The sequence below is a fragment of the Ambystoma mexicanum genome, chromosome 11 (genome assembly GCF_040938575.1).
Source record: "Ambystoma mexicanum isolate Mex_15411 chromosome 11, UKY_AmexF1_1, whole genome shotgun sequence".
NCBI lineage: Eukaryota > Metazoa > Chordata > Amphibia > Caudata > Ambystomatidae > Ambystoma > Ambystoma mexicanum.
Window position 1 is genome coordinate 101039580 of NC_090934.1, and position 243793 is coordinate 101283372.

Here is a 243793-nt window from a genome sequence, read left to right on the forward strand (position 1 = left end):
AACTAACTCCACCTTCCCCTCTCCCTCCTCAGTTCGCACACATCTGATACGAAAAGTGTTTGATACGATATGTTTCCTGTAATGAAAATTGCTTTGTAACCATCTTCCTTCCATTGTAACCAGACTATGTATGTATTCATGTAACAGCGCCACGATGCCCCCGGGCTGACGTGCGCTTTAAATAAATCTGAATAAATAAATAAATAAATAAATAGGATGAGTCCTCAGCACATTTTTCCTATTCCATTTATGTTGTTTAAGGATTAGATCTCTTGATGACCAACAACATTCCCGTAGACCTTCCACGAAGCATTCCCCGTCTGTGGTCAGACTACCACTCTATACAGGTATCTTGGGACACATTAGGGAAAATCCAGATGATAAAGGACGATGAAAACCCAACCCAGGAATTTGAGACTCTTGAAACTTGTGAATCCCACAAATTCTCTCATCACATTCAACCCTCACCTGCTATCAGGGGTCCTGGATACCCCTTCTCAGCCAGCAGCTATGGAAAGAATTGTGCAGCCTGTGGCGGGGTAAGTAAGAGCTGCATTGCTTGTCCCCGAAGACGCAGACACCAGGGTAAATGTAATAACTTATTAAATGTAGTTTGTGGCACTGGGCGGTGTGTGGAGAGCCCCCCAGCGTATGAGCCAGGGGACCAAGCTGCTTAAGTCAGGGACACTCAGCTGTCCCAGGGGTGTGGCACCTGGGGGCCACACAGGACAGGCCCAAGCATCCTAAAGGGACCATGCGACATGCAAGATGCTGCCAGGACTGAGAAGGGACAGCACAGTCCGGACTGATGGAGGGTGTGGCCCAGGCCAGGCTGCCCAGCCGCGCCCCAATCGGCCCACCGCGTAACCAGAGAGGTGGGACCCGAAAAACGTCCTCCCAGGTCATGCGAGACAGGCACCGGCTCGGGAGATGAAGAGCAGCAAGACTAGGTGGTGATGAGCATGCAAGGTGCAAAGTCCTGGGCTGCTCCATTGGGCAGCCCAGGTGGCACCCACGGCCCGCCCCTGGATCTAATGACGCATTGCTGATGGGATGGACACAGAAGAAAGGAAGGCCGCGGTCATGCAGAGGTGACAGAGGTGGCGTCCATGTTGACATGGGGATGCCACCTGCTCTACCCATGGTGCTCAGGAGCATGGGAACCTGCCTCAAGTCAAAATGGTGGTGTGGGCCGCAGGGGTGATATGGGGCAGCCCCCCACACCCACAGGGCAGCCCTGAAGATTTTAAAGATAGCTGCAGGTGCTGCAGTGATTTTAGGTGGGCTCCCAAACTAATGGGGACAACCAGAACATTTAAAGATAGCCACTGGCATGGCAGTGAGCACGGGTGAGCCCCACATGCACAGGAGGTGTCATACCCCAAATTCGTCAGGGGCCAGGGACCAATCAGCCAGTCAGCCACCAGGACAGAGCATGTAGGTACTGTGAAGGGGTTGACTGACTGCAGTAGTCATGCCCACTGGGACATAGTCTATATGTTGTATGTCAATGTATATATGTATGTGTAGTTAACGCATATATTTAATTAATAAATGGTAAGTAGAATATTAAGTAGGGGCGATGTAGAGTTTGGGGGGGGAAGTATTAAAGGGAATGTTATGTAGGGTAGGTGTAGGATGTTAATTATATGTAAGCCTATTAAATAGGAAAAAGGGGGTAGAGGGTAGGTACCCTGGGGTGAGGTAGCAGGATAGTGTGGTGGCCTGCCTGAGGGTGCTTAGCGAGATGGGGCCACCCACAGAGGCCATCCTCGGGCCGCACACTCCATCCTCGGGTAGAAAAGAGGGAAATGGTTAAAAGTATAAGTGCGTTTGTATGAATAAAGAAGGGTCACCGCTGGGATCACTATAAAATTCACTGGTGTATGTGTCCGTTGGTAATCCAAGAACTTGCGGTGTAGCCCATCTCCTGTTATCAGCGGTTTTATTTGGCAGGTGAGTTCTCCTCCCTACACAGTGGACCTCGGGATGGGAGGGGTGGTGTCCATGGGGACTGGCACTGCTCCAGCGAAGGTAAGAGTACAAATTTGTACAGACCAGGGCCGGAAATCGGCTTATAATCTATCTTATTCACCCTAAAATTAAGAAGAAACTAAACTCCACTCTAAGAAGACCGAATAAATGGTTGTACTCCAACCTCAATAACCAAAAAAAGGATTAACCAGTAAACTAGAAAAAAAATGGAAACACTGACAAAATTAAGTTCATGAACAAGAGCCTGCCGCATGATGATGGAAAGAAATAAAGCCAGGAGGAGCTTACACCATCTTAAGACCTAGCTGACAAATGTACCTTCTCTTTCAGGGATCAAATACTCTGCTTCCATTGAGCCATAAAAACCTTCAAACAGCTGGTTTTTGTAATCTCAATGTTCCAAGCCAAACCCAAAAGCACCACCTCAGAATTCCTTCCATGCACAACAGAAGACATCACCAAAACGGCAAAGCAATTGCCTAGCCACCTTCCTTAAGAAAAGCATTGAATGCTTCGCAACCCCAAGAACTAGCATATGAAATGCCTCACTAGCCACAGGGATCAAACAAGCCCCCTTTAAAAATGCCTCAGTCGCCCCTCTGCTCAAGAAGGCCACTGCAGAGCCTGCAATGCTAGATATCTACAACCTAATCACAACCAATAGATTCACAACTAGAATTCTGCAGAAATGTGTGACTAAACAATTGCCCTAGTACAATGAAAACATTTCACTATTGGATTTAAGTGGTAATCTTTAATTGGTTATTTATAACACGCTTAATACCGAAGAGGTTTCTATGCGCGACTTGGATTCAAACCTGTGTTGCTCTGCGTCGTGCCACTGAACTATTCTACCCGATAACCATCAATCAGGTTTTAGTCCATTTAGGAGCACCGAAACAGCCTTGCTTTTCATCAGAGAAGAGACACTAAGGGACCTTGATCACACCACCAACTCAGTATTGACCCACCTACACCTTTCCACACTGTATGTACCAGGGGTGGAATCGTACTACGCACCTTATTGAGAGACAGGTGTAGCAGGCATACAATATACATCTTACGCCTCAACTTACAACTTTACCCGCCTCTTACCTGTCTCCAAATCCCACTTACCTGGGTTGGAGACACCCACCCACCGATCCCCGGTAAGCCCCGCTGTGACGTGGACAAAGGATGTTAAGGGCAGGATTTTCCCCAGCATATCCCTATGGGGAAAGACACTGGGTTACAATAATTGGCACACAAAAGGAAAGGCGGAACAAAGGAATGCTGGTGTACGTTTCTTTAGGTTGTTGTTTGTATAGATTATACTTGTTCTTCCAGTACACCAGCAAATACATTTTTATTTACAACTGGAAAACACAAGACACTACATACCTAAACCTAAGTAGCTGCACATCTAAAAGAAACCTTTAAAAAATATAAAAATACAGAGTGCTTTAAAAACCGTTCTTTAAAAATATGATGAAAAAATACTCAAAGATATATACACGTATAAACAGTGTCCTGCATACAAATGATATACATGTTCCTTACATCATAGAGAACCTGGTCAGGGCTGTCTCAAGGACCTTGCTGAGGCTCTTTCTTGATGTTCTTCTGCTGAAGTAATGGCTCTGGCAATAGGTAGTCAGCAACAGCAGTGTGTGGGGCCCCCAAAGTCTTTGCTTTGCTGGGCTGCCTATGCACGCTGCAGCCCAAAAATCAGATGCAGTGTGAGGGGCCCTGCACAACTCTCCTCGACAGGGGCAGCGTCTACCGTGTGCAGCCTGAGGAGTCCTGGTGGCCCGTCCGATAGGGCAGGCACCTTTAATTATATGTAATGAAACACCTCTCCAGGTCTGACCACGCAATTGTGTCACTTCATCTGAATTTCACTAATGCGAATTAGTGAAACGATAACACTAGTTTCACTTTCACGCCTCAAGCTACTTCATACAGTCAAAGATATGAGTACATCCCTTTCATACTCACAAAGACAAAATCCACATCAGCTGTTGACCTTACTCGAATGAAGCATGACACATGCACTAACTAGGCCATAGTATCCAAGCAATGGAAGAACATCTAACTGGGCCACGACGAGAGGTCAAAGATTTGGTTCGATGACACCCCAGTCAAATATCAGAGCATTGGTTGCAAACTAGAATGCAATGGCGTACATCAAACTTCAAGGAAGTCAAACTACAATGAAAATTCAACATGTGGAGTTATAATGGCACAGCCAGACGAGCCAAGAAACGCTACGACATCAACCGTATCGTTGAGGCAACCACCCATCAGAAATGTTCAAAACATTATGATTTGTTAGACTAACCAATTCTAAAATCCCCTGTTGTAATCCTCTCAGCACTACTCGGATCCCCTAGACTTTCACCTGAAGCATGTGCAAGATCCATGAAGAAATGAATCTCCCAGAATCCTCAGCTTTCGGGCCGGCTCATCTGACCCGCCATGCCTCCTTCACTCCAGCAAGCAAAGGGCATTCTCTGAAATGAGCCTGCAAGATCAAGACGACTAGAAGAACCCGCTCAGCAATAGGCATGAGGACGCTCCTGAGTAGTCTACTCCCAGACATTCCTCAATCGAGGCAAAGTCAAAAATCACCTAAAACAAGCTATAGCCCACCATCGGCTCAGGAAGGCTGACAAGTCAGCGCTAATCGCAGCCCACCCATCCCAAAGGAAGGTATTGAAACATAAGGCAACTTGAAGATTGAAGAGCGATCATGTCTTAGACTCAAAAAAGAGACAGAAAGATCTCTATATGACATCTGTGAAGAACCAATTCCTCCCATGAGGCAATGCCACCTGGATGGTCCAGGCAACAATGATGGTAACAACCCGCCTGCCTGAGTGAAGGGCTTGAGGACAGTGAGGGTTTTTAACCAAAGCCACATAGCACTGTTGCCTCAGGGTCTAGCAGGTCATTGTGGGTAATACCACCAGTAGCACCCTCGATCGTAGGTGCTCAAGCATCATTTCAAATAAAAAAAATTGAAAAATGTACCATTAAAATCTGCAAAGTTGCTAATTTTCTGCGTTGATCTCAGTGACGTAATCAACACAGCAGAATGGCAATGTTGCTGCTACCAGAGGCAAGCTTTATTTTATTTTTATTTTTTTGAAAAGAGGCTTTAGCAACCATGTTTTGGGAATGCGGTTGCTCAGCTGTGGGCGCGTTTCTTCGTGGGGGTTGTGAGGGAAATGTCAGCAGACTGTGGCGGGGGGGGCAACCAGCGCTCCGGCTGCTCAGAACTCTGGCCTATATTGATGAATACAGCCCACGTTTGGAGCAATCAGATTCGCTGTGCACCCTCTCTGCAGCTTGCAACACTGTCGGCCATGGGATAATGGTTTTGCGACTACACAAGTGGATGGGAAACACTGGGTTAGCCGTTGACAGAACTGAAGACTTCTTCTAAGACCGCACCCAGCTGACCAGTCAAGGCTGCTTGCAATCATAGAGGGGTCCTCATCTCCTGCCCAGATCATATCACACTGCCAAGATCTACCCAGGCTACAGCAAGGATCTGAAATCCACTCCAGAAACTCTACTTATGGATGATGGTGAGTTTCCTATACCGACATGGAGCCAACACTGTACTGGCTGAAGTGGCCACGAGGATGCAATGCCCTCTTCCTGGTCTCATTGTCTGGGCACCCTACCTCATACAGACTGTATTGCAACAAGATTAAACAGCTGGGATTACTTTTTGGTTTGGATTTGGATTTCTCCAAATCAACTCTGCGCTCAAGATCACAGACCTCCAACTCAACCTAATCCGAAAGACCTTGCATCTCTTACACCTAAACCATCATTGTTTTAATTAGTTTTTTTTTGTATAGTGCACAAACAGCCTGCAGGTATCATAGCGCTGTTACAGAGGTAAGTAGCCTCCTCAGTTACAGTGGTACATGCAGAAGTATCGAAGATATTAGCCACGGAAAGTGGGTTGGTTACAGAATTACAGGACGCAATTACAGTTGTACGTGACATAGTGGATGAGGTGTACACAGTTACATTGGTAGTATGCAGGCGTGAGATACAGACCAGGGAGTGCGTGCAGAGGTTAAACAACCAGGTTTTGAGTGCTTTGGAGAAAGCGGGTGTGAGGGTTCGTTTCTGAGTGTGAGTGGCATGGAGTTCTATTTATGACAGCAATGAAAGGGAAGCTGGACCACCTGCTTTGGCTCGTTTGACCTAGGGGATTATGAGTCGGTGGGAGTATGGTGTTCTCGTAGGTCTGGAGGAGGCCGTTCTCACTACTTTCGAGGAAAGGAAGGGCGGGGGCTGTGTGTAAACTGCACTTGTGAGTGATGGCGAGAGTTTTGAATAGAACGCGTTCTTTGAAGGGGAGCCAGTGTGCTTCGCATCTGGCGGTAGATATGTGGAACTCATTTGGCCCTCTTGTTCCTTCAATATCATATTGCATATGTACCGAAATGCCGGTCATAAGTGAAAATCACTATTTTCTGAAAAATATTTTTCAAAAAGGTTGATTTGGAAAGAGTGCTCAGAGCACGATTTTTAAATCGAACTGTCACGCCCCAACTGCACATCAGTGTGCACAGTGCTGACAGGCACCGCCGGTCCGTAAGACATAGGGAAGGAAGGCGTCTGTGTGTATGTATATTTTAGGTCTGTGTATATGTTGTGGGGGCATGTTTGTAGCATAGAAGTGAGGGGGTAAGGAAGAAGGGAATTGTAGGTGTATTTACAGGTTGAGGACGGGTTTTGTTGTGTGGAAGGGATGGGGCGGGTGGGCGAAGAGGTGTGTGCGATTGTGATTGTGTTTGTGCGACTGTCTATTTTAAGGGGAGCAAAGAGGGGTTTAGAGTAAGGTGTAAGACGAGGAGGGAGCAGACGAAGAAAGTGATGTTCGGTGGTCCCAACTCCCCCACGCCGAATTAAAAGGAAAGAGGGTAGTTAGTCGGGGTGTGAGGAAGGGTGAACCCACCCCAGAAAAAGGGATATTTACGAATATTGAAGGCTGTACCAAATCAGTCGAAAATATCACATGGAACCGAAATGCCGAACAAATCCCATAAAAGTAGGAGACTCCAAAAGAAAGTAGCAAAAATGTGGACCCACTGGCTCCCTGTAGCGCAGATCTCATTTAAAACCTCCGAGCATCAAACAAAAGGTGTGCTGAAGAAAGGGATCCATTCACCTCACAACAGAGCTTCCCAACATGGAGATGAGGAGCCTAAGATCAAGGCATGCAGCCAGCACATGGATGGACGTAAAACTATCACAACAGATGGACTCCACAGTCTCTTGGTGCATGGCTTTGGAACCAGAAACATGCACATTCCCCAACTTGAAACAAATGTACCCATGCCCTTAGCGATGGATCAAGTAACCAGAGAATCAGGAAGATGACGGCAATCTCACGTTCAAACTTTCTCCAATTGGCACTGCAGAACAACCCGCCTGTCCAGGAGAGACCCCCATGTCACTTGCAACTTGTCACTATTTCCTCTCAAGCTCCCCTCGTACACAGAACAAACAAGAATAATCTGATCGACCAATGGGGAGCATCACTGACTGTGTCTGCAATCTGTGACTCTGCATTTATTGTGGACATCACCTCCCATTATGTTATGTAAAAGGATATTAATACTGTGCACTGAGTGGTCCACTGGCGCTCTGGCGGATCTGAAAAGCAAGAGGGTGAGTTAAGTTAGTAGGACAGAGCAGGAAAAAGCACAAGAGAGCTGTATTGTGCTGTTGGCAGCTTCAGTTCGGTTTACACTGTTCGCTGTGAATTATCCCTCACCATAGACTATAGTGATTAGTGCTCATGGGAGGTGTAGTCCAAAACATCTGGAGAGCCAAAGGATGCAGACCCCCCCAACCTACTGGACGCTGGCGGTTGCATTCTGAAGTTGCATAAGGCAACATACTTGAACCCTTCCTAAGAACCATGAATACATTTTAAAGCAATCACGGTGTTAGTACACACCATAACAGTGTGCCGCATTGGGCAAGCAAAGGATAACATTTTTGTGCTTGTATGTTCTCATTTGCAACCTAGGTTTTAACAAGAAGGGCCCAATGACATTTATAGGGACAGTCCCAGATCAGTGGGGTACACAGATGAGCCCTTGTAGTCATACAACGAAGAGGGTTGAGTGGCAAATAATGGCTAGAGCCGAAGGCACAATAATCAAATACATGGATACACTACACGATCAGAAAGCATTGCAAAGACTTGTAGCGCAGTCTAGGGTGCGACGGAGGAGAAACGACGATAAAGTAAGGCATGTGAGTCACAAACACATGGTACAGCTAAAATAAAAAAAATTGTGGATAATTATTGAAATAATGCACCAAAGCAGTCATCTACAAGCGCCTATAATTGATAACCTCACAGGCGTCGGTCGAGCAGAAAGAGAATGTGCCATTACAGAGTTGAAACCCTCATTAGGAAGTGACGCAGCTGTGAACCAGTGATGCAACCTGCTAATGGTGGGGACCAAACCCAAGAAAGAGTGTCCGGTTAGGAAAAACTAAAGTAGGATCACTAATTGGGTAGCAAAGCCTACACTATAGAACCTATGAACACACACAGTAAGGCCGCTCCACCCCATGTGTACTATAAGGAAATCATGGTGGCAACAGTAAAGGCAGGCACAAGTGATCACAGTTCAAGCACGTTTATTAAACTGTATATGTGGGTTGGAAAAACGGCAAATCTAAACCTAAAACTAAGATGGGAGCAAGCTACGATCATCAAATAATAAGGCAGTCCTAGTGGCGTCTTGTCAAAGAAACAGGCCTATGCCAAGAAAAACCTATTGCCAATCCTTACGCTAAATACAAACAAAGAGTGTGGGATAGGATTCACAGGAAAGAAAGAAGAGTTTACAAATAATAAGCCAGGATGTGTTAGTCAGGGTCTCCCTTCCCCAAGTTTTGAGCACGGGACAAGATGGGACTCCGCAGCACAGCACACGCTCGAGCTTTCCCAGCACGAGCCAACAGTTCCGCTCTCAGTTATCAGGACCTTCAGTGGTTAAATCTTTTTTCTACAGTCTCTTGCCTCCAAGGACCTGATGTGTTACAAATAATAAACAAAAGAGTTCCTTTCCGTAGGCATGTTGGGTGATGACCTTTCACCCCTGGATCTCCCTCTTCCGGGCTCAAATCCACAAAAAGTTGTTAATGATGTCAGGACCTTTGGTAATTGGGCTTCTTACCTCGGAGGGCCTGACCGGTTCAAAATTTACAAACGAAAGATCCAAAGTTCTTCTCGGATTATACTTGGGTGATACCTCTTCACCCCTGGGTCCCCCTCTTTCGGGCTCAGACCCCTCTCGAATATCAGCCTCCCTCGGTCGGGCTCACCCTGGCATGAATTCAAAGGGCTTCTCTGTTGCATTCACGTGTCAGTGGGGTGATGGCTTCTCACCAGTGGGTCCCCCCTCTTCCTGGCTGAGACCCTTCTCAAAACCTTGCCTTCTCCCCCCCCCCCCCGGCCGGGTTCACTGCAGCCTTTTCAACACAATCTCATCTGTGAAATTCACGAATCTTAATGTCTTTTTATGCAGTTCACTGTGGACATCCCTCTGCTGGGTTCACTCTTGTCAACACAATATTCATTGGGGACTTCTGGCTTCGCCCCCTTTTATTGGCATCCCGCCGTCGGGTTCACTCTTGCCAACCTTGCCAATTTAAACAATTTCTTGAACAGTTCTTACGATGCAGGATTCACTTCCCTTAGCTTCACAATCATCTGCCAGTCAAAGACTCATCTGTACAGAGGATTTTACTGGACCACTGTATGACCACTGACTCCTTTCTCGCGTTTCCGAAGGCCTTCTGGTAACGGTTGTTTCAACAATAGGGTAGTCGCCCAGAGTTTCCCGAATGAGCACCCACGTGGTGCCCGACTCCTCTGTAGCTGGTTTTCCCCTCTCATATTAACAGTTCTTTGTTAGCTGTTTGCTACTTTTGTTCAACACAGTTCGGTTGGCTTTGCTTGTCTCTGGAGTCAAGGTCAGTACCACGGTGGCAAGCGTCTCTCCCCAGCTTGGTTATCAGCGGAGGGGGCTCTGTGTATCGCTGACATCTGCTGCAACACACGCTGGCTATTGTTCGCAGTCTTCAGATTCCAACCGCTGAGGTTTCACAAGCCATGGCCGGAAAGGGCAAGGTCGCTTCTACCGCCACCCTCTTGATTTGCACAGTCTTTCTCCTCCTCTTGAACTGCTGTGCTGAGCTAGCTCTTTCGTTGTGCCGTTTGCATTGCTCGTCTTTTGCTCTTGTGCTCCACCTTTTATCCCTGTGGGGAAGGGAAATGGCCATCAGGTGTGTGTGATTCTGGTCAATTGCCTGACTTTGCCTGACCCTTGTGGTGGGATATGTCAGGTAAACGGCTCTGGTGTTTATCCGTCATCTTTCGTGGTGCGCAAAAGTGTTTGTGTCGGGAAAAGGGGGGATAGAGTGTTTGAGTATCCTACGTGGTAGGATGGCGAGAAGGTGTTACAAGAAGAGGAATTATATTCTTTGTTCTAGGGGGGTAGATGTATGCGGGTAGATGAATTCGGAAGGGTGAGATTGGTAGGGTTTGAGAAACAAAGGGGAATGACTGGGGTTATTATCATGAAATGAACAGGGGGAATTGTGGGAACGGCAGTGTTTTGTCTGAGCAGAGTGAGAGTGTGGGAAATGATAATCAGAGGGACAGGAAGGAGAATGACCAGGAGTATTTGAGGAGGACACTGGAGAGATTCTGGGAGATATAGTTTCTGGGTGTATTAAAGTTTGAGATCCTAGGGGACTTGTTATTTATGGAGTGGTTGTTGGATGTGGGACCGAGAGATTCAATACAAGGAAGGGAGGTAGATGTAGTACAGCCTATAAAGGCCTTGGGGATCTCGCCTTCTCCCTCTTCCATGGTACCATACCGCATCTCACCTGGAGTATTTCCCCGAGCACCACCCTGGGTTCCGCTACCCAGATGGTCTTTCCTCGCCAGTGCACCCCAGGGTCTGGATAAGAGAGTGTCAATTCTAGCCAAGCCACCTGAATAAGGGACTCCCGGGATTTACTCGGGAGAACACCCTCAGACTTCTCACAGTAAAAAGAGAAATATAGATTTTGAGTGGTCTTTCCAAATCATAGTGTCATGTCGCTGCCACACATGAGTACACACAGGGGCTGACAGGCGTGTTGAGGACTAGCAGAACAGTTGTGGGAGTGCCAGGTGAGTGGCTATATGTGTCTGTATGACTGTGTGGTGGGGGAAGGGGAATGCTTGTGACGGGGAGAAGGGTAAACGTAACTGCATATTTGCGTGCGTGTGCTTTTATGTGGTATTGGAATGAAGGGAGTTCCATGGGGGGGGAGGGATATAGGGTGGGGCGGCGGTGGCTGACAAATGGAGGGTGCAGGTGGTGAAACCCCCCTGACTTCTGATACATCCCACCGGCATGGGAGAGGGTGAGGGCATGGAACGGCTTTCCTCTAAGGTTGGGGGTGAACCCTACCCCTACAGGAATTCAGAATTTCAGCTTTTTGAGGGCCACCAAAAATCGGCTGAAATAAATCTGTCTTTTTTTGGTAGGAGGTCTTCAAAAAGCGGAAATATCACATAAAACCCACTGTATGCATATACTTGTGAAGAAGAGGGGTGATATGCTCAAGACACAGACACAGTCAATTGAACAAAAGGAACAATTTACTTACCTGTAACTAATGTTCTCCAGCTTGTTTCTGGCATGGATTCACATGCTCATGAATATTCCCCGTCGCCAGGCCAGAAAATCTCGGCAAAAGAAAAAACAGTTTCACTTCCACTTACAAACTGTTTTTCTCCTCTAAACCAATCACTGTCCTCTGGGTCATACTGCCCCCAGCCAATGACAGTCCTCTCCCGAAGCCCCACCTATGGCAGCCATTTTCAGATTTGGTAAACACATAAAGTGGCAGTATGATCAAGAGCCGCAGAGGGGTAGGAAGGAGGGTTGGCATTTGAATCCATGCCAGACCCAAGCTGGAGAACAATGGTTACAGGTAAGTAACTTGTTCCTACTCCAGCATGGGATCTGGCATGGATTCACATGCTCCTGCATAACGAATACATAGCAGTACAACATAACACACCCAAGGGAGGTGGCAAGGAAGCAATTACCTCTGCAACAGACTCACCCCAAGCGAAGAGGTTCCATAGTACTGCTTGGCCGACTCTGGAAACCCTGTTGACGCAGTAGAATCTTGTGAAGGTGTGCGTGGACCTCTGCGTAGCAGCCCTGCAGATGCCCAGCAGGGGCACACCAGACAGATATGCTGTCATTGTAGCTCTGGTGGAGTGGGCTCTCCGACAGCCTGGCAGCGGTCGGTTCGCCAACCGGTGACAGTGCATGATGCAGCTGGAGAGCCACCTTGAGATAGAAGCCTTGGACAAGGATTTCCCATGGTTCACAGGACCAAAGTTCACGAATAGTCCGAAAAATCTTTGTGCGTGCCACGTAGCACCTCAGGGCACGAGCAACGGCCAGCGAGTGGATGGCCATTACAACCAGCAACGAAGGCTTCGGAGGCGTGCGACAGTCCAGCCTTAGTCAAGGATAACAAGTACGGAAGAATCTGTAGGGCCGTGACCCTCGGAGGGGTGATCCATACTGCTACCGGCAACATGTAGCAAAATGCTTCCACTTGTGACCGTAGCACTTTGAAGTGGACAATTCTCTGGCCTTGGAAAGGACTTCCCTGCAGTCCGATGGCAACTCTTATCTTCCAAACTCGGGATGCAGGAGCCAAGCCCTCAGGTTCAGCGATCCTGGGATGTGATGAAGGATTGCGCCTCCTTCTCTGGTGAGATCTGGGACTACTGGCAGCTTGACTGCAGGCAATGCTGACAGGCTGAGGAGGTCCGGGTACCAAATCTGCCGCGTCCACACCAGGGCGACGAGTATCATCCTGTATCTGCACTGTTTGAGTGTTGATGACTCATAGCAGGAGAGGGAACGGCGGTAAAGCGTACAGATACAGACCTTTCCATGGTAATGAGAACACGTCCCCCATGCTCATTCGTTGGTGGTACCTGCTAGCAAACTTCTGGCATTTGGCGTTCACCACCATTGCAAACAGAATGATCTGGGGCCAGCCCCACTTGATGAAGATGCGGTACACCTGGTCCTGCCGAAGTTCGCACTCTTGGCAGGAGGACAGCTCCCTGCAGAGGAAGTCGACAATGGTATTCCTGACCCCTGCCAGGTGAAAGGGGATGAGGAACATCTCTCGTCCGATGGCCCAGTGCCACAGGTCCCGCGCCTCTTTGAAGAGTGCTGGAGATAGAGTGCCCCCCTGCTTCCTAATGTAAAACATTGTGTTGGTGTTGTCCGTGAAGATCCTCACCACATTGCCCTTCAGAAACAGTTACTTGAGGACTTAGAACACTTCCCGCAGCCCCAGAATATTGATGTGAAGATCCTTCTCCTCCGTCAACCACGGGCCTCTGGCGTGCAGACGTCAGGTGTGGACTCCCCAGCCTTCCAGGGAAGCGTCCGTAGTGACCGTTTCCTGGTACAGGGGTTTTGAAACCCTGTGCTCTGGGCGATGTTGAAGTGAACACCCCACCACATTATCGCCCGACGGAACTCCTCATCGAGCAGGATCTTGGCTGCAAAACTTCCGGACACCTGAATCCAGCGAGCGTCCAGGACTCCTGAAGAGGTCACATCCGTAACCTGCAGAGCCGGATAAAGTAGATGCAAGACAACATCATGTCCAGAAGCAACTTGATGGTCCCCACTGTGGTGGTCTTCAGTGACAACAGCCGCTGCACTCACCCCAGAATGGCTGCTACACTCTCATCCAAGGGTGATGCCAGGCAGATCGTATTGGGTCTGGCTCCCAGGAACAGCGCATTCTGCGATGGTGTCAAGCAGGACTTTGGATAATTGATGGAGAATCCCAGATCTGTCAGCAGCTGGACCGTCATCTCCGTTTGTCCGATAGCCAACCCTTCAAACTGGCCCGGATGAGCCAATCGTCAAGTTACGGGCACACATGTATCCCCCGCAGATGCAGATGGGCCGCCACCGGTGCCAGGCATTTCGTGAACACCCTGGAGGGTGACTTCAGGTCGAAGGGGAGGGCCTTGAATTGGTAGTGCTGTCCCTGCACTACGGAGCATAGGAACGTCCAGTGCTTCTTGTGAATGGGGATGTGGAAATAGGTGTCCTCCAGGCCCAACAATGGCAAGAAGTCTCCTTCCTCCAGTTGGCCGAGCACGTGCTGCAACATGACCATCACGAATTCTGGGACTTTGGGTACTTGAGACGCTGCAGGTCTAGGATGGGCCACCAGCCCCCGGTTTTCTTTTTGACTAAAAAGTATCTGGAGTAGACTCCGGAGCCCCAAAGTCGTCATGGAACCAGCTCAATTGCCCCCTTTCGCAGCATAGCCCGTACCTCCATCAAGAGTTGAGTGACGGGCTGTTACTGCCGGGCCACCGGAGGGATCCGTGGACACTTGTGCTGAAACTCCAGGTTGTGTCCATGGGCGAGAGTGTCCAGCACCCATCTGTCTTCTCCCACTTGCTAAACAATCCCATCAGCCGGCCTCCCACAGGGTTGCATGGGTGGGGAGCCCCCCCGACGTCCTGGCTGGTTCAGTCCTGCTTCTGCATCCGCCTTGAGGGTGACCACCTCCACTGTAGGCTTGGAACACCATCTGTAGGCCTCCTGGGTCTGCAGGGACTCGTCAACAGCCTTCCCAAAGAGGTTCTCTCCGTCGAATGGCATTGTCCAGTACCCTGGCGGAAATTCGTGGCCTTCAGCCAGCCTTGATGGTGGAGGCAGACAGTTCGCCATCTGTCGGAACCCTGTGTTGATAATGTGCAATGCCACCGTGATGGCATAGTCCGAAGCCACCTCTCCCTCCTGGAAGAGGGCAATCGCCTCCATCCTCTTGTTGTCGGGGAGGAAGACCAGAATCGGGCCCAGCTTGTACCACAGCTCACTGTCATACCTGGACAGAATCGCCAGTGCGTTGGCCACCTTGATGGTTGACACTGCAGTGTAAATAACTTTCCTTCCCATCGCGCCCAACTTCTTTCCCTCGCTGTCCGGAGGGAACGAGGATGCCGAGGAAGCGTTTGACAAACTTTTCCTTGTGGTCACTGAAACCACCGAGTCCGGCGATGGTTGCAACTATAGGCACCTGGGTGCGGACTCTGACACCCGGTACTTTTTCTCCAGCCTATCCCACTTTGCCGGGACCGTGTAGGGGTTCTTCAAGAGGTCCAGGCCCTCATCCCACACGTTGTCCCGAAAGCGTACCGCCATGATGGTCTTCATCTTGGCTTTTGCGCCTCTGTTACAGAAAACCCTCCATCTTGGTTTCTTCAAGCGTAAGCTGGAAGAGTTGGGAGGCCTTGGTGACTGTGGACAAAGATATAGCCAATATCTTTGTTCCAGAGTCCCAAATGGTATCTAAAAGAGGAATTGTAGTGATTGTTCTCCTACGTTTATCTCTATGTTCATATCAAACTGACTTAAATTCTGATGTGACTTGCAATTTGAAAAGGTCTGCCGCCTTGCCGATAATCATATGAAACAATACCAAATCGTTGAGTGGTGAGGTATCCCCTGCAGAGTCATTCTTCCTGGGTTTCTCTACGATGTAATCGTCCCACTCACTTTGTGTGCCCGGCTCATGTGTAATCTCACCCTCTTCAGGGTCTGAACATTCTCTGAATGGATCCTCCTGCCGGTCTGAGACCGATGCAGATGATGGTACTATCGTAGGATCCCTTGTAGGTGGCCTTGGTCTAGGCGATGATCTTGGAGGGGAGACCCTTGTCGTAGACAACGTTTTCGTGGACGATTGCCACCTGAATTTTTTTTAAAACACCTCCTTACCTTTGGAGGTAGTTTTTTCTTGAGGACGCCGTTTCTTCTGGTGTCCAGAGCTAAGGGAAGGTGTGAGGGAAGTTAATTCCACCTTCTTCTCGCTTTTATATGAAGGAGAAGAACTCCTTTCCACTGAGGAGGCCCTTCTCTTTGATGTTTGCCTCTCAGATGGTTTTATAGAAGGCACAGGAGTCGTCTTGACAGATTCTTCATCAGAAGAGGGTTCTCTTGACTCTAGGTGTAGAAGGAGTCTTCTGTGTCTGTCCTGCAGAGTTTTGTTGGAGAAAGTCTTGCAAATGTCGCATTTGTGGATTTCATGAGGATACAGGCAGTATATGCACTGCTCATGAGGATCTTTCATGTAGACCAGTTTCTTCTTGCACCTAATGCAATCCCTGAAGAGGGAAGGTTTTCTGATGGTTGGTTCTTCAGATATGGTGTTAAGGGAAGTTTCACTCGACAAATTTAGATTGAAATTAAGTGTCTTCTGAGCCCAGAAACACAGTGTATATAGGGCATGATCAGGGGATCAAGGTAGAATATATTTTAGAGAAAAATTAAAACATCTAACAATGAGAAAAAAACAAAAAGCTCAGAGAGCTAGAGGATTCCCTCGGTCTGTTAGACTGTGGGTGGAGACAGCCTACATGCGCCGTCCCCCCCGTCATATTTAGTTGGAATATGACAGCCAAGAGTACATCAAGGCATCTCAGAAGGGGGAAGGCAAACCATTCCTCCTGCCGTGGCCAGCTTAATTAACTAACAAAGGCTTCATGGATCTGCCCTTCCAGCTGCTGGTGGCAGCTTTGCATATTAATCAGAGTCAATTCAAACAGGCCCACAGGGGAACTGGTCGCAGGACTAACAAAGGACAGGAAAACCCCAACAACATTTGATGTGCACTGTGTCAACCTGAAGCCGCCACCGGCCTCTCATATCAAGGGCAGTGAACTGCCAAGTCTGGGACTGCCTTTTACAGTAGTCAACCGAGCATGTGGAACCCCTAGGGAAGTTATGAGTATGCGGTTTGGGTGGCGACCGAATGTCTGGTGCGATGCAGCTTCAAGTGTGACCTGCTGCCTTAACCAGGAATCACAGAGAACTCGATTAACCAGAGCTCCCCTTTGATCCACAACAGACAGGAAGATGGGTGGGACATGTTTTAACCCTTTACCTGTTCTGTTGCAAAGCAATCCGGTTATGACTCATGCATACAGTAGATTGTTGGTAGGGACCCAGGATTGTTTCATTAAAGTAGGCTTAGCCTACACCAATCCATGTAGCCAATTTGTCTTTAAATTAGGGTCAAGACCCCCTTTTGGGCAGATCATCTGAGGACTTTGCAAGGAATAATAAGAACAACTCATTTGGACCCTGGCTGAAGGTACAGTCTGCCTTACAGCTTCCGTCAGTGAAGGAAAGCCAGGATTTCAAATGGGGGAAGCATGAGCCCTCCCCTAAACATCTCCCAGGGAACAGAGGGAGATACTGAATCCATCCAGAGGACCCTCCAGCAGCTGCAGAACCAGTACCCAGCCAGTGTGCAGCGTGCCTTGCTTGGCTCTGTAAGCAAGCTGTTACGCTCACCTGGCTCCCACAGGGGCGTCAGTCGGATCCGGCCGGCTGCGGTCTCCACCAACGTGATGCGTAGTGCAGAGATGACTGACTGGACTGGCCCTCCTAAACTTGTCTGCTTGATCCGTTGAAGTATTCTCCTGCAAGCGGAGGGATGGATTTAGCCACCCGTGGATTCAAGTGATGGCACCCCCCCACAGTCCTCCCAACTAATCACCTCCGAAGTGCCCTCTCAGCAATCTCACCTTATATTCTTGAAAGATGAGCTCTCCATCTTGCATGGATTGAAGGGGCACGTTGATGCCAGTTACTTCACTGGTTTGAAGGCGTGGGAGAGTTCCGGAGAGTATTGACTCTGAGGTTCCTGGCAAGGTCCAGTAAGTATCAAGTTCATAGAGTTCAATATGTCCGATGTTTCACTCTTGTCCCCCCTTCCTTCCTTGTCTTGCAGCTGAGATTGTGAGAAGATGCTCTCGTGGCAGCTGGTGGCGCTCAGGTAAGAGTCTGTATTACCCGACGCTGTCCGGTAAATGTTGCACGTGTTTAACGTGTTGTTTTCTCTCTCTTTGCAGGTGCAGCACATGAAGATGTGGAGAGTTATAGAATAATGCCTCCGGTGGTAAATCAGGTAAGTCTATGGTGATAAGAGTTATATTTGTTGGTTTTCTCAGCTCACCTTGCTGTTTTCTTTCGTCCCCCAGGTGCCGGATTTCGGCGAAGAAATGATGGAGGCAGCGCCGAATCGAAAGATGCTGTGAGGACTGGTGAGTACGGCGCGGCACTGCAGCTGCGACACGTACAGAAATGATGTTCTTTCCAGGTCCGGAGGCGAGATGGATCCGGAATCAGGTGAGGAATTCGAAAATAGTTCATTTTCTAACCTTGTCCTTTTCTTTCCTCTTTGTTTTAGGAGCTCCAGATTCAAGGCGGGAGTGGCAGAAGACTGGACACAGACTGCAGGCACGGTGAGCGTTACGCTGCTGGATGCAGAATAACGCAAAGTGTGTGCTGTTGTTCGGGCGTGGTTTAAATAGCCTCCAAAGTAGTTCCAGGTAAGAAGTTCCCTAGAACCACGCACGAGTAAAAAATAGTCCCTGTAATAAAATAGTCCCATCCAGGCCTCACGTTGGCTTGGACTCACTAGCAGCATGGTCTGCATCAGGTAAGTAAAGTCTATGAGCCTGGCGCCTAAGGTGCCAGGACTGAACCCAAACAGCCCCCTGACTGGCCTGTTGGGGTTTTAATAAGTATCTGGATGCCTGCTCCCGGAGCTGATGGGCTTGGTCCTGATGCCCGGGGGTAGGTATCATGACAGCACTCCCCTCCTCCCCGCCCCCAAGGCCCCTCCTAAAGTTGCTCTTCCCCTTGGCCCTGGTTTGTCTGGGACGTCCCGATGGAATCTCTTCACCAACCGAGGTGCATGAACGTGGTCACTAGGCTCCCATGACTTTTCTTGTTGTCCGTAGCCCTTCCAATCGATTAAATAAAAAAGTTTTGATTTAACCATCTTGGAGTCCAGGATATTTTTTACCTCGAATTCAGGTTCTCAATCTATCAAGATGGGGTCGGGTGGTTTGGTTAATCTTGTTCCTGGTTGAACTGGTTTTAAAAGTGAAACATGAAAGACAGGATGAATTCGCATATTAGAGGGTAATTCAAATTTGACGGCCACCAGGTTGATAATGGCCTTAATGGTGTAAGGTCCCAAATATCTAGGGTTAAAAGTCAGAGTTCCCTTCAAAGGTATGTGTTTTGTAGCCAGCCAAACTTGATCCCCAATCTGTTATTGTGGAGTTTCACTTCTATGTTGATCAGCATTTTTCTTATATTTCTCTTTTGCTTGTTTCAAATGTTCTGTTGCCTCCTTAAAGGCTTGTGTAATAGTAGAATGCAAATGATTAACTGCAGGGATTTCTAAGTGCTGAGGCGAATCTTGTTCTGAGGTTCGAGGGTGATGTCCATATATGGTATAAAAGGGGCTTTGTCCGGTTCCTGAATGTAAAGAGTTATTGTATGCATACTCGGAAATCCATAAAATATCTTTACAATTACTTTCGGTCTGGTGTAGCATGCAACGTAGGTACTGTTCAAGGGTCTGTTTGGTCCTCTCCGTCTGACCATCAGTCTGGGGATGGTGACTGGTTGATAACCTCATGTCAATTTGTGCCAATTGACAACCTTTCTTCCAAAAATGTGATATGAATTGACTACCTCGGTCAGAGACCAATACGGAAGGAAATCTGTGTATTCAAACAATGTTTTCGAGGAACTCCTTGGCCAGAATTGAAGCAGAAGGTAATCCCTTTAAAGGACTAAAGTGGGCAATCTTGGAAAAAAGATTCACAATAACTAGAATGGTGTTAAATCCATTACATGGAGGTAGATCTGTAATAAAGTCTAAAGATAAGGTGTGCCATGGTGTAGGTGGAATATCCAAAGGTTGTAAAAGGCCAGCTGGTTTTTTCTTCTGACTTTTGTTTTGGGCGCAAATGCCACAAGACATCACAAATGACTTTACGTCTTTTCGCCAGGTGGGCCACCAGAATTGTCTCTTAATTTTAGCTTCAGTTTCGCGATACCTGGGTGCCCTTCCATCAGAGTGTCATGATAATTGGAGATGACTAGTTCTTGTAGTTCCTTGTGTGGTAGAAATAGTCACCCTTGATAATAAGGCAGGTCACTGATGACTGAGTAGTCCGGGCCTTTCTTTACCCAGTCCTGCAGGGCTGTTGGATCGAAGAGTTGTTGGATTCTTACATGAATATCCTCTAGTGTCTGTAGAGTAGTTATGCCAAGAATTCTTTGTTCTGAAATTATAGGCACCGGTTCCGCATATGCTTCTCCCATCCCTATTCGGGGTAAGGCATCTGCCTCGTCATTTCTACAGCCTGGTCGATAAGTGATCACAAAATCGAGCTCGGCATAGAACAATGCCCATCGAAGTTGGCGCGACGATTGGGCTTTGGCTGTTTTTAAATACTGCAAGATCCGGTGATCGGTGATTACAGTAATGGTATGCCTGGCACCGAGAAGATAATGCTGCCAAGCCTTGAAGGTGGATTTGATGGCTAATAATTCTTTATCGGTAACCGCATAGTTTAACTCGGGTGCCGAGAACTTTCTGGACCAAAATGCTACTGGGTGAAGTTGACCGGTTTCAGGATCCTTCTGGGACAGGACAGCTCCCATGGCTAAACTGGATGCATCAGTTCCAACTATGTATGGAAGTTCAGGGCGTGGATGCTTTAAGACAGGTGCAGACGTGAATTTCGCTTTCAGCTCGTGGAAGGCCTTTTCAGCCTCTTCGGTCCACAAGAAGTGTTTGTTTTTTCGCAAAAGTGCTGTGATGGGGTGTACAACATGTGAGAAATCTGGAATGAATCTGTGGTAGAAATTAGCAAATCCAAGCATGCTTTGTACCCCTTTAACTGAACTGGGTGATGGCCACTTGAGAATTGCGTCCACCTTTCGAGAGTCCATTCGGACTCCTTTTGGAGTCAGGATAAATCCAAGGAATTCAACTTCCATAGAATGAAAAATGCATTTTTCCAATTTTGCATATAACTTGTGCTGGCGTAGTTTCTCAAGGACTGCATGCACATGCTTAACATGGTCTGATTCTGAGGAGGAGTACGCTACAATATTGTCTATGTATACGACAACACAGACATCAATGAGTTCACGAAGGACATCGTTCGTAAAATACTGGAAGGCTGCTGGTGCATTGCACAACCCAAAGGGCATCATCTGATATTCGAATAATCCGTACTTGGTGCGAAAGGCAGTCTTGCATTCGTCGCCTTTCTTTACACGTACCAGATGATATGCCCCTCGGAGATCTAATTTGGTGTAGATGAAAGCATCCTTTACTTGGTCTAGTAATTCGGGGGTCAGAGGCAATGGGTATCGGTTCTTCACCGTAATCTGATTTAATGCGCGGTAGTCTATGCACGTTCTGAGGTCACCTTCCTTTTTAGGCACGAAGAATAAAGCGGAGGATGCAGGGGACTTGGATGGACGAATGAAACCATTAGCAAGGTATTGGTCAAAGTATTGTCGTAGGTGAATGTTTTCGGGTTCCGTAAGGGCGTAGATCCTACTGCATGGAGGTTGTGCACCAGGTATGAGGTCGATTTGACAATCGTATGATCTGTGAGGTGGTAAGGTGTTTGCCTGTTCTTTTTGAAAAACATCCTGGAATTCTTGATATTCCTGAGGTAACTGCACGACTGGATTAGCGACTGTGGCCAGGCCTTTGTTCAAGGTTTCAATTGCAGCCAATTTTCCTCCATTCAGGTGCTGATCTCATCTAGACAACTAGTGACCACAGCAAGAGCATCCTCTACATCATCAAGTCTGATGTACAGCTGAGTATCATCAGCATAAGAGTGAAACCTGAGATTTTATTTTTCCAGGATATTCATCAAGGCACAAAGATAAATATTAAACAGAAGTGGGGAGAGAGCCTATCCCTGTGGCACACCACAACACTGAGAAAGTATTTCTGAGAGGAATCCCCCTACTCGAACACTTTGCTGGTGGTCGGTAAGAAAAGATGTTAACCATTGGAGTGCCCGGGACCCACATTGATTAGGTTTTTTAGGCGATCTAGCAAAATACTATGATGAACCGTATCAAATGCGGCTGAGAGATCAAGCATTACAAGCATGGAAAGTTTCCCGGCATCTCCTGCCTGTAACATGTCATCCCAGAACGCCGTGAGTTCAGTCTCTGTCCCGTGCAATGGCCGAAAACCCGACTGCAAATGATGAAGTAGGCAATGATCTTCGACAAAGTCCTGCAACTGTTTAGTCACTACCTTCTCTAAAATTTTGCCTGGCCAGGGAAGACCCGCAATAGGGCGATAGTTGCCATAATCTTCTGGATCCAATCCAGTTTTTTTTAAGAAGGGAATAACAATCGACATTTTCAAAGTATCACAAGCACAAAAGTTCAACCTTCACCATATCACTTTTCCTTTTGTCAGGATTATTCTTAATCATTACGCATTTCAGAGTTTGTTGACCTTGTCGCTTTGTAACAAACAATTCACCTTTCGCAGAGACTTTCGAGTGTGCTACTTCCATTCGCCGGACCACTCCGCTACTCTGTATCGCAGGTCTTTCACCGTTATCAGCAATAAAAGTTCCTCGCAGGTCTGCCTTCCTTCGTGTCTCCTTCACACGCATGCAGCCTCCAACTATGAGATATATTGCTGCACTTTCAATCTTTTCTAAACACACACCAGTCTTTCATGTCGCTCGCCAATTCACCAGATGTGTGCATGCCTTTCTTGCCTTTTCAGTTTCAGTTAGTGGGCCAAGGTTAACCACAGGCTTGGCCTCACTTCCCCAACTCTGTCGTTCACCCGGGGAGGGTAGCTGGCGCCTCAGAGACAGAATGAAGTCTTCTTGTCCGGGATTTTGCCTTCACCATGCAACTGCCATGGTTCTTCAGAGACAACGACCTCCTGCAGGGATCTCCTGGGTCTCTCTGCCCTTTGCTCTCTTCCCTCTGCCGGTCGCTCTGCTCCAGTAGGTTCGCCTTTGCCCCAGAAGTTCTGCTCCTTCTAGTGTTCCACCTTGCTCAGAGTGTCTCTCTATGTTCCGCCTTTAGTCAAGTGCCCGACTTTGCCTGACCCGATAAGCAGCGATTAGCAGGGTATTAGCCTATCTAACCGTGGCAAACTGACCGAATTACCAATTTGGTCAAATTTGATATAGGTTACTTGGCCTTTGAACCAATTTGGTTGCATATATTGCTAAATACCAACACTGGAGAGCAGGGTTGCGTGGGTGTCCCCTGCTATCCAGGGTTGGTATTTAGAAATATTGGGTGTGTGGAGGTGTCCCCCGCTTCCTTAAAATTGGAGGCAGGGGACAAATAAAACGCATGTGCGTATAAATTGGGCACCGACCAAATTGATTTATGGTCAGTTTGCCACAAGCAAATTGAATTCGGTCAGACATACCCAATCCATTAGCGGGACATGTCCAATGTAATGTGAAAGGGTTAGCCTCTTTACTCTCAGTTGCCCTCATCCTCAGCACAGTGTTTGTGTAGAAAAGGGGTGGGGGGAGGATGTTTGAGGATCCTATAAAACTGGATGGGTCATGGGACAAGGAAATGGCATAATGCCTAGTCTCACCATCGGCTGTCTCAACCCCACTTCCTGATGACCCCTCACCCAGGTGATCCTCCCGCACTGGTCCACCCTGAGCGTCTGGATCCAAAGGCAATGGCCGTGCCCAGGCCACCTGGGAGAGAGATCTCCGGAGACCAGAAGGTGTGACACCCTTTGGCATCTCACAGATCGTAAGATTTAATTCTGTTGGAGGTAAAGAGGAGCTGATCCGTGAATGCATTTAAATACCAGGCAAAGCAATTTAAAAGGGATTCTTTGATAGGCAGTCAATGAAGGGAAATCCTTCATTTGAAAATTGAGAATGTATGCACTTTGAACAGTGGTCTGACCTTGAAGGCTTGAAAGGTGTTGCTTGGGAATACCAAAAAGAGTGGCGTTTGAGTAGTCCAATTTGGAATTGACCTGAATCCCTACAACTACGGCACAGTCGCCCACAGATATAAAAGATAGAATAGAACGAAGCACCCAAAGGAAAAAATAAACTGAATGATCTCACTCACCCGAGATTCACATCCAAGATCTGCCTGCCAATAGCATCCCAGATTTCTTAACTTAGTAGCAAAGGTACATTGGTTGGTTGACTTCCAGGGTACAGTCAACAATACTTTGAAGGGAGTGGGAAGAGTGGTCGACACATGCATATAAATCTAGTTGTCATTAGCATATGAATGATAAGCAAGTTTGAATTTTAAAAAAATAGACATAAGTGCTGAATGTACAGGTAAACAATAATAACGGGGACTGGGGTGAACCCTGAAGGACTCCACATTTAACTGGACTGGATTTGGAGTAACACCTACCAATTTTGCAGTCAGTAAGGAAAGACCTGAACCAACCGAGATACCGCTGGGATACAACTGCGACCTCTGACATCTTGCAAAGGAGAAGTCAAAATCTGCTGCCCGAAGGGAAGCAAGAACAGTTCACATCTTTATGAACAAGCCATGGAGCTGTATAAGCACATGGTGTGACCCCTATTCTATGAAAGGAACTTGTTGTAATACATCCTTCGACACACTATGGTCATCTACGCTGGTGCTTCATTTCCATAAATCCAAGACAGGTTGGGGAGAATTCTCTGGTGAGCTAGTCATACACCAAAACCAGCAATGACCATCTACCCTCTACTGCCAGAAAGTCAACATATGGCTTTTCCCGCACTAATCCACCAGTCTAACCAAAGACCAATCACTTACTAATTGCATGCAGTGGTGCAGAAATTAGATGCGCTTTACACAATATTAAGGCAAAATGCTTATACATTTTTCTTTTGACTTCATCCATGCAGCGTCCCCTACCTAATCAAAACGATGTGTAATAGTTGGGTGAAAACTGGCCAAACTATGACTTGTCCATCATTCAGAAGCACAGTGCGTGAGCTGCTACAACTTACAACTCATGCTGAAAAAGAAGTTTTAAAGGTCAAAGATCCTGCAATTTCTGAAATCAGTTTATGAAATGTCACACATGCTTAGTAATTGTAACGGATTGGGCCCCACTATCACAAACAGGGAGACTTTTGCCTTCGTAAACATGCAGAGATGTGCAAAGGGATGTTTTAATGGCATAAGCCTCTCTGGGAGCATTGCTTTACGTTCTTGCAGTCTAACGAAACATGCCAAGCCGATGGTTTCTTTAAGGTAAATGAGACGGCCCAATTCATTGTTCCGCCACAAATAGAAAAGGGATGTTTATGCTCCATTTAAAAATATTATTGTGCAATTCGAGCAGAAACACTAATGGTGACAGAAGTCATTAAAAAATATAAGCTCCGAGAAAATAACATTACTTCAACTTGCAGCGCACGATGATTTAGGTACACTTTCAAGTAGCACTCTTATACATAAAGTAACTCACAGTAAATAATAATAGAACAATAAATAGTGATGTTTGAAAAATATATTTATTGTAATATTGATCAGGGGCTGTGTTGATGTTATTCCCCATAAAGTAGAACAAATAATGACAAAATTGACAAGAGGATAAATAACACAAACCACTCATTAGATTGGACTTCTACATTTTAAACTGGCGTGCCTTCAATTGGTGCAGCTTTTTCCTCTGCGATTTTCTCCTGCTTAAGTTGCTCGGCGAGTCTACGCTTCTTTACTTCCTGAGAAACCTAGAAGATGAAAAATAAGAATGCTCAAAAATGGGCATCACACCCGCCTCCAAAGGAATACAAGAAAGGAGTATCTGGGAGTTCAGTGTAAAGAACCATTAATTGATGGTCTCTAAACTGAGCACAGTATTTCGGAAGCGTTTTTAAAAAAAACAAAAAAAAACATCTCGGGATGCTGATAGCAATAAACCGCTACTGGGGCAGAAAATGCCCGGTGTAACGTTAAAGCTTAGGCTGCTAACTGGATTGGGCATTACCTGGCCCGGTAAAGGCCCCGCCCGTCAGGGTTTATTGCTTAATTAAGAGTTGCCGGAACTGCTAGCAATTTTCCTCCTTTCCCGGGATGCAGATCCCTGGGTAAATCTATGAGAATCCCACATTTAGCACCCATATCAAAAATGATACACATTTAAAATGTCAAGAATTCAATGTTTTTAACAATCTGTTGCCCCCACTGCATCCTCACTTCATGGAAGACAAATGAATACACACCACATTATATATAAAATGGACAACATGCTCATAAGCACCACAGAACCCTAGAATTGATAAGAAGGGCATGGAGACCAGGCCTGATCCCCACCAGTGGCTTCGGAAGAATCGTAGATTTGTTATGTGCTCGCTGATTTAACAACGCTCTGTTTGAAGGTTTGCGTAGGAGAGATCTTTTAACCAGCCTGCATAATGGCCAGTTCCATGAACAGTTTGAAGTCAAAGGTCTTCTAGTATCTGAGCTGAAGTGGTTTCCATTTTTAAACATTTACGTCACGTATAGGAATGTAACCTCAAATATGCAATTCTTCTCTTGATAATGACCACCTTGATTAGTTGTGCAGATCGCATCAGGTCCAAGCTCAGCTTCCATTCTAAAGAATGGGCACAAGGAGCTCTTTGCACAAGTTTCTGCATCTCTACAGAACCAGTGGCACAGTCTTTGAATTGTTTCAAAGACATCATTTGAAACAAACAGGAGTCCTGCACAGGAGACCCGGTCTGCGCTTTCATGTCGGAAAAGACTGGGACTAGCTGGTTGCAATCCACTTTGCTTCCAGAGTGTTCTTGGTTGCATGGGAGATTGTGGGGTAGCTAGGCTGTGCATGACTGGACAGCCTTTGCCTCTCGGAATGCTGTAGGTGCCTACTATTCGAGGGGTGTGGTCTCCCCCAGCCTGAATCTGGGATGAAAGGAAGGGGTCTGGAGCTATTCAGGAAAGTTGACCATCCACAGCTGACTGATTGCCAGAGGATTACTACTACTACAAGTCTTTGCTGAAACCGCCCTCTGCTTTGCAAACATCTGCATTCATCTCAACTGTGGAAATCTGAACCAGATGTCTTCCTCTGTACAACTGTTGGCCCTACCAGTCTGAAGCCCTGCTCTGCATCCCATCACCCAGCCCTGAAATCGAAAGAGCTGCTGGATTTGCAACTGACCTGCGCCCAGCCTGGGACTGGACTGCACTGCTGCACGGGTATCTAGTATCATTGGGGCTGGAAGTGGACATCCTCCATGCATTATGCAATCTCGCCAACTTACTGCTCTCGTCCCGCTCCATGAGGAAGCTCCTGCCGGAATCTGAAGCCCACCTGCATTGCACCGAGGGTCTGCCGACTCTGTCCAGAGTCCCCATGATGATTGCTCTTGAAAAGACCTCCTCGGCTAGGGATGCAGAATCAGGCGTCACCCTTTAGCAGAGTCTCACTATAAGCCGACTTAACCGTCGGACGAGGCCTAGAACCTGCAACCCAGGAGCCCTCTTCAAGCTGAAACACCCCGTGAGCCTTATCCCCCCCCCTCCCTCCCAAGCGAATCCCCATTCCCTGAGGTCCTTAACTTTATTCAAGGTCTGTAGAAAGGCATTACATAATGTTAAGCCAGAAGAAGGAGACAGACTAAAAGGTGACATTTTCAAAAGGATTTATGGTAAATCAGCTAAATGAGTATTTGGAAATGTCCACTTATTGAGTCCTATAGCTCAACTCGTGACAGATGCGATTAGCGGATGCAGTAATTCCGCTAGAGCAGTTATCACTTTCTCTTCAGGCTTTAGCCCCAGGTAAAAGCAGGCAGTTTTGACCATGTGGTTTCATGAAACACAATCAGGTTGAGCAAAAAACTGTCAGTATTAAGAAATATTGCCAATGCTGCTCCTGCAATGAGGGCCTTAGCTTTCATGACTAGCAAATGCACAACTGATATCACTGATGTCACTGCTGTGGCAGTGCATTTAGGGTGCCGTTCCCTGGAGTAGAGCCCCTCTTTTTCACTGTCTGTCCCTAAATGACGCTCCTCGTCCACTTCAGCTCTTTTACTGCTCCTCCAGCTCCTACTCCCGTTTCCCCTCGTGCTGCCCTTGCTCATCCACCTCCCCCCGATATTCTCCTGTTAATCCTCCTACTTTTCCACTTCCTTTCTCTATAACTCCTGCGTCTCCACCTCTTCCTGCTGCTCATCCCTTCACCACTACTGTTCTCCTCACTCTCTCCACACTGGATCACCACACTCTCCCCCAAACAGCTACTTGTCCGCTACTTGATGCAGGCGTGTGGAGGATCCCCAGTCTACCAGACCCTCACCTGTGAGCTTGGCAGGGACTTGTCCCATGTGCTGCACTGTCAACATGGACACTTTGAGAAGGTTAATGGGGCTGCTAGAATTTCAGAGAAAGACACAGGAGGAATAATTGTGGAGATGCCCATCTTACAGGACAGGGATTCTTGTGGCCGATCTCCTGGTGGTAGCTTGTGAGTACAAATGAACTTGTTTGTAGACGTAAGCTCTTGCGAACCATAAAACTCAGTTCCATTAGTTACAGACTAAGAATGCTAAGATCCTGTTGGGTGATCCGTCCAGGTAAACAGACTCTGAAGAGCCAAAATGGCGGATCACAAGGAATAAGCCTCAGTCTTCGCACAGGAAGGTGGAGGGGCAAGAAACACAAACTGGGGTACACTCTGACCAATCACATGTCAAGGGTTCGGACACAGCACATCTGCAACCCACTGACTTAAAACCAACCTGCGGGGTGGGGTTGGGAGACTATAAGAAGCACATACAGAACTGGGCCTTGTCAGAGTTTGGAGAGAGCGGAGACTAGGAAACTAGGTGAAGGAGAATATTGAAGGAGAAGAGTGCTTTGGAGGTGACTGTAGGAGGAGAACAGAAGGAGAGCAGAGATGGTAGCTTGGAAGCAGGAAGGCCAAGTGAGAGGAAAGTGAAAGAGGTAGATACCCAAAAGGTTTGAGGGGAGAGCTGCACGAGAGCCTTGGGAGAGAGGTGCTCCAGAGGTTGGGGAGAGAGATGTCCTTAAGGGTTACAAAGGAGAGAACAACAACAGAGGTTAATGGAGGAGGGTAGTGTAGAAACCCTGACTTGCAGGCATGAGAGTGAAGGCCCTATCAATACACCATTCATCTGATGGAACAGTGGTGGCTGGAGGAGATAAAAGCACACAGGAGATGCCAGCAATTAAGGACAAGGAAGAAGATAGAAGTGAGAGGAAGGAAGAGCAATCCCAGGACAGGAGATTGGAAGGATGGAAGGATGCCAAAAGGGAAGATTAGGCGGTGCCCAGCGAGCCCCAGTGTCAGAGGTCCCTCTTTCCGACACTTCAGCTAGCCTACAAAAAAGCATTTCAACACTCCCTGTGGCGATCATAATAATCCTATCAGTGGTCTTCTCAAACTGGAAAGTAGCAGGGTGCAGTGCTTGAACCCCACCCATCTGGAATCAGTAAGGAAGGAGAAGACACCAAAAGGACAGGTGAGAAGTGATAGAACTACCCCAAACTCCTTGGATTGTGGGGCAGGCGAAACTCTGACACAGTATATTTAGGAGAAGACGTCCTATAGCGTGCCTCTTTTAAGACCTTACCTTTTGTTGGTTACAAATACAGCCCAATTAAAACATCATCATACCACTTATATCTCTATGAATCATTGAGCCCCACTCAGCTTTGTGACAGCACCAAATGCAAGCACCTCATCTCTTGCTCTGCTGAACGTTTTACTTAAAGTCCGGTCTAACATCCAAATCATGGAGTGAGTGGCTCTACGAGCCTCCAGACATCCCATAGTCTCCCTTTGCTGCCGGGTCCATTGTGGCTTTGCCACAGCCTGAAACTGCACATGCATTTCTACTTCTTGTACACAGCATGCTGCTTATCAAAAATCTTATTGCGACGTTGCAGCAGGCTCTTGCAACAGAAAAAACAGACATCAGCAAAACAAGAGGATTTGCCTGTGACTTTCTCGAAACTGTGAGAAAAGAAAAGAGGCCCAGAAAACCTAAACATTGTGATGCCTAGGAGACCCCGATCGGACAAGCATAGCACTCAATGGTTAGACTGCACTCTGCCAAATAGAATATTTCTAAGTGTAAGCACATAAACACATACAGATAGTATGAACTGAGGTGTTTGACTTTCAGAGGTCTATAATTACAGAAATGTCTAGCCTAATTTTCAACATACATGCTGGAAAAGGTTCTACGTGATATGTTTGACTATTGAAGGCTGCGTGCACAAAAGGCAGATTATTTTCAGACGGCTTCGTGAGGCCTTCAATATTTGCAAATATCTATTTTTTGGGTTTTTACTGACCCCCATACCAGAGATCCCCTAGAAACTGATCCCCTGTCCACCACCACGCTTAAAATCAGGGGGTTTCACAACTTTCATCCGTCCGCCACCCTTCCCCCATCATTCCTACACAAACCCTCGTCCTACCCTACACACACACTTCTCCTCCTCACCCGATGCCTCCATCTTCTAGCCCGTCCGGCCACAACCATCTGCGCCAAGGGGCTGCCAGTTCAATTTATAAAGACTGTTCTGAGTGGTCTCAGAGCAGTCAGTCTTTTTATGTTTTTCGATAAAACAAAAAAGATTTTCACTTCACAGTCACAAAAACATGACACACAATCTAAAATTTCAGGTATTAGAGATATTCAGACCAAGTTTCCACCAGGCACAGGGGTTTTTCTGTATGAATTGAACTGCCAGTCAAGCAGAAGAGTTATTCTGAGCAAGCTAGATCTGGTCAGGGGTAAAGGGCGGCTTCCCTATCTCTGTATTACACCTTACAGAATCAGGACTCGTATGCCCGAGCAGGATGGAAAATTAATTTCAGGAGTGTGCCAGCGGCAAGAAAGACCCAGAGGACTAGGATTCCCAGAAGCCCGCTTTCACACAGCGTTCCGGCATCATTTATGGGACACCGCGAAGAAGCATGGTCTGGTGTGTCAATTAGCTCCCGCCTTGTCTCTCGCTTCTCCTTGCCGTGTCCTCCCTCTTCCAACCCACATCGCGCCAGCTACCGGCTCATCAGTCCTAGCCATTCTCTGACCCTTCTGCTTACCAACTTCTTGCTACAACTTGGTTTTTGTTTGTCTGGACTCCAAACTTGGACAGTTTATTTAGTCTCTTACTTGGATTGGAATGTCTTTTGGCCCCAGACTGCTCCACGGGCCGCCACTCGTCTTGTCTTTTGTGCCTCATTTGGATTGTACCAACTCAAATTCTGTAGTTGGATTGCTTTATGGACCTCTGCTCCATTTACTCCTTAGGTGTGTAAAACCTTACTTGTATGCTTCAACATCACCCTCCAGGTTGCCTGGTTCTTCTGGTCAGTCTCAGTTCTCCGGATTGAATTCCCAGATGTGTAGGTATTCCAGTTACATTTCCCTGGAACCAGAAATTGAGCCTGGAGATTGTGGGCCTAACTTCCTTGACACCTTTCAGGCTACAATTCCTCCCAGAGATTTCAGATATCCTGTGGTGCTGTTACCTGTTATGTCTGTGAGGGTCCAATCGTTCTGGCACTGTCCTGACACTGCCAAGCACATGAGCATGCCACAACTAATCATAGGAATTACTCAGAGCAAGCCACCACCTAGCACAGGGGTCTTTTAGAGCAAGTCATCACCAAGCAGAGGAGTTATTCATAAAGTCACCGGCGAGCACAGGGGCTATTCAGAGCAAGTCACCATCAGGCTCCAGAGTTATTAGAAGCAGGTCACCGCCAGGAGCAGCCGTTATTTAGAGCAATTCACCATCAAGCACAGGATTTATTCAGAGCAAGTGATCACCAGGCACAGGTGGAGTTCAGAGCAAGTCCCTGCCGAGCCCAGGAGTTCGGAGTAAGTCACACACCAAGCATAGGGGTTATTCGGAGCAAATCAGCACAAAGCACAAGGGATATTCAGAATTCGTACCTGGGATATTCAGAATTCGCACCCAGGAGGTGCAAGTAGCCAATCAGGTGGCTAGAACAGCAGGTGAGAATACACATTCACCGCCCGCAGTTCCAGCCACCCAAGACCAGTCCCTGGGTGGCACCACTTATTATTTTTTATTTCGGGTGGCAACAGGAAGCATCTCCCAGTTGTCTCCCACCTACCCCCCACCCAAAACAATCCAAACCTATTCCTCCAGCCCCTCACTCACTCCCCACTTACTTGCTGGGCCGGAGCATTGTGCTCCAGTCCCGGCGCTCCTCCCGTCACCATAGAAATGAAAAAGAGACATAGTCCATTTTCCCTATGGAGACAGCCATCTTTGTTGCTTTCTTCCCCCTCTGGAGGAAAAACAAAAACCTTTCACACCCCGGTAAAACCCCAGGGTGCGAATGGCTCTCACCCCGGCTGCTACCTGGGCCCGGGCCCGTTGAAGGCCATGTCCGCCCCCCATATCGTGGGTGAAAGCCATAGAAGTCACCACGAAGCAGATGAGTTATTCAGAGCAAGTCATCCCTAAGGACAGGAGCTATTCCGAGCAAGTCATCCCTAAGGACAGGAGCTATTCCGAGCAAGTCATCCCTAAGGACAGGAGCTATTCCGAGCAAGTCATCCCTAAGGACAGGAGCTATTCCGAGCAAGACATGATGAAGCACAGGAGTTAGCCAGAGCAAGTCATCGCCAAGCAGAGGAGTTAGCCAGAACAAGTCATCGCCAAGCAGAGGAGTTAGCCAGAACAAGTCATCGCCAAGCAGAGGAGTTAGCCAGAACAAGTCATCGCCAAGCAGAGGAGTTAGCCAGAACAAGTCATCGCCAAGCAGAGGAGTTAGCCAGAACAAGTCATCACCAAGCAGTGGAGTTAGCCAGAAGTCGTCATTGCCAAGCAGAGGAGTGAGCCAGAACAAGTCCTCACCAAGCTGGTACAGAGTTAAGTGTATATGGTTCTATATTAAGTATTCATACGGTACCAGATGAAATATTTATATGTACAAAGGGCAACTCAAAGTACATATCGACAGGCACACAAACCATGCCATATTTATTTCAGAGTAGCAGCTCTTACCTTTAAGCAGAAAGCCTTCTTGGCCAGCCATCGGCGAGTGACCCGCCTGTAGTACTCCGGTGGGAAGGTGTACTCTATGTCCAGCTGCTGACACACTTTCTCAAAGGTAGAATAATTTGTGCGACGCAAATACTTGAGCAGCTTCTTTCGTCGGTCAATGGCCAGCAGCATTTTGCGTTTGTGCAGTTTGTCCTGGAAAAGAAGAGTGCAATGGAGCAATTGGCACTGTTCACATGGGACAGATGCTCTACAACACATCCCTATTCCCAGCTTGCTGCCTCATTATAAGGGGATACTGTAGTGACTTGCTTTGGTGGCTGGCTGTTGCGGTGATGTCACTGGGGATGGTGTGCCCAGAGCAAGAGGACCTGGGTATTCCACCTGTGGCAGCTGGCTAAACAGTCAGTATCAGCTGGGCGCTCTGAATCCTCTAGACTTTATAGCATAAATACCTTCTCCTGTACATGTGTCAGAATCTGCTTCAAAGGTGACTAGTTACAAGCACTAATGCGTTGGGAAGTAAGAAGGAGAGAACTCTGCTCGGTTGCTGTCAATGTCAGAGCTAGACATCTGTGAAGAGGGACTGTGGGGCAACTGTGCAACGCAGCATTTGTAGGATATTTGGCAGTGGTCAGTGGTCCCAGTGCTTCCCACAGACCCCATCACCAGACCGCCTCCCATGCGCAATCCAAACCCCTAAGCAAACACACACCTGTGGTTTAAGGGATTACTTAAAAGTAAGTATAGGAACAGTAAAACATAAAACAAATTTAAAAAAACAACAGAGGAGCACCGCCCTCCCAACCGCTCCCGCCCACTGAATTATTCGGTCAGGAAACTTCTTTGTTTCGGATACTGGATTTGTACGAGCAAAGGACCTTCAGGCGTACGCCAAGGTTCGGATACCGGATGAAGAGATTGCATATTTGGCTGACCTATACAGCCCATCGTTCGCCAGCGACGGGGAAAGTAATAGCGCATTCATCTCTGGCTGACACATCTCCTTAGTTTCCCAGCTATGGGGAAAGGAATGGAGGCCCTAATAGTGGCTAAAGCGTAATACTGAGGGGAATGGTTAGAGAGACATTCCGGGCCTCAGAAGTCAGCCAAACCGACACTTGGCTATCCCAGGTCCAGAGGGTCCATGGAAGGAACACACTCCCGTCTCAGGTGCGGACACTGGAGGCAGGAGTACCCTGGACAAAAGGGCAGCATTGCCTGTCCCGGAGTTGGAGTGTCTTCCAACTGAGGCTTATTATTTTAGTTGCTGGTTACTGTTTGTTAACTAGATGAATTCAGTTAGCTCGTTACTATTCCAAAACTGAACACACTATCTTAAGGGGTCACCAAAAACATACATAACTTTCCTGGACCCAGTATCTTCCTCCCCAGCCATGGGGGGCCCAAATTACAGCCAAAGAGGTGGAAAACGGGCTGCCACAATAACGCCCAGGCAGAATATTCCAAAACTACAGTGCAAGACAGTGTTTCTATTACATTACTTTGGCCACAAAGGACGGAGAATATATGAGGGGCTGCCAGCCCAAGCAGCTAGGGGAAAAGGTCCTAAATAATTTTGACATTACCCTCAAAAGGTGGGATATACATTTCATCAAAAAGACCAGAACCATTCTGGAATGGTGCTACTTCAGCACAAGGATGCAGGATGAGAAGGTGAAGACTACATTGTGTCCCTCAAAGAATTAGCTCTTGTATGTAATTTTTGAGGAACATTTTGCCAAAATGCTTTAGCAACCAATTTATAGTGGGGTACGCCACAAGGAAGACCAGGGACAAGCTACGGAACAAGCATGGCTCCAAACTGTGGTTGGAGTTGCAAAGGATTAAAGATAGAGAGCGCCCTTAGGAGAGGACGTATTGTTGTGTTGCAGGTACTGGACTGGAGTACAGCTTACCTTTCCAGTGCTAATAATTGTAATGCAAGTAAGCTTGTGTGTAACAAGGGTAAGGGCATTAGGCACTTTGCCAGATACTGCAGGTCTGTGGTAGGTGATGCCAGGGGCAAACACAAACCAGGAGGGCAGCATAAGGAGTGCATCACAGCATCATAATGTGCAATTGCATGCATACAAGTAGGAAGGCGAGCAGGTGTTTGATTTGGATGAGAAGGTGATGCTTGTGAACACATAATACATTAAAATGGTTAACACAATAGGAATAACTTTCCATGGTGAGGAAGAGGCGTTTGAGGCTCAGAGCAGGGTCTGTCTGATGATGTGCAAATTGAAATGAGAGTGGAATTGGGTGCAAAGATGCCCCTTACATATGTGGGGGCACATGCTGAATAGCAGGGTCGTAGAATTACAACTTCCAGATATCCTACTCGGGTATTATAACAAGGAGAACATTGTTTTGTTATGCTACACCCATTTAGTGCTGCAATTGAAGGGCAGGAGGGCATGGTGCAAGGTGCCTATGTCAGTGAAAGGGGCTTCCTTACTGGGCCAACGAGAAGCTAGAGGAGCGAAGAGAAGACCAAGGATAAGATTAAACTCCAAATGAACATGAGCAGGACCGGTCGTCTGTGAGCACAAAGAAAAAACTCTCGAGAGGGAAAAATCCCACAGAATTTTGAACCCCACACATAGGGTATTTGAAGTGTTGATGCGTAACATGGAGCATAGCATGTGGTCAAACACAGAAGTGGCTTCGGCTGTGGTGCGACATCCCTTGCCAAGCATAAATGAGCGGCTGTCTACCTTGAGAGAGTGGCAGTCCTTCACCAAGCTGCATCTGACATCATCAGGTGCGCCTGCATCAAGCAAGGTGACGTCATTCATAACTCATGAAGGGACCTTAAAATTCAAACTCATGCCATTTGGAATAGCGTCTGCGGGCTTCCCTTCCAAAAACGTACGCAGCGTTTACTTGGGCACTCAGTAGCGTGCAGTGCTTCCATCACAATATACTGATTGGTGGCATCACCATAAGGGAACATGGCAAGAACTTCGGGCACCTTCAACATCCTCCAAAAACATGACCTGACAGTAGGAAAGGAGAAGAGTGTGCTCAGGGCACAGAGAATAGATGATCCGGAGCACCACATTTCTGGTGGCGGCGTGCGACTCGTCGAGGTGATGGTAACATCGAAAAGAGCGATCCAAATGCTACAAAACAAGGAGGAACTGGCCTCCTACTCTGGAATGGTGTAATTCGATCAAGCGTTTATTCCGCTTTTAGCCAACAAGGTAGCAGAATTATGGAAATTGCTTCAGAGGGGCATGGAGGTTGTATGGAATGTGGAGTACGACATAACCGGAAATAAATGACACACAGACACCATCAGTGCTGATGAGCGATGCCATTGGTGTGGGTTTGGGTGCTCTGCTTATGCAAGTACATAGTAGTGAGGAACTCAGGACAGCCAATGCCTTATGGATGCTAAAGGGACCCGAATGTTGCTTTTCTGCGAGTAAAGGGCCCTAGCTGGATTTTGGGGAGATGAGAAATGCAGGCACTTTCTGTCGGGGACAAAATGATGAAACGCGTTAACCACAAGCCCATGATGAGCGCTTCCAAGTCCACAGAGTTTGATGGGCTCTCTAGGTGCATTGCTAACTAGGTATCAGGCATGCAGTGTCACGATTTCGGCATGAAATACAATCTGGGGAGGTTGAATTGATTTGCTGACTGTTTGACAAGGTTTCCTTTGGAAAGGATGGAGGAAGAGTGTCATGGTGTAAGCGAGACATGTAATAGTATCATACCGAAAGAAAAAGTATTGGCACATTAGAGATCAGCAAAGTGTGGAGGAGGAAAGCATTCTTTCCTCAAGGAGCAAGGACGCGTCTGCTAGACCTGGGTCATGGTCGGGATACTGGGGTAGCTCAAACAAAGTGGGAAGCACAGTATGACTATGGGTGTCTGGGTATTGAAGGGTTTGTAGAGTGACAGTTTAAGGAATGCCCGGAATACTAGGAATACACCAAGACATACAAATCACTACTACAATCTGTAATGCCCATGTCCTTCCAGTCGGAAGAGTCCAGTGGGAAGAGTTGCCTGTGGACATTTTGGGGCTCGTCATACTGGGGCATAGAGGGGGGCATTTCATGGTGTGCCTGGTCGATCAGTTTTCAAAATGGACTGATGCAAACGTGATTCGAGAGGTAATCGCAGACAATGTGAGTAGGCTACATAAAGTGGTGTTTGGACTGGAAGGCTAGCCAGGCTGTCTGCCTACATTAGGCCATGATTTGTCAGTGTGAAGTTGGAAGCATTTCTGGGAGAAAATGACATTACTTATAAGAAAATGTTTCGGTTACCCTGAAAAAACAGAGCAGTTGAGAAGGGGAACAGGATAATAATGGAAGCTGTGCCAATGGCAAGATGTATGGGAGCACGTGAGATAGAAGCAAAAAGAGTTGTAGCAAATGCGTTCTCTTCCTACTCTGCCACTGGTGTTCCGCGACTTAAGTTACTGAGAGGTAGGAAGTTTAACTCCAAAGCGTATCCAACCTGGTTGAGAAAAAGTGAAGTATGTGAATGAAATGAGAACAAGTTTACGCTCAAGAGAAGTAGAGAACTATGCATGTACAGGGAAAGTGCACACAGAGAACAGAGATAAAGGTGGTGGGGACTATGTAACGGTGAGGAGGCCAAGGGTGTTGCCTTAGTGTGGCCTCTTGCATTACGGTTCCACAAAAGTGGTGTGGGTATGCAAGCATACTGTGGAGATGGAAAGTTGCAAGGTATAAAAACAAGGGTAAGGAGGTCAGGATCCAGCCCCGAGGACTCCCACCTAGACTCCCTGTGGAAGTTTAAAGAGGGAAGGCGCACTGTGATATGGGTCAGTGGGCGACTGATGTGGTAGTGGATAGTGTGCCTAGAATGGGAGGCACTGAACAATCCAGCTGTGGCTGTTGTTCAGGTAGCCAGACCAGCTAGGGGAACAGGGTACCTGTAACACCTTGGGTTTACGGAATAAATACCTTTTCCTGCTAAAGTGCCAGGGTCTGCGTCACAGTACATATGAATGTTAACCACACCGTAGAGACGCTCAACACTAGAAACTCAGAATACTCAAGATCCTGTATGTGAACCTGCCTCTGCTGTCTATTTTACCGACTAAACAAATTAGACTTGATACAGGGCAGATGTCATTTTTTTGGCTACAACTATAGATGACATAGGGCAACGAAATGTCAAGTATAGGTTCACTGGGTGTTCTGAAAACTAGCCACACAGCTCCCCAAACCAAGGCATACGAATCCACATGGAGGTACAATGCCCCACCCTCACCACATGCATAAGTCGCAGCTGAGGCCTAAAATATTCTGCCTCATTATGTACATGAGTCCACAACAACCCAGCATTTTCAAGTACAGCACCACTCACAAGAGGCTCATGTTCCTCGTCCAAGGCTACATCATCATGAAATGCATTAGACTTCCATTGAAAACCAAAACACCCCTGCATCATGTACAAGAGAGACTATAAGACACACCGTCATGATGTAAGAAAAACAGGTTAGAGGGGAAAACACCCTCCACATAATCTACTTAAAAATGCACCTTAGGCCACAAAAGCCATCCTCATGACAGACTGAGAGGTGCCAAGTAGCCCCCCTCCCGTCCTGTGAGTTTTCTTGAGCCAGTCCTGGCTTTTCATTTTGCATCAGTGACTTGCAGTTTCATTTTCCACTTCATAAGGATGAGCTTTCAAGTGGTGAGAAGGCAGGAGTGCCTCAAAGCGCAATGGGTCTGGTATGGATTCACATGCTCATGAATATTCCCCGTCGTCAGGCTGGGAATCCTCGGTAAAGAAAAAATCAGTATCAGTTTCGTTTCTGATCTGTCTTTCCTAGTAGTAACCAATCACTGATCTCTGCGTCATACTGACCACAGCCAATGACTGCCCTCTACCTAAGCCCCACCTCTGGCAGCCATCTTCAGATTTGGTAGCACGTGAAGTGGCAGTATGACCAAGTGAAGAGCCGCAGAGGGGTAGGCGGGAGGGTTCGCATGTGAATCCATGCCAGACCCATGCTGGAGAACAACAGTTACAGGTAAGTAACTTGTTCCTTCTCCAGCATGGGGTCTGGCATGGATTCACATGCTCATGAATATAAGATTAAATAGCAGTACACACATGCACAACCACGGGAGGTGGTAAAAAGCTCAACATTAAGCAATACAAAAAACTCAACATTAAGCATCTCTTACCTGCTCACCAGGCTCACCTTAAGCGAACAGGTTGCGCAGCACTGCTTGGCCGACCCTGGACTCCTCGCTGGAATCCCGATCGACGCAGTAAAATCTTGTGAAGGCGTGCGTCGACCTCCACGTAGCAGCCCTGCAGATGTCCAGCAGGGGCACACCAGATAAGAACGCCGTAGTAGCAGCGATCGCTCTGGTCGAATGGGCTCTAGGACGGCCTGGCAGCGGTCGGTTAGCCAACCGGTGACAGTGCATGATGCAGCCGGAGAGCCATCTGGAAATAGAAGACTTCGAGAGAGCCTTCCCTTGATTCACAGGTCCAAAGTTCACGAACAGCTGTGATGTCCTCCGGAAACTCTTCGTGCGGTCCACATAGAACTTCAGCGCTCTAGCCACATCCAGCGAGTGCAAAGTCCTCTCGGCCGGCGACGAAGGAGACGAGAAGAAAACAGGTAACACCAAGGGCTTGTTAAGATGGAAGTCCGACGGCACCTTGGGCATAAAGGAGGGGTGCGTCCTAAGCACCACCCTCGAGGCATGGAAAGTCAAGTACGGTGCTTTGCAGGATAGGGCCTGGATCTCTCCCACTCGTCGTGCGGAGGTAATGGCCACCAGGAACGCAGTCTTCCACGACACAAACTTCATAGGTGCGGAGTGCATCGGCTTGAATGGGGGCCCCATGAGCCTGGTCAGCACCACGTTAAGTTCCCACGCCGGGGCCGGTGCCTTCACCGGCGGGAACGACCGGAACAGTCCTTTCTTAAACTCTTTTACCAGTCGATAGGACCACAGGGACGTCCTGTGGTTCTGGTATATCTGGAGATCGCCGCCAGATGAATCTTAATGGAGGCATGGGCTAGCCCAGCCTTTGCCAGCGATAGAAGGTACGGCAGCACTTGAGGGGCCGTGATCTTCTGTGCACGGCACCAGATAGAGAACCTCTTCCACTTATGACCGTAGCATTTGAGAGTCGAGGACGCCCTGGCCTTTGCAAGAACCTCTATGCAATCGGCCGGTATATCGTAGCCTCCAAACTCTAGCGCTGCAGGAGCCAAGTCTGCAGGTTCAGCGACGCCGGGTCGTGGTGGAAGATGGCGCCTCCTTCTCTGGAGAGAAGGTCCGCGTCCGCCGACAGCTTGATGGGAGGGGACGTTGACAAGTCCAGAAGGTCCGGGAACCAGATCTGCCTCGGCCACGCCTGTGCGACGAGGATCATTCTGCACCGGGACCTCTTGAGCTGGTTGATGAGTCGAAGCAGCAACGGCAACGGAGGGAACACATACAGGTATAGACCGTCCCAGGGGAACGAGAACGCATCGCCCATGCTTCTCGGCTGGGGAAACCTGCTGGCGAACCTCTTGCACTTCGAGTTCGTCGCTGTTGCGAACAGGTCGATTTGGGGTTTGCCCCATCGTTGAAAGAGTTGATCCACCTAATCCTGGCGCAGTTCCCACTAGTGACACGCGCGCAGCTCACTGCTGAGCGAGTCGGCGATGGTGTTGCTTTCTCCTGCGAGGTGGAAGGGAACCAGGAACATCCCCTGGGCGACCGCCCAATGCCACAGATCCTGTGCCTCCTTGGATAGGGCTGGGGATCTGGTGCCTCCCTGCTTCCGTATGTAAAACATTGTCGTGGTGTTGTCCGTGAAGATCCGCACCACCTTCCCCTTGAGCGACGGGAGCAACGATTTGAGAGCCCAGAACACTGCTCGGAGTTCCAGGACGTTGATGTGCAGGGGCCTCTCCTCCGGGAGCCAGAGGCCTCTTGCGTGGAGATCTCCGGTGTGGGCGCCCCAACCTTCCAGGGAGGCGTCCGTCGTCACCGTCTCCTGGTACGCCGGCGTCTGAAAGTCCTTGCCCGCTGTGAGGTGCGCTCGAACGCCCCACCACTGAATCTTCGAAGGTGCCCGTCGTCTGTATCCAACGGGCGTCGAGAAATTTTTGAAGAGGGCGCATCCGTAGTCTGCAGAGGCGCACCAGGTAGATGCAAGAGGACATCATCCCCAGGAGGGACTTGCAGGCGCTGCACTTTGCCTAGAATGGTCTTCGTCCGTTCTTCCGACGGGGCCGCCAGGTGCCTCACTGTATCGAGCTTCGCTCCCAGAAACAGGGCCACCTGCGACGGCACCAGGTGGAACTTCGGGTAGTTTATGGCGAATCCCAGGTTTGTGAGTAGCTGGACGGTCCTCGCAGTGTGTTCGACGGCGAGTTCCCTCGTCCTTGAGCGGATGAGCCAGTCGTCCAGGTAGGGGTAGACGTGAATCCCCTGTAGGCGCAGCCGCGCCGCCACTGGTGCTAGGCACTTGGGTAAAGACCCTGGGGGCCGACTTCAATCCGAACGGCAGTGCTCTGAATTGGTAGTGGCGTCCCTGGACGACGAACCTGAGGAACTTTCGGTGACTTTTGAGGATGGGAACGTAAGCACCCTCCAGGTCCAACGACGATAGAAAGTCACCCTCCTCCAGCTGTCGCAGTACGTGCTGGAGGGTGACCATCCTGAACTTTTGTGATCTGATGTATTTGTTCAAATGACGAAGGTCCAGGATGGGGCGCCAGCCGCCCGTCTTCTTCCTGACGAGGAAGTACCTTGAGTACACCCCGGAGCCTCTTCGGGACAAGCTCGATGGCACCTTTCCTGAGCATCACCCGTACTTCCAACAGCAGTTGCGGGACGTGATTTTCCTTCCTGGCCACAGGAGGAACGTGAGGGCACTTCCTCAGGAATTCGATAGAGTGTCCTCTTGCCAGGGTATCCAGCACCCAACGGTCGGTGGAGATGGACTTCCACACGCCGACGAAATTCGTCAGCCGGCCTCCCACCAGGGTGCTTCGGTGGGGGCCCGAGACCATGGCCGGTTCAGTCCTGCTTGGAGGTGGAGGCCTTGCCGCCCTGGCCACCTTGCCGACGGCGGCGAGGCGCTCCCGGCTTGCCGCGACCCCTATAGGCCTCCTGAGACGAGGAGCGTGCCGCCTGGCGGTAGGACGACGAGCCACCGCTGGATCCCTTGGAGGCACCCTGTCTGCCTCCGGAGCTCCGAAAGGGCCGTCGTTGCTGAAGGGCTCCTAGGGCACGGCCCGTCTCCATGTCTATGGCTTGGAGGGACTCGCCCGGAGCCAACCCCGTCGTCGTAGGCAAACACCGTTGCCCAGCTGGCGGAACTCGGTATCGGCAATATCAGTTGCCACCGTTATGGCGTGGTCCGACGCCACCTCGCCCTCTTGCAGTATTTCCAGGGCCTCGGACCTCTTGTCGTCCGGCAGGAAGTCCAATATGGGGGCCAGCTTAAACCACAGCTCCCTGTCGTAACGGGCCACGATCGCCAGGGCATTGGCCGCTTTGATCGTCATCGCCGCCCATGAAATGACCCGCCGCCCCATGGCGTCCAACTTCTTTCCCTCGCCGTCCGGCGGGGAATTCGACGTCGAGGCTCCTGACCCCGCCGCTTCCTTCTTCGCCGCCGCTGAGACGGCCGAGTCAGGCGTTGGCTGGGTCCTGAGGCACAGGGGAGCGGTTTCGGGGACCCGGTACTTCTTCTCGTACCGGTCCCGTTTGGCTGGTGCCGTGGAGGGGTTTCTGAGAACCGACAGGCCCTCCTCCCAGATGTCATCGATTAGGGGCACCGCGATGACGGTCTTCCTCTTGGCCTCCCGGCGCTGATAGAGGAAACCTTCCTTTCTCTGCTCCTCCGGGCAGAGCTGGAATAATTCGGACGCCCTGGCGATCATGGCGTGGAATGAGCCAATCTCGTCGGGAGACACGTTCCGTCGTCGTCGCCCTCAGAACCCGTCGTCGAGCCCAACGCACCGTCATCTCCCGACTCGTGGGAGGATGAGGAGGGAACTGTAGGCCTTACGGGGGCGAGCGGAGGAGAGGGTTGGGCCTCCGTCGTTTGTTCTGAGGACTTCCCGACGGGCCAGGTTGCGGGTCCTCCGGCCTGGGCCGTGGGAATCTCGTCCTTATCTCAGAGCATAAGGACTGGATGGCAGACAAAATGGCCGCCGAGCCAGCCTGAGGCCTAGGATCCGGCTGCGCCGGAAGGGAAGGCCGCTCTTCCTCACCATCGTCGTCTTCCTCGGTTATCTCCCGAGGATCTTCCTGACGGGATCGAACCTTCTCGAATTGGACTTCGAGGTTCCTCACGGCCTCGGTCAGTTCCTCCTCCGAGGCCGACTCTGAGCTCGAAGAGGGCACCGTGCCCCCCCTCGCTTCTTCCATCATGGCGGCCACGACGATGGGCTGAAAAGAGGATTCCCTCCTTGGCGGTAGGGAAACTCTAGTCCCGGAGGCAGTCTCCGCTGGCGGTGTCTCTGCCGGCTTGGCAAGAGTCGCCGCGATAGACTCGATAGAGGCCTTCGCCTGCTGGGTAGGGGCCCTCACCACCTTAGGTGCGTCCCAGGCCCTCCTTCGGGGGAGGGACGACGCCTCGCTCCCCCTCTTCCGAGATCGGACGGGGCTTCTCCCGAAGCTTACCCGGGGTCTCGGACTTTCTCTTCCCCAAACCGGAGCGTTGGCTCGTGGTTGACGGTGCCGGGGAAGGTGCGCCCAGCCTGGCGACCAAAGAGCCCGATCTTTCGGCGCTCCCGGAGCCAGCGGACTCGCGGCGCTTGGCCTGGTGTTGGGCCCCCGTCGCCGGGGCGCCCACACAGGACTTAGAAGCCCGCTCGGACCCTTTCTTCTTCTTCTCACCCATCGAGCCCTTCTTCAACCAGCTTGCGAGACGGGATCGACGGTCCCTCATGGTCCGCTCCGACAAGTTCTTGCAGAACTGGCAGTCCTTCTCTACATGAGTCTTGTCCCCATGAAGACAGTAGAGGCATCGCGAATGTTCGTCTTCCTTAAACACATTCTGCAGCCCGCATCCAGGGCAGCTGCGAAACAGCTTGGGTCCGGGCGACGAACTCGCATCCTGGGCCATCTCGAAGTAGGCCGCAAATCTTCTGGAATCCTCCAAGAAGTTGATTCGATGAAATATACACCCTTGAGGGGCGTAGGAAAATCCTGCCACGGATAGCCGTTAACAGGAGTAGAAACGGTGGAGCTAGAGGCTCGATTAACCGAAAAAAAAGTGAAAATTCACCTGAAAAAGCACGAAACACGCAGTAAAAGCTTGAGAGCTAAGCACGAGGACTCCCAACACTTGAACGTGCGGTAAAAATCTGAAGATGGCTGCCAGAGGCGGGGCTTAGGTAGAGGGCAGTCATTGGCTGTGGTCAGTGATTGGTTACTACTAGGAAAGACAGATCAGAAATGAAACTGATACTGATTTTTTCTTTACCGAGGATTCCCAGCCTGACGACGGGGAATATTCATGAGCATGTGAATCCATGCCAGACCCCATGCTGGAGAAGATAGTGACAAACAACACGTACCGGCCTCATGAATCAAACTTCGAGATCTGTATATGTTTGTGTACAATTACCACTCCATTACAACAGATTAATTTTGGGGCTATATTCATTTATTGGGTATTTATAACGCGCCTATACATCAAAAGGTGTTTCAAGGCGCAAAATCCCTATAGTCTTAATACCAGAGTTTTGCGGTCAAGATTTCTTTGCATAACAGTTGGAAACGGGTAGAAACAATGTTGGTTATATAGGGTCTTCCATGTTAATTTATTTGAAAGTGATATTATAGTTCCCTACATGTGCTTATACATACTGATGTATTTTCTAAGATGCCTTTGTTAGCCATTGCATTTTTATCTGTATATGGACTTTTATATTTGTTAATAATTGATGTGGAAGATGTGAAAAGTTCATTGAACCGACTCACATTAAATTAAAATAATACATAAATGTGCTCTAAAACAACCCTTTCGTCCGTCAATCCTGTTAGGGAGTTTTCTAAAGATTAGCAACTGAAAAAAAACATTGAGAGTACCCAATGTAAAGCCCCCAACTCCTGCTCCCCTCCTACACACATCCCTTGTACTATACACGCCCATGGCCTAGCCAAACTACACACCTAACATAACAGACCTTCAAATACAACAAACAACCAAGGCATTGGGCATCACCCTTACGCATACAGCAAGTCGGTACACACAATCAGCCCATCTGCAACCCAACACACACATACATACACCAGTTTTCCTGGTTCTGGACCAATCCTATCCCTCTACCCTCAGTAACCAACCCTGTCCTCTTTCTTGCAAAGCCACGTGAGGGCCTGGAGACTGCCCCTGGGTGGAAGTGGTGCACGGTATAAGTCACCATAACATAACGTCCATTTTTTTGAGACTTTAAATGACTCTCTCTACTTGGCAATGCAACTCTTATTACAGGCCTGTAACACCCAAGGTAAGGGTAGCTATGGCTGAGCAGCCAGGCTGATCTTAGGAGGGAGAGAGAGCAGTAGGAACATAGAAAGAACTCGTAGCATACATATGGGAGTTAAATACAAATAATGGTTTATTTTATATACACACAGGCAAAGAGAATTCTTCAGAAAGTACCATCATAAGCAATACACACAATCGAAAACCAATGCAATACGTCTGGTAAGTAATCCACAGTGTAACAGACTTACAGAATGGCAGTATGCAATTGAAGGTAAGTACAAACCGCTTTGTAGTAAACTTAGTTGAATATTCGGTTTTAAGAATGACATGAAGCTCCAAGTCTAACATAAGCAGGATACCACTTTTCATACTTGCAATACTTTCTTTAGAGAGGCCTTAGGATTTAGCAGTCCTTCCACCTCTAGGTATGAGATTATCTCAGGAGTCAGAAGGGTACAGTAGTTCATTAGTGGCCTGTTGTAGGCAGAAAAGGATTAGGCACAAGCTGTAGGAAAGTCAGAGTTCCAGAGGATCCTTCTCTAACAAGTAAGTACTGAGCTTTTTGTAGGTAAAAAGGGGCCAGGGACTGTTGGGTAAGATTTTCAGTTTAGTGCTCAACCTCCCTCACTTGCGAGGCCCCCAGAACTTTTTGCTGGACTGGTGGATTATTTTTCTTTATACCTCAATGAGCGGGAACCTTTTTCTGCACTCACGCTTTCTTTTTATGGGAGTCATTTTTAAGACTCTCCATAGTGTCTTTTGGATTTTATTCCCTTTAACTACTTTTGGCATTTACCTTTTATTGTTACTGGGTTGCCCTTTGGGTTCCCCTTTTATTTTTTATCTGGCTAGCCTTGTGAGAACTACTGTTCCCCAGGACAGAAAGGATATTTTATCCTTTCTAAACTATATTTTGGTGAGACCAGCACACCCAACCTTAGATGGAGTGCTGGGGAGATACTGTTACAGGGACAAGCTTACTCTAAATGGCTGGTGGCAGTGAACCTTTTTATGAATTCGGTGCTCCTTTACTGCAGGCTGTTTCCACAGCTGTGGTAAAGGCACCCATGGGTGCCCATTTTACCAAAATGGCCCTAGTCTTTTTTTGCCATTTTCGCATTTCTTGTCCTTTCTTGGCCCTTTTCCTACTCTTCCGGGTGGGAAATTCCTTTGTGCAGGTTTTGTCTTCAATGGGAGACATTGCTTGGGCTATGCTGCCTAGGCTCCAGAGTGTCTGCGACGGCAGGAAATGAGGGTGGACTCCAAAACTTTACAGTCCTTTGTCTTCCAGCATGCCTGCTGGAATCCAGTACCAACTTGGAAGTTGGCTTTCCTGAAAGGACTACCACCACCTCAGGTTTGAATGTTGCAAGCCTGTCTGATTGGCTGGGTTCCTGTATAACTGTCAGATTCTGGAAGCAGAGAGGTAGTCGACCACTGGAGGTGAAACCAAAGAGGAAGATGAAGAAACTACAGCCATAGCGATTTCCAGCGATCGGAGAGCCTGCTGTGCAACGATTAGCCTGCTATTACCAATCCTCGCAATCAAACTGGGGGGTTCCGAACGCAACTACTCCTACCCAGAGGCTGGTGAGCTCCACCAGTCTCAAGATGACCTGAATTTTGAGCCATCCCATGACGTGCTGCGACATTGCAGGGCAGCAATACCCCGAAACCCTGGGACCTCGAACCATTGTGCAGTGCATGGTCTTCCTAAATCCGAATCCATCCAAAACTTTGGTGGCCTCTTCTTGGCTCTCCAGAGACACAATCTGAATCCCTGAAGTCCCCTCACCAGAGTGCAGGACAGAGAGTGACAAGAATCCGACCAGCGATATTCGTTCTTCATCAGGCTGCTGAAAAGAGTGCCAAAACCAAAGAACCACATCCAGCCACGAACAAACTCTTACTTGATATGATTCGATATTGCCTTTATAACGCACCTATACACAAGTGTTTCAAGGCGTGGCAAGGGAAGGGAAACGGAGGGAGGAAAAAAAGACAGCGATTTTAGTAGGCCTAGTGATACTGAAATCGCGCAAGTGCAGTGCTGGGGGGAGAATGGGAGAGTGCAGTACAAAGGATAAAACAACAAGTAGTGCAGCCAAGCAGATGGCAAGTGTGCTGTTAAGTGCAGACAGCAGGTGTCAAATAAGTGCAGGTAAGGGGACTGTAGGGTTACGGATGCAGACACAATGTGCAGGGTTTGCCAGGAGGCAGTGCGGGTGTGCAACTTGGCAGGCAGCGACCTGGGCCCAAATTCAGAAGATAGCCAGGTGACCAGTGCAGAATCAGAGAGGAGATCAGCAGGGGAGAGGAAGAGAGAAGGCAGAAGCAAAGAGGTCTTGAGGTGCTTCCGGAACCGGAGATGGTTCTCCTTAAGTTTCAGAGAGACAGGGGGGCTGTTCAAGAGAGAGGCGCCAGTCGAAGAAAGCTCTACCCCCAACTCGTTGCTTGGAGAAGCGACTGACTCTCAAGGAGTTGGATGTGGAGGAGCGGAGAGCTCGAATAGGAAGATATTCCGGCAGAGAGAGTTGGAGGTACTGCAGTTCCAGGCCCCAGAAGGCATTGTGGACAATGCAGGGCGTCTTGAATTTGATCCTTGCAGCCACTGGGAGCCAATGGAGAGATTTAAGGGCTGGAGAGATACGATCCCAGGGCTTGAGGCCAGGGACGAGTCTCATTAGTCCTGTTCTGGATGAGTTGCAGAGGCAGGGAGTAGAGGCAGGCAGATCTAAAAGGAGGCTGTTGCAATAGTCCAGCCTAGAGAGAACCAGAGCTCTGGAGAAAGTGAGCTTCTGGGGAAAGGTGAGGAAAGGAAGATTACATATATGGTGGTGCAGCTGGTAGTTAGACTTCTTTGAGACGTCAGAGATAGGAGGAGAGAAGGAGAGTGTTGAGTCCAAGATGACCCAAAGGTTCTTAGCCTCACAGGAGGGAGCAGGAAGAGGGACAAGGGAGGCCGGCCAGAGAGCGACAGGAAAGGAAGGAGCAGGTGAACCGATGAGGAGGATCTCCCTTTTGTTGGCATTCAGGCAGAGATCACTGGCGGCACACCACTCCAGGATTGCAGACAGGCAATCTGAGATGAGAGAGGGAGAAGAGGCAGCAGAGGGGAGCCTGAAAATTAGCCGGGTGTCATCCGCATTGCATTGAAAGTTGGAGCAGAGAGCTGCAATGCGGTGGGCAAGAGGTGCCAGGTATTGGTTGAAAAGCCAGGGAGAAAGGTTAGATCCCTGGGGAACACCACATGTAGAGAGAGATAGGGGAGAGGAAGGACCCGAGTTGGACCTGGTAGGGTCGGTCCGAGAGGAAAGAGGCCAGCCAGGCCAGGGCCTGATCAGAGGTGGTTGAGCAGGATGGCATGGTTGACAGTGTCAAAAGCAGTTGAGACATCGAGTAAGATGAGGACAGAGGGGTGATTAGCATCAAGGTTAGAGAGCAGATCTTTACGGATGTTCAGTAGAGCAGTTTCTACGCTTCTGGCTGCTCTGAAACCAGACTCATGGGCATGGAGAGAACCAACAGATTCAGTGTCAAGATTAGGCTGGGAGATGGCCAGCTTTTCCAAGGGTTTGCCCAGGAAAGGAGTGATGGAGATCGGGCGATAGTTAGCCGGACAGGAGGGGTTGGCTGAGGGTTTCTTGAGAAGAACAAGTTACTTGCCAAATCTGGTAACGTTCTTTCGATGGGATGTTCCTACAACTTTTCCACATCTATGACAGGTAACGTCCACAGCTGTACTACCTCGGAAACTTTTCGGCAGAGGGCGTCCTGCGTCGATCCCATGTCCCTCGAGGGCCTCCGTCGAGGGTCGACGTCACTGGATGTTATATATAGGACGCACGTAGCCTCAGTTGTAGTTTTTTTCCCCAGAACGTGTGGCACCAATCTCCTGCCAGTATGACTGCAGACAGCCTTGCAGAGACGTAAGCTGCAATCGCATAGGGAATTCCCCAGAGGGGCAGGTTGGGAGGGTGATGTGGAATACGTCGGAGGAACATCCCATTGAAAGAACATTACCAGATTTGGTAAGTAACTTGTTCTTCGAAGGGGATGTGTCCTCCGACGTATTCCACATCTATGACAACTCCCAAAGCAGTACCAGATTATGGAGGTGGGAAAATAATTTAGAATACCCAATCAAATGGCGGAAATAAAGAACCGCCTTGCCAAAGGCCAGATCCTGACCGTGGATTGAATCCAGGGCGTAATGTTTGACAAAAGTATGTAGAGAGGCGCATGGGGCATGGGGCTGCTTCACAAATATTCAGAATAGGAACACCCCGCTGGAGGGCAGTGGAGGTAGCCACGTCCCTAGTCGAGTGAGCACGTAATCCTACCGGAGGATCCTTACCCGCCAAATGGTAACACTCAGTAATAGTGATGATAATCCACCTGGACAAGGTCTGTTTGGTAACAGCCTGGCCCAACCGGTGTCCAGCATAACCGATAGAGTTGATCGTCCACTCTGACCCGGGACATCCGTGAAATATAAAAGCTCAGAGCTCTCCTAGGATCCAACCTATGGAGCCTCTCCTCTTCCTTGCCAGGATGCGGAGGAGGATAAATCGGTGGAAGAACTATCTTCTGGCTTAAATGAAACTCAGACACGACCTTTGGCAGAAAAGAAGGCCGCACCTCAAGGACAACCCTGTCCTTATGAAAAACAGTAAAGGGTGTCTTGGCTGAAAGTGCTTGCAATTCACTCACGAGCGGAAGTAACCGCAACTAAAAACACAGTCTTGAAAGACAACAGTCTCAAAGGACAAGAGTGCAAGGGCTCAAACGGAGCACCCATCAGAAACTTCAAAACCAAATTCAAATCCCAAACCGGCACCTGGAAAGGGGACGGCGGAAACACCATTAGTCAGTCCTTTTAGAAACTGCGAAATCAAAAGGTATCTTAAAATAAGAACACTCTTCAGACGAGCGCTTAAATATGGACAGCGCCGCCAGGTAACCCTTAATGGTACCCACACGAAGGCCCTTGTGGGCTAAAGAAAGCAGAAAAGACAAAACCATAGGAATGGAACATTGGAAAGGACCCACATTCTGACCCCTGCACGATTCGCAGAACTTCCGCCAATGGCAACGGTACAGGGATTTTGTTGCAGGCCGCCTGGCCGAAAGCAACATCTCCATCATGTCATCCGGGAGGTCCCAATCCTTGCATCTCAACCTTTCAGATACCAAGCGTGAAGGTTGAGAGACCTGACCTCTGGATGGAGAACCTGACCCCCCTCCTGTGAGAGCAGATTGTCTCGGTAAGGAAGACGGTATAGAGGGCAGATGACATGTCGAGAAGGTCCGGGTACCACGCTCTCCTGGCCCAATCCAGAGCAATGAGGATCATTCGGGAACCGAACCTCCGCAATACCTGAGGAATGACGGGGACTGGAGGAAACGCGTACAGCAGTGGGAAGGACCACTCCACTATGAATGCGTCCCCCAAGGCTCCTCTTGGTGGAAATTCCCGCGAGCAGAATCTCTCGCACTTCCGGTTGACACTGGTGGCAAAGAGATCCACTTGCGGGGTTCCCCAAAGGACGAAGATCTCCAAAAGGACTTCCTGAGCCAACTTCCACTCGTGAGAGACCACGCTCTGCCTGCTCAGAGCGTCCGCCGCCACGTTTTCGTCTCCGGCCAGATGAACTGCCGAGATCGAGATGGCCCAGAACCAGAGCTGCATCACCTCCCCGCACAACGGGAGTGACCCTGCCCCCCCCCCCCCTTTTGTTGAGGTAATGCATAGCCACTATGTTGTCCATCATAATCGGGACAGTCTTTCCCCGCACAGACAGCAGAAAAGCCTTCAGGGCCAGCCTGATGGCTCTCAGCTCTAACAGATTGATGTGGAGTCTGGACTCCGACAGAGACCAAGGACCGCTGACTGTCAGCTCGTTGGCATGAGCACCCCATCCTGTGAGGGAAGCATCCGTCACGATCGTCACCTACGGCCATGGTTGCCAAAACAGTGCCTTCTTCATCAGATTTCCTTTGTCGTCCCACCATAGAAGATCCTGGGCGACCGAGAACGGAATCTGAACAGGATCCGACATCTTGCCAGAGAACTGCGACCACTGCATCTTGAGAGCCCACTGCAGGGATCTCATCTGCAGTCTGGCCTCTGGCAGCAGACAAATGCAGGATGCCATGAGGCCGAGCAACCTTAAGAATTCGAAAGCCAGGAGACTCTGGGCACGCCGAAACTTGTCCACCATCTGCAGAATGTGAAGAGCACTCACCTGGGGAGGCGAACACTGCCCCAGGGACGTGTCGAGTACTGCTTCGATGTATCGGAGCAGCTGGGAAGGTGTCAAATGCGACTTCTTTAAATTGAGGGAGAAGACCAGCTTGTGAAGGGAATGGCAGGTGATGGACAGATGATCCAGGGCTTGCTCGCGAGAGCTCGCCCTATTCAACCAATCATCCAGGTAGGGGTAGACTTGAATCCCCCTTCTCCTGAGGTAAACTGCCACCACCACAATCAGCTTGGTAAAGACCCTCGAGGCAGAGGTCAATCCGAAGGGCAGGGCCCGAAAATGAAAGTGCAAGTCGCCAGCTGCGAACCTCAGGTACTTCCTGTGCTTGGGATGAATCAACACATGAAAGTAAGCATCCCTGAGGTCCAGAGACACCAACCGATCCTGTAGTTGAAGGGCCTGGAGGACTTGAGAAAGAGTGACCATCTTGAACTTGTCCTTCCTGAGAAGTTTGTTCAACCAACGCAAGTCCATGATGAGTCTCAATCCCCTGTCTTTCCTTGGAATCCATCATAATCAGGAAAAATAAGGGGAATACCATCCCTTGTTGCTCTCCGCTACAGGCACCAGTTCTATGGCACCTTTCTCCAGCAGGGACAGGATTTCCTGCGCAAGGAGAGGATCTGGACGCTTCAAAGAGAGCTTCCCCGGTGGATTGTCGTGAGGCCGCTGAAGGAAGGGAAGGCAGTAGCCGTGGGCTATGATATCCAGAAACCACCCATCAGAAGTAAGGGCACGCCATTCTCCAAGATGCTGTGCTAGCCTGCCCCCAACCGGCGAACCACGGGACATGGCCTCATGACAGAGTTGTGGGGGCTGCGGCAGCACATGGTGGCAAAAAGGCAACTGCACAAGCGGCTTTGGCACCACGATTTCCCAGACCACCACAGGTACTTTTTCGCTGACCCCTTTGACTGGCAGTCCCTCCCGCTCTACCAAAAGAGGAGTAGTAGTGAAAGGAACCTCCCCTCCACTGCTGTCCCATAGGACAAAAAGGCAGAGTTGGCTGTACTGCAGCGCTCAAAGACTTGGCTGCAGCTTTGGAGGTCTGCAACCTCTCAAGGCTCTCGTCAGCCTTGCTGCCAAACAAATAAACGCCGTCAAAGGGCATGTTCAGAACATGGGATTGCACATCCGGGGCAAAACCCGACTTCCGCAACCACGCAAACCTGCGGATCACGGTGCTCGCAGCCATGGACCGGCTGACACCGTCTGCCGTGTCCAAAACCTGAATGAAGGGATTCGCACATAGCATCCTTGCCATCTTCCACGAGGGCCAGAAAGCCATCCCTTTCTTCCCCCTCGGGAATATGCTCAGCTGCCAAAGATGCACAGTTCCACAGAGTGTGTGTAAACTCAGCCAAGGCACAAGTGGAGTTGGCCCCCCTCCTTTGCAAAGCCATGTGCAACGGCAAAGCCGAGTCAGTGGACGGACCCTGATCCAGGATATCAGTCAAGTCATCCTGATCAAACGCCACTGGGGGGCAGACCACCCCAAGTACTGTCACCCTCGACATGAGACGCTGATAGTAGCATGCGCCCCATGCTCAGGCCAGCCAACCTCCACCTCTGGAAAGAGGTGTCGAGGCCACTGGCGTCATACAATGACTGACAGAGTTCCTCCATCTGACTATGCCCAGAGAGGGACTTCAGGATACACAGGCAAGCCCATCTCCTGATCAGAGAGTTCAGCAACCTCTGAATTTCTTGCAAAGGTTGGAAAAAATCCAATCTAGGAGAAGGAACAGAATAGGGCTCAAAAACAGGCCTCACAAACTTACTGCTAGCCTGCCTCAGAGGTTCACAGCCCTGTGGGGCACCTCCGACAAATACTCCTCAAACGGCGCCGAGGGCGCTGAGGGAATCAGCGTCAATGTCGACCGAGGCGCCAACGGCGTCGATGACTTCATCGAGGGTGTAGCCCCGAGAGAGTCCTTCGACGGACACGGTGCCGATGACGTTGACGCCTTCTTCGAAGGCTTCACAGGTTTCGACGGTCTCAATGGCGTCGAGGACCGAGACCTGAACCTGGCACGGCTATGGCGATCAGCCTTGTCTGATCGGGACCTCGACGGCTCCCGATGATCGCGCCGTCCACCCGAGCCCGAAGGCGCGCAAGTGGTGGACCGAGCCTGTTCCCTGCCAGCTTCTTTCGAAGGCACGGACGGAACTGTTCCCTGCGACTGAAAAATCGCTAACATATGTTGGCGGAATGAATACCATTCGGCCGGCGATGAACACTTGGTTGTACAAGTCAACCGTCTGGCGTAGTCCTCCTCCGACGAGGACGGGGAAGGTGACCGGTGACGGCGCTTCCTGGAATGCCTCGACGAGGCAGAGGAATGGCGGGATCCACTCCTAGACCAAGACCCCCTGGAATTTTACCAACGCTGAGACTCGCGAGTCATCGGTCGAAAGCACAGCGGACTTCGATTTACGGGCTTTGGACACCCTGCCTACCTTCAATTTCCCCTTACGCTCCCGCAAGGCCTTAGACGTCAGGGACTGGCAGTCGTTGGTGGCATGGCTTTCGCCGAGGCACCAGAGGCAGATGTCGTGCGGGTCCCTGATGGACATTTTCGAACCGCAGTTCCGACATTTTTTAAAGCCCGACCTCAGGGTAGGAGGAAGACATTGTTCGAAGAGAAGAATCGAGTGCGCCGAGATTCCGAAGCAAACACGTTTGCGGAAAAAACAGAACTGAGGCTACAGGGGTCGTGCGTCCCATATATAGCATCCGGTGACGTCGACCCTCGAGGGACATGGGCTCGACTCTACCATCGACGCAGGACGCCCTCTGCTGAAATTTTACCAAGCAACACAGCTGTGGACATTACCTGTCATAGATGTGGAATACGTCGGAAGACACAATCCCTTCAAAGGGGTGCACAAGAGTGATTCAGGGGGGAAGGGGATGTTCCAGTGGCGAAAGAGTGATGTGCAGAAATCGGCCAAGGCTGGAGCAAGGGTGTTAATGTGGTCCTTGATGGTTTTGGAAGAACCTGTTTTGACGAGACTTTCATAGATCGGACTTGTCTAGAAACCTTGTCAGGGGTGAACAGAGGAAAAGCAGAGAAGGGAGGAGGAGAGGTGGCCGCAAGGAGGCCAGAGGTAGAGGAGAGAGTAGAGGGAGGAGGAGGAGTAGAGGACGAGAGGGTGGACAGGATGTCCTGGGTTTAAGAGATGAAATGAGAGGCCAGGGCCGTGCAGAGGGCCTGGGAGGGGACAGAAGAGGTAGAGACTGGACAGAAGAGGTAGAGACTGCAGCAGGATTGGCCAGCTCTTTGCAGATTTTAAAGAGTTCGGACGAGTTGTTAGATGCCGCAGAGATGCGGGCTTTGATGTGAGCTCTCTTCTTAGTGAGGACAGAGTTGGTATTGCCTTTGGAGCAGGCGGCAGGCCAGTTTGTTGTGGATGCACCCAATGCTAGCCATTTCCTCTCAGCCACCCTACACTTACGTTTAAGGGTGATGAGGTCTGAGTCATACCAGGAGTTGCACTTGGCTTTGAACTTCAAGCTGATCCTCATGACAGGGGCAAGTACGTCAAGAGTGTCAGAGATAGAGGAGTGGAGCATAGAAAGGGCTGTGACAGGATGCGAGTCAGCCAGAGGTGGAGGATGGGGAGAGAAAGAGGCAGCGAAGGCCTCAACTGACACATGCTTCATGGGTCGAATGAACGCGTGGGTGGCAGACTGTGTGTTGGCTCGGCCTTAGGGGTAGAGAGAGAGAGAGAGAGATGAGAGGAGAAGGTGATCACTCCAGGAGAGAGGAGTGGTGAGAGAGTTAGAGAGGGGGAGGTCTGAGGAGAGCAGAACATCCAGAGTGTGTCCTGCAGAGAGAGTCGGGCCAGAGGGAAGAATAGGAAGAGAAAGAGTTGCAGATGTTGCGAAAGAGTCCAGAGGAGGTACAGGAAGCATCCATGTGGATGTTGAAGTCTCCAAGGAGGAGGAGTTGAGAGGTCGAGGCCAGGAGGTAGGAGGAGACGTCCGCCCACTCGGAGAGAAAGAGGTAGAAGGGGTCTGACCAGGTGGCCGGTAGCTAGTAGCCACGGTGAGAGAACGGCCCAGAGAGAGAGAAACCTGGAGACAAGGCATTTTGAAGGAGGAGTAGGCCTTCATAGGAATGATAGAGGCAGGAATCCACACTGGGAAGATCAAGGCTACACCCCCACCGGAACGATTGGATCTGGCCGCGAACAGGATCTTGTAGCCATCAGGGAGGAGAGTGTCAAAGCTTGTGACAGAGCTGACCGTGAACCATGTCTCAGTGAGACCAAGGACATCAAGGTTGAGTTCTTCCAGGAGACGGAAGATGTCAGAGGAGTGCTTGACACCTGAGCGAGAGTTCAGAGTGGCAATATGGTGAAGGTTGCCACCCTTGAAAAACTTCCAGGGAGGGTACAAATCATAGGTATTCCCTGCAGAGGTGTAGAATGAGCCCAAGGTAGGGCAGAAGAGGAAGGAGACAAGGGCAAGATAGCCTAGGAAGAGGATGAGGGCACCAGAGAGGTGGCAGAGGAGAGAGGCAATGGAGCCGAAGGAGGGAAAAGAAGGGACAGCAGAAGAGGAAAGGAAGTTGATAAGGTGCGGGAAGCGTCTATCAAAGAGTAGGAGGTAGGCCTGAGGACCTTGGACCAAGACGGTGCCATTCAGGTAAACATTAATGATGACCTTATAGGAGTGTAAAGGGGCCAGGAGGGCCTCCTACCGGGTGCCATCTTTAATGGGAGAGGAGGAAGGAGAGAGCACAGAGACCATATTAAGAGTCCATAGGTCTGGCGATGGAATGACAAAGAGGATTATCTGTGAGCGTCTGTCTGGAGGAAACGCTGATGAAGGCATCAGCGATAGGGAGGCCTGGGTTGGAGATCAGGATATCCTTTTCGAACTTCTTCCTACAAGACTTAGTGAGAAAGGCAGGATAGTCAATAGAGAAGTAGTTAGAGAAGACAGGAGAAACAGACAGCACCATAGAGGAGGTGGGGGAAAGAGGAGAGAGGAAGAGGGGTGAAGGAGGGTGAAGGGGGGGGAGTGAGACACTGGGGGTGCAAGCAGACAAGACGGAACGAGACAGAACAAATGGTAAATAATTAACTGAAAGAGACAACGAGCACAACAGAACACAGAGGCAATAAGGTGAACAACAACCAGGTTACCAGGCCATCAAGAAAAGCCGAGTAATCGATGACAGAAAACCTAGAAGAGGGAAGAAAACAGCAGAGCACAGAGAAAATCACAGCAAAAACAGAGCAGTCAACAAAGGAAACCTAGAAGAAGGAAGAGTACAGTAGAACACAGAGCAATACACTACAAAAACAGAGCAGTCGATGAGGAAAACCAAGAGGAAGGAAGCGCAAAGCGGAACACAGAGCAATACAACAAAGGACAAGTGAAGCAGCTGGGAGGAGAAATAGGGCAAGGCGAGGCGAGGGTAAGACCCTCAGGGGAGCAAGGATGTGGGTGCTGGCAGGCTGGAGAATGGAGGGCACGAGGCTCACGCCATAAAGAGATGAGAGGACAGGGAAGCGCAGTTGCGGATGTGGCCAAGGAGGGAGAGTGAGAGTAACCCATGCGATCAAGGAGTATGAGGGAACACACAGGCAAAGGCATGTGCGGGCGTGAGAGTGGCAAGGATGGAAGGGGACAGAGTGAGAGTGCGAGGAAACCACGCAATCAAGGATTGCAAGGGAACACAAGGGCAAGGCACACACAGGCATGAGCGCGGCAATGATGGAGGGGGCGCTGAGGCACACGCGATCACAGGATTGAAAGGGACAGCTCCGGCCAAGGACTTGGAGCCTTCCCTGTTGATCCCAGTCTTCATGACAAGTAATTAATTGACCAGGTTTTTGATTGCAGATCCGGATGACATCCTGCTGCACTGCACACTCTTCTTACGTGCTGAGGTACTGTGCTGGCCAGGGTATTACCTACCTTAAGCCTTTTGTGATTCCTGTGTAGTTTTGGGGTGTTTCATGTGATTGGGAGTCCTCTCATCCAGTTCACCCAGGCCCACTGCTAGAATCCTCCTAGGGTGCTTTCATTGAAGTCCCTGGATCCTAACTAACTCTAAAGTGAACAACCTACTTGTTTTTAAAGAGACTTCCACAGGAACTCTGACTTTTCCTACAGCTGTGTCTATTCTGCCCTGTCTGCTGGAAATTCGAGTACAAGTGACCCTCCTCCTGCCCCTGTGAACACTCATGCTTCAAGAATAGGGAAAGACTTATAAGGTTTGGGCCTTTTGCGTATGAAATGTAATAAGTGGTTAAAAGTACTTACTTGTTAAAGAGCTGGTCTGGTAACTGGCCCTCTGAAAAAGCAACGGTTACAAAAGTTCTTACTATCCTTTGAATGTGTTTTTGCTATTTTGAAAAGTATATATAAAGTTATCTTACTCAACTGTGAATTGGGCCCCCCTCTTCCCAAAAGTAATACTGTTGGCTTCACTTTACTATTTCTTTTAGGATATAAACGTATATTTTCACCAACTGGGTGTTGCCTCCCCATACCTGCTGTTTAGCCTATTTAGAATAAGTCTGCCATAAGTTTTACTTACCTTGAATCGCTGTGTGCTTTTCTTAATAAGTGCATTGTGGGTTTATTACTAAACTAAGTTAGATAGTTATTGCTTACCTCAATCTGTGTTCCACTGATCTGAAAAGCAACTGTTATAGTTTATTACAATATTAGGTATTACTCACCTGGTCTAAATGAAAGTTATCCTGAATGGAGTTAAAGGTTTATACTGTTCCATGAAAATGCGTGTTGCACTATTCACAAAAGTATCCTGGTAAAGGGGTTGGTTCACTAAGTGATTTCCTCGCTGAATGTCACTGCATGACTGACAGGGTCTACTACCCTTGACTTACTGTAAATTAATCTAAAAATAACTTGTGGTTTTACTCCTCCTGAATAGGTGTGTTCTATTCTAAATGTGTATGATTAGGTCTGCCTAGAAATACGGTTAGTGATTCTGAACAGGGTCAATGCTCTGGACTGGGTACCTTAAGCATTGTGTTGTGTTTGTATATTGTGTTTATGATTCTATGACAAAGTACTTACCCACCAAGATTTACCTTGGCCTATTGGTATTTATAACCTCTATTTTTTTTATAACATCTGGGTGTTAGTGTTTCTTTGGAAATATTTGTATGGGACAGGTTCTTTGTACCTTCCTGCAGCCCTTATTCCCTCCTAAAATAAGCTCTGCCTACGCTACCAAATACATAGGTGGTACAGCCTTATACTAAGCATGGAGTCTTGTACTGTCTAAGTTGTATGGTTTTACTAAACCCTTAATTGGACTTCAGAGAAACTGTCCTAACATGGAATTCCTAAAGGCCTCCCTGAATGCGCACAGTGTTAGGCCTGGGCAAACGTGTGTGGGCCAACACACAAAAGTGCAAATCACCACCTTACCACACAAGAGCATCAGAATCACTCTGGTTACATATCTCGAGTCTCACAGTACCTCAGCAGTGAAGAAGATGATGCAAGCGGACACCCTCACGATGAAACAGCTACAGGACCCGATCACCAAATTCTTGGTCTTCTGACAAAAGAAGATGCACTGGAAGGAATTTTGCAGCAGCAGTTAAATGGAGAGGCAGCCAGCAAAGGGTACTTCATGGCTTCTCGCGGCTCTGTGATTTTGGCACCCTTTTCAAGACACCAGACGAAGGCCGGTTACTGCTTGGTCGATTCGCCTCGCTTTCTCGGTCCAGGGGACTTCAAGGTGTAGAATCTTGCCTCTGGAGGTCTGGAAGGACTCCAAGTTTTGGGAGGATTCAATCTTCAGATGATGCACTGCACACTGGTCGTAGGTCCCAGGGATTTGAAGATTTGCAGCCCAGGAAGTTTGCATACTGTTGTGGGATGGCTTAAAATGCAGGTTGTCTCAAGGCTGATTAGGCCCACCAGCCTAAAGGAAGGAGTTGTCCTCTTCAGAGCTCCTCTGTCACATGGAAGAAAGGGTCAGCACAGCAGCGGTCACTCAGCAGGCATCTCTGGCCGCTGTAAGTAGCTGCAGGCGCCTTCTCTTCTTTCTCTGTAGATTCAGTTCCAGTGGTTGACTGTCTGCGCACCAGGAATCCAGCCTCTTATCCAGGAACCCAGCCAACCAGCACTCATGCTAAATTCAGACTTTGGTGGACAGTCTCCAAGTTGGAACTGGTTTCAAGCGCGCATACCAGAAGACAAAGACCAGCAGAGTTTTGGAATCATCCCCTGCTTCCTGTCCTCACAGACACTCAGGCGCCTAGGTAGGCTTTTCAAAGGATTCCCGCCAAAGACAAAAATCAAACCAGGATCAGACAAACAATAAGAAATGGCAAAAAAAGAAAACACTCACCATTGTGGGTTAATGGTGAGCGTTCAGTGCATTACCGTGGCTGAGAGCACAGCCTGCGAATACAAATTGCACTAAGGTCCGTAGAACACGTTCACTGCCACCAGCCATTCAGGTATGCTTGTCACTGTAACAGAAATATTACAGGAGCAGCGAGAAAGGGAATACCCCTCAGCACTCCACATAAGGTGGTGTTTGCTGACCTCCCAATATAAAATGTAGAAAGGATCAAAAGTATCCCTACCCTTGAGAACATTTGTTCTTACTAGGAGAACAAAATAAAATAAAAATGGAAGCCCAAGGGGCTCCCCAGCAACACTGCACAGAAAGTGCTGTGTGCTGCAAAAGCAAATTACAGGTGCCCCAAAAGTTGGAAGAAAGCATGAATCCAAACAAAGTAAGGAGAGACACAACAATGACTCCCATAGCCAGAGTAAAAGAAGGAGTGAGTGGGGGGAAAAGGTTCCCACTCAACCAGGAACATAGACAAAAGAAATCCACAAGTCCAGCAAAATGTGCTGGGGGTCTCACAGGTGAAGGAGATTTGGCATAAAAATGGAAAATCTACCTAACACAGCCAAAAAGCTAAATAGTGCATGTATTCTTTGGAAAAAGGTCTTGGTTGCTTGTGTTACAGTGCAGAGGGGAGCTGGCCTAACATTTCAAGCTGGGCTGCTCCCAATGGTATAAGTACCTGGCTGATTTTCATATGGCTGGTACCCTTCTGCAATGGCGCAGACCTTCCACAAAACAGTGGTTTGGAAGGTTTCCCCGAGCGCTGCCAGTGGTTAAGATTAATCTGAAACCTTCCTTCAATCACATTTTGTGGTTCTAGTGTCTCCCCATGTGGGAGAGAATATGCCCAGACGTGGCCCCTTGTCCGCTAAGCTGCTTCTCATTGATGAGGCTCATTATGGGGTTGCTTGTGTTTCTGTGCAGAACGGGGCCCGATCTAGCAGTTCGGGCTGGCTAGCGCCCATTGCTAGCAGTACCAGACTTTGCATATGGCTGGTCCCCATCTGCAATGGCGCGACGGCTACAAAATAGTAGTGTAGTCGATGCCCAGATTGCTTCCAGTGGTTAAGATTCATTGAAAACCTTCCATTCATCCAATTATATGGTTACAGTTTGCTAACTGTCCACCATCATTAAAAAACAAAATAAAAGGAGGAACATTCACCTTGTGATGCTGCTGCACATGCTCCTGGTAGTTTCGGATCTTGGCCGTCAGGACTGCAACTGAAGAGAGAGACAAGAGGCCATCAGTAAAGATGGTGAACATCAAGAAGGCTGGTTTAGCAAGGGCAGGCAAGGCAAAAGCAAGCAAACGTAGGCAAGAGAGGTGCGGGACTGGGTAAGGGAGGTGGGCAGAGCGCAGTAGGAGAGTGACGTGAAGGACAGGAGAGAGAAGGTACTGGCAAGAGGGGATAAGCCAGGCAAGAGCGGAACAGTCAAGGAACAGGAGAGGAGCTATTGACCAGGGGCAAATGATAACGCAGGTGACTATTTGATCAGAGACCTGCCCATGAGCCAGCTCTCCCTCTTACAGAAGGGAGCTGAACGTAGGGTACACGTGCAGAATAAATCCATGCTCCACTCTCAGGTGGATCATCATTCACATATTTGGGGTGACATTTCTGGAAACCCACTCTCTTCACCAGTTCAAGTTTGAAAATTATTTTTAATGTGACATTAGCCCTCTCTCTACTTATTTCACACGTTTCTCCAAGGTAAAATATCTGCCACGATGACATGCGCACACCTTACGTAGTCTACAGATAATAGTGGTCTGTGAGGGTACGCTGCCCCTCCCATAGTTACCCTCACAAGTCTCTGCTTGCAAACCCATGATTCACGACAGAAGGAGAGGGCGGCGAGGGGCACATTCTGGTCTGGGAAGCGCTCCAAGTGCTTGAATATGCATTGGGCAAATGAATAAAAGGATAGATTAGAGTTCTGGGGACAATCCTCTCCCACTCCCTTAGCACCATTTTTATGTGGGGTTCTGTCTGGGGGTCTTGAAGATTCTTCCCTGCAATGCACTCACGCTCCTGTGTGTGGTTCCATCAAGAGACCTCAGTAGCAGGCCAATCCTTTCGGAGAATTGCCTTTCATCTCCATCAACCGCGCCCATGGCCTGTCCCCTGCCTCCTTACAAGATAAATGCGGGACAGTTCTAGAAGCAAACATGGGTGGAAGTTGGAAGGCAGCACGATTCAGGCAGGGGAAGGTTAGCACAGCTAAATCGAGGAGATTTCTGATACTATGTGCCTCTGGGCTGTAATGAAAGAAGCGAGATGATGCGCTGGGGCACCTAGAATGGCAAACATCACGCAGGACTGGCCAAGCCACAAGAGACAACGGTTGCTGTGAAAGGAAGCTTGCTCGGTTTCCATTACGAAATAGAGGACATGGTGTACTAACCCCGTGGGACGCCTAACGTCTTTCCAACAAAACGGTCGATTAAAACAGAAACCATAGAAGCAAGCTGAGCGAGCAGCCAGCCACATGGAGGCAGGAGTAAGAGGCTCATATAAAGGAGGATTTACACAATGTTAAGGCTAGATGACCCAACTCTTACACACACTGCAAATGGGGCCGTGTGTTCGCACTCAGACTCTTTTCACATTTTTAAAGCAATCTGTTTGAGTAAGGCAAAGCAGCACACAAGGCTTTCTTATTGCAAAAGTAACTACTGCCACTCAGGAAGTGAGAGCAGCAGTCACAGGGGCAGGCGTGTTGATCTCTTCAACCCGGCTGCTTTCTTCAGCTGCACCTTAACTTTGAGGGCACTGGCAAGTGCTCTCACCACAGGGAGGCATCGTAAGCAACTCTGCCTTGTCATGTTATATGGTCTTGTCCCATGCACTGCTGCCGCTTGCATGGTCTCTTGGCGCTCCGGCGGATCCGCATTGGAAGGAGAGTGGGGGGGGTGATAGGCAAGGGAGCTTTGATGTGCTCTTGGCAGCTTCAGTTTGGAGAAGACCCGTCAGTAAGCTTGGGTTTGTTTTTTGGTCGGTAGTCATGTGGTGGTGTGCAGTGGCCAGAGTGTTACAAAAAACAAAAGTAGTAGCACTATGTTGCCTTGCCCCCTGTCCTGCCCACTCCCTCCATACTCAACGTCACCCCTTCCACCATACTCATCGTCACCCCCCTCAAATCCCATTCCCAAGTTTATCCTTTCCTCCACTGCACCCTGCAACATTGTGTTTTACAACAGCAGTAAAAGTGAAGAAAATACAATGAAAGAAAATATATTTAAGTGACCACCATTAGTGTGTCATTGTCCCACTTAGTATGCGCCATCTCCTTCACCACCCACCGTTCACACCTCTTAATGAAGATGGCCAGCCACAGGCACACCCCTCCCATTGCCAACATGCAAGTCTTTGCCTACAGCCATTCATACGCCGATCCAGATCGCAGTCAAGCTGGGCTCTTTGGCTGTTTGGGAACGGGTTGTACATCAGTGTATTCTAATAAATTTCCTTCCAACACTTGAGAGATGGCGGACGGCTCAGGTTTGAGTCCGCAGTAGGGATGAAGTTTAAGACAAAAAGAATTGTTCTTAAAGTTGCTGTCCTGGAACGGTATTCCGGGTGGCATAAAGTAAGAGAACGATGACTGGTTGTCATCGAAAAGTAAGGGAACGTTGTACCGTTTATTTACTGCCCACTTTGACCTCTGGTGTTGAGGTATGATTGTGCATGGGTGCTCTGTGTGTACTTGTGTTTGGTTTCATATCAGGTGTTGTGAATTGTGTCCAGTTTGTGGTGCGGTAGAGGTAGGGGTGGGTTTAGTTTAGAGTTTGAGGCCGAGCATGCAGAGAAAGGAGTTTGTAGTATGGTTAGTTAAGCACACCACCTTTCGTTCCCGCCAAAATGTCCATCCAGGTGCGTGACACCTCCTGCCCCCAAAATACTTCATCTAAGTGTAACATATTTCTTTCCCCCAAAGTGCATCCTAGGGAGGAGACACATTTCCTACCCCCAGAACTACTACTACGAGCGACACATCTCTCCCCCAAAAGACCACCCAAGTGTAACATACTTCCCACTCCCAACAATCCATCTAGGGATGGCACATTTCCTACCCCCAAAACATACAACATTTTTCCTACCACATGTGAGGAATCTGATGGCGCCATCACTCCGCTCCCGGGGATAGACTCTCCCCCCATGTGGCCAGGGGGCTGCAGACGCTACTTGATCCTGACCCTGGGGGTGGCTGTTTGAGGGAGAACCACATAGAGGGAGCTGACCCTCAGGGGGATGACACATCATCATCAGGGGGGGACATGGTATCTCCTCCCTTTCCTTTTGAGGAAACCCCCTCCATTCCTTCTGCGTTTATGGCAGACTGACAGTTCCTTAAAATACTGTGTAAAAAGTGATAACAGAATCTTTCCATCACATAGAGCATTAAGTGCTGAGACGAAGAAGAGGACTGCCAAGAGAGAGATGCTCCTGAAGAACCAAAATGTGCAGTTTAGTGTTTGTCAAACCCCGATTGGTTCAAGGAGGCTCCCAGGCAAAACGAGGGAGTTCAAAATCAACACAGCTGAAAGCCGGCAGGCTTGGACACTGAAGGAAGCTGAAGTCAACAGCGTGAGAAGTGAAGGGCTAAATTAGACAGCGCCACTAAACCCACAGGAACCCTGAAGGCACAGGAGTGGAGACGGCATAAGAGAGTGCCGGCTCAGGCACTCCTAAGCAGCTTGACGGGTCGGGGACAGACGGGAGCAGGTTCCGTGGCCACGAGGCATTGCCGACAAACAGAAGGCAAGGAAAGCAGTCCTCACACCGGTCAACTTGGAGGGAGACAGTGAGCAGCGAGGCTGCAGGAGAGAGACGAGAGTGAGAAGCCAGGTTGGTCTTCGTCCTGCGGAGAAGAGCAAGAACGATCGTGACTGCCAGTTGGGAGAAGCCTTCCGAACTCCACAGGAAACGTAGTAGCAGTTACTCGGAAAAGCACGGAAAGCCGGTGAGCGAACAGGAAAGGGATGGGGCACTGGAGCCGATGTGCATGAACTGTGAGCAGTACAGAAAAAAGTAAGAAATCATAGCTTATGAAGCCTGAAAGAAAGAAAGGATCTTGAGGAAGAGCAATATCCCCCCCACCTTTTCTTTTGAAAGTATTGAATAATTTAGTGTAAAAGTCCAGGCAGGAGAGTATACCAGGTGGCGAGCAGATCTGGGATACACACCCATTTATTTATTTATTACATTTATATAGCGCGCAGACAGCCCAGGGGCATTGTGGCACTGTTACTTGTAAGGAAAACTTAGTTACAATGGGCAATGGGTACAGTTTGTGCCTTGGGTTACAGTGAGGCAGTGACCTGTGATCAGATATAGGTGGTGTCATACCACGTAATGCATCATACATGACATTCATGAGGGCTAGGCCATATGTTTGCTAGATGAACAGGGTCGTTTTCAAGGCTTTCCGAAAGGCGGCCAGTGAGGGTTCAGAGCGCAGGGAGCTAGGGAGGGTGTTCCAGTGTACGGCAGCGAGGTACGGGAAGCTGGAGCCCCCTGCTCTGGCTCGTTTTACCCTGGGTACTGAGCGCATGCTGGCATAGGGTGACCTAGTGGGTCTTGTGGAGGAGACCGGGTGGGACCTCTGGGAAAGGTACATTGGGGCGGCAAGATGGACACATTTGTGGGTGATGCTTAGCGCTTTGAATAAGATCCTTTCCTTTATGGGGAGCCAGTGGGATGCTTTTCTGGCAGCGGTGATGTGCTCTCTCTTGGCAATGCCTTGTGCAGCACGCAGGGCACTGTTCTGTATTACCTGGAGCTTCTCAAGGTTTTTGTTGGAGGTCCCTAGGAAGAGAATATTGCAGTAATCAAGCCGCGAGCCAGTTATGGCCCTGGCTATGTTAGTGCATGTTTCTTTTGACAGATAAGGTCTGATTGCGTTAAGGAGTTTTGCATGGTAAGCAGCAGAGGAGGCGATGGCGTTTACTTGTCTGGTCATGGATAGGTTGGAGTCTAAGTAGACGCCTAGTGTTTTTACTGTGTCTAGTACTGGGATCCTGATTGAGTCAATAGTGAAGTGACTAAACTGTGCGTCAAGTTTCTTGATGGTGTCGGGGGAGCCTACGAGTAGGAGCTCAGTTTTGTCGGAGTTAAGGCAGAGGCCGTTGATAGCCATCCACATTTGGATTGTGTTGTAAATGTTGTTGAGGGTAGCAGAGTCCGTGTCATAGTCGCCTGTCAGAGTGAGAAGGATCTGTGTGTCGTCGGCGTAGTTGGTGTAAGAGATGCCCATGGCGTCAAGGATGAGGATGAGGAAGAGGGGGCGGGTAAAGATGTTATAAAGGGTAGGGGAGAGGCAGGAGCCTTGGGGCACCCCACATAGCATGATAGAGGGTGATGCAGTGGGGCTAGGTCAGAGAAGACCTGCATGGTCCTGCCTTGGAGGAAGGAGGTGATCCATGTGGTGGCTTCTTGGGAGAAGTTGGCTGTGGAGGAGAGGTGGTGGCAGAGGATGTCGTGGTCTACAAGATCAAAGGCTGCCGACAGATCCAGGAGCAGGACAGGTTTGCCTTGGTCCCTTGCGTCGTCCATTTGGTTTTTGAGGTCGAGTAGGGCAGTCTCTGTCCCGTGCCTGGGGCGAAAGCCGGATTGCCTCAGTCCAAGGAGGTTCTGTTCTTCAAGGAAGTGCTGGACCTGCAGGTAGGCTGCTTTGTCTAGAATCTTGAGGAGGAAAGGGACAGTGGTGATGGGGCGGTAGTTATTAGGGGAGGTGGGGTCAAGTGAGGGTTTCTTTATGAGGGGTCGGACCCATGCTTCCTTGAGGCATGCAGGGACTCTCCCTGTGGTGAAGGAGGCGTTGACAAAGGCTGTTAGGAAAGGCGCCAGGGTGTCTGCGCAGTCTTTGATGATGGAGGCAGGACAGGGGTCGCCTTTGCAATTGGAGGGTTTTATGTTTTTCATGATGTTGATCATGTCTTTTTCTTGGGATGGTTTTAAACGAGAAGGTGGGTGGGGCCTCTGTGGGTGAGGGGGGCGGTGGTGGCGGCGAGGGTGTAATGTGGGTGGAAAGTGTTAGTTTGGTGTTCACGATTTTGGCTTGGAGGGAGCTGATCTTATTGCGCATGGCTGTTTGGATGTTGTCACACCATTCTTTATCCTTGGTGAAGTTTTGGGGGGTGGGTGTGGGGGTCTCAAGTTCCCTGAATATGGCGAACATTTCCTTGGTGTTCGATTTGGCCTCCGTGATTCTATCTTCAAAAGATTTAGCTTTGGCTTTAATGATGGCTTTCTTGTAATTATTTGCAAGGGATTTGAAGTTGAGTTTGTCTTTATCATCCCGGGATGTTTGCCAAAGAGCTAATGCTGCTCGTTTGTCGATGCGTAGTTTTAGAAGGTCTTGGGTGAACCACGCATTAGCGTGTCTAGTGGGTTTGGTTTTGCGAGGTTTAAGTGGGGCGATGGTATTGATTGCTGCCGTGATGGCAGTATCGTAGTTTTTGGCCAGGGTTTCTGGGTCGTCGGAGAACGGGGTTCTGAAGGCAGGTCCCTGTAAGAAGGGAAAGAGTCTTTCTTTGGTCATTTGACAGGCCCTCCTTGTAAGGGCTGGAGGTAAGGGTAGAGGGGAGTGGGAAGTGGTTGTCGTGGTGGGGATGTTGAAGGTGATGGTCAGACCATGGGGTGGGGGTGTTGCCTGTGAGGGAACAATTGTGGTGGGCGATCCAGTCTAGTGATCTGCCTAGGGCGTGTGTGGGGTTAGTGATGGTGTTGACGAATCCTAGGGTGGCTAGGGCTGTGTCAAGAGCTTTGGCCGCGGGGTCTTTGGCGTCATTCAGGCCAAGGTTGATGTCTCCAAGGAAAATGGCTTTGGAAGACTTTTTAAGGTTGTCCACCAGGAGGTGGGTGATGGAGGCCTGGAAGTCTCCTAAGGGTCCTGGTGGTCAATAGATGAGGTGTAGGGTGATGGTGCATTGGTGAGAGATGGTGAGTTTCAATTGAAGGTAGTCGCTGTTATTGTTAATAGTTTTGTCCGCCTTTCTGATGGTGATCGAGTCTTTGGCTAGGAGTGCGACACCGCCTCCAGTGGTCTGGCGATCTTGTCTCGTGATGGCATAGCCAGGTGGGCGAGCGAGGGATAGGGCGGGGCCTGAGGCTTCGTGTAGCCAAGTTTCGGTGACCATTGGAAGATCTAAATCTAGGGTGGTAATGAGGTTGTGGATGTCTAGCGCGTGCGCATTGATGGATCGGGCATTGATGAGGGCACATTTGAGGTGCGGTTCAGGGGTGACATTGATGGTTGAGGGTGGCACATCCGAACCAGTGGGGTGCGCATTTTCTGGGGTCATAGACACCGTTAAAGTGGCATTTGCATCATTAGGTAGCATGGCAGTGGTAGAAGAATTGCAGATTGCGGTAATTACATTCAGACCAGTGGGGGGCATATTTTCTGGGGTCATAGACACAGATAAAGTGGCATTTGCATCATTAGGTAGCATGGCAGTGGTAGAAGAATTGCAGGTTGTAGTGATTACATTCAATCGTGTGAGTGACACGTTATTGTGAGTCTTAGACATTGTATCCAATGCAAATGGGTCAAGGCGATGCTTAATTAGTGGGCTCGGTTTCGTTGTGTGGCTAAGTCTACGGGATTTATGCAGTACTGAGGAAGGAGCCTTTAGGTTAGTGTCAGATTTCATGGTTCTTGACTGTAGGCGTGTATTGCGTGCACTTGTGGGGATGGGTAGAGCGAGCATTACGCTCGGGAGAGTACGTGTGCGTAAACGCTGTTGCCTTTTTGCAAGTGAATTGAGTAGTTCAGGAGTGCGGGACTCCTTACCTTGTGATTCCTGCAGGATTCCACGGCGAACGGCAGACTGCGAGCAGCGAAGAGCTGCTAAGAGGAGCGCTGGCCTTTTTCTGCGGCCTTCTTCTCCCGGCTTCGCCTCACGGCACCCTCTACCTCCATTTAAGGCAGGAGGGGAGGGGCAGGCAAGTCGGGGGAACAAATCAGCATCCGGGCCTGCGGCGGTGACTTTCGCGGGCTGCAGTGACGCTCCTGGAGTCAGGTGGATGGCGGCGGCCATGGTGAACAGCTGATCCAAAAGAAAGGAGATCAGCTGTTGTGGCCTCCGCTCTCAGATGCGCTCGCAGCGGAGCTGCTAAGAGGAGCGCTGGCCTTTTTCTGCGGCCTTCTTCTCCCGGCTCCCATAAAGAGTTGTGTTGCACAAAAGCCCTGGCAGGAGAGTACACCAGGCATTTGCAAGTCTGGGACCTGCACCCACATGAACTGTACGAAAGAACCGGGCAGGGGAGTATACCAGGTGTTGGGTGATTTACATTTGTGATACTTTGAAAAGAGAATCCCAAGGAAGATTCATGCCCTTGAAATTTTGATTCACATTGAGTGTGGAAAAGACTTGGGGTAGGGAGCCATTTCCTGGGAGGGGATTGTAACACCAAGAGGACGGGTTTATCCTTTTGGGTTACAAAGAACTTAGTTATTCTTTTGAACTTTTGTTTTGGTGGAGAGAAACCTGGGGATGGAAGCCATTCCCTGGAACTGTGAACTCTATCCATTGGAAACATGTGTTGGATTTACCTTTTCGTTGAATTGGTTCTTTTGTGCATTTTCCAAACCAAAGACATTACCTTTAGCATCTTATGGTTACTTTTAGAATGAGAGGGCTAGGATATAATTTCGGAAACAGGACATTTTTTGCTTTGGTCATCTTGACACAGGACAGATCCTTAGTTTTTGGATGAGATAGGGAAATACCTCCTAGATTAGGGACAGTGAGGACTTTCCCAAAATATTCGCAACACACATGAGCCCTCTCTGTCCGTGGCAGATTCCTGGTTCCTCACACTCCGGGGATCTATTCAAATATGATACATTTCTACCCCCAAATAAAGAAAACCCTCTAGGTGCTACCCATTTCCTATCCCCCAAATACATTCAAGTGGAACTCATTTTCTACCCCTATGATACTGACAAGTGTGATGCTTTTTGTAACCCCCAAAAAATACATCTAAATGCAGCACACAGACACCTCCAAACAAATCCATCAGACAATCTAGGGGGCGAAACAGGCGGTCCACACAGTTCCACAACATGATGGCGGCAGTGCAGCAGTGGCTGGTCCCTCAATTGACAGTCACTGAAAGGACTGCTTTCCTTTCATCCGTTCGCCAGCAATGCCTCACGGCCACGGCACCTGCTCTCCGACTCATCAAGTTGCTTAGGCGTGCATGGGCCGGCACACTCTCATGCCACCTCCACTCCTACGCCTTCGGGGGCAGCACAGCACAGCAATGGCAATACTCACCATCCGTGCTGACCCACTCCAGCTGCAGTTTTAGGGTGCCCTGTCGGTCGTCCATGGGCGGACAGGGATGGCCATCAAGCGGAGTAGTCTGTGTGGGTAGTACATAAGTGGCAGGATCTTCTGTATTGTAGCAGTGGAGGTGCTCACAATTTGCACCATCGTACCATTGGTAGGTAGGCAGTTGTATGTTGTTTGTGGGTGAATGTATGGAGTGGTTTCCGTCGTGCGGTGCTCAGTGCAAGCGTTTGTGTTCATCTGGTTATGTAGAGTGTTGCGGGTATGTTGTGGAGCGAGTGGGTTATTAATAGGGTGGTTGGGTGCATTTTAGTTCTATTGGCTTGGTCTCCTTTCACCAGGACATCCTCACTCTATTACATGTGAATCGCAATATTGTTTTTTTTCTTCTTCAGATAGTGACCTTAGGCTCAAAAAGTTCATTACAGCTACTGCCATGGCTGGGGGGGTCAACCTTCTCAATATTTGGAAAAAAAACAGCATCACCTCACCCACAACTCGACAAAAATGCGAATCACTACTCTTGCATGAGGACTACTCAAGTCTCCTCCAATGACAGTAGCTGGAAAAGCTTGCTCTTTAAATTCCTACTTGTCATCTACACATCCATTCATGGTATTGTACCCCCCCCAAACACCTTGCCGACTGCACCTTCTTGTACTCTTCCCCTCTCATACTCTACGTTCCTCCATCTCCCTTAACCATTCTGTTCCCTCATGCTTCCGCTCCTTGACCCTACTGCCCCCCTGAAGTAGAATGTCCCCCCACCCCTGGATATGAAGTCATTTTATGTATTGTACGACACAATACCAGACTCAATCTCCAATTTTCAGAGAAAAGGATTTTCCCATTACCCCAATTAATTCCTCCAAGTAAAACCTGCTCTTTTGTTTCATCTGTAATTCTCTAAAAATGTACTATGTTTTGGACTACAACTCCCATCAGCCCCATGCAGCACAGCCAATGGTGAGAGATTATGGGAGTCACAGTCCAAAATATCTGGAAAGCCGTAGGTTGCAGACTCTCACAGTAGCCCCATATTATATGCCCTAACACCACCACAGTTCTGGAGGCAACTGTTCTCCCTAGCACCCCACCCCTTCTTCACCGAATCAATCGTGCAAACCAGACACTGATTAGCCACCATGACTGCCAGCTCGCACTTGAGTAGGGCACATCTGCAAACTAGAACACCACTCCCCTCACAACACTCACATCCCTCACGACACCGCCTAAAGTCTCGCACCCCTCCCCCACCACACAACCCACATCCTCCAACTCTCATACCAGGGGAGCCCGCTCTCACTCGAAAAGACACCCCTTTCTGCCCGACATAATCCACGCACCTTCAAGAAGGAACACACCTACCTCATCTCATACCCCAAGCTCTCCCATTCACCCCTGCCCAGAGCCACACACCCCTCCACACACTGCACATCTTCCCCCCACGCAGTTCAAGAGCTGGATCAAGGTCAACGTAATCCCAGTCCTGGCAGAAGACCTGCTCCTCACCCTCCCCTCACTCCTTGTCCCAGAAAGACCTCAACCCATAGATTTTTTTGACTCTGCGCTCAACTGGATCGCATCGTTCCTAACATACAGACACCAGATCACTTAACTCCCCTCCAACCCTCCGGGCCCTTCTCCTCCACTGCAAGTCCGGTGATCAATGGAGTCCCCCAAGGTGCCTGCCCATCACCTCTCCTTTTCTACCTCTACATGACCCCCTCTGCCTGCGCTCATCAGCGCCAACAACCTCACATGCTATAAATAAACGGATGACACACAAATCATCCTGAGAATTCCCCAATCGACCTCCGCCCCTCACCCTGATCTGGCAGCATGCCTGACAGACATTGATCTCTGGATGACAGGTAGCCATTTCCTTCCCAACCTGGTAAAACAGAGATCATGATGTGTGGAAAAACAGCCTTATTCCAAATACCGTCCCCCCTGGCCACCTGCCCTTGGCCCTCCCCCCTCTACCTCCTCCTCAGTGCAACACCTTGACTGTAGAATGGACTCTAACCTAACCCTGTCCCATCACATTAACAATGTATCCAAATCCTGACACTTACACATAAAGCTAGTGAGACACATCTCCCCTTACTTCACCTACTCCCATTCGATGACCGCAATTATGTACATTGTCGTGTCTAGACTGGACTATGCAAACTCCAGGTGGGTGCACCTGCCTTCCAACTAAACAAACTTCAAATAGTCCAGAACTGCGGAGTCAGGCTCCACCTTGCCCTCAACGAGGGGATCACATTACACTAGTCTACCGCACCCTACACTGGCTCGACTGGGCAACAAGCGACTTTCAAAATCATGCGCATTACTCACCAAGCTGTGCACAAAACCGGCCCTAAATAACTACAAGAGAAGATGACATTTTACGTTCTAACCTACAACCTGAGGTCGAGCACTGCCCTCCTCCTAGTGGTCCGCTCCTTCATATCAGCCAGAATCGCCTTGCCTGGCTTCTCAACCCTGGGGCCAAAAACCTGGAACTCTCTGCCCCCCCACCCCCTTATTCAACACACAGAAGCCAACATGGTGTTCCGAAAATGACTCAAGACCTTGCCCTTACCCTGAATCATCCTAAAGAACCCACCAGGCTTTTGACCCTCTGCGAAACCATGCCTCCCGGCTAACTTTGCACAACCAGAGAAAGGCCAGCAACCCACTACAACGGGCATTTAAGAATGCCAGAGACACAGAACCATGGGCCTAGAAGCACTTAATCATGCATGGCTATGTACCACACTTAGAGGTTTGGCAAGGTACTATGCTCGGTAGCCCAGTGATGTTCTGCCGAGCACTGCTCTTGGAAAGGACAGTCATGCACTGCACCTAGCAATCTTTAGCCAAGCATAGCACCTAGAATACTCAGCCATCTGAGCATTTCAGCCTGTCTGAGCGATTAAGACACGCACAGCACTTAAGAAGATGACCTGGTTCAGCGCTTGAGTCTGTGTTCTTGGAGGATCCAGCCACCTATTGAAGGAAGTATTTGAAATTTTAATTGACCTGGATGTATCTGCCAACCCAGAAGCTTAGAATCCACGAGCAATACCCAATCATGTAGACACAATTGTGGCAGACAGAAGATCTGTAACGCATTGGTCCTGTATTGCACTAAAATGACCTTAGTATTGTTATTACACACAGCAGCCCTAGCCATGCCTGGATCTAGATTATTCAACATTCATCTGCACCGGAAAGCTACTAGCCTTGTACAGCAGGTGGGAGGTTGACAAACAGCATTGCTTGAAGTGTGAGGCCCATAGGTAGGCACAGGAAAGCAATAAGGGACAGGGAGGTCTTTTCAGCTCCATGGATATTCACACATGACTCACTACCTGGACTCTCCGCTCAGCAACAACAATAGAATCCAACTATCCCCACGATTAAATCGGCCTAGCTGCACACAATCTCACATACCTACAACAAGGCACAGCACCACCTCCACTAGAATACAGCTACCCCAGCCAAATTTGGCCTAGTTGCACACATACTACCTGTCTCACATACCCTGCACACTACATCTAGCATTAGAACGTAGCTATCCCCAACAAAAACTCTGTCTAGCTGCACACATACAGAGTACACACACGCACCATGTACTTCTCTGTCCATCTCCACTTACCTGGACTACGGTCCCCTATGGCGTTCAACCTACAGCGCGTTGAGACCATATCAACGGGGCAAGGCGCTACACAAATGCCCATTAAAATAAAATATGTCCCATTACCCTTCACCATTACTAAAACTCTGATATCCTCAATCCCTTGTAAGGGCACATAACATAGAAAATACCTTGTATTGCTTATGTCCATCATTTCTGATCGAAATGATGCCCCTACTTTCTATAAATATAAATACAAACCCAGGTTTTGGTTGAAATGTAGGCCTGGACATTTCAGGAGGACACAGAAAGCACTCTGCAGCTAATGACACTTTCTTTCCAAGCCAATGTCATAGAAAATATCAGACTACACAGAATTAAAAAAAACCCACACAACAAGTCATAAAATGGTGTACCAATGATTTGGGGAACAACACAACCTATTATTTAGTCACAATGTGATAGCTTAGTATATGATCTGAGCTATGTAAATTATCACTATATTCTAGGATGCTCATTACCATGCAAACAAAAAATACATAGGGTCTTATTCTCTCTTCTTTAATATGGCAATATTAGCACCCAGGACCTGGGAGCCAACAAATCAGGTTGCTCAAATCGTGGGCTGAATCCCAAGATTTCAGCGCGAGTTCCAAGCAGACTGTTGGATGCTTCCCTGCCTGCCATCTTCCCGTCCCCTCTGGTCACCATTTCTTCCCCTCCCCGCCCCCTCACCTTATTGTTTTGGTGGCAGCAATCATCACCGTCCTCCAGTCACTGTCCTGGCTGCCTACCACTGCGAAATGGAAGAGGGGCTCTGCATGGAGCCCCGCCTTCCATCTCCACGGCGGCCATCTTAAGTATTCCAGATTGGAAACCTGGAGTGCTAATGGCAACAACAAACAGGTTCAGTGGGCTTCACCGGCCCGGTAATGGCATCTGGGCGCAGAGTTAAGGCTATCCCTTCGCTCAGGCCTATAAATTTAGTGGCAGGCCGTTACCGGTCAGTGAAGCCCACTGAACCGGTTACTATAGCAATAACCCATTATTATGCCAATGATACATTAGTGCAGTTGAACAAAAAGCTTGGAGTGTACTTTGTATTTCTCTAAAAAATGATTTGCTTTCCTTAAGCAAACTCTGAGATTTACTTTCATTTTCCAACACTAAATGAAGTATGTTTTCTAGATGTTCTACATTTCTTTTATCAGGTCACCTCTCTTTGTAAACGATGTTAATGCTATATGGATTCATAATTACAATATGCACCCTTCTTTTAGGATGGTTTCTTGCTTCCCTGAATTAAGTGAATAACTACTGGAATAGAGCTCAGAGAAGCCGAACTTCACGACTAGCAAAGGTTTATCACAAACGTTGAACCAAATCATGGCTTGGTAACGTGGCTGATCAGTATGGAACACACTGAGATCAGGGGTTGGTGTAAAGTACAATTGACACGCACAACTTAATGAGTCCAATCCCTACCATAAGAACAAGTGTTCACAATGGTCAAGGGAAACAGCCCAGTTTAGGTTCCTTGGAAGAAGTTTCAAAAGTTGCCTTGCATTTCAGTGCTTTACTGTCCTTGTGGGTGGGGCCAGACTGCTTCTCTATGAAAGGAACAGTGAGCTAAAACATGGCTGTAGCCCCTCCTCAGTGGGAACTATCCGATAGAACAGGTTGTTTGTCCATGTTCGTTCTCATTTGGGAGGGGGGCTCACAAATGTTTGCAAATTTTGAAAAACTTTAACCCTATGATACTACAGGTAATCCACACACAGACTCTTAGCTCACTATGCTTAGAGAGGTTCAGTTTCATCTCACGGATGATGCAACACATGTCTAGGGTTTGTGGTGATTTGGAGGAGTGAAATAGAGGATGGGAGAAACTGGCTTCTACTGGATGCAAGCCCATAGGGTGATTGGAAATGGTCTCATGGTAGCCCTGTCGCCCTAGCTGAAGGTTTGTGTTACATTTTGAAAGTTTTGGCCAATCCTTTGTAAATTGGTTTATTGAATTAGAGTAGCTTGGTGACTAAAGGCTTCCAAGACTAGGTCTGAAGACTTTCTGATGGCCGCATTGATTGGACATTTACTTTGTAGTGTAGGGTGTCCTAGGAACGACAAGGATCTAGATTGGGCATTACTTTGAGTTGATGGTACGACGTCCTTTCATCGACATCCGTTTTTACGCCAGGTGTTTTTCTGTTGAATTTTTACCGAAAATACATTTTCAGAATTTGTTGGGGGGCGGGAAAGGGCATATAAAGGGTTGGGGGGGGGGTGGGAGGTTGGGAAATCAGGAATAAATAAAAGAGGTAAATGACAGGGGTGTGGGGGGAAACCCCCCCCCCACAAAAATAATAAATGTTTTTCGGAAAAATTCCACAGAAAACACCTGTCGTAAAAACAGGTATCGATGAAATGACAGACAACGCAGGAGATGGGTGGACCTCTACTTCGCTGACAAAGGAAGTAACAACTATAATATATACAAAGAATGTCTGCGGAAAAGTCAAATTAAGGAAGAATCCGGCTAAAGGACAGGGAGAGGGATTCCCAAATTCAGAACCACAGATCAGACTATACCAAAAACAGAATGATTAGAAAACATGAATGTTTTATTTAAATTTTTTAAAATACACATATTAAATCATGTTTAGAGCTCATTATCTAAATATCAACATCTAATTTGGAAAATTGAAAAATATAATCAAACACAGTGTTTATCTAAAAACACGACTGATATCTCAGTCAATACTGGCTTAATGTAGCCAAGCAATCTGAACGTCATGCCGGTTGAAGGGGATCATCCGGCTGGCGATCAGAGGCTACGGCCACATTTGATGATATAAGAACAACCACAATTACATAAGCAAGGCAGTGTTGGTTACTTCTGAAGTTGGAACTAACAAAGCAGGGGTGCCATAATGACATAGAACCACCCTGATAACCTGGAGAGTCGGAACCAAAGAGCCACTTCTTTCAGTAGCCCTTCCTAACACTGTACACTACACAAGTCTTGCTTTAGTGTTAGAGTTTCCCTTAGGCATTTGTCCAACCCCTAAATAACCTGGTACAAAATAAAGATCCGTTTGTGTGATGTGCATCATTGCCTCAAGTTTGTATTTTATTAGCTTTTAAATAGCGCTTTTCACACTTTACACCAAAGCGCTTTACATAAGGACAATAAGAATACAAAGTATCAGAAAACAGTATATAGAACAATTTACATGAACAATATGGCATGACATGAGTGGTATTGGACCATGGTGGGAGAGGTAGTAAAGATATAGGATGTGATGTAGGACTGTCGTGATGTGGATGGTGCTCTTGTTCAGATGTGGACCCCGATTCACTGTTCTTAGAGAGGTTCAGTGTCACGACACTGATGTCGCCAAACAAGGCAGAAACATTTGTCTGGGATTGCTGATCGTACTCTTGCTGAGAGGAGAATTGTATTTCAGTGCTGGACTGCCCTTGTGGACTGGACCAGACTGATATGGAAATAAAGTAGATCTTGGCTTAAAAGGTACAAATATATGAAGATCCTAACAAGTAAAAGAGAAAGGGCCTCATTAAGAACTCTGCCCAAAATGTGCGGTAACCTGGCTGGGGAGCGCGCACCAAACAATAGCAGTAACGGTTACAGCTGAAAACTCAAGTACATGGCAGAATTTCAATAATCAGCGGAATTTCTTTTACCACCATTCCAGTCAGTGGAAATTCCATCGGCGAAATTCATCATCGCGATAAAAGTAAGCACAGCAACGGCCATTTGGGAAATCACAATCCATCAAATATCTGAACAGAGGAGTCCCATCTAAACCCACAGACAATTGCAAAAATGTCAGGAGTAAAGGGCAAAGCCTGGGTGCTCAATATAAGGCTGTGGAAGCCATCATTCTCGGAGCAGGAGCTGACTGCACATGCAGAGCAGGTGGTGGCCCACTCAGAGGAGCTATATGGGGCCGAACACCGCAAGACTGGCCAACAGCGGAAAAAAACAATATGGGCTGAGATCAGGAACAAAGTGGTGGCCGTAGGTCATGTCCAACGTAAGGTTGATGACATTAAAAAGCAATGGAATGACCTTAAGGCCAGGGTCTGGAGCCTAATATTTCTACCCCTGCCGGGTGACAGCTGCCACAGGAGGTGTTACAGTAGAACCACTGCAACTCACACACAGAGGACATGGTTAGTGGTCCCCTGCACATAGCTGGGATTGAGGGTGTGGGTACGCCCGAGATTGGAGCCAGGGGGAATGTGGCGAGTACCTGAGTGAAATATGGTCCCATACATGGTCAACCATGCAGGAATAAACACAGACTGCCATGCATGCAAGCGATGTGAACCCCAGCAAGCATACACAATCCATGTGAGGCAGCAGGCCACAACGACGAGTCAGTGAAGCAATGTCCAACTGCAACGCTGCATGTAGACACATATTGTCAAATCCATGCCTGACAGAACGTCCACCTGACTCACACAACGAGAGTCACTGCAATCACTTGACCATACTACCATGATCCAAGCATCAACTGTCCCAACGCACATTTGGACAGGACACCATGTAGGACAACCCGTCCCCGAGTTGCGCGTCCGAACCAAGCAGGACACTCTCTGCACCTGGCACATGGTTGCCCAGATGCAATGCATGCTACAAACACACTGCCTGACACATGATGCATGCCCCCCAGTAGGCCCAACACACTGAGATGACATAGTACAAGTGACAGTGAATGTTGAATTGCCATGCACCTCAGCACCAAAGTGCTAACGCACATTTCAATGTCCCCCAACAGGCACTCAAGACAGCCAGGAAACAACTGAGGTGGACGGACCCGCCACAAAACCAGCATCAACCAGTGACGGCAAGCAGCCAGGCCAAGGCAGTTCGGGGAGTGGGAGTGTGCCACCGAAGAAAAGGCACCATGTAAGTGTGTCATTTACGGACAAACCCACTGTCGAGAAAGACACGGCCACGCTGGCTCCACAGGACACAATCGTGGAAGCAGCGCCACCAGCAACAGCGCCAAATACCACTACAGCTGGGGCTACTGTGTACTCACACATGAGCCAGAGTGGGGAAGACGGCCTAAAATGCCAGCAGGCCATTGCAAGCACTGCAGACATGCTGTCCGAGTCTGCATCCCCCATATCGAGCCAGCCCCAATCCCTGTCCTCCAATTATCCCTGGAATCCTCCCTCAGCACAGCCTCTCCCCACTGCACTCACCACCTTCCAATCGGTCATCCCGCTGTGCTCTACATTATGAACAGGAGTACTCCTACGATGAGCAGGCCGAGCCTGCTCGCTGTTCAGTGCACCATGATGTCCATGGAAGTAGACATTCACCACAGACAGTGCCAGGCCCTACACTGCGGGCCATCTGGGATCAGCTAGACAGGATGGAGCAGAGGCAGGCTGAGATGCGTGCTATTGCGCAAGAACAATTGGGACATTCCCAGGCTATGCGGGATTGCATACAGGAGGCATCTAGGCAGTTGTCCAGGTGCAGGAGCATGGTGCACAGCAATGCCAGCTAGTGTCTCACAAGCCAGAGGGTGAGGCAGCTGGCAGAACAGTTGTCCTCCCATAAGGCCACGCGCCATGGGTTATGGTGTTGGGACTGGGGTGTGCGATGGATGATGGTGTTGGGTGGAGTGATGGTGTTGGGGCTGAGGGTTCCTTGATTTGATCATTCAACATTGTTGAATCATGATTATTTGAGCAGTTTTTATTCAAAGGTGTCGAGACGTGCATTCAGTACATTTATGGGCTGCATGTGTGCCAGGTCAGAAGACATTGCCCATGCGGTCTTGGCAAATCATTCGTCCTTCCCTCACATTCCCACATATGTCCTGTAGTGCCCTGTGTACACCTTCAATGTTTTCGTCATCTGCGCTAGGGGGAAAATGGTCCTCATCTGGAGGCATTTCTATGTTCCTTTGTATGCACAAGTTGTGCACCATTGCGCATAGGACTACTATTTTGCCTATTTTCATGAGGGCACCATCTGTGTGGTGAAGGCCCCTGAACCTGGCTTTCAGTAATCCAAATGTGTGCTCAACGCATGACATGGGCTCATTGTAGGGTATTTTCTGTAGTGTGCCAGGGTTCCTCAGAGGTGTCATCAGTCATGGTAATTACAGATAGCCAGCGTCACCTGCAAGAAATGAATGGACTGTGCGAGACATGGTGGTGTGTGGGTACATGTATATGGTACTGATGCATTTACCCCCATGTGCGCAACTCAGTGCATGTGCATGGTGCACCTTGTGTGCATTGAGGTTGATGAGACTTGGCCTACATGGTACACTTGCAGCCATTCACATTGTAGTAGTCAGTATTTGTCGCCATGTATGGACCATGACAATGCTTTCATGGCTTTGACGGTTGCCCTGATTGTGTTCTGCTGCCTTGCATGGCGGGATGTCCCGTGCCGTTGCATGAGTTCCGTCTGTGTACTGGGGTGGGTCAGTCAGGGTTCTAGGCCTGTTCTGTGTATTTCTGTTGTTGCTTCATGGGACTTGTAGTTGTTTCACATTGCTACTCATTACATACCCCATGTGAGTGACAGTGATTTCTGTAATCAGATGTGCCTACTACCTACCCACAAGCCAGGTGAGCTGTCCATTGTGTCAGTCCATGTATGCTGGAAGGGTGCTGTTCCTCAGTATCAGGGCATTATGTGTGGCCCGAGGGTATCGGGCGCAAAAGTGGCCGATTGTGAGGTCTGCATCACATGTCATTTGTACATTCACGGAATGGTACTGTTTCCTGTTCTGTTATGCCTGTTCTGTTGCCTGGGGGAACCAATGCCACATGTGTGCAATCTAATGCTGCTATGGTATTAGGAAAATGGGCAATGGTGTAGAAATGTGCCTTTCCTGCGTGCGCCTGGCTGATGGGCATAGAGCTGTGCTGATGGGCATGCCTCATGAGCGCATCCAGGATTTGGTCCAGCACCTTGGAGAAAGTGGGCTGTGACATCCCATGCAGTGTCCCACCTGTGTGTTGGAATGCGCCCGTGGCACAGAAGTGTAGGACCGACACAAGCTTCAGCAGGGGGAAGGACTGGCAGTTCTGATTGCAATGGCACTCTGGAGTTCAGCCTGAACTAGGGTGAATAGTTCTGTGATGGTGGGAGGGTCCAACTGAAATAGGGTCACTAATTGGCTGTCAGTCAGTGTCCGTGGGGCATCACCGATCAGGCTCTGGCCTGGCTGACCTCTTTCCTCTCTGATCGACCCAGGTCATACTTTGGTCCTTCCTATCATCTATCTCCCTCTCTACCTGTGGTGTTCCCCACGGGTCTAACCTCTCGCCCTGGCTATTCAACCAATACCTGGCAACTCTAAATTCAAAACCCTCTGCATTGTTCACAAGGCTTTCTGGGGCCGGGGTCCAAAATACCTTCAGCTATGCCTCTGCAAATACCTCCCCTCTCGAGCTCTTCCCTGCTCTACTTCTGACTGCCTCAGGGTCAGTTGTTTTTCTAAGAAACGAGCTGGGGGTAGATCTCGGTATTCGGCTGGGGCCTCTCTCTGGAACAAACTCCCTGCCACTCGAAAACATGAGGAGAACCATCTGCAGTTTCGGAAGCACCTCAAGACCTTCCTCTTTGATTCCGCCTTGGCCCCCTCTCTCCCTGCTGATCTGTGCTCCTGGCACCGTGCACCTGGCCACCCTCTGTTCTCCGTGCCCAGGTTCCTGCTCACCCTGCCACCCTCCTGCACTGCCTCCGGGACACCCCTTGCACTGGGGTCTGTATCTGTACCCAAACAGACCACCCCCCCCCCTTTTTCTTCTTCCTGCACTTGAAGACCTACCCTGTATGCTGCCTGAAACTCAGCACTTGCCACTTGCTGGCTGCACTACTACTTTTGTTGCTTTTATTATTTATTTATTATTTATTCTGTTCTCCTTTTGCTCCGCACTTTCCACCTCTCCCCCCTCCCCCACCATGCACTTGCACCCTCCCCCCCACCATGCACTTGCAGGTCCTCAATGTCACCGGGCCTAGTAAGATCGTTGCTTTGTTCTCCCCTGTTCTCCCTCCCTTGCCGCGCTCTGAAACACTTGTGTATGAGCGCGATAGAAATAGAATATCAATTCAATTCACTGTATGTAATCTGATGTAGCTCCCCGCAACATGAGGAGCAGGGACGTCTTTTAGGGATCGCCAGAGGTCGCAATTATGACCTATGTGGTCTCCCTTGCGACCTCTGTGGTCTCCCTTGCAACCTCTTTGTTTTGGTAATGCAAGCTCCTGGGCTCTGGCCAGCCCCATAAAAAAATAAGACAAATAAGAACAGGAGTGCCACAAGTCTAACACTTTCAGCACTGACCCTAAATAAGAAAGAATAGGAATACCAAATAATGTGTCTTTCTGGAATTCTATACAATAATTGCTAGACTCATTAACGGTTTATTTCAGGCACACTTCAGGAGGCGAGTCACTGATTTAGTCTGTTCCTAAACACCAACTCAGCCCTTCATCCTTCTGAGGTCGATAAATGAGTACCAACACAAGTTGCGTGATATTGGGTGTATATTCTTTCTATATAAAGTGCTTAAGCGTAAGTGCTATATAATAACACATCATTATAATTTGGCCATGGACGTCTGCTTGCATTCACAGTAATTTGGTAATATGGGCCTATACACACTGATCTTAACAATACATATGGCGATCCATTCTTGTATGAAATGTACATCACATTATAGTGATATTGTAACCATATTTTTTCTTAGTGTACAACGCTATGTGATGCCACTTCCTGTTTTGTCAACGGGTGAAAGGTCGTGTTCCATCACTTCCCGCGATATCACTTTGGGGTGCGGTCAAATGATATCACTTCCAGTGATGTCATCCGGGGGGGGGTGGGGGGGGGGCGGAGGCCGGGGGGGGGGGGGGGGGTCAAGGGTCGTGTCATGTCACTTCCGCTATTTTGGTGAAATTACCTCCCTGATGAGGAGTAGCTCTCCCAGCCCTCATATTTGTACTTCTTCTGACCACTGTATGTAATCTGATATAGCTCCCCGTAACATGTGGAGTAGCTTTCCCATTCTGCATATTTGCACCTACTACGACCACTGTATTTAATCTGATATAGCTCCCCATAACATGAGCAGTAGCTTTCCCAGCCTGCATATTTGTACTTACTATGCCCACTGTATGTAAACTGATGCAACATCCCCGCAACATGAGTAGCTTTCCCAGTCTGAATATATGTACTTATCACTATGACCACTGTATGTAATCTGTTGTAGCTCCCCCAGTCGGTATATCTTCAACTACTATGTCCTAAGTATGCACTTTCTGTAACTAGCTGGACACAAAAGTGATAGGTTTCGAATTAATCGATGGTCTGGAGGGTTGCCCCGAGCAATGCCAGTGGTTAAGATTCAGTCTAAACCTTCCAGCCATCACCTCTTTGTTTTTGCTTTGTCACCCCGAGTGGGACGGGTATGCCCAGACGTGGGTCCCGTGCCTGCTGGGCCTAGAGACCCAAGCTACTCCTCACTGATGAGCCCCAACAAGGGTGAAACATGTTTGGGGATGCTTGTGGTCTCGTGCAGAAGGGATGTGACCTAGCAGTTCGGGCTGGACTGCCCCTTTTGGGGTGGGGCCAAGCCTGATTTGCATATGGTCTTTCCCCTTCTGTAATGGCTTGGCAGGCGAAGAACGATGGTCTGGAGGGTTGCCCCGAGCAATGCCAGTGGTTAAGATTCAGTCTAAACTTTCCAGCCATCACCTCTTTGTTTTTGCTTTGTCACCCCGAGTGGGACGGGTATGCCCAAACGTGGGTCCCGTGCCTGCTGGGCCTAGAGACCCAAGCTACTCCTCACTGATGAGCCCCAACAAGGGTGAATACATGTTTGGGGATGCTTGTGGTCTCGTGCAGAAGGTATGTGACCTAGCAGTTCGGGCTGGACTGCCCCTTTTGGGGTGGGGCCAAGCCTGATTTGCATATGGTCTTTCCCCTTCTGTAATGGCTTGGCAGGCGAAGAACGATGGTCTGGAGGGTTGCCCCGAGCAATGCCAGTGGTTAAGATTCAGTCTAAACCTTCCAGCCATCACCTCTTTGTTTTTGCTTTCTGTAACTAGCGCCTAGATGCCTCAGGCTTTTGTGCGCTGTAATAAATCCTAAAATAAACATCCAGCCCCTTGGCTTATGGAGCACTGGCAGTACTTTTGCTGGAACACTTGACTTTCATGAGAGAGATATTTTTACTGCATATGTTTTCCTAGGAGAAGAACCATTCTGACAACTTGTAATTTAAGACACTTTGGGCCTCGTTACATGTTTGCCAGTGCTGTATTAACGTGCCGGTATTACCATTTACTGGCACGTTACCGCACTGGCAAACTACACGTTTGAAGGTTGGATGGCTGGATTTACCTGCAGCTTTGAGCTGCCGGTAAATCCTGCACCCCTCTACCCAAAAAATGCGGGTATTACCGGCACCTGTAATACTGGCAAACGCTCTCATGGAGTTCTATGGGACTCCATGGAATGGGGATTAATGCCACTTACCGCCACTTGTAATCTGTGGGTAATTCCGGCAAAGCATGTGGTGGTAACAGTAATTCCATTTAGTGGTACCCTGCCGGATTTACCAGCAGGATATCACCAAATATGAGGCCCTATGTGTTTATTTAGGCCAGACCTGTGCATATTGGTTCATAAAAGTCCATGTTACTCGAGTTCCTTGTCGGGCCTGTTTGTCGATCAATGTCTTCTGTGTGACATCACTTTATTAACGTTTGGAAATAGTATAACACATTTAAACTATTTCCTACTACAAGCTCACACTATCCAGAAAGGCATCCAGTGATAATATTGCTGGAAATAAAGAAGGAATTTAACAAAGATGAAAATATATTGCAAGAAATAACAGTTGGTAAAAAATACCTAAAAGCAGAAAAAATATCGAAATAAAGAATAGAAAATGTAATGATAGAGGTGGGTTTGAGGTGTTAAAAAAAAAAAAACAGATTTAAGATAATATTGGGATAAAGAGAGTTTAGGAGTAGGAGAGGCATGGAAGGCCCGGGGAGGGTCCCCCCGAAAATAGATATTTTTACAATGGGCACTGTAAAAGGCATTTCAATATTTTTTCATGCAATACTTATTACAATTTGTAATTGTATGCCACCGTTATTTCCGCAATAAAATCACTATGAACCACCTGGAGACTCTCTGTACAAGATCCTGAAAATTGCAATATTGAATACGAAGCAGAAACCAGTTACATTTTCCATTGATGAATGTTAGTTATTGGTTTGACATCTCACCATGAATTCAAAATGTGGTATATTTTCATTAGATGTTTAGGCATTCTAAAAGGCACTTTTTGCAAGTGAGGGACTTCAGCCAATGCACAATTTGGACCAATACCATGCTGTACAATAAGATGGGTCCTCATTTTCCATTTTGGTAGGTGGTGCATCACCCTAAACAGGGTAAGCAAACACCTTCTGTAGCGGGATGAGAACCGATTCTTCACCTAGTAAAGAACTAAGCTGCAAACTCAATACCTCTTCCTTTCATGTTAAAGAAATCTACCAAAGTAAAGATATCCCCTCATTGTTAGTTTCCCACTCCACTGTGTAATTGTTGCCCACCTCTGAGAGAAGCCTGTCTTTGGATGACAGTCATGTTTAAAGATAAAGTGCATTCTAGATGACATTCTCAGCATATGCTCCCAATCTAACAAGTGGGTATTTTCTTGCGCTTACATTCCAGAATCAGACAATGGTCTAAAAAAGCAGCTTTCCAGCCCATTAACCATGGTACAAAATAAAAGCATTGGGTGAGGACAGTGTGGTCTATGATATGTAGGTTGTACACTCATGCATTTACCCATTCAGATAGCAATGTGGTTTTGGCTATAGTCACATGTAATGGCACCCACAACATTAACAGTTTAGGCACTAGTCTGATACTGGCACACCTCTGAACTGCCAGACGTAGGCCAGTGCGCGGGCACTGAGAATCTCACTCACTTTGAGCCTCCATGGAGCCACAGTCATGAGGACTCCTATTCACTTTCTCCATCAACTGCTGGGTTTTGACTTTCATCTTCTCTTTCTGAAAAGAATAACAATTATTAGTAAATGCATAGTGACTGCAAATGTCATTATTACCCAACACAATGCTAAGATACTGTATCACCTTGGGAACATGAAGGAGTGAAATGACCCAATGGAATTCTTATATGCAACAATGTAAGACGTCATTGGAGGTGTCAATCCTAATTATTGGAAAGACATTCCCTCTCTCCCCCTCTCGTCCGCCCCCATCCCCACGAGTAATGCCAATTCTAGGCAGTCCCTCAGCCACAGTTACATCGAGTGATAACTACGACCTATGGTAGGGTAGTAATAGGAACAGGAAAAGAGGACATGTTTGAACAGACGATTGCTAAAGAAAAAAGAAAGCCTAAAGTCACAGTAATCCCTTCATTCTAAGATTAATTCCCTACACTACAAAATAACAAAGCGGTGCTCGTCAGGACATCTTATAAAACAACCTCTGTGCTCTGTCAAAGCAAAACCCTATTTTATCCTATTTCCAACCTGACGCTTACGAACATTAAGAAAGAAAGATGCGCCAGTAGCGGCCTAGTCAGAAGGGTTACTCCCCCTTTGGTGGCTGCTGAATTTAAGGTTGTCCCAAAAGAAATAAAATTTGGGACAACATGCCCAATGTTCTTTCTCAAGTATTAAAAAAATAAAAAGAATGTATACCTTCTTCGAGGATGCACGTTCTTGAACTGGGTAGATCGGTCTGTCCAAGAATAACAACAAAGTTCAGTCTCTACATGTAAAGTTTTGATTCATGAGTATCGAGGTGTTTTTGTTCACACCCCAGTGGGCTGTAAGGTTTCTCAGCCAGGACTCGCAAGCTTCTTCCATCCCCCTCCAGGATCTTGTTGGTTTAGCCCCCAGTGGGCTATGGGCTTTCTCAGCCAAGACTCGTGAGCTTCTTCCATCCCCCTCCAGGATCTTGTTGGTTTAGCCCCCAGTGGGCTATGGGCTTTCTCAGTCAAGACTTGTGAGCTTCTTCCATCCCCCTCCAGGATCTTGTTCTGTTTAGCCCCCAGTGGGCCATGGGCTTTCGTAGCCAGGAGTCTTGAGCTTCTTCCATACCCCCTCCAGGATCTTGTTCAGTTTAGCCCCCAGTGGGCTATGGGCTTTCTCAGACAGGATTTGTACGCTTCGTCCATCCCCTTCTTGGATCTTGCTTGATTTAGCCCTAGTGGTCTAGGGGGTTCTCAACATTGATTAGTGAGTTTCTCCTATGTTCCGCTGGGATCTTGCTCAGTTGCTTGTTCAATTTAGCCTGCTGTTAGAAAAGATTTTAGTTTTAGGCAACTTTCCCTCCATATTCAAGGGACTCCAAAACCTTTTGCTTTTGTTTTTTACCTATCCTGACTTTCAGCTTCACTTTCCTGGCCTTTTGCTCATTTTGTGATGGGGAAACTGATCAGTCCTTCAGACTATCAGTACTGGGGAAACTAATACTTTTGTATCACCCTAGACTTACACTGGGGATTTTGTGTTACTTTTATGCGTGACAGCAGTTACATTTATACTATTTTTTCATTTCTTTTAGTGTGCCAATTGCATTTACCGCATATGGCTACTAAACATGGCTAGTGTCCCAAAACGGCCATGCCATGAGGTTTTTCGCTTGTTCTTTGGCGATATTGTTTCTTGGCCTTCTTCCTGCCCTCTCAGGTCAGGAAATCCCCAATACGGCCTGCATCTGCCCGGGAAAGCTGCTGCTTTCGCAGGCTAGTACATGCCATTTGTGTATGGATCCAAGAAGTGGGTTGAGACTGTCTGGTCCCAATCCACAAACTGGTGCCAGAAAGTCTAGTGTGCATGCACGAAAGCCCCCCACAGTTGTCCCTGACTGGATCACTGCTGGCTAAGTGAGTGGTGCATATAATGCTATTGGAGGGCTGATTGATCACTCACCTGAATTTAGGATAAGAAGAGGAGTCCTGCAGCCATTCCAGTAGATCAGAAAGAGAGTCAAGTATCCTGTGAAGCCGACTGAAGACCCGTTGACTACTGTGAAGAGGCCTGGCGATCTTTCCTCAAACTGACCCGGTGAAGCCCTGCTGGACTACCTGATCTGAGAAGAACCTCATCTGTGCTTTGACCCTTGGACTGGTGGGACCAACCAGCCTCAAAGTCTTCTCACGTTGCTGCAGCTTTGAGCCTTAGGAAGTGGACCTGGACCGCTCAGTTGACGGACCAGATCTAAATTGGCCTACCGCGCCAGATGCATTGCCGTTCTGCATTTTTGCCTGGAACTTCGGTAGTCGCCAGTTCATCACACAAGTCGCTTTCCATCCACGTTTCAGCATCCCAGCATCAAGGGATCCTGTCCTGGAAGACTGTCTTGGTTTGTGACTGTCTTGGTTTGGAGAGACTCCTGCTGTCGCCTGTGTGTGGAGACTGTCGCTGGAACCGGCTCCCCTCCAACTGGTAGTGTCCTGAAGTGCCCTGCATCGATCGGTGTCTTCTGCATTTCTTCATCGGAAAGACTTGCACTCAGCTACAGGACCTAACCGGAAACTTCCTTGCACCCACAGCTACAGGGCATCTTGTACTGGATCCAACAGCAGGAAACCCTCCCTCTAGCAACTCTCAGTTAATCTGCCAATTTATTTGGGAAAATCTGAGCAAGGGTGGTGAAGACAACAAAATAGTTACAGCCATCCTGTCTCCCCTACAATAAACCTTAGAATAAACGTTAATTTCATGCTCTCACTTTTTAAACATTTGCCTAAAAAGCTGTTGAAGAAGCATTTTACTTACCAATAAAATTCTTGAAGTCTTTTGGAACACGAATCGTCACCATAGGAACTCTTCTTGCCTTTGTCCCCTCTCCTAAAGGAACTTTATGACTTTTGGTCAGAAGACCACATTTAACTTCGAGATTGGATTCCAAGTTAGGGCTTCTATTCTTGTGAACTGGTTCTCTCCATGCATAACTACTTTCAAGTGTCTAGGTGAACTGCGTGCATTTCAACAACTAAATGTGACTTTATAGGTTTTATATTTAGAGTGTTATGTGATAATATGCCCTACTTTATTCATTTTCCGGTCTAAATGTAATCATTGTCTCGATGTGTGGACTCATTGTAGACCCCTGACCCCACTAATCTCTCCTGAGACTACCCCTTGACAGTCTCCATGCTTACCTTGATTGGGTTTGGCTAACCTCTCAGTTTTCCCCTGTTCACTATAACTAGGGTGGCCTCCTGAAATCTGTCCACATGGCCAGATTTGATAAATCCATCTATACACCCCCTGTGAGCTATAGTCTTCTCCGCCAGAAGTTGTGGGTCTCTAATGTCCTTGCTCAGGATCTTGCTTATCTCAGCCTCCAGCTGGCTTCTATCCCCCGGCAGGGTCTTGCCACTCTCAGCCCCCAGTGGGCTATGTGTTTCCTGGTCTGCATTATGAGGTTTATTGGATTCCCCCTTTGGGGTCTTGCTGCTCTCCCCTCCCCCCAAAGGGTTTCACCTATCCCCCTTGGGTGTCTTGCTGCTCTAAGGCCCACCAGGTCCTAGACTTTCTTCGCCCCGATTGTTAAGTCTCTTATATACCTTTGGGACCTTGTGGCTCTCTGCCCCTAGCGGGCTGTGGGCTTTCACAGCCCTTATTGCCTTTCGCCGCTAAGCCCTCCTTCTGTTCCCCCTTTTCTGCCGCACACCTTTTCTCTTTCGGTGGGGCTCCTGGGAGGCACCGGGATACCAGTCCCTTTCAATTTTGCGGTTTGGTGTCAGTAGGAGTGGTTACTTTTACGGCTTCTCTTCCGCTTCTTCCCTTTGAGGCGGCTTATCGGGTTGCTGATACCACGGGTTGCATTGCGGCGTGCTTCCTGCCTCAGCGGTTTGGACTGCCTTGGGTCTCCGCCTTCTTTGAAGCAGCTGCTGTGCTCTGCCCAAGACGTCCTCTGTGCAGTTTTCGTTCCTCAAGTGGGGAGGCCAGCCCCTTCTTCTGCATCCCAGTAGGGGTTGCTCTTCCTGACTTCCTGCTGGATGTTCTCTCCTTGGATTGTTCTCTCGCTCCAAGGTCCTCCCTGGATGTAGAAAAAGAAATCCATTGGTCATCAGGCTCCGGAGGAGATGGGAGCAGGCAGAGGTCAGTCACCAAGCCATCCACCTTAAAGGGACGCTGCAAGATTTCTCATTTAAACCATAAACACTGCGCTCTTAGGGGAGAGGGAGGTGGGATGTAAGCATGCTGTGCGTCATCCTTGTCAGCAGAGGGAACGTGGGGCTCACCCAACTTGGAGTCCAGCTTACCCGAACACCTATGGAGGGTTTTACGTAGCACGTACACATCTTGAGTCGCAAAAGGGTGGCTCACCCTTGGGGAGAAGTGAATAATTCCCCTGGATATTTCACAGACCTTACTCAGACCCTGTCAGAACGCAGCTTGGAGTCTACTGCTACACTGGATGGCGACAGGTTTGGAACCAGGGATGGGAGTACTAACTGTCAGAGTTGTTAAACTAAGGATGTTTACCTATGGCCTAGAACTGCACAGATGAAAAAAGCTTACACCGAGGCTGGCAAAACTGATGAGCGCAGGAGGATAAGATGCTGAATGAGCTGAGGCTGGCCTGTGGCCCAACATCCCATGATTTGAGGCTGAACAAAAGCATAATGTACCGATGAGCTGAGGCTGACGAGAAGCCTGATACCCCTATTGGGAAGGCATTGATACCCAATGAGTTGGGACTAGACCAATAAGAAGATGGACTTACCTGATGAATTAAAGGCACGGACCCGACTTCCCTGAAAGGTTGTAGCTGATGAGAAGCCTGGTCAATCTGAAAAAGCAAGGCTGCAGAGGAAGGTATTCCCAGATGTACCAAGGAAGGGGAAACGGCCTGATTACTCACAAGGGTGATCTGGTGGCTGACGATAAGAGGCTGATGCAAGATGGAGATAAATCCTGGGGAGACAGCGCAGGCCAAGTTCCAGGAGCATATTTCCAGATTTAGAAGGTAAACTATGCAGAAGGCTCAGTCATCTCACCTATGCCACTGTGACAGGCCCAACGGCCAACCTTGCTGACAAGCCAAACTGAGAGGGACTGCACATCCCACAATGCCCTGGTCTTGCAGCTGGAAAACCTGGAATGATTCAGTAAGACCGGCATTACTTACTGTAAAAGTATTTCTGATGATTGTATCTGCCTAGATTCACATGCTATAGTCGGACATCCAGTGGTCACCGCCGAGTATAGCATCTTGTCTTTCGAGAATTGAAAGGGAATATCGACATGGGAGGGTCTGTAGCACTATCCCTAATGTGTAGTGTGCCTAAAATCCCTCACGAGTCGAGGTCCCTCGGATTGTATTTTTTGTGCAGTGAGGGCGTTATGGCTAACGTGAGTGAGTACAGAAAAAAGAGAGAAAGTAGTAAGACGTCTATGTTCCTTCCATTAGAGCGGGAAGGAAGGGTGGGCGCAGGTGAATCTAAGCAGATCCAATCATCAGAAATGCTTTTATGGTAAGTAATGCACGTCTTCTGATGCTTGTTAATCTGCTTAGAAACACATGCTGTGCATAGACTAGCAAGCAGTACCCGGAGTTGGAGGTGGGATGTGAGAAGAACAGTAGAGAAAAGATGTCTTAGTACTGCTTGTCCCACCTGAGAATCAGACCTAGAATGAGTGGGGAACATTTGCAATGAATGCTATGGAAGCCCCAGTGCCTCGAGCAGAATGTGCTGGGTCGTCTGAAGTTTGTTGAGATTACCCTGGTTAGTGCCTTGGTACAGGGCATTGCAGTAGTCCAATTTGGACATAACCAAGGTCCTGGCCAGGGTAATGCAATTCTGGGCAGTAAGGAATGAGCGACAGGCCAAGATCAATTTGCAGGTGTATGCAGACGCAGCGGCAACTGCATTGGTTTGTCTGGTGAGTGTCAAGGAGGCGTCCAGGTATATACCCAGAGTTTTGGTGTCTTTAGATACTTTAATCAGATTACGGTCAATGTTAAAGGAGCCGAACAGGGGACTCAGGTTGTTAAGTCTCTGTTGCGTGGCTAAGATGAGAAGCTCAGTCTTGTCATCGTTGAGGCACAGTTCGTGCTGGGCCATCCAGGCTTGTATGACAAGGTAAATGTCATTAAGGGCTTTAGAGTCAGCAATGTAGTCACCAGTGATGGGTAGGAGTATCTGGGTGTCATCAGCATCATTTGTGTAGGTGACACCTAGATAGTCAAGCACATCAAACAGAGGTTTGGTGAAGACATTGTAGAGGGTTGGGGAGACACAGGATCCTTGCGGGACTCCACAAGGAACTGGTGTGGGATCGGCGATGCCGTAGGGGAGAAAACTCTCATGTGCCTGTTGTCAAGGAATTACCTAATCCAGTTGGAAGCGTTGTCAGAGAAGTGGGCCGCTGACTTCAGGTGCCGGCAAAGTATTTGGTGATTGACCAAATCAAAGGCAGCTGATAGGTCCAGTAGTAGTAGAAGGGCCAGTTTACCGTTGTCTTTAAGGTCCTCAATTTGGGTTTTGAGATCAAGTAATGCTGTTTCAGTCCCGTGCTTAGGTCTGAAGCCAGATTGTCTTGAGCTGAGGTGGTTATTGGTCTCCAAGTAGTTCTGAATCTGCAGGTATGCTGCTCTGTCAAGTATTTTGAGTAGGAACGGTACGGTGGTAATCGGTCTGTAGTTAGTTGGTGTTTCAGTGTCTAGAGTTGGTTTTGTTAGGAGAGGGATAACCCACGTGTCCTTTAAGTTGTTGGGTACCGTACCAGTTAGGAATGAAGAGTTAATGAAGGTGGTTATAAAAGGAGCGAGGTCATGTGCTGCTTCCTTAATGATAGATGCTGGGCAGGGGTCACCTTGGCCGTTGGAGGGTTTTAAATTGCGAATGATGTTTTCAACCTCAAAGATGGTGAGTGGGGTGAAGCTAAAGGGGGTGTGAGTAAAGGAGGCCGTCGGAGTATTGGAGGGTTTAGTAGGGGGGTTGGTGAATAAGGTAGTTTGTTTGGTGTTAATTTTCGATTGCAAGGTGGTGATTTTGTTGAGGAGAGCGTTTTGGATGTTATTGTACCATTTACTGTCTTTAATGCAGGGGTCAGGCGCAGGGGATGGGGATTCCAATTCTTTAAGGATTTTAAATAACTCCTTAGTGTTAGATTCCGCTTGTAAGATGCGTTGGTTGTAGGTCTCCTTTTTGGCTTGAAGAGTCGCTTCCTTGTAATTGTGGGTGGTGAAGATGAGGCGATCTTTGTTAGAGTCACATGGGTGGCTCTTCCAGAGTGATTCAGCCTTAGGTTTTCTTTGCGTAAAGTTTTTAACTGCGGGGTGAACAAGGAGTTCAAGTGGGCTTGTTGTTTGGCTTTCCGTAATTTGAGCGGTGCTATATGATCAATGGCTTTAAGCAGTGTTAGATTGAAGATATCTACCAAGACTGTGGGGTCGTTATGTTGGGACACGCATTTATTCAAGATGGGAAGGATGAGAGGGAGGAGTTTATCCTTGGTGATGTCTTTTTTATTCCTTGTGGGAATGGCTGGAGCTATCATGGGAGTAGTGAGAGGGTTGGTCGCTGGTAAGTGGAAGATGATGATGTGGTGGTCGGACCAGGCACAGGCGTGGTTGGAACTTATGGATGTGTTGCAATTAAGGTCAGTAATCCAATCGAGCGTCCTGCCCTTAATATGGGTAGGTTCGTCAATGTGTTGTTGGAAGCCTAAATTAACTAATGTGGTAGCAACCTCAGAGGCCAAGTGATCCTTGGTGTTGAGAAGGCCCAAGTTAAGGTCACCTGGAAGCAATACCTGAGAGTTGGGTTTGGTATTGACGGTCAGGATGGCCGTGATCTCATTTATGAAGGAGCCAAGTGGTCCAGGTGGTCTATAGATAAGGTGGAGAGTAGCAGTGTTAGTTGGAGATAGGGTGAGTTTCACTGAGAGGGATTCTGCGGAACTGAGGTCAGTGTGGGGGATGAATCTGAGTGTAATGTTATTTCTGTGTATGAATGCGACTCCACCTCCTTTGGAAGTTGATTGACGGTCAGCTCTAATGATAGAGTAACCGTTGGCGAGGGCAAGGAGTGGGCCAGAGGCTGCGTGTAACCAAGTTTCAGTAATGGCTATGAAATTGAGGTTTTGAGTGGTGATGAGGTCGGAGATGTCCAACGCGTGGGCCTTGATAGATCTAGCGTTGATGAGGGCACCCTTGAGTTCTTTGGCGGAAATGGTGCTGAGGGATGGTGGTGACTTCTGTGTAGTATTGATATTATGTGTGTGCTGAGTGCCAGAGGCACGAGGGGCACGAGGCAATCTGGATCCAAGTCTAAGATTCCTGACTTGGAGCGTGCACGGTTGATTGGGTGTAGGTTTGATGGCGAAGTGTTGGAGCCATAGGACAGGGTCATTGAGGTATGGGTTACTAATGGGCATTGTGGGAAAGTGTGGGGTGGAGTGACGAGGGTCGGTCTTGGTGGTGCTAAGAGTGGGGGGACAAAGCAATGTGGCAATGATGAACCCTACGATGGTAGCAAGAATAAGAGGGCTGACAGGTGGCAGTGGCTGCATATCGTGATCCAGGTGTCCTAACCGTCTGTGCGCTGAGGTGGGAGTGCACTGGAAGGTGCGTAGAGGGGTTCTGCGCTAGGCAGAGGTGGGATCAGCCAGGAAGTGGCAGTCCAGGTATAGTTTGCTGGCTAAGTGCATGTGCAGAAATGCAGTCGATGGCTCAGGAAGTAGTAGTTCAGCTAATCTGGGTAGGTAGGTACAGGTGCAAAGTGCAGTCAATGACTCAAAGGCAGAGATTCAGCTAATCTGGCTAGGTAGGTACATGTGCAAAATGCAATCAATGACAAAAGCAGAGATTCAGTTAATCTGACTAGGTAGGTACGTGTGCTGACTAGGTAGGTACATGCGCAAAATGCAATCAATGACTCAAAGGCAGAGATTCAGCTAATCTGGCTAGGTAGGTACATGTGCAAAATGCAATCAATGACTCAAAGGCAAAGGTTCTGCTAGTCTGGCAAGGTAAGTACATGTGCAAAATGCAATCAATGTCTCAAGGCAGAGATTCAGCTAATCTGGCTAGGTGAATGCAGCAAGTAGCGAGCAGTTGGATTAACGACAAGCGCTGTGCGGATACTGAGCAAGGAGGATGGTGTGCGTACATATGAGCATTTAGAGGAGGCGGTGATTCATAATGATAATAAAGAAGGTGATACTCAATTGTTGAGTGCGCTCCCAAGCAAAAAGAGGTGAGTGTCCTTAATAACCGGTCTGAGCGACAAAGGCGTCAGGCAGGGTGACTTCAACCATATTAGGTACTGCTATGTTAGTACGACAAAGAGTCTTACCGCATTTCTTTATAAGCGAGCAAGTTCCGTACGTGTTCTGGGGACAGAAGTATAGCAGCAGCCGGGAAAGCGTGTGATGAGGAGGTGCTGCGGAGCAGTGTCCTGCGCCGTAGCTGACTGGTGCGGACAGGGGCATACAGGAGGGGCTTTTGACAATCCATTTAGGAGATAGTAGATTTGGAGAAGCGTCTCCTTCTCTACCTGCTGCCACAAAGGAACAACTGATTTGTCTTTCCGAGTGGTCGAGTTCTTTCCATGTAAAGCATGACTGCCCTGCGTGCATCCAGTGTGTGCAGGCTTCTTTCTCCCATGTTTGAGGGGTTCTGAAAGAACGTTGGTAGTTCTATGGATTGGTTCACATGGAACTTTGAAATGAATTTAGGGGCAAACCTAGGGTGAGTGCGCAGAATTACCTTATCCTGTTGAACTGTTACAAAGGGGTCTAGGACTGAGAGCGCTTTTAGTTCACTGACCCTTCTAATGGAAGTAATGGCTATTACAAACGCTGTTTTGTAAGTGAGATCTTTAAGACTTGATTTATGCATGGGCTCGAAAGGAGACCCCATAGGTCTTGATAACACCACGTTTAGGTCCCATCCGGGAGCTGGGTTAGAAATGGGAGGGTGAATTCTCTTTACTCCCTCCATGAAAGCCTTAGTAACTGGTATCTTCCACCACAACACCTTTTGTTGTGATGTAATGTAGGCAGAAAGAGCAGCTAAGTGAACTTTAAGCGAGTTAAAGACTAGACCCGAGTCAAGTAAATGAGTCAGATACAAAACGATGAGTGGGAGAGCAGTCATTAAGATTGATGCTCTTAGAGTTGCACCAGATAACAAAACGTTTCCACTTGCTAGAATAGCAATATCGTGCGTTAGGTTTTCTTGCCTCCCTGAGTATATCCATACACGTTTGAGGGAGTTGTAGGTGCCCGAACTCTATGACCTCAGAAGCCAGGCCGCTAAATTCAATGTTTATGGGCATGGGTGAAGTGTTTCCCCTTTGTCTTGCGACAACATGTTGTACGGGCAAGGCAGTTTCATTGGAGGAGATCGGGACTTCTCCATCAGATGAGCGAACCAGGGTTGGCAGGCCCACATGGGGGGACACCAATATCATTGTGACCGGTTCCTGGTGCATCTTGTGCACTATCTTGTTGAGTATGGCAGTCGGGGGGGGGGGGGTGGGGTGGGGGGGGTTGGGGGAGCGGGCAAAACAAATTTCCGTGACCATGTGTTCCGGAGTCCGTTCCCCTTGGACCAGTTTTGGGGGTACCTGGAGGCGTAATCTTGGCATTGGGCATTCTCCAGAGTTGTGAACAAGTCAATCTCTGGGAGGTCCCATTCTGTGAAAACATTGGAGACAATGTCTTTGTGTAATTGCCATTCGTACTCCATGGGTAGTGGGGATTCTCTGCCGAGTACGTCTGTCAGAAGATTGAGTTCCCCTGGAACATGTTGTGACAGCAGGAACATGTGTTTGAGAGCCCACTTCCAAATGTTCTGGGACAGTTTGGACAGCCCTAGAGAGCGAGTTCCTCCCTGTTTGTTTAGAAAATACACTGCCGTGGTGCTGTCTGTGAGGATCAGGACCGTCTTTCCTTGAAATTGTGTCTGAAAGGTCTTTAGCGCTTTGATAACTTCTAACAGCTCCAAACTCTGTGCGCTGTCTGTTGAAGCAGGTGAGCTCCCCACCCTGTGAGATGGGCTGTAGTCAGTGGCTTCTACTGCGGGGGTGGTGAAGGATTTCCCTTTTAGGAGGTTTTCCCTCGACCATCAACCCAGCGATAGAACGAGGGCTGGTGAGACAACCACTAAATCGTCCCATTGTCACTGGCCTGAGACCACTGGCTGCTGAGCATTTACATTGGACGCATGCGCAATTGCGCGTGAGAACCAAATAAATGCATGACACATCATTCCTAACAGTCGCGTAGCTTTTCGTGACATCACCTCTCGACTGGCAAAATATTGAGGGATTTGAAACCGCAGGTTTTGAACCCTCTCGTTGGAGGGGAAGATGAGGCCATCCTTTGTTTGAATTAGAGCCCCAGGGAATTGTATGACCTGACTGGGGTCTAAGCCGGATTTCTTCTCGTTGATGGAGAATCCCAGGCTGAATAAAAGGTCTATAGTGTCTTGGGTATTTGACAGACAATGTTTCGTAGGAGTCCCCTTTTATGAGCCAGTCGTCGAGCTAAGGATAATCTGGGATGGATTGCCTGCACAGGTGTGCTGCTGCCACTGCTAGTACCTTTGTAAATACCCTTGGTGCGGATGCTATGCCGAAGGGTAGTATCTTGAATTGATAATGTTTGTTTTGTATCATGAATCTGAGTTATTTTCTGTGCGGCGGCAACATTGAAATATGAGAGTAAGCATCGCATGTCCAGTGTTGCCATGTAATCTCCCTGAGAGAACAGTGGAATTACTTCCTGCAGAGTGACCATGCAGAATTTTTGTGGCTTTACAAATTTGTTCTCTGGGCGCAGATCTAATACAGGGAGCATGGTGAGATCCTTTTTGGGTACGAGGAATTACACTGAATAAATACCTTTGTTTACCTGTGAAAGAGGTATGACCTTTATGGCTCCCTTTTCTTGTAGTGTTTCGACTTCCTGAAGAACGATACGCAGATGGTCTGGCGACAGCCGTCTTGTGCGTGGAGGTCTGAACTTTGGAGACCAGCAGAACTCAATACAGTACCCATGGGCCACAGTCTTCAGTACCCCCTGGTCTGTAGTTATCCCCTCCCATGCCTGAAGGAACAATGTTAGCCGGCCCCGACCGGGGAGGCATGAGAGGGGACCCGGATCTTAGGGTCATTTTGAACCTGAGGTCCAGGAGCCTCTGGGGGTAGAGTTTCAGCCCCTTCCTTCCCACGACGCTGACCTCTTTAGGGATACAGGGTGGTGTATCCGCTGGTTACTTGTGGAGAGGACCAATTATTTCCAGAGGTGTACTGGTTTTGAAGGAAGTGTTGGCCACAAAAAAGGCATCTGGACCCAGTTCCTCGCCTTGTGGCGGGCTTTGTGTGAATTGATCTAGCGTCTTAAGGGTGTTGTGCTCCTTCTTTGCAGTCTCGAGAGCTTCGTCGACTGCTCTTCCAAATAGGTTGGATTCTTCCAACAGTTTATTAATAAGTGACGCTTGAGTTTCTGGCTTGAACCCAGAGTTTCTTAGCCACGCGTCTCTCTTTAGGAGGGTGACCCGAGCCAAAAATCGACCCGCTGTCTCAGCGGAATCCAAAGTGTTTTTGAGTATACTTTGGTTTGTCTGCCCTCGGTTACCGTGGACAGAAGACAAGTCTGTAGTGGTTTAGGAACCTCCTGCAGGGCTTCCTGTAACATGGCCCATTGAGCGTCCGCGTAGCTGGCTAACAAATTAGTATTGTTAGCGATGTGCTTAGAAAACGCTGCTGCAGCCATGACCCTCTTTCCTGGGGCGTAACATTTTTTTACACTACTTGTCAGGGGGTGCCTCCCTGGTTGACAGGGGAACCCCTGCCCTTTCCCTGGTAGTGGTCACCACCAGAGAGTCTGGGGTGGAGTGACATCTGATGTAAAGGGGATTAGAGGGGGGAAGGCCAAAATAGCTTTTCTATCCTTGGATTAACTGCTCTTGTGAGGGCAGGTGTTAATAGCGAGGGAGCCAGTCGCTTTTTAATTGAGTTTAGTAGAGGAATAGCCTGGCTGGCCGGCGGTTTCTCTTTAAGAATGTCCTCTACAAAGTCAGCCTCAGGAACCTTTGCGCAACATGGCGTTGAACGTCATTTGATCGTCCACTGGAGAGGGCCGTCTAGTGGGAGTTGTCTGGGGGAATCTAAACACAGGGCATCAGGAACTGGTGAAGGGTTAGGAGACTGCCAAGTCTCAGGGTCACCCATATCAGGGTTTTCCCCCCACCCCTGTATGGGGTCATGAATATCCTCAGGGTCAATGAAGGGATCATCATCCTGAGTGTATGGTTCTGCAGGGACCTACTCTTCAGTGAGGTCGTAGGTGTACACAACCTCCTCCCGAGAGGGATCAAAGAGTCTTTGAATTTCAGCCACAGGGGGCCAAAGGCCCTCTTCCCGTGGTCTTTTGGGGGTGGATTGCTCTGAGAGGGTTACAAACCTGTCAAGCCTCTCCATACAAACCTCACATTTTTCCCTAGTCCAAACAGAAGACCCAGAGGAGTCTAGAGGTGGAAAGGGCTCTTGTATACGATCCTTTGACGCTAAACGTCAAGATTTTTGTTTTAACGCTGAAGAAATACCTTCTGCGCCATCCGAAAACTCTTTCCGGGGGACCGACAGAGGCTGAGTGTCCCTCTGCTTCTCCTTAGGCTTGGCAGAAGGTTCCGGTATTTCCTTAAGCCTATCTTTGGATCTCGACGAATCCTTGGGCTTTCCCGTGGGTGTCAGCGAATCCCTTGACTGACGCTTCTGAGCGTCCGCCGAAACAATTCTCGCAATGCTTTCAGTAACGTCCTTCGCAGCAGGGAGATACGTAGCCTGGGCCTGCGGTTGTATAGTCTTCGGTGGAACCGGGCCCTTGTCGTCGGCGGATGCCTTCTTACGATGCGTCTCGATGGTTCTTGCAATATTGGGGGTAGCGCCCTTCAATTTAGAGTGCCCGGTCGCATCTGCGGGGAGGGTTGCCAATACTGACTGTCGGAAGGCACGGCCGAAACTTTCCGGTTTGCCCGTTGGCGCTGTGGTACTCTTCGACTTTGTCGTAGACTGGCCAGGGGTTTTGCGTTTAGTGAGTTGAGAGTGTTCATCTGTGTCGCCGGGGTGTACAGTCCCAATAGCAGTGCCTGAGCCGTGACTGGCGGGGCCGGGGACAGAAGCCGCAGAGCAGGAGCACTCCGCCGAAACGTCAACGACCTCCGAGTTGGAGGCCTGCTCATCACTGAAGCCCTCGTCGCAATCGGCGGTTGTGGTAGCGGAAGAACTCGGCCTTTGACATCCCGTAGGCCGCTCACCACTTGACACGGTGCTCCTTCAGTGACTTCGGACGGAGGAGCTTGCAAGCCGCAGAACCTTTTACATTGTGATCGAGGGGCAAGCAACGGTTAGACCTTAGATGCTTATCTCTCCAAGGAAATTTGCCCTTGCAAATGGGGCAACACCTAAAGGGAGTCCTCTCCATAGCTAAGGATAGGGAAAGTGACAATGACCAGAGAGGAAAGAGGGAGGAAAGGGAAAGGCATTCTCAGATTTTACAGAAATGTCCATCCCAACCCCACTCTCCCTACTGTGTAGGCCGGCTGGAAGGGCCAGCCACGTGGTCGGCAACGCCAATTGGATCACTGTCCGTCGAGGGTCTGTGGAGGCTTCGGCAGATATCAGGAACAGCCGTTGATATGAAGGACGGTCAAGGTGATCTTGAATAACAATATAATATATTCAACCAAAGATCGATGAAACAATTAGCAGTGTCTCTGGACGAGCTCCGCATAAGGCAACCAGTATGCTGGGTGGAAAGGAGGGACCTCGACACGTGAGTGATTTTGGGTACACTATATGTCACGTTAGGGATAGTTTTACAGACACGCCCATTCTCGAAAGACAAGATGCAATCCTCTGCAGTGACCACTGGATGTCGGATTATATGCACAGCATGTGATTCTAAGCAGATTAACAAGCATCAGAAAATACAGACAATTACCAATTCAGAGGCAGGAAGACCATGGATGAAGACCTAAGCAACCGATTGAGGTCCTTCTCACCACAAAGAGAATGGCTACGAAGACACACTCAATTCCCCCATGGTAAAAGCATGGCTCTTTGCACTTAGTAAAATGAGACCCAGAAAAAACAACCACATTCCCATTCCAACAAGAAACTCAGATAGAGGAAAACTCAGGTCTTCCTCACAGCTGCATCCACACAACTAGAGGGAAGATGGAAGATCAAAGCCCTACCTACTCAAAAGAAACCAAAGAAAAGAACCCTTTGGAATTGGTGTTGCGGGGGAAAAGGTTTTGCAGGCTTCCCACTCATCAGAAGTAATGCTCAGTACACACACTGACCTGCTGTCTACAAAAAGCAGCAAAATCAAACTCCGAGGCTATGCCCCACAGCATGATACAGACAAAGAAAACAGCATCCCCCACCCTGCAGTCAGCTATCCTTCACAAGAAATGTTAAAAATGGTGGGTGGTCCATTTATATACACCCACAATGAACTCAACACTACCAAGATTCCAAGACCAGTCATGTGTCCCCCTCCAACTAATCGGATAGAGCTATTCGCGGCAAGACCTGAAAAACAGCTAGCTCCCAGCAAAGCAGGGTGAGATTCCAGAAGAAAAGACTCTGCGAGGCGCAGAATGGGAGTTTGGAGAAAAACAACATTTGGTTAAGGCTAGAGGAGAGAACAGAAGGAGCTAAAGGAAGGAAGCTGCAGATAAGTGTCAAGAGAGATGGAGAGGGCGCGAAGACCCTCAGAGGAGTAAAAGAACAGTATCCTGGAAGACCACCTCTGAGGAGAAGTGGAAACCCTCGGAGTATGGGTGAGCCGGCACACAAAGAATGGAGAGGATGAAATGTGATGATGCAAGATTAGTGGAGGAGAAACAATTTAGGCGTAGCCAAGGAGAGAAGAGGTGGGGGCAGAGGCCAATGAGCGTTCTGAAAGACAAGAGTCCTGGTCCAAGAGAGAGAGAGAACCTACCATGGCAAAGAAGGAGAAGGTGAAAATGGAGGCCCTGACAATAGGAAAGCCAAAGAACTAGAGGTAAAAGCCATTAGGAAAAAGAGAGAGTTCCTAAGGAGAGGGCAGAGAAAGAAAGGGCAGATGCCATGGCCCAGGAGAGAGAAAACATCCAAGAGGGGTCAGAGAGCGTAAGGGAGGTGTGATGAATCCTGCAGAGTCATTGTTAGGGAAATTCTCATTTACTGTGCTAATTCCCTTCAACCTTAGAGACTCCCAGCTCTTTTGCCGGACTTTAGGGCTTTTTCATTTTAACCCTGGTTTGAGTGGGCCCTTTTTCTCACTCTCTCATGTGTTTTAACCTGATTTGTATTATGTGTTTCCTTTATTTTTGAAGTCTGACAAACTTCATAGGCATCTACTTTTGTATGGTGACAGACAGCTCCTTCAGTGTAGTGTCAGAGAAATCTTTTAGATTTCTCATAAGGTTTATTTAATTAGTAAAGTGAAATTGACTTTACTTACCTTTTCTATTTGTAGGTCCAGCACGCAACATCTTATGTTGAGTGCTGGGAGGTTACCCCGTAGCCCCTTATCCTACATTCTCAATAAACATTTGTATGTTACCCTCTCTACTTTAAATGGCTGGTGGCAGTGGCTTAATGTTCCTACCATTGTGATTTTCTACTGCAGGTTGAACCCTCAGCTGCATTATAGCGGGTGACAATTTCGTCAAACTGGCCCTGGTCTTTGTTTTTTCACAATTTTCTGTTTGTGAGGTCTTCCTTGGGTTTTACTCTGCGCGTTGAGCCAGGTTTGAACCCTTTGTTCATTTTACCTTTGGCGGGCTTCAGGCCTGAAACTCGCCTCTGGCTCCAGAGTGTCTGGAAAGGCAGGATGTGAGGGAGGTTCCCAAAACTCTTCCTGTCCTTTGTCTCTAGGAATGCCTGATTGCAACCAGTCCTGATTGGCTGGATGAGCCACATTGCTGTGTGATTGACAGCCTAGGCTGTGCATGAATGGAGAAACCTGCTGAAAAGACGAGGGTTTTGGGACTGGCGTCAGAGTTGACCACTGACGAAGTAACCATGAACAAAGCTTGCCTTTGAATGGCCCGGTGAAGCCCGGCTGCTGTGCTGAAACTCCTTTTTCAATTCGACAGAGAAGCTCTGGAAGGGACGACTTCTTCCCTTGGGTTAGTAGGACCAACTAACCCCGAGATGAACTCCACTACACCATCTTCCCCGACTGGCTGCACTTCTTCACTGCTGCAAGAACTGAGTGCCACGAGTCGAGAAATCTATAGTTGAGGGCCACGTCTGAAATCCAGCCAGAAGCTCCAGGAATCTCCTAAGGGCTCTCCAGAAGCAGGATGACCCGAGCTCGAGTCCCCTCACTAGAGTGCAGGACCCAAGGAGTGAAGGAAGCCCAAAGCCCAACCGGTTAACCGAGATACGCGACTATGCTGTTTACCAAGCGCTGAAACCACAAAGTGACGCTGAACCGAAAAGAGCCCATAGCTGCCGCCGACCTCCAAATTGCAGCTGCAGGAGCCCTACAGATGTCCTCACTCTTGTCCCCACGACAGAGGCTCACGAACCCAGGGTCTGCACCGCTGCAACCGGACAGAATCCAGCTGGACCAATAATTTTCAAACCAGAGGTACGGTTTAGACTTGGGGTACTTATCGTCTTTGAGCTGTGCTTTTCTCAGTTGAGACTTGCAGTGGCTTACCTTTAGAGCAGATTCCAACTCTGTTTCTCACAGGCTTAACGGTTTATGACCCTACACATTTTCTGAACAAACTAACTTTGTGAGAGACTTTTGATTTGAGAAGTGCTTCAGATCCATAGCCTGTGCTCCAATTGACTTTGCTGTCCTGGTACCCTGCAGACTCTTCTAGCCCATTGACTTTGATATTGGTTGTCCCTCAGAGGTGGTAACTTGTTTTAGACTGTTATTGCTGGGAAAGGCTGGTCTGGATTTCATTGGAAGATTTAGTTGTCCTCACTTTTCCCTTCCTTAAACCTTTCCTTTCCGCAACCTCAGAATCTGCAAAGTATATCTAGTGTGATACATAAATGCCATTACTGTCCTTGTGAATGAACTCGCCTCAGGGTGTAGGAATTGTGTAATAAGCTTATCCAAAGATTATACAACAACTTCGTCTGATTCTGAAAAGTGATTTTTAAGTGTATTTACATGGTTACAAGAATTGCCTTTTTAAATAACGCTTATTTAAAAATGTATGTTGAATAAATAACTATTTATAACTGAAACCTTCAGTGTGTTACTTGTATTTACGAATTTCGATGCTACAGCTCTACAACTCAAATGTACCCCTCTTGAGATAGACCTGGCTGCTCAGTCACACTACCAACCTGTGTAGTACAGACCTATACCAAAAGGTGGGTTACCCAATACCAAGCAGATAAGTGTTGTGTAGTCTCACACAGTGTTACTACATCAATTCGTACCTAACAGTCATCACTGATCCCCAGCCTAAAGCCTCCTCCCATGTGGCCAGGGGAAGGCAGCCACTATCTGATCCGGACCTTCGGGGTGGCATTTTGAGGGAGGATCACATGGGAGGAGATGGTTGTAGGGAGAAGTGGCGACTCCCCTAGGTGAAACACAGTATTTCTCTTTTTGTGAGGATGAAGATCCTGAAATACCTAAATGGCTGATGGCATGTTCTCTCTGTACAAGTCCCTCCCATGCTGGAACCCAAAGAACATCATATAAGAATCCCCCTGAAGAGAATACGTTTTCTTCCTTAGGAATTTATGGGTCTCAAATAATGTCTCCTAATTGTAATGGTTTTGTTTTGGGTAGGAATGCTGAACCCATCATCATACCTACTACTGCTTTCCTTCACAACCTTTGGTTCTATTAAATTTAAATCCAACAATTGAGACAAAATTACTTTGAAAAGTGTAAAGACATTATGGACTTCAACACCCATAATGCCTATGCTACTAGACGAGGAAGAGGAGCACAGCGTTCATGATCAATGGGGCTGCTAGAAGAACATGCTGTCTAGTTCTTACTTCCTTCAATCGAGCAGGAAATAAAAAAGCTGGAAAACACCTGCAGGTGAGAGGAGCAGGAATTGAAGGAGAAGTTGTGTGGTGCTGAGTATGCGGTGCGGGAAGCGGAGTCGAGGAAGAAGGCAGAGGTGCGCAAGGAAGCTCAGCTGAAGGGAAAAGGTACTCCCAAGTGGCCGGGGTGCCATCTAACGTGCCAGAGTCTCAGGAGACACGACAGAGCCTGGAGAGCTCCATGCTGTACAGATAAAGACAGCCGCAAAAGAGCTTTCAACGGCATCATCATTCCGAAGAGCAGCAACCTAACTGGCAGAGAGGTGGAAGGCTGATCGGGGAGCTGGAGTAAGGCTTTACAGTGTTCCAGAGTCCCAATGGCAGCAACACCGCACTGCAGCAGCCCAACATGACAGACGCCAGGAAGAGCCGGTGAGTTGACCTAACAGCAAAGGTAACCCCTGCGGCACTCCGAAAGAGTCAGTGGAAATGAAAATCAGGTTTTGAATACCGAGGGCAAAAAGGGTACAATTCCCCTCACATGAGAGATCAGTTGGGGGAGACATGGATCTCCCATTGTCACCAGCCACGAGTACTTTAAGAAAGAGAAAGAAGGGCAAACGGTACAATTGTCCTCACATGAGAGGTCATCTGGGGGAAACCTGGAACCCGCATTGCCACCAGCTAAGAGTCTATTAAGGAAGACAGAAAGGAAAACATTGTACAACTCTCCTCACATAAGGTGTTGGTGTGGAGAACCTTGGAACAAATGTCCCAAGTATAGAAACATTATTCATTGTATGCAGTTGTATGCAGATGAAATCCTTTTCCTGGCAGGAGAGTAAACCCAGAGAGGAAAAGTTGTTATGAAGTTGAAACAATTTCCTGGCAGGAGAGTAAACCAGGAAAGGAATAATTTTAACAGTTGTAAGAAGTTGAAACCCCTTTTGTGGCAGGAGAGGAACAGTGGTGTCAGTTGTATGAAGTAGAAACCCTTTTCCTGGCAGGAGAGGATCAGTTGCTTTAAACAAGAGAACCATGTTGAGAACTTTGTTGTATAGAGTGTTGCAACCAGAAAATATTGACAAACTAATGTATAAGACATTTGCTTTGCTATTCTGACACGTATTCTACAAGGGAATCTTGCTTTGGCCTTCAAGGAAATGCCTTCTCTGAAAAGAACACTTGCATTATCATCCTAAAAGGAAACAGTTGCTTTGGGTTTGAACAAGTGTTTAACGGAAAAAAGACATTTAAGCTGCCAAATTGAGGAACCTGTTGGATGAGGGAGACATTTTTCCTTGAACTGAATAGAATACTGTTGGATTTGAACATTATGAAAGACCTTCATGAATTGGTTCAGGGGAAGGCAATCAATCCTGAACGCAAGTAATTTGGGAGAAATTAAAGTTTGAACTTTTGCAAACAAACGTTTATTGGACCTCAAACAAAATGCACTTTCCTCATACCTTTGTGTTGGGGTGAGAGTCAGACATTTTTGGACATTAGGTCAGTTTTCTTTAGCTTTATTTTGCTAGGTAGGAATATTCTCGTGAGGTTAGGGATAGATGGGCCCTTCAGTCCATCCCCTTTCAATAAACCATGGCAAATGTTGAGAAAACTACCTATATGTGTCTGTCTCTCATTTCCGATCCCTCACATAGGAGGCCCTGAGAAAGGAGAAAGAACACGTCCAAGAACTCAGAGGAAGAGCAGGCCAAAGCATTGAACAAAGACGTGGACATAGAAAGGTCATCTGAGAATTAACCCAGAAGGAAGACGTGGCAAGAGAAAGATCTAGAGCACAAGGGCTCAGCGTACACATATCAAAATATAATGTTAGAAATTGTAGAGCTCCAGGTGAATGAACAAAATTGTATATTTCAGGCACTATGGAGTTTGGTTTAAATATCAGAACCTAATGTTTGGGATTGTAAAGCTCCAGATGAATGAATTACATTCACTGTGTTTTTATAGTTTTCGATTTCCGAATTTTGACTAACCGGGCACACCAACATCTGGGGATTTTTGCTTTTGTGAATGACAGAATGATGTGGATTGAGTTTGAAGTGTGGAGTTGGGAGGGTAAGAAGTGAGTGTTGTGATGTGTTGAGGTGATGGTGTGTTTTGTATTTGTGTTATAATAGAAATATTTTTTGAGCCTTGTACAAGTGAAAAGGATTACGATTGACATTTTTGCCAAAAGTGGGTTCTAAAAACAGGGAGGACAACTCTGTTAGAGCAGTGGAGGACAGCAAAAGGGAGGGGATGGGGCTGATTGGCATAGTGGTGACTCCCTTGGCACACCTTTGTACTGGACTGCCACACCGACGATATAACAGTCAAATATAATTTGGAATGGGTGCAGGACACGGCAGGGAAATGCTTTAAATCGTGGGCATGGAAGGCACATTTGAGAGGGACAGTTGAATACATGTATTCTTATTTATTATCCAAACACTAGGGGAAGAAATCACAGAGTAGACAGAGCATCTTGGCCCTGTGGAACATGTTTGAGGACGACAATAGGCCACCTCCCACAGACACTAGCACACCTGTAGACCCGGGTATGGTTCCATCGGGCCCGCACCCATATGGGCTCTATCCCACTTTTCAACCAGTGACAGGAAATACTAACCCGCAGCGAGTACCTCCAGCGGAGGACACTCAAGGGGGAGTACGGAAAAGATGGGGAGATAGTAACATGGGGACCACAGGTATTAAGACGCATGGTCCGGCAGACTTGGGCAACACCATGCGAATAACGGAAATAGAAGAAGGCGCGTGCCAACATATCAAGGACATGTTAAAAGAACCGGAGAAGGAGGTAAAAAAGGCAGTGCGGAAAAGGGGGGAGGAGCGATGCGCTTCGATAACCCCAAACGCATGGACATTGGGAAAAATATTGTTTAAACTGGACAGTAAACATTTTCCAGAGACCAACCTCCCAGGAGGAAGGGCGGCAGACAGTCATTCCACCAACGACAACAGTGGGGCAACAGGGAATGAAGAGGAGTAGATGGCAGCTCTGAGATTAGATGGATCGGAAGGAATGGGAGACAGAGAGAAAGAAAAGAAAAGGAGAAGGAGAGAAAAAGAAAGAGGGAGAGGGAACGAGATAGCGGAAGGGATTTGTCCCAGACACTGAGTAGGATTGGGAAATGGGGGCGGCGAGTACCAAAGGTGTCACAGCCATGGGCACAGTTGCCCCTATTGCAGCAGGGTCGAGAAGCATCCCAGTACAATATATAACTTGGGACAGCATGAACAGGGATATCGTGATGTACAGGTTGCCATTCCTTGCGGCAGGGGCTGGCAAGTGGATAAATGCTTTAGAAAAGGAAACTTCTGGTTGTCAGGGTGCAGGGGAGTTCAGGGGTGTGTGTGCAGAGTGTTGTATGGGGAGGACAGGGCTCCTTAGAAGGCCCCATGCACAGGACAGCATAGAAAAGAACAAACCAAGACAAAAGGAAACGACTTCTGCCTTATCGAAGCCTTCTTTGCCCTCTTTGCAGGAAAAAGGACCTGCAAACTACAAGTCCCAGCAGCCACTGGGCCGGGAACTACTTTTATACTCCCACGATTGGCAGGGCGCACGCGCATCTCCCACATCGGGTGGGACACGCGCACGCAAGCAAGCAAGCAAAGGCGCGAGCCTTGTGCTTAAGCACCCGACTAGAGCTGATGCATCATCCGGAGCTCCTGACGAAGGGAAACACGAGAGGGGCCACGCCCCAAGGAAGAATCTTTCCAGCCCCTCGCTCATGCCAGATAAGTACCGTAAGAGGTTTGGGGAAGAATCCATGCTTAGATTCTAACACGCAGCAACAGGAAGGCAGCGTGGAGACAGGAGTGGAGCACAGAACACTCAGGCAGCATACCCACAAAGGGGCACGTGCAGGGGGCACAGCCAAGCCATGTTACGTCCCCTGCTCGTGGCAAAGCTAAGTGTCTTTACAATCATTATCTGCATTTAGAGATGGCAAATTTCTCCCGCATGCTGAGTGAAAACTACGGCATTTCCAAAACCTACCACTCCAGCCACGTGTGGCGAACTTTGGCAGCACGTTGTGTTTTCTAGTTATAAGCCACGTGCGGCAAACTTTGGCCACACGTCCCGACTTCTAGTGTTCAGTCCCATGCGGCGGACATTAGCTGTACGTTCCCTTTAGTGTTTTGGTATTTAACATGCTGCATAAGCAGATTAACACTACGGTTGCATGTACCTACACTAACCAGCCCCAGGGGGGCGTCACCAGTCTGCATGCCAGTTCCAGTGTACCTTGTCATGTGTAAGCAAAACACAGACAACTAATTCCACCTCTCTTTGCAGCATCTGAACTGCTCCTGGCACCGGACCTGAGAGTGAGCAGGCAGGAGGCCAGCACTCACCACCAGAGCTAAGTGCCTCTTTCTGTATCAAAAGTTGTGTGTGACAAAACTGTGTATGTTTGGGGTAGTAGTGTGTGTTTACTGTTATTATGCTAGCCCTATGGTCCCTTACCGGTCCACCTCCCCTTTCCTAACCCTCATTCGGTTACCCTCTGCTTGATACCTGTCTAATCATCGTGATCCTAACCCTCTTTCCCTGCTGGGGTCTCGGAGGCCTGCGTAAGCTCAGTCTTGCGGACGCCAAGACTGTAGTGGGGGTGGATGGTTCGTGCCACTCCTGCACCTGGAGACCGAAGCTGTGACAGATGTCATTAACAATATTAGTACTAATCAAATGGGCCTGTTTGTTAATCAAAACAATTTTAATGAGCAAACTGTAATCAACTTTTGAAAACGGATGTATGCCTTGTTTTGGCCATAGTGAAACACACTCTGGTTCAATGAAGACCAAACCACTCTCTCTGATAGATAAAAGTTTCTCGAGACCGTCCCCGTTAATACCGATGAGGTAGCCCAACACAGTTTACAGTTTTGTTCCATCACAGGCCATCTAGGATTACGTAGGCTCCACAGAGTTTGATCTCCACCACTTTCCAGATTTCCAGAGATCGAATATTGGATAGAATACTAGCAGCCTAAAGTGCTAGGTGAGATGTAATGGGAAGCCACAGAAGATAATGCTGTAAAAGCTGAAGCGAAATTAGTATAGAAAAAATTAGCAAAACCTAGCCTGGGATGCGCATTATTAACGAACCTCACACCAGGACAGCTAGAGCCTGGCCAGCAAGGAAGAGGGTGGGAGGCACCCACAGGGATGGCCCAGCCGCAAACATCTATAGGGATCTCCCAGCTACAAGAACCTGCAGGATATGGTCAACCACAAGAGTATTATCTTCAACAGGGAGGATATGCTCAACCAGGAGGGATCCCCCAACAAGGAGGGTATTATTCACAGGGGAGTATGGTCAGCAGGGTGGATATTAGCAACAGGGTGGGGGTATTCAATGAGAGGAAGGGTATGGGATATGGCTATGGAGGGCCAAAACCAAGTAGTATAGGGCCATATTTTATTTGTGGTCGGATGAGACACTATTCAGGGTAATGTAGGAGCATGCCGCAGACTGCTTGCGGCCAGGGTGGGATCCCAGTGTAGCCGACCCCCATGCAGACCCCCACAGGCTCAAATACAAATACCACAGCAACAGATACAGCCCACGCAGATACAAGTACCATTTTGGGGAATTCTGCAGCAAACTGTGGTTCTGAGGTACCACAGACAGTTACACAAGCACAGCAGGTGCCCCAGCATTTACAACCGAAAGCCCTACAGGAGCAATCACTTGCACCAACACAGCAGTGGGATAGCAACTTGTTAGCACAGATTGTAGTCCCCCACAACACGGGGACAGTAATGTTCGTAGGGAACCTGAGGAGGAACCCAAGGTAGCAGTAGAAGAATTTATTGGTTTTGGTCAACACTAGGTCTTGCATTAAGGAGGGTACTTTTCCCCTGTCCGACAAGTAATGGACACGCAGGGATTCTCTGGGACTAGACTAACGGTTGCTTTTAACTGAAGAATTGCCACTTACCATAGGCACACTACAAATAGTATTCAAAGGACACGCCCATCAACACTGATAAGAGGGCTGAAAAAAATCCCTAATAACCCAGAGGACCGGGAGTCAAACCAAACCGGACTCAAAGACGAAGTGACCAAGGGTGAGGCAAAATCGAGCTTTATTATCAGTCAAATAAAGCCGGGAAAGCATACAAGCATTACAATCTCAACGCTCACTGAGCATCCATTACAACCAACGATTTTAGTAGTACCACTTTGTCATGAATGACGTCATCACATTTGGTCAGTTTACAAAAGCGTATGGGGAATGGGCATCAGTTAGTGGGGGTGGCTACAAATGCACTCTGTAAGGCTCAAACATCCAATTGGGTTATACTTGTCGGATGGCTCCTCTCGAGACCACCCCTATATTGACAAAGGTTCAACTATGTCATTATTACGACAGTGGTTGGCACATAACCTGACGAGGGGTATAACACCAAGAACTCGGATAGGTTGGTATTAGGGAGATGTACCATTTGTATGCCTTCATCCCCTCTCCTAGTGAGATCCCTAGGATTCTTTTGCTGGACTGCTGGACCTTTTTCTTTATTTCCTGAATAAATTGAGCCTTTTTCCACTCATTCATTCTTATGGGCTCTGTCTTTTGTAACTCGGTTCTCCGATTTTACCTTTACTGTGGAGTCTGCTTTCCTCCAGATTTCCTTTAAGGCACCTGTGTTTAACCGTGACAGCACACAGCTCCTTATGGGCGGTGTTGCTGGGAACCCTTTGGGTTTTCCTTTGAGATCATTTCTTTATGCTTAATTTCTACTGTTCTTAGGGATAGAGAGATACTTTATATCTCTCCTAAAACTTTACATTCTGAGAGATTGGCACACACCACCTTAAGTGGAGTGCCTAGGGGATACTTAGTATCCCCCCTTCTCTCTGCTCCTGTGACTTTTTAGTCACATAGACACCGCTCTAGCGATGGCTGGAGGAAGTGGAGGCGTTCTACCAACTATTGTGCTATTTTTTACCCCAGACTGTATTCACAGTACCGGTTGTGCACAATAGGGTCACCAAAGTACTAACTTGGTGGCTCTTTTTTTTTTCACCATTTCTAGTGTGGCTGTTCTTTGTTAGCCCTTCTACTGCCATTCTGGGAAGCAGAGGTCTGTGTGTGTGTTTTGACTTTGGCGGGAACCCTTGGGTGTCCCCGCCTAGGCTCCAGTGCGTCTGGGCAGGCAGGAAGTGGGGGAGGAGTTTGTAACTGCCCTGCTTTGCCTGCCTGAATGGAGCAAGCTCTCACTGGTGGTCTGGCCATCATGACTGGACAGCAACCCGCCCCTTTCTGTAAACCACTGAGAGAGATTGCAGAGGAGTGTGTGCTGAAACCGAATAAAAGGTGAAGTTCCGGAGGTGAAAGGCAAGGCGACCACTGGAAACTGAAGGAACCGATTACCAGAGACGCCTGCAGATCCTTTGCAACACCGTGAAGCGACCACTGTTGTCCTGACCCCGTTTTCTACTTGACAGAGGAACTCCTAAGAGGACGACACCTTCCCTTTGACTGGTGGCAACAACCAGTCCTGAGACAAACTACAATCAGAGTCATCTCCCGAGGTCCAGTGACTTTCCAGAGCTGCAGACTGCGAATACCAGGAGGCCTCCAGGTCATTGCTGAGCTCTAGGTGAACCTACATAGACACAACCCGACTCATCCAAGTCCCCTCACCAGAGTGCAGTACTCCAGGAATCAAAGATTGACAAGGCGAATCGTGTCCTTTGTTGGTGCTGCAGAAAAGGCACCAAAACCCAGGACTGACCAGAGAAGCAGAAGAAATCTGTGCCAGAGGTCCTCTCTCTCTCTCTCTCTCTCAAGAATGCTGCTGAGAGCTCCCATCCATTGCCCTGCCTTTCGTTGCCACACCAAGGAGTCCGGAGACCGGGTCTATCACTGCTGCACAGAGGAGAATCCAGCCACAAACATTTCTTCTAACCTAAGGTACTGTGGAGAGAAAAGCTATTGCTTACCTTAGTCCAAGAAGTCTCTCCAGAGGGCTGGAGTGCACGACGAGATGTTCAGGGTGTCCACTCTTACCTCTGACCCAAGCTGCCAGCTTGTGTCCCTTTTTTTGAATCCTTTAAAAGGGTCTCCACTTGTTATTCTGCTAGTATCCTTACCTAGAGACAAAGTATCCACCAAAGCGTATGCTGGTCTGCTGCTTGGTGAGACTTCGAGTCCTCTCCAAACTGACTTTTACATAGTTAGGGATCAGACTTACAAAGTGTTAACTTGCGCTAAAACTGCCTCTAGAACCTTAAGCTATGCTCCTGTTTCACTAACCAACAGTTTTCCTTCCAAAAAGACGTCATCCTATGTGGTTTTAATAACTAAACACAATTACTGTATATCTTTGTATGCGAGTGTGCGTTATTACGGATAGTACGGTAGAACTGTCATTAGTGTGAAACTCTGTACAATGGTAACTGCAAGTAATAACCAACAAAGCAGTGGCCTTTGAAAAATATCTAAAAGTATGTATGTTGGTTTAATTATCTAAGCTTGTGTAAATATAATAAATATATATTTTAATACACATTTATTGGTATTAGTGTTTCTTTGATCTGCTTCACTAACTAGGTTCAGTGTACTTCGATACAGCTCACATCTTCGCCTTATGATAAGTCTGATTGCTCTGCCACTCTGACAATGTTCCATGAGTAGTACAGACATATAATAAGAGTTGGGGACCTGTATACCACTGGGATAGTTTTATGAAGTCTTCCCTCAAATGGACTTTAGGAATACTCCCCTAACATTTGGCTCTCTGCTAACCAACCTTGGACAACTAACATGTCGTCAAGACATGAGCCAAAGAGGGAGTATGGGGAGAGAGGTCCCAGATTGCTTTTCTTCCTATTAAAAAAGTTACCATCCCTTATTTGTAGGCCATGAGCCAGTGTGATCTCTTTGTGCTTGGAATTGTGTGCATCTGTGTGTACGTGTAGGGGGTACAGCAGGGGACTTATGTCGATTCACTTCCAAGGAATAGAAAGTGTTCTCCAATTATGGGTCACATGTGATAGGACTGTGTTGGAAACAGATTTATCCTGTTTTTATTGAGAATTAAAGTAATATTAATTTAAGTGTCATCTTTCCTTTTGCCACTAGAGGCACCCGAGTTATTCTTCATGGAGTCTTTTGGCTTATATTTTGAGTGCACCTGGCTAACAAAGATTGGCTGCGCTTTTTATAAAACTTTAATTTGGGAGTATTCTGCTTGCGCCCTCGGAATGGTCATCTCATACCTTCTCACTGCTGTTACTATCCTCCCTTATTCCAATGTAATCTGGACTGTTACCATCTGAGCTATGCACAGATCTTTCTTTCTGTGAATTTAGCATTTTGAGTTCTCTAGAAGTCTTGGGGCCTTCGGTTATTTAGAACCATGCAGTGGCTTCCATTTTGTAGAAGATGGCTGACCCCTCATAACTGTTTTTCGATGTTAGTGAGCGGTATTTGCATGCCTTTCATGTCGCATTCAGCTTATACATCGGTTATTTTAGTGTTCTTCATGTCTAGTGGATGCTATGTTAGTATTCTTCATGTATAAATGCATATATTACCTACTGTACGTGTTCTTCATGTTGAGTTCACATTTGCTTTATGTCTAATGCATGCAAATGTAAGAATATAATGTTAATTTCACTACTTTTGCCACCTTCAATTTAAATTGTCTCCATGTCCTGCTGCAACTGCCTAGGATAAGGGTGGTACGGTTGTCCTAGAGAGCAGCGTTTCTCACCTGTGCGTTATTGGGCCGGGAGAGGGGCAGAAGCTATGGATGAAGTATTCATCTACCTCCCAACAACATATTAGGCAGAGACAGAGACATTATGAGCAAATTGAACTTGACTATTTTGTTCACTGAGAAGGGCATTGGTATGCTCCACACCCTGTATATATTACAAGCGGGTTGCAGCACTCGTACAAGCATTTTGTGCACACAATTCTGCGAGGCGTACCATTGCACCCACACCTAGGGTGTATGGGGTGCAAGTTTTGAGATGGGTGCCATGGATCAAGAATCTCACATTTCGATAGCCTGCAGAATTAATATTTCGACCAGCAGTACAAAGGGAAATAGTGTCAAGTACCATCATCACCATACACTTAGAAACAGCACTAAGGAGGAAGGACATGGTACTTTTAAAAAGGTACAGATGACGAGGGAACGGAGCGGGCGCAACGGTTGTGTATTGACCTAACACAATTAACTTTTTGCAGATTATGAGGAGGAGGGGGAGCTTAGATTTCAAATACGCATACCATGCCAGCTGATGGCAGAATAAAGAGAGGTACTCCAGAAGACACAAATTATTGGCATCATATTGACACACATACAAGCAGATTTGAGCAAGGTACCAGCAAAAATATTAGGCTTGCTGAAAGGGGATGGGGCAGACTGCATAAGGTAAAAAAAAGGAGCAATATTATCCCAGGTAAAACAGTACCCCCTGTCAAGAAAGGCAGATGAGGGAATATATGAATCAATATTGGCCTTCTGGTGACAGGGCAATATCAAGACTTCAGAATCCCCATATAACACAGCCATTTAGCCTGTCAAAAAAACCGGTGGTTGAGGAGGATGATGATCCAGGATCTCCACCCATTGAATAATATGGTGGAGGTGGAGTTTCGTTTCCGGTGGTACGGAATCCATCTTGTGGAACATCCCCACTGCAGCAGGTCATTTTGCAGTGATTTACTTTAAAAGCGCATTCTTTGATGGGGCGTGGCTTGAAGCGCGGACGATGCGGTCGCTTCAATGAGCACCTCTGTGGGAACTCGAGTCTCCATGAAAATCAACCCTGGCATGGAGTAGATTTAAAAGTCCTAAATGGTGGAACCTGCAGTGGAAGCCCAGCGGAACACATGGTGAACATCATAAGGAGAACCGGAGGGTGCAAACACCATTAAGCCCGCGGAGAAGTGAGACGCTTGATCCCCAGCCTCCTCAAGATGGCGCCCACTGAGGCAAGCAGAGGGAGAAACCCTGTGCTGCTCTCACTTACTACCCGCTTGCAACAAGGTGAATGACCCCCCCCCCCCCTTCGCGGCCCAGGCTGTAACAAAGCCGCCCATCCCTCCCCAGCATGCCGCCAAGCGAGCAGACAGAGGGCGGCCCAAGAGATATCGAGTGAGGCAGAAACCAAAACGCCCTCCAGACGGGTTCCTGACAGAACTCGGTGCGACCAGAGGGAAGAGGCTCCTCGAGGGCAGCTGACCCCAGAAGGCTGCAAACCGGAGTGACGTGCATGAGTACCTGCTCCCCCAACCCCCGCTGCGCTCCATCATAGAGCCACTCTCTCGGGAGGCAACAACCCCACCCCCTTGGACGGAGAAACCGACCCAGCGGCAGCTAACATCAGCCAAGGCGGCATTACAAAAGTTCCACAGCCGAGAGGCTCCTTCCCAGCAGAGGATAAGCATTCACGCCCAGAGTCACCGGAAAGCACCACCGGGACGCGAAATAGGGGCGCACCAGGACACGAAACAGGGGCGTACCAGGACACGAAACGGATTGGGGTGGGGGGGTCGAAGAGCCAATAGGAGTGAATATGCCTACACCATAACATCAAGCCCTGGAACAGAGAGGCGACAACTATGCCTACCCCGGGCCTCTCAAGAAGATTACCTGAATGCCAGCAAAGCTTGCAGGGGACATATGTGCCACAATTCCTCCAGCCTGCCACCCATACCCAACAGCAAGCAATACTACCGCCATCCTACCAGCCTAGAACTCGCAAAGAGGCCATATTGCAACCGCTGGGAAAATGAAGCCACAGAGTGTAACAGACCTGCAGAGCGCCCCAATGACACAAGCGGGGAAGCAGACCCCCAACCCAGGGGACTCAGAAGCCTCCTCTTACCCTCTCCCCTCCGGAGAACCAGCTAAAACAAGGACCTCAGCCACCACCACCAAAATCCTAAGCAAGGGCCTAACCAGCAAGAAAACCGGGCAAGAAAAAACCTACCACCTCACCACCTTTGCTGCACAGGACCCGGGGCACCCAACCCCACCCCAAAGGGAAAAATGTCAAAACACCCAAAACCCCACAAGTCAGCGGACATTGCCACCAGGATACTACCACAAGATAAAGGCAAAAATAGCCCCCTAACCTACTCTCGGAGATGCCTACAAGCCAACGAAGACATCCAATCCCTCCTGGCAGACATAAAACCCGAATTTCTGAACTGTATGAGAGAAGTCATTACCAGAGTGGAGGGGTTAGACAACCGAATGGGGGAACTAGAGCACAGGATCAGCAAAACTGAAGACCAGTCCCTAACCATGCGGCCCAATTCCAGTTTCTAGAAGGGAAAAACGAAGAAATAATTAATAAACAGGAGGACATCAAGAACAGGGCGCGCAGGAACAACATACGGATTAGAGGGGTTCCAGCAACAATCCCCGACCAAACACTACAAACCTTTGTGAGCAACTTCTTTCAATCCCTCCTCTCAGACTGCAACAAGGCTACGCTGCTTCTGGATCGGACCCACAAACTGCACACCTGCTGGGGAGCTTCCACAACGGATCCACCAGATGTGATCACCCAGGTCCACTTCTTCTCGACTGAACAAGAGATCATGAATGCAAGTCGAATGCAAGAAGATCTGAGCTTCCAAGGGTCTCCGATACAAGTTTACCAAGACTTGGCAGCAACCACAGTCCAGAGACGCAGAGCCCTCAGGCCGCTCTCTACTTTCCTCCAAGACCAGAAAATAAAATACTGGTGGCTGTTCCCGGCAACCCTCCAATTCACGTTCAAAATCCAGACTCGCATAATCAACTCATTTGAGGAAGCAGGGGGCATAGTAGGAGGGGAGCTTTCAACCCCCGATGAAGATCTTATAAACCCATCCCCTTGCAGAGGAGCAGGAAAAGCTCTGAAACCTTGACAAAATACCTGGATGAGATTGACAAAGGGAGGGAAAATCACCCACTCCCCAAAGCAAACATGAGCTGCTCCACTAAACACCCCTGCAGATGTTCCACCACCAACTACCCTGAGGAAAACTAACCTTGGATCCTCATAACAAAGCAACCAGGGAGCTCAGGATTCCCATGGTTCACCCCAGCCAAGATAGTGGATACTCTCACCGGTCCAAGGGCCCAGTTTGAACTTGGTTTTTCAGTTACTTTACCGTTACTTGGTGAAGTTCACCAATTGTTCACAAAAGTTAAAACCGTGGTTGCAGCAGACATGGTCAAAGTCCAGAGCCCTAGATGGCAGGTGAAAGCAGTCCGCTCGCGAATCCCCTAACACCAACAGCTGAGATACACTGACAAGAAGACATTCCACCACATCAAAAGCTCTGCTTTGTGACCTTAAACATTAGAGGCCTCAACTACCCCAGCAAACGCAAGTCGACTCTCCGATGCCTAAACGATCTGAACAGCTCAGTGGTTTTTCTTCAGGAAACTCACCTCTCCATGGCAGACTTCCCACATCTACGGGACAGGACCTTTACAAAACAGTATCTGGCGACCAATGGCTCCAAGAAAGGTGGGGCAGTGATCCTAATAGCGAGTGGGCATTCCATTTACTGAACGAGAAACACTACAAGGCTCAGAGAGCCGATATATTGCGGTGAAGTGGGAGATATTTGGCCAATTGTACACCTTAATCTCGGTCTATGCTCCCAACGAAAATCAAGAAATGTTCTTCACTGAACTAGAATCCAAACTGCTCCCTTTCCTGGATGGCCAAAAAGTAATCGGAGGAGACATTAACAGTGTTCCAGACCCTCTCACTGATAAATCAAACCACCCTGCACCAAGGGATTTGAAAACCACCTTAGGTCTGTGTCGACTCTTCAAATCCCTAGGGGTGGCACATTTATTTGATATTTATATAGTGCGCTTAACCCGGAGGCATCTAGGCGCTGTTCTTGGCATAAAAGTTACAGCCAAAGGCATAAAGGAAACAAGGTAACGCAGAAGTTCATAATAATACTATGCATGATTTACAGACATAAGCAGAATAAGGTACCTAGCATTCATCAATATGGGTTCTCGTATACATATAGTTGTTACTCGAGTGTATGTTTCTGATGGAGTTATTTTCGTAATTTATGTGTGAAGAGCCACGTTTTCAGGCATTTGTGAAAGGTCCAGAAGGAGGTTTCTGACATTAAAGCGGCTGGTAAGGTATTCCAATGTATGGCGGCTACCACTGGAAAGCAGCTGCCTTCAGATTTCTGATGCTTGAAACGGGGGTGGAGAGTAAGTGCGAGTATGCTGAGCGAGTGGGACTATTAGAATAGTTGGAGGTGAACTTGTCTGCCAAGTATTTCAGTGACTTGTATATACATTTGTTGGTCATAGTTATTGTTTTGAAAAGGATTAGTTCCTGAACAGGTAGCCAGTGGGTGTTACGTCTAATCGAGGAGATGTGAGTCGTTTTATGTATTAGAGCTGCTCTTACAGCGTTGTTTTGGATCACCTGCAATTTTTTGATATTGTAGTTCATGGTGCCTGCATAGAAGGCATTAAGTCTGGACAAGATGAGGGCTCTAGCTAGCATGGTGCAACTGTCAGGTGACAGGAAAGGCCTGCACGCGGTGATGAGTTTAAAGGTGTAGGATGCCGCCAACGCCTTCGTGTTGTCTTGTCTAGTTAGGGTGAGGGCTGAGTCAAGGTAAACGCAGAGGGTTTTTACTTCCTTTGACACTTTGATAGTATTGCCGTCTATATTGAAGGATTTGAAGGAGTCATCTAGTTTGTTAAGGCAGTGGTGGGATCCAATGAGAAGAAGTTCTGTTTTTTCGTTATTTAGACACAATCCATGTAGGGCCATCCATGAGTGATCTCCACCCAACAACTAAAGACTTCTCTTTTTTTCTTACATGTGCCCCACACTTCCTCCCGCATTGACCTACTGCTTGCCAGCCCCCAACTCCTCTCCTTTACAGACGAGGTGCTGATAGGCACAAGGGTGGTCTCAGACCATGCCCCAGTGATCTTGACAGCTCGTATCCATACCCCAGACCCCTCCCCAAGGCCGCAATGGGCCCTCTATGAACCGATGTTACACGTGGCACTCTGAAATGCCTTGACGGAAGTCATCAATAATTACTTCCTACAGGGTGTGTCCAAAGACCAGAAATAGAGGTTCTAGCGGCCCTAAAAAGGAGGAATTGAGATCACGAACATGTATATTTTTGGAACAAATAGTATCATTGGCCCTGAAGATGCACTGTTGTAAAGTCCGAAACGCGTTGGCAATACACTGAAAAACCCTGATGCTATTTTGGATTGGTGACTTTAAACCAAAGAACTTTATTATTTCACTCTGTTATAATCAAAAAGGGACTTTGCAAATATATGTGAAAAAAGTCTTACAATTGAGACTCTGTAAAAGAAAGCTTGTGATGTGAATTAGCTATGCTTTAACCTTCGTTGTGTTTATCAAAAATGCTTTGAAAAATTGTGTACTCTTATTAATTAAAATAACCCATAGAGGGTTTCTCTGTTTTTCTAATTCTGAAAAACTTTGTGTCATGAAACTGGTCTTATTGACATGTTTTGGATCTATGAATCTATATAATTTTTGAATGGAACGAATTGTGTGGCGCACAACTTTTTGGTAAATTAACATTGAACCTGGTGTGAGACACTTATCTGAACTCCTCCCTACCTTAGTACTTTAAGTCCAAACTTAAGAAACTATAACTACATTTATATCTGGAATTGTAAGCCTTGGGACCTCCATCAGACCCCAAGTGCCTGCGACACTAACTGATTTGGGATTGAATTCCCCTTGGAGTGCACCAAGGGTTGGCACGTAGCAATACATGCCCCTTTCTTCCTAGTTCCCTTACCAGTCCCGAGTGGCCCCATGACATTCGCCGTGGTGCACCTGAAGCCTTACTATAGTACAACAGCAACAAATGGAATCTCCCTTTTTATGAAGCAGTATAAACTCTAAATTGAACTACAGTAGTGCCTTCCCTCCCACCCCTTCACAACATCCACCGGGCCTTGAACCTCATAGAAGTGGCAACAGTGGAACATGAAGAACTGGCCCTACTTAACCTAGACGCGACCAAGGATTTTTCCAGGGCGACTGGTCATTTATGCGCTTAACTCTTGAAGCAGTTCAATTCGGCCCCATGTTTCGAAACAATGCTGCTAGCCAACTAAAATGCACCAAGAACATCCCTGAGGGTAAACCAGAAATGATCGACCCCCATCCCGCACTCCTGTGGTACAAGGCAAGGGTGTCCGCTTTCCCCACTAATCTTTGCCCTAATCATGGATCTATTCACCCAAAGGACCCGCGTAACAACTCCATCGAAGGAACAGAATTAAAAAGCGAACAATATAAGGTGTCCCTATACTATAACGACATGATGCTGTCGTTCACTAACAGCCAAACATTGATACCAGCAGCCCTAACAGAACTTGAAGCTTTCGAACGAATGGCAGGCTTCACCATTAACTACGCAAAATCGGAAGCCCTAGGAGTGAACCTGGCCAACGAGACAAACTACCTGCAACCTACTTGCCCACTGGAATGGAGCTCACCGACGACAAAATACCTGGGAGTGCTGTTGTAACAAACCCCAAAAACCTGTATGCAGGGAACATCACCTGCCTATTCAGTGACTGGAGTCTGACCTCAAAAGATGGGAGGGACAGTACATCTCACTCCTGGGAGAGTCACAGCATGCCAAATTAACCTATTATCAAGATTTCTATATCTGTACTCAACCCTTCCAGGGGCAATCCCTCTCCTCCAACTGCAAAAATAAGTCTTCTGATTCATATGGAAAGGGGGAAAGGCTCGAATCCCGTAGAAAGTGATGACAGGAGCAGTGAAGTAATGAGGCAAGGCACAAGGTGAGGTTTAGGAGCTTTATTGTGCGGCCCCCGGAGGTCGGACCAGTGTCAACGGAATAGCAGGAAATGGTGTGCTCAGGAGATCTGATGAGGAAAACTGGGCTCGCAGAACACAGGGCTCTATGAACGCGTCATAGAGAACAATATATAACAAGCAGCCAAATGGGGCGGAATGAGGTTCCCAACCGCCGCAACTATTATATAGCGGCCCAACTGACGAACTTCATGGCATGGGCGGAATCCACACTGCCCACAAATGAGACAGGGCACTACAAAGGAAAAAAAAAAAAACAAGGGTTTCGGCCCAATCTCTTCAGTTCTCTGTAATCCAGACTTCGCACCAGGCCTAAAAGCAGCGAACGTCCAAAATTGGAACTAAGGAGGCCTACGGACTCTCTCCCAGCTGTTTGAGAATGGATCCCCTTAACCTTCCTGGAATGTAAAACCCTTTTCAACCTATCGGAAACGGATAGATTCACCTACGCGCACATATGTCACTGGATCACCCAGCCACTGATCAAACAGGAAAGCGACTAGGGGGCTCCACCCCTGGAACTCATGCTGCAAGAAGGCCCTCGAAGACATCACATCACAAAACTATACAAACTCCTACAAGACTACATGCTAACCATTAGACTCCCATTGTGAAGCGGACATACCTAGGGCACCACATAGACGACCAGACATGTGGACTAGGAACCACCCTGCAACTAGATGTATCAACAACAGAGAAGGTGCGCTCAAACTGCTTTATCATTGGTACTATCCACTGGAGCGCTTGCATCATTTCAATAACTCTCTTGACCCTAATTGATGGGGAAGGAGTGTTCCACCGGGTTTATAGTCATAATGTCGACAACAAAAATGTCGACAGTCAAAATGTCGCGAAAAAAAAATTAGAAAAAAAAAATGTCGACTTTTTTTTTCAATGCATTTTTTTTTCGAAATGGGGGGGTTCCCCCCCCCAGCCCCCCTTTAATTTTTTTTTTAATTTTTCCCTTTTTTTTACTCCCGAACCCCTAAAATAAATATATAATTTAAAAAAAAGAAATTCGACATTTTTTTGTCGACATTTTTTTTTCGAAATTATGACTGCCCACCTTCCACCGCTTCAAAGATTGTTGGTCCCCAGTCCTGGAATACGATAGGGCCTTCCCTGCAATGACCTTCCAGCCACAACAAGCGAGACTCGCCCTGCGGTCCTAATAACACCCGCTTATTCACTTATGAGGAAGGGGCACCAGTTAGAAGGAGCAGAAATATACAATCCTTAACGGGAGAAGAGGAGGGGCGATATCAGATCAAAATACACGTTATCATTACTGCCACGCTCAAAAATCATGCATGTAATCTGCTGCAGCCGGTTTTTAAATAAAGTTGTAAAAAAAAAAAAAAAATGCATTCTTTTCGATTCCATTGCATCCAGATTCACAGTATCTCACCGCGTTTACCTACTGCAGCACCAGGTTTCAACACACCCGTTTACCACAAGGGTATTTCACCTTGTAAAACCAGAAACATTCCTAGCTCTACCACTTAACGAAGGCGGCTATGTGCTCGATTGCGCTACACGCATGGACAAAACAGGGGGGGAAACAGTGGTTCAGAAGAGCCCTTAGGAGGAGGGAGACATGCCCTTTGCTGATGGGTCGATGATAGTTCAGATCTCTGGGTGTCGACATACGGGTGCAGCAGTGGTGTTACACCAAAAGGGAGCATTCAAGATTGGGGCACACATGAATTGGCTCTAATAACAGTGGAAATGTCAGAGGGTCACTGTGTGACCATTTACTCTGACTCTGTAGGTCACGTCCACGGTACATTCAGGTCTAACAAGATGAAAAAGGAGGGGATACAGCGATGGCTCCCCAGTACAACAGGCTGAATTGTTGTTGAGACTGATAAGAGACATTGCCTCTCCCGGTAGCATTAGTGGTGGTGAAAAGCACCGCCCATACCAACGGGACAGATATCATTTCCAAATGGAATGACAGAGCAGACACTGCGGCCAAACAAGCAGCGTATATGCCATTGGGCACAAGGGAATATATGCCTCACCGCACAAAGTACCCATGCTTGCACACACAGCACGCCCGCCCAGCCACACAATACACATAGAACTACAACACTTTGTCCGTGACCCACCTGATAGATGTGTAGGGGGGGTCCTCGTCCAGAGGAACAAGAGCTGTGGACCAGGAGAGGGTGCTCCTCATCGCCCACTGATCTGATATGGCGACAAAATAACACATGGAAACAGTGATGCCCCGACACTGCTCCACATAGCACTGGACCAATTACATTAACCAGCGCACACCACTAAGGAATACACTGCTGTAGAAATACAAGAGCAATGGTTCATACCAAACTTACAGAAGCATGTGACTCAATTTGTGAACAATAGTCTGACATGTCAGCGTTATAACGCGAGTCACACTCTCGAGACAATAAAAGCTATGTTACCTCGTCCATCAGGACCGTTTACACATTTGCACAAACTATATAGAAATTACATTCAGGTGTATTTTTTATTGTTATGTCATTGTAGTTGCATGACCATTTTCATGCTGGCTTGAGTCAGGTTCATGCGCTTACAACAATGGCAAATCTGCGGCCACATTTTTAGTGTACAAAGTATTGCCAAAGTGGGGAATGTGTCAAGAACTAAGATCCGATAATGTACCACACATCGCCAATGACCCGTTTATGGAAATTACATCTTTATTGGGTATCAAACACAAGTTGTGTTCTGTGTACCACAATCAGGCCACTGTACAGCGCTTAAATGGCTTGCCCAAGGAGCGTGTCGCAAAGCTTTGTGACACGTCACAAAAGCTGATTTCATTGTTTGCCTCTTGCTTTATTTGCATTACGTAACACACCTGGCTCTGACCACCACCTCACCCCGCATGAAATAGTTACACGCAGGAGAATGCAGGCGCCTTCCTCTACTGCACATACTATTTCTGATGCGCACACAGCGCTGTGCAGGTTCTGTGGATGAGTTTCTAGGTTATCTTGAACAGCTTATTAACTCCCTGAAATATATTTCACTACAGCTACAGCCCCGTCAAAACCAGCCAGGCGCCTCCACAGGAGAAGTACCATCCCCACACGAGGAAGAGAACTTATCACAGCCTCCCCTCTATCTGGGCTACTACGATTTGTATTAAGAACTTTCCAAGGAAATGGTCTGACCCCAGGTTTGAGAGTCCCTACACGGGGTGATGAATCCTGCATCCCCAGCCTAAAGACTCCGCCCATGTGGCCAGGGGAAGGCAGTCGCTACCTGATCCTGACCCCAGGGCTTGGCATAATGAGGGAAGATAACATGGGAGGAGATGGCTGTCTCCCCTAGGAGAGACAGTGTTCTTTTTTTAGCATGAAATCCTATAATCACCAAATACCTGATGGCATGCTGTCACTGCGCAAGTCCCTCACATGTTAAAACCCAAAGAACATTATATGAAAAACCACCTAAAAAGAATAAGCTGTAAACCATGGGAATCCATGGGTCACATGTGATGTCCCGTGATTTTAATAGTTCTGTCCTGGGTAAAAGCCCTGAACACAATTTTATTTTATTGCACATAATACATTCTGTTTCAGACAAACTTAAGTCCAACAAAGAAATGAAACAAAAACAGCCTTTATGGATTTCAATTCCCATAACATCCATGGTATTGGTACGAGAACGAGGAGAGTCAATGTGGGACAACCTTAAGCTAAAGACACAGGCTAGTTATTTAAAGAATCATCAGCTGTGCCGGAGATTAGAAAATGGTGCGCCTGGCTTGCACACAAGTGCCGGAGGGGAGGAGGTGGTCGCAGTTTGAAGAAAGCCACATCGGTTGAAGAGCGGGAGACGAGCACCGAAGCAGAGAAAGAGGCGAGCCGTGTTGAAGGAGGAGAGGATGTCCTTAGGTGAGACATGGTATCCCCCATTTCCCTTTCACCTTGAACCCTCCATGCCGCAAGCCTTCATAGGTTTCTGTCATCCCTTTCCCCAAATTGGCTTCAATATGGTACTGGGACGAAGAAGAGGACAACTAGACCAACACATCCTAATTTTGTGAAAACTAACACCTATCAACCGCAGCCAAGTATTGGGACGAGACGGAGGACAACAAGAGCACAGCAGAACTACTGCTGTACTGGTGAGCGGTCTAGCGCTTTTAGTAATGAAAATGGAGGCACAAGCATTAAAAGCTGGAAGCCCGAAACAAATGGAGTCCGCTGTGGGAACACAGTTAACGGTGGGAGAGCGCCCATGGGCTGATGTGTGCAGGGAGACCTCTCTGATGTGGCAAGAGAAGCGCTCAAGACCCAAGAAACAGTGCAGCGCTTATGCAGCGGGAAGCAATACACAAGAAGCTGGAGGCCGGTGGCACGCCATGAGAATGAGGCCGGCGGGACCGAGGAAAGCAGTCGTGTGAATCCTGCTTCGCTGAGGAAGCACAGCTGGGTGTGCGCAAGCATCAAGGAGACCGCTGGGACAAGACGCGAGCGGCTACACAGAGAAAGAAAAACCTGTGGCGGCGGAAGACTTCACGAGGAGCAATAAGACCGACCGATGAGTGCAACCAGAAAGGTGGAACACCGGCTGGCAGGTCACATTTAAAGCAAAAAGCAATGCATTTTGAATACTGAACTAAACAAAAGCAAGTTAGAGTAGATGAAAGACATTTTGAATATCGAGAGAAATGAAAGAAAGGCATTTTGAAAATTGAACAAAATTAACAGCAAGTTGGGAAACACACTGGCATTTTGAGAGGAGTTAAAGATTTTGAACGTTACTGAGAAGAAAGTTTGGAACTGCATTGAAATAATGAACTGCCATAACTGAAAACAAGTGCTAGCAAAACCAAGAGAGGAAACGAGTTGTATGCAGGATATTAGAAATCCAACATTGCCACATCCAAGAAGAGCAAAGAACTGTGTATCATAAGGAAACAAGCACTGGCAAGAGCCAAGGAAACAAAGTGTAACAAGTGCAAGGTGGTTAAACAAGCCACAATACAGTGTCAGGAGAGTGAGACACATATGACTGAGGCGAACCTCACTGCTGAGGATAAGCAGTGGACAGGTGTTAAAGCAAATCAGTCAAGGAAGGGTGCGTGACCTGTAACGGGTGGACTGTGTGGTCAGACGCCTGTGCATAGACAGGGTGCCCATGAATGGAAAAGGCACTGAAATACGTATAAAGAAGCTTGTGTTGTGCAAGGACCTTGTTGTGAGATTGAAGTCAAGTGTTGTTTTGAAAGCTGGAAGATTTGAACTCTTGCAGAAGGGAATCCCTGTGCTTGATGAACTACTTTCAACTTGGGGAAGGGGATTGGATTCCAAGCCAAAGAGCTGAAAGAAGCTCTGAACTTACTATTTGTGTTTGATGCTGACATCCCTACACATTGCATGCAGTTAGCTGTGAGGCCAAATACAGGTTTTGGACACAGCCAAGTTTTACTTTGGACTTCCTGACGCAGACTAGCCTTAGTTTTCTTTAGGTAGGGAAATCCCACATTGGCACAGGGCAAGTTAGGCATTAATCCACCCTGCCTTTTGAGCTAATACAATTTTCAAGAACTTGAACCTGTTGTCTGTGTCTGACTCATGATGCCTTCACAATACCCACATGGCTGTTGGTACTTATGAAATTAGAAGTTCTGATTCTCGTTGGGATTGAGGTGGTACAGAGGGGGCGGCAACAAGGGTGCATATGTGGCAATGACGTTGGCCAAAGTGAGGGAATGGATACCCCCAACCAGACACATCCAAACACAAACCATTCCCGAAAGTAAATGGTTCAGCGGGAGGAGTTTTGTGGCCACAAGGAATACTTTCCACGGCAATAGAAAATGATACCGCCCGCTGGGTTGATTGTTATGGTGAAGGAGGGTGCTGCTTTTTGGGATGCACACCGGAAGAATATGTTGCTGTGAAAGGAAGCTTGCGGAGGTCTCTAGAATTTGGATACCACAAGAGAAGTTGGGTGGGAAGGACAAAGAAGTGTCGATCAATAAATTGATCGATGAGGGGAATGTGAATATGCAGATCCATCGGTCAGAATGGGGGGGCGCACGTACAAGCTGAAGAAGTAATGCAGTAACGCTGAAAGTAACGTGAAGGGCGACATCATGACGAACGTATATCACACCTACATTACACCTAGAGCACCACACGTCAGAAGTAGGGTTCCGCGCAAATGTTCATGCACAAAAACACAGAACTTCTATGTATTTTTAACTAGAGTTAACTAGGGATAGGTAAGCACAGCTGCCGCAATGAATAGTACACGTGCAGCAATAGTAATATTTGTATATCTTTTTAAAACGTAACTTAGAAGTGTAATGAGTTTAAGGGTTAGTTATATTAATGAATAACAGGCTACCCATAGTTTAGTAGACCCAGGGCAGACCAGACAGGAGCAACTTTTTAAGTTGTCTGATGGGCCACAGCTCACAGTAGAATTGATGTTTTGCTGGCACTCGTAGAAAACGCTAGATCATCCTCCCAAGGGTGAGACACCAAGAAGCCCACAGTATCTAATGAATTGTTGCAGAAGGAAAAGGTTCTCATGGGAAGAGAACTGCAGCTGAATACAGATGCAGTCCCACACAATAATTTGAAGTACATCAGGCTGGGTATTAAGGGCCCAGGCAGCAAGTACAGTAGCAAAAGAGAATTAAATAGAAGAAATTCAGCTTCACCAAGGGTGTCCTGCACAGTTTTTTCTATCTGGAGCTGGCACGATGCAAGAGAGGAGATGGGGAACGAACATGTGCATGGGGGGGGGGGGGCGAGGGAAGAAGGGAACCAATCAGGGTACTGGGAGATGGTGTTTCAGAGGCTGCAACAATGCCCCTGAGCTTGTTGCTGTTCCCTTATAATTCTACTGGATAGATTTGGTGGGATGGGATGCTGTGGCTCGCGCTGTCTCCAATCCGCATGGAGGGATTTATAAACTTGTAACTTAGCGGATGCCAACCAATGGCATGCCAAAGCTTGTGCAGATCAGCAGATAATGATACAATTGAGGGGAGGGACGCTTCAGGGTCATGAAGGGGTGTTGAGGGTGATGTTCCAGGAAATGTTTTTATCTCATCAGGACATGTAATGCATAAACATATAGGGGTCCAGTGACGACCCAACAATTATGTATTAGCACATCCCCAAAATTCTAGCGATTGACAAATTATGCCAATATGCGATTTCCTTGTATAAATATTGTAGCCCTTGCGGGCAGAGTTGAGAATATATTACAGTTAAGGTGCATGGAGCATTTGTTCTCCCAGTTGTCTGTTCAATAAAGCTGTTTTTTTCTTGCAGAGTGTACTCTTCTTTGGGATTACTTTTGGATGTATTCCTTGGATCGGCCCTGGAGTCCCCTAGGTCTACAAATGGTTTTTAAACACACAAAAGAGAGGTTCTTTGTGTCAGATTTGGAGGAGATTGGCTGGTGGCCCGTGTTAGGTAGGATATTCATCTCGTGTGTAATTCTCCCCACTTGGCGAGTTCTCCAGCACTTTGTGCTGGCTAATTGGATTTTTGTCCGACTCTCCTGAGTGAGTGGGAAACATTTTCCTCACTCACTCGCACATTCTTTTTCTGTGACTGAGAAGCCTTTTGGTTATCGTTGATGGAGTCTGCTTTCCGCCATCTTTTTGTTGCATCTGTATTTTACTAATGCAGCACGCAGCACCTTCTGTGCAGCGTTGCTTGAAGCTCCTTGAGATTCCCTCTTTGGTAGTTCTTTTGTTTTCCTGTGCTAACTTAATGGTACCAGGATAGGGGATACTTTTACCCTACCTATGCTTTTCGTTTGTGAGATCAGCACACCCCACCTTAAGTGGAGGGGAGAGGGGACACATAGTAGCCCTTTTCTCACTTCTCATGTAACTTTCTAGTTACAGTGACACATCTGAGTGGCTGGTGGCAGTGGATGGTTTGATACCGATTTTGTGAAACTACATTGCAGGCTGTATTCACAGCTGCGGTAAGGGACACATGGGGCACCACTGACCCAAAATGGTGCTGGTCGTCTTTTTTCACCAACTCATGATCACTTGTCCTTTCTTGAGCCTTCTTCTGCCAGCCTGGGTGGGAAGTCCGGCTCACTCCTTTGTCTTAGACGGCTCCCATTGAGAAGCCCGCCCGAAGGCACTGTGTGTCTGGGAGGGCAGGAAGCTGGGAGGACACAAACTCCTCAGGTCTTTGTCTTCCAGTGTGTCTGCTTGGATCCAGTTCTAACTGGGTGTTGGACTGCCACTTTGGGACAGTCGCCATCCAAAGTTTAAATGTAGCATGCATGTCAATTGGCTGGGCCCCTGTATACAAGGCGAGGATCTTGATGCAGAAGCCAGATTCGAACAATGGAAGATCCATTCTGAAAAAGAAGAACACCTACAACCATCTCTAAAGCCGAATGAGTGATCGCTGTAGCTCCAGCCCTTTATTCTGTGCGACAGGGAAGAGCCAGACCGGACAACTTCCTCCCTTGAACTGGTGGGCTAACCAGTCTGGAGACCAGCTACAGTTTGAGCCATCCCATGACGTGATGCGATCTTCCAGGCCTGCAATACCCGAATACACTGGGCCCTCTGGCACTACCGCTGTGGATCATCTCGTGAAGCGTGGTTCTGGCTGCAAACCTGTGGGCCTACAGAGACTTCATCCCGATCATAGCAGCCCCCTCAGCTGAGACACACACCAAGAGAATGAAGAAAGTCTGCCGGGTGACAACAGTCACCGCTAGGAGAGACTCCACAAACTTGTGCCGCGAAGATAATCTGCTGGGCATCCCTGTGACCAAGTCTGACCGCCTGCTCCTGCCAAAAGTTCTTCCTCCAGCCGCCAAGGCAAGAGACCAGAGCTGCTGTCGTCTTACCTTGGACAGCCGCCGTGACATCGCTGTTCTTCATCAAAGAAGGCACTGTCTTACTCCTAGGAACTTACATGGGGTGTTTTTGTGTTGCTGTTTGCTCCTCCTGAGCTGTTTGGGTGGATGTCCCAACTGGGTTCTCCCGTGCCTTAGGACATCTGTCCTATGGGCAGAAATCCTTCAGGTGGCCTACCTAACCCACATGAGCCTTTTCAATCCAATTTCATTACTTAAATGTTTTTATGAAAAGCATCTACTGAAGATTTGACAAATTTGACGGTCTGCCTTTCTTTGTTCCGTCAGCCAAGGGTTACTGCCTGGGCCACCCAGTGCCCGCATCTGACCTTTGAGACTCTCATTCGCAGATGGGGCTGAACCTTTAATGTTTAGGCCTACACAAAGTTATTAACCTACCAGTATTGCTATTTAAGTAAATGTTGGTTAATGAATGATTTGCTAACCTGAAGCTACTCTTATACTTCTGTTTCTCATCTAAAAGGTCTACTATTGAATTGTGTATTGCAACAGCAAATATCAATCTGTGTGATCTATTTTTACTTACCTAAACTGCGCTGATTTTAACATTGCCTTAGTATATACAATAACCATATTTTTATATAACTACAGTGCGTGTTTCCTTGACTAAGTGTGCTCAAAGGTCTTTATACTCACCTACAGTCCATCTCCCTCCAGGAGTAAGCCTGGCTGCTCAACCATAGCTACACAAAACCCATTGGGCAGTTCAGGCCAAACCTTCGAGTTGGAGCCCTGTACTCCTAAGAGTGAGTCTTCTACAGTCCTACCATAGGTGGACTTTAGTAAAAGTCCAAGGGCATTTTTATTAAAGTGAGAGCCGTTGGAATGCCTAGTCCCAATCAATAAAAATATAGTTCCAGAAAAAGATAAAGGCGTAAACCTTGAAATTGATGTACCTTTGTAATGTACAGCATAAAAAAGGACAGATGCATTTCCCGAAAGAGACTGACCTGACTCGCCATTTCCAACGACAACAGTCTCCTGACAACATCATCCACTCTGTCAAAAAAGAAAAAGAAACACGGAGATTAAAAATCAAGTTTATTTGTGAAGTCCAATTTTATGCACACAAAAAGGACAGACTGTAACATATATAGGGCTAGTGTACAAGCTTCCTTATCATGGACCCACGTCAACACAGCTCCCATAGTTACAGACCACAAACTTGACTTCGTCTCCCCGGAAGAGGAGCTGTATAAACAAAGTTTTCTCCAACCCATCAGCAGAGCATTTAGTGCATGACAGAAATATATACTTCAAACACCCAAGAGAATTCCAAGAAAAATTACTAATAACAATGGTTTACAAAAAATAAAAAGGGTAGGCTCTACAGCACCACATACCGTGTGTAATAATAAGCAGCGCTCAGATATCTGAGGGTTCGTAGCGCTATATAAATGCCAAATTATTATTTATTATTTATTATTATCTCATCTTTTCGTATGGCTAATTTTATTCACAACAACTACTTGATCTTGCATACCACCTTTCTATTCTTGTCCCAGACGTATATTTGAATTTTAGATATTTAAAAAGGACACCTTTCAGCTTCCCCTCCAAACATGACAAATCCTTAGAATGTGAGCCTGTGGGCAGCCATACCACTACTCCAGACAATTTACTTTCTATCCTGAAGAGAAGCCTCACCAAACTTATCCAAACATCCAAATTAAACGAAGTTGCCTTGTGTTGTACTGGCCCTCCACAGTGTTGAACTGGCCCTCCAGAGAGACAATTGAGTTAAGACTATAAGGCACAGCCGAATGAGTCTTAACCTGCAGCATCCGAGCTCACTCGCTCGTGGAGTTAACAGTGTAAAGCATATAGAATGGTAAATGCCAAACTTTATTAGTGTGAAAGATCCCCAAGACCACTGCTTCCAAGAGCACACTTAAGGTGAAATAGGAAAAATTGCAGTCACTCTGGCCTCAGGTTTTAGGTGTTGATTTTACAGATGTAGAAATGAGGAGAGCATGTTGCTTTAGGATGTATCTAAATGTTTGCTTCAGGGATGCAAAACAGGGGATCATTTTCAGACTATATTGCTCTCCGGTGAAAATATATTTGTTGCGAGGGGCTTTACCAGGTGCAAGTGATTTTGGACTGTCCTGCTGCACTTGGTTTTGGACAATCCTACTGCATGCTCTCACTAATGAAAGTCAAATACCTATGGACGTATGGGAAAGGGGAAAAGGAATCAACCAGAGCCAGAATTAAAATCTGTGGGAGACCCTAGGCGGTTGAAATTTCAGGCCCCCCCTTGCAAATGATCTGCCAATACATTTTTAATTTTACTAACCGACAATTTCAATAAACCAATTTTAGACTGAGTTGCAAGTATGTCTGGCTGGCGGTGGTGGTTCCCTTCCCTGTATGATACTATAGCTAGCATGGGGGAAGTAGCACTAACAGGGCACCGTTGATCACCTACGGGCACTTCACCTTACCATACCTAACCTACCCTGACGAGAAACAGCCTCATTTATGAATAGCAAATTCATACCCTGGTGCCGTGTACACCACATTTTGTATATGTCTCACTGCCACCATTCCTCCACCACCTATACACGGACGCATTGCCCCTCAGCTACTGGCTCGCCCTCATCCATATAAACAACATAATTTCGTAAAGGCACCCTGCTCGTGGAATGCCTCGTCTATCTGCAGTATTGCCATATCTACAACAGCTACTTGGAAATGTGTCTCGTATGAAAAATACAACTAATCATGTTTTCGACACACCGCAAACTGAATAGTTTCTTGAAAATTGGTTTTATTATTACCCAACTTCAGCAAGCCAAGCAACTCCCAACACAAAGAGGACGGAGAGGACCAAAAAACCGGTTCCCTTTTGATGCTGCAGCCGCACTGGGCCTCTGATCTAGCCCTGCTCCTGCCTGCCACTGCGCACCAACCAGGGCATGTCTTACACTCACTGAGTCTGCGCTTGGGCCCTGGCTGGCACGCAAATTTAAATAATAACTTAAAAGCAAGTCGGCAGGAGGGTATAGCCACACTGACAAGGTGGGCGAACGAAATGATTTAAAAAGAAAAGAAAAAAAATCATGCTAACGCCGCACAGTGCAGCAAGGCCCCTACCCTGCTACTGCTGGCGACAACTGGCCTACTCAGATGAAAACACACTGGTATAAATGAATCACTAGCGGGCGCCTAAATGAGTGGGGCCATAGGCCGGTGCCTACTTTGCCTATATGGTAATCCGGGTCTGGAAACAACCTGCAGAGGTCTGTCTGCGCAACTTGAAGATCTTCTTTTCAGGAGGTTAGCCCACAGCTCAAGGGCGGACTTAATAACAGAAAGGCGGAATGCCATCTTGGCCGGGGGCTCTGGACGGCTTGCGTGTATAGCCCATATAATGTCCTCGTGATCCCAAGTACAACCTCCTACAACAGGAAATTCCAAATCAGTACCTAGCCCTTTAACAAATTTAGAGGGCAATGCAAATTTGTTTGTATAATAAGAGATCCAAGTATCAGCGTGGATTGGACAGTCTAAACTGCCCTTAGAAGGTTCTAAAGTCCTATTAACAGTGGACCAGAATTTGCCATCCATACCCTTAAAGAGATTTTCCATAATGTTCTGGTGGGAATTAAAATAATGATCCATCCTAAGTGATTTCACCACGTTTTTGTGTCTGAATATGATCTTTCTTTTTAAAACCAAAAACTCCATTATCGATAAGGACTGTTTTTTGAGAGCCACCAAGTCCCTACGTTTGTTGATTTTAGAGTTAAAAATTCTAGTATCCCACCTAAAACTCAGATTTGTTGATGGAATTGCCTTCCACTTTACTAATCTTATAGGCACAGGTAAGTATAATGTTGTTGTAATGGGAAACTCCAATGTCTGGCGGATCCATCTTTCAACTCAGAGTTATGGTAGCTGCCCTAACCAGCTATCCTGTATATCCTATGTGTTTTACTGCCTCCTATCCCTGGCACGGACCAAAGGGCTGCCTGCACCCCCCCTGCAACCTTGAGAAGCACCAGGTATAAAGACCCTTGAATTAGACCCCTCCAGTCAATCACCCATAGCTCCTTCCTCAGGCTACAATTCAGGGTATGCCCCCCGCCCCTCACAGGAAGCTACGATGGGAACCTGCATTTGGAAGTCAAAGACAAGGATGACATGGTCCTCTTCCATTCTTGCTAACACAGGTTAAGAAAAGAGAGGGGACTATTGGATTAGACAACGCAGCTGCACTCCAAAATAGGACCCAACAGAGTGAAGAAAAACATCCACAAATGTAGAAGAGGAGCTAGGTGCGGGCGTTGAAACAGTGTTTAAAGATTTGCCGGTTGATGGTAATGGCTTGCCACCATCCCGATATTGTATTCACAGTTGGGCATTTGTTAGATTATTGTCCAACAGGGTTGCAGTATGAATCATGGCTTATTTCCGATTTTCATTTGTGTGCGACTACCTTTAGGAGGTTGGGGAAAGTGGACTATCAGTCTTTCTGAAGCTTAAGAAACTTAAGCTCAACGTCAACCAATATCTCAGGGACACGGGGTATTTGTAGGGAATTCCTCAGAGCGGACAGTGCAGCCTTCTTATTTTCAGGGGTGCATTCCTTGAACGTCATTTAACTGCTGCCAATTAACAACTCTAAGGATGGGTGCTGAGATGAGAGCCTTGCTGAAAAGGATGCCCCTAGCAAGTTACTGGAGGCCACATATGTGTGAACAATGACTGGCAGGCTGCCCTATCTTTAAAGGTCTAGGGTGTCAGTGGATCATTTGAACTCCTAAGCACTGCACTACACCTCAGTGTTTCAAATAGATTTAAAGCGTTACATCCCATGAGGTAGAGAGAAAGAATAACTAATTCAAAATACACCTATAGTAAAAACTAAAGCGACTATAACATTAAGACAACACAAATGAAGAATGAAGTGCCAATATGGTGCTATTTTTTAAAATAAAAATCTTGCCTTAAGTGAAAATACCCATTTCAAAAAGAAGTCACAGGGAAGTGGATTTAAAAAAAATTGACAATTGAACAGAGGGGACATGTTCCACTTATGTGAAAATAGCCCTATATGCAAATTTAAAAATTTGTAACACAAGGTGTAAAACAACAGGTAGGTGTAATCACCTGCATGCCTTTATTGCTCAATTCCATAGTAGAAAATTGAGTAAATGTCAGCTGGAAGGGTGGACTTGCAATGGATTCCTAAGGAATACTGTTAGGGATATTTTCTCTAGGTCCTGCAGTCAGGGTATTTAGGTGCATCTTCCCGATTTAGGTATGGCTAATGACTCCCTACTTAAGATCACCAGGCTCTCCAGTTGGTAGATGCGACATGGCAGCTCAGGCCCAACACTCAGGTGGTGGTGTGGGGTGGTTCGCAGGTACAGTGCACATTTTTCATTTACAACCAATGAGATTAGACTTTTATTTTAAAAAAAACATCTTGATAGAAGAAAAGAGAGGGAGGAAAATGTTCCTCTTCAAATGTTTGCTTACAGGTAAGTTAACATTGTCAAACAAAAGATGCCACAAGGTATCAGGTAACAATAATTCTTTAGAGTTCAATAAGAGCCCTTTCTAGAAAAGAAAGTGCAGTAACATGTAGGAAAGGAGTTTCTTTAATCTAGGCCAGCAAGATTAAGAGACACCAAGGGCGACCAGATGTGCAGATGTGCGACAGTCTTTGGCGAGAAAGAGTTACCTTTGTGTGAAAGTGTCGCAAGGAGCAGTTTCTGGAGATCGTGTTCAGAGAGTCGCACAGAAGACTTTCGGTGATGAAGAATTAAATGAATTAAAGACTCGCCAGCAGTGCTAGAGTCATGAGAAAAATAACCTCAGACTGGAAAAGTAGTTCTGCAGCAGCCGGTTGCCAGTTTCAAGCAGGAATCACAGCGTTTGCCTAATGCCCTGGGATTAAGACTCACTGGTTGGCTTGGTACAGGGCGTTTTCGGAACAAAGGCATCAGAGGGGCCATGCTTCCGTGTCTGGTGATGTAGGTATGATCAGGAGCTTCGCAGAGACGATGCTGTCAAGCGGAAATGGTGAGCCAGTTGTCTCCTCACAGGGATAAGAAGCTCCACGGCGGGTCCCCTCTGCTCGTCTTGAGGGGCAAAGCTTTACAGTCATTCTTCAGAGCGTCAAAGGATGTTGGTGCAGAGCTTTGGTCCTTTCTCGGCAGCAATCCTTACAGGAAAAGTGATACAGACGGTGCCCGGGATACGATTTTGAAGCAGGAGTATTTTACTCACTGTTTTTTAAAAGTTGTGAGTAAAATGATTTCTTACTGAGTAAAAACATGACTGCAATTACCAATGGGAGTACTGTATAAGTGAGTAAAATAATAGCAGTTTCTTCCTGTGGTAGTATGTGCACTACTGGTCCAAACATTTCCATGGAACTTTGTGTCGGTTTACTATTTTTTGTTTTATATGCCTATTTTTATGGAGTAAATGTGCCTCATGCAGCCATTATCTAAAACGCTGGATACAGAGTTCCCGTATCAGCTTTTATCCCCCTCCGGATGTAGTGAGGGAACAGCACCCCATCACACTCCAAGAATCATTCAAACAGAGGACTGGTTAGCCAATGACAGACCATCCCTCCAAGCACACCCATGCACGTAGAACAGGCTCAAGCACAAAGGAATAAACCACACTATCCCACACAGGCATATGCATATGACGGTCATAACTGGTTACAGGCAGACTACAGCCCCCAGTCTTGGGATACAGGCAACCAGTGGCCCAGGGAGGTCCTTTCACACAAAGCATCACAAACTCAGGCAAATTAATCTCCATTTTGGTAAAAGGATGAAGGGATTGAAAATGGATTCCACCCACTGGAACCATTTTAAACAGCCGAATATGCAATCACCAGCCTAGCCACATGCTAAAAAAAGACAGAAGATTCTTTCTCCAAGAAACCGTGGTGTACCCATGTGGTTCCCCTGACTTAGGAGTCAAATGGACTCTTAAGGCAGAGCCCATAAAACAGAGTCACACTCTCAGTCTAAGCTTGGGATTTAGCCTGGCTGGGAAAACCCCAGAAAAGCCATCAAAAAAGCACAAGGGGCTTACGCAAGTGGAACAAAATTAGCTTTATGTCAAACAAATGCTTGCTGGTGCAAAAAGCAGACAGATGCCATGGGAATAGTTATGCCAGCATGAAAATACCATGCCTACGTACAATCAAGTGGATTTTAGAGGATGATGGAAAATGGGGGCAGATATTTAACTCCTGTTCAATGTCTCCTCACACCCCACTCTGCCTTCTAAAACAACAAAACTACAACTGGGTGTAAATAATGGTGTAAGACAGGCGTAAATGCCTTTATTCCTCCCCATGGCTCCTTTATGCATGCTCCGGGGACTTTGAAAACTAGCCTGAATATTTACAATGGGAAAAGGTATAAAAGACATGTATTACAGACAGGCAACAGGGTAAAGGAATTGGTTTACTTTGCCTGAGACAAGAGATACTGGTCCCTTTAAAATATGGGCAGCTGGAGTAACTTCTAAAAACTGAGAAAACAGTGGAAAGGTCTGGTTGCTAATGTAGACATATTGGGATAATATTAAGGGGTGTGTGTTATGACAGTTTTTCTCAAATACAACCAAGGGCTTCATAAAACCATACATCTGAGGCAGTACATAAGCTCCACTCTTGTATAAGGCTTTACCACCTGAAAATGTGGCAGCATGGACAGAGCAGCCAGGCTGATTTTAGGAGGGAGAGAGGACTGTAGCTTGGTACAAAGAAATTGTAGCATACATATGGTCCAAAGAAACACTATGTATTGTAAAAATAAAGGGGTTTATTTAAATACATAAATCTTGGGTAAGTACTATAACATCACATAAACACAATAAAAACAACTCAATGGGCCTCATTACGACCCAGGCGGTAAGTTACCGCCTGGGTCGTACCTTTACCGCCATGGCGTAAACTGTTTACGCCATGGTGGGTGGCGGACTTACCGCCCCATTCCGAGGTGAGTGGGGCGGTAAGTCCCCATTTACCCATTTACCCTTCCCCATTCCCATTTTTGCCCCATAGGGAATAATGGGAGTGGGGAAGGCGTTAATTATGCCACCGTAAATTACGGTGGTGTAATTAACAACAAGGTCCCTTAGCGCCATGGATTTTAACACCTGCTAAAAGCAGGTGTTAAAACCTCCATGGCGCTAAGGGACCTCGTAATCAGGCGGTAAGGGTCGGCGCTGTTTACGCCGCCGTAAACCCCTTACCGCCTGGGTCGTAATGAGGCCCAATACCTTTGTTATCCAAACAAAGGTACAACCTTATTTATAGGAACAAGAAGCAAGTCAAGGTGAGTCAAACCTAAGGTTATACATTCCGGATACCAATATACTATTCTTGGGGCCTATGACCAGGTTAGATATACTTTTAGAATACAATCAGTATTTCAAGGGTATTTTACCCTTTCAGTCATGCTATGCAGCGACACTCTTTACGAAATCACATTATAAACCAACCCTGTTAAAAGTATACTCCTTGCAACATTACTTTTAAGTACTCAGTTCAGCGCTAGTATAACAACTCATACTTTCTAGAGGGGCCTCAAGCTACTCAATGATAAGTATGAACACTAAATCAATAACTACATTAGAATGCAATGAGGAAATCAGGGAAAGCAAAACCCTATTACACTTTATGAAAGACACAATATATTTTAAGGTAAGTAACTGACCTACTGGTACATAACTATCTGCTACCAAATGGCTAGTTATACCCAGAATACTTTTAAGAAGTGTAGAATACAGTTTGTAAGGTAAGTAAGAACTTTATGAAACTATTTTAGAATTGCACCAAAGCAATTCAGGGAAGAACAACGCAGGGTTAGAAGTTTAGAATAGCAGCAGCTAATCAAGGGGAGTAAGACGTATATACTTTTTAAAGGAGCCTCTAGCTACTTAAAAGGTATGTATAAACCCCAAGACTGTTTTAGATCTGTATAAAGCAGACCAGGGAAAACAAAACCCAATGATACACTTTAAGAATTACACAAGGTTATTCAAGGTAGGTAACACCCTATTTTACACTCATTCAGATAAGCAATGATAAAGCAGCACCAACACATATTACTTTTTAGAAGGGGTAAAAAGCCTAGCAACTTTATACACTTTTTAGAGGGGAAGAATGCAATTCAAAGGTAAGCATAAACTTAAGGACATTTTTCACAGAGACACAGTTACCACACAAACTTCTTTCACAAGTAAGTACTTTTACACTTGTTATCCAGTCCTTCCCTAGTGTATTGCAGGAGTTCTCTCAGAGGCAGAAGAGGGGCCCTAGAGGTCTAGGTGCCAACTGTTAGCAGGTTGAGACAGGGGTCAGTTGCAGGAAAGAAAGTTCCATAGGAAATATTCTTAAACAAGAAAGGGTTCACTTTCAGAATTAGTTGCAGTGTTCAGGGACTTCACAGAAGGCTCCCTTATATGTGTTCAAGTATTAGGCCTGGGCAAGTGGTATGGGCAAACTCCCAACCACACGAATCACCCACTCAGCCTCATAGAATGCACACCAGACTTAAGGTTATTATCCCAGCCCACACAGTACCTTAGGAGAAAAGAAGAGCTTCGGAGTAGATGCCTTCAGGATGCAGCAGGTCCCTGGATTCTTGGTCTGCAGACGAAAGAACTGAACACTGGATGGGAACTTGCAGCAGCAGAGGAGGCTTCCAGCAAAGGTTTCTTCATAGATTCTCATGGCTTTGTTGCCTTTTTACAACAGCCAGATGGAGAACGAATATCGCAGGTCGTATTCTCTTCACTCTCTCGGGCCTGCACTCTGGTGAGGAGACTTCAGGGATCTGAATCGTGTCCCTGGAGATCCAGAAGGAGTCCACCAAGGTTTCAGACGGATTCAGACTCCGGAAGACCACGCAATGCACTCATGCTCGAGGTCCCAGGGTATTGGTGGTTTTCAGCAAAGCAAGGTCGTAGCACGTCGTGTGATGGCTCAAAATGCAGGTCTTCTCGGAACTAGTGGATCTCACCAGCCTCTGGTTAGGAGTCGTTGCATTCGGGATCCCCAGGTCAATTGGAGGGAGGGTTGCATCAGACTCTGTTTACACAGCAGGCACTCCAGTCGCTGGAAATCGGTACAGACGGCTTTTCTGCATCTTCTTCTTCGGATTCATCTTCAGTGGTCGACTTGTCAGCAGCTTTCAAATTGGGAGTATTTATCAGGAACTACAGCTCAACCTTTGCAATCTCTCCCTGCAGTTTACAAAAAGGGGTGGTCTGGCAGTGCAATCAGGATTGCCAGCCCCCCACTGGGAGTTGTTTCATTTCAGGCAAGATGAAAGACAAGAGCTGCAGAGTTTTGCACTCCCCCCTCGCTTCCAGCCTTCTCGGACACTCTGGCGCCTAGGCGAAGGATTCCCGCCGAAGACAAAACTTCTACTGAGGTCGTTCCCACCTAGAAGGCAGGGTAAGTTCTCAGAAACAACAAAAATGGCATAAAAGAAGGAACCCACCATTCTAGCAGAACGGTGGCCCTCCTGTGCATTACCGAGGTTGAATTAACAGCCTGCGAATAATAAGAAAAAGGTCACCAGGGTAAAACCACTGCCACCAGCCATTCAAGTAAACTTGCAATTGTAACAAAAATGCTAGAGGTAAGTAAACAAAAGGCATATATTGCATCTCCCCAACATTCCAGATAAGGTGGAGTGTGCTGGCTCACTATATAAAATGTAAAGGAGGATTAAAAGAGTAAAAGACTAGGTGAGAGGGGAAAAGATTCCCACCCACCTAGGGACCAGGTAAAATAATGAACAAGTCCAAGCAAAGAAGTTCTGTGGTTGACACAGGTCAGGCAGATGTATCACACATATGATAATCTTACCCAACAGTGTAATGGGTCCCCTTCCCCTTTTCCATAGAAATACTAAACTGTGAGATTCAGTGTTGCTCAAGGAACTGTTTCAGGATGGTAGGAGTACGGGTATGCATCCTTAATAAAATGTCTGTTTAAAATTGATATTTTGTCTTTTTTTTAAACAATTAATTTCACAAAAATGCATGTTTTTAAATGGAAGTAGTACGACTTTTTTTTATCCTATTTTCACTTCAGTCATTATCACGGATTCCCTTCCTTTCAATGCAAAATAGGCTTCTCTGCCTCTTTCTTTTTACCACTTTCCTTTAACAATAGGCTATTTTTTGTGGAATATTTGAACTTAAATCTTCCTATGTTTACACAATTGCTGATAGAATCCTACACCTCGTATGATACCATCTTTTACGAATTTCAGATCCAGTTCCCACCTCAGATCCTGGGCCTACTTTACCAGTGAATTCAACACAAACTAAGCCACCCACACGGCTACTGAACGCCCCCCCTCCCCCAAAACAAAACACACACACACACACACACACACACACACACACACACACCCACACACTCCACTAGAACTACATATCTCTCCCACCAACCTGTGCTAGGACAAAATGCTGCCACACAGAACTGGAGTTCTACTGACCTGCCTGCCTTTTCCATCTGTCTCTACTCTCTTGCAGATTCCCTTGCACCAAGGTTTAGCCGGGAAGCACTGTATAAAACCCAACAACATACATTAGATTTCAGGGACTGCTTCTGGGGCTTACAGCAATGCGATTCTTGGGATGCTTCATCAGACACGATATTGTCTCCTGTGACATAATTTCTTGGCATTTTTGGAAATAACTCCCACCACACCCCATATTTATGCCTACTGATCCTCCCTTCCAATGATCTGCTGAAAGCTAGAAGCGCTTAGGAGTTAGAGGTTGGAATTCGCATCTGTGTTGCTAGCAAAGTAAAGGCAGCCCTCCAGATAAGTGGCTTACCAGTCTGTTACATTCCCTAGAATTGGGTGAATAAAAACACCCAGCAAAATACAACATGGACTAATAGCTGCGCAGGCGTCTGTCCCTTGTTGCCACCTGCACTCCTGTGTGGATATGTTCTGATCCGAGGCTTCAACAGCGCATGCCGCACAGTGGAGCCCTATTGTGCCATTTGATCTGAAGAGAGCCTGTAGGATAACACAGCTTTATTTTATTTATTTATTGTGCATTTGTATGGTGCTTATGCATCAAGTAAATTGTGTTTCTAAGCACCCACAGGGCAACAGGGAGGGAACATGGGAGTGAAAGGCAAATATAACAATGATGGAGAGAGGCAGTCCTACTAGGCCTTGTGAGGATTCATAACGTGCAAGTGCAGAGAATCAATTTATAGTGAATACTGGGCACAAAGAAAGTATGTGTTACAATAAAAATACATAGGTTTTTACAATTAAAATGTTTACTTGCCAAAGAATTACCTGATCTACAGCAAGAAACTAACATTGTTAACCCCCTGCAAAATTATTATAATTAGAGAATCCCTGAATGAGGAACATCGGTTTGAGTTGCAGTATTTCAGCTTATTGTATCGGGGCAAAGACAAAACCTTATGTCGGTGGTAATGGCTGCCACGAAAGCGCTTCTTTAGTGGGTTTATTTTCTTTGATTCCAAAGATTGCATTTACAAAGAGTGAGCAGGGGTGCTGCTCTGAATTGCATAAGGGAAAGGACTCCTGGTCCGGGTTGATAATAGTAGCTCTTTCTGGAGGCTCCTTTGTGTATCGAACCGAACAAGCATCTGCTGCCGGGACTGTGATACACAGCCACAGGCCCATCGAAGAAACCAAGCTGCCCATACAGAAATCTGCTTTAACCACAAGACCATTGTAGCCTAACCTTGATAAAGACCCACAAGGTCGAAACACATGTCGGCGGACCACCACTAGGACTATGCTGTACCAACCGCAATTAGCGTGGAAATCACCTTTTCCAAAAACACACAGCTTTGCAAGGGTGCCAGGACCTTTTCTTTTGCCATACCTATAGGTGTGGGCTACACCTCAACCACCTGTGACCTCGCATACAGAATAAGAGCAATACAGATTAACTAGAGTTTAGCGCAGGAGCGTTCACAAACTAGGGCCCACTTTCTTCTGTGTACATATTTTTGTATATGCTCATTCGACACATCTTCAATTTCTTCTGCTATCTCCCATAGTTTCAAGTGTGGTGCTTTTTGATCTGGAGGGGTTCTCTGCCTCCAACAGTTCCATACTTAATGTTTTGGCCTCATACTTTCTCAGGCTGTCCAATTCCTCCGCATTTTCAAAGGTTTCAATGTCCCCTGGATTGTCGTGTCTCACATCCCAGGCTGTGCTCACTTCTCCAGTCAGGGTTCGAAATTGAGGGGAGCTATTTGGCTGCTGTTTATAGACTAGAAGAGCCCGGTAAACTTGACACCAACAGCTGCCAGGAGCTACATTTGGCTCCCCAAGCCAACGGATGCGGAGCACACACATCTATTTGGACATAACTCTGTGCACTTGGTACAATCTATAGAAAAAGCATTAGGACACATCTACATAACATTTAAAGCATACAGGTTCAGGCAAAATAGTCAAAATGGTACGTTTGCATCTTACGTTGAATTTAAATGTGGGGAACGCTATATACAAGCTCCTGGTTCCCTATTTGGTAGCTTCTGGTGACTAGTTAATTCCGGATACCCAGGATCTGCTTTTAACTCCTGCAGATCTAATCTTAATTTCGATCCCTGCCGTCATTGCTATTCCTCGTAAGAGTGTCTCCACTACCTTCAGAGCCTGTTCAGCAGTAGAGTTCTGACCTTTCAAGACAGGTTTTGAATCCTAAGCTCACTTATTTGAAGACAAGATCCATTTAGATCAGTTGGACATTTGAAGGCTCTATCGAGTGTGTACTCCCTCGTTCTAGGCTTTTCATCCGCAGCAGACTCTTCTAGCGCCAGGGCACCATTCAATCCATCTGGTACCATCTCCCTGCACTGCATTAACTACCTTCCCTTGTAACATGTCCTCAGAGCGCCAGACTTTGCATTTAATGTCAATGACCCCTGATGAGAGGTCATTGACATTAATTTTGTCTTGCGTAGCTTTAGACTCCTTCAAACTCTTGGGGTCTCTGGTTGCAGAAGTGGGGGCGTAACTGCTTCAGCGCAGGGAAGAGCAGGAAAAGCCGGGCTGGAGGGGAGGGACAGACTCCTGCATTTCATTTCTTTTTAATACAATTTTTGCCATTTGAGCACTGGATAACATCAGGGCCACCTCAAATTCCTCCTTTCGATACTTGGTCTTGCCAAGAGGAAAGGAAGACAGTGAGACAGATGTTGGTCAGGGTAAGGTGAGGGTTGCCCCCCTCCACCCAGAACTGCCATGGACCTTTATGAGACAGCGCTTAGGACTGTGTGCCATGTCTGCCTTAGAAGAAGACACATCACTGTCTTTACTTGCTACATCGCCTGGCAAAGCCACAATGCACTATGTCACAAGCTGCCTCAATGGACGGTTCCCTGCCAGGGCTTCCATGGGGCCCAACATGCACCACACAACACCACCACACATCTGGCACCTGAGGAATGCATCTCTTTATGCTCCAGATACCTTTCCACAGCACCGCACCCCCCCTTCTATTCCAGAGTGACGCTTGGGGACATGCTTCCCCCCTTGCCGCACCACAGGGCACAGGAGGATGTCAGTTAAGGTGCCATTAGTGTGACTCAATTATTGCTCTGTAAAGTGACTCAGTGTTGCCTTATCGTAGCACACTACACATTTCCCACAGGGTGAATCCTTCATTGTAGACTACAAAGACATTAAAATGTCTTTCCTCTTTGCCCTGTAAACTGTGATGTACAGCGTAAGCCAGGTGTAGGCTTAAGTTTAGACACCCAACATTCTTAAACACTCTCCTCCGGCATATAGCCTGGCTCAGCATCCATCTGGGATAGTAAAGGAGGTGCACAGCACATAGAAATTCTTTTGTTTAGACATCCCCTCCAGGGCATCATCATTGGGGATAGTAGAAAGAAGGGCACATGCATTGTTATTCTCCCTCCTCCATATCACTGCCCGGGGTGGTCCAATTCGGGACTGTAAAAAATAAATAATAATAAAAAATAAAATAAAAAGAGGTCCACATGGTGAGATGGATTTTCGTAGGCCAACCCATTATGGTGAACAGGAAAGACAAAGACCTCTACCAAACCCAACCAAGGCGAGGAAGCACAGGGCAGGGCTTAGACTCAGGAGGGCTGTGAGAGAGGTATAGAGCTACAATGAGACCACACAGACCACCACCAATACATTCAGTTAGACAGAAGTACACACGGTTAGGGAAAGTTTCCACTTTCATGCCAAACCACCTCCACCTGTGAGACCCCCAGTACTTTTTGCTGGACTCCTGGATTTTCTCATCTGTTCTCCTGAGTGAGTGGAAGCCTTTTGCCCACTCACCCAATTCTTTTGCTCTGACTATGGGAACCCTTGTTCAGTATTTTTGTACTTTATTATATGGAGTCATGCTTTCCCCCACCGTTTCCAAGACATCTATAAATGTACTTTTGCAGCACACAGCACATTTTGTGCAGTGTTGCTGGGAACCTTTTGGGTTTCCATTTTTATTTTTATTTTATTTTTCTTGTGTGAACACATGTACCCAGGCATAGGGAGATACTTTTATCCTTCTTGCCTTTTCTTTTTTGAGATCAGCACACACCACCTTATGTGCATCCCCTTTCTCACTGCTCCTGTAACATTTCTGTTACAGTGACAAGCTCACCTGAACGGCTGGTGCCAGTGGATGTGTTCTACCACCTTTTGTGTCATATTTACTCGAAGGCTGTACTCACAGCTGTGGTAATGCACAGAAGGGTCACCACTGACCCACAATGGTGACCGTTTTATTTTTTTGCCATTTCTTCGTTTCTTATACTTTCTTGGTCCTTCTTTTGCTGTGCTGGTTTGTGGAAGTCCTGGTTTGACTATTGTCTTTGAGCAAATCATTTGGGAAGCCCGCCAAGACTCCAGAGTGTCTGTAAGGACAGGAAGCCGGGGAGGATCCAGACACTCTGCTGGTCTTTGTCTTCTGGCGTGTGTGAAGGAGACAGACACAGGTAGACCAAATGCTTTTATTTAAATAATAAAATGGGGAGTGAAAAACACCCCACTAGCCCTAACTGAGGGGGTTTCCATGCCTCAACACAACAAACTAATGTGACAGTCGTCAGGATGTCAAAATATATTTCCACAGTCATGTGTCCAAAAACCTACTCCAACCCTCATGTACTGGCCAAAAATATATATATCTCCCCCTCTCCCTCTCCCTCTCTTCCTCTCTCCCTCTCTTGCTCTCTCCCTCTCTCCCTCTCTCCCTCCCTCCACCCCCAGGTTTTGTATTAGTCCTACTCCCTTGCAGGCTCACTTAGGTACAGGCCCTTGATATAACCACTCGCCCCGAAGCAGTACGTGTTGTCGCACAACTCGTTTCCTTGACAGCTCTTCCTGAGTGGGTCTCTGGGGTCACCCCCTTGCCGCAGCCAACAAAGTCTTTGGGGTTTCTCCTCTCACCCCAACAGTAATTTGCTCGCCTGTTGCCACTTTTGGACAACACACGCTGTGCCTGTATTTGACCCCAAACACCCCTGGCTTTCGCTAGCCAACTTTGCAGTTTCCCATGTAGACGCTCTCCACCCTTCTTGTGAACACTACTTGCGTTTTCGGATTCTTCTACTCTCCCAGCCACTCTGACGCTGGGCTCACCCGAGTACCCCCGATTCGTTCTCTGCTCTGCCATGACTCCTTCTGTCGGTGTTAGAACTATTCCACCTGGAATCCTTTTGGGAATGTCGTCCAGGCTTCACTCGACCAGTGTTTTTTCTGCGCGTTATAAGCCTCTTGGTCTTAAACCTTTCTCGTGTCAACATACGTTTCCCACCCCTCATAGTTTGTGGTTTATTCCCACTTATTCCTTGGGTCGATCCACTGCCACTTCTTCTGCATCCACTATCTTCACCGCTACCACAATACGATCATGTGTCTGGTCTTTCTTCTCTTTTATTAATGTAACTGTTGGGAAACAGAGAAGGACTAGAATGTTGTGTACAGTTCTCTTGCACTTCCATATAAAGCATCCTCGTCTCAGTACTATAGCCACGTATTACTGTACTGCCTATATTTTACCCACACATCCCCGCTCCTGTATCTTTGATTCCAGTGATTCAGAGAAAAGAGCAAGGAGAGAGTGGCGTTTGTTTCCTTTTGGCTTTGGTTCATTCCAGGAAGTTCCTCGTCAGAGCACGTCCACTCGTTTCCCCATCCTGAGTGGCACTCTGTGTGCACGCCACTCTTTTCGGATTTTTGTTTAGTTAGAATACATGTCCTGACACATTGCAAAGTGTCTAATGGAAAAAATAGGAAAACCGTCCAAGACAGGTGGTTTGCCCAGAGTAGGAATAATGTGAGCTGGCCAACACAAAGGGGTGATACCTCTAGGTTCATCACACATGTCTGTCTGGAACCAGTTCCAACTGGGAAGCTGGCAATTCTGAAAGGACCGCTACCCTCCCCCAAAGTTTGATTGTAGCATGAGCATTGATTGGCTGGGTTCTGAACAAAATGCGAGGGTCCTGAGGCACAGAGAGAGTCAACAACTGGAGCTTAAAATCCGAAAAAGACGCGGACCAGAGACGCCTGCAGCAACTTCCAGCAACTGGGGAAGCCTTCAGAAGTGACCGTTGTCCTGACCCAGTTTTCAAATTGACAGGAAAGCTCAATAGGATAACTTCCTCCCTTGGACCGATGGGCATAACCAGTACTAAGATGACCTGCAATTTGAGCCATCCCTCGATGACTTGCGACCTTCCTGGGCTACAAACTACCAATACCCTGGGACCGTCGACCATATTGCATTGCATCATCTTGCCACCAAGAAAACCTCCAAAAACTTTTGTGGACTCCTTCTGGACATCCAGAGGGAAGATCCCCCTCCTCAAAGTCCCCTCACCAGAGAGCAGGACTGAGCAAGCGAGGCAGATTGACCGGGTAGTAACCCTTTGTCATTGGTGTGTGTGAAATGGCGCCAAAACCACAGATGTGCATTGGCGCACGAAGCATCATATGCTGTATGTCCCCCTCTCTCAACTGCTGCTGCGACATCTCTTCAAGAGCCCCTCCTTTCATCACCATCGTGAAGGCATCCGGCTTCATCATATTAATCGATGCCAAGGTACTGTGGGACGTGTGGTGAGTTGTTCTGTCGCCCCTTTGCTGCTTGAGTGCTGATTGCAGTGTTTCAGTGTTTGTGCCCATTCAGGGAGCTTTCTCTGAAGTATCTGAACCCATTTTGCCAACAAAAGCTTGCTAATTCCTTGTAACTGAAGAATCCTCTGGAACTTTGCCTTTTCTAAACAGTGACTTACCACCTTTGCCTCCATTTTGACTTTGAAGAACTCATACCTAGATAGGGATGGACTGCTAAAGCCTTTTCGCCGCTGAAAATTATTACAACTCTAAAAAGTGCTTACCTGGTATTGTTGGGGTTGTTTAATCATTGTATTTCTACAACAGAATATTCAAAGTTACTATAGAAGTGGTTTTACTTACCTTTGAATTGCATTCCTCAACCTTATAGGTTTATACACTGTGGTTTATGCTAGGGGAGTTTTCCGAAAGTAAGACTTTATAAAACTATCCCAATAGTATAAAGATCCCCAATTCTTGGTATCAGTCTATACTATTCAAGGAACCTTGGTAAAGTAGCCGAGCAGTCCGGCTTATCATAAGAGGAAGACGGCGCTGTAGGTAAGTACACTGAACCTAGTTAGTAAAGCAGATCAAAGAAACACTTACACATTAATGTATATTAAAATATAGATTATATTTACACAAGATATGCTTTAAAATACTTAACATATTAAACATGAGATGACATGAGAGGACTTTTAGATACTTTTCAATGTCCACTGCTTAGTTTGTCGTTTCTCGCGGTTACAATGTTACAGCGTTTCGTTTGACACTAATGACAGTTCTATCGTATTATTGGTACTACTGAGAACTGAGACAGAAGAAATATGGTAATCACATTTAGATAGCAAAACCACATAAGATTGAGTCTTTTTGGAAGGAAAACAGTTGGTTTGTCATTCTGTAGCAGCGCTTAAGGTTCTAGAGGCAGTTTCTTCGCACACAAAGTCTTTTAAAGTCCAATTCACAACCCTAACTAAATGGCAGTTCGGAGAGGGCTCAAAGTCTTACGAAGCAGCATAATAGCAAAAGTTGCTGAGGATACCTTCAGTCTCTAGGTAAGGATACCAGAAGAATAAGTCAACGGCAGAGAGCATGGTACCGGACTCGCAAAAGGGACACCAGCAGCAGCTTGGGACAGAGGTAAGAATTGACACCCTGAACACCTCGAGTCTCGGGAGGATAACTCAGGGGCAACATGCTCGCCTTGGAAGCAAGACGACCCGGAGCACCACAGGTTCGATCCCCGGGTCCGCGCTTAGAAACCTCTGGGTATTACGCGCGTTATAAATAATCCATCATATCCTATCAGGTCATATGTGCACTCCAACTTCTCGGATTAAGGTAAGCAATACCTTTTGCTCCCCACAGTACCTTATGTTAGAAGAAATATTTATTGCTGGAGTCTACTCTGTGCAGCAGTGATAAACCCGGTCTCGAGAGAGAGAGGACCCCTGGCACAGATTATCTCAACTCTTCTAGTCAGTCTGTGGTTTTGGTGCCTTTTCTGCAGCACCAACAAAAGACACGATTCGCCAGTCAATCTTCTTCGATTCCCAGAGTCCTGCACTCTGATGAGTCGGATTGTGCCTCTGGAGGTTCACCTGGAGCTCAGCAAAGCCTTGGACAGATTCAGCATTGGCAAGACTATGCACTACGATTGGGTCGGGGTCTCCTGGTATCGCGGTCTGCAACTCTGCAAAGTCGCAGGACCTCAGGAGATGGCTCTGATTGTAGTTCCTCTCAGGGCTGGTTGGTCCCACCAGTCAAAGGTCAGGACTCATCCACTTCGGAGCTCCTCTGTCGCATAGAAAACAGGGTCAGGACAGCAGTGGTCACTTCACGGTGTTGCAGAGGGTCTGCAAGCGTTTCTAGTCATCTTCTTCGGTTACTTCTGTTTGCAGTGTTTATCTTGCCTTTCACCTCAGGAACCTCACCTTTTATTCAATTTCAGCACACACTCCTCTGCAATCTCTCTCAGCAGTTTAGAGAAAAGGGCGGGTGGCTGTCCACTAGGACAGCCAGACCCCCAGTGGGAGCTGATTCCCTTAAAGCAGGCAGACAAGGAGCAGGGGAGGGAAAAACTCCTGCGCCACTTCCTGCCTGCCCAGACACACTGGAGCCTAGGCAGAGACACCCATGGGTTCCTGCCAAAGACAAAACACACACACACACACACACACACACACACCTCCCCCTCCCAGAATGGTAGAAGAAGGCCTAACAAAGAACAACCACGCTAGAAATGGTGAAAAAAGAAAGGAGTCACCATGTTAGAACATAGGTGACCCTATTGTGCACAACCGAAACTGAGAATAAAGTCTGCGGTAAAAACCAGCACACTAGTTGGTATAACATGTCCTCTGCCACCAGCCATAACTAAAGGGTTATCTATGCGACTAAAAAGTCACCGGAGCAGAGAGAAGGGGGATTGGCACTCCACATAAAGTGGTGTGTGCTAATCTCTCATAGTATAAAGTATTAGGAGGGATACAAAGTATCCCTCTATCCTTAAGAACTATAGTTCTCGCAGATAAAGAAAGAATCTCAAAGGAGAACCCAAAGGGTTCCCAGCAACACTGCCCATAAGGAGCTGTGTGCTGCAAAAGTAAAACACAGATGCCCTTAAAGAGATATGGAGGAATGTAGACCCAATAGTAAAAGTAAAACACAGAAAACAAGTTCCAAAAGTCAGAGTGAATAAGAATGAATGAGTGGAAAAAGACTCCACTCTTCAGGATAGAAAGAAAAATGTCTAGAAGTCCAGCAAAAAGTGTTGGGCGTCTCACTAGGAGAGGGGATAAAGCATAAACATAATAAATCTTCCTAACAGTTTACTCGTCTGAATTATTGCATTGTGTTTATTAGCTTTGAAATAGTACTTACCTATCTGAAGATTTATCTTTGACTTGTGTATATATAACATAAATCACTATTTTGATATAACTCAAAGTGTGTAAGTGTTTTTGCCTAAGATAAGCTTGGCTGCTCTGCCATACTACCAATACACTGAGTGGTACAGGCCTATATAGAAGTTGGAGCATTGTATACCAAGGGGAACGTTTTAGAAAAACTCCCTAACACAAACATACACAATGATTCAGTAAGCCTTTAGAATACACACTAAGCAAATAAAAACTCTTGGTAAATATTGTTACAGCGCTTTGGTGAATCTCCTCCTTTATCTCTAACCAGTCGCAAATCATGCACCTCGACTAGTTCACATCCATATCACGTCCAGTTTGTAAAGGTGTCCAAAAGGAGCGTTCACGTCACTGCTAATCTTCAACTTCTACATACAACCCATTCCCGCAATCATCAGCTCCTACAACCTTACCTGCTACAACTATGCAGACGATACCCAGATCATCTTCAAAATCCCAATCTCCGAAGGCTCTGCCAGCCCGGACCTGTCATCGTGCCTCTCTGGCATCGATCACTGGATGACGACCAACCACCTAATCCTCAAGCCTGGGAAAACTGAAATCCTAGTCTGCGGGAAATCATCACTCATCCCCCAACCAATCTCGTGGCCCAAATCACTAGGACAAGCTCCAGCACCCTCCAACGTGGTAAAAACCCTTGGATGCAAATTTGACTCAGATTTATCCCTCACCCAACACACCACCAACGTATCCAAAACCTGTTTCTTCGACCTACGTATCCTCAGGTGGATTTTCCCCTACCTCACTTATCCCCATCGATTCTTGGCCATCAACTCCATCATCCTCTCCCGCCTAGACTACGCAAACTGCCTCTACCTAGGAGCCCCAGCATCCCAACTAAGGAAACTCCAAAGAATCTAAAATACGGCAGCACGCCTGCTCCGTATCCTGCCCGCCAGAGACCACATCAGCCCTACCCCGAGAGTCCTCCACTGGCTCCTTATTGCTCAACGCATCACCTTCAAAGCCACGTGTATCACCCATTGCGCAGTCCACAACACCGGTCCTGAATTCCTCCGAGACAGAATTGTCCCCTACCAACTTTCCAGGAACCTCAGATCGCACACCATTTCGCTCCATCAGGTGTGGTGGTTCCTCCCTCTCTGTCCAAGCGCCAATCATCTGGGAAGTCCATTCCTTTACATATGCGCAACACGGAAAACCACTTGAAATTCAGGAAGGCCCTTAAAACTTGGCTTTCCCCAATACTCTCCTAATCCACTGCTCCCCATGAATACACATCCAATAAATGCCCCCGCATCAATCACAACTCAGGGGCCGGCAGCTCTCACGGCGGTTTAACATGACACACCACCACATATTGCTCAGCAACACTCCCAGCCGACTGGTATTCCAGGTAAACCAGCAGCTTACACTGTGGCACACCTGATCCACCATCAAACCCACCCACAACAACACTCTCACCGGACAAGCACTCCAGGTAAGCCAGCAGCTCTCACAACATTGGCACTGTGCCCTTAATAAGTATCCCAGGTTAGCACACAAATGACATAGCAATTATCTCACACTCTTAACCGGCATCGCTCACTCAGGGAAGACCTCAACACTAACAATCTCCCTCTACAAAGGTATTCCCAAATCTAGGTACAACAAACCATGAAACTCTTACACTATGGAAACCTACTTTACTATAGGCGGAAACCTACGGCTCCATGGAGCCTAGGCCGCCCCGCCACCATACAGGATTCTCATCTAGGTGTAGTCTCCTCCTTTGTTTATCATGGAATGAGACCTGCTGCATTTTGAGACCTGGGCCTCTCGCACACTATACAGGACTCTCGATTATAGGTGTAGCCTCCGTCTTTGTTTACTGTATGATTATACCTACTGCATCCCGATACCTAGGCTTCTTTCACACTATACAGGATTCGCAGATCTAGGTGTAGCCTCCATCGCAGTTTAATATATGCGGATACCTGCTACAGTATGAAAGCTAGGCCCATTGGTATGGGACCCTCAATTGAAGACCTGGACATATACTGCCCCAGCCGAACAATCTTGCAGCCCATGGTACGTATATTTTCACACCACTAGTGTGGACACAGGTCGCAGGCACGGCCAAGCATCCATGCACGATAGAATACGGCTATGGCCAAGCACATCTCGTCTAGTGCACACACAGCCGCTCAGTCTGAAACACCCGTCGTACCTCAACACCTCTACCACTAGCATAAAGCGACCACCGCCTGAAAGGGAACTGGTATAGCTGGTCCCACACAGACTCTCTCAACAATAGCATCGATCTCTAACCCTCAACAGCAGCCACCCATGTGCCTGTCCTCTCTTGGGCTGCTTAGTCGAGCCTTGCCAGCCACTTAAGTCCTAGAATGACAACATGCACACATGCATCTCCTAAGCTAAACTCCCTAGAAACTCCAACCACAACGGCGTTCCAACTGAGGAAAAAGCGCATGGAGGCCACAGAAGTGGGGAAAGAGCGCTATATAAATAACCCAATACAATACTTACTTTAAAGCAGCTGTGCTTTCTTCTCCTAAGGGTGAATGCATATATCATTTGATTCAATGACCAGACATGTAAAATATATAAGTATTCAGATGCAGAAAGCTCAGTAGAAGCACTTTAGAGTAACCATAAAACAGTTTCCCAACACTTAGTAAATTCCGCCCTAAAATGGATTGGGGCCGGGTGCACGAACATCATTAGTTCCAAAGTTATACCTTTCTGGAAGGATTACTAAGTGATTAGATGATGCCAGTAGTTATAAAACAAAGTTCAAAAAGATAAGTAAAGTTCAGGTGAGTAAAATCACTCAATCCCATACACTAGGATAGGCCTACAATGGATCCTTGACCAGGCCTCTACCGAAGAAGTCAGGAAAGAGTGAATTAGGGACAGCACTTTACACCTATGTAAAGCTATAGAGAATGGGGGTAGGGCAGGAGCTAGTATGTTATCTTACCCCCTGACTTAGATTTCACCAGAGAGCACTGCTGAGGTTCCAGAATTCGTCGGGCCACAACCTTCTGTGCTTGGTCCTGTCGAGGTAGGCCCAGGAGCCGTGGTGCAGAGGACATTTTTGGATATATGATTTGGTTTCAGTTGGCCGCAGTGCTTACATCCCATTTCCAGGCACCTATGCTGAACACCCATGCAAAGAAAAGATGAAGACTTCTGCATAGCAGGTGGCCTCAGGACACCTCCAGGGAGCGAAGAAAATGGACTGCAACAGGAGTCACCACGGCCATATGGCGACAAACGATCTTCAATAAATGAACAAAGGATCGGGCCCAGCACAACTTTTGATGCAAGAAGGCTGGAAATGCAGGAATAGGCAACTTGTATTACAAGCTGATGATCCTCCATGTTGGAAGAATGCACTTAGATTGACGATGGTTGCAGCGAGTTAGCCCAGCAGAGTGCAGGTTAGTTCACTTGTTGGTTTGGGACTGGTTGTGCCCACAGGTCCAAGGGTCGAATCACAGACAAGCATATTCTTAAGATCAGGACTGAGGTGCAAGGCTTCATTGGAGCTAGTCAGCTGCAAGAGTTCTTCTTGGGGCATCATCAGGCTGCACTTCCTCATAGGTGCCTTAACTCTAGGATTGTCCCCTCGAATGGCTGTAGGAGTCCTCCTTTTATCCACGATTCAGACACTGGAAGCCTGCACAGGTCCACCAATAATGATCTGCACCAATCAAACTGGCTGTGGCTATCCAACAATGGATAGCCACTGGCCACAATATCTGTCCACCAACAGACATTCAGGCACCAAGATGTGTACTGGGACCAGACTGTCCTGGCTGCCACATGCAGGCTCACACATAAACTAACGCTTTGCCCGGGAAAGCAGCAGCTTTCCCAGAGAAATGATTCACTATATATGGCAATTCAAACCAGAGAGGGCGGGAAGAAGGCCAAAGAAATATGTCCAAACAACAGGCAAAATCTCATGGCACAGCCATCCTAGGGTGCTAGCCAGACTTAGTAGCCATTTGTGGTAAACGCAAAGGTGCACAAGTAAAAAGTATAAAATGCGGTTCAAAAATATCCACTGCCACGAGCCCATCCTAGGCACTTGCAAATGTAACCAAAAATCCATCACAGAAAAGGTCATGAGGTAACAAAGTATACATTGGCATATAATGAACAGTGTTTTGTTTCGCATCTAGGTATCCCTAAAAAACATACTAACAACCTCATACTCGCCACCCTCACTCACAACATGCTGACAAACCACACCAACACAAACGACTAGAGAAAGCCCTATGCCTCGGACTTAACACCGCAAAACTCAAGACCTCCTGAATCAATCTTGCAATCACCAACAACCAACCAAAGCACTGTGGTAAACCGAACACATGAAGCTTCCCATCATAAAAGAAAATGCCTTCGGTGTGCAAATCACTGCCTCCATGAAAAAGCTCTCGCTCAGACACCAGTTCCTCCTGGTTCTACACACATCAACAGCTAAGCACGTCACCTGGTCTTTTCCTTTTTTCTCTTCCAATGAACCACCCACCTATTTTCCCTTTCAGATCCATGAGAGCACCTAGAGGCCATGCAAAGGGCAGTAGAACACGGTATGAATCCTAACATACCATATACTTTCTCATATAGAAGGCAACGTAGTCATATACTTTGACAGCCTCCTTCCAAGTAAGGCACCTTCCAGTCTCATCAGAAGCTAAAGTCTAGCACAACATGACATGGAACAAACTCTTAACCTTTTTGACATCAAGGTGCCCGGCCTTTCTACTGTACCAGCTCGAGCACTCCATTAACCTTACCTACTAGTACCTCTCTTCTCCCTCTTTGTAATTTTTTGCTTGTTTTCACTGATAATCAGAGACTGCTAGATATTGTTCATTAATAATGTAATTGAACTGCATGTTAACAACACATGTAACAAGGAAAACGTGGCATTTAGAAACCGCGAAAAGGGCCCAGGAGGGTTGAAAAATGTGTTGGCAAGCGCAAGAAGCTGTTCTGTTATGAATTTTGCTCACATTAAATCATTGTAATATTCATATTTTGTGCTGTGGTATTAGTGGGACGTGCGCAAAGTTATCAGTGTGTGTGTATATTGTTGGAAGTTGAATGTCTGGCGGGTGCTGCTCTACATTTGACTGTACCGTGATGAGGACACCTGATATGATGGTCACTGGCGTACCCTGGAGTGAAGCTAACCAGATCTACACTACTCCAGCTTCACGTCCCATCACTACAGCATGCAGTTTATGCTCGATTGCATCCAAACTACGTTCAGTGGAAAAGAACACTAAAACATTTAAAGTATTCAATAGTTAGAAGACAGAAAAGGGGAAGGGTTATTACATTATATTTGCTGATTATCATTGTTTCGCTCATAGATTCATCTACCCACAATATGGAACGCCAACTATTAAACCCTGCACCGTGTATTGCTCTAATCCATACAACTAGCACACATTGTGTGTAGCATATCTACGCCATCACCTCTTCCAAGCACAAACCACAGAAAAACCTAAATCAAGGTAACCCCACCCCCCCCCCTCCCCCGACCATTCTCAAGATGGATGGTTGATCAAGTATTGCCCCAACCTACACAAGGAATCCAAAGCTCGGGTGCAAGCCCACACTCATGCGCTATTCACCTCACACTTATATTAATGCACTTTAGTCACAGGGACAAGCTTTAGTGCCAACTCGGAACACCCCTCTGATCGCAGCTTAAATCGGCACGTCACCACATTCAGGCTATCGTCACCCCAGACATCCTCCATCTCTACATCCATCAAGCTTGCATCAGACTCCAATGTCAGACACCCTTTTGCTGCTAATGCACCGTTGACAATGTTACAAAGTCATACCATTGGCATCGGTGTGCTGTACAAAACAGAATTAACTTGACATGCATATAGGAAAGACTATGTTCGTTACCACGCTTTCCTCAGGCATGGCACATTCAGAAATCCTGTGGCCAGAAACTCTCAACCACCGTTCATACAAGTCCTTCATTCGAAATGTGAAGGGAATGTGGACAGGTCCAGTTGCTTGCAGGTTGGAGCCTACAGCTTCCAACAGCTTCATGCAATATGGAGGGCAAAACAGCACTCATTTTGTTCCTACACCTCTTCTACATACTTTGAAATAACAGACAGGGTCTCTGATTGAACAGAGAGGACTGTGAGGAACACCAATGACCGAAGAGGGCCATCAGCACCAATGGATAGTACCGCTTCCTCCTCAAGACAAAAGCAGTACAAAAGACCAGCCCCCACTGCAGTGGCCACCTCTGCTCGGGCACCAAAGATTCACAAGCAGAGTGACTGTACCACCAAAGATTCACATGTGGAGTGACTGTACCACCAAAGATTCACATGTGGAGTGACTCTGTACCACTGTATGGATCATGCACACTCAATCACCCCAGAACTAAAGTGCAGTGGCACTCAGCCCTACAGAGAAGGTGTGTATTGGCCACTTTTCTTCCTAAAAATAGGCAAATGCACCAAAAGAATTAAAAAAGGGAGTAAAAATATGCCCAATTAAAAATGGGAAACGGACACATAGGAGCTTGTGCACCTGTTTTCACCCAAGCAGATTAATGGATGCGTTTGGCCCAGTAGTTCATATAGTACCATAGAAGGAAACTACAATTATGGAAGAAGTCAAATTTATCTTTTGATGTGCAAAGAAGTGTTTCTCACAAAATATTTCTATTTTACAGTCATTCCCGCAATATAAACTACAAGTCATCCAGAACAATGGCGTAAGAGCCGCACTCAACAGCCCTAAAAAAGACATCTCCTCAGCTACACGAAATATCTATTGGCTCCCGGTCCGAGAATGTACACTTGTTCTAAACACTGTCACTGACCCACAAATGCTTATCGAACAGCGCGCCAACTTATCTATCCAGACAAATTGCAGAGCCCAAAACGAAGAGACCTATGCGGTCTGCCTGCTCGCACAGTCTCGCCATCCCCAGATATAGGCGTCAGAAAGCCAGAGGTAGTAGTTTCCCTGCGATTGCGGCAAAACAGAATGCACTGTCCCTAGCGCTAAGATCAGATCCATCCTTCTAGTCCTTCCGGAAAGACCTCAAAACCTGGATCTTTTCCAAAGAAATCCAGGGTTATTGCAATCATACAATTTTGTTTGCACCTAGTAACAGTCTAAACTATGTACCTCGTAAATTACTACCTATGTTTGAAACCAACTGTAATCATTATGCTCATGTATCCTACTTCTAAATAGAATTTTTCTAAATGGAGTTTTACGTAATTTCCATTACTCCTTTTCGGGAAAGCGCCTGGAAAAGCCATCTCTCAGCTTAATCTTCATTCCGACTCTGTTGCCTCCCTCCATGATCACCAATCTGGCTTCAGAGCTGCCTGAAGCATGTAAACTGCTCTCCTGAACATCCGTGAAGACCTGCTCTTCAACACGATTCTAACATGCCCTCTGTGCTCATCCTACTTGATCTCTCCTCTGCGTTCAACACGGTCAACCAAACCACCCTGCTTAATCGTCTCCGTGACAACCTGGGTATCACTGATCAGGCTGTGGCCTGGATGACCGCTTTCCTCTCTGATCGAACCTCCCAGGTACAACTTGGGTCCTTCCTGTCTTCTATCTCCCTCTCCACATGTGGTGTCCCCAGGCGTCTAACCTCTCGCCCAATACCTGGCAACTCTCGCCCACTGCATCTACATTTTCTGCTCAACTTTCCAGTGCTATGCTGAAAACACAACTCATTTTCAGGCTTCCTTCTGCCTCCTCCTCTACTTCCCTCATCTTTGATTGTCTAATCGCCATTCAGAATTGGTGTGCCACCAACGTCCTTTGTCTAAATGCCAACAAGACCGGGATGCTCCTTAATAGTACACAATCTCCATCCTTTCCTCTCACTCTATGGCCGGACGGCCGCCCTTGGCCCTCCTCCTACCTCCTCCCTTACCCTCATCCTACCCCCACCTGCGCTGCTAAGAACCTCTGGGTTATCTTCGACTCTACACTTTACTTCTCTGCACACATCTCCGACATCTTCAAAAAGTCAAATTTCTTATTGCACCTCCTTAGAGGTACTCTGCCTTTCCTCTCCTTCCCTCAAAATCTTACTGTCTCCCAAGCTCTGGTTCTCTCCAGACTGGATTACTGCAACAGCCTCTTTCTAAATCTACCTGCCTCCACTCTCCGCCCTTTTCAACTAATCCAGAACAAGACTGCGAGACTTGTCCTTGGCCTCAAGCCTTGAGATCGTATCTCTCCAACCCCGACATCTCTTCATTGGCTCCCAGTGGATGCAAGGATTACATTTAAAACCCTCTGCATTGTCCACAAGGCCTTCTGGTGCCTGGGTCCAAAATACCTTCAACTATCCCTCCGTAAATACCTCTCCTCTCGAGCCCTTCGTTACTCTACTTCTAACTCCCTCAGGTTTAGTCGTTTTGCAAAGAAACGAGCTGGGGGTAGATCTCGGTCTTTGGCTTGTGCCTCCTTTTGGAACAGCCTCCCGGCCAGCTTGAAAGTTGGGGAAAATCATCTCCGGTTCCAGAAGAATCTCATGTCCTTCCTCTTTGCCTCTTCCTTTGCCCTCTTTCTTCCTTGTTGATCTGTTTCTTCTTTTGGCATCGTGCACCTGGCCACCCTCTGTCATTCGGGCCCAGGTACCTGCTCACCCTGCCACCCTCCTGCACTGCCTCCAGGCCACCCTCTGCACTACGTTTCTGTATCTGTACCCATACAGTCCCCCTCCCACTTTTCTTCTGCACTTATCAGATATACCTTGCTGGCTGCACTACCATGGTTTATCGCCCTTATTTATAGATTTATTTATTTTAATTTTATATTTATTTCTGTTTTCTCTCCTCTGCTCCGCACTTTCCACCCCCCCCTCCCCTTCCATGCATTTTCCCCTTTTCCATGCACTTGCGCTTTCTTAAATGTCACTGGGCCTAGTAAGATCGTCGTTTTCTTTTTTGTTCTCCCTTGTTCCCCTCCCTTTTAGCCTGGTTGTGCTCTGAAACACTTGTGTACGAGCGCGATATAAATAAAATATAATTTAATTTCATTTACTTATTTTAGTACCAATTATGTCTGTAACCATCTGTATTCTCTTATCTGGGCAAACCGGTTAAAATGTAACCACCAATTCTTATGCAAACGAGCACCCAGTTGCCTCCGAGTTAGGTGCGCTCTATAAATGTCAAAATAAAGGAATAAAACAAATAACTAAATAAGTAAATGTTTTTACTCCTTAAAAAATAAGTTTACTCCCAACTTTCAAAAATAGGGAGTAAAATAATCCCACTTCAAAATGTTATCTAGAGCACTGGAGGCATTCATCAAGGCTTTGAAATGAAATCCAGACCTTTGGATGCAGAACATGGCTGCTGGTTGCTAGTCCCTGAACGTTAAGCTTTATTTTATCTTAATATGTTAACATGATATTATTCTGCGCCAAATCACCATTAGAGTAGTATCAAAGCACTTGAGCTTGTCAATGTATTGTCGTACTTTGTCCCGATCAAATTTATCTTGGCCATAGTCTGCTGAGATAAAGAAAATGAGCGAGGGCAACTGAAGAGGATGGGAAAGCAGGAGGAAGTAGATGCTACAAACACAGGGAGGGAGAGATGCAGGGGGTTGGGAGAATGATCTGTAATAGCATGGTTGAGTGTCAGTCCAGCAAAAGGGAGGAGGCATAGATGCCCTAAAGTGTTCTGATAACAGGGTTGAGTTTCCAAGGCAGAATTGTAAGTTAGTACACAATGTAATGCTGGGTGCATAAGTGGCTTCAGAGTGTGCTGGGGAAATCCTAGAAGTCTGGTGGCTTATTTTCCCCTGTGCGTCTCTATACTTTGTACTCCAGGATAAACGCAAGAATGTAAGCCGGAGAAGGAGTGGTATAGTCAAGAATAGAATGTGTATAGAGGTGAATGCTTTTGATAATATTCGGTAAGGTAATGAAATGTTCAAGCTGGTACAGTAAAATAAAAAAAAAGGCCTTGCACCTTGATGTAAAAAAGTTCATTAAGCGTTTGTTCCATGTCATGTTGTACTAGTCTTTATTCTAGCATGCAGTGAGACAGGAATGTGCCTTTCTTGGTAGGAGGAGGTAAATACTTTGCCTTCCATAGTGAGAAATGATAGGTTATTAGGATTTATACCATGTTCTACTGCCGTTTGCATGGCCTCTAGGCGCTCTCATGGATCTGAAAAAGAAAATGGGTGGGTGGCTCATTAGAGGAGACAAAGGGGAAAAGCCACGTCCTTGTGCTTAGCTGTTGATGTTTGTAGAATCAGGAGACACTGTTTTTCTAGGTAGGCAGTGATCTGCACACCGAAGGCGTTTTATTTTGACATGGGAAGGGAAGCCTCATGTGTTTGGTTTGCCACAGTGCTTTGGTTGGTTGCTGATGATTGCAAGATTGATTCGAGAGGTGGAGAGTTTTGCATTCTTTAGGCCGAGGCATAGGGCTTTCTCTAGCCGTTTGTGTTGGCGTGGTTTGTCAGCATGTTGTGAGTGAGGGTGGCTGAGTATGAGGCTGTTAGTGTGTTTCTTAGGGATACCTAGATGCGAAACAAAACACTGTTCATTATATACCAATGTAGTGCGTTTTCTGGGTGCCTTAATGCGAATACAATAGAGCACAATATAAAAACAAGGCAATACACCTTCCCAGGGGAGCATACATGAAAGCAAGAAAACCCAGCATGGAAATCATACAATGCGCTCCCCCAGCGACGCCCAGGTGTGAACACACCAGAGCAACAATTATAGGGCAAAGCATTTTCTGAGGGATTAGGTAGCTATGATAAAGTAATATGGCAGCATATGGATTAATTAACTGATCCATTTCTGGTCTACCCAGAGTGCAAAGACAGCAGGGAACTGTATAGCACACTGCAATACGTTTCCAAGGATATCTAGATGCGAGTTGCAGTTTAGTTTCATGGTTAAACTCTCATGTAGAACTACCCTGTATAACAGTCTGACTTTTCTATTCAGGATGTGTTCACGAGGCTACGTGGAAGGCAGAGGTGGACGTGAAACCAAACGGGGTAGCTAAATTTCCAAATAATGGCAGCAGAAAAGCCAGTTGAGAAGTTGGGGGAAAGGCGTTTGGCTCAAATAAAATTGTCCACACCACAAATGGTCTCTGGGCACCTAAAAGAAAAACAGAACATATCTGATACTGAACGGAATTGGACTCATGTAATTGGCTGTGGAGTATGATAACTGGATTGGCCTCTTCAGTGGTTCAGGCCTGTGACCAGCAGGACACGCAGATCACAGCGGCGAAGGCTCAATTTCTAAGTCCGCACAAATGCTCACGTTCGACCTGCTGAGCTCCGTCACCCATCTCAGATTCACAGACTCAATTCTTCCTTCATATTTGGAAACCGTAATCTCAATTGGAAGATCTCTTTCCCTAATATTAGTGTTTTAAGCTGCATTTACCAGCATGAAAGCCTTTCGGAGAATACACAGACTGGGCCCTCGACTTGCCTAGGTCCACTCTCACGCCAGTTTCTGAGGAAATAGAAGAAACCACCCTAGCTACAGCCTTCTGTAGTGTAGAGCAACATAATGGGTAGGCTCTTCAATTTTGCCAACTAGCAGCACATGTTTTTACAACTATATATTTTTTCCATTCAGCATATTGAATCCCGTCTCCAGCCTTCCATTTATGCATGAAGGTTGGAAATGGACAAGCTCATTTTATTACATCTTGGAAGGAGAGTTGGTAGTGGGTGTACTCCGTGAGCGGGTCACAGACCTCTGAGAAAGAGAAGTCTTTCGATTTCAGATGAACATCCTGAATGCAAGTTTAATCTTACCCACACACCCATAATGGTACAGATTAAGGAGGAGATGTCCTTTAACAATTGCAAAGCTCAGCAATTTCCACTGCTGAAGAATCAGATTAGAGGCCCTGCAGAACATTGGTTTAATGTTGAACAGGAAGATGCAAGTGCGTGTTTTACTCCAATCTCACCGCACCCCTCGTAAAAGGCTTCGATCTCACAGTACATTTGAGATTCAGCAATAAAACATATGATTAAATCTCACAGGAACATGGGTGCGATTTCTCTTGCTCAAAAAAGAACTGCGCTCTAGAGTGTCGATTGCCACACATCGCAAGAGGAAACAGCAGTTTGCAGGCGGTCTGCTTGATGAAAAGTCTAGGCTCAATAGGCAAGACTTTCGTACAAGCACATCGCTAGGACATCTCCACTGCTTCTTTATCCCACTGCTCCAAAACAGTGTCTCACAACCGAAAAACATGCATAATCCTTGCTGATCACAATGCACCCCAGGTGCCACACGAACAAAACATAAAAAGAAAAACAAACAACTTACGAATTTGCAATTTCAACTTTGGCATAATCTTTCTTCAACATGGTTGGTGGCAAATCATCGAGTTGGCTTGGAAACTCTGCAAAAAACACAGATACAATCATGAAGCAGGGCCTAAAAAGGCACCCGGGCAGTAGACGCTTCATTTCACTTGTCTGAACGTAAAGCCCCAGTCAACTCAAAAACAATTCCTATGCAACAATTAGTACCCAGAAAGAGGGGTGTGGCGGCCTCCCATCCAATGAGGAGGCTTGGAACAGGTTCCTTACCACACATGAGCGGTAGGCCGCCATCTTCCCTCGCCGGGAATCAGGTAAATGAACTTCCTGCACCCTCACCCCACATTTCCACATAATTAGGGCCACCCCACTTAACCTCTGCAGCATTGTCCCTCGCTGGTGCCGGGAACAGTACTGTTCCCGGCACATCTCTAGTGCACGATTTTCCACCATGGGAAGCAGAAGGGACTATGTCTCCTTTTCATGCAGACATTTTGTTGGTTTACATTTTATGGACACCATGGAACAGGAGAAGAGACCGAGTGTACTCCTGTTCTGCCAGAAATGCCTTCTGGAGGGACATGGATCATAAAAAAAGGAAAAAAGTGTCGCTATGCCGGAGATAAAGAGCTAGAGTGGGGGTCATTTAATTCCTAGACCTCCCTTGAGTAGCTCTATATGTAAACAATAAATGTTAGGTTCAATTATTTGGGAAAATTAATCCTTTAAGTACAATGTACAAACGTGAGACATTTTTCACATAACAAACATTTTTTTAATATATAAAGTATAATATGTATCAAGCATTAGACAAGCCAACAATCAAAGAATTAGCAAAGAAAGCAATAACAAAAACTTTTTCGTGAGTCTTCAAACATAAAAAGCAGATTAGTGCAGTGTGGCACACACCTAAATTCGATCTGTTATTTCGTCACAGAAGGAAATGCATTAAAGTCAAAATCGGTGGTGTCCACAGAGCAACAAATATGTAAAGCGATAAGGATTTGGAGAACTGCAAAGATGTAACCGGAGATGCGGTTGATGTTGGTAGCAAAGTGGTAGGACCTGGGTATGTCTATCTGTCCTACCAGGGTCTCGGGGAAAATTCTATCCAAGACGAACACCCTTTTGTTGTGCTGCTCTAATCAAGGAATCTATCCTTAATATTCCCAGTGTGAAGATCTGAAAACATAAAATCAAAACAGAAATGGCCTGGGATTATTGTTCAGATATGTAGTCTGTTTTCAAGATTTTGCCAACGCAGTGGGGGAATCTCTTCCAATGGAGGCGAAAGGATGTGTGGGTAGAAGAAAAAATCCCAACACTCCCCTCACGTTATAGCGTTTCGGCGGAGGCTGGTCCCAAAAAGGTGAAGGATCAGTTTTACTATTCCGCCTTCTTCAGGGCTGGTGAGTTTTGCAGGGAAAATGAAGAAAAGGAAGAGTTAAGTTTGAAGATGAAAGGAAAGGCTGTGAACAAGTGAAGTGTGAGTTCCCTATCATCGGTGTCTTAATAACTAGGTGAAAAGATTTTTTTAATAAAAATATTTGAAGTGCAGTCGTGAAAGTTGCACTTGACATAAAATCTCCATAGTCAAAGAAATAAATAGCTAAAAAAAACTAGTAAAGCACTACCGCCTGTGTCTGCCTAGAACAGGGAAGTGGTGGAGAAGAAGTAGTCTAGTTCTAATCCAGCATGCTCCCAATAATGGTGCCCCACAAACCGAGTGTTCCCCGCTTGTGCCAAACATGTAATGAATCATGATGGATACCTGGAAAGTTATAAAGAAAAACATCCAGTATGTACGGCGAAGCCGTGGAGCTCCCGAGGGGAAGCCCAGACAGCACTGCTGTCTGGTTCCAAGCGGGTCCGTTGCAGTCAGCCGCAGTCAGCCGCAGGCAGAGCAGCCGTCAGCTGGAGAAAAACAAAAACAAAAAGAAGTGAGTGAGGGGGGGTGGGGAGGTCGCGGGGGAAGGAGAACAGGCGGATTGAAAAATTCTGCGCCTGGGTGGGCGAAGAATTGGCTATGTCGAAAGAACGGGAAATGTGGAGGGCGTCTCACCTGTGTAGTCTGCGTATCAATTGCGCGTAGAGAGTGAAGAACTAGCTCCGTGAGGTGCAGGGCGAGGCCTGTCAGTGCCGGAAGGCGCCAAGTTGAAATATGAGCGCTCGTAGTGGGAGGGAGAGGGAGACGTGTCAAATCTTGATTGGTGGTCATACCTCAGCGTGACTCGAACAGTGAGTCTGCGCAGTGCTACATAAAGCGAACCCATAGCGTGGCTAGGTTGCCGGGAAACCAAGGTGTAAATGGTAGACAGTGGACATGGATAAGCTGATCCAAATTCAAAAGGTGTCTGTTTAGAACTGGGGAGTGTTAAGTTCATTTAAACCATGTTCACAGGTGTCCAAACGATGGATCCATCTGGCTTCTAATGCAAGAAGTCTGGTTTGTATGTTGGGACCTGATTCGACCCTTTCTAGTACCCACCACAGGAGGTCATCTGGTGTATGTCGATGCTCTAGGTAGTGTGTTACCATCGGTGATGTAGTGAGCTTACAACGGATCCTAGATCGATGTTCGGATATGCGGATATGCGGGTCCCCACTTTGCGTGTGGTCTGACCTACATACCTGTAACCACAGGGGCATTGAACACAATAGATTACCTTGTTGCTCTTACAGTTCGTGTGGTGTTTCAAGGTCCATGGTCTCCCATTAATGAGGAAAGACTTGGTTTTCATGGTAAATTTACATACTGAGCACGATCCGCACGGGAAATGCCCAGTAATTTTACGTAAATTCCATGGTCCAGTGGTAAGAACGTCCCGTGTGTGCACAGAGTGTACTAAATGTTCTCTAATATTCCTCCCTCTCTTAGAGGCAAATCTAGGAAGCGGTTCCTCTGGTAACATTAGCCTCACTATGGGCCAGAATTTTTGAATAGACCTTTTGATTTGAAATGAATTAGGGCCATGTGTGGTGACACATGTGATCCTGTCTTCGGTTACCTGTTCTCGTAATGGCTCAGGTGTCACAAGGCTGTCTCGATTGGTGAACCTAGCCCTTTTCTGGGCGTTGGATACCTGTTTTTTAGGATACCCTCTCTGGTGAAGTCTTTCCGTCAGTTGATCCGAGTGTGTATAGTAATCCGGTAGCGAAGTGCAGTTCCTTCTGATACGAAGGAATTGTCCGTATGGTAAGTTCTGTTGGACATGATGAGGGTGGTCACTTCTGAAATGAAGCAGAGTATTACGGTCTGTCGGTTTCCTGTAGAGATTACATGTGAGTTTGTTGGTGGTATTGGATATTTCTAGGTCCAAAAAGTGGATAGTCTGGCGGTCAAATTCCATTGTGAACTGAATATTGTTGTCACAGGCATTGAGCCATCGCAGGAAATTCCCTAAGGAGGATTCATCCCCTGACCACAGAAAAATGATGTCATCAATATACCTCTGCCAATTGTGTATGTGTGCCCGCCAGGGATTAGTTTGGTTGTAGACATGTTTATCTTCGAAGGATGCCATAAATAGGATGGCCAAACTGGGGGCAAATGTTGCCCCCATGGCCGTTCCCTTGATTTGTAGAAAGAATTGTTTATTGAAAATGAAGAAATTTTTACTCAAAGCTAATGTCAAAAGTTCAATAATGAATTCAGCCGGGACCCTAGATTGTGTGCCACTGTGAGTCAGGTGTTCGTATATACAATCAATGGCAGCGCTTGAGGTATGGACGTGTAAAGTGATTTGATGTCGAGGGTGACTAGATATTGAGAAGTGGGATCAAACGGAAGGCCTTCAAATAATTGGATGGTGTGAGTCGTGTCGCGAAGGTATGATCTAGTACCGATGCTAATAGGTTTAAAAAAATGGTCAATGAATCTACCGATGGGTTCCAATATGGAGCCACATCCCGACACGATAGGGCGCCCTGGTGGGTTCCGAGTGTCTTTGTGTATTTTGGGAAGGGCGTACAAACATGGAGTGCGTTCCTGGGAGGAGGTCAGAAAGGATGCTTCTTTGGGTGTGATCCAATCCCGGTCACTCGCGTAAGCTACCATCTCTGCGATCTCTGTTGTGATTTCATGAGTGGGATCTAATTTGAGTGGACGGTAGCTAGTCTTGTCTTTGAGCAGGTCCATAATCATGTGGCAGTATTGTTCGTTGGTAATAATTACGATACCACCCCCCTTATCAGCCGGTTTTATCACTATATTGGTGTTCTCAGCTAATTGTTTGAGAGCTGTTCTCTCTTTCTTGGTAAGGTTCTGGCGTGTAGAGATGTTCTTTTTGCTCAGTTTCTTAATGTCCCTTAACACGCATCTTTCGAAAGTAATAAGATCCTGTGGTATCTGTCCTTCAGTGGGCATAAAAGTAGAGGGGGGTCGGAGACCGGTGTCGTTATTGTCCTCCGTGTTTTCGTGTTCATTAAAAAAGACACGGAGTCTTAGAGTCCGGAAGAACCTTCTCATTTCAACTTCTGTTTTGTACCAATCTGTATTGGCCGTGGGGACAAAAGACAAACCCTTAGTAAGGACAGAAATTTGTCCAGATGTGAGATTCATTGCTGCCAAATTAAAAATAGGTAATGTGGCATGCTGTGACATTATCGTTGGCGTCTCCCTTGTCTCAGACGTCTGCGTTGGCCCCGATATGGCATGTTCCATGGTCCAGGGTATATGGGTGGACCCCATCCTCCTCCCTGACCTCCTCTTCCTAAAAAAGGAAATTGTGGTAGTTGGGGGCCTGGGAACTGTTGTGGGTCAAATTGGGGTGTATATGGTGGATAGCTAAAATTGGATCCACTGCCTGAGGATCCACTACTGGATCCAGAGAAGGTCACTTTTCTTCTTCCTCCCCGTCCTCTGTTACTGCCAGCTCCACCTCGTTGTTTGTGTGTATTTATGTAATCAGTTGTTGTATAGGGGTACGCAGCCTCCGTGTTAAACTCTTTAATGTCTTTTTGCAGTTTATTGGTTTTCTTGGTAATGGTGTTGGTTTTAAAAATATCGAACAGTTTGTTCAGTTCGTTCAGTAATTCCTGTGCGTTAGTGAGGGCCGAGTTGTTTTTGAACTTTAATTCCTCACTCTCTAAGGTTTTCTGTAGGTCGTGGCCTCCTAGTCCTACCACTTCTCTGTGTGTGTGTTTTCTGACACTGAGGTCCAGCATTGCGTTAAAAGCCTTTGCTTTGCTCGGGCATGTAACTGACGCCCCTGGGCATTACCAGACCGGGCAATGCCCCTCTCCTCGGGTTCTATTGCTAAATAAACCACAGTTTAACTGCACCTTTATGTTAGCATTCCTACAACAGCCCTTCAGCCGAAAAACAAGAAGCGCATCTTTTGAGAGTGACTGATTCAGTGGTGTGGGCCTATGCAGAGGGTATTTTACACTGGGCCGATTTACTATCATAATTGTTAGTGTTTGTTTGCAAGGTTAATTGGTAAAATCTTAAAATGACAGGTGCATTTCGAGTCTTCAAGTGGCTGTACTTTTCTTTTTTTTTAGTCCTGAACGGCTTGTCCTTTCTTAGGTACGGGAGGTTCCTCTAATTCCTTTGTCTTCGCCAGGCTGCCCTTGGAAAGCCTGCAAAGGGTCTTGGAATGAATGGCAGGACAGGAAGTGGGGCAGGTCGACTGAAACCCCCAGCACTTTGTCCTGCAGAGTGCCTGAGAGAAACCAGCTCTGACTGGGCGGCTGGCTGTCCCCATTGGGCAGCCATCCCCATGGTTCGAAAGTTGCATGGGATATTATTGGTGGGCTCAGCCAGTGTTCAGGCATAATTTCCAAGGTCCTGGAGCAGAAACTCAGTCGACCACTGGAACAGAAGAATCCGAAGAAGAAGCCTGAATGAAGATTATGCCTTAAAACACTTCTGTATAGGGCGCATTACGAATAACCAATAAAGAAAATAAGACACCAGCCACCTTCAGTGACCACCAGAGCCCACTGAGTAACCGCTACTGTCCCAACCTCCACTTTTGACTGGTGGGCCTAACCCTCCGGGTAAGAGCTGCGCCCTCCACTGACTGCCATTCACCAATAACCGGGGTACTGTGCCACTGTGTTGTGCATAGTCCACCTAGAACTTTTTGGGCACCTTTCTTGACCCGATCTAGCTCCCCAAAGTCCCCTCACACAGGACGAGGACCAAGAAAAGGAGAAGAGTCTACCGTTGCGCCACCCATCCTTCAACCGAGCTTCGAAAAGGCGCGAACGAGCCAGAACCAAGAAGGTTCATTGCTGGGCATCCGCCTGCACGTGAGCCGATGCCAAATCCACCCAAGTCCCCCTTCCTCCGTCGCCAAGACGGAGAAACCAGTAACCAGGTCTGCTGTCGCCTCTCCTCCGAGACCGTCCTGCAGCAACAAGTTCTTTATTTTGAGGTACTGTCCTGCTCCCTGTAAAACTTACATGGAGCTTTGCTTCCTGATCCTACATTACTGGGGATTATAGATAGCTGTATTGTACACTCCTCCAAGGCTCCCGCAGAGATGCATTGGGGTGGACAACCCATGGTACACTCTCCTGCCTTAGGACACTGGTCCTTGAGGAGCTTCACATGGAAAGCCCTTGACTTTCGTGAGTTTACATAACTTTAGCTACCTGCAAACCCAGAAGAGATCCTGTTGAACTCTGCTACTTTTGAACAGTGCATTGTGCTCAACTCCTAACCTCTGGTAGGCTAGGGTCCCTCTAAACATTGAGAGACTCAAACTCGAGTTGGACGCTTTAAGACAGGTTAGAACAACGTCAGAGTTATCATAAGTTGGAAAAGTTTGCAAATATGTTTCAGATGGTTTTACTAAGGGATATGTTACTCTACAAGTTATTCTTAAAGTGACTACATCTATGGTCTATTACTTAAGAAACTTGCAATTCTGTTCTACATGCTTTAATGGGAGTTAGTACTTACCTTGCAAATATTTAAAAGTGTGTCTTATAGTATATATTAAATGACTATTTTGTATATACCTTAAGTGTGATCGTTTTTTCTTGAATAAGTGTATGATCAGAGTTCTTTGTACCCTACTATAGCCCCCCGAACTCCTAGACTGTGCGCTCTGAGGCCCACGGGCATGTGGCGCTGTATACAAATTGAAATAAATAAAATAGACTACGCCTGGCTGCTCAGCCATTTTACCAAACATGCGTGTTGTTCAGGCCAAACCTAAGAGTTGGAATCCTGTACATCCAAGGTGAGCTTTTCTAAATTTGTCACAGACAGTAACTTGTGTAAAACTCCTCAACAGTTGTGCACGATTTTAGTGTCCTATGGCAGTAGCGTGGTTACTTGAAATCCACAGGTACGCCCAGGTCTCCAGATAAGGGTCATACCAGCCCTTTTTATTCATGAAAATTGAATATGACAGCTTTATTATTTTCATGCACACGTTTAGAGCAGAGGTCAGGTTACTTGACAGAAACCAGAATGCTTCTTTTGAGTTTTATCTACTTGGATCTAATTGCAAGTCATGGAGAAAAGCCCCTGAAACAGAATTCATTTCTCTCAAGCCTTTAAAAAAATAAACTACACACCGTGATAAAAGGAATGGTTTCTTTCTGTTCAGCTTCTGCTGTGTTGTGTGTTTGCTCATGGAGCACTGTGCATATTTATTTTCCTAGCATTTTAGGATTCTATCATTAATAAGATGGAAAACTAAGTTGCAATTGAGAATGAATTCTTTGGAAACAAATTATGCTCGTTTTGCCAGTGAAACCAAACCAGTATTGCACAATTGTTATTTTTCAGAGTTCCTGTGCTGTGTGCTTAAGCATGCGTAGGCAGATCATGTTTACACTAATAATTTAATGTACACTCCAATTACAAAAACAGTGAGTAAAATGATGAGTATGCACTGTCTAGTTTACATCCATTCAACCTTGCAGTCAAAGTGCTACATTACTATGAATGGTGAGTGGCAGCAGAGTCTTTGCTCAAGGGTGAGTGATATAGCCTCTCAACTCTTCAAGACAACAGTTAAAAGAGCCAAAACATGACTCTCCAGGAAGTGCAAGTGTTGTTCAAAAACTAATTAAAGTTACATTTGTAATTGAAATAGAAACTCGGCTAAACCTGTTACTGTATGTCAATATTTCGTGGTGGGATAAAACAGCACTCTCTGGGTGTTTCAGAACATGGGTTTTATTCTCCTTTAATTTCAACAAATGGCATAAACTCGCTGGTATACGTTTTTAATCTCCTTGCGCTTGCCACACCCTTTTGGATAGGGCAGATGATCTTAAGAGGTCTGTTACAGGGGCTGCTAGAGTCAAGAAATGTGGAATGAACCGACGATAGTATCCTACCAATCCGAGAAAGGGCCGGACTTGTGTGTTAGCCGGGAATTGTAGCCATTGTATCGGCTCCATCTTCTCTTGTTGAGGTCTGATGATCCCTTGACCAACAAAATATCCAAGGTATTTTTGTGGAAATTTGCAGGTGGATTTTCTTCGGGTTGATGTGCAAACCTGCTTGGTGTAAGGTCTTGAAAATGGCCTCTAGATGTTCCATATGATCCGGACAAGTTTGTCTATATACTAGAATATCATCCAGAAAGAACCCCGCGTATTATTCGTGACCTTTGATCAGTGAGTTCATCAGTCTTTGAAAATTGGCGGGTGCCCCGTGAAGACCAAAAGGAAGTACAGTTAATGGATATAGACCCGTTGGCGTTGCAAAGGCGGTCTTCTCCTTGTCAGGTGGATGAAGAGGTATTTGCCAATACCCTTTTGTGAGATCGATGGTAGTCAGAAACTTCGCTTTTCCAAGCTTGTCCAGCAGGTCTTCAATCCGCGGCATGGGGTATGCGTCAAATTTGGACACTTTGTTTAGCTTTCGGAAATCTATACAGAACCTTGAACTTCTGTCCGGTTTAGGCACTAGGACCATAGGAGAGCACCAGTCACTATGAGAGGGTTCTATCTCTCCTAACTGGAGCATCTCTTGAACTTCCTGATTGATAGTCTGAATCCTAGCTTCAGGGATTCGATATGGCCGTAATCTGACCGTAGTTCCTAGGGTTGTATTTATAGGATGGTAAGTTAATGTGGTCCTCCCCGGAATGGATGCGAATACCTCTGCGTACCTGTCAACCAAAGATGATCGTTCTAACTTTTGAGCGGTCTTCAAATCTTCATTTATGTTTAAGGCTTCTTTTCCCATGTTTTCCCACGGTTGGGGAAGATGTTCAGTTGGTATTTCTTCAGTATTAATAATTGCGACCGTGGGAATGGGCTCTATTTGTTTACTAGGTTAACAAGTTTGCAAAGGCAATTTCCTGTCTGGTTGGCGTACTGGTTGGCGTACTCTGTAAGTTACTGGTCCTACAACTTCCTCTACGGTGTATGGACCTCTCCACGTTGCTAACATCTTGTTCTTAGTGGTTGGTAGAAGAACTAACACTTGGTCACCTACCTGAAAACGTCACATCCGAGTACGCTGATTGCAATATTGTTCCCGTCTTGCTTGAGCTTGCAGTAAATTGTCTCGGGCCACTGATTTCAGTTTCTCTACTCTTTCGTTCAACTGGGAAGCATATTCGGTGAGGGTAATTTCTTGGTTTGGCTGTTCCTCCCATCCCTCCTTTAATATGTCTAACAGGGTTCGAACTGGCCTGCCGAAGAGAAGTTCCTCCCTCCCGGTGTGGTCGTTTTCCTCAACATCTGCTTGATAGTTTGGTTGCATCTCTCGACCAATCTGTCCGTTTGGGGATGATAAATGGCGTTTTTAAGTTGCTCGCTATGAAGGGTCTCGCACACCTGTTTTAGTATCGCGGACATGAAATTGGTGCCTCGATCAGTCACAATTTACCTGGGAATACTCACACGTGCTATAAAAAGGGACTAACACATCACAGATTTGCTGAGCGATGGTGGATTTCAGTGCAAATGCCTCGGGGTATCAGGTAGCGTAATCCACTATCACCAGTATATATTTGTGTCCACGACTAGTGGAATCTAGTGGACCAACTATGTCCATTCCAATACGGTGAAACGGCTCAAGAATTATAGGCATGGGTTGTAGTGGAACTTTCGTGATGTTGGCTCTATTCTTCTTCTGACACTCACCACACTGCTGACAGAACCTGGCCACTTATCCATACACCCCAGGCCAAAAGAATCTTGCCAATAGCTTTTGGGTAGTTTTCTCTGCTCCCAAGTGACCTTCTCCTACTTGCAAGTGAGCCACTTCCAGTACAGGCCTATAATATTTACTGGGTACCAAAAGGTGCCGGACTGTTTCCTTTCCAGGGCCTTGCGTAATTCTGTAGTATAAGCCATGGTCCTTGATGAAATAGGGAGTCTTTCCATCTTGTCTTTCCCCAACGGACGCTCGTGCATGTTTCAACACAGGGTCCAGCTCCTGAGCCGTTTGGAAGCCATCTCCCTGTTCGTCCAATTTCCAATCTACAGTGATTGGATGCATATTTTGTTCACCCCATACTCGCTTGACCTTTCGTCTGTCTGCCCGGCTTTTCCTCTCTTTGATGGACGGTGTAGCAATTTCCTGGTCATGAAATGGAGCACTTTCCAACCATTTCTTCTCTATATTTTGTATCAGGCAGGGAAAATTGGGTACATCTGATCCGACCAAGAGGGGTTCCGGTAACACAGGCATCACGGCAGCTCTTACATCCATCTGTTCCCCGGCCACCTTAATCTGTATCTCCTTAGTTGGGTATCTTTTCACGTCCCCATGCACACACTATATAGGGGTGCTACTATTCGACTGAGCCACATCACCTACCAGATCAGGGCTGACTGCTGTTTGCAGACTTCCAGAGTCAATCATCGCTCTTTTCTGGCGACCCTCCACCTCTGCATCGCAGGTGTACACATAGGGAGACTTCGAGAGTTGGGCTGCTGCAGGAAAATCACCCTCTTTAGGAACCTCGAGGGTTCCGACATCCATTGGTTCGGACTTGCTTCATTTGGGGCAGAGTCTGGCTAAATGGCCCCACTCCTCATATTCAAAACACTGTGGCCCTCTGGAGCTCATGCTGGGTGGCCTAGCCACAGAAGAACCTGAAGACCCTTCACTGGCAGGCCGGGATCTTGTACTTTCCCAATCTGATCGTCGAATCATAGAGTTTGGCCATCTCTGCATATTTACAGGTCTGCTTGCTAAGTTTGAAGGACCATTGACAATTTTGGATGGACCAGAATAAGTCACCATTCTGCTTTGCCAGGCCTTTTGATACGCTGTCGCGATATTAACTGCTTCCATTAAACTAGGTCCATGGTGTTGTCTAACCCAGCGCTGTATGGGTAGCGGAAGCGCTTCTACAAACTGCTCGAGCACAATCTTCTCAGCCATTTCTTGAGTCATAGTAGTGACCGTCTACAGCCACTTATCCCCCAGCTCTTTCACTCTGTAGTACAGTTGTTGTGGAGTCATCATTTTGCAATTTGGTTTCTCTAAACCTGATGCGTTACGCCTCTTCATCAAGTCTCTCGAGCACCACTCTTTTCATATCTACGTAGTTGGTGTCTCCCGTTGGATTTGCAATTTGATAGGCACTCTACATCTCCCCTGCCAACAGGGGAGCAATCTATTGGCACCATCTATCTGCCGGCCACTGGGCGTTTCTTGCCACCCGCTTAAAATTTACAAAAAAGTGAGCCGACTCTTCGCCAGTCATATATTTCTGCAGGACTGAAGCATGAGAATGATGCTACTAATTTAAGGAGGCAATTAACTCGGCCTGCTGAACCTGGAGGGCCTGCTGAAATGCCTGGCAGTTCGCCTGAGCCTGTTGGCTTTGTAGCTGCAAGGCCTGCTGCAGTAGGTGTTGACCCTCACTTAGTGTTTTTATTAATGCCTCCATGGTGTTCTGTCTTATCCCATCGCTGCCACCAAATGTCAATATTTCGTGGTGCGATAAAAGGCAGCACTCTCTGGGTGTTTCAGAACATGCGTTTTATTCTCCTTTAATTTCAACAAATGGCATAAACTCGCTGGCATACGTTTTTAATCTCCTTGCGCTTGCCACACCTTCTGCAATTAGAAGTACCACCAGCTGTGATCAAGTGAGCTTCTTTCTCCTTCTAAAAGGGATGTCCGCCCCAGAGTTGTGAACTACAGATGACTGTCCATTCCCCTTGAGGTGGTCACGCCACTATTTTGCCCAAAGTACTAACACTTCTCCTCTTGTTCTGGTCTCTCCCAACCCCTTATCAACAATTGTAATGGTGGACTTCCCGTGGGTAACTTTGCACTGACTTACAGTTTCTGCACAATAACGTTCTCCTTTGTTGCTTCACAAAACTTCTGCTACGTCAGACCCTGTTCCCTTTTCACTTCCTTTAATTCTTTTCAGTCTAGTCATACGGTACTTTTCTTAACTTGGGTCCTTGCTTTTCTCGGGTCTGGAACATCACTTTCACTCTCCCTCTCTCTCTCTCACTTCGGCTTCACCGTCGCCACTTGCCTTGTCAAAATACGCTCTGTAATCCAGACACGGTCATCTGCTGCGACCGTTGACACACCTTTCCCCAGCTGATTGAGCCGTGGTATCAGAGGGCAGGGGCACGCCCCTTCAGCTGCTTTGGATTTCGGAGGCGGCGAATGAATGGCCGTAGCTCTGCCCTGCTGCAGCGTATTTACAGAGCAAGTCAGGGATACGAGGCTCTTCAGCTTCAACGGCAGTCCTTTTATCTTTACTACGTAGCAGACTTCTTTTTACTTTTACAAAGGCACATTTAACGCTATGGCCTTCAGACTCTATCCTTGTAACTCAGTCGAACAGGGATGATTTAACATTCAGAACGGCTTTAACTTAACAAAATACTTCTTCTGTACAAGGCTTCCGTAATTAGCATGCCGACCGTAATTGACCTCTTCCGACACAGTTGGTCCCTGTCAACAAAACCACAAGTCTTAGAAAAAAGCACCTTCACAGCTGGAACTACATTTTTTACTCGCTGGATGACCGGTCCATCTAACCCCTAAGAACCACCCCCATCTATTCACCCTTTTACCCTTTCATTGCTGCGATTCCTGCTGGCTCACTTTCTTGGGTTCTAATCTTTCACACAGTGATAATCCAGATAGGTATTTAACTTCATACATGGTTCGTCCATTATCTAGGCACTGTGATTATTATACCTCAGTCGATACTCAGTTTACTGACCTCTGAAGGAAGTTAGCCAATAAGATAGCTCAACCGGTTGAGTGCTCGTTGCTGTGATCTGTGCGTGATCTGTAGGTTGCAGGTACGAACGCGGCAAGACCAACTCAGCTTTTCATCCTTTGGAAGTGGATAAGGGAGTACCAACTTCGGTTTGGTGATAATTGTGATAAAGCGCTATATAAATACCAATTTGACCATGAGATTAGGTATAGAGTTTAGCATGGAGTCCTTGCCTCTCTGGACTGTTGTATCATAACATTGGCATACAACTAGGTAGTAATAGCTCCAGGAAATTAGGACCGTCATTAAACATCAAAAGACAATTCTTCTATTGAATCTCAAAACACACAATACAATTCACGTTTGCTTTACTATGTAATTGGCTAGGTGTTTGTGCTTTCAATATTTAAATAAATACAGGAGAGATCAAATGCCAAACCTTAGAGAAATAATGAAAGGTGTATTCTGTCACAGTGCAGAAAGCTGCCGCATGGTTAGGATTTTCATACAGTTTTTGCACATGTCGACTGAATATCACATACATTTTACTTTCTTGCAAAGGAGAAAAGTCATTTTTGTTCTCTTGAAATCACATTTACTCTCAAAGTTTAAAAATATGGATTAAAATATACCCACCCGCCTCCCCCCAATCAAAATCTTATCTGGAGCATTGGGTACGCCTATATTGAATTGAAAGTTATGTGTAAGCCGTATTACATGCTCTATCTACTGTTCCCATCTACCCTGGCCACTGTTCAGGGCAAGGGACACGATACCTCACAGTCCTTCACTGCCCAGGGAAACACCCTACCAGACAACGCAGCTAGTTTGACGGCCTTAAACGGGTCCCTGGTTCCTAATGAAACTCTAGTTTATGTTGCAGACTACCAGTCACCAATTGCCTCCCATTCCAGCCTGTCCATACTCCTAGACCAAGCTCCCAAAACAGAAAAGGTGAACTGGACTCAGCAGGCGTGTAAGTCAGACCAGATAACCTTTGCCGTTCCACAAACGGCTGCCTCCTGTCACCCAAGGCACTCCTTCCACATCTGGCTTGAGAGGCCCACGCCATTGCTCACTCAGGTAAAAATGCCACGATTGCTTTAGTACACCAAGATTGGTTGCCCCTGGTATCGCGTCAGTAGCACACGATTATTGTGAAAGATGCAGCACATGTTTAGAATATAGTGTTGGACGAGCGGTGAAAGCAAAGCTGTCTGCATGTCCAGTACTGGAGGGTCCCTTCTTAAACGTGCAGACAGATTTCGTGCAGCTCGCCACGTGCATGAGGTTCTCGTATTGCTTAGTGATTGTTGACATGTTCTCCGGTTGGGTAACGCCTATCCCTGCAGGAAGGCAGATGCGGTCACAGTTGCAAAGAAATGTACTCCCCCCCGATTATAGACAGTGACGGGGGGGGGGACCCACTTTACTGGTCGAATTGGTTAGGAAGTGTGCAAGGCACTAGGAATCTCACAGCAGTTTCACTGCGCATACCCCCCCCCAGTCGAGCTGTTTTGTAGAACACCAAAATGGCGACCTTAAGCTTAGGCTGTCCAAAGCATGTCGGGAGACAGGCCTGAAATGCCACAGGCATTGCCCCTCGCATTGTTTGCCATGCGCAGTAACCCCCAGAGCAAGCATGGTGTGTCCAGACAGGAGATTCTGTCAGGACTCCCCCCCGCCCCCCCCATGCAGCTCCACATCTCCCGAATCTGCACCTAGAAGATGAAGCTGTTCTGGAGTATTGTCGCATATTGCTCAGAACTGTTCTCTTCATGCCAGGGTCAAAGCTGCCCTACCAGAAACAGCGACTGAGCCCGGCCATCCTCTGAAACCCGGCGATTGGGTCCTCGTGAAGAATCACCAGCAGCACTGGTGGCGTGGACTGTATCAAGTGCTGCTGACAATGCACACAGCCGTGAAGTGTTCCGGGCTGACGTTGTGGCTCCATGCTGCCCACTGTAGCAAAGTCCATGCAAACATCGAAGACCCTGACACCACTTCCCCTGATCTTCCGTGGCCATGGCCTGGCCCTGCCACAGCCACAGCGGCTCCACCTCCAACCTGCCAGTGTTAGCCCAATCCAGTACTGCCAGTGGTGTCACCAGGAATCAGATTTAGGAGGGGCACAGAGGGGGCCAAAGACAAATGTAGGAGGGCCACAGACAAAAGTGGGGCGGCAGCCTATGAAAGGTAATGTGTGATGTCACAAGCACTCCTGCAGAGGCGTTTGTGCACACCAACTACCCACACCCCACTGCACCTCCCCTCAGAATGCAGGCAGGAAACTATTCAGTGACTAATGGCCCATCATTAGCAGTTTCGTGGGCTACATTCTGATAAGAGGGGCTGCAAGCTGCTCTGCACACTATGGAGGTCGCTGTGCAGAAGCCGGGCAGGAACAACTGACTCGTGCCCCTGTTCATACTGATGCCAGAATGCATACCAAGATCACTGCTAGCTTGGAGACCAAAGGAGGGTATTTGCTGTGAGATATGCAGACATTTGCCTCTGCGAGTGTCACAAATAACACCACAAACATAGAACACGGTCACTGCTCGCCTAAGGTGGAGGGTACCAGGGGGGACCCAGGATTTCAGAGGGTGGGGCAGGACCCCCCCTAGCGATGCCACTGACTGTCAGTACAATTCACTGAACGGTGCAACACGGCTAGGACTCTTATTTTTTTATTTTTTATTGATTTGGTTGAAACAAATCAACCTTTCAAAGTGTTACAGAAAGAAGACAAAAACACAAGAATAAATATTATACAAAATGTAAAAGTGAACACAATTAGATATAAAACAAAATACGACATCTAGTCGTATTTATAGAAAATAAATTAACAGCTAAACAAACACATAAACCAAGTTAAAACATGATGACAAATTATCTCCGAAGATACAATCATTAGTTCATAGCACAATTAACAAGACACAATATCAAGAGGCTAATGGGTAGACCTCGGAAAGTGTGACCAGATGAAAATGCAACTGTGTTTATGAATTAAACATCTAAATTTGTCAAGGACAGACTTTCAATAAATTTAACAACTGCAATTTGGATAGGCAAGTACGCAGAATTCAAAATTGTGAGCCATGATGCCTCATAGTCTAGGAAACCTAAATGCCGGCAATGTCGACCCAAGAACTTGAGTCTATGAAGAGTGAGAGCAGGACACTCAATAATAAGATGCTCCAGAGTCTCAGGTTGGCAATTGTTCTTACAAAAGCGACAAAAGTTATCACGATCTGTTATTAGCTTGCGTCTGTGAAGAATGGCTTTGGTTGGCCAAATGTTAAAACGTAGACGCATGATTGCAGAGCGGATATTGGCTGCTGGGGCTTTGACTAGATAAGGATGGAGTGTTCTCATCTTTTTTGGAGGAAATCGGAGAGCATTGCCATCACAATAAGATAAGCACGATTCATTTGTCTTAATCCAGTCAAATTCATACAGCTGACGTTTAGCCTTATCAGGATTATTAATTAATGTATCAAGAGAAATATCAGCACTACTCAACGCAGCATAAGCAGTAGTCACCCATGAGACAAAAAAATGTTGTGTAGTATGAAACATATGAAAAGCGAGCTCTGAGAGTAGTGTGTGATCTTTAGATGCTAGGAGGCATTTTCTGAAAAGCGCGCACAGACGCCACATGTATAAGGTTTCAAGTGAAATTAGGCCCAACTCATATCTAATCCACGAGATGGGGATACAAGCTGGTAATTGTAGTATCTTTTTCCAAAACTGGCTTTCCCATTTGTGAAAGACAAGTTTAGACTGACATGTGAGAGTTTCAAGACCATACAATATAGATGGCACTGCTTTCTGATTCCAGTAGGCAAGGGCCGGTGTGATGGAAAATTTGCCATATCTAGACATAATCAGACTAGCTTGTGACGAGGCCGTTGTCACCTTTTTCAAAATCCCATCTACATGAGCATTGAAGGACCCACGCAACTCAAATATCACACCTAAGTAGGTGTACTGCAGGACAATCAGCAGGTGTGCCTGGTTAATGTACCAGATAAATGATTTATTTCTTTTGGTTGGTTGATACAACATTATCTGAGATTTATTAGAGTTAATTTTTAAATCATTGCGGGTAATATAGGAATCAAAAGCTGTCAACAATTTCTGCAAGCCAATTTGGGGTTTTGATAGCAACACCATATCGTCAGCATACATTAGGGATTGGACCTGATGATTATTAATTTTTGGAGAATCTGAATCAAGATTTTGAAATATAAAAGCTATATCATGGATAAAATAATTAAAAATGGATGATGCCAGAAGACAGCCCTGTTTGAGTCCACGAGCCGTGGGGATGGAAGTAGACAAGGCTCCATCAAGGGTTAATCATACATAGATACACGTGTCAGAATGGAGAGCCAGAATGATATCAAACAATGTTTGCGGACAATGGTCACGTTTTAATTTGGCAAAGAGCAGCGGGCGGGAAATAGAGTCGAATGCAGAATGTAAATCAATGAACGCGAGAAATAAGGGTTGTTTCAATTCTTGGCACTGAGCTTTGATAGAGTTCAGTGCGAAGAGGTTAACCTGGGTACCCATACCCGCAATGAAACCAGTCTGAAACGGGTCTCTAAATGAATTCTGAAGCGTCCACTTATTAAATTCAATCAGTACAAGTTTGGTGAAAATTTTACTCGGAGAGTCGAATAGTGCAATTGGTCGGTAGTTCTGAGGTAGACACCTTTCGCCTTTTTTAAAAATCGGGATAATAATGGAGGATTTCCAAGATAATGGGATGGTACATGAATGCAATATGTCTTGAAAAATGCAATACAGTATGCGAGCCCATGTGTCAGGATTTAGTTTCAACATGGCGTTGGAAATGCCATCTGGGCCAACAGCTCGAGAGGAACTAGCTTTTTTGATGATTGATACAATGTCCTCAGTTGTAAAAGCCAGGTTCCAATTGGAGGCTCCAACAGAGTGAAAGGTGTCAGGATCAAAGTTGACATCAGCATACAATTTTGTGAAGTAAGAGATCCATTGTGATTCGTTTACTGCATTTAATTGTGCATCGGCATCTCTGATATATGCATGATTGTGTAGCAGATGCCACATTTGGGCCGAGTTTTTGTTGGCAAGTGATTTTAGCATTATTTCACTGTCATGTTGGAACATCAATGATTTATGGCCCTTTAGCCAGTTTTTATGTTGCGTTTTCAAATTGGTGAGCGCTTGCCAACGATTACAAGAAGAGGAGATTTGTATCTGCCGCTTTAGACGCCTAAACTCGGTCTTTCGGTCTTTAACCAGCTGATCAAAGGAATGGGTATGTTGGAGTTGCCTGGGAGTCGAAATGGTATGCGCAAACGGTGCAAGTATATGAGTGTATTGTACGCCCAATGTATGCAAATTCTTTTGAATTAATTTTTCGAATGCATAAAGTCGGTGATCTGTCCATTTCAGTCTAGATCTGGCCGAGTTGATAGCAAAACCACAGCTGACTGAAGAAGATTTTGACACAAAAGTTTGCCATCAAAGGGTCAAGAGAAGTAGCTTATGATCACTGCCAGGATATGCAGTGATTGAAAGATTCTGACAGAGTTTGAACAATGGCGAGTCCACAAAAATGTAATCAATTGTACTTGCACTGTTATTGCGATACCAAGTCGATTGAGAAGGAGAATCACCTTTGAGGGCCCCATTAATCATAATGAAGTTACGTTCATTCATGAGTTGAATCCACCGAGAGCTATCTTTTGAATATGGATTGTTAGCAATACAATTCATATTGAGATCCCCCAATATGATGGTGAAGTTGGTGGTATTCGCCATATTTATAATATCCAACAAGGAAATAAGGCCACCATAGAAGTGATCATCAGAGCAGGCAACAGGATTTCTATACACATTCAGCAATGCGAGCGAGGCAGAACCCAGATCAATTTTAACTAGTTGCAGATGAACCCCAAAGGAAGCCCATGCATTTACATGAAGTCCAGCCCTTTGGAGTATGGCAACCAGCAAACCCGAGGTGGGTCTACCTTTAGTTCGAATGGCCGGTAGCAGAGTGATTTCATACCCATCCCACACCGGGGGGACTAAAAGCCAGGTCTCCTGTAAGGCAAGGATGTGATAGATCACAGGCATAGATTTAATAGAGACATGTAGGTGATTATGCCCCCTGGTATTCCAACATGCAAGGTACAGAGGATTGCCGTTTTGGCACAATGATGGTTAATTCTGAATGCGGGTCCGAGTATCATACACTGTGTTAATGTCACATCTATCAATTTGTTGTTTTTCATAGATGCGTGGATGTGGGATGGGGACCCTAGATTGAGTCGTATTATCATTCGGTTCATGTGCCAATAGAAAGCCCATTTCAAACAGAGCCATTCTCGCTCGCCAGATAGTGTTGGCAACAATGGTCGATGGTATCCATAGTCTGATGATAGAATTGGAAGAGGCAGAGATAAATTCAATTTGTGCTATATCAAGAGTAGTAATATCCCTTAATTCATCAATGTCACTAAAGATATTTAAGACACTCCTTCTATTCAAGTTATAAACAGGATAAGAACCATCTCGACATTTTAAAATGAATGTGCATGCCGAGAGGGTGGAAGGGACTTGAGAGGATTGAGAGAAAGGACGCCTTATTTCAGAATTGTGAGGATTAGGCAGTCTGGATTGATGCGTTTGTTGGGGGGGCAGATCTTTAAACTCAGTCACTTGGGACTCGAGATTGTACTGCTCAAGACTAGAAAAGTTGGATGTGTCAGAAGGTTTAGAAATGAGTTGAGAGGGGGCTGTCATAGTAGACGTGAATTGAGGTGTGGGCACAGCAGATAGCCTTTCCTCCAGAAACTTGTCAACAGCTTGTTTCAAGTCATTCAATGGGCCCTGATTCAATACAGATGTTAGAGAGGAGGGCCGTCTGGTACTTGAGGCAAAAGAGACAGTTTTAGTAGGTGGCATGTCGATCACAATTCGTTCGGCACTCTGCTCTAACGTCTCAAGGGACTCAACCAGAGCGTCCAAAGGGGGGTGGGGAAGTATCAATGCCGGAATATCAACAGGCACGGCAAGTGCCGCTTCCTTTGTATGAACAGACGGCAAAAAACTTGCTGGCAACAGTGCAGGGTCAGGAATTGCCGAGGGTTTCATGGGGGGGGGTGACTCAGGGGAGGATCTTTCGGCCCTGCTACCAATGACCCACCAATAGCTTTAAAGAAGGCATTCAGAGTGTTTTTGTTGCCTCGACGAGGGATCTGTTTCTTTGTTTTTTTCATTGCGACATGCGAATTTTTTGGAATCATTGTAGCCCTAGACTTGCCACTGGATGCGGCCGGAGAAACTGCAACAACGGGGTTTGCTGGAGAGGAACCCTCAGGGATGGAGAGTGTGACACTAGGAGCAGTGGTAGCAACCTGGAGGGGCACCTCAAGAGCAGGCACCAAATCAATGTTGTTTGGGGCCGGCTGAGATTGAGGCACAGAGACAGGAGTCATAGTATTGGGAGGAGCGTCAACAGCACAAATGACATGATGAAAATGAGGCAAGGCAGAGGGGACATTCGCGCTTTTCACATGTGAGACACAAATCGCAGGGGGCACAGCTGTGCTTATGTGCCTGTCTAGATTAGTATAGCTACCACAGGTGATAATTGAGGCTTCACAGCTCGCCAATGGCCTTTCTGATGGTAAGGTAGGAAAGGGGCACAGCTGATCATGGCGACGACACCAGTGTAATAGTTCCTCCAGTTGTGTGCCTTGGGTAGCAATTTGTGTGTGCAAGGTATCAAACATTTTATGCATTCCAAGAATAGCGGTATTGATAGCCTGCAGGGCTAATTCAACACCAATATTGGAGCCTGAAGCAAACGCGTTGCGAGCAGGCACGACTGCACGAGGCGTAGGAAGAGCAAAGGAGGCAATTGCTGAGTCTATCGGTGTGGAATAAGTACCTTGAGGAGAGAGGCTGGTTTGGGCCACATCACAAGGGGATTTCACAGATTGCAAGGTATCATGATGGCTGGCATATAAGGAAATACTAGTACTATCAAGGAATATGGGGGAGCTTGGAGTGATAGACGAGAGAGTGTGGTTTGAGTGGGTGCTGAATTTCCTCCTCACGTTCCGTGCTTTTAACGAAGCAAGAATCGTTTTGTCGGAAATACCACATGTGCGAGCAGGAGTTGACAGCACTATGGATGGACTGGTGTGCACCACACAAGGGACCGTTTGCTGATCCATAGCCGGAAGGTGAAGTCCCGCAGACTCTTGTGACATAGAAGGGATAGTCCGGAGTGGACCCGCCAACGGGTCCATGGTGGAGTTGGCAGAAGTGAGGCCAACTGGAGTTCTGGGAGACAGAATAAACGCTGGAAAATTCGTCTGAAAGAGCCCAGTGCTAGGACAGCCAGGCTTGGGATGTAAAGCCAAATCTGGCATGTTTGATTTCAGTGAGTAAGGCACAAAGGACATTAGAGATAGAGCAACTCACAAACTGACCTGGAAAACCTGGGAGATCGAAGTGAAGACTATATAGGGAGAACCCCCTGCACTTTCTCCTTTTCCCCTTACCTCTGCACTTGCGCGATCTGAATGACACCTGGCCTAGTAGGATCGTTTGTCTGTCTTCCCCTTGTTTCCCTCCCTCCCTGCCTCGTCGCGCCTTGAAACACTTGTGTATAGGCGCGTTACAAATACCATATCATATCATAGGAAGCCAGGCCGCAACCGCAGAAACGCGGTGAAGCGGTAAAGCGGAACTTAGCCGTGAACTTGCTCGTGCGCTGTGCGCGTAGGGACGTCTTTAGTAGAAGATAGTGGAGTGGAAAACACGCCCTTTCCTGGGCAGGGCTAGCAGTATGTGTCAATCACCAGGGCCGGTGTAACCAGTAAAGCAGTCCGCTTGAGTATGAAGTGAAACACTGGCTAGGCGAGATTCCAAATCCAAATGCAGAACGAAGTCCTCACGAGCGGTAAAGCGGAACTTAGCCGTGAACTTGCTCGTGCGCCACGGCTAGGACTCACTTTTTTGATATATGAACCCATTTGGCGATCTGTGTCATTGGGGGTCATTCCGAGGTTGGAGGTAAGGGATTACCGGCGCCGGTAAGGGCACCGATGCCGGTAATCCCTTACCTCCGTATTCCGAGTTCCCTTTGCGGGTCCCTCTTTACCTCCTGCTTTTAGCAGGAGTAAATTACGGGACCCGCAAAGGTACCTCGGAGGTAATTACGGTACCGTAATTTACGGTGCCGTAATTACCTCCTTCCCCATTCCCATTGAGCCCTAGGGGGCTGAAATGGGAATGGGGAAGGGCCAAAAGGTGAATGGGGAATTACCGGTCCCTCCAACCTTGGAATGGACCGGTAATTACTCCATTCACCATGCCGGATTTCCATGGAGTAAATAGCTCCATGGTTGCCAACCATGGAGCTATTTACTCCATGGTTACCTCCAACCTCGGAATGAGCCCCAATTTGGCTTAAGCGCCATGGTCTGTGGGCTCGCAGATTAAAGAGGTGCCTGTTTAGGTGAGTGTTTCTCCACTGCGGGCCTCTCGGGGTGCCCTGGAGTGTGCCCCTGGCCTCTGTGTAACCCATCCCTTAGCCTTCCCCCCCGCCAGCAGCAAGGCAGCTGCCAGTGCCAGCCATATTTCACTTCAATGCATGTATCTGATCCTGCCAATGCGGAACAGGACAACTACCCACGTCCCCGCCCCAACCCAAGTGGCACAATCTCAAAGCGCGCGCACCGTGGAAGATGGGCGCGTGTCCGAGACATTCGCGTCCTCAAGGGAAGTAAAATAGGACACGAGTAATCGTCAACTGAATATTCCAGATCAGAATATAGGGAGGGGGTGAGGGGTGTGATTGCAAGAGAGCCGCAAGCAAACCCTTCTAACGCAGAGTGCAAAATAAATGCAGCGAAACCCCCCAAAGTCAGACACTGATAATAACATACAGCGAAAGAACGCGCCAAGCTGGAGACCAAAGAGGGGCGTCAATGGTAAGAATAGGCGGGAAACGGGAAGAGGGGCAATAACCGGGCCGATATGTGCACACATATGCACCATGCTGCACGACGCTCGAAGAGGATTTGACACATAGAAGCCTGGGGCTTCTGCTAATTGCACATCTCGAAGGCAGACAATGGGTGCAAGTGCCCGTCCAGTATGCCCAAATTGCAGCCTACCCAGGTCCCCCCGTTTGCCCGCTTCTGAAAAAGCATCCACAGGCGCAGTAACCCGCGGGCAGCCCATTTCGCCAATGCCAATCCTTTCTACCCAGTTTGCTGCACGTGTACCTCTGGGAGGTAACGCAGCCCGGTCCATCCAGCTCATCGCTTCCTCTCCTTACACCCGAGGGCAGAACATGGCAGCAAAGTGAATCGTGCCCAGCCATTACCCAGGGGAGTGTCCCCTGTTCCCTGGAGTGCTTACACCTGAAGGTGTGTCCGCACCTCTAAGCGCTTGCTGCCAGACACCCCACGGTTAGACGCGTCATTCCTAGACAGACCAGGGTGCCTGTGAATTGGGGTTTCCCGCAGGAGAGCGCATGCCTGAAGGCCACTCTGCTCACCTAACCAGGGAGCCACACTAAACCTTTCAAGGGGTGTTATTTTTGACAGAGGGCTGATGCAACCAAGGGCACCTCTTTATGTAGATTTAAAACACTCCTTGCTTTCCCATGGGTTCATGGCGTCATGAAAGTACACTTTTTACGGGGTGTTATAATGTATGTTTGCCTAATAGATGGTAATTAGCACACACTGGCGTGCTGTAAAGGGAAGGGAAATACCTGTGCCAGAGTAGTAGACGTGTCCACCTTTCATGTAGCATGCCCCTTTCAACAAGACCTCGGGTGCTTCTAAGCGCTAGACCATAAATATACAGCAGGGTGGGGTGGGGAGGGGGTCGATATCTCCTCCGGAATGCTCTATGCGATAGTGCAAACGTTGCAGCGAATATTGGGGTGCTGAGTGGGTGATGCGATCCAGTGGCTTAAATACACTCTGCAGAGGAGAAGCAAGCTCCAATCCTGCTGGACCATAATCGCGTGATCCTGGGCATCTCCTTTTGGGCCTCCCTTATGCACTAAAATTGGGAAGGCTGTGAAGCGGCCACACCGTGCTGGTTGATATGGAAACACCACGAGCCATGAGAAGGGGAGGGGGGGGGGCGAGGGGGGTCGTGTGGTGGCACACTGGCACACCCATTGATGGAAAGGCCCCGGAAATTAGTCTGCTGCACACCTGCTTTGGCTCAGACTGCTTTCCCCAGAGTCGGGAAAGGTTGCAACCACACGCCTCCACCCCCCCAACCGTTTGATGCTGTAAACAGTTTGTGCAAGACCAAAGTGATCTCTATTTAAATGAAATCGGGCTGCTCAGTGCCCACGTACCATCAATCCGATTCCGTTTGGGTTGGTGCTGCAGCTCGTCGAGCTTGATGGTCAGTGTCACTACACTCAGTGTGCGGCTCCCTGCTGCTATGCACTGTGCAGTGCACAAGTGTGTGTGTCCAGTGTCCACAGTCAGACAGCCGCCAGTACAGCACTCAGCAGATCAAGTGACTGCACGTCTGATTCCAAGGAGCAACCCTAACACAATCAATCAAGATTAGACCATCCCAGCGCGCATGCGCTGAGGAGGAGGCATGTGAAGGCACGCAGGTCGGGCCTAGCCCTGGCCGGGGATTGGAATTTAGCAACACATGTTGCTTTTACTAGGAGAGGATCATAAAACCAAGCATCCGGGACTGCAATGCAGACCCCAGGTGCACAGCTAGCCTGGGCCTTGCCGCGCGCCGCTGCTGCTGCTGCTAAAAGGCTGGCTGGCATCTGAGAGCTGAGGTAGGGAGGGCATGGGGGGGGGGGGGGAGACATGATTTCAGAGGGGGGGGCACTGCCCGCCCCAATCCTCCCTAGCGACACCACGGAGTACTGCAGGCCTTCCACAGGAAGGGCCATAGACAGAGACCGCTGCTCCACGTGCACCAGTACACCCCGGTTCTGAACCAAGGCACCCAACCTATTCACCCTTGTGAGATTGCTGCAGGAGCTGCTACTCAAACTCCTGCGATCAAAGCATCAGAGGGAACAACTCCGATTCACTACTTACAGATTACCTTCAGCAATGGACCCCACTGGATCTGGACTCCGGCTCAGGAAGGTACGCTCTGCGGTCCCGCAGGAGACCACCCCAAGGTCAGAAATCCGGGCCGGAGTGCCAAGCAGCATACCCACTCACACCTGGATCTGACCACTCGACAACAATGAATCCTCCTGATGTGGCAGTACATGGCAGAAATTGGAAGCTGCTACCACTGGTATGCCAGTGCCAGCTGGGTATGGACCCTGTTACCACCTCTTGGTCATTCTCTTTGCCCCAATTACCACTGTGAACTCGTGGCTCTGGTATTTTGGATATTTCTAGCTTTGACTTTTAGTAGAGAGTGCACTGGCACAACCACAAACACTGAACTGTGAACATTTGCTAATTACCTGGTCGAGTTGGAACTCTTTTGAACAGTGATATTTGTCCTGTTGCAGCACTGTCGAAGGTTGTGCGCTGAACTGCATTGATTTTGCATACTACACCATGCAGCAGGTTCCCCATATGAACTGAGCTTTAATCCCCAGCCACACACTTTGTGTTGCAGTACAGACCAGATTCCCCGGATTTTGACATTTAGGCTCAGCCTCTGGTACATCCCATGATCAATTACTGAATTACTGTTGGTTTATTGATTCAGTACCATCTTACTGTGATTGCTGCTTTTAGAACTACATGTCATTAACATGATGGCCTTTCCGCTCGCACTTGGGCTCACAGCGAAAACACCTTCCTGCATCTCCCCAGGCAGCATGCCTGCATGTTCAATGTCACGAATTGTGGGCTATGCGCACATTAACCTCATGACTTGTGATCCAAGTTCTACTTACAATGGCAGAGGTTTCCAATTTACATCAAAGAACGCTCATCATGGACCACAGAAACATTATAACCAACGTGGAAAAGCCGGAGAGACCATTAAGAGAGAAGGTTTTGTCCGGGTGTCATGCAAGAGTGGGCAAAGGGTGCATTAGGGGTAAGATCTGCAACTCTTCCGGAGGATGCACATGTCAGACTGCTGTACGCAGAGTAACACGGACTGCATTGTTATAGGCTGCGGCAGAGCAATCACCCGGGGTTCTTGAGTCCATATGAGACATCTGCTTTCAACCTAAGAATGGTCCTGGACTGATATGGTATGATAGGTTATTTATAACGCGCTTAATACCCAGAGGTTTCTAAGTGTGGACCCGGGGATCGAACCTGTGTTGTCTTGTTTCCAAGGCAAACACGTTGCCGCTGAGCAATCCTCCCGAGACTGATGCGTGTTAGTACTTCTACTGCCGTTTATTTCTTTGGAGAGTCTTTTTTCTTCCTTTGTACTTATTGTCGCTCTTCTTTTAATTGTCATATCTATTTTGGTGTTGCAATTTTATCCATTGTGCGTCTAGCGCCCCGGGATCTCGGGAGTGTGGCGCTATACAATTAAAATAAATAAGTCAATATTTTTATTTTAAAACACATTTCCTGATGGGGTTTACTGGTCCTCCAAATTTCCCCACCCCAGATCAGGTACACAGGTGGCCAGCAGCACTTCACCTTTCATCTCATGCTACTGGCCTTGTGTGTTATGTCAACAGGGATACACTATTCATGGGACTCAGCAAGTGTCAATATTACCTTTCAACCCACTCCAGTCTGGTCATCAATGTCACATTGGCCTTTCATCCAGCTTTTACCTTTCCCTAATCCGGGTACGCCACTTATTCCGGGACGTATTTCATCTCTGGGGACAAAGCTTATCCCTGGTTGCCTGTTAATTGGGGAGGTAGTCTTTACATTGAATACATCCTACCGGTGTCTGGCATACCCTTACCTTCCCAACACAGCCCCGCCCGAAAAAAGAAGCACAACTTGAGAAGGGTTAATTGCCGGGCTGGGTTACCTCATACCAGCCCTCGGGGTCATGGTAAACAGGGGCCACCTGACCCAACTGTGACAATTGATGGAGGACATTGCAAATGCTGCTGCATCCTCCCCGACACTACGGTCCCGTGAGCAAATAAGACATCTGAACTATGGTTCTCCAGAACCGAATGGCGCTGGACACAGTTATGCCAGCAACATTTCAGACATTATTTTACACATCCGTAGCACAACAAGTCATCTCCACATCAGCCCTGAGTCCACCCGGAACTTCAGCTCCTGGGTACGGAATATTCTGGGACCAATGGGTGCATGGATTGGCCAAATCCTGGTTCTAATCCTGAGCCTGCCCCGTCTAGTGATGAGTTGCAAAGGTCTCTATTATCGTGTATGTGCCCATTGCACGAGGCTCTTCTGACCACTCAGGTGCTCTACTGTCATACTATAGAAGTGTTATGACATGCCAAAACGTGATGTCTGTTCCCCCAAAGATGTAATGGATGAGACTGGAGTGAAGGTCTCGTAGGAGGGTATTGTGGGGAAAAAAATGTGTTTACATTTTGTATCAACTCCCTGATTACTCTTTCGCTTTATAATGTGTAACAAGTAGTTTATTTATTAAGACCGACATTTTAATGCGCATGTCCTAACTTCAAAGGCTTTACCACTTAGTACCTAGAGGTGCTCGCTTCCCCAGTTCTCGTCTCCGACGTGGTCCCCTATTGGCATATAGAAGCGTGTATTAGAGCCCCAATTTCAAAGGCAAGGCATCTTTAGCAGACCGGGATTGTCAATATAGCAAGCAGGCTTGCATGCCCTGAGCTGTGTGTGAACCGTAGAAGTAGCTTGCACAGCAGAACTAAAAAATGGATCGTTGCTCGTCTTCAATCCCGATTATGCCTTCCTGAGCATGAGAACTGAGCCGAAGACTTGTATGCCGGGGCGGTTCATTCACCTGAAACATTGTTGCTTAACAATATAATGCTATGTTTAGGATCTCCCTCTTCATTGAAATGCATGTGTGCTCTCTTGTATAAAGTCATGTATCTGGAGGAATGGGGGTTGCTGCGTCGAGTCTTGTTTGTCGTTGGATTGTTGTTTGTCCATGGTATGCTGCCTTTGCCGTTTGCCATTAAAAGTCCTTCACTAATCCACTGGAAGAGTCTGTGGTTATGGTTCCACAACACTTGCATGTCATAAAAACAATAATGTATGTTAAAGCACAAGCTCCAAGCTACGAAACAAGAACGTCTGTGAGTTTTAATGTTTCTGCATACTCAGACAGCTCATGCCTAACCCATATGTCCATTTTAGGTGGCTAATGTTGAGGAGGAGAACAGTTTGCAGGTAACGAAACAAGGTATGTCTTTGGACCTCATTACACGTTTGGCAATATTCCAGTGGTAAATCCCTAAATGTTGCCAAATGCAATTACCGTTACTGCCACTTGATCCGGTTGGATTACAAGTGGTGGTATGGCGGTGTTTTTCCCCATTTATGCAGTCCATAGTACTCCATGGTGATTTTGGCAGAATTACCGCTACCAGCAATTACGCATATTCAGGTGGAAAGGCGGTAGAATGACCTTCAACATTTTGCTGGAGGTTTTTCCCCGGCCTCGTAGCAGTACTACAGCAGTGCGGTAATATGGTAGCAATACAGTTGTAACCCTGTTACCATTGCATTACTGCTGTGTTTTCCTGCACAGCCGTACTTGTAAAGAGGCACTTTGTTTTGTGATATAAAGCAGTTCCAGTGGGCAGCTCACAACAGGTACATGAATTCTGTATACCACAGCAGATGTGCTACTAGAAATCGGATTGATTAGGCTCCAATTAAAAACGGCGCCGCCATTGAAGCTTGCAAACGCTGCTCACCCGATACTCCGGCATTCCTCTGCAAGCCGGCCCAATTTCAAGGCACGCATTTAAGGCCATCGCCTGTCTAGGGCAATGTGAAGCTGCTCGCACATCCCTTCACGGCCCACCTCGCTCGCCAACAATGGATTATTGAAGCCACACACCAAAGGTACTACGGAGCGAGAGCTGCAATTAAAGATGGCCACTGCCATTGAAGCTCCCTAACGCTGCTCGCCCGATACTATTGAGCACACGGAAGCGCACTGCAGCGCTCCAGCCTTCCTCAGTGACCAGAACCCCTGAATGCAGATTGGCCTGCACTCTCTGATATTGCAGAGGCAGACATTCGTCAGCAGGCACAGCCGGCCCAATTTCAAGGCCCGCATTTAAGGCCATCGCTTGTCTGGGCCTGTCCGGGAATGTCCAAAAGAGGCACCCAACTCACAAGTATTAGTTCGGGCATATCCAAAAGAGGCAGCCAACTCACAGGTATGTGCATTCTTCTCTCCCCCTTACCCAGGCCATGCGATTCCTTCCAAGATTTAGCCTTGCCATAGTTGACCCACACCCTTTCTTCATCCCCTGAGCATTATTAATTATAATATCACTCTGACCTCCCTCATCTTGGTCTTCCAGCACACTACCCTCAACCACTCACCCTCAAAAGGCCACCAACCCATGCATAGGCCCATTTGGACTCCACAGGCTCTCGTTCCAATCCTCCCTACCGTCCCCTCCAATCTCACACCAGGAACACACCTCTGCTCACGCATCCAGAGCCACTCGCCCAACCCCGTCTACTCTCTGCCTCCGACTCCCCCCACCCCACCCCACCTGTCCCTCGGTCTCCCCTGCACACCTCACCTCCCTCACTTGCGCCCTCATCAACGCTAGGTCCATCATTGCCCATGAAGCTGACATTAGAGATCTCATCACAGGCAATAACCTTGGCCTCCTTGCTTTACAGAATCCTGGCTTCACACAGCAGCTGGTCCTGCTCTCTCTATAGCCATTCCCTCAGGTTACTCTATCCTCCGATGCGACCGGTCACTGAATAGGGGTGGCGGTGTCACCCTTATCTACAGGGAATCACTCATCATTAGACCCATCCCTAAAAAGCTCACCCACCATTTGTGGCGTACTCTGCACCAAACTCTCCATTTCACCCCCACCACCATCTCCCTCCCCCTCATCCATCACCCACCAGGACCACCCATTACTCTCGAGGAAGACCTCCTACAGATCCTCAGCACCAACCTTAAACCAGACTCCAAATTGCTGCTTCTTAGGGACTTCAACCTCGGTTTCAAAGATCTTACTTACAAAGACGACTTTCTCTCTCTCTCTCTCCAATGCACTTGACACCTTAGGCTGCACTCAACGCATCACCGCCCCATCTCACTCTTTGGGACGGACTATCGATTGGCTTGCTGACAACTTTAATATCTCAGTCACCTCCAACGTTCCTCGTCTCTGGTCTGACCACCACATCTCCTTTCTGATCCCAGTAGCCACTCAGCCTACCACTGCTACTGCCTCACTGCCCCCAGCACTCACTCACTGCTCCTGCAACGTAAGCAAAGACCGCCTCCTCTCCATCCTAGCATCATTCCCCACCCTCTCCCATACTCTTCCCTTCTACAGTCCAACCTCAGTGGTTGATCTCTACAGCACCACCATTACCGCTGCAGTTGACACACTTGTCTCCCTCAAACCCTGTAAAGCCAAACCCACCACACACAAAATCTCTTGGTTTAGCCCCGACCTGTAAACCTTGCATTCTAAGAAACGGCCCATTGAGTCAGTATGGCTTAAAACCCCTACTGCTACCAACAAAGCCACCTTGAACACCATTTCAAAGGAATAGAAACAAGCTATTCACAGAGCCAAAGCCACCTCCTACACGGACAGAATCTCAAAGGCCAAAAGGCAGTCACGCAAACCCTCTACCATCTTACGCGAACTGCAAAACCCCACCCCGTCCCCCAGCCAACTTCATTAAAGATGTCTCGTGCAAACAAGTTCAGAATGCCCTTATGAATAAAATCACTAACCTCCAAGATAAAATAAATGAGAAGCAAGTAAGTATGAGCTCCAAACCTTAGTGCCTTAACCCCTCTCCTATCCCCCGCTTACAACACTACTCGCAGCCTCAACCCCCTTCAGCTTCCACACGGTAACCGAAGCAGCCAAGATCATCAACAGCCTCAAACCCTCTCGCTGCCAGAAGGACATGTACTGCTCCTCTCATCAAGGACTGCACCGAAGTCCTCACACCCATCATCACTGCCATCATCAACTCCTCCTTTGACTCCTGCTCTGTTCCGACCAACCTCAAAGAGTCCTGGATTTCTGCTCTCCTCAAAAAAGCATACCTCAACCCGTCCATCCCTAACAATTATGGTCCTATCACCACTGTCCCATTTCTCTTAAAAATCCTGGACTGCGCAGCCTACATTTAGATCCAAAACTACCTCGAAAATCATAATACCCCCAGCCCGACCATCAGGCTTCCGTCCAGGCTACGACACAGAATCTGCTCTGCTGGACCTAAAGAACCCATTAGACGTCATCTGAGACTCTGGCAACGTTGCCCTCTTACTTCTTCTTGATCCATCTGCCGCCTTTGACCTTGTACACCACAAAACCCTTTGCCATCCTCTCACCTCTGCAGCCAACTTCTCCCCCGAAGCAACTAGATGGGTTGCCTCATTATACAGCCTATTTGCTGGCAACGTCACAGCCCAACCTACTTCTGTTTCATGTGGCGTCCCTCAAGGTTCTTGCATCTCCCCAACACTATACAATATACTCCAAACGTCTCTTCGATCACAATGACTCCTTCTGAATCTCCTACACCAACTATGCCGATGACACCCAAATCATTGTGCCCCTCTCGATACCACCAAGCATGGATGGCCTCCCACCAACTCTGCATTAATGACGATAAGACGGGGAACCTTTTTGTGGCCCCCCCCCCTCAAATCTATCTGAACTAGACCCTTCTTTTCGCGCCTTCACAATAGATGCCTTCACCATCCCAGTCTCCTCAACCATCAATACACTGGGTGTCTCCTTCAACACCAACCTCAATATGTCTCAATAGGCCAAAGCTGTTGCCTCCTTTGCAGCCCATTCCACCAAGCTTATAAACGCCAGCAAACCTTTCATTTGCTCGCACAACCGCCACACCATAGCCAGAGTCATCATTGGCTCTCAGCTCGATTACTGCAACTCCCTTTTTACTAGCTCCTCTGAACACAACCTCAACAAATTACAATTCATTTAAAATAACATCCGCACCGCCTTGGACCTCTCTAAGCACAACCACACCACAACCCCCAGACAGAAAGCACACTGGCTTCCTGTGAGAGAGCGCATCAATTTCAAAATTCCCTCCATCACTCACAGATGCCTCTCAAACTCTTCTCCCAACTATATCTCGCAAAGACTAAACAAGACCACGTCGAACAGGCCTGTGCGCGTGATGTTCAGCCACTGCCTGGTCACAACGAGCTTCAAGCGTACAGGAGCAGGGGGCTCTAGCTTCCCAGCCACAGCCACTTCCCTCTGGTATCTCTGCCACTTAACCTGCGCTCTGAACCATCATACTGGCCGTTCAGAATACAATTAAAAACCTGGCTGTTCAACTATGTTGAGGAGCTTTTATAAAAGTCCACCTGCGGTAGGACTTAACGATCCCCTTGGTATACTTCTAGTATAGGCCTGTACCATTCAAGGTATTAGTAGTATAGCAGAGCAGCCAGGCTTATCTTAGAAAGAGATGTGAGCCGTACGTCAGTACAGAGAATTTAGAACATGCATAGGCCCAAAGAAACACTTACACACTTGGAGTTATATCAAAATAGTTATTTATTGTATATATACACACATGGCAAAGATACCTCTTCAGATAGGTAAGTACTATTTCAAAGCTAATAAACACAATAGAAAACCAATGCAATAAATCAGGTGCGTAAACCACAATGTAAAGACTAATTGACAAATGCAATTCAAAAGATAAGCAAAACCACCGATATAGAAACTCAAAATGTTCTGTTGCACAATAAAATGATGAACACCACCAACATTAGCAGGTTAGTACCGCAAGACTAATGCTTTTCAGAGGCCTTAAGACTTTAACAGTCCATCCCTATCAAGGTATGGGTCAGATTGGAGGTAAAACAGGTAAGGCACAGTTGTTCAAAAGGCAAAGTTCCAGATGATTCTTCAACTAGAAGTAAGTATCAAGCTTTTGTTGGTAAAAGGGTTCAGGTATCTCGGGTGAACACCCAAACATTGGAAACAGCACTCCAGCAGCAAAGGAGCGACATAATGACTTAAGGTAAGTATTATCCAGAGTCCCACAGTACCTTAGGCGCAATTAAGATAAAGCTGGGCACCTTCACGATGAAGCAGCTCTAGACCCGGTCTCCTGTTCCTTGGTCCTTTCATCTCTGCGCAATGTGGGAAACCTGAAGGTGTCTCCGCAACTAGTTCCCAGGGATCTGTCATCCAGGTGGCCAGGATACAGCCATCACCATTGGATCCAGTTCCTGGGGGTGGACCAGTGCACCTGGATAAGTGGTCCTCGGGGAGTGGAAGTGGGACCCCAACGGGGGAGACATGGTACCCTGTTCCTCATAACAACTATTCCACATCCTACCACGTAGGACATTCAGATGTTATACCCCCCGCCCCCTTTTCCGACACAAACACTTTCTTGCACCATGAAAAACGACAGACTAACAACATAGCTGTTTTCCTGGCATGTCCCAACACAAGGGTCAGGCAGAGTCAGGCAACTGCTAATAACCACACATACCAAACAGCCCTTTCCCTTCCCCACAGGGATAAAACGTGGAAGAAAGCACACCACGAGCAGGGCACACCACACAATGAGCCAGCTGTTCCAGGACAGCAGTACAAGAGGAGGAAAAAGGTGGCTAGAACCAAAAGGACGACAAGTAGAGAAGGGCCATTACACTTTTCGACCCAGACCCGCGAAGCTTCTCTGAAAGGAATCATAGGACCGGGAATAACAGCCATCGTGGGGTGTAGCAGAGGTCAACGGTGCACAGAGCCCTCCTACAGTGATACCCAAGGCAGGGAGAGATGCTTGCTACCGTGACTCCAGAGCCAAGAAGCGCTAGTGAGCCGGAGGCAGAACAGATAGTAAAGCAAACTATCTTGAGCGAAGGTTGCGAATGGCAACATAAGGTGAATTAAAGAGCAAAGACCACATGTGTTACAGAACTGTTAAAATGCAGGGAAAGACCAGCGGCAGAGTGGTCCGGCACCACGTGGGCGCTCAATCGAAAGACTCTGCTTGGTCCCCTTTTGCTAAAACTACAAATACCAGAGGCTTTAGGAGAGCCCGTCGTAAGAGGTCATACAAGGGTTGAGTAAAAACCCATATAATGTCGAAAGTCTTTGACCCACAATCTATAGGAAAGCCTGACTGGGGCCTTTGAGAGAAAGCCTGACTGGGGGCTAAAATCCGGACTGCTGCTTACAAACATGAGCATAACACAGTACGGTCTGCTATCAGTTTGTCCTACTCCCTCGGTGTGATGAACTCGCTGGTTTTGCTTTGCTGTCAGAGTCAAGGACAGTACCACAGTGACAATCGCTTCTCCCTGCTGTGAGAAACTGGAGGGTATTCTCCCAAATTCAGGTGGCCAGGGATGAACTTACCCTCTCAGATCTCAACGCTAGGAGTAGATGAGCGAGGAAGGATCACCTGAGTAGGGGAACCCAAGATTATGCTCAGGGGAATGCCCAAAGGGAGATACAGGATTATACAGAGGAGGAAGTTGAGTGAGAGCACGAAGTCCCTGAGATTTATTTTGTTATTTCACTTCTACCTCCCATCCACCCAAATTAGCTCCCTTAATAAAAACCAATCACCCCTCCATATATATATACATACATACATACATTCAATCAACTAGAATCCCAAACCCGGTTGCACCCAAAAATCATCTCACAGAATCTGTGTTTTCCTGCATCCTGCCATAACACTCCCAGACATTCTTTTCCACATCCCTCTGGTTTGTATTTTCTGAACTCCCAGTTAGCATTAACAAAACACTACTGTTCCCATAGTCCCTCCTATTCATTTCACAAGCCCTACCAAACTTATCCTTCCGAAATCACCTACTCCCTTAGGAAGGCAAATACAATTTCCCCTTCTCATAATACCTTCTCCCCATCCTATCATGCAGAAACTCTACCTCTCCCTTTTTCCGACACAAACACACCACAACAGACTAACACTAAAGCCGTTTCCCTGACATGTCGAATGCTAGGGTCAGGCAAAGTCAGGCAATTGAATCACATACACCTGACGGCGCTTTCCCTTCCCCACATGGATAAAAGGTGGAGCACGAGAGCACAATACAAGCAAGGCAATCCGCACAGCGAGAGAGCTAATGCAGCACGTCAGTTCAAGAGGAATAGAAAGATGGCACGAGTCGAGAGGATACCAAGGAGAGAAGTGACCTTGCCCTTATCGACAGAGGCCTGTTGAAGGAATCGTAAGACTGAACAATAGCCATCGTGTGTTGCAGCAGATGTCAACAGTACAGAAGCCCCTCCTCCGCAGACAGCCAAGCCGGGGAGAGACGCGTGGCCCAATGGTACTGTCCTCGACTCCAGACAAGAAAGCTAAGCAGTTCATTACAGTCGGTGAGTCGAGGAGAGAGCCAATAAGAAACCGAACTGTGGTGAATGAAAGTAGCAAGCGGCTGATTAAAGAAAGTACAATAAACTATTAATACGCAAGGGGACAGCCAGCACAGCAGATTCAAGCACCACATGGGTGCGCACTTGAGAAACTCTGGGCCATTACCCGGTTGTTGAACTACAGTAACCAGAAGGCCTTGGGAGAAAGGTGGGAATGGGGTCAAAGTGGTTGTTACAGGGGTCTAGGAAAATCCTCTGTACATGCGAAAGCCTTTGACCGACAGGTGATTGTGAAAACTAAGGGAAGCTAATCCTGCATCGTAGAGTTGGCAAGAGTGAACCGACCGAGGGATGCCGACCAGGGGCGAAGTCCTAAGTCCTGATTAACAGTGTGTTGACAAGCGGGAACCCGACCGAGGGATGTCCAGTGAACTGCTTAAAAAGACATTAAGATTTGTGAATGGTACAGATGAAGATGGTATTGAAAGGCATAGTGAACCCAGCGGAGGGAGGCTAATCATGGCGAGGTATCTAAGCCCAAACGAGGGGGATCCAAGAGTGAAAAGGTATCACCCAACAAGCTGAAAGGAACCTTTGATAGTTATTTTATTGAAGACATCTGGACCTCGGAGGCAATTTATTTTTTGTATAAAAGAGACTTAACCACCGAAGCCCCTGACAAGCTGAGAACGGAACTGTTAGCTCGTGCTGGGAAAGCTTGAGTATGTGCTGTGCTCCAGAGTCCGACCTTGTCCAGTACTCAAAACGTGTTGAAGGGAGACCCGACTGCTGCATCCTGCCTTATTAATTGTGAACACTTCTTTCTTTCCTGTGAACCCTATCCCACACTCTTTGTTCGTATTTAGCGTAAGGATTGGCAATAGGTTTTTCTTAGTGTAGCCCCTTTTATTTGACAAGACGCCACTAGGACTGCCTTATTATTACTTGATTTAGGCTTGGATTAGGCGTTTTTCCAACCTGCATTTACAGTTTAATAAACACCCTTGTACTGTTATCACTTGTGTGTCTTTACTGTTGCCACCATGAGTTCCTTACGCCGCCTTGGCTATCAATGCGGGAGGGACCCGTGAACCTCTGACACACACAACACCATTTGGCAGCTGCAATTCCCGGTCTTATGTTTCCTTTCCTGGAGGCTTCTTGAAAGTTTGCGGTCCATTGTTAAAAAGGGCAAGGGTAATTCCCTTCTTGTCGTCCTCTCTGGTCTCGCAGCATTTCTCCTCGGTTTTAAACGCCATGTCGGAATTGCTGCTTCCTCGTGCATTTTGCCTTGCTCAGAGTGTGCTTTAGTGCTCCGCCTTTTATCCATGTGGGGAAGTGTGATGGAAGTCAGGAGTCGCAATTAACAGTAATTCTTGACTCTGCCTGACCTTTGCATTGGGACATGTCAGGTATACGGCTCTGGCATTAGTCCGCTGTCGTTCATGATGAACTGTCCGTGAGAAAGTGTTTGTGTCGCAAAATGGGGGGTGGTAGGAGTTACAAGGTATCCTACCTGGTAGGACGGGAAAAGGTGTCAAGGAAGGGGATACCGCGTCTCACCCTTCGGTGTCCCACTTCCCATCCCCAAAGATCCCCCATCCAGGTGATGCTACCGCACTGTTCAACCCTCAGGAACTGGATCCAATAGCGATGGCCATGCCCTGGCCACCTGGATGACAAATCCCCAGGGACTAGCGGGTGAGACACCTTCAGGTTTCTCACACTCTCCACTTGCTGAAGTCATTTCCAGCTTTGTTTTATCCCATCACTTTTATGCTGACGATACTGAGCTTTTTCTGTCTCCCTCATCCTTTTCTCCTTAAGTTCACAGTACATTCTCAACCTGTCTATTGGCGATCAAATCTTGGATGTCGGCTCACTTTCTGGTACTCAACAATGCCAAAACGGAGGTACTTTTCTTTCCTGTTAACACTATACCGTCTCCTCTTCCTCCCTCTTTTGTTTCGTTCCCTCCTTGCCACCTTCCTATTTCTTCCACAGCTCACAACCTGTGACTCTATTTAGACACTGATCTAGACACTGATCTATCATTTAAGCATCACATTTCTTTATCCTCACGGGTCTGTCTCCATCACTTATATAATATTCAGAAAGCTTGTTCTTGATATCTTCCCTAATTTATTTCAGACTTCTATCCGTCTGCTTTTTCTTCTTGCTCCTCGTGATTCTAATTCTTCTTCTCTCTCTACTCGGCTGGCTCTAATTCCAGTCCCGACTTAAATTTAACTTTGTGTCTTGTCTTCAAATCTCTTCGTCGTCTTGCACTGGATTATCTTTCTTGGTTAGTTTCATTTTATACCCCTTCTCGCTCCTGTTCTCAAGTTTTTCTTGTCGTCCCTCGTCTCATGTGCTCAGTCATGTTTTTTTGCTCACTCTCTCTGCTGGCTCCTTTGCATTGAAATGCTCTCCCTCTGTGCTCTCTCTCTTTATTTCATGACTGCTTGAAATGTTATCTACTGCACTCTGGTTAATATGACAGACGCGTTTGTTAATTCTCACTTGTATTGTACCTGTTTTTATAACCTCATGTACAGCGCTTTGGCTTAAAGCGCTATATAACACCCAAATAAAAAACAAAAAAAATCCAACTCTAGTTTGAACGCAAATGGGCTCTTCAGATGAGGTGTGAAGGCTGGCACCTGTCATAGGAGCTTCTCCCTCATGGGTGAAGGATAAGGAGACAGATGGGATACCTGAAGGTTTACCCTTACATCTGAGATCACCAGACCCACACCCCACACATTTGCCAAAGGTTTTTTGGAATGGGGGTTTCTGCTAACTACCCTCTGGTTTGGCTCCAGAGGGTTCACCTGCGCCATTTGGTTTACCGTGGAATTTACCCGTATGATGTTTGGGGGCCTCTTTTGGTGGGGGATTAGTGGAGAGCTCTTTCCTATCTTTCTTATGCTTCTTTACCCTGCCCTTTCTTGTGAGGAGCCCCAGAATCCTTGTGACTGGCCCCGTTGGCCACCCACAAGTCAGCAGCTAGTGCAAGTTTCTTGGTTCTTTTAAATTGCCCATGTGCTGTCTCAGCTCTGGGGAACAGGCATCAAAAATGCTTCCTAGCATGGCAAGACCCCTCATGCCATCAAATGTACTCACGTTATGGCCCTTGTTCAGGCTCTCACACACCCAGTTTTCTCACACCACACCATCGCAACACACTTCTTATGGGCGCTAAACCTTTTCAGATATTGGGAAGGGATCTTCCCGTAACTGGCTATTAGAGCTAGTTTAGCCAACTGGTAATCTTATCTATCAGTAGCATTCAACTCCATCATAGCATCACAACCATTCTGGGAATCCTTGGGATGACCCAGGGTACCAACTCACTGTCACAGATGCCTTGCACCGTACATGTAAACTCAAAGGTTTTCAACCAGTCAAGGAGGTCAGTCTTAAGATTATACACTCGCCAAATCTTTAGGCAAACGTGGCTTCCTGACCCTGGATGCATCAGACAGAGAAGACCCTGAAAGGGAAGAGAAGTCAAGAGATGTTTTAATTTCATACACCTGCTGCATCTCCTTTTCTCAGAGTCCAAGATCCTTTTGCAGTTCGTTTTCTCCGATTGCATTTCCAGATTCCTGAATTCTAATTGAAGTTTCATCTTTTCGATTTCCAGAAGGACTTCAGAGTACATGTTAGAGGAAGATGTGGGCATGGGATGGGGGAGGGAGGAATGGAGCGGACTACTAGGCACGGCCATTTCCTCCTCCTCCTCGGATTCTTTACCCTGAGCCAGATGAGGAAGGTCTATATCTTCACCCACACTGGCCGCTCTCTGGCCGCCCACTCTGGGCCCTCTTCCTGCTCCTTCCTGTGAGGCCAAGAACCTTGGTGTCATCTTCAACTCCACCCTCTCCTTCTCTCCTCACATCTCTGACATCTCTAAGAAGTCAAACTATCAGCTGTACCTCCTCAGAGGTATTCTTCCTTTTCTCACTCTCCCCCAGAAGCTCACTGTCTCACGAGCTCTGGTCCTCTCTAGGCTGGACTATTGCAACAGCCTCTTTCTAAATCTTCCTGCCTCTACTCTTCGACCTTTACAACTTATCCAGAACAGGACTGCAAGACTTGTCCTTGGCCTCAAGCCCAGGGATCGTATTGCTCCAGCTCTGAAATCTCTTCACTGGCTCCCGTGGCTGCAATGATCCATTTCAAGACCCTGTGCATTGTCCACAAGGCTTTCTCGGGCCTGGGACCGCTCTACCTCCAACTTTCTCTTACAAAACATCTTCCTTCTCGAGCTCTACGCTCATCCACCCCCAACTCTCTGAGGGTCAGCGCTTCTCCAATCAGGGAGTTGGGGGCAGATCTATCTCCTCGGCTGGGGCCTCCCTTTGGAACAGCCTCCCTGCCTCTCTCAAACTTGAGCAGAACCACCTCTGGTTCCGGAAGCAACTCAAGACCTTCCTTTTCGCTTCCGCTTTCTTTCTTCCTCTCCTCTGCTGATGCACCTAACTGTTCCGCGCACAGTTCACCCTCTGAACTCGGGGCCCAGGCTCCTGCAGGCCCAGTTGCCCTTGCACTGCCTCCGGGCTCCCCAGCACTAAAGGGCCTGTATCTGCAACCCTACAGTCCCTTCTCTCTGCACTTATGAGCCGCCTGCTGGCTGCACTTGTGAGTTAACTGCACATCCCCTTCCCACAGGCACTTCTCCCCTTCCCTCTTCCCTGCACTTGCTCGATCTGAATGGCACAAGGCCTAGTAAAATCGTTATTTTGTCCTCCCTTGTTTCCCCCTCCTTGTCTTGTCGCGCCTAGTAACACTTGTCTACAGGCACATTATAAATGCCAGATCATATCATATTATCTTCCCCCATATCGATATTCGGAGTAGGGTGACAGGCCTACTCATTGAGGTTTGGTGATCCATCAAGGTTTGAATCAGTCACTCTTCTTTCCTTTACAACTCAGGCCTTTTGATTTACACATTTTGTTTAGTGCATCTACCCAAGAGCCTCTGCTTTAAGGTTTTCTATGTTAGAGCTTTTTTAGTATACACGGTCTTGGTAGAACCAGCCTTGTGGATGCATTCTCTGGACACAGATATCTCCAGGAGTCAATGTAATCAAACACTACTCAATGCCACCAGCTTTAACACCAGTGTTAGGGAGTTTCACGAAAGTACACCTGTGGTAGGACTAACAATCCTCTTGGTATACAGACCCCAACTTCGAATATAGGACAGTATCACCCACGGTACTGGTAGTATGGAAGAGCAGCCAGACTTATCTTAGGAGGGAGATGTGAGCCGTAGATCAGTACAGAGAACTTAGAATATTCATAGGGCCAAAGAACAACTTATACAGTTATATCAAAATAGTTATTCATTTTATATATAAGCAAGGCAAAGATAAATCTTCAGATAGGCAAGTACTAATTCAAATCTAATACATACAATAGAAAATCAATGCAATAATTCAGATGAGTAAAGCACAGCGTAAAGACGTATTGATTAATGCAATTCAAAAAGTAAAACCACTGTTATAGTAACTGAAAATGTTCTGCTGTAGGAATAAAATGATGAACACCACCAACAATAGCCAGTTAATACTTTCCAAGACTTGTAATACTTTGAGGCCTTGGCTTTAGCAGTCTATCCCTATCTAGGTATGACTTCTTCAAAGTCGATTGGAGGGAAAGCAGGTAAGGCGCAGTTGTAGAAAAGGAAAGGTTCCAGAGGATTCTTCAACTAGAAGTAAGTATCAAGCTTTTGTTGGTTAAAAAGGGACATCGGGAAAGGCTCCCTGAATGTGCACAAGTGCAAGGTGAACGTGTGAGGGGACGAAAGCCCAAACACTGTAATCAGCACTCCAGCAACAATGAAGCAACAGAATGGGCCTCATTACGAGTCCGGCGGTAGCAGTGCCGGAAAAACCGGCAAGCTGCCGCCAGACCCAAAATACCATTCCGCCTCCGTGATTGTCGGAATCACCGGGGCATTACAACCCCGGTGACCCGGTAATTCCGGAGGCGGAATTCCGTAAATCCCCATTCCCATGGAGTCCCCTAGGACTCTCTGGGCATGGGGACATTGGAAACACAGGTTCCATCTATGACGGAGCCGGTGTTACCATTTCCGCCGGCAGGCGGGTGGTGTACCTCCGCCAGGTCAGACCTGCAGAACTCGGAATCAGCGGTCCCGAAACAACGATGGTGACGGATTTACCGCCAATGTTGTTTCCGGACCGGCTGACTCATAATGAGGTCAAATGACAAAGTATTACGAAGAGTCCCACAGTACCTTAGGAGCGATGAATATTATGAAACTGGGCGCCTTCACGTTGCAGAAGCTGTAGACATGGTCTCCTGTTACTTGGTCTTGGTGACGAAAGGAGGGATTCTGGAAGGAATTTCACAGCAGCAGTCTAGAGAGGGGACTCCCAGCAAAGGAGTCTTCATGCTCCAATGCATATCTGTGGTTTTGGTGCCTTTTCACAGACACCAAGCAAGAACAGTGACTGCCTGGTCAATCTTGCTTGGTCCTGTACTCTGGTGAGGGGGTTTTGAAGCAGGGGGCGGGGGAGCAGGGAGAGGGAATCTTGACTCTGGAGGTCTGGAAGGAGTGCACCAAAGTTTCTTGAGGATTTGTTAGTGGCAAGATGATGTACCGTAAAGTGGTCACAGGTCCTCTATTATTGGCAGTTTGCAGCCCGTCAACGGATGGCCCAAATTGAAGGTCGTCTTTAGACCAATTATGCCCACCAGTCCAAAGGAGGAAGTCGTCCTCTTCGGAGCTCAGCTAGTGTTAGGAAAGATTTTCTTATGTGCAATTTTCTCTCCATATTATGAACCCCAAACATTTTGTTTTGCCTATCTGCCCTCATGTGTCCTGAAGCCTACTGCATTGGAATTGTCTTCCTTTCTTCTTCGTTAGCTGAGAAAAGGCTACTGTCCCGTCACGGACGATCGTCTTGTCCAGCAGCCGCTGAAAGCCGGATCGCAAAGAAAGTGCAGAGATTGAACCTACAAGCAACCTCGACTAAACTGGCAATGTTTGGTCCAACCTGTGCAGAGGGGCGGCGAGTACTTGCTTCACTTACCGGTGGGCCTTGGCACAGCCGATACATTTTTACGCACGAGAATCCCATAAAAAATCCTCACTTGGCTGGGCTAGCCTGTGCTCCCTAGCTATTCCCAAACATCAAAAGTCCCTCTACCTGCAAGGGCAGACCCTCCTCGAATAAAGGGACCTTATTCTTTATCACCTCCAGCCCCTTCCTGAACTGCTACAGCCTCCTGACGAGGTACTGTTGTTGCTATTGATCACGGCCGCGGGTTGTAAATGCACTGCTGTAATTTTGAGCGCAAGGCTCCCTGCTTCATAGGGTTGGACTGCTTAAGTTAGGGTTTGGATTCTAAAGATCGCCCAATGCAATACTTGTGTTAACCCACCTTCTCTTACAGGTTGTGGAGGGGTTTCCCCCCCCCCCCACCATCTTGCATTAGGCTAAAAGCAACTGTATATATGTAACTTAGTGATACGCTTGTGTGGCAATTGTTTCTATGTACTGTGGCACTTTGTGTACGATTATAAGGTCTATAATAGATGTATATGTATTTTTGATATATACCTGTCTAAGAGTAATATGTGGCTCATTACTGTGTGTGCTTATTGTGGGCTGCTGATCGCTCTCACATCTCCTGAGACTTAGCCTTGACCGCCGCCAAACTACCTTGCCTGGCTTGTCCAGAAGGTTCCCCTGTTCCACTAAACTAGTGTGGCCTCCTAAACATCAGACCATCAGGTCAGAGTTTAGAAATCCATCTTAACAAATTGGTGTACAGCGGTGGGATAAGATCAGAGGTACCCAGTGTTACGCACTGGTAAGGGACCTGGTTTACACTTACAAATTAACTAAAGGTCACTGTGTTTCCTGTGTAACTGTAAACTCCCTGCCTCACTTATAACATGGAGACAATTGCTGACATTACTTTGAGTGCCTCGAGGTCCGAGACACTAAGAAAGAGGCTGTTATGAATGATACTCGGGCAGAGTAGAGTATAAAACATTGGGTTCTTTAAGTAATAAGGATGACAACCCCCAGCCAAGAAACACCTACAACAACTACTCGTAGGAACCAACTTTGATTAGCATTCCGGAAGCCCTCAGCTAAACTTCCAAATGCACATAACAGTCGTTAGGTGGCATATAAGCATTCCAGGTCAAGCTTGCCTGCACTACTAGAAGTGACATCCTGTGACAGATACACACTCCCAACACCTCCCTTCCTTCTTGCTTTCACACAGAACACAACATAAACACATACACGGTTATCTGTCTGCGGTGGCAGCAAAACAACTGCAAAGGAAATCACCCCATCTCTAGCACTGACCGCGACACCCCGCCTTAAGCACAGCCACTCTCTCCTAATTCCATACACCACCCCCTTTGACCAGAAGGAAGACGGAAGACCCCAAATCTTTCACAACCTCCTTGGCCTTGGAATACACTGAAGCTCCATTACGCATTTTGATGGATAATTTCACCTTAACCCAATCACCTTCTCTCACACGAAAATCTCTACAACAATGTTTATCATATCGTTCCTTGGCTCTGACACTACTCCTTCTCACCTTCTTTCTCATACATCCAGCATCCATGTACACCATTCTGGATTATTCCATCCACCCAGGACACAGATGGGGATTCAGCCTCGTACCCCATGGAGAAATCCCAGTGACACTGTGTGGGGCCAGCCTATACTGGAACATCCTTCCCATTACAGAACGGGTCCAATCACCTCCAGTGACAACAGCTATCCTCATTACCTCCGACTTGGTTCACGGCCAGCTCTGTCACGAGCTTTGAGACTCTCCTCCCCGATGGTTACAAGATCCTCTCCACACCCAGATCCACCCGGCCCGGAGGGGGTTTAGCCCTGATCTTTCAAGTGGATTCCTGCCTCTGTCATTCCCACTCAGATTTACTCCTCTTTCGAATGCCTTGTCTGCAGGCTCTCAATCTCTCCTAGCCACTCTCTTACTGTTGCTACCCTCTACCGGCCCCCTGGGCAAATCACCTCTTTTCTTTCTGAGTGGGCTGACCTCTCCTCCTCCCTCCTGACCTCTACCACTCGACTCCTCCTCCTTGGTGACCTCAACATCCACCTCGATTCCCCCTGTCCCTCATCTCTGCTCTTTCGCGACCTTTGCGATTCCCTCTGCCTATCCATCCTCCCCTCTGGCCCGACGCACTCTGCAGGACACACACTCAACGTCCTGATCTCCTCTGGTCTCCCCCTCTCTATCCCCCTGACCACTGCGCTCTCCTGGAGTGACCACTGCCTCTCTCCTCATCTTTCACTCTCTTCCCCCCCCCCCCAAGCCAAGCTCACCCCAATACTGCCACCTACCTTCTTGGACATCCGACCTATGAAGCGTGCGTCAGTTGAGTCTTTCGCTGCTACCTTCTCTCCTCCCTCTCCTCCTCTGGTTGACTCCCTTCTCTATTCTTCCATCTCTGATACCCTTGATGCTCTTGACCCTGTCATGAGGATCCGCTTGAAGCCCAAATCCAAGTGTAATTCCTGGTATGACTCTGACCTAGCTACACTGAAACGTAAGTGTAGGGCGGCTGAGAGGAAATGGAGGGCTTTGTGTTCATCCTCTGACAAACTAGCCTGTCGCCTGTTCCAAAGGCAATACCGACTCTGTCCGCACCAAGAAGAGAGTCCACATTCAAGCCTGTGTCTCTGCGGCATCTAACAACTCTGCTGAACTCTTCCCTCCTCTTACCTCCCAGGCTTTCTGTAATGACCTTGCCTCTATCACTTTATCTCAAAAACCCAATACATCTTGTCCACCCTCTCCTCCCCTCCCCCTCGTATTCCCCCCACAATCTGCGCCATCTAACCCCCCTTTAACCACCCCCCCTCCCTCCTCCTCTTCCTTTCCTCTCTTCTCCCCTGAGGTCGCTAGACAAGTCCGATCTATGAAGGCCTCGTCAAAACAGGTTCATCGCTGTTCCTCTAAAACCATCAAGGACCACATGGACACCCTCGCTCCGGCCCTTGCTTATTTTTGCAACCATTCTTTTGCTTCAGGATCCTTCACCCCACCACCCTCCAGAAACACTCCCTTGTGCATCCTCTTCTCAAGAAACCCACAGCTGATCCTTCCTGTCCGGCTAACTATCGCCCAATCTCCATTGGTTGGATCACCCCACACCAAAAAGAACTAAGAATGCAAAACGGAAAATTAGAGACTATATGGCGCCATACCCCATCTGAAGAAAATAAACTGAAACTTAGACTCTTCGCCAATAAATACAAAAAAGAAATCCCACTCACAAAGAAATCTCTTTAATGAAAGAATCTGCAATGAAACCTCCAACACTAGAGAATTATTCACCATCCTAAGGGAGCTGGAATCCCCAGTACCACCACCTGACAACATTGCTAAAGACAAACAATGGTGCACCAGCATCCAAAACGCCCTAGCAAATAAAAATTAAAACACTCCAAACTAAAATTGCTTTAAAAGAAAAAGACTCCCTAACTCCCATTGAAACATCACTTAGCTCCATCCCCATAACTACCAACTCACCCGGCCTCGATCCTTTCAAATTCAAAAAAATATCCATCTTGGAAACTGAAAAGATTATTGCATCCCTCCAACTGTAAGGGTGACAGCTGCCCAGCCCAGCTAATTAAGGATGCCACAATAGACTTAGCCCCATTCATAACCAAATTGATCAATGCATCCTTCTCCACCAATCCCATCCCAAGTAACCTAAAGGTGTCCTGGGTCCTACCCCTCCTCAAGAAGCAAACTCTAGATCCTGCTATTCCCACTAACTATAGACCCATCACCATGGTACCATTTCTCCTCAAGATAATAGACAGAGTAGCATACCTACAAATCCAGCACTATCTTGAAACTAATCAACTCTTAGGTACCCACCAATCAGGATTCAGACCACAGCACGGCACAGTCTTAATTGATCTTAAAGTACAGATTGACGAACTCAATGACAAGGGAAACACTGCCATGCTACTCCTCCTTGACCTGTCGGCGGGCTTTGACCTGGTGGATCACGCAGTCCTGTGGAAACACCTGGCATCGGCTGCCCACTTCTCAAATGAGGCTATAGCCTGGATCCAATCATTTTTGGACAACCGTACAATGAGAGTCTTCTCCACACTGGCATCAGCAGACCCCATCAAAATTACCTGTGGTGTACCCCAAGGTTCTTGTGTCTCGCCAACTCTATACAATATCTTTACCAAGCCCCTATTCGGCAAATTGGATAGACTGGGTGTCACCTACACTAATTACGCAGATGACACTCAGATCTTCATTCCCCTTTCGGGCAATTTCGATACGGATACAGCCTTGGTAAACAAAATATATCTCATCATGGCCATACATGCCTGAATGATGATAAAACCGAAATCCTACTCCTCGGATCTACTACCAATTTTAAAAAACTCAGCCACACCTATTCAGCATTTAACATTGATGGTAATATAATCACAGTCTCCAAAACAGTAAAAACACTAGGCTTTCACCTCAACTCAGCCGTAACACTAAAGAAACAAGTTAACTCCCTTGCATCCTCTACAGCCTACATGTACAAGCTCATTAGGGCAAGTAGAGCTTTCCTCACCCAAGCTAGTTGTATCATCATTGCCAACGCCCTAATACTCTCCAAACTTTATTGTACTGCCCTGTATTTGGGAGCTAACAAATACATCATAGACAAAATGCAAACATTGCAAAACAATGCCCTTAGAACTGCCCTTAAGTTACCTTCTAAAGATCACATTTCCAACATCAGAAGACAATACAAATGGCTAAAAATGTGCGACAGAATCTCACTTAAGACAGCATCTCTCACCTTCAAATGCCTCAATAATGTGCCCCCCCCCTACCTGGCAGCAAGAATTGTGAGAAAAACGTCCACTCGCTCCACCAGAACCGCCAATTCCTTCTGCCTTCAGATACCCAAATTCAGACAAAAAAAAATAACCACAGGTGGCAGCAGCTTCCCAGTTAAGGCAGCCAAATATTGGAATGCTCTCCCACTGGACATTAGAACATACCAGTCCTACTATAGCTTTAGACGGAACATTCTTGCATGGCTACACTCCAATGACTCCCAAGAGTAACCATCCATGTACCAATCCACACCTACTAACCTGACTGTACATCTGTGTATTATTTGACCGATTTATTATGTGAGGTACTTTGTATGTTTATACTGTGCTTGCAACTAAGTTTTTAAGCAATCTTGTTTTCCTGTTCTCTGTAGCGCCCCGTTATTGGTGCGGCATACAAAATCAATAAAACAAACATTACTCCCTTTCTGGGCAAACTCTTGGAAAAGCTGGCCATCTCTCATCTTAACCTTCATTCTGATTCTGTTGGCTGTCTACATGACCACCAGTCTGGTTTCAGAGCAGCCAGAAGCACGGAAACTGCTCTCCTCAACGGTTGTAGGTCAAAAGGACCGAAAAAAGGGTGGGATTTTTTTTTCTTTTTTTTATGGGGGGGGGGGGGTTCCACCCGGCACCCCCCCCCCCATTTTCTTTTTGTAAATAACTTTATGTACACTAAACCTAAAAAATATATAAATAAATTTAAAAAGTGTGCCTTTTTTTTCCGGTCCGTTTGGATTCGAACAAAAGGTCATTCGATCCTTTTGATTTGATCATTTGACCGGACACCCTCCTGAACATCCATGAAGATCTGCTCTCCAACCTTGACTCTAACATTCCCTCTGTCCTCCTCCTACTCGATCTCTCTTCTGCCTTCGACACAGTCAACCACACCATCCTGCTAAACCGTCTCCGTGAGAACCTGGGTATCACTGACCAGGCTCTGGCTTGCCTGACCTCTTTCCTCTCTGATCGACCCTCCCAGGTCCAACTGGGGTCCTTCCTATCCTCTATCTTCCTCTCTACCTGTGGTGTTCCCCAGGAGTCTAACCTCTCGCCCTGGCTTTTCAACCAATACCTGGCAACTCTCGCCCAATGCATTGCCACTCTATGCTCAAATTTCCAGTGCTACGCTGACGACACAACACATTTTCCGGCTGCCCTCGGCCACCTCCTCTCCCTCCCTCATCTCCGATTGCCTAACTGCCATTCGAGATTGGTGTGCCGCCAATGATCTTTGTCTGAATGCCAGCAAGACAGATCATCCTCATTGGCAACCCTTCTCCATCCTTTCCCCTCTCTCTCTCTGGCCGCCTCGCTTGGCTCTCCTCCTATCCCCACCTGTGAGGCTAAGAACCTCTGGGTCATCTTTGACTCCACACTTTCCTTCTCCGCCCACATCTCTGAGGTCTCTAAAAAGTCAAAACTTCCTACTGCACCTCCTCCGAGGTACTCTTCCTTTCCTCTCCTCCCAGAAGCTCACTGTCTCCCAAGCTCTGGTTCTCTCTATGCTGGACTATTGTAACAGCCTCTTTCTAAATCTACCTGCCTCTACTCTTCGCCCTCTGCAACTAATCCAGAACAGGACTGCAAGACCTGTCCTTGGCCTCAAGCCCTGGGATCGTATCTCTCCAGCTCTGAAATCTCTACATTGGCTCCCAGTGGATGCAAGGATTAAATTTAAAACCCTCTGCATTGTTCACAAAGCTTTCTGGGGCCTGGGTCCAAAATACCTTCAGCTATCCCTCCGCAAATACCTCCCCTCCCGAACTCTTCGCTCCTCTACCTCCAACTCACTCAGGGCCAGTCGTTTCTCAAAGAAACGAGCTGGGGGTGGATCTCTGTCTTCGGCCAGGGCCTCCCTCTGGAACAGCCTCCCTGCTACTCTACAACTTGAGGAGAACCAGCTCCGGAAGCTCCTCTTTGCATCTGCCTTTGCTCCCCCTCTCCCTTACTGATCTGCTCTCTCTTGCACTGTGCACCTGGCCACCCTCTGTCCCCTTGGCCCAGGTCCTTGCTTACCTTGCCACCCTTCTGCACTGCCTCCTGGCCACCCCTTGCACTGGGGACTGTAGCTGTACCCATAGAGTCCCCCATATTCTTCTTTTATGCACTTATCAGACTTACCCATTCTACTGCTGTAAACACAGCCCTTGCCACTTGCTGGCTGCACTACCCCCATTTATGGCTCCACTATCTATTTTATTATTATTTATCTGTTTATCCTCTGCTCTGCACTTTCCACTCTCCCCCTTCCATGCACTTTTACCCTTTCCCTTTCCCATGCACGTTCTCAATGTCACTGGGCCTAGTAAGATCATTGTTTGTTCTCCCCTGTTCCCCTCCCTTGCCTTAAAATAAAATATCATATCATATATCAACGTCCTATTAAAACATTCCACACACCCATTACTTTGGGGATGTTAAAGCGCTGTGGTAACTTGCTCAATTCCATATTTATCCAGGAATTCTCTGAAATCCTTAGGGACCAACTGGGAACCGTTTTCCGATAAGCATTTCTTTGGAAAACCCTCGCTCCAAAAATGTAACAATGCTGCCACTAGAAGTATCTTTCAATACACAAACCTCAGGCCATTTCGACAGCAAAACCATCACAACCAATAAATAAGTGTCTCTAGACCCTCTAATATTAAACGGACCCAGGAGATCTAAAGCTACTTCATCCCAGGGAACTCTAGCCACACTCCTCACCACCAAAAGAAACTTTTGTACAGCGAGGCCCTTATCACCTTTTACACACTCAGCACATGACGACACCTGCTCTTCAACATCCCTGTCGACCCCAGGCCACCAAAATTCGGACCTAACCAACCCCTTCGTCCTGGCCACTCCCAAGTGACCCACATGCGCCAAATCTACCACTGCCTTCCTCATCTTACTAGGCACAACCAACTGATGACCTCTACACAGATAATCCACTTGCAGACATAGTTCATCCCGTACCTTGCCATACCCTTCCATGGAGCTATCTTCCAACCTGACCTTACCACCCCTTGTCAACGCCGTGGCCTGTTGGTATGGCACATCCTCACCACAAGCTGCATCCCATTCCTCCTTTCTCAAACTACTGTGCACTTGAAAAATTCACCAGCTTCATCAAAATCCTGTACATGTTCCAAACTCACCACTCTCTGCTCTACCGACCTAGAAAGTGCATCTGCCACAATATTACTCTTACCATGCACATGTAACATTGTAAACTGCAGCCCTTGTAAGGCACTCACCCACTTCATGATACGCCTTGAGATCCAAACCTCCCTTCGAGAATATACTAACTAAAGGTTTGTGATCTGTACATATGGTGAATTTCCATCACCACAAATATCTTTTGAACTTTTCAACACCCCATACACACACCAATGTTTCTTTCACCACCACCGACTATCTGCATTATGTATCTTTTAAAGTCCTGGAAGAAAATGCAATTGTCTGTAGCTCTCCGCCATCCTCCTGCATCAAAAACGCCCCCAACACATAGTGACTAGCATCCACGAATATCACTGTGCTCCTACCTTCTTCAAACATTTTTAAAATGGGAGCATTGAGAACCGCCTTATTGACATCAGCAAATTCTTTTTCACAGAGCTCATCCCACTTAAAAACTGCCCCTTTCCGGGTAAGTTTCCTCATGGTTCTTGTTCCATCAGAAAGACACCTTATGAATTTTCCGTAGAATTCAACCAAACCAAGAACGACAATACATCGCCCTTACACCGGGGAACCGACATGGATTGGATTGCTTCCACAGCATCCTCCTTCGGTTTGACTCCTTCACCTGAGATCTCGTGATCCAGGTATACCACCTTAATCAGCCTTGAACGTGCATTTTTCCATAGCCACAGTCAAACCTGCCTCACGCAAAATCGTCATTACCCTCTTCAATCACTCATGCTCGATTTCACTGCATCCACACACCAGGACATCGTCCTGATAAAACATGACCCCACTCTCACCACCCAACAACTTATGCATGATTCTCTGAAATACACTGGCAGAAGACACCAAACCGAAAGGCATCATCCTGCAGCTAAGCAATCCAAGGGCCGTCTCACTGAAAGATTTGCCCAATCCGGACGACCAGAAAGAGACAGCGGTCCCAGAAACGAAAGAAACTGCTGCCAGTCCACTGCCGCTAAATCTGTTAGAGCGGAAAGTGAAACTCGAAACAAAGCCTTGCAAAAAAGGGGGAAGGGCAAAGAGTGCCCCAACGTTGCCCAGCAGAACCTACATCACTGTTGGACGACACGAAATCTGAATTGCAAATAACGTCAGATACAAAACGTGTACCCCTTTGGCGCCCACCAGCACTTGCCACTGCGCCAGAGCGAAAGACCGAATCCGCATCACTGTCGCGGCGCACACCAGCATCTGTCATTGCGCCGCAGGCTGACGCTGAGCCTGGATTTGGAAGTGCATCGGCACTGTTCACGGATCACACAATACCAGGAGTGAGGCGATATGATTTGCGGCCTCGAAAGACAGAGTGATCCACAGTTCTTTGGTATTTATGCTAACCTCTGGTTCCGCTCATGGACGGAGAAGGAACTAGAGGTGTAGAGGAGAGAAGAGTGAGAATTGTGCAAATCGGACAAATTCAAGACTCGCGGCTCCTCGGTGCGATCATAAAAGTACATGTGTCCTGAACCAGAGCGGACAAGTGCGACAAAGAGAGATATCCATGACGAACGTCGTCAGGAAGAAGGACGGTGAGAAAAACGTCAGGACCGGTTTCAGCCACCTCCTGCACCACGGCTGAGAACGAGTTAGTTATAAAGACTGTAAACTTAAGGAAAAAGCATGGTAAAAAAAATTGTATGCTGGCTTTGACGATAATAATGTGCTTCATGAGTGTGGTAATAACGGCAGCGTTGTTGTTATGGTATGTGAAATCTATACACCCATTGGGAATGTTTTTACCAATAGTTAATATATCCACTACTGAAAGCCCGGTTCAGGTGATTACTTATACCTTGTCCCCAATGGAAGAGAGGCACAGAGAAGGGTATGGGAACAATACGCTATTACTCATCATGAATATGACGCATGCAATTCTAAAGAAAAATAATTGTAGGGTATGCGCCCATTTACCGCAGCATGCGGGGAAACGAATAGGGTGGTATGTACAACCATTGCCATTGAGTTCTGCATGAAGTGCATCTTTGAGTGCAATGTTTTATGGGAAATGGAACAAGAGTATTACGGATCAATTAGACAGAACAAACGTGAATGAGTTTGAGGAAATAATTATGAGGCCTGTGGGTTGTTCCATATTCCACAAAACACGAGTGATGATCCCAGAACCTACGAAGAAAATTATGTGAAAAATAACACGACAAGATAGATTGTCCCCACCAGTTAAAACATCTGTGATGACGTTTCTTGTAAGAACCGACGGGAATAAAGATGCAATTCCCCCTTCTTACACAGTATATTACAACCCGAGAACTGTCCCTTTTTGTCTAAAAAAGAAAGGCTCCTATTTAGTAGGAACATTTACTGGATGCATGAATACAGCAGTATTAAAATGGGAAATAGAACCAGTATACGTGGGAGATCCAGTCTATTTTATATGTGGAGAGAAAGCATATCCCTTGGTTGCCCAGCAACTGGGGAAGTACATGGTACCTAGGTCTTCTGTTCCCGGGAGTGTTCCTCTTAGAAACAGCAGACATGGCCAGACTATCCAGATCTAGAACCAAAAGGAGTAGCGAAGGTGTTTTGATAGCGACGGACGTAGCAAAATCATTCGTTCCATTCTTGTCCCAGATAGTGAACTCTTATAACATAAGGCAGCTGTCCAGAATACTAAAATATACAATAAACACAACGACAGATATACTATTTAACATGAAATTGGAAGAAAAAGGAATTAGGTTAATGACACTGCAAAATAGAATGGCTCTCGATGTAATCCTGGCTGATCGTGGGGGAATTTGCAAGATTGTGGGATCAGCGTGCTGTGTATTCGTAGATGACTATGCCCCTACGATTTTTGAAGCAATAAAGAAAATGCATGTCCTAAGCTCCGAACTCCCTACTGGAGAAGGGGGCTGGGGAATAGAGTCCTGGTTTCGGGGGATACTGCATTCTTGGGGATGGAAGTTGATCTCGATATTAGTAGTGGTGTTTGGAATATTCATAACGTGCTGTTGTTGCATACACTGTCTACCGTTAGTTTGCACTGAGGTAACTGAGGGATATACTAAGGGATGTATGCATATGATGACAAAAAGAAAACAAACTTATGGTCAGGATGACAGAGACACAAATGAAATGAAAACAGTGAAATAATTAATGGCTATAGATATTAATGAAGATGATGATGCTTATAGTAGCATGAAAAACTCAGACATAAGTGCTTCAGACTTCTCGTCATCAGAGGAGGATACAATAAATGAATGAGGCGTTTGGCATACGGCCAAAGGAGGGTTTGTCAGTCTAGAAAAATGGATACCTCTCATGATTGACGGCAAACGTATTTTGGTGGCCGCAGGCCAACCGTCTCATGTACGGAACGATAGAAATACAGGTTTCCGAGTTTACCAATGAACGGCCATTTTGATGTAACAAGGACCGCCATTTTGTTTTCTTTCAATTGCTCATTGCTTTCTGTTCACATTGCTTCGCAGCACATTTTCTGCTTACACTACTCGACTGTTAACATTGTTGTCTGAACGTGAAAGGACAAGGCCGCAGGGCCGCGAGGCTAATAAGAGTTCGTTGAAACACAACGTAGGCAGCTCCGGGGAGGAATGCCTGGCTCCCTCCCGAATGTAGCCTTGAAGCAGAGCCACAGGGCATTTAATCATTTCACAGCTGCCAGCCAGTCTCGTTATATGGTAGAATATGTTAGAATAAAGCAGCTAAAGGCTTGAATTATGCTCTTCTTACAGCCCCCCTTTTCCGAGCCCTGTAGAGCGTGTCGGCTCCCAGGACACTAATAGCACCTCATAGAAAGCAAGGAGTGACTCTTCCCCCGTATGTAGCTTGCTTCCAAGAACAGAGCACTGTGTTCTGTTCAACAAAGAAAAGATGTCTCTGCACTTGCAAAGTTGCATATTGTTACTAGAATAGACATTTGAAGGTGTCATATTCGTCGAAAGTGTCCATCATCAAACCAAGTTCAAAGAAACCCAATAAAGGGGGGTGTTAAACATGTCACAGCTGATTGTATATGCATTTTGTATATATGTAACTGATGTACGTAATGCGCTCTCTTGCGTCCCTCGAGGTCTAGAGATACACGTCGCGGGGCGTGAGACCGAGTTGGCCAACTAAGACCATTTGCTTTGCAATATACCCTAGCATTGGGAATACAAACTCGTGTCTGGCGTATCTATCGTGTGTGGTGAAATGCCTTGTTCCCATAGACGCGAGGGACCCCTAGTGGCTCCTTTCACTGGGGATAGTGCTCCTACCAAACATGGAGGTTACAGGATGTCAGATAAAGTGAGATTCTACATCAAAACAGAAGTCAATAAAATGTTGGCTCTAGGGTTGATTGAGCCCTCCAGTAGTCCATGGTCGAGTCCAGTGGTTCTGGTGCCAAAGGCTGGTACTTCTGAATTGAGGTTCTGTGTGGAGGAAAGGTCTCTGAATGCTGTCACCAGGACAGATGCTCACCATTTGCCAAGAACTGAGGAGTTGGTGGACATGCTGGGTGCTTTCAAATAACTCAGCACTTTTGACCTCACTGCAGGGTAATGGCAAATTGCACTAGTAGAACATGCCAAGGAGAAGACAGAATGCTGAACTCCAGATGGGCTTTACCCATTCATGGTAATGCCATTTGGGTTGAAGAATGCACCTGCCACTTTTCAAATGCTAGCGAATCATGTTCTAAATAGGTTGGACAAATTCTTCTTGGCATATCTGGACGATATTGCAGTTTTCAGTGCCACCTGGGAAGACCGTGTGAAACACCTGAGAATAGTGTTGCAGGCCCTTCAGAGGGCCCACCTGACCATAAAGGCCACCAAGTGTCATACTGGTCAGGGCTCGGTGGTCTGCCTTGGGCATGAAGTAGGTGGAGGGAGGATACAGCCTCTACCCAGAAAAGTAGAAGCAGTAGTAGACTGGCCTACCCGCACTACACAACCCCAACTGAGAGTCTTTTTGGGCCTCACTGGGTATTACTGGACTTTCATGGCAGACTATGGGACCATAGCTGCCCCTCCGACTGCCCCGACTACTCCGAAGAAACCTAAGACAGTCTCTTGGGGGCCTTGCAAGGCTTAAAAGACTACCTGTGCCAGGCCCATGTTCTCAGGGCACCCGATTACAAACGTCCTTTTATTGTGCGATAAAGAGTAAAGATAAGATGCGGAGTCCATAGATCAGGAGAAGGGTCAGAAAAGAGGATATCAGTGACAATCTGTCTGGAAGTTGCACTGACATAGGTGTCTGCGATAGATAGGCCAAGGTTAGTGGCCAAGATGTCTTTTTAAAACTTTGTTTCTGCCAGACTACATGGAGATAGGGGAGAAGGCGAGTGCCATAGGGTCGGCAGAGGATAGGAGGAAGATAAACGGGCTGCCCAGCACAGTACAAGCACAGACTTACCAGGCGCCCTAGAAGCCAAGGGAAGAAAGAAAACAGTTGCAATCTTAGAACTTTAGTACCGGAAATGGGTGCAGCAGTGTTAAAAAAACCCACAAGGATTCGAATTTGCACAGAGGCACAGGAATGTATTGAGGGGAAGGATTAGGTAGAGTAAGGAAGGCAGAATGGCATAGGCATACATTTGTTCAGCAGTTATTTAGGTTAGTGGGAAAAAGTGAAAACAATGCCAACCATGACTCACAGGTATTCTTGAGGGGTGCACAAGGTTACAAACGCCCAGGTATGTGGGGCTGCACGCCTGGTGGCTGTTCCAGGTGGGGCTGCAGGACGCAAAGAACGAGGGAGGCCCTCCAAGAACTCAAGGCACAGACAGGGGCCTTAGATGTGGGCCTTTAGCTGGCCCACTCACCAAAGCCTGCCGGCTTCCTGATAGGGCACAAGAAGGCTGGTCTGCCCAATTCGAAATGTGGGAGGTGGGAGATGGAACAGCAGAGGTGCCTTCCTATTGTGGGGTGGAGTTGGTGGCCATCTTAGAAGGGCCACGAGGAGCCCGTAATACCAGCGATTAGGCTTGTACTGGTTTCGTCTCCGGTCGTCAGCCTGCCCTACACACAGTGCTTTGGGTCACAGGAGTGTATCCAGGCAATCGATACAGCCTGCCTTTGGTACACACAAAGCAAAAACTATTTTTATAAATGTATATGTACAATTTCATTTTTTTCATACCGCTCATGGATTTTCCAAATGCAGCCAGCAGGGAGAAGCAGAGCTTTTGAGCGGCGATCCTCCTGTGCATTATTACGGCTGTGAACACATCCGAGGTAGGAAAAATACACAAAGGTCGGTAGAACATACAAACTGCCAACAGTCATTCACCTATGCTTGTCACTGTAACAAAAATGTTACAGCAGCAGTGAGAAAGGGGATAAAGTGTAATCTCTCAGCACTCCACTTAAGGTGGTTTGTGCTGATCTCACAAGTATGCCCCATCCTTGGGAACAGTAGTTCTAGCAAGGAAAATACAAGAATATCAAAAGGGGGGGGCGTGGCTTGGAAGCCATGTGAAAGGACGTGTCTGAACGGGAGCTCCCGCTGATCCGTATACTATCCGGCTGAAAGACCGCGATTGAACTGACGCAATCGTGCCGAAACAGCGGCGATCGAGCGCATGAAGCTTGGGCGCACGACCTGATACGCTTTTGGACCGGATCCGAGCTGTGACATCGCTGCCAGGAACCAAACATAGGTGCGAGTGCTGAGGACGGGGCGGCCGCCATTAGGCCACCAAGAAAACGGCAGGAACGGCCTGCAAGAAGTGCACAGCGTGGAACTAGGGCCGCATCGAGTGTGACACAACTCCGATTATAGATGCCCCGCCGGAGGCCCGTGGAGTGAGCAGATACACAGCCCTCGCACAACAAAAACTTTGGATCGGGCGGTGGTCAGGCGCGGAAAACAAAATGGCCGGCGGGGATGAGGAACAAAGGCGCCTGGCGAATGTAAGGCCATGATCGCACCAGGCCGCACAGGAGCGTGGTAGAAACCGGCCCCGCGCATACCCTGGAAACTAACTCCACAGACCATGGCAAACAAGCCCCTGAGGGTGAAAGGCAAGCAGCCCACGCTGGAGGACTTTGCCAAAACATCATCCGGCCCGGATGGGGCTAGAAGCAGAGACAGTCCCCTGACAAAGGAAGCGCCAGCCGGAGGAGCGAATCATGAGATCCTTGCCGCGATCGCAGACCTTAAGGCCTCTTGGGAGTCCAAGCTCCAGCTGGCGGTAGCCGAACTAAAGACTGCCATGGAACTCCAAGTGGGGGCGGTGCAAGAAGATGTCAACCTCCTCAGACAAGACGTTCGTGCCCTGGCGGAGCGCACCGAAACTCTCGAGAAAGAACTGGGCCCCACGACGGCGGACTGCGCTACACATAAGCGCGAGCTGCATGCACTGGTGCAACGAGTGGGTAACCTCGAGAGTAGGGCAGAAGAGGCAGAAGGACGCGCTAGGAGAAATAACATTCGCATCGTTGGACTGCCGGAGGGGGCCGAGGGCAACAACCCCACGGAGTTTGTAGAAACCATGCTCCTACAAGAGATCACTGGAGGTACCCTGTCTCAAGGCTTCGCTGTAGAGAGGGCGCACAGGGCCCTAACTCGACGTCCACCACCGGGCGGTCCGCCAAGACCGGTGATTGCCAAGATCCTCAATTATCGAGACCGGGAGAGGATTCTCGAACATTTCCGCAAGGGAGGAACGATACAACGGGGAGCAGCGAGCATCACGGCCTACCCCGACTACACCCTGCAGGTACAGCGAAGCCGCATGAACTTCGGTTCGGTAAAGCGAAGGCTAAGAGAAGCGGGGCATAGATACATGCTGCTTTACCCAGCCAAACTTAAGGTTTTTTTCAACGGCAAGACGCTGTTCTTTAACACCCCGGAGGAGGCCATGGACTGGCTAGACGCACACAATTGCCCTCAGGAGCCGGATGCCCAGCCTACAGTCGGTACAGTGGGGTTCAAGTAAGGCCTCGGGCCCGGTCTAAGCTGCTGATCATGGGACTTGATTATAGTTGTTGTCTTTGGTCGCCTTAGGCATGCACATGTATATGTTTACTGATGACACAAACTGAACGCGGCGGTATATGGGAGTCCCAGAGGACCGACCTTTTTTCTCCCCCATTAGTTATTTAGTTTAGTCACTGATAGTCAGGTGACGCCCTGCTGGGCTCTCATACCGGTTCTCCGGTTGGGAAGCAGACACAGGAATGCCTGAGATCCAGGGATGGAGCTGGGCTGTTAGTTGGGTTGGGGTTTGGAGGTTGGGGTGTGCTAGTTTAGACATGAGCCGGGGGGGGAGAAGTGGATTCAACATTATGTCTGGAGGGTGGGAGTGGGCCTACTTCAGGGGAGGAGGGGAGTTGTTGTACTGCCATGGGGGACCTTAAAGTACTGACGTGGAATGTCAGGGGACTCAACAGTTACCTGAAGAGAAACAAAGTTATGTTATACCTGAAACGACAGAAAATAGACGTCGCCTTGTTGCAAGAGACGCACTTGACTAGCGCGAAGTTGGAGCTGGTGGGTAGGAAATGGAAAGGGACAGTTGTTGGCTCTTCGTACTCTGCCTATGCCAGGGGGGTACTGGTTTGGGTGGCACCACATGTCCCGTTTAAGGTAACCGGGAAAATAGTTGATCCGGACGGGAGGTTGGTGGTGGTGAGGGGGATGGTGGAGCATAGAGAAGTGTGTGTGGTAAATACGTACGCCCCCAACCACAACACAGCGTCTTTTTTCAGATCGTTGTGCCCGAAGTTGAGTGAGTGCATGGGTGGTGTGGTGATTTGGGGTGGGGATTTCAACTGTGTGCTGGATTCTAGCGTGGACAGGTCAGACAACAAAATGGCGGGGCGCAGCCCGGCCGCCAAAGCACTGCAAACGTTGGTGACAGATTTTGGCCTTGTTGATGTGTGGAGATTGAAATACCCCGACGAACGGCAATATTCACACTACTCTGCCCCGCACGACCTGCACACTAGACTAGATTACTTTTTTGTCACGCAGGAGGTTGTTGCCGAATGCGTCCAGGCGGAGTACAGGGCGAGGGTCCTGTCGGACCACTCGCCGATGCTTCTGCGATGGCAGTGTTGCCCCCCGAGGGCGCGCATACCAACGTGGCGCCTTAGGGCGGAGGCACTCAAAGATCCTGCCTTTCGGGAGGATATGCGAGATGAGATTGTGGCATATTTTGAGGTAAACAAGGGCAGCGTGCAGTCCGCCGGTACCCTATGGGAGGCGTTTAAAGTTGTAATGCGAGGGGTGGCCATATCCAAATCCAAGGGACTAATGGGAGGGGTCCTAGCTGACCTACAGGAGGCTGAGACCGAACTCGAAAGGGAGCTGGCCAGGGGTGGGGCGGACATGAGGGTGGTCCATGAACTACAACAGAAGTGCATGGTCTGCTGGGAGCGGCTCTGTAATTTGAACTACAGAAAGTACATAGAGAGACAACATTCGAGCGGAGACAAAACGGGCCGGCTCCTCGCTTGGCTCTACAAGAATGAAACCCCGAGGTCTCCGATCCGAGTCATAACCACCGAGGACGGGGCGGAGGTGGACACTCAGGAAGGTGTTAATATTGCGTTCATGGAATATTACAAGAGATTATATGAGGATGTGGAGGAGAGTGACCGGGGGGAGATAGAAGAAGTTCTGGAGGACATTGGGCTGCCCCAAGTCAGCGACGAGGAGAGAGAGGAGCTAGATGCTCCGATCACTCTGGAGGAGCTATGCGACACGGTGAGGCAACTACCCACTTGCAAGGCCCCGGGGGCGGACGGGTTTCCTAGCGAATTTTATAAGGCATACGGGGATGAGGTGCTCCCGCCTATGCTAGAAATGCTGAATGAAGCATTCGACTTGGGTCGGCTGCCTGAATCGCTCAGGGAGGCGATTATAGTGCCGCTCCCCAAGCCTAACAAACCTGCGTGTAGGTGCGGATCTTATAGGCCACTGTCGATGTTAAACCAGGACGGCAAGATACTAACGGCCGTCCTGGCGAGCAGGATGCGGAGGGTAATTGGCAAGTTGGTGCATCCCGATCAGACGGGCTACGTCCCGAACAGGAACATCACCCACAATCACAGGCGACTCCATCGGGTGGTTGAATGGGGATGCGAGGATAGCGGAGAAATGGCGGTCGCATCGTTGGATGCGATTAAGGCGTTTGACTCGGTCAAATGGCCATGGCTGTTAGCGGCTCTCAAGGGGTTTGGCCTGGGGCCTAGCTATGTCAGATGGGCTGAGATATTGTACAGCGCCCCACTGGCCAGGGTCCGCACCGGGGCAGTGGTGTCTGACCGGTGGCAACTGAGCAGGGGCACCAGGCAGGGGTGCCCCTGGTCCCCGATGCTGTACATACTGGCCTTGGAGCCACTGGCGATTTACCTCAGACAGCAATATGATCTGGTCGGGATTGATGTTGGAGGGGAGAGCCATCTCGTGTCCTTATACGCTGACGATATACTGTTGTACCTCAGACACCCTGAAGAAAATCTGGGGTATGTCCTGGAGGTAATGGACAGATATGCCAGACTGTCTGGTATTGCGGTTAATCCCCAGAAGTCAATCCTATTCCCGCTAGGGGGTTACAGAGGTGTCCAGGCAGACAGGTTGCCGGTGCTACAGATCCCGTGGGCGATTAGCTCCTTTCGATACCTCGGAATAGAGGTGCACCACTCGACAGCAGCAGAGCACAGGTACAACACCGTAGCGGCCGTAGGGAAAATCAAGAATTGCATGAAGTTCTGGGAGAAGCTACCCTTAGCGATGATGGGCCGAGGTGCTCTGCTTAAAATGGTGGTATTGCCCAGACTTCTACACTATTTTAACAACATCCCACATATGGTTCCTAAGAAGTTCTTTGTGCACTTGCACAGCATCTGCAGGGACTTCCTATGGCAAGGCACCCGCAATAGAGTTGCCCTATGGAAATTGCAAAACCCTTACGAAAAAGGCGGTATCAAGCTGCCCAATTTCGAAGCGTATTATGTAGCGGCACAGTTGCAATATGTGGCCAAGTGGCTTGCGGATGAGGTGACCCCAGAACACAGGTTGTTTGGGACGGACTGCACCCCCTTCTTTCTGCGCGAGATACCTTGGCTGGACAATACAGATATGGGGGCGCGCCCCAGAATGTTAGCCCTGGGGCGGAATGTGTGGCGACGAGCCTGTCAGATGATGGGAGACCCCCTCCCATGCACCCCGCAAATCCCGCTAGTTACATTTGCGAAGGGGGACGGGCAGTTGCGAATGAGTGTCAGAATGTATTGGGAGTCAGTGGGCCTGGTCACCCTGGGAGACATCTTACAAGAGGGGGCCATTTTGGAATTTGGGCAATTGGTGGAACAGGCTGGTCTGCACAGAGGCCAGTTTGTCACTTGGCATAGGTTGGTACAGGGGATACGTCATAGATGGCCCGAAACCACTCTGGCTGAGGAACCGGACACCACGATAGAGGTGATCTACGATGCATCGGAGGGTGGGCACGAAGTCTCGCGACTCTATGAAATGCTCATGACCAAGGTTGGCAGAGGCCTGCTACATTTGCGACTGGAATGGGAGACTGAGGTAGGGGCCGCGATGGGAGACGGGATGTGGGAGCGTGCCCTGGGGTATCATAAGAAGGTGTCACGGAACGCCCGGTTTCGACAGATCCAATTGTATGTCACACACAGGGCATACATGACCCCTATGAGGATTTCGAAATTCAAGAATGCTGGGCGCCAGGCGTGCCCCAAGTGTGACGTAGAAAATGCAGACCTGGTGCATATGTTCTGGGCGTGCCCGGTCATTGAGAATTATTGGAGGGAAGTAGCGCAGAAACTGGCGGTGGCAGGGGTCAATCTTAAGATAGACACGGCTTGGGCCTGCTTGTTGGGAGGGTATCCCAGGGCGCGTAAGCTTAAACATGTGGACAAACTCAAGGACCTGGCATATGTGCTGGCGAAACGCAGAATTGCAATGGGTTGGAAGGGGTGTCACAAACCACGGGTGGAGGTCTGGTGGAAGGATTTGCAAAGGTGGGCTGAGACGGAAACGGTGGTTTGGTATGAAGCCAGTAGGGCGGATTGCGATGAAGAAATGGGTGCCTTTCAAGCATGGAAATCCCTAATAAATGAACTTTTTGGCACATTGTCTGCCCCCACGGTATCTGTGGAAGGCGACACCCACCCACTCGGAATGAACTCTGACTAAGATGGACACACCGGCTCATGGGGGGGAGGGGGGGTTTGCAGTGTTTACACCGTTTGTAAATGTTTCATTGTTATGTTATGTTTATTTGTGAGTTTTGAAAATAAAAACATTTAAAAAAAAAAAAAAAAGAATATCAAAAGGGAAGCCCAAATGGCTCCCAACAACACTGCACAAAAGGTGCTATTTGCTGCAAAAGTAAATTATAGATGCCTTAGAAAATATGGAGGAAAGCATGACGCCATAAAATAAAGGACAAATAGAATGAATAAAAGGTTCCCATGGTCTGAGCAAAAGAATGAATGAGTGCAAAAAAGGCTTGCACTCATTCAGGAGAACAGAAAAAGGTGCTTGGGTTCCCACAATTGAGGTTCTGCTCAGGCCCTGCTCCCTTCCTCACCTACTGGCTGTGTTCTGTAACCAGCACCTTGATGCCTATGGGTTTAGTACACTTCTACAAATGTAAAAATAAATAAAATTGTAGGTGCAGCAGTAACACAGGACACTGACATGAACAAAGATAACGTGGGGCAGAGCAGGGTGGGGAGCGAGCTGACATGCAGCTTGCATCAGGGTTCAGAAAGCTCATAAAGGGGTGGCTAAACAGGGGCAGAGTAACAAAGAGAGATAGTCTTATAAAGTGCTATTGTTAGGGGTAGGGTGAGGCGGACTATTTGTGATACACCCATGGAATGGGCGGACGATGCATGGACCTTGGCAGTGGGGATGGAGGGTGGTGGATAACGTTTCATCGGTGAGAGGGGCGGTACTGAGGAACCCCTTGATACATTTCTCAAAAATGAATACACTATTTTGTAATCAATGGAAAAAGAGGCATTTCTTTAACATCAATGGCAAATTCCTCAAAATGCACAGCTTAAAAATCAGGGAACTCTGTGCGGAAGTAGGAGCAGCAAAATAGTTTGTGAAAGTGACATGGCACCAAATGAATAGGTGCACTAGCATGCACCTTACAGGTGTCCCGACGAGACTCTTCACATTATACAAAAACACTGAAAAAAGTGCACGTTGCATTTATAGGTACATGGGTGCAAGGAGGAGAGTGCAAAGTTTAAAAAGCTGATGTGATAAGGGGTGCCGAATGAGAAGGGGAAACAGACCAAGAGAGGAAGCAATTGATAGAGCTGCCATTGATAATGAGCAAGAGGAAATATGGGCGAGAATGTGTCAAGAGTGAGAGGGTAAGAATTAAAGAGTGTGAGAGGGAATAGGGAGAGGGAGCAATGCAGATGGAGGAATAGAGGGGGTGAGTGGGGTAAAGTGTGTGGGGAAATCAAAGGTGTAGGGCGGGTGGAGCCAGAGACAGGGAGTACGGTGCATGGTGCGGGTAAAGAGAGAAGTGGTAGAGTTGAGTAGATAAAAATGGGTAGGATGGGTGGTGGTGTAACGAGATGTGTTGCTCTTGGGCTCTGTCGCTTCCCCAAGCTATGTCACGCTCTATAAATACTCTAATACAGTCCATCAACCATTGGAATGCCCACAAGTCTTTATGCCCTGAAGGATGTCCTAGCCATAACAGTTTAAAGACAGGGGGCACACAGATTCTGCTAGTGGAGGAGGCCAATAGTTTAATGAGTGGCGGGCAAAGGGTCAGCGTGTGCTCTGCCTAGGCACCTAGGTTTTGTGCATGTGTGAGAATACCGTCGATTGCAGGCTGGTTTGTAATTTTGTCAACCGCAGTGGTGATATGCTCTGTCTGACAAACCAATGTCCACAAGTTTAAATTATCCAGATTACTGCAACTGACACAGACGAAGGGCTGGCTTTAGGGGCAGCAGAGCCCTGGGCAAATTGGCCCCCCACCCCCTTCACCTGCGCGCCCCTGGTCAACAGGGGGCATGGCCAGGAAGTGTCACTTTTCTTTTTTTTTTTTTTTTTTTTTAAACCTCCTCGCTTCGGCGAGGAGATATTCTATGAATAGGACGCATCAGCACGCTATTGTTCCTAAATGCGCTCTGCTGCCGCGGGCGCATTGACTAACAATGAGGTGCCTGCCACACCTTCTGCCACTATGCCAACACGGGGGAGCCCTTGAAAGACTCCCCCGAGTTGGCGTGGTGGGGGGGGCTAATGGTGCCTTTTGTCGCGGCGGAGGTGCGCATTTGGTGACAATGTGGTGCTGAGCACTCGATTGTCATTGAATGCGCCTGTCTGCTGCGCCTTCTCCCGCTACGCCAGCTCAGGGAAGCCCTTGAAAGACCGCACCCGAACTGGCGTGGTGGAGCTAATGGCACCCTGCTGGCCGTGGCACCCCAGGCGTTCGCCCGGTTCGCCCCTCCCCTAACGCCGGGCCTGCACAGATGCGAATATGCACAGGTTGGGCGGGTTGCTGAACTTGTAGCCTCCTCAGACCAGGAAATGGCCAGCACATTCTATCTTGGCCAACAAGGACAGCTGTAAATGCCCGACAAGCGTGGCCAGTCTGTGTAAGGTTCAGGCAGGACAGCATTTCAGCAAGCCTTTCTCCCTTTCACCAAAGAACGCCCGTCATGCTCACCACACCCACTTTTATTACATTATACCCCAGTTTGTTCACCTATCACCAACATAAATATGGCCGCTTCTTACGTTCGGTCCTCGATGAAGCGACTGCCTGCGTTGGAATGTCGTCCCTGGACCCCTTCCAGAGGGTTCCAACTCCAGCAGCACAGACAGGCTGCAGTGTACACAGTCATTGTGTGAGCTCTTTCCCCTCGCCCTGTGTGGCACAAGCTGCTGGAAGAAGCGTGCAGTGGCCTTAAGTCAAGAGCCCTTTCTCCACACACCAGCACATCAAATGTGCAGGCTGTGCCTTGAAAGACGAGTTGCTGCGCAAAGCATCCGCCGGGGCAGCACGCTATCTGCCCTCTTGTTGCACAGGCTTTACAAGCTCAGAGCGCCACTCTCAGAAGCTCTGCTTCGTTTCTATCACGGTGCTGCCACATCCCAAGTGCGCGCAGCACAAGCACAGGCTCAGCTCTTTACATGACCCTCGCAGGAAAGCCTGCGCAGCTTCAATTTGTACACCGAGCACATGGCTTTAAAAGGAAAATATGCCAGCCGTTTGGAATAACTGCCAGCTTGCTCTCGGCAGCCAGAATCGTTTCTAATGCAGTTCTCGCCTCCCTTGCACGCTACCGAGGCTGCAACGTCAGACAGACAGTCTTCGTGCTCCAGGACATTGAGTAATAGCCACTGGCCGGCCTGCCTAGTTCATTTTAATGTAAATCAGCCGCTTCACTTATAAAGGAGCTCTCATATGGGTGCTGGGAACTGTTGGCAGCACACCACCAATGACAACAAGATTGCTATGAGGGTGCTATTTATTTATTTATTCACATTTGTTTAGCGCACAGGCAGCCCAGAGGGCATTGTGGCGCTTGTTACAGATATGAAAATGACTTGTTGTACATACAGTGAAGTCATTACTTAGTTGCAAGAGAAGAATAGTAGTTACAGGAGAGGAGGAGAAGAGAGTTATGTTTCCCACAATGTCATAGTCGGACAACAGCCAAGTTATGCAAGGTAAAATGCTTCCAAAATATGTCATGTTAACCTTAAAACGATATACTCCCCTTCCACTACCCCGAGCTTCGTTAGAGGAAGTGAAAACAGATCACTCCGCAGCATTGAAAGTCACCCAGACACTTGACATCTAGCGGTATTCCTGATTGGGACAAACAAGCCACTATTGGATTACATCCGCGTACTGCATTGGGAATTGTAGACCACAGCATTTCCAGTTGTCATGCCAACCACAAATACTGCTTCTTGGAATCCCTTTCTTCGTAGCAATGTTTTGGCGATATTTGGTTGCCACCAAAAAGCGACTAAACCAAAATGATGCGTGAAATATTTTCTGGCGTGGTTAGGGGTCCAGTGTTACCAGGAGACATACTTGGAAACGTTTCCCCCAGAAAAAAACACACTGAAAGCAATGTTTGCTGCCACTTTGCCAGACTTGGCCATCAGTGTCACGTAGTCGTAGAAATATGGATCATTTAGAGTTGTGTAAAAAAAAAAACGATATAAGCACCTTAATAGTTAAGGGTATTTTTCAAACTTTGTTTATGGGATCTATTCATGAAGTTAGTGGATACACATAAGACTGGATTAAAATAAAAGAGAAAACTGCTCACCTTGCTTCCTTCTTGAGGCCTTTGCATAATTGCGGACAGACTGGCGTAGAACACTGCGGTTACCTGTATGATAAGGGAGAAAGTGTCATCACATACAGTAGCCATCCAAAACCGATTTAAGAAGGTTTTAACATTATTAACTAATCAAGGAGATTCCCTAAATTCAAGGAGACTCAGGCTATCTGAATGCGACAAATATGGAACTACAGCCAAAGCCAAGCATTCATGAAAGCCATAGATGATATGACTCTGATTAACTGTCAATGTTACCACACTGCAAGCAATCCGGTTCTAATCAGAGTACCACAGCTAATAAAGGGGCATATGGGTACGGGTAGTAACAGAAAGAAAGAAAACACATGGAATCTCTTCACCAATCAGGTACACCATTTCACAAATAGGTAAAAAAATATGATTTCAAGTACATTGATGGATCAAGCTTTTTAATCGATGGTCAAGTCCCCAGCCGGACCTCACTGATGGCTGGTGAAGTCACTAGGGGACCATGTGCCGCTACAAGCGACATGATGCTGGGCACCAGAGTTGCATGGGGAGGACGAGCAGCCGATCCCTACTCTAAGTTTAGGTAACGCTGTTGTATAGGCATTGTAAGGCGAGCTTGAGATTCATAGCTTTCTTGGTCTGGGTGGGTCTCTATAGCAACATACCTCAGTCCAATGGAGCATAAAGTGTAGGAACTACAAAATGAACGGATGAGGTTCTTGAACCTCAGCTATGAATCTGAAGCTCCCCTTACAATGCCTCCACAACATAGTTACCTAAACCCAGAGTAAGAATGCAAGGCAGAGCCAAGGTAAACACGAGCCAATTCCAAGTCCCATATCAGGGCCATAAACAATACCGAGTAGCAAAGCCCAACAGCCAGTCCTCATCCCAACTTAGACATCTTAATTCCCTTATAAAACAGAGAGGCTGGCAAGTGAGGCTACCGCCCTATAAAAGGCAGGGCCTAATTGAGAGGGTCTTTGGAAGTTAAGAAGAGTTCATTAGCAGCTGGCTGGAGAAGTGAATAGAGGGACTGAGAAGGAAACTGGAGGAGAGTGCCTGGAGTCTAGTGAGACCAGGAGGAGAGGCCCGGAAGGCTCTGGTAAAAAGTAGCAGCTTGGAGGAATTGAGAAGGAGTGAGATATCTTGAGGAGGGGTTGGTAAAGATCAGGAGGTTGTTGCAAAATATCATGAGAGGACTGGTGGAGAAAATTAGGAGGGTGGCAGAGAAGAGCAGGAGGATGTTGGAGGAAGTGAGGTGGAGGGGAAGGTGGCCTCTTGTGGAGAGGGCCCATTAAAGTGAAGGAGGTAGTAGTAGGAGAGCGAGATTAGGAGGGGGTGGTAGAAGAGCCACTGAAGGCCCAATCGGCCTGGCTCCAAATCTCCACCCTTTGCAAAATCAAACACTTCACCCGTCATAGTCTTGTAGCGCAGGACCTTTTCATCTTGCACTCAATGGTAAAAATGCCCTTTTGACAGGGCCCCCAGCTGCTCCCTGGCTTCCCTAAAAACAGTCCACTATGCCGTAGCATGTCTTATTACGGGCGTGCAGAAATAGGACCGAATCACCCCCATCCTACGCAAACTACTTTGGCTTCCTCTCCAGGCTAGGATAATGTTTATGAGGGCATGTATCCTCTACAAAGCAGTCACAATTAGCACACCAGCGTACCTGGCCCCCAAGCTCCACATATCTGATGGTGCACGCTACTTGCACAGCAAACTGACCCACCCACTTGACTCACCACTCGTCCGCAAAGAGGACCCGGAAACAATTCTTCTCTTGTGAAGCACCCACTCTCTGGAACTACAATCCAGGTATCAGCTCAGAATGCCCCCAAATTCCCCAGTTTTGAAAATCTCTGAAAACCTGGCTTTTTCAACACTTGACCAAGGACTAATTCCAAAGGATGCACAGAATAACGCACACGCTGCAACTCCTTGTACTGTGCCAGTTAAAGGATTCTAGCCCAAACACTGGCTACCCAAACTCTGCACAGCGCTCTACTGTTTTCAAGCCATGTCTGCACTTTAAACAATAAAATAAAAAAATATAAGAGTCAGCAGGAGGGAGTAGCAGACATGTGTGAGGCGAAGATAAGAGAACCCCAGGAGGAAGCAGTTACACATATTATGAAAGGTGCAGTGGCCTAAATTGGATCTAGTCGTGTTAGAGGTAGGAAGAGGAACAAGCAAGAGGCATGACATAAAGGAGCGAGAATAAAATAGGAGTAGGGTGCTGACAGAGAGGGGAGAGGGCAGGATCACCCCATAGAGAAGTGTTAAGACCCCCTTGGCCAACCCCATGGTCCAGGTAGTGGAACAAACTAGCTCCCTCCAGTGCTCGCTCAACCAGAGGCCCGACCTCCACCTCCTGGCAGAGATCCAGCAGTGACTTGAGAACGTTACTGCTAAAACAAAGGTTTTGTAAACCCCTTTGAACCAGGAACTCCGAACCAGTCTCTAAGCGAGGAAACGGGATTTGAACCTGTGTTGCTCTGTGTTGTTTAGCTTCTAAGACAAATACAATGCCCCTAAGCTATACTAAGGAGTAGGGACGCCGAGAACTGCAAGAAACAAAGAGTGGTTTCTCCTTTAAACCTTGAGATTGTAAGCTCCCTAGATATTGTGTTGATTTGTTGGGGAAGACCAAACACAGAACTTACTGAGAACTGGGAGAATCCTTCGCATGAACACTTTACTTCCCTGATAGTCTTTCTTTTGTGAAATTGTGCTAAAGTAATACACCAGCCTGGAGAAATTCCAGCCTTACCACCTTCTGTTTAATTAAGAAACTCCCAGATTTATATATTGGATGAAACTTGTACTGTTTGGCAACATAACATTGGTACAATGTATTCCCTTGTCTGTCCTCTTTGACGATCAATGTCAGCCACATGTCATGTGGTGTCAGAAGTGGGAGTCACATACCTAAAAATGCTAGGCTGGCCAGCACCACATAGCATCCAAGTTAGTTTGGGAAATACTAGCCCTGGGGTACAACTTGAAAAGGGAAAGAAGCCTAAAAAGCCTTCTTAAGACCCTCCCGCCCACTCTCCAAGAGCCATTGCCCCCCTATCGCAGGGTCCCCTTATGATAACCAATCATCAGAAGTGAGGAAAACACAAGACCATTGGAACAAATCCTGGAAACAAAACGAAAAGACTCACTGGATTCAAGGAACTAAGCTACAGCTGCCTGACTTCAAAGCAAGGATGCCCATCACACTCTCCCTCACAAGGTACACCTATGAAATTATTTCAGTCTATAATTATAACATACTAGCCAGAAACACTTGTGTATAGGTGCATTATAAATGCCATATCATATCAGAGCAAAGCCCTGTTAGAGACTGATGTGCATGTGGACATGCCATCTGCCTACTGAGACATCCTGCCACCAACACCATCCAAGTCCAGAACTCATCTCACAATGACTTGTGAGATGGTCCTTGAACATCGTGGCCTTCTGAATTATTCAAACAAGACCCTCCACATACATCAGGTGGAGGTTGATGGTTGCTTTATCTGTGATCATCTTTGGTTCATAGTGGAAGCCCAATAACCCAACGAATCCAGGACCACCGAAGGCAATAATCCCAGTTTCCAGAAGCAGAACAACTGGAATGATACCAATGCGATGCCCGGAGATAGGCTGTCAGCAGCACCCACACCATCCGACCTGCGAAGTGCAAAAATATTCTTCTTCCAACTAGGTACGCTAGCTAAGCTTTATTCTGACATGTGTGGCTACCTAAATTGCAGTAGATGGCATCCCCTGAAGGGCTGGGTATCTCCTGGCAGTGAGGGAAGTCCCAGAGAGTTCATACTTTAGACACAAGACAGTGCTACGATTCATACGCCTGAAGTCATGGAACATCGTATCGCCAGCCTCCTCTATGGGCGATTCAAATTTTACTTAATGGATTACGGTATCATCTAGGACACCTTAAGGATTAAACCACAGTCATTCGTAGTTTCAGCCAAGGAAGGAGACACCATCAGATCCTAATCCAGTGCGGCATCTCGGACACCTGCTCCGCAAGCCACCGTGAAGCCTAGTCTGCTGGGGAAGCTTTAAAGTGCAACACCTTTTTGTGGGATGAAAGTCCAAAAGAAGCCTTGTCAATGGAGAAACCCCCTTGGGAAAATGGCCAAAACCGCTTACAGAAAATCTGTGAATTGGTCGTAAAACACGAGACTGCCTCTGTGAGGACACTTACCCAGAAAATAGGCGAAAATAACAGACATCGGAGAAGACCCAAGATGAAAATCTCCCTAAGAATGTCCAAGCAAAGGACACACCTAGATTTGGGCAGAATAAGGGAAGGGGTCCCAGAATTCCGGGTGTAGTAATTCCAAATCCCAAGGGGGGCATCGGGACGTGCGTCCAGTGGACAATGAAAACCCATCCATTGGAGAACTTGAAGGAAGTGGGGAAGAATGTGCCAAAGTCTCTGCCTGACCTCATTGTTGGAGTCGCCCCTGGGGCAGGGTGTCGCCACAAGTGTTATGATGCTAGGCCAGTGAGATATAATGCAGAGGATTCCCTGGCTAGTCCCACAATGCCACACAGAGCGTCTTCACGATGCAAAGATACATGTGCCTGTCGCTTTGAGAGAATAAAGAAGCAATGACCCCACAGAGGAAGCATCACCTGCAGGCTTGGCACCCTTCATGCTGTGGCAGGCATTGCTACTAAATCTATACAGAAAGACAGGCACTTGAGCAAGGACAGGAAATATAATAGGCAGTAAAAGGCCTAACTCAGGCCTTCCGCTCTCATACAGTTAATAACGGATAGGCTAAGGGAGACCACTGTGAGGGCACGACCAGAGTGTGACTACCAGCAAGAGGACCAGCCAAGAAGAGGGACAAGCCAGTCCCAAGTCCACCCTCAGGATGGGAAGATCCTCCAGTGGGCAGCCCACAAGACAATCCCTATACCAGAGACCCAAGGAAGAGAAAGGAATTACAATCTCCCAGATGGTGGATGCAGTTCTTGAAGTTTAATTCCAGGAGACCATAGAGTCCCACCCAGACCCAGTCCCAATGGCCAGCAACAGATCCTGGAATAGGAGATTGATGGAACAAACCCAAAATAGAATCATGCGTATTTGTTAACTGTGCAGTCACGCACCATTTATTTTCTGTGTCCTGTTCTCTCCTGCCACGGCTCTGTAGGTCAGCCAGATCAGCTGCATGTCGTTGGCGAGTAGTGTAGCGTTTGGTGCTGCAACCCCCTTTTTGGCTTGACTTCCATGTATATTCTTTTTTTAAATTTGGGAGCTTTCTGCGCTGTCGTGTTACTGGATGCCCTCCCCACCAACTTCCTGGTTTAATTTAATTTTCACCACAGCTGTATTTTCTGAATCTGGGTGCATTTTCCCACTACTTTGAGTTGTGAACTCGAGTGCATTTTTTCGCACTGCTAAGTATCTGGGATCGGGGTGCATTTTCCCACTACTGTTAGTCTTGAATCTAGGTGCATTCTCCCACTGCTGTACGCTTTGAATCTGTGTGCGTTTTCCAACTGCTGTGCGTTTTGAATCTGGGTGCATTCATCCCGCTGCTGCGAGTTTGGATCTGGGTGCTTTTTGCCCACTGCTGTGTATTCTAATAACGCTCAAAATGCTCGTTTTGATGGATTGTTGGGGGGTAAAAAAAAAGAAAGTGGTGCACCGAGCTAGATTTTTGAGGATAGGGAATGTGTTACACATGGCTTGATTGCTGCGGGCAGGAAATGCATTACACTTAAATGGATTGTCAGAGAAATGAGTGTTTGTGAGGGATAGGAATTGGGATACATCTAGATATCTAAGGTAGGAAAAGAGTCAAACCTGTCTGTCAGAGACAAGCAATGTGCTACACTTAAATGAATTGCTAGAGGAAACGTTACCCTTGAAGAATTATGAATTCTAGCACATGCTCGCATTATAAAGAAACAGTGTAATGACTGTGGTCAGTCCATAGCGCAGCAGGGTGGTACCCAGAAGAATCTAGAAGGGTGTCTTTCTTCCAGACAACACACGGACAAAAATAAGCTCCATTGGTGCACTTGGTACGTATATACGCACCACTTTAGTGGACATCGGCCGCAGGCACGGCTATCCATCCACTCACAGTAGTATACAGCTACGGTCTATGACAAAATTCGGGCTAGCTGAACACTTAATGTTTGTAAGCCTATTAACACCAGACTATGGCTCAACAGCCCTGACATCAGCATGCAGCTTAGACCTATGACAATTTCGGGCATGCTGGACACATAGCTAGCACTCCTGCCATCTCCTGACTGCTCCCAGCACCCGTCCAAATGCCTGATGCTCGTGGGTGGCTTCCACCGGAGCCTGGCCAGCTTTGCTAAGCCTTGTTGTGGCCAAATGCACACACGCATTCTAAATCCTACTCTGTGATCTCTAACACTCTCGACTTCGGTACACCCAGGGCGTTCTGACTACCAGCGTTTTGAGGCTAAAATGGTTAAAGGCGCTATACAAATGACAACTACAATACAATAAATATCAAGTCAACAGATATATGACCCACAATTTCAGGGGGAGTAATAAAGCCCTATATACCCAATGGCTGTTTTGCGCCACCGACACCTGCTAAGAGACAACTTGGAAGGTCACATAGGGCTGCATCCCATAATGTTGCCTTTATTTCTAGAATGCTGAGCCACCTATAGTGTGTCAGCAAGAAATTTCCCAAGAAAGCCGACTTTAGAAGCCAACTGACCTGGTTTATGCTTTGTATGCTGCTACATGTAGTTTTGCGTTTTTTTTTCTCCAATTATTGTTTAAAGATTAACACCATGTAGATCCAAAGTGTATTGCGCTATGGCGTTACGATTTGCATTATGAAATCTGTAGGGCCATACTTATAACGAACCTCAAGTCCCAGCATGCAAGAGCAAAGGTCAGGCGTGGAAAATATTCCATGCAGCTCGTTAGCAGCTATGAAACAATGCTAAAAGAGGGTGCAACTTGCAAATAACATGGCACAGCTTGGCAATTGTAGATAACAGTCTGTCTGTTTTTTCCAATTGGTTTCAAATACTCTGAAACAAGAATATCACTCCAGCCTCCACATTGCTGTTGCTGCCCTAGCTAATAGACCTTTCCCTGGCTATAATCTCCCTTTTATTATCCTAATGCTATGCTATCCTAGTTCAGGTGCATTTCCACCTCCCAATGTCAAGCTGCTCCCAGTCCCTTTTCTATGTCAATGCCGGTGCTGGCTGTGCTTCTAGAATCTCTACGCTGCTGCTCGAACACTCACCTCTTTCCATTTCAGCTGACGGGTAGGAAGCTGCACCTACGAGTGGATAGCGTACCCCAAAACTCCTCAAGGGGCACCTACGGCTGCCCTGGACGTAAGCCGCCAGCAGCACGTTTCGGGCTAGCAGCATCTTTGCAGTCCCTGAAACGCGGACACGCGCGAAGCCCTGTTACAGCTACACAGCGGCTGTCATGTTTGGTATGGGCAAACATCGGAAGTGCCCAGTTACCCACACCCAACATGGCCGCCTACGACGTTTCCGTCTAGCAGCCAGGGTGTCCTGGCAATAGACACACCCTCAGAGTTGCTACACCTAACATGGCGGCCTTCCTTAGCTCCACCCTTTCCTTCCAGCCCACTCATTTCTGTTGAAATATTTGTATTGATATTAACTGACTAGGTATTGATGCTAGACAACTGGCAACCTCGTCCTGAAGTTGAATCGGTGATGCATATGTATTTTTAAAGTACACATTTATTTGTTTTAGTAATGGACTGTGTATATCCACAGTATGAACAGTAGATACTGTAGCCATGTGCCAAAACGTATTCAGCCCTGTTTTGGCTTGGAATTCTGGGATTTTTAGTTTTCCTAAATTTTAACTGGGAAGTTAAGTTAAAGATACTCACAGCTCTCAACCATTTATGTCGCAAAGGCGGGTGAAAACACCCGATTTTATTTTTGGCGGGTGAGCGGCCCATTGAAACGAATGGGCGTGAAGGTGGCTTGGCGGGTGAGTCAGCTGTTTACAAGGCAGGTGACACCCGCCAAAAGCGTGTGAGTTGAGAGCTATGGGTACTTGTATAGCGCACCGTCACCAACGGAATTGGTCCCAAGGCGCTCGGAAAATAAACAAAAAAGCTACAAGCCCCAGAATCCAAAGGGGGAAAAGCCAGGCCTGGCTCATGGCCTTCTCAACCATGGCCACAGGAAACTTGGGAGCTCTGCAAAATCATACTAAGCTGTAATGCATATATAACGTCATGACAGAATATGTAAACAGGAAGATTGTTGCAGGAACAAATTCAATTGCAATAATGGAGGGAGTGTTAGTGAAAACAAAAGATAAGAAGTGGTGGTCCGAGGGTTGGAGATATTATAACTATTGTTTAATTCACATAGGGTTATGTAGCTTAGATATAAAATTACCTTTGTGTCCCTCTTCCTTGTCCCACTACTTATTTCAGCCATCACAGGAACCCTGCCAATCTAATCAAGTTTTCAGTCTCTCCTGCTAGGAGGTATTAAACCTCCTTTCCCCCATAATTCTTAAGGACTCCAGGTCCGCTCCAGACAGAGAGCATTGAGAAGACTGTGGTGCAGAGGTGTTGCTAAGTCTTGATATTTATATTTTATTTCTATTGCGCTCGTACACAAGTGTTTCAGAGCGCGACAAGGCAAGGGAGGGGAACAGGGGAGAACTAGAATCTTACTAGGCCCAATGTCATTGAGAACGTGAAAGTGCATGGGAGAGGTGGAGGGGAAAAGTGCATAGGAGAGGGGGAGGGGAAAAGTACATGGAAGCAAAGAAGTGGAAAGTACGGCGCAAAGGAGAAACAGATAAATAATACTAAATAAATAATAAAGGCAACAAACAGTGGTAGTGCAGCCAGCAAGTGGCAAGTGCTGGGTTTAAGGCAGCAGACAGGGTAGGTCTGATAAGTGCAGGAAGAAAAAGGGGGGGTGGGGCTGTATGGGTACAGATACAGACCACAGTTCAAGGGGTGGGCCAGAGGCAGTGTGGGAGGGCGGCAGGGTGAGCAGGTACTTGGGCCCAGAGGAAAGAGGGTGTCCAGGTGCACGGTGCCAAGAGAGAACAGATCAACAGGGGAGAGGGAGAGCAAAGGCAGAAGCAAAGAGGAAGGTCTTGAGGTGCTTCCAGAACCAGCGATGATTCTCCTCAACTTTTAGAGTGGCAGGGAGACTGTTCCAGACGGAGGCCCCGGCTGAAGACAGAGATATACCCCCAGCTTGTTTCTTTGAAAATATTTGGGGCTATGCTAATGTCTTGACTGTCAGTACCCGGGGCTAGTTAGCCTTTTGGTTGTAGCCCCTGAGCTTCTATCTGTGCTACAACCAAAAGACCTGGGGCTATAGCCACCTCAGGCCCCCCAGAAACGTCTCTGTGGGTCATGTGACCATGTCCTACAACTCAGATACTTTGCCCAGCACCATTTTCCACACTTTTCAGGCAGCTTCTTAAGGACTCTAGGCCAACTCCAGGCAGACCGTATTGAGGAAGCTACTGTCACATGACCAGGACTTGCAACTCAGTTGCTTTGTCGACCACAATTCTTCACACCTTCCAGGCAGCTACTTAAGGACTCTAGGCCTGCTCCAGGCAGACTATACACAAGGCACATTGGAGATCCCCTATTTCCTGTTAATTGTGGAGGAACGCCTCTAAACGCTTACACCAGAAAAAATACAACCCGCTAGGGAGAAAGGCCAAAGAAATCCTTGCAAAGATAACACGTTTTATTTCTACAAAAATAGGTGCGCCAGCAAAGAACTCTGCTGCCATGGAACGTTCTGTTGAGAAAAGGTACAAGCAGAAGCTTAAGAGGGGACACAGCGTCATAGAACACGTCATTACATACAGTGGGGACCCGCGTGGCTGGTTGGTGCGACCCTATCCATGGTCGGCCTGCTCCATTGGGGATGCTAGGTTATTGGTCCCAGCCTAGTCTGTCCGTCTTCCGTCACGTGGGATCTGCTGAGCTCATTGTCTCCAGGGAACCAAAGCGGAAGGAACATTTAGCTACATTTGCTAACAGTACTACTCTATCATTATACAGTGCACCTGGCATGCTCACAGATTGGCACAGGGGGAGTCTCGAGGTCACACTGACCCACACATATTTCACTCATCCCGATCGCATCTCTGGGTTTCCAATGCTTCCACTCTCGATTTTGAACTATAATTTATCCCAACTGTACCTCGCATTAAAATTGTGTAAAATAAAGGTAGGACAACCATACTCTTAGATCTTTTATGGCTGATTGGTGTATCGTCAGTGGTCTGGGGTCAGCTGGTATCTCGGAATTCAGGGGTCCTGGGACTAGGACAGTTGTAGGGGCTATAGCTCGTAGTTTGCTGGGTGGCGGTCAGATGCCTGCTTTGGCCTTTTTGTGATAACACATACACCAAGGCGCCCAACACTGTCTTGTGGCCTTGCAGAGCACATTCTTTCTTAGAACAAACATATTGGAAACAACTTTTAGAATAAAGAAGAGTCTCTCTGATAGTTAGCAGCATGAGCCTCTCTCATCAGGGCGTGGGCCTATTCAGAGTTCCCCTTCAGGCTCACGGCTTGTGTCTAACACACTAAATACTGCATGGCCGTGCAGGCCCCATGCTTCAACCCAGGCTACTTAATATCTTCAAAATGCTGTCTGCTTGTATATGCACACTATGTCTAAACATCTAAATCACATACTATATTATGATTGTGCTGGGACCTTTAGGACGCCCCCTCACCCATGGTCTATTACAGCTCTCCTAATGGGGCTCGCCTCACCATAAAGTGCCTAGGAGGGTGGGATGGGTTTGCTCCCCTCCCAACACTTGCAATATACATTTTCTATACATTTTTTAGTTTTACTAAAAGTATTAATTGATCAACATTTGTATTTCCTCACATTTTGTTTGTGTGCACAAATGGTCAAACAACTTTTCCTGTGACAAACATAGACCATAAATTCATAAACACCAAATACATTTATAGTAAATGTGATACATCAAACTCCTAAGGAACTGTACTTCAAGGAAAGAAATCACTCCTCAAAAGGTACTGTGATGAATCCAATGTCCAATGGAGTCATCACAAATTTCCCAGTGGAAACCTCCTCCCATGTGGCGAGGGGACAGCAGCCGCTACCTGATCCTGACTCTGGGGGCAGCTATATGAGGGAATATCACATGGAAGAAGACGACTACCAAGGGATGTCATGAATTCATTAGATTAGACATGGTATCCCCAATTTTCCCATGGGGAATACCCCCTGTGTCCAGATACCTTAATGGCTTTTTCAATTTCTCTATTCCCCCCCTTAGGGAAAGAAAAAGAACCTTTTACCAACACCCTTCAGATCAACCTCTCAACTGTAATTTGAAAACGAACCGCACTAAGAATATCCAGTTTAAGACTTCCAAGAAGTTTAAGGGACCTTTTTTCAGTTCTAGTTTCCTTCCAGGAAGAACTGATTCTTTTTATGACATCCTTCGAAAAGACCCGTCAAACATTATGCAATGCAAACCATCAAAGCACATCAATTGAAATAATCTCCCAAACTCTCAGTTAGTATCTATGGACTTCAAATCCCATAATTCTACAAGTATTGAGCCGAGAAGGATTGAGTGTGCCACTTATTAAACAGTGCACGGGACCTTTAAAAATCTGAACCGCACAATGAAAGGCAGCTCAAGAGAAGATGGGAGGGCTTAAGCAAGGACGGGCAGTGGCTGGAGACGCGAGCCAGCGAGTGGGAGACAGAAACCCGACTTGTTGTGCAGAGGCTGCAAGCAGAAACCAGCGTGGCAGAGCGAGGAAGCTCACTGGCAGGAAATAAGAGAAACGTGGTGCCAGCGAGGGGGGCTGTCGAGATGCCAGGAACCGCAAGATGGTGCCTGGACGTCCGGCAGTCAGAAGCAGCGTTGTCCTTGTGATGCTGGAAATGCATTAGAGGTCCTGTAGTCCTTTTTCATATATGTTCGGTATTGTTTTCTGCACAGGAGTTAATGTGCGACTCCTGGCAGTGCAGCTCTTCCAATTTTTGGTTTGGTGTACAGACCCTTGGGATACGCTTATGGCACCCATGGGTGGCGGTACAATCCTGTGCACCTAGTGTATGTTTTTGGGCACCTGTGTGTGACCCACAGAGCAGGGTATGGGCTGGTGGCAGCTCCATGCTGAATTTGAGAGGTGCTCTGAGTATCCTCCATTTTGGGGATATCCAGGCCCTGCCTTTGGAATCAGTTAATTCCTGATAGGAAACAAGATGGCCCTGTGGCCCCTTGCTTTCTATTGCCTGTTACCTTGTTTTCCCAAAGTCCTGGGAAGCTCTGACTCTTTCCCTTCCCACTGACTGGCTGTTGGGTGGAAGTTCCATATATGGTATTGTGGGGAAGTCCAGGCCAGACTGGCTGGAGCCTTACCAGT

The 243793-nt window shown here is 47.4% G+C and overlaps 1 protein-coding gene across 1 annotated transcript; it reads right to left on the reverse strand.

Moving 5' to 3' along the window:
• Positions 1-25472: 25472 nt before the first annotated feature.
• MRPS15 (mitochondrial ribosomal protein S15) lies at positions 25473-238917 on the reverse strand. Its single transcript, XM_069622634.1, has 8 exons — positions 238631-238917; positions 231342-231404; positions 164305-164380; positions 131845-131893; positions 86056-86140; positions 61265-61323; positions 33006-33197; positions 25473-25708 (listed from the first exon to the last, which is right to left on the reverse strand). The coding sequence occupies exons 1-8, from the start codon at positions 238758-238760 to the stop codon at positions 25610-25612; spliced, it is 753 nt and encodes a 250-aa protein (XP_069478735.1). The 5' UTR covers positions 238761-238917; the 3' UTR covers positions 25473-25609.
• Positions 238918-243793: the final 4876 nt, after the last annotated feature.

What these genes read in the sequence shown, in the direction of transcription:
- MRPS15 (XM_069622634.1), bottom strand. Translation starts at nt 238,760, where the DNA reads ATGCTGCTAGCCCGAAACGTGCTGCTGGCGGCTTACGTCCAGGGCAGC. An exon ending in AAAGTTGAAATTGCAAATTC is followed by an intron (nt 131,894 to 164,304) that starts GTAAGTTGTTTG and finishes CTTTTTTGACAG; the next exon opens with AGTGGATGATGTTGTCAGGA. An exon ending in CGTTGGAAATGGCGAGTCAG is followed by an intron (nt 86,141 to 131,844) that starts GTCAGTCTCTTT and finishes TATTCTTTTCAG; the next exon opens with AAAGAGAAGATGAAAGTCAA.